The sequence below is a fragment of the Ambystoma mexicanum genome, chromosome 4p (genome assembly GCF_040938575.1).
Source record: "Ambystoma mexicanum isolate Mex_15411 chromosome 4p, UKY_AmexF1_1, whole genome shotgun sequence".
In the NCBI taxonomy this organism is placed as follows: Eukaryota; Metazoa; Chordata; class Amphibia; order Caudata; family Ambystomatidae; genus Ambystoma; species Ambystoma mexicanum.
Window position 1 is genome coordinate 1,087,715,952 of NC_090927.1, and position 288,358 is coordinate 1,088,004,309.

Here is a 288,358-nt window from a genome sequence, read left to right on the forward strand (position 1 = left end):
GGGCATAAAGGAAGCCCCATGTTTGCCACAAGATCCTGGTCGATGTAATTCCCAACGGCTCCACTGTCTATGTACGCTCTTACTGCGTGCATCTGAGATGGTTGTTGGTGGTTGATCAAGACCACAGATAGTGCAAAATGGGAGGTCTGTAGTTCACTTTCTTCGCTCGACAAGTGCACCCCTACACTTGCCGGGCTTGGGAGTTTTCCGATTCCTTGATGGTATCTTCCTTATCCGTGGCCCCTACCGTCCTCCTCGGTGGCTTCACAGCGCACTCTTTAAGGAAATGACCAGACCTTCCACAGTATAGACATAACTGCTGCTGTCTCCTTTTATCCCTTTCCGCTTTAGTCAAGGGGGATCTGACCCCCCCGATTTGCATTGGTTCTCCTGAGCCTTACGTTTTTCGGGGAACATTGTCTTTTGAACGCACATACATAGGGCGTGGGTCCGGTCTGGTTCGATCTGCTCTTCGATCTTGTAACATATGATCCAGTTGTACAACAAGGGAATGAATTCTGAGCAGTCTTTCGGGGGGTTCACTACTTGTGTGAGAACATCCTTGACCTCCCCCCGCAACCCCTCATGAAATAACGTGGTTCTCTTCTCCTCAGGCCATTCTGCTTCAACTACGAGTCTATTGAACGTGGCTATATATGTTAATAGGTCTTGATTCCCTTGACGTAGGGACAAAGGTTTGTTGTCTAATGCCTGCCCATGAGTACGACGGGCGAACAGCTTTTCCATCTCCCGCTGAAAGCCCCTGAAGTCATGCAGCAAAGGATCGTCTTAGGCCACAAAGGGTACAGACCAGTGCGCAGCGCTTCCGCTCAAGTAGGATAGCACAAAAGCGACCCGTGATTGGTCATTCGGAAAGGCCCATGGCCTACAAAGGAAGTGCAGGCGGCACTGATTCATCAACGTTGCAAACCTCTTAGGATCCCCCGTAAATCGTGGGAACAGCCCCAGGAAGGGTAATCTGAACGGGGTTGGCTGATGGAGCTGGCATTGAGGGCACGCTTCCCGGCAATGGGGCATGCCCTGCTTGTGACTGGAGCAGTTGCCGGCTTAAATCATCTGTGCGTTCTTTGGCTACTATCAACCCTTTCCTCAGGGTGTTGGTCTCCTGCCTGGCTGCATGTACTTCTGAACGTAGCTGCCCCAACATGTGGGCTAACTGGTCGGTTTCTGATGTTTCCATGATGCCCAGGTGGATTTTAGTGTGAGGCTTTGCGTTCTGTAACGCTCACCTGGTATCCACGGGGGCGTCACTCAGCCTGTTCTGACCTCCTACACAGAATTGGTAGAGTTTAACTCTCTATTGTCGCTACGTGCTTGAACCCCTTCTTTCCCGGGGCCCACCCCTTCCCCTTGGTCCACACCTCACCTTGTTTTCTTGTGCAGAGTGCTCTCCGTCCTGCTTTCAGCGCAGGGGTGCGTTGATTGATGCAGGCTCGTTGCCGCCTAGTTACTTCACTGGCGGGAGTCCGACGGGTAAGTATAATGAGTCCTTTGAACAGTTCTCGAACTCTTGTTCCTTTCCTTCCTTAGATGCTGGCCGGCATCCGGGGATGGCAGCGTGCTGCTGAGATGAGTAACCCTCAGGGTGAGTGAAAGCGCGATGCGCGGTGCAACCTCTTTGTGCTTGTATTGAGCCGAGTTCGTTTTTCTGTGTCTTTTAGGTGCCGCAATGTTTTCAGCGTAGATGCCAGTTAAGGAGAAGAACGCGGTGAGTAAGCGTGATGTGCCGCGCCTCTGAATGCTTTTCCACGCTAATCTGGTGTGTCTTTTCCCTCTTGCAGATTGATGAGAGCTCCGGAGACGAAGTTACCCCCAGAGCGGCTTGAATTCAGGTAAGCGTCTGAATCTCGTACAGTCTTTAAGGTAAACAAAGATTTGCAGAATGCTCACTAATGTCTTCTTTTCTGTTCTTTTCCCTTTTCCTTAGGAAGCGGCGTGCCGAGATGAAAATGACCCACTGTAGTTGCCCGCAGAACTGAAGGAACGATGGATGATGGGCGGATGCTCCGCAAGGTAAGGCTACTCCTAATGGTGTTCTTGTTCTTGCAGGTGCTGAGCGCAGAAGAAAGGCGCAGGCCTTCTGGAGACCGATCCGAACTCGGTGAGTGTCACGCTGCAGGTGTAGAGAAATGCAAAGCGTGTTTCTCGGCCTGGGCATGGCTTAAATAGTCTTTGGGTATCCCAGGTGTCTCTGGGCTGAACCACACCCAAAAGGCTAGACTGCATATGCAGTTCTAGGAACCGAAATCTGTGGGGGAATCCATCTTGTCCCCACCTATGCACTACAAGTCCAATGCTCACTGCCATCCTATGGGAGTGTGTGAGTCTGGTGCCACAAGCGCCAAGTCTGACTCCAAGTGGGTCTTTGGAGGAATGGAGAGGCCCTTGTGCCCTGTTCTAAAACATGACACTGTGTTGTGTTCAATCTCTCTCCTGCGGTGCAAGTGGCAATACCAGAGGTGCTGGCCTGTAGGGCATATGTGGTTATGGTAGGTGCGTCCGTTTGGTCTGCTTCAGAACTGCTCAGATTAGATGAGTACCCTCACGTCCTCATCAGTTGCTGCTGATACTTTTCAGCTCAGGTGTATATCCCGTGTTGTGGAGGTAATCATAAGTGTCCCTCTTGAATTTCCTCAACTTTTATGTCTCTAGCTCCGTCCTGTATGATTCAGGCTTGTTGTTGATATCATTGAGGGTCTCCGCAAATGACTCAGCGCTAGTAAACCCAGTAATTTCAGTCCTAAATTCCTCTGTTTCCTTTTCCAAGTGGCTGATTTTGCTAAGTACCTCTTGGATAGTGAGTAAAATTAAATGAAGGGAGCATTTATTGAGGATCTGTTCCCATTCCTGCACAAAATCCTTGTTTTCCTTGCAGGGAGTAGCTCTTAGTGGAATCTGCAGTCCTCTAGGAATGTGTTGGGCTCGATAGTACCTGCCTAGTGCGACAGCATGTAGCTTAAGATTTATCTCCATTGTGATGACATACTCTAGCTATTTGATTTTCTGCTGTGGGTCGCTACCTTTATTAGTGAGTCATGTGTCCCTATAATCAAATCTAAAATGGCACTTGCCTCGACAGCTGAAAAAATGCGCGTGATGATTCTCTTGTTGGTCAGGTGTTGGATGTCTTCTAACAACATTGTCTGCGTGCCTCCACTCTGGAAGATATGCGGAAAGGAACAATGCACACATTACAAATTGAGAGTGCGCACCGCTATTTTAGTCTTAACAATTAATTGTCGTTATGAGTGACATGTATTAAAATTCGGCGTGCATACTCTAAAAAGATTCCTCCACCTGGGGCATTAAAAATAGCGGTGAAACTGTGGACCTTGGCTTAAATATCCAGTGGTGAGGGCTGCACACCCTTTACCTAGTTCAGTTGGCTAGAAAAACATTCCTTCAAAGAGTAGTTGCAACTTTAATTGAGTTCTGTCGTAGCATCAGAAAACACCAGACATTGAGGCAAAATCACTCGTATCAAACCACCGGATTTAAAATAGAAACAATTGAACAATTGTGATTGTTACTGACAGATACATGGTGAGCAGACAGCTGAATTCCCCCCACCAAGAATAACAAATTCATACAGTTTGCCACATTGTTACAAGTAAATGTTTAGTGCGTGTGACAACATATTTATACCCAATTTGGTAGTCCATTCATTGGATGTGTGCAAGGAGCAAAAAAAAGAACAAAAACGAGTTTAGCCAGATTCTTTCATCATCATTTTAATTTTCAAATCATGTCCTTCAATCTATTGACTCCATGATGGACCATTGATTTCACCTGGCCAGGTATGTGCAAGTGGTGATAATATGCCTCCAAGTCCAGGCTGTAACGTCTAACTCCAACACATCGCACTGTCAGGGCATGCACGTCCTTCAAATCAGAAAGTGCTGCAAAACGTCACAAGCGTATTGGAGCCACCAGTGTTCACCGTTCTCTGAAACAATAAAGACCGAACTATAAGTGTTCTAGACCAGACCTAGGAAAACAACATGTACAGTGCCGCTCAGCTATTCCATACTGCAAAATGCGCATCTCGAGTGCAGCAAGTCAATCAAAATCAATGACACGTGTGTGTAGAATAGAATGGAGCAATCTGTATTGATCAAGGCGATCAGATCCTTGCATGTGTCTTGCAGAACATGTACAAATGAACATTGTCACACTATGTACTTTACAGAACAATGTAAGTTAAGTTCTTCATTAATTCCACAGGGATTCAAGCCTGTGCACCCAGAATGGTTCTCTGTGTGCTCTTTTTCTTGTGATGTCCCCTCAATATCTTTTGGTGCATAGTACTTCTCGGACCTGGAATCTCATCTGTGCTATGGTGTGTCTTTGTTCATGGAAATGTCATGCTATAGATGAATTTACATTTTTCGTGCGTGTATATGTGACTTATGTTTATTCCATTTTACCCTCACTCGTCTTTTGTTTTCCCCGACATAATAGATTCTGCATGGACATCTAATGCAATAAATCACATTCTCTGAAGAACAAGTAGCAAAGTCACAGAATTTGATCTTTTTGCCTGTCCATGGTGAAAGACTACCGGGCCTTTTGTCACATTGTTACAATTACGCTTGTTCAAACGTGTAGGTCCCCTGTCTCCCTGCTCTGGCAGTGGGGGGGAGTTGCTGTTCCCTAGTGTTAACTGGCATATCCCTTAAATTCTCACTTCTTTGGTAGGCAAATACTGGCGGCTCTAGAAATAAGTGCTTAGCTTTCTTATTGCTTCTTAGAATGTCTTAGAAAGCAACTTCTGTTCCAGGTGATATGTGAATGAGTCTAGAGATGCAACCATTACTCTGGGCAAGAGGCAACAGTTATGCTACTGGTGGTCCAGTAAACATAGTAAGGCAACAATTAATCTGACAGTCGCCCAGTGGGTCTGATGAGGCAACAAATACTCTAGATGTTATGCAGGAATCACTCCAATAATGGTACAATAAATCTAGTGAGGCAGCAATTGCTGCAGGCGATATGAGAAATGTATCAAAGCCACATTTACCCCATGTGGTATGCAACAATTATTCAAACAGTCCTTCAATAAATCAGCGGGCAACAATTGCTCCATGCGACCTGTAACAATTAATCTGGGAGTGGTACAGTAAATGTAATGAGTCAATAACCACTCTGGGCAGGAAAAACTACATCTTGGGAGGCAACAATTACACTGGGTGATGTGCAACAGTTAATCTAGGACAAGGAAGAGGTTAAGAATAAGCAGAAAAGACAGACCAATAATGGAGGATGAGTTGGTAATGAGGAAGGAGAAATCAGGGAAAGAGGGGAAGATGAGATGTGCATGGAGACCTCAAGAGGTGAGAGATGAAGAGACAAACAGAGGAGGGCAGAGGTATAGCAAGAAAATGCTGGAAGAGATCGGAAACAGGAAAGGAATCCCAGGAGAGAGAGAGAGGACCTCAGGCATCTTACACGCAGAGGAGGGGAAGAAGCTCTGGGCCTTGCCTGGCGTTGGGCATCCCTTCATCCTCCTGCCTAGCCTGAAGCCGCAGGTGCACCTTTTGCCAGAGGTCTCTCAGGAATCAGGGTAACTCAGGGGAAGCAGCAGAGGAGGCGAACCCAGATGAGACAGGGAAAAACAGAATATCAATACCAGGAGTCGAGGAAAGAAGTGCAAGCGTCTCTTTAAACAAACACACAATATAAGTAACTGAGATGCCTCATGGCATGACCCAGAGAATAGAGCAACCTTTCCATTGTGGACTCTTTGGAGAAGGCCTAGGGTTGTAGGGTGGTGTTACATGTACGTCTTACTTCCTTATTTAGTTGTGCATGAACTACATTTGGCTGGACAACCTTGTATACAGACATTTCTGGGAAAACCATGTTGCCAAACCACAACATTTCTTTGTTTTGTGTTTGAGTGGAAAGACTGAAAAAGACTTGAAAAGATTAAACCCACCAACCTGAGCCTTAGACCACCCGCCGTACCCCTGGATGTTCCATAGCCTTGTGATAGGAGAAGCTAATGGGGAAGGTGGGTCGAGGCCAGGAAATGGATGGACGTTCTTTTTCTATACTCTATGCAACACTAAAGCTCCATACTGAGTAAAGAGACCAATAAAGATTAGTAAAGACCCTAACCTGGTGTCTGTATGCTCTGGTCTCACTCACCTTTGTGACATTATCAGGGTGGCCAATGCAGCTGCTTATCTCAAATGCAGATGTTAGGATGTTTCCACAGCTCAGTCCCATCTGCCTTCTTCAGTTCACAGATTCTCCTCTTTTACATCTTTAAAAGAGTCTTTCTAGAAATGCATAAATTGAGCAGATTAGTGAAGTTTGGTTGTAGTTGTAACATTTTTGCATTCTTACCAGACATAATTTCTGCTTCTAGACTCACCCATACAGGCTGGGCCCTCAGTGACCCAGCGACAACCCCAGTACACTGATCCTGTATTGCACATTGATAGCACTGCTCTGCTTGGGATACCAAAGCCATCTCTCATAACCGTTGTCTTCAGTCTCTGTAATAACAGACCTGAATTTATGTTTTGTTTTTTTATCAAAGTCTAGCAACTCTTTATCAGTGTCATAAATGAATGTCAGTGACATGTAGCAGGTGTGTCAACTATCATTTTGACCACATTGATCTTCCGTAGTACACCCAGCTTCAAAGTCCTCCTCTCTATGTCCTGCACTACCTCAATGAGGAGATGATTTGCTTTCAGTGACTCCATTTTGCTCATTTCACATGGGGAAAATGATTCTGAAGTATATGACACCTCGTTGCTTTGGATTGCTGATCCGGACCAATCCTCGTTTTCTGGACTAACACCTATAGACATAGCCACTTATTTATTCTAGTTAACCGTGTATCTGGACAATGTGCTGAAAACATTCAGGGTCTCTAACATCTGAGGGGGGTTCTTCACTGGGTCTACTGGGAAGAGAAGCATATTGACTGCAAAAAAGAGGACTTTGGCCCTTCATTAATTTATCTCAAGACCTATGAATCTTGAATTAATCTGCAGTTTAATGGCCAGCGTTTCCAGGACCAGATAAAATATGCACCGGTACAGAGCTCGCCCCGTTTTCATGCCTTTAGAGTTCCACTGACATAGTTTTATAAACATTCACCTTCACTGTCAAACACATATACTAGGGCCCTGTGATGAACCCTGTGGAGTCCTCACAATAACCCTACCTAAAGTCTCCTTCCAAGTGGCCAGGGAAAGGTATACGCTTCTTGATCCTAACCCTGGGGGCAGCGTTAGTCGGGAGAATCACCTGGGAGGAGAAGGGCCCTAAGGGAACAGGAGGACTTCGTGGGATGAGACACAGTATTTACCTTCCTCAAAGAAGGGAATATCCATGATGCCAGAAAATGTATTGGGTTGCTGTCAGCAAAAGCTTTTATTATCTCAAATTGTCAGAATGGGGGTGAAGACAATTATAACCTGTCATGTATTAGGAGTAAGAAAAGCCCTTTAAAAGTTTCAGACATTAATAGAAATGAAAGCTCCTATGAGTCCCAGAGAAATAAGGAAGAGGATTCTTTAAGTGTTACCAATTTAACCCTTAAGAAATCCCCTTCTCCTGTAAAACCAAACAATTCATGGAATTCTTATGGTACTCCTTTGGGGATTATGTAGTGGGATAATAACTAAGTTGGTGATGATAAATTCATAGAAAAAGCTGAATTTGACTTTGTGGACTTCAAGTCCAAGAATTCCCAAAATACTGTGACGAGGAAGAGGTTTGCAGAGGCAGAGGACAGCAAGTCGCAGTCAATTAGGACTAATGACCCACACCTGAGGGAGACTGGGAGGCATAAAAATCCACCTCAGGTGCAGGCCATGGAGAATAAGAAGGAGAAGCAGAGCAACAGTAGAAGTTGGGGTCATTTTTCAACCTCCACGTGGCATCAGAAGCAGAACCCAGCTATGAGCTGAGAAGCTGGGACCACAAAGCCGTACAGAGTATATGCCGGTCCTGAGAGGGTCTCCTGGACACGCGATTTCAGCTGAGAAGTCACGCAGCAGATAGTGCACCTATTTGTAGTATTTCCCACTGTCAGCCCAGCACCGGGAGCAGATGAGCTCCAGATCGCTCAGGGAACTGGGAGAGCTCTAGTATTAGTAGACATGGGCTGCAGGAAACCGCAAGTAAGAGGTGGCCAGGCCGCAGAGGGAAACCGAAGCAGAAGACTTGTAAGCAGTGAGGTGAACGGACACGCACCCCAGACTCATTAAGTTTACTGGTACATTGTGACCCCAGAGTGCTCCATAACCGCCCACTGGCCAAGACCAGGAAACTGAACTGTAACATTAAGAGAAGGAAACCTTTTGAATACCCAACGAATGCGAAGCAGGTTAATTCATTTGTAATAAACCAAGCTGATATAAAGACACGCAGATGGCAGAATAAGAACTTCATACTCTTACCAGAAAAGTGTGACTGTGTCACTGTGGGGCATAAAAAGAGCCAACACCAAGAACGGGCAGCATTCCTAGGGAAAGAGACAAACCATAATTGCCAAATCCAAAAGAAAAATGCAACTAGCCAATTACGAAAGAACCTGAATTACCCAAGCCAGAACAAGGCAGTTGAGAATCTCAATTTTGTTAAGAACTATTGCCCTTATGGAAAAGAGTCTTAAGAGAAAAGGGCTTTAAACCCACATTGCCAAAGCCAAAGAAGTGTGGAAGTGAAACAGAATTCCTGTCAGCAGTTTGTTAATATGAAAGGGGAAAAACAAGAGTGGCAAGAAGCCTACCCTTCTGAAGGAAGAAGTTCAAAGGGAGTAGAGTATAACATGTAGACACTACACAGGTGTAATAAATAGCATCAGTGTGGTTCGTTTCCCTTGAATAGTTTCTAAATTTTGAGGTTGTGGCGCAAAAGACATTGCTAACCTGTTGCAGTTTGACCTTTACCAGAGAAGTGTTTACAAGTAGACGTTTGTTCTGGCCTGGCATGAGAGTACACCAGGTCAGAGAATGTTGTTGTAGTAGTTTGATCTGCTCTCACAGGAGAGTACACCAGAGCAGAGAATGTTGTAGTAGTTTGATCTGTTCGGCAGGAGAGTACACCAGAGCAGAAAAACTTGTTTTAATAGGCATGACAAGAGAGTGAACCAGGTCTAAGTCATTGAATTACTGTAGTGTCGTAAATATATTGAAGAAGAAGATTGAAGAACCACTGAACTATTGTGAATTAATACAGATTCCTCCTGACAAATTAATATTATTGAAGCAAGTGTTGTATGAACCTCTGCAGAAAAATGTTATATTGTCAAACAAGCGGTTTTATGAACTGGTGCAGGAATATCCTGACAAAGACCTTTTTGTTGAAACCAAAGAGAAAATTTGGAACTAAAGAGAACTGAAGTGGGACTTTGCTATGATACAGGATTTCCTTAACCTTTTTTTGGAGCTGTAGAACAAAATCCTACTTGAATCGGGGAGAGGGGAATTCACCCAGATTAGAAGGAGAAACAGTAGTAATGTTGCGAATTTAACTGTCATATGTGGTGCTATTGAACTGCCATATATTACCTTGTTAAATTGGTGTGTGTTTAAGTGTGATGGACAGAATCCTTTTGTTAGTGTTTCTTTTAGTTTATTTTAGGTGGGGAATCCTTGTCAGTGTAGGGATAGTGAGGCAGTTATCCAACCTTTTGAGTTAATAAAATGGCATATTTGGAAAAGCCTTCACAAAGTTGTCCGACTCACCTTTCTGACCCCTCACAGCCCTCAACAGTGTAACAAAGGACTATCCAAAGTATCCAGACAAGTGTTTTGAAGCGGAAACCACAATTCACATCATCAAATGCCTCCACTGCATCAACACTAAGGGGGTAATTCATAGAATTCAGCGCACAAGTGGCACACGCGGCTGGCGCACAGTGTGCGCGTGTGGCAGTCTGCGCCAAAATCCATTTCCCCGCACAGCGTATTCATGGATTTTAACATCCATAACCAGCCGTGGTGCAGAGTGGCGCAGCGACCCTGCAGCAGCTCCAGTTACGCCCTCAACCCTGCCCCGTACGCCATGAACAGCGCACAAATCCCGTAAATGGCGCACAGGTCAGTGGACCAGCATACAGCCCCCAACCACAAAAACGTCTGTAAAACTCCCCGCGCACCCCTCCGAATACAGGTACCCCGCTGCGCGGGGAGAATCACACACAAAAGGGCTTGCGCGAGCGGGGTACGTGTATTTTGGGGGTGCGTATGGAGAATCACCCGCGATAGGCCCTGTGCGAGTGGGGTATGTGTATTTCAGGGATGCGCGTGGAGCATCACACGCGTTAGGCCCTATGCGAGCGGGGTACGTGTATTTCGGGGGTGCACACGGAGAATCACACGCGATAGGCCCTGTGAGAGCGGGGTACGTGTATTTCGGGGGTGCGCGTGGAGAATCACACGCGATAGGCCCTGTGCGAGCGGAGTACATGTATTTCGGGGGTGCGTGTGGAGAATCACACGCGATAGGCCTTGTGTGAGCGGGTTACGTGTATTTAGGGGGTGCGCATGGAGAATCACATGCGATAGGGCCTGTGCGAGTGGGGTACGTGTATTCTGAGGGGTGCACGTGGAGAATCACACGCGATAGGCCCTGTGCGAGTAGGGAATGTGTATTTCAGGGGTGCGCAGGGAGAATCACACGTGAATTGGCAGTGTGGGTCCTCCCAGGTGTGCCCTATACCCCCTCCCCAGCACCTGCAGCAAGCCCACACCACAGGGGACTACCCTGCACCCCATGTCATGTTCCGTAGGCAACCCATCCACCCTGGCCATGCCCCTCAGCCAGCCCACATGTAACCATGCACCAGTGAGCCCCGACTCATGTCCCCCTGCACCCCCAGCATTTACGGACACCTGCCAGCAAGCCCCGACTCATGTCCCCCTGCACCCCCACCCCCCAGCATTGACTGGCACATGCCAGCAGGCCCCAACTCATGTCCCCCTGCGTCCGCACACCCCCAGCATTGACGGGCACCTGCCAGCAGGCCCCGACTCATGTCCCCACCCAACATGTCATAAAGATGTACATTCATGGGCCTCATGTCCACCAAAATCCCACTGCACGCCACCCCAGTCTTGAGACACAATCAAGTTTCCCATCCACCCCACACTGAAAGGCCTATTTCATGACACAAACCCAAAGTCAACTATGCACATCAACACATGCCCGTCACACACACAAACTGGGTGCCAGTGATTGTGTAAACCCACATTGTGACATGCAGTAAACCAATGAGCGAATACCACACATGGAAGTAATAAATCAAAATGTATTGTGCACAAAATGAAGCAAATGGAATCAAAGCATGAAAACAATTTCAAAAATGAAAAAAAAATGCATGTCCAAAAATGTAAAAAAAACAATGAAGTCACAATCCAAAGTTATCCAAAATAAAGTTAGTCCAAACTCTGTCCACCAAAGCAAATCCAAAGGAAACCTAAATTCAAAAATCCATTGATCCATGGTGATGTAAAATAATATTTCTTCAGAAATCCACAGTTCAACTATGTACAAAGATTGAAACCAGTGTCCATGAGCCCAACAAATGAAATGAAACCTATAAAAAAAACCTACCTAATTAAGAACTATATACCAAAACGTGGGGCAATGTCCAAGCGTCCCAAAAGAAAAAAAAAGAGAAAGGAAACCTAACACTAACTAACTATATACAATGGCGGCGGGCAAGTCCTACGGCTTACTCTGTGATGTCGTGGGCCAGGGCATCATCGAACTCCATGTCAATCTCCTGGAGGCGGGCCTCTGCCCTGGCCCCGAGGTCTCGCAGGGATGTAGTCACGGCCTGTTCTAACTCCCTGCGAGTTGCCTCGAGGCACTCAGCCCGCCTCAACGCCCGGCACATGGAGAACTCCACCCTGACCATGGTGAGCTACGCCTCTTCCGCCCGCCGCCTCTCCGCATCTATCCGCTGGCCCAACCGCAGCCACACGGAAGACACTCCCATTCCAGGGTCCTACTGCCCTCTGGCCGATGCCTGCCCCTCTGATGTTGATGGCCCCGAGCCGTCATTGCTCCCACCTAGAGCCTGCTGCTGCTGCTGTCCATGTACCCTGTCCAATGATGCCTGCACATTCTCCATTTGCTGGTCTCCAGTTGTTGGGGTGTCCACCCCTGCTGGACCGCCGACTCCCGACTGTGGCAGGGATGGGATCTCCACCAAGCTGGCTTTATTGGTCAGGCCAGGTCCACACGGGGCCCTGCTGGAATCTGGGATGGAAGACGGCAGGGAGAACGACTGGCGCATAGCCTCCACAGAGGAGGAGAGGTCCGCCAGAGTGCGCGACACATGTAGGAACCCACCGACCATGGCCCCTCCCAACTGTGCCACGTTTCCACGCAGCTCTCCACGTGCTCCCCCCAGGAAGCACGCACGTCATCACGAATGCCACGCGTGCGCAATGCGACACCAATCAGGACGGAGCCCATACGGTCATGGGACTAATCGTCTGCAGGTAGTGGAGAGCCAGATGATGTGGGCCTCCCCCCTAACTGAGGACGGGCCTGGGACGGGGCTTCCCTGCTGGTGCATGGTGGTGCAGTCACAGGGTCAGGGACAGCGACATGCACAGGCCCCTCTGCGGCGACCTGTGCTGCCTCCTGCCCCTGGCCCTGGACTGCACCACTTGCACCAGTGGTACTACCCCCACCAGGCCCCGTGTGTGGCTCAGTAGCGGGCTCCTCCTACTCTGTGGAGACCACCAACCTGGATGTCTCCGCACTGACTTCTGCCATTGCAAGCCCCTGTGGGGGCTCACCGAGCCCTTCCGCTACAGCCGTAGTGGCAGGCGCGGCACCAGTCCCCTTGCTCCCGGATGATGGCAATTCCTGGGAGGGTGGCTGGGCATTGCGTCGCCGCCCGGTGGTGGCATCCCCACCGCTTAGCTCCACAGCGCTGTCCCTGCCCTCTTCTTCACTCGACGCTGCATAGAGGGAGACATAGAACACAAGCATGAGGGTACTGTACAATAGTCCCCTAGACAGGAAGCAATAACACATGAGTGGCACTGTGAAACGTCACTTCCATCCTGTCCCTCCACAACACATGGGTCAATGCAGGCAACACACATGCAGAAACAGGCACGGTGCATGCAATCAACATCAGCATCCATGTACAAGGGCCACTATTAACATAAAGGTTTGTTTTCAAACTCACATGCATCATGGCTCATACTGATCCCATGCACACACATCACCGGAGGGTCATGCATCAGGGCTCGTACACCTCAGACACAGTGGATACAAGGGTGACTAGACTGCATAAGTGAATGAACACATCGGCATGGACATGTCATGCATCCATGGCATTTAAAAGTCACACACACACACGCTTCTCAGACACACACACATGTGCACCATACATGTACATGAGAGCAGGCCCCATCTCCCACCCCCATCCATGTCCAAGAACAGAGACAGGCATGCATTCATGTGTGCATTCCGCATGCAGCTCCCCATGTTGCATTGGAACACATGCACCATCCATGTGGTTCACGCATTACTGGTCTCACATGCATTACCATGATGTCCCTGCACACACACATCCATACATGGCATATGTTACACATACAGGCAAGTAGCAGACTACCAGCACACTGCAACATGCCCTGTCTCACACAGCAATGCATGGCCACTTACCGCTCGACTCCAGACGGATGTTCCTCCGAAGGATCTGGGCGTGGAGCGCTGGGCTTATGCGTTCCAGGACCCTCATCTGGATGTTGCTCAGGCTGACCCGGGACCCCTTCTGCATCATCTGCCTTCACGAGGCGCCGGGCCTTGTTGAGGGTCCTGGACCTGAAGTCCTCCCAGCGCTTCCGGACGTGCTTGATGTCGCGGGTTGCCACCCCCTCTGCGTTGATGGCAACCACTACGTCCTCCCAGATCCTCTCCCGTCCTTCCTTGTCGGCGCGCAATGATGTTGAGAGGGCATCATAATGCCCCAGAACTTGCTCCACCAGGACACCTACTTCCGTCTCACTGAAGCTGGTGGCCCTCTGCCTCTCTGGCTGGGGGTCGCCAGTGGTCTCGGATGGTGTTTGCCTCGACATGGCGACCCCCGAGGCAGGTGTGGGTAGGCAACTGGGTCCTGGGCTGGGCTGTGGAGCGATGGTATCCCAGTCAGGAGTCTTCTGTTCCAGCAGGGGTGGACACAGCAACTGGACCCCTGCATAGGGCTGACGTGCAGGCACCAAATAGCTGGGCACGTGAGCAGCAGGCAGCAGGCAGGCAGGCAGCAGCAGATGGCAGGTGGGAGCATGCTCAGGGCTCTGGCGGGCAGGAAAATGGTCTTTTGGGCAGAAGCGTGGTCTTCCGTGTGTTGTCGCGTGGCCAGCTTGATACAGAGTGATTTGGCACGTGAAAAAAGTGGGTTTATAGTCATAATATCGAAAAAATAATGTCGAATTACAAAAATGTCGAATTCAAAAATGTCGAAAACACATACATATAATAGAAAAAGTCATTAATTCGAAAATAAAATGTCGAAAAAAAAATCGAAAAACCAATGTTAAAATAACTATGTAAAATGTCTCACATACTAACGTTTTTTATTGGGGGGGGTCCCCCCATCCCAAACCCCTACCCCAACCCCCCCTCCTCCCCATACCCCCCACCCACCATGGATATACCTTTAACCATTTAAAAAAATAGTTTTATAAACTATAATTAATTAATTATTTATTTAAACATTAATTCGAAAAAATATCGAAAAAAATTCGACATTTTTGTAATTCGACATTTTTATTTTCGACATTTTTATTTTCGACATTTTGACTTTCGAAAATATTGCATTCGATATTATGACTGGACACCAAAAAAGTGCATGTCAGCGTGTAAATCGAGGAAAGAACCTTAGCGCGTCTGTGACGTTACGCGCGCGTGTGTTTCCCTCGTGACGGGTGCATAGTGATTCAGCACGTGAAAAAACTGCATGTCCGTGCGTTAATGCGTGTAATCCGAGGAAAGGGCCTGCGCGCGTAAGTGACGTGACGCGCGCGGGTGTTTCCCTCAGCACGGGTTAAAGGTAAGCGGCTCCCGGCAGTTCGCTGTATGTGCCTTTCATGGAGACCGACGTGTGTGTTGCTACTTCGTGTTGTTTCGCGCACTATCACTACTTCACAGCGGATCAATGACGTATCTCTTCTTTTGGCAGGGGTATTGGCTATGCGTGTTTTTCATCATCACGCTAGTCTGACGGTGAGTCACGCACGCTATTTTTCCCACTGCGGGTGCCCCTGTGTATTGCGTACCCGTTTTTCATGGTCATAGTAGCCTGCGTGTCCCACGCGTACGTGTTTTTCGTGTCCCTGGGTGCCACCGCATACTGCGGGAGGTTAATTCCACACACGTGGGCTACCGGGGTGCGTGCACAGTTTTACTGCAGTTTTAGGGTGCTTGAGCATTGCGTGACCCGTCACTTTATCACCGGGGTCACATACAGCCTTGCAGGTGCAGGGGTGCTTATAACATCTTGTATCCCACCCCCTTCACCCCAATTGCCCAGGACAATTGTCGTGTACACCTCCCATTGGCACTTCTCCATCTGTGCCGGCACTACTCCATCTGTGCCATTGTTGGGAGGCCACCAAAGGCGCCTCAGCTGGGTGTACTCTTGGTGGCGGGTGTGGTCAGGGACGTGGCCAGGGTGACCAGGGAGTAGGGGGACTCCAGGGTGTCCAGGCTGGCTGCAGACGGGGAAGAGGCAGGGGTGCGGCAGCTCGGGACGATGTTGTGCCACATGTTGGTGCAGTCATACCACCACCCCCTGCGGCTCCAGGAGATGCAGTTCTTTCATCTGGCACTGGTGCCCGTGGGACCCGGCAGTCCATTTCATCGACTGCCACGGGCCCAAGGGTAGTGGTAGCTGCAGGTGCAGCTGTGGACACCACCACCCAGGCTCAGGGTCTGCCAGCGCAGGCTGTGTTGGCACTTGAAAAGTCCATGGAAGATTTCAGGTGGTCAGGAGGCACACTGTAGGTGCACGCAGGGCTGCCCAGACCGAGACCGAGGCCCAGACCGAGGCACGTGTCCCTGGGGCAGTAATTCCATCTGCTGCCCCGACCAGCCGGGTGTCGGCAACTGCAGGGGCAGATGCAGCCGACACGACCCCGGTTGTGAGTCTGCCAACCAGGACAGTCCCGGTCAATGACACTGGCCTAGCGGATGTTGCTGTGCATGGTCTATTCCAGGGCACCCAGCAGCCACTGACGCAAGTCAGGGCCTCACCCCATGTTCCACCTGCCACTCCCTCGGCTCATTCCACCAGTGCCAATGCCCATACTGATCAGGGTGGCATTTGCCAGCCAGGGTCCGGACCAGCGTCCAAGAGGAGGAAGGTTGCACCTGCAGTACAGGCTGGGACCCCAGACACAGCTACGGCCTCCTGCACGTTGAGGAAGAAGCCTTTCTGCAAGCAGGAACTGGACTACCTCGTGGACTTCATGCGGGACCACAACCGTGACATGCTAGTGGGGCCGAATTGTCGAACTACGGCTGCCCATTGTGATACCCACTGGAAGCAAGTTGCGGAAGATGTGAGTGCATTCGGCCATGAGGTGTGCACAGCCCAAGAGTGCAAAAATCATTGGAATGACCTCAAACGCAGCCCTAAGGCGAAGCGTGCCTCAAATTACAACATGACTCTGGTGACTGGCAGTGGGCCAGCACCTGAGGAGGTAGACCTCACTCCGCACGAATCAATCGTTGCAGAGTTCATACCACCAGAATTGGTCGAAGGAGTGGGAGAGATGCAGGACTTTGATGCCCAGTCCAGTGAGTGTTGCTGCGTGTTTGTCGTGGCCATGGTTGTTTTACTCATGTCATGTGTTGGGCATGACTGCCACTACATGTCATGTGTACATGGTTCTCATGGGTGTCCTGACAAAGATTCAACACGAAAAGGATTGAATGATGAAAGGGTCGAGGTAATTGGACATAAGATAAAAGGGTAGAATTTCTCATTCAGAATATATATGGTCAATGGTTTTCGTGTAGTTAAAAATAAGTGGTTTTTGCTACAGTAACTGGGGTTGGGGGGAACCCCCAAACTATTGGGCAAAAAAATTCGACCCTTTGGTTTTTTTGGTCCTTTTGTTTCGACCCTTTGGTCATTTGATCGTTTGCATTCGAACATTTGACCTAGAACCGTTTTCATGTGCAAGTCATGCAATGCATCACTGATGCATGCCTGCTGTGCAGGATGGTGGAGCAGACAGGGACTGTCCTCATCACCACACTTGCACCATACTCACATGCTAGTCACCCGGATGCCCCTCCGGTCCATGTTCCAGCTCACTGGCCCTTCTGCATGTAGCCTGGGGTGTCCTTCCTCTCAGCACTGGGACTATGTCATTGCATGACTGACGTGCATGTGTCCCCTGCCTGCATGTGGGTACGCCACGTAGGCATGCTCCCATGCCCCTCCACCCCCCCCTACACCCCAATTTCACCATTGCACTGTTGTGCATCATTTTGCGGTACTGCAATGGCCTGTTCAAGCCTCCTGTGTACATGCTAACTTCCACCAGCCAACCTGCCAGACACATGCATTGGGGTACATCCTCTGTCCTTCATGCAGGTTGTCTCACTTGGACTGTGCACATGGCAGATGCTCCGCAGGGACCTGATTGCCCATCCATGCTCCATGTGCATTCCATGCGTCCCCTATGTGTCCTTGACTGGATGATCATTGTAGTACATGTCCAGGGTGACCTACATTTCAGGGCATTCCACCATCCATCCCATGGCCACTCTGGCCCAGTCCTGCATCACACACATATTTAGGGTGTCACAGTCTGTTTGGGACACAGTCCTCCCCCAGTTTCACGCCCACTGACTCTGTCCAACTGGTGTAGTGGGTTTTGCACACATGGATGTACTACCGAGGGTTCGTCATGTGTCCTGCTTACTGTCCCATCATCATCTGCTGTGTTGTCAGTTGACTCAGATGATGCCATTGATGCTAGTCAACACTGGCTGCCAATACACAGGTCTCTGGTCACCCCTTTGCTACCATGCAAGGCTTCCCTGCATTTTCACTCAGGGGGGGGGGGTTTGCTTGTAGCCATGCAACCCATTGCATGCACATTGCACGTGATGCCTGAAATTGCCCATCACTGCCTTCACATGTTTTGATGCACATCATGAAGTACTTGTTCATGTAGATAGTGAGTAACATACACATGTTCTGCACTGCATCAACCCACTTATGAGCCATGTAACACCGTTCTACATGCGTACTCACTGATGCTATGTCAAATTGACCAGGCATGCATGGCAGGTTCTCTTATGTGTGTGACATGTCTGCTTCATGTGTTGGCTGTCTGTGTGATGTCCATGTGTGACTGTGTCATGTGCTTCTAACATGTCTACTAATGTTTTTTTACTCTCCACTTTTCAGATGATGACGCAATGGAGCCAGAAGATGGTGTTGTCATGCCAGGCACAGGGTTGTTATCACAACTGCAACCCGGCACAAGTGGAGGTTGTGGGGTGGTAGACCACAAGAACCCACGTGTGCTACAGTCCATCTTGTCTTTGGCTGGCAATGAGTCCAGCCCAAATGACCACTCTAACGACCATGTCGGGCTGGATGTGCATCAGGTCCATACGTCAGGGGTGAGTGATTCTGATGTAGACACTCCTCTGTCCGCGACACCTGCACTGAGGGGCCAGACAGTGGTGGGACCTCTGCCTGTGGTGGATCGGGACGCAGGGTCCCCCTCCACACCAGTCGCTGATGTGCCTGGGGCATCACGTAGACGGGGGCATGTAGTCGTGCAGCTGTGAGCAGTGCCAACCCAACGAGGATGCCTGGTCCTTGGGTCCCACAGGTGTCAAGCGCAGCAAAGCGGTGGCCGCGCGCCACCGAGGTATACTGAGTGGGAGCAAGACATGACTGCCAATTCAGAACATCAGGGGGCAGCACTTGATAACATCGCTGTGAGCATGGAACGTGTGGCCCAATCTGTGCTCCCCCCTGTTAGGCAGGTGCTTCTCCAGTGGCAGGCGGCGGAGTCCACGGCCCACTCGCTCAGGCTGGGTATGGCCTCTGACAGGGCACGCCAGGCTGAAATGTTGTCTCTGGGCCAAGCAATTACTGCTCACGCAGAGGCACACATGGAGGCCCTGAGGGCTGAGTATCAGTCCCTCAGATCCACTCTGGGTACCCTCTTGACGTCGCAAAGGGTGCGGTCAGAGGAGAGGTTTGAGCAGCTTGAGCTTATCATCTCGGCTGAGCTACATGCTTGCCGGGAGGTGCATCAGGTGTCCAGCCAGACCACGCAGGAAGAACTCTGTGTTACACGTGTTACCTTGCAAGAGGAAGCACGTGTATCACGGGAGGTTCTGCATGCAGACCTGCGTGTCATTGCCGCACAGAACCAGGCTCACCCGTCCGGCAGACTTGCTGCCGATGAGGGGAAAGCTGCGCCAAGGCGTGGTCAGGCTCCTGGCCCACGTCCTCCTATTCAGGATGAGGCAGACTTGGACGACGACATATCTCCCACACAGGTCACGTTGTGCCGGCATTGAGCCCATGGAGGTTCTTTTTTGTCTCAACATCATCGCATGTGGGTGTTGAGGTGCACCCTGTACCTCCCCCCTCCTGGGTGCCTCCCCGCCCTTGTCGTATGTGGCCATTTTTGATTTTTGCTTTTAGTTTAGTTAGTTAATATTAACTATTTGATAGTTTTTTTAATTAGGTTATGTAGGATGTTCATTGTTAGTTTAATTAGTTAATATAGTTTAATATTGTTTATCTATTGAGCATTCATGTGACAGTGTGGTGCTTTGTGGCTTTTGAAAGCATCCACTGTCTGTTCCAGCTGGGCCCTTCAAGCTTGTCTTGTGTATGTGTTTGCAGCTTGGGGTCCTGACTCACATAGGCCACTCCTGCTTCCCTTATTCATGGGCTCGCTAGGATGGTTCAGTGTTACAAAATTGTACACAAGGGCTTTGGACTTTCTTAATAACTGTGGTCTGTCTGCTGCTGTACTACTTGTGTTAACACCCCTAGTGGGGATTGGTTGTGTTTCATCCACCCCATGTCTGTAATGAATTTGGGTGAGTATGTGATTGATGTCTCCATTAATTGATGTGGATTGTGATGTATGTTATTTTCTTGCCTGTATATGTGCTTGTTGCACTTCATGCTGTAGACAGTAGCCTGCACCCTTGGCCTGTCAAAGTGACACTGATGGTGGGAGGAGTTTGGATGTAGCTCTGTAACCTGGCCCAGTGACAACCAGCATGTACATACACACAGGGAACTTTCCAGCCTTATTAATTTATTTATTGCCCTTTCTGCAGGAAGATGAGCCTCCAGACTACCTTTTCCAGCAGACACAGGGATGACTAATCCAGAAACTGGCCACTTTCGGTGGGGCAGGCGTGTGGATGTGTGTGCAAGCAGATGCCACAGGGCTTGTGCTCAGACGTACAACAGAAGCAGACGTGTTTCCAGAAGCTCCTGGCGAGGTGAGCAACACAAGGGCCCACACCGCAGACTACCTTTCTCCAGGCCACTTGCACATGGATGCTAAGTAGCACTAGTGCTGGGGAGCTTTGGCAGGCATTGTTGGAGAAGCACACAGTACAGCTGACATGCGTTGAGGGCCAAATGCCAAGTGCCTTTACAAGTTTTCAGAGGCACACGCAGGGGCCATCAAACATATCCTGGAGTACCCCCTGCTCCACTGAAGCAGAGTAATTAGGGTAGTAGCATTCCTGGCCAGAAACAGATACAGCGCACAGGGACAACCAGCGAGGCTCTGACTCGTGGTGAGTGCATGTCATTTGCATGTGCAAATTGCCACCTGCACTACCTATTTAAATCTGCGGCGGCCAGAACAAAACTTGTACTGAAGTTGCACCTTGCTATACGCGTCTAGCAGCTCACCCAGGGATGATTGTATCATGTCTGATTCTTGACCCATTGGTCTTCCATTTCCCGCGCGGTCACATGCGCCGGCCTTACTGCATTGACAGTGTATGTACCATCGGTGGTCCAAGCTAACGTATGGGTACATAGCAGCAGACAGGGGTGTTTGTTTGTGGAGAAGTCACTTGCTTTGGGACATGGATGGGGTTGTGTGTGTGTGTTGTAAACACACATTCAGATTAGTAACTCACGCTCTCTTTGCAGCATTGAAGTGCTCCTGTTACCGGACCTGAGAGTGCGCAGGCAGGAGGCCAGCACTCACCCCAGAGATAAGTGTCTCTTTGGCTTGCATTTGACTAATTTGGTACAATGTGCATGATGAACCTGTTTTCTCGAATTGAGTATGTGTTTTTGTGAATAGTTGTATTTTGCCTACTTTCCCTTGCAAATCCACATCCACTCTCCTGCCCCTCTTTCCGGTTATCCTGAATACCAATGCCTGTCCATGGACCATTGTTCAACTGTGCTACCTTGGTTGTTCTATCATTGTGCTTGTACATGTGTTTTTACATTTCCTGCTCCTTCAAGTCATCTACTGGAGACTCTTCCAGGGTTTTTTGGAGCCTACAGCCTTTTTCCCAGGTTTGTGGGTTTGCCTACTTGGGGTTCTCTACGATTTTGCATTTTTACCTGTCAAGGTGGCCTCTGAGGGGGCTGGACCCTATTTACACGCAAGCTGGAACATGGAGACCAAGGGGTAGGGTGATCCTGTAGCCAGGTAGACTTGAAGGGAGAAGGCTACATACCCCAGAGACAGTTGTTCAGAAGGTCATGGTGATGTGTAAGGGAGGGCCTTTTGTTGTTGGACAGTTGGCTTGGCCTACAGTGGTTTGGGCACTATGACATTGTAATTGTGGGGTACTATGTTGTGAGGAGGTGCCTACAACGGACAGGGGGGGTGGAACCAACAACTCCTGGGAAACGGGTGGACACGGGGAACAACACGGAGGCAAGACCAGCGAAGGAACAGCAGTGGTGAGCTGCAGCATGGATGGTTGCTTACCGTATGGGTGTTCCAGCGCGGTGCAGGCGACGTTCCGGATTCGCCAGCCCGGGCCAGGAGAAGGGCGGAGGCAGTACCAGGGAGGTCCCCGCAACCAACATGACCAGTGGCGGAGGTCGAGCAGAGCCGGGGTGCAGGAGCGGGAGAGCGCGCATAGCCACCACAGTCTGCGGGAGAGGTCGGGAGGAGCCACGAACGCCCGAACCCGCCCATATGTGCTTGGGTCCCGGCAGCACTTCGCGGGCAGGGGCACCACAGGACCTCCCACTATGCTACAAGGGCCGGCGGAAGTGACGGGGGTGGGTTCTGACTTTAAGGGAGGCGGGCCAACGGCTTCCCAGCCAATCACAACCGGGAAGGTCCTAAACCCTGCTGATTGGTGGGGCTTTGAAACCTCAGGGAAGGATAAAAGCCCGCGAATTCTAACCAGCTCTGTCTTTCATTTCCACAGGACGCCGAGACGGAGAGTGGAGCCGACCTAGAGTGGTGGTGCCTCACGCATTAGGCGACAGTCCCCTTTCTCAGGAGCCCACAAGGGAAGAAAAGCCTACGGTGAAGGAAACCGTTTGAACTTTTCAGTTAATGACTTTGGCACTTGAATTAAAATAAATATACTTTCAGCAAAAACACCTTGACTCCCGCGTCATACTTCCACAAGTGGCGACGAAGGTGGGATTTTCGGCGGCGCGATGGAGGCATTGATAAAAACCCTGTCGGAAGGACAGCAACAGCTGCAACAGTTGGTGCAGATACAAACCCAACAAGCAGCTGCCGACCGGCAAGCCTTTCAACAGGCCATGCAGTTACAAAGCACTGTACAAACAACTGCCCAGGATAAGCATCATGAAACCATCGCTAGGCTCACAGAGGTGGTAGCTAGTTCCAGAACTCAACCAATCGTCCCGTCCGCCTTACTACAGAAATACAAGGACTGCGAGGACCCGGTCTTTTTCTTTACCACTTTCGAAAGAATAGCAAGAAACGCACAGTGGCCACCAGAGCGTTGGGGACAATATGTCGCCCCCCTTCTATCCGGCCTCATGCAGGGAGCTTACCAGGCGGTGAACCCCACCGGCAACACTCCCTATGGGGACATTAAGGCAGCGGTGTTGGATCGCCTTGGCCTCGATGAGGAGGCCTATCGCATCCAATTAAGGGACACCAAGTTGAGGGCCGGCGAGAGCCCACGGCAATTGTATTACAGCATAAAGGACTTGGCGGAAAAATGGCTGTTGACCCCGACTCCCGCTACCCAGCCGATCCTTGACAAAATCATCCTCGAACAGTTTGTGGATGCTCTACCTGGACAGATGCAGAGATGGGTGAGGCAACATCACCGACCATCTCTGACGGAAGCCGTGGATATCGCCTCGGCATACCAAAAGGCCGGATATCACACAGCACAAACCCCTGGCATAACAGCTCGCATAGCAGTTCCAATAACTGACCCCCACTTGACCCAGGGAGCCAGACCCCAACAGCTGAGGTGGCGACCACCAGACGAGAGTATCCGAAGACCAGATGATAAGAAATACAGGATTGAAGAAAAGCCCGCAGGGACCAGTCCAGGATATCGGCAACCTCAATGCTTCGAGTGTAGCGAATGGGGGCACATAGCCCGACTCTGTCCCAGGAGAAGAGCAGCTGAGCCCATGGACATCGGATATCTAAAGAAGGCCGGGCCGGTCCCTATGTGGTCGATATACGAGTTGACGGCTGATCCACACGCGCTCTACTCGACAGCGGCAGCAGGCAAACCGCCATATCACCCACTGTAAGTAATAAACCTAACTTGCTTAATGTGTCTATACCTATTAAGTGTATCCATGGTGATATAAAACTATTTCCAATGAAGAAAGTAGCTATTGAAGTAAACGGGGAAATGTCACCCCTAAGGGCTGCTGTTTTGCCTTTTCTGCCTGCCCCAGTAGTCATAGGTACGGATTTACCTAACTTTGACCAGGCCCTGACTGGTCGGGAGGGAAGGAGGGAAGCAGGATCCAAGCCAGACATAGGAGAGGCTACGACTACCCCAGGAACCCTGATTAACAAAAAGAGACAAACTCGTTTAGAATGGTGTCAGGCTAGTTATATGACTAGACCCATTGACTGGAAAATAGAAGACAATGAGGAAAGCATTAGGGGAGAGACCCTAGCAGATAACACCCTCAAGATAGCCCGGGAAAGGGCAGCCCAAGAAGGGGATCCAGATGTTTCCAAGGGCCCAGGCTTTGTTCTACGGCAGGTCTTGCTATACCGCAGATACAAGGGGGACGATGGATCGGTTAAAGAACAGTTAGTGCTATCGAAAACCCAACGTAGCGTGGTCATGCAGTTGGCCCACAACCACCCCTGCGGTGGCCACATGGCTTCCCTAAAGACGCAAAAAAACATACTCAAACGGTTTTACTGGCCAGGACTCTATGGCAAGGTAGCCCAGTTCTGTAAGAGATGCCCCACCTGTCAGCTAACCAGCGGGGTAAAGCCAGCTAAGGCTCCTCTACAAAAGATGCCCCTTATCGCAGTACCATTCCAAAGGATCGGTATGGATATCGTCGGACCATTCGAACCAGCCAGTAGAGGGTATAAGTATATGCTTGTCATCGTAGACTACGCCACCCGCTATCCAGAGGCCTTTCCCCTCAAAGGTACGTCGGCCAGACATCTGTGTGATCAGCTCATACCTTTCTTTGCCCGAGTCGGTCTACCCTCGGAAATCATCACTGACCAAGGAACGAACTTCATGTCAGCTCTACTCCGTCAGGTGTGTGAACGCCTACAGATTAAACAACTCAGAACATCTGTGTACCATCCCCAGACCGACGGCTTGGTCGAACGTTATAATAAAACAATAAAGAAAATGATGAGGAGAGTGACAGGACCAGACACCAAGAACTAGGATAGGGTGATACCCCTTGTACTGATGGTCCTAAGAGACACCCCCCAGTCCTCTCCCGGGTTTTCCCCCTTTGAGCTGTTGTTTGGAAGACAACCCCGTACGATCCTAGACTTGGTTAAAGAGGAATGGGAAGCCACTGATGAAATGTCCTTGACCGAATATACCGAAGAGTTGAAAGAACATTTAACTGCACTGAGAACTCTAGCGGAAGCCAACCTCTCTCGGGCACAGACAACTCAAGAAAGGAACTACAACAAGGGAAGCAGGGTGAGGAGTTTCAAACCAGGTGACCAGGTACTCGGTCTTTTGCCTACCAGCGCCATCAAGTTACTGGCCAGATGGAGAGGACCCTACAAGATCACCGACGTTCTCAGTCCTGTGACATATAGAGTCCACCAACCCGACCGAAGTAACCCGGATCAGATATATCACATCAATCTACTGAAAAAGTGGAACAAACCTCTAATGGTGGCCCTGGGAACCACCGGTGACATAGAAACCGTCGAAACAATGGACACTGGTTCTTTGGATCACGTCCAGTGGGGGAATGCATTAACCCCTGCTATGAAAGTAGAACTATTGGACAAACTGCTGCCCCACCGAGAAGCCTTTTCCACCTTACCAGGGCATACCGAATTAATCGAACACGAGATAAGGACAGAGCCCGGGAAGATAATACGTCTCAGACCCTATCGTATACCTGAAGCCCGGAGGCGCGTCATAAATACCGAAGTGGATGAAATGCTGCAACTAGACATCATCGAACCATCAAACAGCACCTGGTCCTCACCTATAGTACTTGTCCCTAAACCAGACGGCTCCATACGCTTCTGTATGGACTACAGACAACTGAATGCCGTCTCCCGGTACGAGGCTTACCCGATGCCACGGATGGACGAGTTACTGGAGGGACTTGGCGCCGCACTATTCCTGAGCACCCTAGACCTAACTAAGGGATACTGGCAGATCCCTTTACGACCCCAGGACAAGGAAAAGACCGCCTTCTCTACTCCACGAGGACTGTACCATTTCAAGGTCCTTCCCTTCGGCCTACATGGTGCACCAGCCACCTTCCAGAAGCTTATGGACATCATACTACGACCTCATGAGGGGTATGCAGCGGCCTACCTGGATGATATAATTGTCTATAGTAAGTCCTGGGAAGACCACCTAACCCACCTAAAGGCGGTCATAGCCGACCTACATAGGGCGGGATTACACATAAATCCCCGAAAAACCACAATGGGAGCTCACGAAACTAAGTACCTCGGACATCTAGTGGGGGGTGGGGTTCTAAAACCACAGATGTCCAAAACGGACGCCATACACAGGATCCCAACGCCAGCGAGCAGGAAGCAGATACGAGCCTTCCTGGGTCTCATCGGCTATTATAGAAGGTTTATTCCCGATTTTTCCTCTATAGCCGCCCGCTCACCGACGCGCTGAGGCTCAAGAGTAACCCAGACTTGACCAACAATGATTCTGCCATAGGGGCCATTGCCCTGCTAAAACATAGGATCACGTCAGATCCCGAACTGTGTTGCCCGGACTTCCAGAAACATTTCTTCCTTCAAACTGACGCATCAGACCAGGGCCTGGGCGCCGTTCTCTCACAAGAACAAGAGGCAGAGCTACGACCCATATGTTTCATCAGTCGAAAACTACTGCCACACGAGTCCGCCTACTCCACGGTGGAGAAGGAGTGCCTGGCCATCAAATGGGCCGTTGAATCGCTCAAGTACAATCCAGACCTTCCAGGATTTTGCGGCATGAAATGGCAAATTTTGCAGCATGAAATGGCAAATTTTGAAGCACAAACCTTTATTTATTGCGGCATTTTTGCAGGACATTTTGTATTAACTGGAGGGTGTAAGATTGCCACATTGCAGGAATTGGGCAGAGTGCAAGGCTACAAGAGAGCCAGGGTATCATTATTATGTATTTTTTGTATTAATTTAATAGGAAGAGTCCCAGATGTCTCTGGCTTGGCAGAAAAGTGTTTGATTTGGCTTCATTTCTGGTTTAATGTTCATGCCTATTTAATAGTATTTCAAAAAAGGTAGCATGCGCTTGTCAGAATGCACCAAAGTATCAACCGAAAAGGATACAATATTCAAAAGGATACAGGAGGTAGGGTCTTCCAGATCCTTGTTCACCCGACTTGATAGTCGTGAAGTCAACAAAGACCTTCCAAATGATACAACCCTCTGGCTGATAAAACAGGCAGAGCGATGGATCACTGGAAAGGGCGTGGGTAGGGTATAGTAATCCAGCCTAGGACAAATTAAAGTATCATGAATAACTGCTCCAACCTGAGTATGATGAGTTAGATAATGACAGGAATGATCACACTGACCTGTATCTCTGGGTAGAACAATCCAGAAGTCTCTTGATGAATTCGAAATGAAGAACAAAACGACAGGGAAGGGAAAATTAGTAAGGGAGACTTATCCCGGACGGAACGAGGCTCACGCTAGATACGGGTTGAATTCACCACAGGATAGCGTTCAAAGTTCAGTTCAAAGTCACTTCCAATAATCCTTGAAAGGCTTCCTTCCCACTTAGGGATCAATCCTTCTGTTAATTCCACAGATGCAGGAGGTAGAAGAAAACAGTGTTTGAAGACAACGTGAGCGTGTGGATTTACACGCGGGCAGGAATCGCGCAGCCTGGGCCAGCCGCGTGTGAAGACAACGTGCGCGTGTGGATTTACACGCGGGCAGGGTTCGCGCAGCCTTGGCCAGCCGCGTATGAAGACAAAGAGCGCGTGTGGACTTTACACGCGGGCAGGTTTCACGCAGCCTGGGCCGGCCGCGCTTGAAGACGAAGAGCGCGTGTGGATGTTACACGCGGGCAGGATTTACGCAGCCTTGGCCAGCCGCGTATGAAGACAAAGAGCGCGTGTGGACTTTACACGCGGGCAGGATTCACGCAGCCTGGGCCGGCCGCACTTGAAGACGAAGAGCGCGTGTGGAAGTTACACGCGGGCAGGATTTACGCAGCCTTGGCCAGCCGCGTATGAAGACAAAGAGCGCGTGTGGACTTTACACGCGGGCAGGATTCACGCAGCCTGGGCCGGCCGCACTTGAAGACGAAGAGCGTGTGTGGATGTTACACGCGGGCAGGATTTACGCAGCCTTGGCCAGCCGCGTATGAAGACAAAGAGCGCGTGTGGATTTAACACGCGGGCAGGATTCACGCAGCCTGGGCCGGCCGCACTTGAAGACGAAGAGCGCGTGTGGATGTTACACGCGGGCAGGATTTACGCAGCCTTGGCCAGCCGCGTATGAAGACAAAGAGCGCGTGTGGATTTAACACGCGGGCAGGATTCACGCAGCCTGGGCCGGCCGCACTTGCAGACGAAGAGCGCGTGTGGAATAGCACGCGAAGGGATAGCTCCAGGAATCAGCGTGTGGCGGAACACACGCTATCGAAGGCCCAAAAGTAGCTGTAGGAAAATACCAGGTTGTAGATCAGAGGTTCAGCTACACGACGCCAATAGAGACGATCAGAAGCAGCGAGTGAAGTTTCTACGCTGCTTAAATACGTGATACCGTAGTTCACGTGACGAAGCAAGTCACGTGAAGTTAGCGACGTGTAAAGTGTAAACGTCGTTTTCCCGGTAACGTATCGAATAGCCTCCATTTAGAGTAGAACGGTCTAGCTGTTCTACGAGCGTAGCGTCCAGCATGCATGACAGCGCTCCTCTCCAGAAAGAACATGGCATGATAACCTGTTCTGAGATGAGTTTGCAGCACATGCTTTTTGCTCACTGTACCTTTCACAGATGGGAAATGTCCATTTGCATATCAGTCTTTGTCCCGCCCACATGGGCAGTCCAGCACCGAAATGCTATGGCAATTCCTCTCTGAACAAGAGTACCAAAAGCAACCCCATACACCTGTTATCATGCCATGTTCTTTCTGGAGAGGAGCACCTGCTACCTTCTTTGAACTATTTAATACTATTAACTAAATTGATCATTATCAATTGTAATGCTGAAAATATTCCCCTATGTTCTCCAATCCCCCAAAAACCCACACACCTCTCTCACCAACACACATCTCACCAACTCTCCATCACAACTTACATTCCTTAACCTCTCACTCTGTCATACAAATACTCACGTGCTATGTCACACTGTCAAGTCACAATTTGCACTGCCCAGCCCCTGCCACACTCCAAATCATACTCCCAACTCACACCTTACACTCTACAATTCCTCCCGCAATATACAGTCTTTCATTCTTTTGTGCTGCTTCTGCATCTTGCATCCTTTCTCCCATTCTATCACACTCTTCCCTCATCCTTTTTCCCAATCTGCAGCTCACTACCTCTTTCTGGCCAACCGCTTCCTCTCTGCTTTCTGGCTCACTGACCACACGATCCATCTACTTTCTGTACCTCTGCTCGCTCTCAGATTTCTGGCCCACCGCATCACTGCTTCCTCTGCTCTCTTGCGCAGCGCTTCCTCCTCTGACCCACTGCTCTCCCTTTGCTTTCTTGCCTATCACTTCACATCTCACCCATCACTCTCCCTCTTTCATAGTGTAACCATTTTTTAAATGTAGATTTTGACCCAGTTCCTCAAATAATGGGGCATTTAAAAAAAGAACGGAGGATATGCTATTTTTAGACAACCCATTTTTGGAAATGAGCAGGTCACCTTATTCTCAAAGGGGACCGGCGCATTTCCACAGGCTTGAGCTGTAGCGCAAATTGTGCGCTGGCCAGCTGCCTTGAATGGTGTTCTGGGTTGTTTGACCGAAGTGTAATTATTTGCGGCAGAATTGACCGTAGTCAATTTCGCTGCGAATTGATTTGCACTTCAGCCAAACAACCCGAAATGTACCTTTTACCACCACCCCACCCCCCCCCTACGTAACTGCTTGGTCGCTGCCACTCTAACGCGGGTCGGATCAGACTCCGCAGGGTCCCTTTTTCGTTATTTTCTTTTTTTTTTGTCCCTGGCTCCAATTTTGAGGAAAAAGGGGAAAACACTTCTGCAACCACCCTAGACCAAAAATACTGAACATGGGGAGCGGGTGACAGCCCCGCAACACATGTTCAGTATTTAGAAAAATTGATCGAATAGTACTGGACGAAATAGGTCAAATTGTAACATTCGATAGATTTTTGTCATCAAAATGGGCAGTACTTTGAATAGAATCGCTCTCCCGACAGTGTTCTGCAAGCTCCTAGCGCCTTTCACAGGGACAGGCCCTCCAGGTGCTTGCCGCTGTAAAATGCGACCCCAAAAAATGCATTTTTATCCTGTTTGAGGAACAGAAATGCAAGCGGCACAGCAGCGGTTCATACCTTAAAAGAAATGCATGACAGTGTCAGGAAAGACCCTGTCATGCAGTGGCAGCCCCACATCGCGTGCGCATAGGGTTGCCTACAATTTCTGCGCATTTAAAAGTGCATCTTGCTTGGAAATGAGGGAGGCGCTTTTAAATTGACAGAAACGCCACTTTATTCGATCAACGAGGTGAAAAAGGCCATCTGAATAGGCGCGCATATAAAATGTGCCCATTCATGTGTCCCTTGTGGATTGGGCTGCACTTTTTTGGTGCGCAAGTGATGAGATGTGTTAGCGCATTTCATTACTTGTGTAAAAAAAAGTTGAGAACCTGTCACCCTGAGTATTATTTTTTTTAAAACAGTAATTTTTGCAGATTCCTTAAATTAAAAAAAATCTAAAATTTTTTCTTTTATTTTAAAGATGCAATTTTTGCACAAAACGGCCGTTTTCACGGCATTTTGCACAAAACGGCCGTTTTCACAGCATTTTGCGGGATCGCAAAATCGCTATAAACTGGAGGGTCTGACTATCTGATGGGACGCGGATTCACGTTGTTCTCCAACCATGCGCCCCTCCAATGGCTGGCCCGTCACAAAGATACTAACCAGAGGGTCCTCCTCTGGTTTCTATCCCTACAACCCTTTGACTTTCTGACTTTGCACAAACCGGCCAGGTTCCAGTTGGTAGCAGACTACCTGTCCAGATGTTCTCACTGGCCCGATCGGCCTGTACCCGGGGTGGGTATGTGTGAGGTGGTGCCTACAACGGACAGGGGCGGGTGGAACCAACAACTCCCGGGAAACGGGTGGACACAGGGAACAACACGGAGGCAAGACCAGCGAAGGAACAGCAGTGGTGAGCTGCAGCATGGATGGTTGCTTACCGTATGGGTGTTCCAGCGCGGTGCAGGCGACGTTCCGGATTCGCCAGCCCGAGCCAGGAGAAGGGCGGAGGCAGTACCAGGGAGGTCCCCGCGACCAACATGACCAGTGGCGGAGGTCGAGCGGAGCCGGGGTGCAGGAGCGGGAGAGCGCGCATAGCCACCACAGTCTGCGGGAGAGGTCGGGAGGAGCCACAAACGCCCGAACCCGCCCATATGTGCTCGGGTCCCGGCAGCACTTCGTCGGCGCGGGCAGGGGCACCTCAGGACCTCCCACTATGCTACAAGGGCAGGTGGAAGTGACGGGGGTGGGTTCTGACTTTAAGGGAGGCGGGCCAACGGCTTCCCAGCCAATCACAACTGGGAAGGTCCTAAACCCTGCTAATTGGTGGGGCTTTGAAACCTCAGGGAAGGATAAAAGCCCGCAAATTCTAACCAGCTCTGTCTGTCATTTCCACAGGACGCCGAGACGGAGAGTGGAGCCGACCCAGAGTGGTGGGCCTATCCGGACCTCACGCATTAGGAGACAGACCCCTTTCTCAGGAGCCCACAAGGGAAGAAGAGCCTACGGTGAAGGAAACCGGTTGAACTTTTCAGTTAATGACTTTGGCACTTGAATTAAAATAAATATACTTTCAGCAAAAACACCTCGACTCCCGCGTCATACTTCCACATATGTACATGATGTGTTGTGCTGCCCAATGGCTGTTCCTGTGTTGTCTTTACTTTTCAGGTGTCAGGGGATTGGTGTGGTTTGACATGCTGGGGTGTTCACATGGCCAATGTTCACATGTGATGTGTACAGGACACTGAGGATCACTTGATTTCACATGCATATATTGAGTGCATGTCCCTAATGACACACACAGTTGCACAATGATCCAACACACGTACATCCACCCTTCCATGGCCACAGGTCCACACAGATTGCATTCTCAGGCCCGCGGTGTCCATGCAGCACCTGATCTATTACCATTTGGGTACCCTGTACATGCGTCATTTGGTTGTAGATTTCATTAGTCTTTTTCATGTGATGCTCAAGGTGTATCTGTAACACAATGGCTGCTCAAAGTGTGGTGTGCTGAGCAGTGTGTTGCAGGAGACAGACCCAGCACACGGGTTCGGGAGTCGGGATTTTGCCATGCCCAATGTGCATGTGAACGGGCATTCAGTGTTGTGTTCATGCTACGAATGTTTGAAAGCATTTGTGTCTGACTTTGTATGTGTGGGAGGTGTTGGTCAGTCATTTCATCTGATTCCATGTCAGGCATCATTGTCTCATGCCAATTTTCATTTATGGCATGTCACTTTGTAAATTATTGGTCATGTGTTGACCTTTTGCTATTGCATGCCATGCCATGGTGTAGCAGACAAGGGTGATGTGGTTTGGGAGGGTTTGGGTGACATACCAGGGATTGTGATGGACTGTTTTGCAGGGCTGTGTGATACAAACCTTGCATGTGTTCCTTTTGGTCACACAGGATTGGTTATGTCTAAGTAGCTAGGGATGCACACAATGTAGCACTTCCGTGGCAACATTCTCAGGGTGGTAAGGTTGTGACAGTTGACTATCTCTTTGTTATCATCGATTGTCACCTGGTATGTGCCAGGCCTGTGTGCACTCCGCAGGGGTGGGAGTTTAGGTGAAAAATGTGGCCACAAGCTGGGTCCAGGCTGCCTCGCCACGTGCCCTGTCCCCTCCCATGGGCAGCGCCTGTGCCTGTGGTTGGGGATGTGGGGGCACCACCATGTCCACCGGTACCTCCCGCCGTGTTGCAACATTGTGCAGGACACATGCTGACACAATGATCCTGCACACTACTGGGGGTGCATATAGTAGCTGCCCACCAGAGCGGTCAAGGGAGCGGAAGCGTGACTTGAGCACTCCGAATGTGCGCTCCACTATGCCCCTGGTTGCAATATGGGCATCATTCTATCTTACCTGGGGTGTTGTGGTGGGGTTCCGGATTGGCGTCATCATGTGGTTGCTCAGAAGGTAGGCAATGTCCCCTGTGGAGGTGATAATAGTTGAGATTATTAGGGTTTGGGTAGTTGTCTGTGTGTGACTTGCATGCATGTGCACAGGCATTTGTACTCACCTAGGAGCCATGTGTCGCCATGCTGCCCAGCTTCCAGGGCCCGGCTCAGGGCGGAAATTCTGGGTAGAGCCAGGGTAGTTTGCATAGACAGAGGTGATGATTCCTTTATCATCGCATACAACCTGCACGTTGATGGAATGCCAGTGCTTGCGGTTTCGATAGATGTGCTCAGTGGCCCTAGGTGGACGTAGGGCCACATGGGTGCAATCTATGGCACCAAGCACTTTGGGGAAGTGTGTGTTACCCTGTAAAAGTCCTGGACCAGGGCCTGCCTTTCTGCGGGTGTTCTGGGCATGTATATGTGCCTGCGGACTGATAGGCGTGCAGTTATGTTTGCCAACACCTGGTGCAGGCAGCGTAACTGCGTGGCCTGTGAGACCCCACCCACTATGGCAGTAGTCCGCTGAAATTACCCAGTGGCCAAAAAATGCAGGACATTGAGCACCTTCTCCAAGGGGCTCAATGCTTGGGAGCACAGGGTGGGGGATGTAAGGTCATCTTCCCACTCCCTGACGAGGTCTAGGATGATACGAGGTAGAAACCTATACCTCCCATAAACGTGGTTGTCAGGCATCCCAAAAAGGCTGGTCCGGGGAAAAAAAAGCGGGCCCTGGCTATTCTCCTCCTCCTCCTGCGGTGTCCCACGATCAGTGCTGTGACAAATGGGGCATTCATCATAGCTGTATATACGTGTTTGTTGTTTGCGCCCACTTTTATACTGTGCGCGGGGATGCTTCCGCCTGCCTTCGTGTGGCGGACGCGTTGACGCCTATGCGCGTCTTTTGCCGTGCATGGGTTTCCTGTATTCGAATCCATGAATACGGGTTGTTCGCGTGCGTGTGGGCATTCCGTGTATTTCCCTGCAGTACTTTCCCAGTTACGCCTTCTTTTTCATGCGTTGTTTCCCATTCCGCGTCCCCTTTTTGGTGTGTGCGCGGACGTTGTGCGCTTTACCTGTGCGCGTCGCGCACAGCGTTCGGGATGTTGCAATGACGTGGGCGCCCGTGTGTGCCACGCACGGGTTTGGCGCACATCCCGAGAAAAACACGCGCAGGTACATGAATCGCACGCGTGCACGTGCGCTTCCTTTTTCACGCTTGCGCCTGCTTGCGCCACATTTTTCGGCGCCCGTTTGTTCCATGAATCGGCCCCTAAGAAGGGTTCCCATTAATTTTATTTTGTTAGTCGTGCATGACACAAGGAATCGGGTATGATGTTGAGCCGACCAAGCCCATCTGATCAGGGTGTACTAGCCACATGACCAGGTTTTAGATCCTCTTCATTAAGATATTAGTTGAGATTTTTTTTCAGTTTTAATCAAGAAAATAGGCATGTCGTTTCTGCATAAATGTAAATCATTGTAAATGGCGCACAAATTAGTGCTACAATTATTATGGTAGGCCATCAGAACCCAGGCTATTGTTTTGTTGCATGATCGATGTCACCCATGGCGCTTCTAGCACATCTGTTGGCGAGTTAATGGTTTCACTTTCACGCAGTTAAATTTGGGAATTTTAGCAACCGCCAGAAAGGATTGAATTGCTTCTCTTATTTTGCTGCACTAGTGCTGTGTGGCTTCTGGTAACATTCAGTGAGTTTAGCCATTTTCCTGCTCTGCACAAGCTGTCTGCCAGTCACATTTCATATCTCTAGGATATAGTTTCTCTTCCACTTCTTGTGTTGGTGGTTTAACAAGCGATCACGGTTGTTCTCATTTTCCCAATATTTCTTCTTGAGAAAGAAGTAGTATTTCTCTGCAGGGGCCATGTGATATTTATTAATCTCATATTGCCGATGTACAATTTTCTGCTTTAATTGCTCATCCCCTTTATTGATCACATACACGCTTTGTAGCTCCTTCGTGTCCATTTGCAATTTGTCTTGCTCATTTTGATTTTCCTTGCTTTTCTTAGATTTGACACTTACAAAGAGCGTACGACTTCATGGCCTGCCATACTACTTGGACATCCTCCATTCAGTTAGCATTAACATACTCTTTCCTATCTTATCTTTTGGCATGTAGAGCTTGATAATCTAGTGTCTATGGCTGGCGTGATCTGTCATCACTTCTTGGAACAACCATGGAATTAATAATCCAATGTAACAAAAAATAATACATTACTTGAAATGTCTCAAGGTGGATGTGGGATTTATCCAAGAAACAATCATTCTTAGCAGAAGAGGCGGCCAAACAAATGAAGCGGCGCAGAGTCAGGGTAGAATTGGATGTGACAAACAACTTCATGTCAAAAGTAATGACAGTAAGGATTCTTTTAGGGCAAGGGAACAATTAGAACTGCACAATTCTAAGCACAGACGTCGATGCAGACTACAGTTTCCTATTAGCCAATATGCTTCTGAATAATGGGTAGATCTTACTAGTTGACCTTTGATTCCCAAACACGAACTCCGCAATAACAATTAATAAATGTATTATGTTGATCTCATTGCAAACAACCCATTGAGAGCTGAGCTGTGACTTTAACCAAATCATTGACACATGGCTCAACACAAACTCCCAAAATCGCACAGAAAAAGACAACACAGCCATGATGAAACGCTAGCAGAACGTAATTTGGCAGATGGCTGGAGAATACAGCACCCAAACTACACCTAAAGTTTCTAATCCTCCATCGTTCTCACAACTTCCAATCTTCTGATCCCTTTTTCGCTCATTCGAGCGTAGTACTACATGGACCTCCTCCACCCCAACCCCTCGCAGCCTCCTGACTCCGGCACAGGAATTTCTCTTGCATCTTCCGATCCCTCAGAACACATTTTATTGAACAGAGTATAGAGAACCAGAACATTTTCTATAATTACTTTCTGAACTTGTATCCTGATCCACATCAAGATGTGAACCCTTTACAGTAAAAATATTATTTAGAACAAGTAGATTTGAAACAATTGGAACCAGTAGGGAGTCAGACTCAAGGACATCACTTCAAGGGTGTTTATTTAACTTAAAAGAAAAACGCCTGTCTTTCCCTATTGCTAAGAGAGATCTCCCTTCCTATGAAATAAACTAATGGTGCTTGTCGTTAGTAAAAAGAAACAAAAAATAGTCCTCAGTCCAAACCCTATTTGGCTCTACAACTTTAAGGAAATGTAAGCCAGAGTACCATGCCCTCTGCTCAGGCTTCTTTATGCTAGTTGTACTATGATGTTTCAGGGCTTCTGCTAGAGTCTGTGTCACAATTCCAGTGCTCGTTTTCACAGTTCATCAAAGAAAAGTTCCTCAGTCTTTTTCTGGGTTCTTCAAGGCAAAATTCAAGGGTTTAAAGAAAGTAAAAGTCTCACGTTCTTTAAATGGAGGGATGATTCTCTTGATCCGCCACAACCAGTTGGGTCTCTTGTTTTCCTTTTCTAATTTTACACAAAGGGAGTATCCCAGATCCTCTTGTTTCTCCTCATCACTTGGTTGAATAAACCCTCCAGGTTCCCTTTCACATGCAGCTTGCAACGTTCCACTTATCTCGATAGGGCTCTCTAGACCCCTCTGGCCCTCTGACTTTCTTAGCTCTTGTGGCTGTCTATTGAGCCTCTGCCAATGTCCATTACTATGGGTTATATAGCTCCCATATCCCTCTAGGATGTTCTGTCTCTGGGGATCTAAACTGACCCACATGTGGTTTTGCTCCACTGGCTTTTCTATCCCCTTTTGGGTTTTGTTCTGCTTATCCCCCTCCTCCCTGTTCAGCCCTGGTACCTTCGCTGCCTTTGGGTGTGGTCCAGAGGCATGGTGTCGCTAAGAGGATGTTGCTGATTCTTGGTCTCCTCAGCATCTCCATCAGGTAAGCTTTCTGCTTCTTTATTCTGCCCGCTTCAGCGCTTTCTTCAATTCTCACACTGGGAATGGACTATTCGTTCCTCCATCACGCTGTTGTCTTGGCACTTGTTTGCATGCCCCAGGCCCACCCTGGCTGCAGTATGGGCGTGCCACCAGGTACCACAGGGTTTTTCCATGATATTGCACTGCTCAATGCTATTTCTATCAACAGATATAACATCAGTCTCTTCTACTCCCATGTAGGCATACAAGTTATTTCTTAAAGGGAATTCCTGATAGGAATGGGAGTCCTTGTCCCCTTGAAGTAGAGTCACTACCAGTGAGGTCCCGCTTTCCCAATCCCACAGGGAGGGTTTTGCTTAGCTGATTCTCCTCCCAAACCTCAAAGGAGGTGGATCGCCTGTGAGGAGAAGGGACGAATTCCCCAGATTTGTCACAATCCATATGATTTTTTTTGTTATTTCTTGAAGCAAAAAATGTCAGTCATAGCGACATATTTCTTTAATAAACGTGTCTACAAATATTTATTCTTCCAATATTTCTAAAAGGATACCTAGAATATTCACAAATCTAGTATGTGACGAACAACTTGTTTTTTTCTCCAAATTGGGGTGTCATGAACAGTGTACTTCTTGGATTCCTAAAGGGATGTTTTGCATGTAACTTGTGTGAAATGTCCCTTATGCAATACAGGAAGCAAAAGCTGGTGGAAGATAAATGGTAAGTGGGGAGTAGAGGGAGGTGGGTCAGTGAATGGAAGAAACTAATTGGGGACTGGAGGGGTTGAGGGTGAGTGGTAAGTGATAAGGGTTCCAGATGTGTCTCTGTGATAATGCGTGAAAGGAGTCAGGTTGATGGGGAAGTTGGTGGGGTGGGAGAAGGACGGGGGATTCCATGAGTGTCCCCTGGAGAGTGACAAGGGAGAAGGGGGGGGTGGCCGGTGGGTGAGATGATGGGGACCGGGAGAGATCCTTTTTGGAACTCCTGTTGCATGAAACTCTATACACAGTCAAAAAGGATCTTTTCACATTGATCCCATACAACCGCCCTAAACATCTGGAATTATCCCGCGCTCTGGACATGGTGATCACCAAGTATTTAACTGTGGCCGCTATAATAACCAATGTTGAACTAGAGATCAACTAGGTTAAATACAGCTTCTTGTGCTCAACTATGAAAAAATGGGACTGATTCTGAATTTTATGAGAGCTGTTTAAGCACTAGGCCAGTTTCCCAAAAGCAAGGGTAGGGATCAATAAACAGGTTCCAGGATCCTCTGAGCTTTCATGTGTTACTAGGCAAGACTGTCCATTGAGTCCATCTCTTTATGCTTACATGGACCCCCTTGCTAGAAAATGGAAGGGAATCAAGGTTAGTTAGATTCCCAAATTTGAGAGAGTAGATCCCAAACATTGCGTTCTGTTCAGGGGATCCCTGATTTATATAGCGACAGCCAAGGAACATTATAAAAAATACTAGATATAACTTAGGAATTCGGTTCTTCCTCTGGATCTCAGTGAATATGACCAAACCTTAAATTGTACAAGTCAGTAATACTTCTAAATGAATTTAGTGAGCAAAATCATTAAACATCTTGACCTTTGGGTTACCTCCAACCAGCACATAGTGCTTTATTTGAATTTTGAAAACAAGTTGAAAGAAATGATTGTTTAATTAACAAGTTACATTATCACTAAATGGACAAATTCAAAATGTTCAAATGTCAATATGCTTTAAATTTGTGTTTCTCTTTCTGTCAATAGTTCTGGACATTCTAAAAGTGTTTTTTTTTTTTCGAAAGACCTGTTCTCATAATATACCTTACATTTCCTCATAATGATATAAACGAAACCAAAAAGATGAATAGCACATGCCTGACTTTAACTTGTATTATCCTTCTAAATGGAAAATTATGAAATCATTAATTACAGGTTACATCACTAATGCCCTCAATTTGAGCTTTGATTCAGGGGGATGAGCGTAGAGAATAGCTATACAAATTACAGGATGCCAAATTTAGAAAAATAAAAGTTCTTCATTCGTATTGCAATATTTAGAAGAACATTTAGATATGCAATGGAGATATAAAAATTAATTTTCATACTCGATTGTGATCTTCATAGAGTTTTGAGCATTGGAGAACCTACTATAAAACGTTGGTTTATCTCATAATGGAGTATGAATGTGGGATAAATCAACTTTTTATGGTAGGTTCACCAATGCTCAAAACTCTATGAAGATCAGGATTTAGTGAAATTGGTTTTTACAGAATTCACAAAAGAGGATCACTTTATAAGTACTGCTGAGTTACGTGAGAAATGTGATGGAGCATCCTGCACGGGGCAGTCGGGGACAGGCTTCCCAGACAGCTATGCACCCCCTCCCGCAAACCCAAATCTACCAGGACCAGACAAAGTAGTGGGCGTAAGACCTTCTAACATGGGGGAAGCTGAACTAATCTCTAAACCAGGAAATGTTGTTTGCCCTTTTAAGGGATAAGCAGTAGATTGTCGAAGGGTTTGTAACCAAATGCTCCTTTCATACCAGGAGATCAAACACACTTTCATTTTTTAAAACATTCATGTGATGCCGCAGATTTACATTGGGTGCCCAAATACTCACACAAGCATCACTTTGAACACAATTGCGAGGTACACGATATACATGCTGATACATTGTTTCCCCTGTGCATTCTCACAACAATGCTGCAAAACAGCGTTACTGCAATTGAAGGGTAAGCATTTTTATCAATGGCTTATCTTTGCTTGGAGTTACCAGAGGGCCTTTTTTCATGGAAAACTGTGCCCTATATCTCCACAAACATCAGGAGCACAGTGCAGGAGATTAGGGGGAAGGGTCTAATGGTTTCAAGATGTTGGACAGTCTTTGGAAGACCTTTAGCCCACCCCCACCCCCAAGCCAGTGCCAGGTGACCTACAGGGACCCTTCCAATCACAACCCAACCCCTATCAAGACCCACAAGTGCAGCCTATCCTCGAGCCCATCCAACGGGATGAGAAACACTCTTTTAAACTCAGTCATCCCAGTCAGTGAGTGCCATTCCCTGGGAGAGGTGGTTGGATAAGAGCAGCAGACCTTGGAAGACCCAGTCCTTGAGGCACCTGCATGTCTCTGCTGGGGAAGACCTGGGCAGAGAAACTAGTGTTTGATAAGATGGAAGGCGCATGGGATATAGAAGGAAAGTGATATTGTTTTAGAGAAGGAGGGAGAATACTGGGAGTGGTAGTATAGTTGGAGATATTGTGCTGGTGGAGATGTATTTGTAACTCAGGGGCTAGGCCCTGTGTTTTTGGAGGGGCAGGGAGACAGTATGTTAAAGCATAAAGAAAGGGATATCACCTTGGGAAGGAAGAAGGGAGTTTATTCTCTAGATAAAGTAAGGATCTGTTGTAGTGCAGCGCATGAGGGACATATGTTGAACCAGGGAGAGAGAGAATTTGTTAGAAAGCAAGAAGGGAAATCCTGACGGTGGCGCGTGTGAGAGAAATTGAGAGTTATTGCGATGGAGAGAGGTTAAGTTGAAGAATGATTTTGAGACTAAGGAATAGTGAGGCTGAGAGAGCAATTTAAGAGATACTGGGGTCATTGCAAGTTTGGTGGTGTGGTAAAAGTAACTTTATTACTGCCACTTTTACCACACTGCCAAATTCCGACTTTGGATTCAAAGTAGAGAAAAAAAAACAGCACTTGGCTGAAGGTATTTCCGCCAGTTTACCTCCCACAAATGGCAGCATTTCCACCCATGTAGCTCCACCAAACCCCAATGGAGTCCTATGGGACTCCAAAAGGAGGTATGCCACCACCTCTGAATATGGAGGATTTACCTCCATTTCCAAGGTGGTAACGTGGAAGGAGCAGTCATTTTTGTTCGGCACCCCCTCCCTCCAGGACAAAGAGAAACATTGAGACAAAGTGAGAACTTGGGGAGGAAGAGAAAGAGAGGACGGAAACCAAGCCACAGAAGAACCGTGGTAAAGAGGATTGACTAAAGGACTTGGAAGAGAGAGTAGCGTTAAGGCGTATGGATACTATAAACAGAGTGTGCCTGGTTTAGGACAGGAGAAAAAGAGATATGAATGAGAGAGAGAGAAATAAAGAAGAGACGGGTGAGGTATGAGAAGGTCCACTATACTGAGAGCATGAACTTTATCACACGTATAATCAGGATGGACAGAGATTGTGAAGAGGAGACAGAGAGGAGATGTGGGTGGATGAGAGCAGTGCACACTTATCTGCTGATCCCCACCACAGAACCCTGCAAGCACCAAACCATTACCTAGCCTGGTGGAAAGCTTCCAGTCTTCCACTGGACAGACAAAACTCCAAGGGGGGGGGGGAGTACAATAGGAGGAAGTGATCAGGGGAGCCTCAGAAACACCTGTCTGTCTTGGTTCTGGGGGTTCTTGGCCTCCTGAAATACTAAATCTGTCACGTGCCCGTACCCCTTCAAATGCACTGAAAATCCCCTGGAGTGTAAAAGTAAGGCATAAACAGCATACCCTTTGCTTCTACATTTTCACTCCACCCTTTATAAAAATGACCCCATAGAGTGACAAAGTGAAAGACGCACGCACGCACATATTAGATATTAAAGAAACCTTCTTCAATAGGAGTTAAGGTTAATCTAACAAAAAGTAAAATCTCCAAAGAGTGTGAATAACACACTTACAAATGCTTCCTGTGCACCATTACAAATTCAACCATGAAACTCGAAGAGTCAACACTCACTCCACACCATTACAAATCCAACCTCACACTTCAACTATGGTATTGATGTAACCTAACAAAACTTGAATTGAGTGTGCAGGGTGGAATCCTAGTGTGTGTCTTTGTCTCTCTCTCTCTCGCTCTATCAGTCAGTTTGTAGGAATATCGCGTATTGAGTATGACTGTGTGGCATCAAAGTATATGTAGTGATAGTAAAGTGTAGAGGTGCACTCAGGTTTCCTCTTGGCCTTAATCATTTATACAATGTTAACTAACTAATTACGATAACTTGCAGGTACTCCTTGTTAAATCCGTGCTACCGGATTGGATAAATGAGAATAGAGCTGGTATCCCGAAGTGAAACGAGGGACGAACAAGGGCACACACTTAATACAATTGTTGTAATTCTTTAAATTCTTTCACCAAGCAAGGTAATCTTTTTCATAAAAACTTTTATATTGAAAATTCAAATGCAAAAAAAGGTTCAATCTCTTTTCTAATCCATACATTGATCATACAAAGCAATTATTGACATTACTGTGTATACAAATTCGAAGTACATTTTCTCTGTTGTTCAACAGTGTACATTAAGAAATGTTGCATATGTGGTAAAGCAACTTTCTTCCTATTGCATACAGAGTTCAAAGATATAAGTGACTTGGATATAGTTAATCCAAATATCTTGATAGGAGTTGTTTTGATTGTACGGACGGATGTCCCCTATCTGCTACAACGTGTTTCGGGCTCACTTTCCCTACTTCAGGTATAGATATCTGGAATGGTACTATTCTGTGAATATAAATAAAAGGAATACTGTTTGAGTATATTGACTAAGGTTCCCTTTTATATTACCTTATTTCTACAAGTATCAGTGGGTGCTTGTGCACTAACCTGTGGTAAATGGCCAATCAGATATAGTTGCCCTTCACTCTTGCGACTGTACTCATATGCCGGTTCTGTGGGTAAAAACACTCTATTACTCTGCTATAGTTATGAACAACAAAGTGGTCTCCAGTGGGACAAGTCGCTGGTGAGAGTGCTGTGTCCCACTAGGAGACCAACTGCATTCAGGTAAAAACTAACAGACTTCATACTTCAATTCGTATGGACACACCTAGGTTTCACCTAGTACCTGGTACGCGCTCAGTTTTCTGTTCCCCTGTCGGTTGGGTATATCATACACATGCAGATTCGTTCAGTTCAAATGACTGAAAAGGTATATTCTTAATTAAATACTGAATGTGACTGTTAGATATACTACTGATTGTAGACTGAATATCTAATAGATCATACCTCTTTGTAGGAAGTAACTCGTGAGTTCTTGATATCAATTGCCGAGGGTTTTTGCAGCATAATCGTTGGTGGCCATATTGATGGACATTGCCATGTGCCAGATTACATTCCTGTGTGTGTACATTTTTTTATCTTAAATTAGTAATCTACGTGGAGCAGGAAATATCTTATGCCCAATCGCATTTCCATTATATCAATACACTGGTTTATACGAGTGCTCTCTCTCTCTTACCTCTGGCAGTGGAATTTCGCTGATGCTCGTATTCCTAAATGGTTGTAACTGATGTGTTCTTAATTTCAGGGCGTCGCAGCAACTTCTTTAGCGGTGTATCGGAATTCCGATCGGTGTGCGCGGATGGCCAGCTATCTGCGTTTGGATCATTGCTAAAGATGTAGCGGATGCCGGAGTAGCTTTCTAGTTGTAAATAGAGTAAAATATCTCACTCGATTCCGATACCTACCTACACAAATTAGTTAGGTTAGCGTCTGCCTCCAGCCAGCAGTGCATGTTGCGCGCCTTCCTTGCATCGGCACGGTGCTAAGCAATCATGCCACTTCCATATAGTTATAAGGTTGTTATGTTAGTCCCGCCCTCTATGGCCGCCATCTTGAATGTGTATTTGTTGTAATTATACATGCAACAGAAACTTGTAACACTTAAGACAAATTTAACTTGTGTTCTTTAATTCATAAGTGAGTTTCCTCTAATATCAAAGTTAAAGCAGAGCAGCACGTTAAATCACTACATAATACATTCCAATGAGGCGAACTGACACCGAACAAATCATAAATATGCGCAATAGTTGGCCCATTAATTTGATTTATTCCTTTCCACATTAACTCCTGTAACTCTGATGAACTGCTTTCTGAATGTTTTCACTCCCTTTTTAAATCCACAGACAGTAGTGCAACTAAGCTTCTACAGCTCGTTGGGAACCTCGTGCACAATTGCAGAGCAACACCTGTAATATTTAGGGTGCTATGCCACTGGCTGAGAGGGAAGTCACTCCACCTGCCACTTTCCTACCCTCCTGACCAATGCCCAGGCATTCACATATAAGATGATAGGGCAAGGGTGTAGTGTGTGCCTTTCCACAGCAACTTTTAATTTAGTAAAGTTGTGCTCCCCCACTCATGCCCATCTGCCAGTAGAGGAAGAATGTACCCGCATGATGCATTACTTGGTTAAAAATAGCAGCATGCCCACAGGGCTACCATCACCCTCACCAACAAGTTAAAGTGTTGGTGGTAGAGGGGGTGGCACACAAGTCCCTTCTGGTGGTGGCGCACTTGTGCAGTATTCATGGAAGGCAGCAGTGGTTGTGAAGTCTGAGAGGGTGGGGGGACTGAGGGCTGTTTGTGCCACTATGTCTGCTACCTTCAATATCCAGGTGTGCCTTACTGTGAAGAACCTGCACATCCTCACTCATTGTCATCCTGACTGCTGGATGATGCTCTGGATGAGGGTCTTGTGGAAGCTGACATGCATGCAATAGGACAATAAAACCATGCCTCAATTTCAGGTGCTTGTGCATTGCGCTGGTTCCCAAGGAGCAACACTTCTTTGGTGTACCTTGCCTAAGTGGTGTCGTGCAGGGGCTGCATATCAAAATGACATTTTCCCTCCTCAGTCTTCCCCCGTCGCAAGATAACGTGGTCCCATGCCCTGTCCTACCCTAGGGGTAAACTGTCTTCTCTCCCATCTGAAACATATCGCCACAACCTACGTCTTCTCCACCTGTTGGCCATCCATCTTCTGCAGAACCACCACCTGCACCCTCTCTTCATCCATCTCCAGCCAGACTAACTCATCCGCTGAACACCCTCCATCTGCAAAGCAGATTAAGAAATTGGCCAGCAAACACTCTAGTATATCCACAGCTATAATTGCCTCTTCCACTAAGTCATCTAGGGCCATCCTGTCCTTCACAGACACCTTGTCAGTTCCCCCCACTGCCTCGAGCATAAAGACTGCTGGCATGGTCCCTTCCAAAGGCCCAGATGCCCTGACCATCACCTTCTCCTCAATCACATTCTCTGCCTGTGGCATTCACAAACACACCATTAACAGCTGTCCCTCACATCTCCCTCTGCTATAGCTGTGTCAAACCCTCCATTGCCAACCCTGCCTACTCCACCTCCTCCCCATGTGGCAGTCGCAACCCTCCATTGCCATTCCTGCTATCTCTTTTCTTCCTACTGAGCCTTCTCAAAAGGAGTCTTCGAGCTCAGTTAACAGCTGCTGTGGCTGACTGGCTCATACCCCTACCAGCACAGCAAGAACACCATTCTCCACCTGGGCTTGGCAAATAACATCTTCATCCTCTGAGAAGAGATCCTCTTCTTCCTCATCCTCCTTTCCCTCCAAACAAAATGCCCTGCCTTGCGTCATCTTCTAAATTCCATCATAAAAATCGACTAACAATATACAAAAAACAACCATTGGCAAAGCCAATCGTTTTGGCTTTTAGTGGTGTTCTTTGCATTTTGCATTTATAGAGATGAGATGCAATGAGGAGAGTGCACATTTTCAAAGGAGCATGCGATAAGGGGTGCAGGTGCTCAACAGAATGAGAAGAGGAAAAGAGCAAGGGGTTAAGCCATTGAACGGGGTTTTCATTGATGATTTGCCAGAGAAAATATGACGAGAAAGGGTAAGAGTGAGAGGGTAAGAAATAAAGCAAGATCGGGGTTGGGGTAGGGACTTTGGGTGTTGGATCAGCCAGTGGGGATAGAGACAGCTGGGGTTGGGTGGGTGGGTGGTGATTGAAAATATGGTGGGGGGAGTAGAGCGAGTGAGGGAAGGGTGGGTGGGGATAGAGTGAGTGGAGGTAGGGTGATTGGGGGTAGAGAGGAGTGGGTGGGGGAAGATAATTAGGGTAGGCGGGTGGGACTAGAGAGAGTGGGGTGGGTAGGGGTAGACAGTGTGAGCGTATAGAGAGTGGGTGTGGGGTGGGTGGATGCGGAAGAGAGACAGCCTCAGGTGGACTAAAAAACAGACCTGCTGTTGAAAATAGCTCAAAAAAGCCCAAACAACTGGCATGTACACATGCAATCTGCAGAACTGGGTTTTAGTAGCCCAAATAGTGCACACAAATGCTCAATTGCGCAGGAAATTTGCCCAAAATAGCCTAATATCGCAACCTAACAAATCAGTGCGTGGCTGGGAAATGGCAAGCCTGGCACCTGACTTGGTTCTTATAAAGTTGCTGATTGGAGCATATATTGTTAGCGAACTCCTCATTGGTGGTGAGGTTTGGAAAAAGAAACTTCGGCGATATGGCATTTTCATGCCATGGAATTGCTGGTTACTATGCCAACCAGATATTCTCCGTTCAGAAACCCCCTCCCCTCTCGCTCTTTTGTAACAATGGTGTCGTCATTTTTGTGTCACAAACATTTCGAAAAATGACAAGTGATTGACTAGAGTTAACAAATGGATTCACACCATGTACTTGAATACAAAGCAAGGCGACTAAGACACAGGAAGGAGGCTCTGGTTCTCTCTCTCTCTCTCTCTCTCTCTCTCTCACTCACTCTCTCTCTCTCACTCTCTCTCAGTTTAGGTAATACAAACGGCACAGGAAGCATATGGGTGAGCGAAAGGGAAAAGAACAGGCAAAGAATATTTTGGGCGTTTCAAAACTTTTCATGAGGCGAAGCAAATGTTAACCAAGAAAGATGACAAATTGGGTCTAAAAAAAATACAAAGACAAAAGGGAGAAAATGTGGATGAAAAAACCGCTACATCCCCATAGCTCTCAACCATTTCTGTTGCAAAGGCGGGTGAAATCACCCGATTTTGTTTTTGGCGGGTGAGACGCCCATTGAAATGAATGGGCGTGCAGGAGGCTTGGCGGGTGAGTCAGCCCTTTACAAGGCGGGTGACACCCGCCAAAAGCGTGTGAGTTGAGAGCTATGCATCCCAGACACTAGTTGAAAGACTGCTAAATGCTTCCTAAATATACCAAAATCCCTGTAAAACACAAGGGGGGGGGTAATTGTTAACGCTCTGGAGTGCAAACAAAACTAAGGCATAAAAGCAAGGTGTTAGACATTTACATCTTACTTTTACACTCCAGGGCATTTTTGTGTCCTTCCAAGCCAGAAGAGGGGCACAAAGCGGAGTTTGCATCTCCGCTTTGTTTTACTCCTTCTTGGAAGAGCACCGGGTGTTATGCCTGCATGCAGGCATAAAACGAGAAGGTTGTTATGAATATGCCTCGCATTTACACCTGGTAAACAGGTGGGTTCCTTATGACTCATTTACAAAACTCTGCATGCAGTCCCATCTCCCTTTCCATGGCGGCCATTGAAAAAAGAAAAAAAAATCAAAACAAAGAAAACGGCAGCCATGGAAAGGCGAGAAAGGGACTACATGGGGAGTCTTGTCGGCCGGGTAATGCCCCGAGGGCCAATGAGCTTGGTTGTTACAAGCTCCTCGCTGGGTACTAGTGATCTGTAATGCCTGATTGTGCCTGCACTGGGAGCAAAGCATCCATTGCTCAGCCACCCTCAGGCCAGGCCTTACGATTGAAGTTTTGTTTTCTTGTTTTGTTTTGTTTTCTACTGTATGTTTTCTATCCTAATATAGACCTCTGGGCTACCGTCCTTTTCTCGCCTCCGATTTATTTTACTTAATTCCTTGTATTTTGACCTGCAGTGAAAAACTCATCTTGAGGAATTTCTTTCTTTGTAAAGACTACAAATCAAACCACAATTTTGTTAGCTTAATGGAATTCATAGAAAGCCTTTCCACACAAAAACATGTTCCAACACACAAGCAGAGACCTACTGTGGATGGATTGTCAACTACAATTTTACCATTAGCAGGAACCTTTAACAGCTAGTGGATGGAGAGGCCACTTGCTAATTTATTGTAAATTGTTCTTTTGTAAAATAATCTCAGGCAGCAGCCAAACAGTCAAAGGACATGCATTAGGGCAGGGAAAGAATGTTAATACTTTTTCCATTTGCCGTTAATAATATTGCCAACTGCAATTTCCCAGAATAGACACAAACTCTTTATAGTCCAGGGCATTTGCTACTTTTGAAATGTAATGACAGTTTGGCTTCCTTGAATATGAAAATGCGTTCAACAAAACAATTCACGTAGATAAGGACTGAGTTCCACACAAAAAAGCTGAAATGCCTTAAAGCAGTGGCCTGCAACCTTTTGCTCTCCAGATGTTTTGGACTACAACTTCCATCAGCCCTAGCCAGCATCACCAATATGGGAGTCGTAGTCCACATCTGGAAAGCCACATAATGCAAACGTCGCCTTAAAGCAACCTGTATTAAAGCTACTGAGTGAGAAGAAAAAAGGACTAATAATGCAATTGGACACAAAGGTTGTGGAAGGAGCATACTGGTGAGGCAAGAACTGTGAGAGGAAGTCGCTTTTGCAGTTGTAACATATCAGTAAAAATAACACGTTGTGGCGAAGGCATGTCAGTTTGCCTTTACGACAAAGTCACTCCACTTGAAAAAGAACTTGCCTACATTCAGAGGCACACGTGGAAGCTCTGTCGGGTCTGCTATACTGCAAAACAATCAGTTAACCGACAAACGATTGCAGGAACTCTGGACTCCATGGGAGATTACCATCCGACCTCGTTGTTTGTGCGTGTAGCATCAGTGACATTGCCTGTACCGAGATTAAGAGGAATGTTACATCTACCATGCATCTCTAAAGGTTACATGAAAGACCCAGCATGTGTATCTTTGTTATAGTGAGAGGTGTATGATTGGTAGTCAGGGTACATTTCCCCCCTGTAAGACAATATTTCAGGGCTTCTGTTACCCATTTAGAGCCAGACAATTCCAAGATGGCTTGATTTCTCCCTGTAAGAAAGAGTTTTCGATGTATGCAGAGAATATGGTGTCGACAGCCATTTTGTTCTTGTGCTAGAACGGCACCAAAGTCCTCACTAGAGGCATGGGTCTGTAGAACTAAGGTGTGGAAAAATTCAGCCATTATTAGGAGTGGCAAATGGCATAATGTGCTTTCAATCACCTGAAGTTCGCTTAGATGATCGTGTTCGTTTTCATTCCTTTGAGTAAGTCAGTGCGAGGTCCTCTTACAGATAAACAAATGCAGGGTAAACTACTGGACATTTCCAACGAAACCTGAAAAAGCTCAACGCTCTCTTTTCAAATAGGTGGTGGGACACTTTGTATGACCTGCACCATACCTTCCTGCTGTTGTAAGGAATCTTTCCCCACTTTGAAGCCCGAACCTGTTACTGAAGGCAGCTCTAGATGGAATTTATTGGGGTCAGATTTGAGACTGGTTTTCCTTAAATTATGAGTGACAACATACGTCTGCAGCATGTGTTGACCAGCTCCTAATGTAGATCACAAAGTGGTCTAGATAGGCTGCAGCATATTCTTGATGATGCTGCAGAATGTGGTTGGGGTCCCCTGGAATCCAAATGGCACTACAGTAAAAATGAAACAGCCCGCTGCAATGGAATAGACAGATTTGTTCTAATCTTCCATGGCCAAGGGGATTTGAATATAGCTTTTAGTTGGGGGCACTGTCGAGCAGCCGACAAAGATGGCTGCTTAACTGCAGAGCCCCAGTTGGCGGCACGAAAATCCTGACCCTACGTTGGCCCAAGACCCTATTTTGCACTAAGAACCGGCAGATTTAAGCCCCACAACTGCCTTGACTACTGGTACCTGGTTCGGGGCGTCTTCCCGGGGCGAGGACAGCCTGCCTGCATCCAGCTGTCTTCTGAATGGGGCCGCTGCAGCGCTGCTTGCTGCGGGGGTGGAGCCCCTGGCTCTGTGGACCCGACATCACCCAGATGGCCTGTGGTGGCAGCCTGGATTGCGCCACTAAGAACCCATAACCCACAGAGACACCCTTGCTGGCTTGTTTGGAGCAAACCGACTGGACAACGCCCCCCTGGTCCTCCAGATTTCAACCTATCCCCGCAGGACTGCACTGGGACACTGGACCTCGAGCACCCAAAGGTGAGGATCCCATGCAGCCCTTCCTCTGATAGGCCAATCTATTGTCTATTGTCCTGAGGTGCTGGCAATCTGGGCAGCCGGCATGCAACGACCTGGTCCTGCACTGCGGTCTCTTATACTCTGGGAGGGGGCCCTGGCTACGCAACACTGCTGCCAACCCTCAATTGCCCTGGGTTGGCAGCCTGCGACTTTGGTCACTGCATGTGGTGGCACAAAACACCCATAATTGGAGTGCAAACCCACAACCCCTTCGACCCGTTCAGCTAACGTGACACCATCTCTTGGCCCCAGCCCAGATTAACATGCTGACGGGGTCTGGACGCAACCCAGCATGGTACATTGCTTCCCGCGCCCGAATGCAGAGCTATTAGGGCCCATTTGGAGGCAGGTCCGCATCAATGTTCTCCTTTCCTCCAAGACAGTGCGAGCCACCCAAGGGATTCCTTAACCCACATCCTCAGGCACCTTGAGGCACAAGAGTGGTGCTGGACACTGAACAAGGGGCATTCACACTTCCCTGGAACACCACTGACTCACTGGAGCTGACTCTTCTTGTCCTATACACCCTTGAAATTACTGGAAGTACGCTTCTCCACTTCTGGAAACCCCTAGCACCTCCTCCCCCAAATCATACTCTGGAAGGCCCTGTAGTCTGAGGAGACTGGGACGCGGAGCATCCGGACAACCTGGTCCCAGGATTATCCGCACACCAGCACTGCTGCTCTGGGACTGCATTTCCTCACGTAGTCATGACTAAAAGGGCAGGAGGATGGAAGAAAACGGGAGCTATGGACAAATTTGCCAAGGTGCCCCTCCCCACCCCGGGTGAACTGGAACCGGCGGGCCTCTACCAGGCCGCTTATAAAAAGTCCCCTGAACATGCAGCCCCAAACCTCAAGCAAATGATGAAGGCTATGACCAGAGGATTTGCCTCTCTTCAGGAAAAACTTGATGACATAACAGCTAATGTTTCATCAATCCGCTCACAGTTGGCGAAAGAGGTCTTGCGTATAAATGAAGTGGAAGAGCGAATCGGGACTTCAGAGGATAATGTGCATAACCTGAAAACTGCAGTTGCCTCACTAACCAAAGATGTCAAGCAGATTAAGAATAAATGTGAGGACCTGGAATCTAGGTCGCAGAGAAATAACATCTGCATTTTCGGAGTACCCAAGAACGTACTAGCGGGTGAAATGGAAACCGCGGCTGAGCAACTGCTCCGGTAGCTACTGGACGACCCTCAACTCTCGCCCTTCTTTGCAATCGCGTGAGCCCACCAGGCCTTGGCGCCATGCCCGAAACCGGGACACTATCCCAGGCCTATTATGGCTCAGCTCTTAAATTACCGAGACAGAGACCACATATTAAGACAGGCCAGGGGAAAAAAGAACTGCAAATGGGATCCCACATCATTCCAATTTTCCTCGATTTCTCGGTAGCTGTTGAACAGGAGGGACACCAATTCAACGGGAACGAAATATCCAATATGCCATGCTTTTCCTGCCACAACTCCGATTCCAGTTCTGGGGGAAACTCTATTTTTTACAGTCGCGGAGGAAGCGCTAAAATTCATCGAATCCCAAATCCCGTTGGACGTTCCAGGCGAGCACCTGCCTGAGAATCGCCCACAGTACTGAACTCTTCCACAAACTTGATCATATACCACTGCTGTAACATGGTTTGCTTGAAGTGTCCTAACCTACCCGACGTAAGGTATTATATAGTTATTGTTACAAGTTTTGTGTGCCGCCAAGGTGGCAGCTGCCCCGCAAGCAATGGCTTTGTTCTGGTTTACATGGTTCACAGAGAGGGGGGGGATGGGAGGGAGGTATATTCAAAGTTAAGTTGGTGGAAAAGTTTGAAAAACCCTTGGCAGGGGGGTGCATACACCTGATACACTAAACAACCGAGGGGAGTAGGGTGGGACAAGATGACAGTGGCCCAAGGAGAAGTTGTCCGGTCAGCAATATGTTGATTAAATTAATGAGCTGCAACATCAGGGGATTAGGGAACTACTCAAAAACAAGGAAGATTGTGGCTTATGTGAACATGCATAGGGTCAATGTCCTACTGCTACAAGAAACCCACACTAAGACAGCTATCTGTCAGAACATTGCACCTGCCTGGGGTTGGAATAGAGATTACACCTCTTATTTAACACAGTCTTGCAGCGTCCAGACACTTAGACATAAATCGTTACACCTCACCACTTGGAAGACCCACATAGACACGAAGGGACGGTATGTTATTATATACTGCTCATTGGCTGGGACAGCCCTTTTGCTTGTAAATGCCTATTGTCCAAATGTGTACTCCCCGTAATTTTATACATTTTTTAATTTGGCTTTATATGGTTACACAATACAGATAACCTTTTGCCGGTATCAAACTTAAAACCAAGGCTTTTTTTTTTGTTGTTTTCAAATTCACTGTTTCACTTTTTACTTTGCTTCTTTGATATCCGCAAAGAGTTTTAAAAGTAATTTTACCAATGCCACAGTCAATGGTATATGGTTCTCTCCCAGCAGCTCTATCCACCAGTCTTCCATCGTGCAGGAACCATATTTCATAGTAAATTTGTTAAGTTGAGTCAATCTTGTGCTGCTCATAGCTGGACAAAATAGTACAAGATGCTTCATGGTTTTGTACGAATATTCTTTCTTAGACAGTCTGCATATCGTTACACCTCCGTTAACTCTTTCTTCAGCTAAGTATTTCTCTCATTGGTAATAAGTTCATTCAAAATCTCAAAAACTGGTCCCTAAAGTACCAGTTCAGAAACAGCACAATATATTTTGGAAGGCTGTTCAGCTTCCTTGCTTCTTGGATAGACCTCCCGTACAGTTTAAATTGCTGGCGTTCTTGTTGAGTTATGATCCAGTCTTGAGTATACTGTTTTTTTAAACCCTGTGTGGGTTCTCCCACAGGATCAATTCCGATTCGCCTAGCTGTCGCATAATTCCCTGGCACAAGACTCGCCATTTCGAACAACGTTCTTTCATCCTCGGCCACAAGCGCTTTTCTCAAGACCGCAAAGCCTACTAATTTGGAATCGTCCATTCACTTCCTATAGAAGCATAAAGATTTCCACACAGCTATTGTCTTCATAGCTGTAAGGCCCAGCTCCATCCAGATTGCTTGGATCGGAGTGCTCTTAGGCAAACAGAGCACTCTCTTCCAAAATAGACCAGTTTTCTTTGCTAAATATAAAAGATGCTTCCGCCCCATACGTTAGTATTGGAAGTGCCTTCATCCACTGGAAGGATATTAATGGGCACATAGAGAATCTGCAGAATTTCTTCAGCAGTACTCTTCACTGGCTTGCCAGGTTGAATGCTTTAGCTCTAAGAAGTTCCACTCTCAGCAGATCATTTTTGTTCATGTTCAAACACATTCCAAGATATGTTAAAGATTTCACCTCTGGAATGTTCTGCCCCTGTAGAAACCATGCATTGGCTCTCCTAGGCTGCCGCTTGTTGCCTGGTCGAAACATAAAAATCTGTGACTTTGCTGGATTAATCTTTAGGTCGTTAGTCTCCATATACTTCTGCAGTGCTTCAAGTTGTCTCTGTAGTCCTACTGGAGTCTGATCCAGCAGGACTAGATCATCTGCATACAAGATTCGCCCTGTCTGGACTGTGCCAATTTTCGGTGAGAAACATCTGATGTCAAGAAAAGAAGTTTCGATGTCTGAAATAACCAGATTAAATAGGTTGGGTGCCAAAGGGCACCCCTGTTTCAGGCCTATGTTGGTCAAGATTTCTTTTGTCAGCAAGCCGGTTCTGTCCAATCTTACTTGCAAAGATGTTTCAGAGTAGAGATCTTCAATTACCTCTAATGTGTTCTCAGGGCATCCCCAGCTTTTTAGCTTTCCCCATAGTTTAGGGTGGCTGATGGTATCAAATGCTTGCGAAAGATCTATAAAGGCCAAGAAGATGTGTTTTTCTTTACTTCTTTCAGCTTGAGATTTTAAAATATTTATAACAAATATGTTCAGCGAGTTTCCCACACCTTTAACAAAACAGACTTGCCATTCATCCCCTCGATTCGTTTCCATACTCCATTTTACCAAGGTTTTCAGTGTCAATGAAGCAAATACCTTCCCGGCCACGTCCAACAACGCGATCGGGCGGTAATTGTCAGGATCCGATCAAAGGCCTTTTTTTGTAAATGGGGACGATCACAGCTTTTTTCCACAAAGCCCCGTAATTCTTTGGTGAAATTTGCAGTATTATCTCTACATATCCCGAAGTACCGATAATTTGGGCGAGAGACATGAACCTGATCCTGGATTTGAGCCTTGATATAACTGGCAGGGCCCCAGACCACTCTCCAGAATTGCATGTCGGCTACTAATACATATGGAAGACCTCCAACTAAGGGATGCCTGGGGGATTGGACACCCGATGCCCGAGACTTCACCTACTACTCGCTGGCAAATGACATGGCATCAAGCATTGATACTGATCGTGTTTTCCTTGTGTGCTAATCGGCAGGATAACTGAGGCAGACATCCAACCACGTAGTCTGTCTGAGCATTCCCCAGTACTCTTACAAATGCGAACCGACAGGCCCATTAACCAAGCTAATAGTTGGAGATTCAAGTCAGACGCATTGAAAGACATCGTCTTTAAAGCTGACATCAAATCTGGCATTGAGTCCTTCTTTTCCAACAATAGAGAGGGGGATACATCCCAGGGCACCCGTTGGCAGGCATTTAAAGTGTTCATACGTGGTATGTCGATCTCCAGGGAGGAGGCTGTCCTCAAAACAATTAGCAGGGACTTGCAAAAAAGTGAGGAACGTCTTAAGGTTCATGAGGAGGAACACTTCCTGCAACATCAGGTGATTGGTTAATGTGCTGGCAAGAATAGATCCGACCTCTGAGGAGGTGGCGGTCACACTTGATTTCCAGAAAGCATTTGATATGGTCTCCTGTGACTACCTATACATGGTCCTGGAGAAAATGAGCTTCGGGTCCGAGATGCTCTGATTTATTAAACTCCTTTACTCAGACCCCCTCGCAAGGGTACTGGTTAACTCCCTCCTATACTGTCCACGCTAGCCATCAAACTTATGGCGGACTTTGTGCATGACCAACACAGCCACCGGGGTATTCGCCTCTTTGGCTCCCCAGAAATAATCTCACTCTATGCAGACAATGTTTTGCTTTATGTGCGAAACCCAATCATCAATTTCGATCCAATTATTCGTGATATTAAGCTTTTTGGTGAAATATTAGGGGTTCATAATAAATTATACTACATCTGTGATCTTCCCCCTGACAGTATGCACGCGTGAACCACAGTGGGATTTTCCCCTATGCTGGTCTCCAAAGGGCATCAAATATTTGGGTGTACAGGTTTTCTGGGAGAAAGCCACCCTCATGCTAGATAATTATATGCCCATTGAGGAATATGTAAGGGATAAGGTTACCAGGTGGTCCCCACTTCCTATATCACTGGCGTGTAGACTCTGCCTAGTTAAAATGATCCTCTTGCGCAAGCTTCTGTACACTTTCACCAATGTTCCACTCTTACTAGGCAAGGTATTCTTCACCAAGATACATGGTATGCTAGAACAGTTTTTATGGCATGCAGGGGCTGTGCGCAAGAAATGGGTTGACATGACTCCGGCCTATGCAGAAGGGGGATTTTCAGCCTCTCATCTTGAAGTCTATTCTCACTGGTACAGAGCAGCCCCACAACCCCCCCATGTTAAGTTGGAGGGGCTGGCTGCAGGGGAACCAGATCTCAGAACACTCATACTAGACGGGAGATAAGCTGATGACTGCCCATTTGACTCTGTACATACAACAATACTGGCGTGGCGCTCAATCTTCCTCCAGACAGGTGCACGTCACCCATCCTACAGACGTGGACCCCTTGCTCACTATTCTTAGAGAGGCACAGATCCACCCTACTGATGAGGTCCAACCAGACCGAAACACGTGTCTGGGGTTTCTGTTGGTACTCTTGTTCAGAGGAGAATTGCCTAGCATTTCGGTGCTGGACTGCCCCAGGGCAGGACAAAGACTGATATGTTTGGGATATTTCTTCTCTGTGAAAGATAGTGAGCTAAAGACTCTGGGTAAGTCTCTCGTAACCAGGACTAATGTCTGGCAGAGGGACTCCCAGGACCCCCCTTGTTAATTTGCATATTTAAGTAACTTTGGGTCTCACCCTAAGTTACTAGGGGAATCCAGACGTGGACCCCTTGCTCACTATTCTTAGAGAGGCACAGATCCACCCTACTGATGAGGTCCAACCAGACCGAAACACGTGTCTGGGGTTTCTGTTGGTACTCTTGTTCAGAGGAGAATTGCCTAGCATTTCGGTGCTGGACTGCCCCAGGGCAGGACAAAGACTGATATGTTTGGGATATTTCTTCTCTGTGAAAGATAGTGAGCTAAAGACTCTGGGTAAGTCTCTCGTAACCAGGACTAATGTCTGGCAGAGGGACTCCCAGGACCCCCCTTGTTAATTTGCATATTTAAGTAACTTTGGGTCTCACCCTAAGTTACTAGGGGAATCCAGACGTGGACCCCTTGCTCACTATTCTTAGAGAGGCACAGATCCACCCTACTGATGAGGTCCAACCAGACCGAAACACGTGTCTGGGGTTTCTGTTGGTACTCTTGTTCAGAGGAGAATTGCCTAGCATTTCGGTGCTGGACTGCCCCAGGGCAGGACAAAGACTGATATGTTTGGGATATTTCTTCTCTGTGAAAGATAGTGAGCTAAAGACTCTGGGTAAGTCTCTCGTAACCAGGACTAATGTCTGGCAGAGGGACTCCCAGGACCCCCCTTGTTAATTTGCATATTTAAGTAACTTTGGGTCTCACCCTAAGTTACTAGGGGAATCCAGACGTGGACCCCTTGCTCACTATTCTTAGAGAGGCACAGATCCACCCTACTGATGAGGTCCAACCAGACCGAAACACGTGTCTGGGGTTTCTGTTGGTACTCTTGTTCAGAGGAGAATTGCCTAGCATTTCGGTGCTGGACTGCCCCAGGGCAGGACAAAGACTGATATGTTTGGGATATTTCTTCTCTGTGAAAGATAGTGAGCTAAAGACTCTGGGTAAGTCTCTCGTAACCAGGACTAATGTCTGGCAGAGGGACTCCCAGGACCCCCCTTGTTAATTTGCATATTTAAGTAACTTTGGGTCTCACCCTAAGTTACTAGGGGAATCCAGACGTGGACCCCTTGCTCACTATTCTTAGAGAGGCACAGATCCACCCTACTGATGAGGTCCAACCAGACCGAAACACGTGTCTGGGGTTTCTATTGGTACTCTTGTTCAGAGGAGAATTGCCTAGCATTTCGGTGCTGGACTGCCCCAGGGCAGGACAAAGACTGATATGTTTGGGATATTTCTTCTCTGTGAAAGATAGTGAGCTAAAGACTCTGGGTAAGTCTCTCGTAACCAGGACTAATGTCTGGCAGAGGGACTCCCAGGACCCCCCTTGTTAATTTGCATATTTAAGTAACTTTGGGTCTCACCCTAAGTTACTAGGGGAATCCAGACGTGGACCCCTTGCTCACTATTCTTAGAGAGGCACAGATCCACCCTACTGATGAGGTCCAACCAGACCGAAACACGTGTCTGGGGTTTCTGTTGGTACTCTTGTTCAGAGGAGAATTGCCTAGCATTTCGGTGCTGGACTGCCCCAGGGCAGGACAAAGACTGATATGTTTGGGATATTTCTTCTCTGTGAAAGATAGTGAGCTAAAGACTCTGGGTAAGTCTCTCGTAACCAGGACTAATGTCTGGCAGAGGGACTCCCAGGACCCCCCTTGTTAATTTGCATATTTAAGTAACTTTGGGTCTCACCCTAAGTTACTAGGGGAATCCAGACGTGGACCCCTTGCTCACTATTCTTAGAGAGGCACAGATCCACCCTACTGATGAGGTCCAACCAGACCGAAACACGTGTCTGGGGTTTCTGTTGGTACTCTTGTTCAGAGGAGAATTGCCTAGCATTTCGGTGCTGGACTGCCCCAGGGCAGGACAAAGACTGATATGTTTGGGATATTTCTTCTCTGTGAAAGATAGTGAGCTAAAGACTCTGGGTAAGTCTCTCGTAACCAGGACTAATGTCTGGCAGAGGGACTCCCAGGACCCCCCTTGTTAATTTGCATATTTAAGTAACTTTGGGTCTCACCCTAAGTTACTAGGGGAATCCAGACGTGGACCCCTTGCTCACTATTCTTAGAGAGGCACAGATCCACCCTACTGATGAGGTCCAACCAGACCGAAACACGTGTCTGGGGTTTCTGTTGGTACTCTTGTTCAGAGGAGAATTGCCTAGCATTTCGGTGCTGGACTGCCCCAGGGCAGGACAAAGACTGATATGTTTGGGATATTTCTTCTCTGTGAAAGATAGTGAGCTAAAGACTCTGGGTAAGTCTCTCGTAACCAGGACTAATGTCTGGCAGAGGGACTCCCAGGACCCCCCTTGTTAATTTACCCATCCTACAGATGGCTTCCCCTATGGAAGTTCCCGCGACTGGGCCCCACATGGGACAAGACTGTGAGCAGACACTGGGAGAAACTGGGTTATGAAGTGCTGGCAGATCTATATCCAGATGGGTCCTTCATCTCCCCCACAAACCTGACGACAAAAACACAAAGACATGGACACTGAACGGATTCAGTACTACAGATTTAGAGCAGCGGTCACCTCTTGGTGGCCCGACTACCCCTCGGAAACACTGGAAAACGAGAAGTTAAGGTACATTGCTAATTCCAATGCCTGTCAGGGTATCCTCTCCACTCTTTATAAAATGATTCTTCTCAAAATACCCGTAAGGTTCTCACAATCAGGAACAAGTGGGCGGAGGATCTGGGATTAGTGCTCTCTGTTGCACAGTGGAAAAATATGTGTCTACATCCTCGTAATGTTTCCTTAAACACCAGGTGTAGACTCATGGAATACAAACTACTGAACAGGCTTTACTACACCCCCAAGAAACTGGGTAAAATGCCTGGCATGGGGGAACAGCTATGCCCACAATGTCATCACCCAAATGTGACCATCTACTCATGTTCTGGGAATGCCCTTCTGTCTGGGACATCTGGGTTTCGGTTTTGAGGTCTCTGTTAGACATTGTCAAGGTTTCATTGGTTCCAGCGCTGTTGGGGGCACTATTTGGGGGATGGCTTTTCCCAATAAACGTCTCAGCTCATTTATCAGTATGGGTTGTATGTTTGGTAAACATTGTATATTGTTGAGATGGAAGGACAGATGCCCACCCTCTGCTGCAAATTGGCTAGTGGACTTAAGGTGGGTACAAAACTTTGAAGAGGCTGATACAGAGGCACTTGCCGGCTACATCCAAACCTAAAGACACTTTGGCGGAATTCCACTCTTACCTAGCTACCAGAGCCCAGGAGTAGAACTATACAAGTTGAACAGACTGTAGCCAGAATCCACTTGATAACTGTTGTTATAACCCACATAAACTGCAGACCAACTGTTGATCTACTACCATCTCTACCCTTACCTACTGCTACCCATTTTTTGATGATGTACTATGATCCTGAGTTTGTGTTCATGGTGTGCGCTGTAACTGCCAAGGTTAAATAAAGTTTTTAAAAAAATGAAAATAGCCTTTAGTTAAATCTAGCTTGGACATGTAGTTAGGTGGCCCTATACTTTTAATAATCTCATCCGTGCCAAGCATCAGATTGGCATTGAACATTGAGATGATATTACATTAATGAAATTCTATACAGTACCTCCAGCACCCATCTGGTTTGGCAACAAGGACTATCAGTGAGGATTAAGGGCTCTGTGACGGTCCAGTGATTCCCAGCTTCAACATCCTCTCCACCTCTGTCTGTAACACCAAGAGTCTGGCTTCAGTTAGTCTTTAGGTTCCAATCCTTATAGACTTCCTAGATGGTGTATCTTAGTCCAGTGAACAAAGAGGCCGCTGACCTCCATCGATTTGTCCACACACATATCTCCAAAATTGGTTAGGTAGTCGCGTGCATCATTTACCTGACTGCTTCTTAGGGTCTTGTGAGTCATCATTATCAGGTTAGTAGCCCAGATTCAGTAAAGACCTCTGCTAGCCAGCAAGGTCGAAATGGTCTTGGCAGATCTAATAAAGGAAGATCACCGGCAGCAGGGCCAACCCCATATTTTCTCAGAGGATGGAGGGTGTTTGAAGACAGTGGAGGTGCAGTGCAAGAGGCTGTAGAAAGGAGGACATAGAGGAAGAGGTGAAGCTGGGAAGGTAATAAATGGATGGGCAGAGGAGGAGGGATGGCGCAAACACAGATACATTTGAGGTGGTTAGACTAGCAGTATGCGACACTCAGCAGGTGGAGAAAAGCAAGTATGAGGAAGAGAAAGAGCAGTAGTTGGTAAAAAACCAAGAGGTGGCAAGGAGGTGGAAAGGAGTGAGAAGGTGGAGAAAGAACGCACAATAACAGTGGAAGAAAAGCAGTGCCCAGGAAGAGCTAGAAAAATAGACAAGGTCGTGGCGGACAGGTGGTAGAATCTCACTTAAGAATGAGATTGCCCCGGCTTGAGGAAGAGGAGGGTATGTAGCTGGGGAACAGAGACAGATCACCAGAGAGGGGAAAGCTTTAAGAACATGAGCCCTGCTTGCAGACCAGTAGAACCTTTTGGGCTTTACCTGGTGGCACCTATGCCTTTCTCATACTGCTGCTAAGGCCTAACCTGTGGGTGAACGCTTGCCCCGAGACCCAAGACGAAAGGTCACTGAGAAGCATAGAAACTATGGTGAGATCAAGCAAACGGCTATCAAAACAAGAACTAAGAAAGAGGTGAACATCCTCAGACCTTGTGTGACTGAGACATTTCCATGGCAGAACCACGGATTGAGAGATGTTCTGCTGCACACTCTGTTTCTAGCAAATCCCTGTGCAGCTTTTCACCTCTTCCTTCCAGTGTTCTGACCTTGTCTCGCAGCATCTGAGACAAACAGGAATGAAGTGTATTTTACCACTAGAAATGTGAATGTTTCTATGTGGCTCAGTTTTCTAACTATTGTGAAAGGCTGCTTTTCGAAATGCATTTTATTTCAGAATGGCACGAACTCCAGCTGCTACATGCTGGCTTGCTAACATGAATTTCTATATGTTCCGTACTATTTTCTATGACTGTTGTCTACAATACTTCTATGAATGATTTTTCAACTATAGGAAGTGCCATGTGTCTCCTTCCTTATAAGACTATCCTATTCCTGATGCACTAACTAGTGCATACTAATAACCTCATACATTGCTGTACAAGATTTGCAATCTCAATATGTTAATTGCTTCAGGTTTCTAATCTGTATTTCTTCATTGACTACTGTCAGAAATGTGTCTATCCCTTTGTCAGATTCACATAAGGCCTGTATGTCATGCATAAAAACAAGGTGGTTGACCTTCTTTGTTGATCATGGCTCATGCTAGAGTGATTTCTTCAATTTATATGTTCTCTCACTTTTAGGGCATTGGATTTGCATCCCAACATTCCCCCCTTTTGTTCCTTCCAGAACAAGCTCTACCATAAATTCTTTATTCCTTAATTCTTGCTCCCTTCCCCAATCATGTATGGTTCTTAGCACCCATATTTTGCTGACATTTCTCAAATTTCCTCCCCCACTTTGCATAATCCGTTGGGCTACATCCTAGGAAACTACAATCTCCATCTGCTTTTGTATCAATGTAGCATTCAAGGTAATTTTCTGGAGCTGGTGACCAAAGTGTTTCTGGTGGACAAATTGGGCGTTCAATTAGTACCATCTTTGGCTTTTCCATTATCTCTACCTCATCTGTCTGGGTGTTTTCATCTTTGTGAAGAGAAGTGGCATCCCCTGTTCTTACTGTAAGTACTGTTGCATTAGTTCTTCGGGAAACACAACTAACTAGTATTACTTGGTACAGGCACCAAATCAAAATTCAGAGGGCAAGAATGGGGAACAGTACTTTACATATGTTTGTTAGCCAGTTGCATCCATGAAAATATGTCAGCCAACCAATCTGATTCCATGGTGATTCCTCTGTTTACCTCCATACCTGTCCGCAAATGATGGCAGGCCTTGATGGCTATATTTAATGAGCTATTGGCTTTGCCGTTTGGGGGCACATAGGTTCAACATTTGACCCCTATCTTTTTGCAAACCCCTCTCTCCATGGCTCTGAGATCTAATACTGGGCCATTTTGTTGTTTCCTTATTCTCAGGGTACTCAACTATTCCTGTGTGGCGCTGAGGCCATGCTCATTGGCATTCACCAGCTGGACAATGTTCCATATGATGACTTGAAGCTACTTAGCATTTGTGGCTGTTTGTACTCTAGCATCTAAGCAAGATCTAATAATAGATCAGTTTTCAAGAATAGTTTTTATTGAGTGGGTATGTTCTCTAAGGCATCTTCTGCTTCTTTGCTGAATTACTTCAACCTCCTCCTACAGGGTAATGTCTTGCATTGCTGGGGGCATTGAAGGGATCACAGGGTGTCCATTTGGGATTGAAAGATGTTTCTCTGGGATAAGGAGTACTGGCGCATGCAGAATTATGAGGGAGCAGACTCCATTCCATGATGAGGATAGGTGAAAATATGCCTTGCTTCCAGATTGCCAGAATAGGTCCATTAATATGGCGGTTCGATCATGTAACACTGGCATGGCAAAAGTTCTGTTACAGTTTACATTCTGACCCACAGGAACGCTTCCTTTGCCCCTGAAACAGAATGAAGATCGAGTAACTTTCTGTGCCTTAACAGGTTGATCATGTTACTGGAAGCTTGTCAATCTACTAACATGTGAAGACCATATACTTCTGCAATTTTTATGACATCTTCTGTGTACCCGACCAGTCCCTCTGCTTTGTACAATGCTTGGCACTTTGCTCACTTTTTATTCTAATAGGTTGCTCCTTCAATGTACATTTGCAGTCTGATTGCGCAGCATATATAATCTTGTCCTTTTCCTGCACATTCACCTTTATTAACTTTTTCCAGTCTTGCCTCTATTGTGTGTACTAAATGTGCTAAGCACTGTGCCTCTAAAGACGACACTTCCTTTAGTATGAACAGTTGGGGGCTGCCAACTGCGTTCAGTGTTAGCCCACATACAGAACACGAGAGAACTGAACACCTGGTTATTACATTCTGGCACTATTTCTCGTTTCTAAGTTGGATTCAGGTTTTGCGTGGGCACAGCTCTGAACGCAACTGTCGTGTCACACTTGCTGTTAGCCGTAAAGAGAGGCACAATAGGCACTGTCTACATGTCATCTATGATATGAGCAGAGTCTGTAGGGAACTGCTCTGGAAACAAATGCTGGACTGGGAGAGCCTCTAAAGTTAATGCAGCTGCTAGCATCTCTTCACAGTGAGACCACCATTAGAGTAAGACTGACCAAAGAGGGACTTGACTTTGCAGTGTCAAGACCAATTTGAACCCACGTAGGACTTAAACAAGGCTGTGGACTGGCTCCTGCCCTCTTCAACTTCTATATATCCGACCTAGATAAGCCTTGCTCTTTCAACAGCTCCTATCCCGTCAAATTAGGCCATTGAAGACTCAATTGGATGGCTTTTGCAGACAACCTCATTTTTTCTAAATCAAACCCCCTTGTGTTTACAGAGAAAGTTGGAGGACTTTTTTTGAATATAATGTTTGCAATAACCTTTAGATGAATGGAGAGAAATCCCAAATCATTATTTTCTCTACCAAAAGGAAACCCAAAACAATGTACTGGTGGGTTGGTGAGTGCAGACTAGAAGGGCTATCTACCATCAGATACCTGGGCTACACTTTGACAAACTGCAGCTCTAAAACTAAATGCAGGACAACTTTGAGAGAGAAATCCCGTGCTCTAATTCATCAACCGAAATGACTCCACAGCAAACTGTGTGACTATTCATTGCTTCCTTCAATAACCATCACTATTATATGGTCTGCACATCACACGTTTGGATTTGGGCCAGTACTTAAACAGTTTCCAATGCATCATATGAGAAGAGACTCTTGGTCTAATCAACCTCAGCACCCAACCCGATCATCAGACACAAGCTAAGGTTGATCTCACTTCAATCCAGATTACTATGGAGACAGCAATGCAGTTATGCAAAAATGCTTAACCCATGCTCCAAACTCTTTGTGTATTGACTTGAGTAAGGTCATCAAGTGTAATTCTCTACAGTTTCCTACCACCCTGGGTGCCAAAATTAGGGATATTTTATTCCTCATCCAATCAATGTAAGAGGTACTGATCAAAAACCCAGGAAAGACAAAACACAAACTGTTAAACATGGACTGAGTAGAGACTGTCAAAAGCCTCAATTCTTATACAAATGTATAGGGAATTTGCAAAGTTTGTTGAGAGAAGAGATAGATTGCCACAACACATTCACCTGTTCCTGTGCAACAAACCTTGTATCATCTACATGCGCTTCCACCTAAACCAGCTGCCAACTCTTAAATGATTGTTTGGAAACCCAGAGTACATTAACCAGACACTACACTGCAGATTCTGTAAAGTGATGGTTAGAGAATCCTTACAACACCTAGCATTGGACTGTCCTTTCCTCACAAAAGACAGAACTATCTACTTTAAAACGCTATATGCGAGGGTCTTACTCGCTCAGCTGATCTATTTTGGGCACGTCTAATGTGGGGTGAAAACGTTTCACTAACTTTGAATCCGTGTAGATTTCTACCAGGAATAATTTAGACTCATTTATTGGTGACTCTAAATGACGTAACAATACTGTTCTTTTTTAATTATGTTTTGACCTGTGAAAGGTTTATATTTTAATACCATATCGCAAATAAAAAAATACAAAAATAAGAAAATAGCATGAGTCATTATACTGGGTCCTGCCTTTCTCTTTCATTGTGTCATACCAAATATTTGTCCCTTCTGAATGATCATCTACGGCATTGGCCTGTATATTTTCTTCTATTCAACCTTCCCTTCTATGTCTAGTCACAAGGTTATCTCTAATTGCTGTTAAATTCACTGCGTTAGTTCTATTGCTTACCCTACTTTCAACCCCTACATTCATTATGTTCATCATAGAGTAAGAAAAGAACAAACATATTTCTATGTAAAATGTCATCATTCTTTTTCTGTTTTCTGTTTGTGTCACAGTAATTTTTGCTGACCATCCTGTTCCTGTATGCCGAAACAGGCACTGATTCCATACAGGTTTTCATAATCTAAACTCTACTCAACTTTGTTTAATGGTGCTTTTTTCTGTATTTGCTTCTTGCTGATGGTCTGATATTGTGCTGGTGTGCCATCGAAGGTCTGTCAGGTGAACCTAGGCACGCTTGTCTTTCAGTTTTACTGTAGTGGGTGTTCCGTATATCAATTCATTAGGACCTGTGAAGTTCGGTTGTTTACACGTTATGTTGTGTGCTCTCACTCTCTCTTTCCCCGGGGTGGAGCTGTACCGGTTGTGATGTCTCTGTATTGCTTAAGTTTGATGTGGTCCGTTGGTGCACTTTGGCAGTTTCCTAATGAGATTTAAGCTTTGTATATGTTGATATGTCCCTAAGGTATACATCAAATTCCTCCCCCAGGATCTCTAGGTTCCTGTGAGCATCTGTCGCTGTTTGTGTTGGGACAACCGGCGTATGCATCCTCCGGCCCGTTACCACCTCATGCAGTGACAGGTGGTGGTTCTTGCTTGACTGACAGCAGTCAATATAGCCAGCTCTTGTTAAACTGTTACACATTTTGGCAAGCTTGTTCTTCAGCAAACAGTTTAATCTTTCCACAATCCCGTTGGTTTGTAGGTGGTAAACTATACAAAGCTTACGTATGATTGCCAATAATTTGGTGATTTCTCTGAAAAGCTCTTTTGCAAAATGAGGGCCATTGTCAGACCTCCCGGCATCACATATTCCTTACCTTGGAGATACCTCTTGGAAAACATTTTGCTGCCGATATTGCATCAGCGTGTACACATGGACCAGCCTCATTCCATCAGGAAAATTGGCATACAATCACAATCATGTAATGAAAGTTACTGCCCCTCTTAGCCATGTCAATGAAACAGACATAAAGTTCCTTGAAGGGCCCTGAGGGGTAGGGCAACATTCCTTTCAGGGGTTTCAACATGTAGCCAGGATTGAACATGTAGTAGCTTGTGCAACTTGCCATGAATGTGTCCACGTGCTCAGATAGGTTTGGAACCTACCGATCTTCCCTAATATCAGCTGCTATGTGCTGCTTGGGTGTGTGTGTGTGTGTGTCGGTTAGTGAAGCTGTTCCAGGGCAATGATCATCAATTCCAAAGGCATCACTACTTTACCTGTAATGTTATATCTCCATATCATGTTGGTGGGTGATAATGTGCACCCTCGCTTCACCCATAATGATTTCTCTTGAGGTTGCACTTTTCACTGCAACTCTACAATGTGTGCCATGGACATCGAGTTGTATGATTCTGGTAATTGCTCTTGTTGATCTGCTATGACAGGCATTTTGCTTTCCATTGGAAAGCGTATATAAGCTGCCTGTTTGGCAGCTGTATTCACAGCTGTGCACCACATGAAATTGGATCAGTTCCTCTGATGTGCACTGCGCCTCTCACAATTGCAACATGAAGGGGACATTTCAAAGCATCTGTTAGCCTGGTTAATAATGCTGCATGCTGAACTGGGGGCCCATCCGATTTTCCGTACCCTCACCTATGTCTTGACAGACCTGAGTGTACTGTTGATGTTACATGTGCTCAGTCAATGAAAATGGTAACATCATCGTCCAATGATGCCTCAAAGCGCTTCTATGAATTCTATGAGTTCTGCTGATTATGCTGAATAATGTGAGGTTGATATTTTTTGCATTACTATCTAATAGTCCTCTGCCTGACCCATCACATATTTTACCACAACTGCCCCTGTGTGCCTCTGGCCATTCTCCTGATCGATCGTTCATGACCCATCAATGTACAGCACTTGTCCTGTAACGAGTGCATCCTCACTCACTCTGCTGCTTTCTTCGGGAGGTCCTTCATACCCTTCACAATTGTGTACCTGATCTTGTAGTTCAGCAGGCCTTGCCACAAATGTTGGTGGATTCACATTGTGACACCTAATTATGTTAATGGCTGGGTTGGACAATATACCCTCATAGCCAGAGGCCCTCTGTGTGGTGAGGATTGACTTATTGTTTCCAGAATTAAGAAAGCTGCGTGTTCTACACATAATGTTACTGGAAATCACATTGCGATTGTGGTAGACTTCTGAATTTCAAATGCAGCGACGGCAAGACCCTGCTTGCATGGGAAATGTCCTTGCATTACTGGGTCTAAGAGCCCGCTTTAGTATGCTAAAGCTTATGTTTCAGAGATGATCGTTGTATAAGAACTGCTGTCATTACCTGTCCATTTGAATGGGATAACAAATAGAATGGCGTGTTGTAATCTGGTGTTGTTAATACTGGAGCATTACTGATTGCTATTTTGAGATCCTGAAAACATCCTGTCATCATTCTTTGGATTTGAACCATAGGAAATGCTGCATTTCCTTAACTGTTGTGGGCTGAGGTGGATTGTGCACTGTTGTTGCTCTTTCTGGGGTGACTTGTCTACCTGCTGAGGATAGTATCTGTCCTAAATACACAATCTCCTTTTGGCAGCATTGCAACCTCTCTTTGTCTGCTTTGTACCCCTTATCTGCAAGAAGTCTTAGGAGCTATCTTCCCTAAACTGTTCTTCTGTTGTGCTGCATACTAGCAAATCATCTACGTATTGTAATATTGTGTTTGGTATTAGTATGTTTCCTAAATCCATCTGGAACACCCTATTGAAGACTCGGGGGACTCACAGTACCCCGGGGTAAAAAGGTGTGTTGTTATCATTGCCCGCGGCAGGTGAACGCAGTGAGATACTAGGAATCTGGATGCATTGGCAATGAAAATAGTATTGAGGCTGCATTGGGCCTAATGGATATTCTGCCTCCACTATATTGTTCATAGGGTGGAGATCTTGTATGAACCTCCACAGTGATCATTTTGCTTTCTTCACAGGGTAAATGACTGTGTTGCATGGTGATGTGGATTGTCCTATGCTGCCTTGCTCAATCAGTGCTGTAATGGTATCATATATTCCTTCTGCTTCCCTGGATCATGGGTATTGTTTCACTCTGGGGAGTATTGCACCTGTTTTGAGTTTGATTCTTACTGCTCCTATGCTGTTAAGTAACCCTATATCATGAGGGCTGTCATTCCAAAGACAACTGGGCATCTTTGCTGTATCTTCATATAACCGTGATGGTGGTGCTGTGGCAGTCAATATGGTGGTTGGGATTTCTCTGTGCTGTATTACCATGTGACACCGAATGCATATTTCAAACACTAACTCCCCTTCCTCTTCTGTGTCTGCGAATAATCGCTCATCAGTTATTTCTCTTAATGTCAGAACTATGCACCATTCTATTCCCTCCTCACCTGTGCTTGTTAGAATTAACGTGTCTTTTCTGGTGATCACTGCTTCTATGTGTAGGGTGAACTTTGTCCCTGGTGTTCTTTCTTGTGGGACTGCTTAAAATTCTGCGGGCAGACAGAATACCATGTTTTTCAACCCAGGGAGCCATCCTATCAGGATGGTCACTACGTACATAAAAATGTGTTTATGCAAAGGTAGTGCTCAAACTGCGCTGGTTCTACATAGCGTTTGGACTACTGCAGCTACTCTGGTGTAATGCATGCTTAGTATGGAGCACACTATCCCTTTATCTGTAAATGAGAAGGTCATATTCAATTTGTTTAAGATGTCTATTCACAATAAATGTACGGGTGTCTCTGTGCTGTATAGAAATGCAGCTAACACTTCCTGTGTTCCTACAGAGATAGGTAAATCGTCTATGAATAGAACCATAGTAATAGCCCCAGGAATCCCTGTGTGTCTATACTTCGGTTGGTTAAGGGAAACCTCCCTGCTTTATACAGGACAAGGTGGCCCCTGTATCCACCATGAAGGTGAACATCGTGCCACATGCCTTTACCCCCACCTTAGGTTCCTTTTCTGCATCTGGGGTGGCTGATAGGACTGGACATGTCAGGACCTGCTGTGGGCCATCCTATTGTTGGTACATGTTTGTCCCTGAGAGCAGGCATGAATTGCATCCCAGGACACTTGCTCTAGTGTAATGTGTCACTGTCCCTCATGGCAATGCATTCTGTTCCATGGCGGGTGCTAGGCTGTACCTATGTGGGGGCCGTTACCTGCATTGGGCCTATATCCTTTGGTTGTGCGCATCCTGGAACGTACATGGGTTTGGGTGCTACTGTGAAACCTTGGGTGTATTGAACCCCAGGAGCATATGCTGGCCTCTTGTATGGTGGGACATTAGAGGAATATTGGTTGGGAGTGCACCTGGGTGATACTGCATGGGGGGCCTGCTTCAGCAATCTCGTTCTCTGTATCCCACTTGACCAACAAGACCCTCCAAATCGTGGTCTTAGTCCATCAAACCCCTCTCCCCGTCCTCTCAGGGAGTTACCTCTTGCCCCTGCACCTCTCCCATGTCCCTTCTAGCATCCCCTGATCCTCCTGCCCATCCTTGCTGTGGTTCTTGTTCATTTTGCCTATCTTGGCATTGGTAACTACTGCACCTTCCATGCTTATTTTTTCTAGCTATTTCTGTACCAGCTTTGCCTCTGCTCACTGTGCATGTTCTTCTTTCTCCCTTTCTTTCTCGTACGTCTGCTTAAAATAGTGCACTATATGCGCTTGTATTTATTTATTTGTTTTTTTATAATGTGCCTAATACCATACCCGAGTTCTGTTTCTAAGTGGGGTTCCAGATTTGAACCTCTGTTGCACTGCCTGGACTTGCTTCCAAGACCAGCGCGTTGCCCTGTGCTATGTTTCATTCACTCCCGATCCTTTTGCTTCAATGCCCATTATTCTGACCAAGTCTGCCTGTCTCTCTGCTGGAAGACCTCTGTGTAATATATGATAAAATATGGGTATACTCATATCCCAAGATTCTCCTGACTTTCCTCACCACATCTCCTGAATTGAATGAATGTACAATGCTGGGTCTTCATCCTGTCTCATTGGGCGGGCCATAACTGATCCTATGTTAGGTTTTTCCGGGTATGCTCTTCTCAGGCCATATCAGACACAGGCTTGGCAATTATTAAAGGGAGCCCCATCGTGTACGTCACCCTCTAATCAGACCCCAGGGTAACCTGCCTTCTCCCAGATTGCGTGTTTGCTATCTGTGGGACAGGCATGGTATCAAGAGAGACACATGGCCTCATTCCGAGGCTGGCGGTAAGGGGTTAACGGTGGTGGTAAGGATGCCGGTGCCGTTAACCCCTTACCGCTGCATTACGAGGTCCTTTAGCGGGTCCCGCTAAGGGTGGCTGGTTTTACCAGGCGCTAGGGGAGTTGCTAGGTCTGGAAAAGACCCGGGGCTACGCTGATGTCGGAACTGTTGGGACTCGGGGCTAGCTAGTCTTTTGGCTGTAGCTCCTGAGATTCTATCCGGGGCTACAACCAAAAGATCAGGGGCTATAGCCCCCTTAGCCCCCCCCTAGCAACACCCTGCCAGGCGCCCTTAGTGGGAGCCGCTAAAGGACCAGGGAGCTAACAACGGGCCCGTTATTAGCGGGCCCGTTGTTAGCTCCCTCCCCATTCCCATTGAGCCCTAAGGGGGCTCGAATGGGGATGGGTTCCCTGAATGGGGAAATACTGGGTCCTCCAAGGTTGGAATGGCCCGGTATTTCCCCATTCAGGGAACCCGGACCCGGTATGAGGTATGGGGGTAGCCATGGCGCTAATAGCACCATGGCTACCTCTATACTCGTAATGACCCCCACAGACTCAAAAGTATTTGTTTTAAATCCTTTATTTACTTAAGTCCCGGGGTTGGTCTAATGCCTGACTGGCCCTAACACTAAAGGGATAGTTCTCTTAACTGATGTTTCTAATGGCTGTCGTTGTCTAATAGTCCAAAATAAAAGTCTGTCTGTGTCTAAACCTATGCTTGCCCTCATTCTTTACAAAGAAATGTGATAGGAAGTCTATTGTAAAGGAAAAAAGTGGTTCAACAAAACATGGGGAACCAAACTCGGTTTCCGTGGTCGTCTCACCATGTGCAGCTTGGTCAATATCACAAAAATTAGTTCAATCAAAAAGACTGGTTTGTAAGACCTTCCCCACAAGCGCTTACAGTGAATTCAAATACCTTCAGCGTCTTTGAATTCCTTGGGGTTCCCTTCCCCAAGCTTCAACTTATTCTAGTTTCAAACACCACAAAAGAAATGTAACACAGTTCGTCTTGAAGCCCCTTGGGGTTCCTTTCTCCACACTTCAATCTTTTCAACACCATAAAGCAAATCAATATGTCTCCAACTTGGCTGGGTCTTTTAGGGTTCACTTCCCCAAGCTCAGGCCCCTTACAGCTTTCAAACACAATGTCAATATTTTCAGGATGCACTTTGTTTTTTTTTTGGTAGGCCTCTAAAGGTTCCCTTCCCCAAGCTTCGGGCCTCTATCAGCTTTCAAGCACGAAACAAAATATATCGCAATACCGTTTAGGTTTCTCAGGGGTGCCCTTTCCCAGGCTTCAACTCTTCAAATGCTTTCACCAAATGTTTCACTTTAGTCAACCTCTCAGGTTCCCTTCCCCAAGCTCAGGCCCCTTCAGTTTCAAACAAGTTCAACTTGTCAAAATATGTATTCACCTTGGCTAGGCCCCTTCTCGGCTCTTCATACAGGATGAACACTTCTCTTCCTTTTACTCAAGTCACAATAAGTACATGAGCGAAGGGCGTGTGACTGGAAAGCAACTGCTGTTTTGCTGTGGCTGCACTGTGTCCATTCCTTTGTCCTTTGTCTTACCTCGAGGATCCAAGGACCGCAGGAGAACGAAGGAGAACGAAGCGCCGTCGCGCTGAGAAGCCCCGCCCCGCCCCCTCCTCTGTGGCCCGCCCATGCAGGAAGTGTGCCTACATTAGAGCAACCCAGGCACCCTTGCGGCGCTAAGCCCATGTGAGCGAAGGGCGTGTGACTGGAAAGCAACTGCTGTTTTGCTGTTTGGCTGCTTGCTGCGGTCGCGGCCACTGAGTATTGGCGTACGGCCGGAGCCTGAGGAAATCCGAGCTCCTCGTGCCCTACTAACCGGACCAAGTGTGTGTGGCCCGCTACTACCGGTACCCATGTCTTCCACTGCCGATAAAGGGAAAAATGGCAGTATCTGCATGAAAACTCGTGCCCAAAGAAAGCAGAGGCTGGAGTCGCCTGAAAATTGCTTACAGACTCCAGCTGAGCTGCAACAGTCACTAAGGTGCCTCCCAAGTGAAATCACGGACACAGCTACGCAAAGATCAAGCCACCAAGTAAGTGAAGACGGGTCCGTGTCCTATTCGTACGACTTTAATCATACCATGAGAATGGCGGTCCTAAGTCAGGAAAGAGTAGTGATCCTCCCTCCCCCCTCTCATACAATCACATCTGCAACGTCTGTCTGTTCTACTCAGACAACGACGTCTGGCTGTCACACAGAAAGCGTACATAGAGTCGACATGACAGCCGCTCCTTGTCCTGTTCCTGAGGCTTCGATCGAATCCTGCAAGGCCACGACCTCAGCGATGACGGCAGGGTTAGATATGGGTGCTAATGCCGAGAGTGAAAGTGCAACGCAAACTGCTTTGCCCACGATTACGACCCCGTCGTTGACAGAGGCTACCCCTGGTCTCAAGGAGCTCCCACCTTGACACGCTGGAAGTAACCCCAATGGCCGGAGCCTTTGCAGCGCTGCGTGGCCAGTGCCCCTTCACCTGCCCTCAAACGAACTAGCAGTCCAGCCAGGCAATGTAGTCCTTGACAGCGCAAGTCCGAGCAAAATTGAAGCCACGAGCTGTGTTTCGCCCCGGCCGAGGTTCTACAGCGCCCTTGATAAATTGGTACCCTCTCCAATAAATCTGTATAACGGGCTCTCTGAAGGCGAAGTTCACGGCCCCCCACCTATGACCATGGGCTGGGCGGAATCTGAGTATGGTGCGTGCCCAGAAGCCTGCAATACGCCTTTAAATGGTGAAGGGGTGTGGTCCAAATCAAAGTGCTTGGACACCAAAACTGACTCACAACGCAGAAACTCACTGGATATGGTCAACAAATTGCTAACAGACCTTAAACAAATTAACCAAGCGAGAAATAATACTTCGACCTCAAAAGAAATAGCTAATGGAGGACAGGTGCATAGGACAGAGGCATATGACTCGTCAGCTAGCGCACATGGTAGGGCGCTGAGTAACCTCGCTAATCGCCAACACGTCCACCAAATTGGGCCGTCAAAAAGAAGAAGAGCCGACTCGAGTATTTCCCCGAGCTTCCAATGCTCACAGAGGAAGATTCCGAAACAAGGGACTGCCGCTCTGGCCCAACCCTCGGCCAGGCTGAATACCAAAATAGGTCACGAAGTCGTAGGCTTACCGAAAGCCCATGACTGCTATGTATCCTCAAGTGACTCATCATCCTCGGACTCATCTATCATGGATCGCCCATACCCGAAAATTAGGCGACTCCCTTTGAGCAGAAAGCGCAAGGTGGAACACGAGCAAGAATGTAACAACACTACGAGTCAAACGCCATACATGCCTGGCATTCAATCCACTATTCTATCATCCATGACTTTATCCCTCGCACCATTCCTTAAAATGTACGAACACCTAAACGAGAACATAAAAGACCTGTCAGTGATGGTAGCAGGCTTGCAGTCCAAATTTGAAACCTTTGAAAACACGCATACGCTGCATATGGCCGCGGTGTTAAACACCAACAATAAGGCAGAGATGGCGATGGGATCTTTGATGGACGTTAATAAAAACGCAAACTTGGATAAAAAATTATTGGCTGAAGTCGCAAAACAAGCTCTAAACATCTTCCAACAAAAACGCGAGAATAGATCCAGAACTGAGTCCGTAGATGTGACAGGAATTGTAGCTCCTTTGTGCTGTAATTCTACAGAACTTGGCCACATAAACAACAGGTTGGCCGTGAACAGAGGCGTGGCTGTGGAACCTAAAGCCCTCCCTGATCCAATATACCAGCTGTGCTCCCCTTCTCATGACAACAATGACATTGAAACCGCTCATGCGAGTTGTACCCGTGTGTCTCCCACTTTAGTGCCTGACAACAATAGCAACACTCTTGGAGTTCAATTATCAGTGAAAACTCCCCTTATGGACTTAACCAACACAAATAACCCGCCAAACTTCAAAGACATTTTGTTGGTAAGCCAATCTGTGGAGAACTTGGCCCTTCTGGACCCGCAAACGGCCACTTCGTCTGATCAAATTCAAGGTCCAAATCAAAATCAAGGTCCAAACTTTATAGACGAACCGATTGCAGTCTCACACAAAGAGACAACTGATGAGTCCCCCCAAGTTTTCGACATATTCAAAGCCAATAAGGCCTCCGCCCCAATCGACACAACAGCAAAGACCCGTAAGGGAAAGGGGCCTCAAAAGAAATCGAAGAATCTGCCATCAAAAAAATCAAGACGTGGCAATGATTCTAGAAAATTTCTGAGAAACATCAAAACTGTGAATGTTACTGTAAATCGAACAATCACGAAAGAATACAACGAAGCCGTTGGCTCCGAGAACAACACTGTAGTAATCGAGCTTGATCAACCCAGTAGCAGCATCGCAAATTTGTGCGACATTGATGAGACTCTGCTCAACATGTCAGTATACGGAGACGCTGACGTGGAACCCCAGGGTGCGCATGTTGAAGCGACTTCTACGGTTGGTGCCATCCCCACAGTGTTTAAGCCCGTCAGCACTGGACCCCCAACGGTCCAAAACAATTCCAAAGATCTGTCGCAGATGTCATCTGGTACAGACAGGCCTATTTCGGATGACAGTGTCGCACCTATCAAGTCCTCTACCCAGTACGCCACCGTATGTCAAAATGTGTTAAGCCCCCGATCTGACAGGGTGGTCACACTACTTGAAGTAACGCAGGCGGTGCCTCCTCCGTCCCACGGATTAGTCAATCAACCAAAGGTGTTCCTGACCTTGGAAGAAAAACGCTGCAACACTATGGCTTCAGCAAAAGACTGTGTTTGCCAACACACTGTGTATGGTGCTTCGGAAGAACCGGCCTGTGTCAACAAAATCTTTACAACCAGGCCTGTAGGACGGGCGCATACACCTGAGCCCTCTCAAAGCACCAAAGCTCACTTGCCACTGCAGCCAAAAAACAATAGAAGATTGCAAATAGCCTCCGCAGCCAATAAAAACTCGTCTAACCATCGCAAACAAGGCTGCCTATCAGGAAATGCCGCGTCGCTTCATCAAGTGCTCCTAGAACGCATAGACTCAACTGACGATTTAATTCTAAATCGGCACAACGTTCTGTGGCTATGCCACCTGGTACCGACCCTCAGAAACATTGAATCTGAGGATCTCAAAATTGTGGAATTTATAAATGACAACAAAAATGATGCCGTGGTACTACACTTACAATCGAAGCTGATAGCTGACACCTTTCTTCAAGCAGGTCCGGTTCTCATGTCTTTGGGCTTCGACATATCCCTAGCACCAACGCACGTCAAAGAAAACCCGATGCAAGATGACTTCACTCTACACAATATGGACACAAAAAACCAAGTGCCTAAATCTCTGACAAGGACTGCTGCAACATTAACACCTTCTGCACCGCTCACCACCGATCCAGAAAATTCACTTGCAGCAAGAAGCAGAGATTGCCTCAAGATTACAATACAAGGAGCGGCTCAAGTGAAGACCAACGGGGTACTAACTACCCAATGCTCGACCGAGGCGTTGGACGATAATGATTGGTCGTGGGTCGCTGCCTCGATAAGCTCAAAGAAATCACGTTAACGCCAGGACCCTAAGGACTGTTTGACACACACTCTAGGCTCCTGGAACACTAGGGGCTTTAGCCACTTGTTCAACGTCTCGTGGTCAGACGGGCTGGATATTATCTGTCTACAGGAGACATGGATATGTGAAAGTCCTATTATGGAAGACTTCGAAATTGCATGTAATCCTGCCATTAAGCAGAAAAAAGGAAGACCTATGGCTGGGCTTGTGGTTGCCGTCAGGATCGCCTCAGGCTACAGAATCACGAGTTGTGTAAACATCTCTCCCTTCATTCAGGTGGTCATGGTCAGCTTGGCGGATGCCGAACATGTAATGGCTTCTAACCTTTGTATTATTAATACCTATTGGAACCACAAGGCCATTGAGGCTAAACACTTCATTGATGAGATAACATCAGTCATTGACGACCTTATAGTGAAAGAGCCCACACAAGACATAATCATCTGTGGCGACCTCAATATTGACTGCATTAGCCATTTAAACACTTCCGGTCATAAAAAGATCGTAAATAAGCGTGAACAAGAAGTAACAACGCAATGGCTGATGGAAATGGATCTTCGAGAGATGACGTCTCTTAACGGGCAAACGACCGGAGACATACCAGCGGCCCCTACATGGAGAAGAGGAGAGTCAAAATCAACATTGGATTACATTTTAGTATCTAGTAACCTTCATAAGAAAATCAGCAGCCTCGTGGTAGAGTATATGACCCACAGTGACCACGATATGGTAACCCTGACGTTCTCTGCGGAAGCCTATACATGCCAAGCCCTTTGGCCTCACGCTGTCAGGATTGGATCTGGCCGCATTCGGCTAAACCTGGACTCTAATGACATGAATCAGATTGTGTCGTCCCTTAAAGCATCGGGAATGGTAGAGTATGCACATACCCTGACTCAATACCACGAAGTGAAGAACAAAACAAGACATACTCAATTTACAGGAAAACACAAATTTGATCTTGCGGTTCTCCAACGTAAAAGGCTCTTTCGTCGTGAACTGAGACATATAGGGAACTCAAAGTCCAGTGACTCCACCACCCAAATACGTAAGATCAAACAGGGATACAAGAACTGGTTGAAGTCACATAAATCGATCATGCTCCAGAATGACGCTGAGCTCATGTTGTCCAGGATGAAGAGTGTAAACTCAGCCGATTACTGGCGACTCATTAATGATAACCTGTCTCCACAACATGCCCTCCAGGCAAACCTAGTCTTAGAGGCCGAATGGGTAGATTTCTACTCCGACCTCTTTCAGAAGACGAAACACTCCATCGTCTGGGTTTCGCCAAACTTAACACAATGGGACATCGTCTTTGATTTCGACGACATCGTGAGAGTCATAAAGAACTTGCATGCCTCTAGGGCCCCTGGCCCGGATGGGCTCACGAACTTTACGCTCAAACAGCATCCAGAAGAATGGGCAGCGTTCTGTGAGACGTTATTTAACAGGATCCTCAAGAGTCGTAAGACCCCGGCCTCATGGAAATCGGCTGTGATTATACCCATCTTCAAAAAAGGTGACCGCAGAAACCCCAAAAATTATAGACCTATTGCCCTACTTGACGTCCTAGGGAAAGTGTATGCCTCTCTCCTCCAGCAACAACTTCTCGAATGGTGCACCAAGTCTAATCGGTTTGACCCAAGACAGACTGGCTTCGTCAAGGGCGTGGGGTGCGGTGTCAACTTACTCCTATTAAATCTATTGAAAATGGAAGCCCTTCGAGTAAACTCAAAGGTCTACCTTGCATTAGTTGACCTATCGCAGGCATTCGACAGCATCAACAGAGAATTACTTTGGGAAAAGATGAGCAAGTGGAATTGTCCACCAAGCCTGTTAGCTGCCATTGTGGAACTCCATACAGACACCTCTATTAAAATTAGATTAGACCCTAAGGGAACGTTAACAGCTCCTATTGAGACATCAAGAGGTGTCAAACAAGGTTGTCCTCTGGCGGCAACAATCTTTAACTTGTTCATCTCTGATCTCAAAGACTCCATGATTGGCTTAGCTACGTTCCCACCCAAAATCCACGGCTCGCATATTGACTACTTAGTCTACGCGGATGACATCATTCTCCTGGATTCCACACCGATAGGTCTCCAACGTAAACTCATCGCTGTGGAAAAATACCTGACAGAAAACTGCCTAAATATCAACAAAGGCAAATGTGAAATCATGATATTCGAGAACCTGCGTGGAGTAAAAAATAACAAGAAAAAATTCACTTGGTACTTGAGTAAAGATCCAATCACGCTCGTGCCAAATACAACATATCTAGGCATGAGACTAAGCGCAAGCAGAAATGATGCGCCCTGGCTGGAATCTGTAAAAAGCAAATGTCGGACGCTGGCTTGCCAAGCGTCATTAATTAACAAAAGATTTGGCAAATTCTCTTTAAAGCCCACGATAAACTTCTTTCAGCAGAAAGTAGTTCCGTCCCTGATCTATGGTGGTGAAAACGCGTTTGGATGTGGGAACGAAATATGGAACTCATTGGAAAACATCTTTTGGTCCAAAGTTCTACACCTACCTAAAGGGACCTCAACATCATGTGTAAGGTACGAGCTTGGATATATTTCGATGCAAGCCAGGGTTGCTTGGAACCTCCTAAGTCTGTTCAGAAAAACTAAATTGTCCAATCCAAAGCCACAAACTGAAATTCTTCATAATTCAGACCTCAAGAAAACATCCACTATTTTGTCTCAATGGAATGAGCTGTGCTATGATGTCTTGATTAACTATGACATCTCAATCCAAATGCTAATAGAAAACCCTGATGCTGCGAAAGTGAAATTATGGAGAAATGATTGGATACACACTTGTAAACAAAGATCGACTTCGCGCACAACCCGGGAAGTTCCTCCTGAGGCAAGAGCGTATGGCACCATTCCGACCTACTTGTCTTGTTTCCCGGACGCATGGTCGAGAAAGCTATACCTACAGTTTAGGTTGAATGTTCTTCCGACCAAAGAGTATCTTTGTTTTTGGAACCTGGCATTGGCTCCGGACCCCATGTGTCGTCTGTGTAAAACTGAACATGAAACACTCAAGCACCTGACGATCAATTGTCCTGGTCTAGTGAAAGAAAGGAACATCCTTTTCGGGCCTGTGACAAAGAACTATCAGTGCCTGTCCAGGGACGACTGGTGGAAAGCCATGTTTGTAGAAACTAAAAGACCACTGCTATACGCATTAGTCATCTTTCTTCGAACTGTGAAAAATCGATTGGACAGTCTCGCGGTATCTTAGCTGGAGGAGTCATTCGACACACAACTTGACAATCTTGTACACAGACCCGAGGCTACGCAAATGAAATAATGAGATGTGGCCTCATGCTGGTTGTAAAAATCCTAAATGTGTTTTTGCTTTTTTCCTCTTTTTTTTTTAAAGGTTTAAAAATAAACCATATAAAATAAAAAAAAAAAAAATAAGTACTTCACTGGGGTGGCATCAGAGACTTTCGAGAATGCTGGTTTCTTTACTTTTCCAAAGCGCTACCACTTTGACCTCTGACCCCTCTCCTTCTTTCTCTTTCTCCTTGGCATGATCTTGCCTCTGCCTTTTGCACATTCCTTTTTCTCTCCTGTGCCCTTGGCACACTCTTTGCGCCTTGCCAGTGTGCTCTTGTACCTTCTTTCCTATTTCTTTCTTTATCTGAATGTGTTAGGGGTTTTGCTCCCACTTAGTTTTCTACATGTAGCGCCCCTTCTGCTACTCACATTAAACAACCTGCTTTCTTTTTTTTTTTTTTTTAATTTTCCCTTATTGGTTTTACAAAAACAGAAGACAAAAGAAGGGCAAACAGTATTCAAAGAAAATTGTACATCATCCAGAGGTACATGTCAGAGAGACAATGCAAAGTAACAGACACTATTAGAATGGCTTAGTTTCGTGACAGTTCCATTTGCCTGGGTATGTCTCTTACACTGTTCACCCCAACCCGCTCCCACCCCCCTCCCCCACTTGGAATAATGTACATCGTGAGTATAGTCATTTAACATAAACATTGGGAGCACATATTTGGCATAGTGCAACATCTGTCATCACCGTGGCCACTGGGAATGAGTCTCCGATCCTTTGCAGTGTTCTTTGGAATTTGACATCGTTAAGTTAGGCTTCTGAGGGTTCTTCTGACTGGGAGTCTGTGATAGGTGTGATGTGTTTATTCTTAAAGTCCGTCCATAGGGTTTCACATTTAGCTGATTTATTGTGCAGGGAGGCTGTGATCGTTTCCATCACGTAAATGCTCGTGGCCAGTTTAATCCATTCGTTTTTTCCTGGGGTTAGAGGAGACTTCCATTTGATCGCTATCAGGGCTCTCGCCGCCAACAGCAGCTGGGGGGCCAGACCTCTCACCCGGAGCCAGTCTTCATTGTCTCTCTCAAGGCCGAACAACACAAGGAGTGGGTCGAGCTCCCTTTGGATTCCATCGATCTCCTTAATCCATCCCAGGACCTCGGTCCAATACACTGTGATATGCGGGCAGCTCCACCACATGTGCCAGTAATCAGCAGTTGATCCACAGTTCCTCCAGCATCTCGGTCTCAATGACTGGAACATTTTAGAGAGTTTGAGTGGATCATAGTGCCACCTATGTAGGAGCTTTATGGCATGGAGCTTGTATTGATTGGACAAGGAGGCTTTGGGTGCAGCTCTGCACATTAGGTCCCATTGGTCGGGGAGTATCTCTTCACCAAAGTCTTTTCCCCACCTAGCTCTGAGGGGGTCTGTAGATCCACCCCCGCTGCTATTAGTGTCTGATACATCACAGATATAAGACCTTTCATTTCCGTTCTGGAGTCCAGTAGTTTCTCGAAGGCGGTAAGGTCTCTTTTCAGTTTCTCTCTCCACTCAGGTTTCGTTAGCACCCCCTTCAATTGGAGAAAGTGGAATGTCGATAAGTTACCTATCCCCAATGCTGTGGTTAGGTCCGGTAGAGTTATGAACGAGTCCTTTCTTTGGAGTTGCCCTACCCTCTCCAGGCCCGCCTCATACCATGACTGAAACCGTTCTAGATTAGGAATGTGGTCGTTAATGCCAGGAGACCACAAGTGACTGAGCGGGGATGGCCAGGTTGTGACTTCTCGCATCTCTTTCCCAGTGCGCCATATGCTCCATATGGTAGTCAGTATGGGATGGTGTTTGATTCTCCTCTGGACCCTCTGGTAAGGTGACCATAGCCATTCCGCAACTGTGGCGGGGGACATGTAATGATTGTCCATCTGTACCCATTGCAGGTGTTTGTGGTCTCTAAGGTGTGGAATCAAGACACGTAACTGGACGGCTTTGTAGTAAGTAGTTAGATCGGGAAGGCCTACTCCTCCTTTGTCTTTGGGGAGTATGAGTGTGTCATATGCGATCCTTGGTCTTTTCCCCTGCCAAATGAATCACATCATTATCTTACGGGTATCTGTGAAGAATTTTTTGGGCATCTCAATTGGGAGCATCTGGAAAGGGTAAAGGAAGCGGGGGAGGCACACCATCTTGACGGCGTTGATACGCCCCAGCCAGGAAATCGTCAGTCTACTCCACTTCTCAAGATCTGTCTCGAATCTCGGAGGAGGAGGGGGAAGTTGGCCTCATATAAGTCGCTTAAGGATCTAGTCATATGAATACCCAGGTATTGCAGTTTCGTATGCTCCAGATTAAGCCCGAGTGATAGGAACTTGGCATTGTTCTCATTAGAGGTGCCTTGGAGGGGGAAGAGAGTGGACTTTGATTTGTTTACTTTAAAGCCGGAGTATTGGCCATATTCTTCTATTAGTTTTAGGGCGTGGGGAATAGAGTTATTGGGTTTGGTCACGTGTAGAAGGATAACATCTGCGTACAACGCTGCCTTATATTCCATTTCTCCCAACCGTATACCCTCTATTAGGGGATCTTCTCTAAGTTTTTGGGCCAGGGGTTCAAGGGATAGTGCAAACAAGATCGCGGATAGGGGGCATCCCTGTCTATTCCCTCGCTGTAGCGCAAACCACCTGGAATACTCCCCGTTCACGAATATTGATGCTTTGGGGGAGGTATATATTGCACGTATCCCATTGCAGAATTTGGGGCCTATTCCTACTTTCTGGAGGACTGCTCCCAGGAAATCTCATTCCACCCTATCGAAGGCCTTTTCTGCATCAATGGATAAGAGGACCGGGTCCTCTGGTAGATTGTGTGCTGCGTGAATGAGGTGCAGAGTTTTACGCATGGTGTCGGCACCTTGCCTCCCAAGAATAAACCCAACCTGGTCAGGGTGGATCAATTTAGGCATTAAGGTTTCCAGTCTTGCAGCCAATACTCGAGCATAGATCTTGGCGTCGAGATTGAGGAGGGAGATGGGGCGGTATGATCCGCATAATTTGGGGTCCCTGCCTTCCTTAGGGATGACTGTTATGTGGGCTTTCTTGAAAGATTCTGGGGCAGCCCCAGTGTCCACTATCTCATTAAAGAGTTCCGTGAGGAAGGGAGAGAGTTGGCGCTAAAGATTTAGTAAAAGCCTGCCGTGAAACCGTCCTCCCCCGGGGATTTCCCTAGTGTTAATCGTTTGATTGCATCTCGTACCTCATGTTCGAGCATTGGAGTATCGAGACGCTCAGCTTCCGCAAGTGTTACTGTAGGCATGTTGATTGAGGACAGATAGGAGGATATGTCAGATTGGGCAGAGATCAGCTCAGAGGTATATAAGTTTTGGTAGAAGTTGGCGAAGCCCTCGGGTATTGAGTAGTAGTGGGCTCTGTTATCTCTCTCACCTTACGTTCTTCCCTCCGTTCTCTTAGCCTGGCAGCTAGTAGTGCACCGGCCTTGTCCCCTTTCTCGTAATATGTTTGCTTGAGGAATTGTAGTTTTCTCACCACCTGGCCATGTTCTAACAGTCGTAGTTCTTCTCTTTTACGGTGGGCTGTGTCTAGTTTGGTGGGATCTACCCCTGCATTATCTCTTACTTCCGCTTCCAGCTGGTGTATTTCATTACGCAGTTTGTTTTCTATGATCTTACGTTCCCTCTTTTTAGAGGAGCCCTCGCGCATCAGTACTCCCCTCCAGGTGGCCTTCCCAGCTTCCCAAATCACTTGTTTGGAGACCTCCCCATTGTTGTTTACCTTAAAATATTCTTCAATCTCGGTCTCCATTTCGTTTTTGAACACTGCATCAGTCCAAAGGGACTCATTGCAGCGCCAAGATCCCCCAGCTACTGGTAGGTTGGTCCAATTGACATCCGCTAAGATCATATCATGACCAGACCATGTTATTGGGACGATTCCAGAGTAGCTTGTGGATTCTGAAAGGTCAGGAGAAAGGAATATGTAATCTATCCGTGTGAGTGTGCCATGGGGATGCGAATAAAAGGTGAAGCCACTTTCGTCCGGGTGTAGAGTCCTCCACACGTCACGTAGGTCGTATAGATCCATCATGGTGGCGAATTCAGTACAGTTCCCTTTGTGTTGGGTCCTCAGGCCCGGCGTGCCTGGTCTCCAGTCCACGGCGGGGTCTACCCATTGGTTGAAGTCACCACCTAGGATGAGGTGACCCGCGGTTTCTAGTACAATTTTGGGGATCGTCTTTCTACGGAATGCGGTCTGTCCGCTGTTGGGTGAGTATATTGTAGCAATTGTGACCTGGACTCGTGCAATTCTCCCCACTATTAGAAGGACTCGACCACTCACATCCGACCAAGTCTTTTCCAATTCAAACCCAACTCCCTTCTTGATGAAGATTCCGACACCTGCCTTCCTGAGTGGGCCGGAGCCCCAGTATTCCATACCCCCGCGTCTTCCCAGGATTCTTTGCTCCTCTCCCCTTGCAAATTTCGTCTCTTGGATGAGAAGAATGTCTATATTAGATCTGCGGAATTCTCTGTGGACCAGTGATCTCTTAGTAGGAGAGTTCAGTCCCTTCGCATTGACAGTCCCAACTCTCAGGAGACCCTTGCCCTTAGACTTCTCAAGTGATGCCATCGATGATTTGGGTTCGAGGATCGCTCATCTGTTGCGGCCAGATAGGTTTGCCGATTTTCAGTGACATCTGAATGGTGACATTCCAGAGTGCGCCCAATGATGTGTATACATTTCCCAAGTGTCTCTGACCCCTCACCTCTCCCCCCCTGTTCTGCCATATCTGGTGGAGCTCCATTGAGCTTGGGAACTGGGGGTGCTGCCTGGGCAGCTGTTGACGGCGTCCGGTACGGGCCGGATGACATTGTGCGGCCCGTTGGCGGATCATCAGTGGGGACCGTTGCTTCACGGTCCCGATCGAATATACCATCACAACTTAAGGGTGAGCCCCCTTCTCAATCCCCCCAAAACATTGTAAAATTTCAACATTTCAACAGTAATGGCAACAAGCATATAAAAGTTTAATGTTACGTGCGTTCCCGGGGCCTCCTGCGAGAGTTCACATCGTCGCTTAGTCCAGAGGGGTGCCCCGCCAGCGGTGGCACCCCAACGACAGATATTACCTTTTCGGAGCTCTGCGGGGGCCGGCCAGTGCATTTTGGCCGGGTCGTACACATTTTTACTCCCTTACTCCTTGTCAGGCGTGTTGTTGGCGCGTCTATATTTCCTCGATCCCTTCACCCTCTTGCGCCTGGGGCCCTGGAGCTCCCACTGTGGTCCCGGCTGCTCATTGTCACCTCCTTCGTTGCCCTTCGAGCCCGTGCCAAGAAAGTCAGCGATGCAGTCTTTGATTTCGTCCTCAGAGCGTAGCACTATTTTTCTGCTCCCATGCTCAAAAGTGAGCGAGAAAGGGTAACCCCACCTGGACAGTGTACCTTGGTCCTTGAGCCATTTCGTCAGGGGGCTGCAAAGGCGTCTGAGTGCCAATGTTAGTGACGATAAATCTTGAAAGATCGTGATTTGGGCGCCCCCCATTGTGAGTGGGCCTCCGGATCTGGCCTTCTCCAGAATCCTGGTTTTGTCTTGATAGCGGTGGAATTTGGCTAGGACGGAACGCGGGCCGCCGGGCGGTCCACCAGCTCTATGTATGCGTTCGGTCTGGCTCATCAATTTCCTCATCAGCGGTGAGTATTTTTATGATATCATATATGATATCCCTGAGGTCTTTTTCAGTTTCTCCTTCGCGCTCTGGGATACCGAAAAAGCGGAGATTGTTCCTCCTCTCCCTATTTTCTAAATCGTCCATCTTGAGCCGCGCTTCAACCTCTCTTTTTTCAATGTTACGGATCCGTACATCCATCTGAGTTTCAAGGGTGTCAATCGACGCTTGATTATTCTCCACACATTCCAACCGTTCCACAAATCTGTCCATCCTGTGGGTAATTTTATCGATTTTACAGCCTAGGTTGGCTCCCATGTTTTTTATCTCATTCAGTAATGTGGTAATGTCTCCTTTGGTGGCGGCAGCACTCTCCTCCGATGAGTCCGTGGACATATTTACTGCAGGCCTGCGTGGCGGGGGTGGGGGTCGTAGGCAAATCTGGCTAGTTTGTGAAGTGGGTCCATACAGTGTGACCCGGGTAAGAGGAGGCACACGCCCTACCCTCTATGAAGACATGCAGGACTGCAGGTTCAAGGCTGTCTTCTAATTTTGGTATCTCGTGTGGGTTGACGTGAAGCCATCGAAAGTTTAGGTGCACATTCCGTGGGAGGGTGCTGCAAGTGCTCTAAGTGGTACTTACAGAGTTGAGTTCTGCGGGGGGGGGGCAATGATTATCGAGTCTGAAGTCCTGTGCTTCGGACCTCTCCCCCAGTGTCTTGCTCCCAGGGTCCGTGCGTAAGATTGAAGGTACCTCTCGCGGGGGCACTGTTTCTGTGGAGCTTCAGCTTTTTAGAGAGTGGAGGGCTTGAGGGTGATTCCCACAGTCCCACCGTTCGTTGTGCCCTCAGTTCGTGAGTCTCCGCATCAGAGTTTTTCTCTCGTGGAGAGGGGGAGGCAAGCCAACACCCTCTCGCGCTGACCAGTCTATAGGGCGGAGGACAATGGCGGCTATTTGCTATCTAGGGGGTCGGGCGCTTCACTGAGTGACGGGCTTCGGGACTACGAGGCACCTTGATCTCAGCTGGCTGTGTAGGCCGCGCACGGCTCGGGGTGCGGCCTACCTCGCTGGCAGGTCCTTCTGTTGTTCCACAGGTCAGGAGTGGGGGTCCGCGCTGGGGATTCAGCGGGGGCACTCCAACACTGAGGGCTGCAGTCTGGGGAAGACACGCCGACGGGCACTCCAGAAGTCGAGTGTTCTCCTCTAGGCAAGCCCGCCTTCCAGCGCGGCCGCGTCGGGTCGACTTAGTTTCATTTTCCAGCTTCCGACGAGGTGAAAACTTCAGATGGGGTTTTCCTGGGCTTCCCAGCCCCGATTTCAGTCGGGTTTTTTCCTGCTCCGTGGGGAAGTGTTCTGATGCCTTATTCACGGGTTTGTCGCCGTGGGGGGGGGTCGTGACGTGGGGGCTCAAGTCACTTCGTGGACCGTCGGCGACGGAGCTCACACGGGGTAGGCGATCATCCGTGCGCCCCCTGGTGGCCAGTCAACCTGCTTTCTTTAAACAACTTCCTTTTCTTTTTTCACACCTCTAGTCCACTAAAATCCCTGCTGCTTCTTCTTCCTGGCTCTCGTGGTCCACTCATGCCTCCCCAGCTCGCTTTGCTTTGGCTTTAAAATCTGGCTGAGAAGGGATCCCCTGCTGGACTCAGCCATGCATTCTCCCACCCGCTCTCCGAAATGCCTCTCCTTCTGCTCTCTCAGCAGCCTCCGTTTAAGCACCTGGGGTGTATCAATGGGCTGCAGGTGTGTGGTCAGAGTTGGACTTGCCTGACCTTCTATATTCCAATTAAAAGGACATGCCTGTCCTTTAGTCCTGAAAAGAGAGCCAAGTGGAGTCATGTGTGAGTGGTCAGTGTTAAATGCCTGATCCTGCCAGACTCTATTTATGGGACAACCTAATGGTAGTTGGTGGCAGTCTTTCCTCTGTTTCTTAAGATGTTTCTCATAGGTTCTCCTCACTACTCTCGATTGACTCTTCCTTGTGCCAGTATTTGTTGGAAATGGGGAGGAGGAGACCAAACAAGATGGGGGTTGATATTTATAGGATATATTATAAGTCGATTGGCAAAGGTTAGAGGGAAATCCCCTGGCCCTGGTTTTATATCCCAAAGGTGATTTTCTTGGTGTCAGATTACTATTTTAAAGACACGGAAATGAGAGCACTGGTCTGCATAACGCCTCCCCTGATCAGAACTAGGGGAAGACAAAGGCATGTTGGGATGTAAGTTATGTCTTTGTCTTATTTTACTTTCCCCTTTCCCCGGGTTTGCTCTGTGGTGACATGTTTGTCCCTCTCTTGGGTTTGGGACATTGGTACCTGCATAACCCATAAAGGCATCTGGGATTTCTTCACCTACTATCCCGTTGGAATACTGCGCCTTGCCTAGGATACTCTGCTGAGTGCAACCCCGGACTCCCCTACCCAGGTGATTCTCCTTCGCTTGTCCACCCCCAGGGTTGGGATCCAAAAGCAACGGCCCTCCCCTGGCCACCTGAATAGAGGATTCTCGGGGTATACATGGGAGAATACCCCTAGGTTTCTTCCATATCCTAATATAGCAGCAAGCAAGCTCTTCATGTCTCCTACTGCTAACGTGTCTCCTGCTGTCTGCTTTTCTAGGGCATGAATCCACTTTCATGCTCCTGCTGTGAGTTTAGGCAAAGTCTTCCTCAGATTGTTTTTGTTCAGGTGCGGCCATGGCCATGATGTGACCTTCCTATTCCTTTCTGTATCAAGGGAAATTGTGTCCGTTCTTTCCTTTTTTAGATGCTTGCACTCTGTTCTTCCACCTTGCTACCGTCGTTCATCTTGGGTGAGGTCTAAGCCTTTCCCCCCATGGCGTTCTCTCCCTCTGTTCTTCCTCTCTGCTCTCTGTGAAATATACCTATCTTCATTTCCCCTACCCACTCAATTCCCTGCTTCTGTGTCTATTTTAACATCCTTAATCGCTGTGCTATCCATTTTTAACAGAATCTCCACTGCTGTCCATGTATCTGCATTTATTATTGGGCAATGACCTCCCCTCTCCCTTTGCCTTGTCGCCCTCTCAAGCCACTCCTCCGTCTCCTGGATCGCTGCGTGTAGATCCCTACGTGCTTTATTCTCTATCTTCGTTATAATTGGGTTTCAATCTTTACTATTCCCTGCTGTGTACCCCATGATGCCTTAGGTTCTGAATCTGCTTGGGGCGTATAGCAGGGATTTGTATATGCCATGGCAGGCTATATGGGATATGTCCCGAGTGGGGTGGGGCTGTTGGCTGCACAGGCGATTGAGCCTGTGCCAAATTGGTGCACTCTTCTGAAGGAGGCTGGACTACCGTCTGTGCAGGTGTTGGAGCCTGAACTGCCCTGGTGCTTTATGTTGGAAGGGGTGGGGCTGTGGCCAAAACAGTTGTTTTATCCCCTTTTAAATTTCTACTCCTTGATTATACCTCTGTTTCATCATACAAATTCCATACTTCTAATATACTATATCTTTTCTTTAGTTTTTTGCCTTGATATGTTGACAACAAGTGCATATACATGTGCTCAATGATTCACCTATTATGCGTACCTTCTGCAGTCCATGCAGTAAACATTTTCCCTTCTATCCCCGTCACCCATTCATTGTGATTCTTGAGAATCGTCTCTCTATAGGTCGGGAGCTCTTTACACATATGTTCAACCGGCGTACACATATTAAAAACAAAAATTCACAGTGACGTAATGGCCAACAACAGATCATCACAACAAAACATAAACTGTTTCCAACAAAACTTCCAGAGGCAGCCCACTACAGCATACCCCGATCCACCACAAAAGGAAACCAGACAAATCCCTGTGCATCCCTGCAAAAAACCCACCAATAAATCCCCCAAACCACAGTATGTTTTCCACCCCAAATTCTCTTCTCTCTCCACACATACACCAAACTACTCTCACCTTAAATCAAAAACCTACTTCTATCTACAATGCATACACAAAAACCAAAATCACCATTTATGTACACAATGTTTTATTTTTCCTCCTTTCGCCCCCTTACTTCGGGATGGAGGGATGCAGTCCTCTCTATGACAGGATTTCCCACTTCCTTTTCTAAGCAGCACTGCCCTCACTCCTCTTTCGAGGGAACTCTCACTTCACCATCTCTTTATTCTTACTACTGCTACGTCATTGCATTCCTCTGCGGGAGCCCTCTTTTCTGTTTCTACTCAAAATTAAAAGAAAAAAAGAATATACACCACGTGGTTCACTCCCTCTCACACTCCTCACTCACTCCAAATACTCACACTTCCATTTGTTGTGTCTGCGACAGGTACACTTGTGCTCTGTATGTTCATCCAAGGACCACCAATGCTGTCTCTCTGGTTCCATGTGTTAATATCCCCGCCAAAATATCGCCATATTTTTTTTGCGATATTAAGGCATGGAACCTGCAGTACACACCCCTGCTACCCCTGTATTTTTTTAAAAGGAGAGGGGGACATCCCCGCAACCTCTGCTCCCAGAAAACCCTAATATTATTCCCACTAAAAATATTGCCTATCACCTTTCCCGACGACCATATATACGGCGATATTTTTGATGGGGATAATATTACCTGATACCATCTCTCTCCCTCCAAGAGCCTGCACACCTGGTGGCAGGACCAACCCTCCAGTGATCAGGCAAGCTTCTTGACAACCCCGTCATTGTGGGCCTTCTCGTGGTGTGTGCAATCTTTGCTCGCTGCACGCAGGTGCTGCATACCCAGGAAAGTGCGGTAGAGGAGCTCCTAGCCCCTCGGATGGGCCTGGAATCATGTCCAAGAGCCATCAAATGTAAAGGTAGGCCCAAAACCCAGCAAGTCAAAAATCAATCCAATTAACCAATAAAAGTGCATGAGTAGCAAGACAAATAAAAGTTTATTACATGCAGCCTCTGCTGGGAACAATTAAAAAATCATTCAACATATCATTAAATGGTGGTTTTCATAGGAGTGAGTGACATCATTGCTGTGACAATGATTCAATATACATGTAAATGATTTCTCAGTGATTGGGCAGTGATTGCTGTCCCTTATTGAAATCTATAAAATACCTACCCCTATTGACCTATTCTACTCCCTGTGACCAATCTAATTACCTCCTCTTGACAATGACCTAACCCTCAGGTTATCCAGCTTCTCCATTCGTAATTGGTTGATGTAAATTCTAACATTTTGCAACATACAAATTAGTTTCCCAGTGGCTATCCCACCTCGATTGTTCAATGGTGGGTTTCTTCCCCATTGATTTGACCAATCACTTTGTCAGGTGTTGACAGTGTGACAACAAAAAATGTATACTTCATCACGTTCTCAGGTAACCCAAAATGTCAGCACTATCTGACCGTTCTCAGCCTTGTGGCTGCACAAATGACAGCTAATAATGCAACGTCTCTTCAGAAACATGTCTAACCTTTTAGTACATTATCTTCCTTTCCCAAGATGGGACTGCATAACTTCATGAGGCTTAGTTCTTGGCCCTTTATTCCAAGACCATGTGCAAATCTAGAATGTACATCTACACGTGGAAATGGTACAACGTCCTTTCATCGCAGGATGTTTTTTCGCTGGTTTTTTTACCGCGATTTCTTTGCCGAAAAAACTCATTGAATTTTTTTGGGGGGGGGGGTCGGTTGGAAAAATATATATATTGGGTGTGGGTGTTCGGAGATATATATAAAAAATAAAGGGGATGGGGGAATTGGGGGGAACCCACTCAAAAAAAAGAATTTGCTGAGTTTTCTAATTAAAAAAATCTGTGGCACAAAAGCCAGCGAAAAAACATCTGGCGATGAAATGACATGGAACCATGGCTATGTGGGTATGTGTGTGTGACATATTTATCTTTAGTGTGTATAGTTGATTGTAGGCCATTGGGGTCACTCATTTCCCCCATCCTTCTATGATACTATACTTTATTCCCTGAATTTGAACTGGTATCCTCTTGTTTCTATTTGACAAAGTACTCTTGTTGCTTGGTACTTGCAGCTTCAGTATACGTGGCCATTTTCCGACATGGGCAGTGTGTTTCTTCTGCCTGATTAACTTTGACTGGTGCACATCACTGCACACTACCTCGTTCTCACCAAACTGTGGCCTTCATCGAGCTAGTTTTAAGTGATGTGTAAGAACATTGTTTGCTATGTTTTGCATGTGTTTAGGGCTTGGGAACCTGATGCAACCTCTGTTTCCAGCCAATCCCTGTGCAGCTTTTTGCATCTTTCCTCCAGTGTTCTGACCTTGTCTCTTGCAGTGTCTGAGACAAGGGGGAATGAAGTGTATCTTAACACTAGAAATGTGAATGTTCCTCTGCGGCTCAGTTTTCAAACTACTGTGAAAGGCTGCTTTTCGAAATTAATTTGATTTCAGAATGGCACAAACTCCAGCTGCTGCATGCTGGCTTGCTAATATGAATTTCTGTATGTTCCCTACTATTTTCAATGACTGTTGTCTGCTATACTTCTATGAACAACTTTTCAACTATAGGAAGTGCCATGTGTATCCTTCCTTTATGTAAAAGTCTATCCTATTCCTAATGCACTACTGAATACTAATAACCTCATGCATTGCTCTACAAGCTTTGCGCTCTCAATATGTTCAATGCTTCAGGTTTTGAATCTGTATTTCTTCATTGACTGCTCTCAGAAGTGTGTCTATCCCTTTGTCAGATTCACATAAGGCCTGTATGTCATGCATAATAGTGTGATAGTGTCTGGCATTCGGTGTGGATCATATGTCCTACTAGAGGAATCTCCTTATTGTGTACTTTCTCTCACGTTTGTGGCGTTGGATTTACATCCCAACACAATTATGCTGCCCTTTTTTCTTTTGTTGGACCAGGTTTTGCACTGACCCACAGTAAATGAGTTTTTGTTATTTTGGTCACCTTCTTTATCTACCTCTCAGTAATTCTGCTTGACTTTGTGAAATCAAATACATTATTTCCTGTGTACTGTGGCAGGGATGGCATCTGAAATGGTGCAATATTTCATGTGTTCACCTACATCACTACCGATTAAGTAAATGGTTTTTATACGGAATCTTCCAACAAGAAACCTTAAGATTCACAGTTTCAATCCATTATTTTGAAAATATTCTTTGCTGGCTGGATCCAGTTCGGAGTGAGTTTTTATATCTTTGTCTGTTTAACACTTACCCAACTAACGCAGCTCAAGTAAAGGAATCATGATACTTGAAGAGGACACTTCATCTAGGATTGAAATATGTGTACCTAGTGTGGAGGCAGGCCGGACACCAGAACTGAAATATGACCCTGATTACTGGACTGAAACAATTTCAGGATACACAGAACAGGATGCCACAACTGAAATACTAAAGAATACCACAACTGCAACACTAAAGGTCAGATTCATTAGAATACCAAAATAAGTGCGCAACACACAGGAAACCATCACTGCAATACTTGAAGATGGCCCTCCATGCAGAACTGATGCAAGTGCACCTTACACAGAAAACCATTTCTGCATTAGTGAAAGGCGATTAACACTGCAAGACTACATCGATTGCACTGTTCCCATCTCACAAGACAGGACTTCACCACTGAAAGGTGACAACTTCTGCTGAAATAAGTGCTCCCAAAAAAAAACAAAGGCTTGGACACCAGTGCAGCAAAAACAAATTGGCATTTAGAAGTACAGGTGGCTGAAAAAACAGCCAGAGAAAGGTAATTGGTGAAATGCGCCAGCAATTCCGTTCCGCCGACTTGACAGTTTTCTACTTATTTAAAAAATGTGGGGTTCAGACATTTCATTTTTCACGGAAATGTTGTTTTTGCCCGAAACATTAAAAAAACGAAATTTAAGGGGGCAAAATACTCTATTATTATTATTTATTATTATTATTGTATTTGTTGAGAGCAGACATAGCTCTGAGAAGCAATGGTGCACTTTACAATCATTGGGGAAAGAGTGAGGGTAGCAGAGAAACAAGGGTGTGGGGTGCTAACAGGTTAGGGGGTGGTGTGCAATTTGTCAGCAAGGGATGTACAAGCAACCAGGGGAGGAAACAGTGGGATCCGTTCACCTAGTCTCAGGTGGAGATTAGAGGGAGTGTGGACCTATGTGTTAGGGGGATCTATTCCTTGAAGAGGAGGATCTTGAGCTCCTTCCTGAACTGTAGAAGCGAAGGGGCAAGTCTAATGTTGACGGGGAGAACGTGTCAGAATCTTGTGGCATAGACAGAGAAGGCTGTCTTCTAGTTCTTTCCTTCCTGCACTGAAGGAGTTCAAGTCCTTACTTCTTGTGGATCGTAGGCCTCCAGAGATACTGAGTTTCTCAGTGAGGTAGCTTGGGGATTTCAGGGTCACAACCTTGCAGATGATGCAGCAGGATTTGAAGAAGATATGAGCTTGCAGCAGGTGTTACTTTTGACAGCAGAGAGTAGCAGATCAGGCTACAACTATATGCATCAGTTGACTTAGATATCAAACTCTCACTAACCTGGGCAAGCAGCGGTTCCCAACAAAGACAGCCGGCAAGAAAGTGAAAGATCTCCTGTGAGAACCCTGCCCCTCCCCCCCGGGACATTACCACCAGAGAGGAGGAAGGCACGGTCCTCAGGGAACCCTCCTGGGGAAAAAAAACCTGGATCACAGCTGGGCTCCAGACTGGTCTGAAGGTGGATGCTGTTTGTAGATGGGTTGACACGCAATGGCAATGAAAACTTATCTAAGAAGGGGAGACAGAACAGGTAAGTACAACTGATAGGATGTAAAGAAGTACAGAGTTGGACAGAATAGGGGGTGAACAACTTACTCTAAATTCTGAAGGGTGCCAGCTAAACTGCGTGTGTAACCTCTGGTACTCGGGAGAGTCAGAGAATTGCTTCCTGAAATGCTCGATCGAGAGCGGTTGTAAAGATAACAAAAAGGATAGCAAAGTAGTAACTGCTTACTAGTGTAATAGTGGGAGAAGTATCGGAGGGAGTGAAAGGCAAAACTCACTGTCTGAAACGGGCAGAGCAAATTCGCTTTCTTAATAGAAAGCTCAAAAGGATTGAAATGAACCGGAGCTTTGTCAAAAGCAAGTAATGAAGGAGCGAGAGTCTCTGCACGGAGAAAATGCCAAGGAGGGAACCTGTAACAGGAATAATGGGAGACCCAAGAAAGGTAAAGAAAAAGGATAATCGTAGGCAAAGAATCAGCAAACCTAGATCCCTAGAAGCGAATTTACGGAGCGTCGATAACCGCAGTAGCGACGCATTTGCTTGAGCACTTCCTTCCTTATAAGAAGTCACGTGATCTGTTGCGGACGTTCCTTGCGAACGTGAAACAACTAGACCGCTGCTCCCAGTATGAGACAATAGAACGCGGCCGTCTTTGGAGTAATGTTCCTAAACGTAGCACATAATCGCTTACGCTGCCACAACGACCAGCGTTGGAAGTGTGTAACAGCGGGAGCCAGTGCAGTTCGATAAGGGTGCGGGGTGATGTGGTCGAATTTGCAGTATCCTTTGATGAGTTATGCTACAGCATGCAGGACACATCTTGGGGGTGCCAACGTTATTACCACCATCCAGGTGGGAGAGGAACAAGACTTGGACAGCAGATCTGGGATGAAGGGCTCGATTTTCCACAGGAGAGAAAGTTGGTACCAATCTGTTTGTGTCTTCATTGCTTGTGAGTGCTGTTTGAAGGAGAGGCTTCTGTCGATGTCAAACCCAAGGGACTTGGCACAGGTGGCCAGCTGGGGTGTGAACCCCTTGAGGGCCATTGCAGTGAGCCAGGTCAGGATGTTCCATTAAAAAAATTGAAATATTGAAAAATGAAATGATGGTCGCGAAAAGGCCACAGACTGGCAATTGCACTATGCAGGCAAAATTGGCCGAGCAGGTGAATTTTTCTTGCAATCTACCAATTTTCCCAAGGAATGAAATTGAGCCATCCCACCCACCCCTAGTCATGACATATCTGAAAAAAGAGCACATCACAGTGAAACATTTGCAAACCTAACTTTGAATAAATATTTACTCATGCTGTTCTTCACACCCCGACCTTTACACCATGGCACAAGTTATATAGTTCAATTACACTGTCATGTCCTTGCCACTTACACTGCCTGTCCTGCTTGTTACCTCCATTTCCTCAATGCAAACTCAAAAGTGATTTTTGTTGCCTGCCGCACAGCCAGTTTAGCACCCAAGCTTTCTCTCAAGTCTGCTAAGTGTGCCTCAGAATCTACTGTGCCTGGAACAGTATTAACGACTTCACTGATATCCAATTAGTCCACAATCATTACCCTCTATTGATTCAAATTACTTGCCACCCAGCTAAATAATGTTTCTGCTGGTGAAACCCAGCTTGTTTTACTCAGTGATTCACGTGTGCAATATTTTCTTTAAGATATGATTCCAATTACTTTTTACTTTTGGGGAAAATTGCCGAAACCATTGTTGCAGAAGAGAGAGAGGGAAAGGGAGTTCTGAACTGAGAATATCTGGTTGGCATAGCAGCCGGCAATGCCATTACATGAAACTACCAAATCACTGAAATCTTTTTTTCCAAACTCCTCCACCGTACTATCCGATAAGAAGTGCCCTAACAATATTTTCTCCAATCAGTAGTTTTGTAAGAAGAAAGTCGTTGCCAGGCTTTCCATTTTCCAGCTGTGCAGTGATTTCATACTGGGCTAGTTTGATCTATTTCCGCCGAGACAATTGGGCTATTTTGGGCTAATTTTGACTGCAGATCTGTTTTTTGTCCTCCTGAGGCTGCCTTTCTACAACCACTGACATACCCCACCCAAATCCGTATACCCCACCACCACTCTCTTTACCCCCACACACCACACTCCCACTCGCTCTACCCCCACCAACCCACCCCACCCGCATTACGTGTGCTGGTTGGGTTTTGCATGGGCTATTTCGGGCAACTTTTGATGAGTCCTCTCAAAGGCGACTTTGCTCTTCATGTTTTTTGCCCATAACCAACTACCATCAACACTCTTTACCATACCCTCTCAGACCTACCCCCACCCTCTCTACCCTCACACACCCAATCACCACCTTCTCTACGGTCAACCTCTCTACTCACATACTCTACCATTTCAACCCGAACTCACCCACCCGCCCCCTTTATCTGTACCCCCACCAACCCACCCTGCCTCCTCTGTCTCTACCCTGTGAGAAACCTGAAGGTGTCTCACCCACTAGTCCCCGGGGACCTGTTGTCCAGGTTGCCAGAACATGGCCATCGCTTTTGGATCCAGTTCCTGGGGGCGGACCAGTGTGGGAGGATCACCTGGGGGCTTTGGGGAGGGGAAATGGGACACCTGATGGCAGTATCCCCTTCCCTTTAACACCTTTTCCCCATCCTGCCAGGTAGGATACTTAGCAACTCAACCCACTGCCCCTTTCCTGACACAAACACTTTCTCACGGACAGCCCACTGTGGGAGAAAATAGACTAACACCCGAGCCGTATGCATGACATGTCCCAGCACAAGGGTCAGGCAGAGTCAGGCAATTACTGATAATTACACATACCTGACTTCCATCACACTTCCCAAATAGATAAAAGGCACAACAGGAAAGCACACTCTGAGCAAGACAAAGCACACGAGGAAGCAGCAGTTCCGAGATGGCAGTTTAATACAAGGTGGAAGATGGCAAGACCGAAGAGGATTAGAAGGAGGGAAATACCTTTGACCTTTTCATTTGCAAATCGCATCTTTCATGAACCTTCAAAAGTAGAAAGTGTAAGACCCGGAATTGAAGCTAAAGAATCCTGCATTGTGTGTCAGAGGTACACAGGGCCCTCCCGTGCTGATAGACCAGATGAGGAAAAGCAGTTGCCGCGGTGGTACTGTCCTTGGCTCCAACAACAAAGCAGCACAGCCAGTTAGTTGGTGAGACTGATACCAGAACGGTCTGTGTGGGAATCAAGGTTGTAAGGGGCAACATTGTATGAAGAAGATTAAGACAGAAGATGATTGAATGAACTTTGAAGCTAAAATACGATACCGTAGACAAAGTGGTCCGGCATCAAGTGGGTGCTCATTCGAAGGTCTCTGTCAGGTATCCATCCGGAAGGGTGCGAATGTTAAAGAAAGAAAATTGTGAAATCAAAGTGGTCCTGCAACAGGCCAAGCCAAACCCAGAGCACATTCGAAAGTCTTGATGTAAAATTGACATTGGTCAGAGCCCGGCTGTGGGAGACTAATGGTGTAGAAAGGATCTGAGCCTGGCTGAGGGTAAACCGTGAGTCACCCGAAAAGAAAGAACCTACAAACATTGTGGGGTAGGCTCGAGCCCGACAGAGGGAAGCCTGTGCAGAACTTTATGCTAAAAGAATCTGAGCCCGGTTGAGGGGTATCCGGGGTGGATATTGAATCACCCGATGTGAATACTTGTGGAAAATCTAAAAGGGTAAAAGAACCTGTTGTATATTTGATTGCAGCAGGCCCTTTGAGTGAAGCGACTTTGGGAAGCAGGGAGACATACGCTCCGGAGGCCCTGATGCTGAAGATTGAACTGTAACCTTGTGCTAACGAAGACAGAAACGGTGCTATGCTCAAGTGAACCGCCTTATCCCATGCAAAAAACCTGGGGAAGGGAGGCAAACGGCTTGAAAACCTGATATATAATTTTTTAACACTTCTTTCTTTTTCATAACAGTATTTCCCACACTATTTGTATTTAGCGGTAAGTATTGGCAATTGTAATTTCTTTAGCATAGGCCTTTTTTATTTTGACAAGACATCACTAGGACTGCATTATTATTATTTGATGGTCGTAGCTTGCTCCCATCTGTAGATTTAGGATTAGATAGGCGTTTATCTCACCTTGAACTGTGGTCACTTGTGTATGTCTTACTGTTGATGCCATGCCTTTCCTTACAACACTCACCCACATAACTACCCTGCCCCCACTCTCTCCACCCCACCCACTCCCCCGCCCTCTAACCCTACCCCCACCGACCCAATCCCCTCCCATTCTACCCTCATCCATCCACCCAACCCACACTCTCACTACCACAACTACCCTACCCCCACTGTCTCTACTCCCACTCACCCTACCCCCACCCTCCCTCCCCAACCCACCATATCCCCACTCTGCCTACACCCTCACCCCCACTCTCTCTACCCCACCCTAAAACCCTACCTCCACTCTCTTTACACCCGCCCACCCTGTCCCACTTTCTCTACCCCCACCCGCCCACCCTGTCCCACTTTCTCTACCCCCACCCGCCCACCCTGTCCCACTTTCTCTACCCCACTCATCCTTCCTCTCATACTCTTGCTTCCTCTCATACTCTTGCTTTATTGCTTAGCCTCTCAGTCTCAACCTTCCTCCATTGCTCTTTTTTCCTTCTCATTCTTTTGCACACCTGCACCCCTTATGGCATCCTCCTTTGAAGCTTTGCATTCTCCTCCTTGCACCATAGTGCCTATAAGTGCAAAATGCAAAAGACAGCAGTAAACACCAAAACTAGTGTCTTTGCCGATGCTCCTTTACCTTTGAGATCATGTCTCGGGAGGATAGCTCAGGGGCAACGTGCTCGCCTTGGAAGCAAGACGACATGGAGCACCACAGGTTCGATGCCCGGGTCTGCGCTTAGAAACTTCTGGGTATTAAGCGCATTATAAATAACCTATCATATCATATCATATGTTCTTAGTCTCTTCCCTGAGCCTACTCTTTTGTGTAATGGGACTACATCTAAAACACATATACACAGTTTTCTATTACCACAATCACATAAATTCCCTACGGTTCTCATTAAAATGTTGGACATTTTTGGGTTAATGCCTACTTCTTCATGTTGCAAAATGTAGGGCAACCCTCAAGTAATGTCATACTGCAGTTGTTAAAATCAGTACAACCAATTAAATGTATTCTATTAAACCTGAAGGAGATGTTCTCGTGGGAGCAGTATTTGAATATGAGGCAAAAACGAAACGTTAAAATTCCTTCCCCAAGCATTTGCTATTAATTAAAACATTATTGGGGACAAGTAGTAAATACTGCAATATTTTCACATTATGGCCAAAGCCATCATGACAAAGTAAAATGAAACAAGAAATATATAAAATGAGTGAATAATTGCAAATTAATCAGCATTTATTATGCACGTTTGTAGCAACTAGTCACAAAATCACTTTGAACTAAAATCCCCATAGTCTCTGTAGTCCATCACACTCCATGCTCAGTAATAACCTCTTCCTGTTCCTGAGCTACTCCTCTTCTTTTATTGCTCTTCAAGCAGATAAGTACTATTTCTGGTTATCTCCCTATTGTATGTGGAAATGTTATAGTTCCAGCAGGTGTAGGGTTAGATACAGTGTTTGACAGATCTTGTTAGAATACGACAGGCACAGAGATGTTAGTTCAGGGAGGAACATGATGCTTTGATCTTCAGATCATTTATTTTGAAGTGCAAACGTATGCAGGGCAGCGGCGCTCCGTTCGGAGTAACCGAGCGATTTGCAGCTCGAGTGTACTGCGAGCCCGTTCGTTCAGGCGGCCTTCCCTCGACTCGCGCGCCCCCGTGCGATATGTCTGGCACATTAGGGGGTCAGCCGCGATCGTGGTTGGCATAAGCGGTCCACAAGACCGCACGAAGGTCGTGCCCCGGTCCCCTCCCTCGCGAAGTCAGAGACAGCGAGCAAAACGTGCGCCGTGTAGCGGCCCCCTCCCCCAAGGGAGGCGGAGTCGACAGTGCGTGAGGAAGCGAATCCTCACGGCCCCCACCTTTGCTAGGGCGAGGCCAGCAAGTGCCTGCTTCCGGGTTCACATTCGTTCATGCGACACGGAGCAGAGCATGCGAAAGGAGCCGGGCCCGGCGGTGATATCATATTATTATTATTAAGCTACGAGGCAGCAGCCTCTTTACAAGACCACATTCTGGTCATAGAAGCGCGAGCTAACGTGCACACAACGGAAAGAGGAAAAGATCCTTAGGCAGCAATCAGCTGTGAGAAAGCCTCACGAGGCACACAGTGACGGTGCAAAGAGTCACTTTTAACAAATAAAAGGATATAGAGAAGGGTCGGATAAATAAGACCCTGAAGCATCTATAGTGAAAGGGCATGCAGTGACACCCTCACGGGTACAGCAGGCACACAGCACCCACGCAAGATGTGGGAGTTTGAGTGGAGCGAAGAGGAGCAGATATCAGATCTGGCTGCCAGCTTCAAACAGGTGCTGGGAAGTTCACTTATAGATGCGGTGGCTCAAGGGGTGAGGCCCCTGCAAGATAGGCTGAAGTCCCTAGAGGCAATATTACACCAGCCCTTGGACAATGTCGGACGGAAAGAGAGCACGCCCGCAGAACCCTCGGAATCAGGGTCAATGGGGAGTACTAAGGCCTGAAAGAGGAAAGGCCCTCTTGACCCCCAGGGCCATTCGGATGGGGCAAAAGAAAAGGCCCCGGAGGTCGTCGATGCCTTCGCAAAGCTCCATGAAGCATATTTGCGGCGTCAGACTGTGCCGGACCTCATGACCCCCTCTCCAGGGGACGAAGAATATGGAGAAGAGGACCCAGGCTCGGAAGAAGAGCTGGAGGAAGGTGAAACTCCCTCTCAAGAGGAGGAGGTAGAAATCAAACCTAGCAGAGGGAAGAGAATCTGCAAAGAAAAGCACCTCGAAGAGGTAGAGGAGGACATGTTCGATCCGAACAGCATCCGGAACCCGAGATCCTCGGACTGGCAGCCCTCGCCAAGAGTGGCTCAGTATATGACCAAGAGGTTGCGAAAAGCGCTGGACAAAGAAGTGCGCCGGAGACCCCGAACGGAATGCCCGAGACCAGATCTCCCAGGGAAGGCGGCCGAGACGCCAGAATTAGATCCCAAAATGCTGACTTTCGTTTCAAAAACTAGCAAAGACCCTCGGAAGGGTATCAATAGGTCTTGGAGGAGTTGTCAGGAGAAAGTGTTAGACCTGGCCGGACCTCTCGCGAAAATAATGGACCTGGCAGAAAGTGCCAGAGATACCAGAGAGGAAGTGGACCCCGACGCCCTAGCGGGCTGGGCGCAGAGGGCAGTATGCCTCCTAGGGAACGCGAACTGCGCCATTGCATCAGAGCGCCGGAGAGGGCTCTTTTTGAAGATAGATTCAAAGTTAAGTGATTTAGCTTCATATGAAGCCGGTGAAGCGGCTCAAGGACTCCTCTTCGGAGAGACCTTTGGCAAAGAAATGGGTTGCGTCGTGGGCACCTCCGCGTCTCTGAAGAAGGCGCAGGCTTCCATCTGGAACAGTTTCCCCACCAGAATTTTTGTAGGGACCAGTCGCCACAGGGGTTGCTCGACTGGTCGCAACCAGGGTGGAAGAATACCTCAGAATCCCAGAGCCCAATACTGGGAGAATAGATAACAGGACTCCTTCTTCCCGTCCAGAGGACGCTTCCTGAGAGGTTGCAGGGGAAGAGGTTCTGGTTGTGGACAAGGGTTCACTCAAGGTGAGAGCAGCGTATTATCCTCCGGTGGGGGGGAGAACAGGCATGTTCTTGAGAAACTGGCGCAAGCTTTCCAGCGATGCCTGGGTGTTACAAGCAATTGTGGGTATGCACCTAGAGTTTGTTCAGCCACCCGTGCAAGAGCGCAGGCCCCACCAGCAGCGTTTAGAGCGTGCTGAGCAGAGTCCTCTGGACCAGGAGCTACGTCTGCTAGCAGCGAAGAACGCTATAGAAAGGTGCCCGGGAGACCCCGCATTTGTAAGCAATATGTTTCAGGTGCACAGGAAAGAGAAAGTGCGACCAGTTATAAACTTAAAGGAGCAGAACGGTTGGATAGTGTACCGCCATTTCAAGATGGAGGGCATCCATGAGCTCTGAGACTCGCTCAGAGAGAGGGATTGGTTGACGAGGCTAGACATGAAGGATGCATACCTGACTATCCTGATAGCAGAGGAGTTCAGAACTTTCCTAGCTTTTTGCTGGAAAGGGCAGCTTTGGCGATTCAAGAGTATGCCCTTCGGGCTTGCTTCAGCGCCATGGGCCTTCACCAAGGTGATGAAGCCGGTAGCTGCGGCTATAAGGGAGAAAGGAATAAGGATGATCATTTATCTAGACGATCTCCTGCTACTAGCCGAAGATTGAGAGACCCTCAGGTACCAGACAAGGTGGGTCCTGGACCTGTTATCATCCCTAGGGTTTCTTGTGAACAAGGAGAAATCAGACACCGAACCGGCGCAAAGGCTAGACTTTCTGGGCTTCATCCTGGATACCAGGAAAGCGGCGCTCGAACTACCAGCTCAAAAAATTTGCGACATCAAGAGGGAACTCAGAGGATGTCTGCAGAGACAGATAGTATCCTATCCCTCCGGACCCTAGCACGGATTGTAGGGCTGTTAGCAGCTTCTATTCAGACCATTTTCCCAGGACCGCTACATTATCGAGCACTGCAGAGGTTAAAGATAAGGCATCTGCAGCAAGGCCTGAGATACCACCAATCGGTGCCGCTAGATAAGGAATCCAAGACAGAGCTAGAATGGTGGTTACAGAATATGGACGCCAGGAATGGACGTGCCATTTTCGGAGACAGACCGGATCTAGTCATTGAATCCGACGCCAGCCGGCTGGTCTGGGGCGCAATGTGCAGAGACCTGCAGACAGGGGGGAAATGGAGCGAGGAGGAACTCCGTTTACATATAAATTGCCTAGAGTTACTAGCGGGATCCTTTGCGATCAAAGCCTTCATGAAGGGGAGGATAAAATCTTGTGTCCTACTGAAGATGGACAACATATCGGCAGTGCAGTACATAAATTACCTGGCCGTCACCAAATCCAGGATGCTAGCCGAACTAGCGAAGGATTTTTGGCACTTCTGCCTGCAGTCAGAGACTTCAGGAATACCTTCCCGGGACGCTGAACGTCATAGCAGACTGGAACTCTTGCTACCTCACAGATTCCAGCGATTGGAAGCTGGATCCAGCAGAGTTTCAGAGGATGACCGAGAGATGGGGACAAGTACACATAGACCTCTTCGCATCGCGGTTGAACGCCCAAACAGCGGAATACTTCAGCTGGAGGCTGGACCCGGGAGATCGAGGGACGGATGCGTTCCTGCAAGAGTGGATCGGAGGTCCACACTACGCGTTTCCGCCATTTATGATGCTGAGCAGAGTTCTAGCAAAGTGTCGGAGGGAGACGACGGAGTTGCTGTTAGTAGCACCGTACTGGAAGTCGCAAGTGTGGTTCCCGACTCTTATGGAGTTAGTAGTGGATTACCCGAGGATGCTCCCAGAAGGGGAGCACTTGCTCATGGACCCAGCTGGGTCGTATCACCCTCTGAGAGTGAGGGGGACTCTCCCGCCCACTCGTCGCGTGCAGGATATGAAGAGACGCTGGGCATTGCCAGGCATTTCATCTCAAGCTGCACAGCTCATCGCAGAATCCTGGGCTCCGTCCACTAGGAGGAGCTATGACGCGGCTTGTGCCTATTGGACAAGCTGGTGCAGAGGGAGAAGTGTTCAGCCCATTTCTGCACCTGTAGTGATGATTTTGAACTTTTTAGCTCATTTGTTGCAAGACGGGAAAGCGTTCCGCACCATAGGAGTATACAGGTCCGCCATATCCGCAGGACACCTCCCTATCAAGGGAGTACCAGCGGGCAAGCATCCAGCAGTGGTTCGGCTTATTCGAGGGGCAAAATTTAGAGTGCCTCCGGAACCTCGTTAGAAGACTGTCTGGGATGTTCTATCAGTTCTTAAGCTGTTGGAGAGTTGGCCCAGCAACAGATTCTTATCTCTGAAACAGTTATCAGGAAAGTTAGCAATGTTGTTGTGCTTAGTTTGTTGTAAACGCGTGTCAGACTTGAGAGCGCTGAAGGTAGACAGAAGGTAATTTGGACCAGAGGGCGTGACGTTTTCTATATTGGGAAGAACTAAGACAGGGACTTTGTCAGTTCACTATCCATATTTCCCGAGCAGAGCTAAAAGGTGCGTAGCAAGCTGCGTGAAAGAATACGAGAGCAGAACGGCAGAATTCAGAGCAGCGAATACTAAGCAATTGCTGATAGCGCGCAGAAAGCCCTTCAAAGGTGTATCCACAGCTACGATAGCCCGATAGGTTAAAGAGGTCATGCTTGCAGCAGGGATAGATGTGGAGAAGTATGGAGCGCATTCAGTGCGCGGACCTATGGCGTCTAAAGCCTTTAAGACAGGAGTATCCCTTAGAGATATTATGTTAACAGCAGACTGGTCGAATTATCGAACTTTTAAAGAATTTTATTTCAAGCCGACCGAGAGTTTAGCAGTCACAGTTTTGGAAAGCTTTGAACAAGCATAATGCTCGCCTCCAGTCTTGTCATAGAATGAAGATTACCTCTGCTATCTGCACAGGGAGTATTAATTATATTAAAGACTAGGAGGCGAGCATTAAATTCCCACCCAAGTTATGTATTGTACAGGATATTATGAGATTGCATAAAGTAATGATATGATGGTATTGACAATACATGGACGCCACCCGGATTGATCTGCTTTCTAATATTCCTAGGAGAGGAGCAGAAGAACAATTGATGTAGGAGACTAGCGGAGGTAGTCGCCTGGAATCGAGGAAGTTCGATATTTGGTTGGAGTGGTTCGAGTCGTTGCCAGTTGCAGGGCTTAGTGTGGAATTCTCAGTGTGACTTTCAGAGCGAGTAAAAGAGAGGAGGAGCTTGGGCACCGGAAGTGGTTATTACTGAGCATGGAGTGTGATGGACTACAGAGACTATGGGGATTGTAGTTCAAAAGGAAGAAAAGACTGTTCAGACTGTTTTCAGTGTTTTGTTATGGTTTTTTGAGTTTTGTTGAAACTGCTGAAGAGAAGTGAATTAAAGAAGTTGAAGCATAATGCTCGCCTCCTAGTCTTTAATAGAATTAATACTCCCTGCGCAGATAGCAGGGGTAATCTTCATTCTAGTCTGCATCTTGTTCGTGCACTAAATTAAATAATGTCTGCAAAAGACATGCAATTATCATATATTTATTTGTGGGACAAAACTAAAGGCCAATCCTTTCACTCAAAGGCTGAAAAAGGCAGGAAGTAAAGAAATTATTCCCTTGCACGCCTTGATGAATTTCAATCAGGAGTGCCACCAAATAGCAGCAAATCACCTAAAATTTCCCTCTCATCTGGTTGCCCCAAGATGATGGTGCAACAGATCACAAATCACAAATGGAATCATGAAGTGGAGACCAATATATGATTTTCTGGTACTAAACCATGCCAGATCTCAGTGACCTGTAGCTGAGCACAACAACAAAAACAGGCCCGAAATATATTGCAGCCCAGCCATAATTAACGTAGGGAAGGAGCGATAATTAAGTGTTGCAGATGGCCTCAAGAATAAACCAACTATCGCAGACAGATGCAGAGTTTTTATAGAGAAGGCTGTGATGCAGGTACGTCCCTCTGTCTCTCATGTACCCTCAGAGTTTCCCTCCATAGCCCAGGATACCACAGATCGGAAACACTTCGGTTCTAAACACTGACATGCTGGTCGTGATGGCCTAGGAGCAAACATCCAATCTGTCTCTCTCACTCTACAGGAACTATTTAGGTGAATCCTAACCTATGTCACACATTAATATCAGTACAAAAACAAGTACCGTCCCCACACTCGGTTCTCCCTTAGTCCTTGGGTTCCAGGTAAGCAAACACATAAAGTGGGCTTCAAGACCCGGCCCCTTCGAGTAGGTTGGTCGGCCGGGATTTGGCAAGGGGGTCCCGCTGAAACTACAATCAACGTCACAGTTAGTCTCCGAGCCAAACAGTGCGTTTGAAATGCTGGTTTGATATGGGGACCACTCTGCAGCCCTGCTGAAGTTAAGATATACTTCTACAGTTCATGCTGAGCAATCTGGGTTGCGGCTTGTTGATGTGTAGACCGTTTCAGTGCTCTGCTGTAGGTAAGATAACGATCACAGATTGTGTTGCATAGAGTGATGCATTTGCCGATTTGCTGTGTGGATTGCTCTGCATTCCTGCAGTTCCTGGCTGCCTTTTAGGCCTTCTGGGTAATATAGTCCTACAGTACAAATAGAAAGAACCTGGCCAGCATGGTGCAATACAGTTATGGTGCAAGTAAAAGTAGTAATGTTTCAGTCATGCAGGCACAAGTACAGAGACTGAGTCTTCCCAACTCCTATGCCACCCTGGTAAAAAGCCTGGTAAGCCTCCTACCCCAGGTTGACTCACAAACCTTCACCCTTCCCCAGGACAGCATACTACCTGAGGGTACTGGGAACGAGTCTCAGATGTATTCCTTCCCTCTTGGAGACATTGGTCAAAAAGATTAAAGTTGGTCGGCCGGTGAACTTCTTCTGGGAGAACAGGCCTGACTATCGTTGGCACTAGGAGCTATTTCCCAAGGACGTGTAATTTCACGTTGGCTTGTGGTAACGATCAGAATCTCAGTGGACATAGATTACCTGCAGCAAGGATCCTGGGTGAAGCTGTTCAAGACTGATTAAGTCAGCCCGGACAGCAATTTGCTTTTTGCCCAAATCCAGTAGGACTCTGGGAGGGATTCCCTGAAACGTTACCGGCAGGTGCAGATGCTCCAAGGGTTTGGTTTGGGACAGTCTTCTTCCTAATCTGACGGGAGCTCCTCCAGGACTGTTTAGGCTCCTTGGATCATGGGCCCAATCATAGGCTCTTTTTTGGGTCATTCTGGACAGAGCCTGGCAATATGGCCTAGTTTCCCACAGGTGTAGCTCAGGACATGGGGCGTACACAGGTTTTCGTCAGTCTGTCAGTATGGAATGCTTTGTATTGGTTTCAGATGTTGATAGGGTGGGGCCTGGTCGCATCAGGGTTGGGTTTATTTTCTTCCCTGCACACCAGGCATTTTGTCACTGGGTTTCTTTGGTCCACCAATTGACTCCCTTGAATATGGGGCCCTCCTATGTGCATTGGCTGTTTTAATCGCTTCTTCCAACCAGGCTTGAGAAACTGCCAGATGGCTTTTTGTTGATACCAGGGCACGGAATTGATGAACTGTTCCAAGACCAACATCTCTTTAACTTTGTCGGAGGACCTGTTGGTTAACCATTTGTTCAGCTGGTCCCTCTGTATGACAACTAGCAGGAATTTTGCTTTGTCCCAAAAGTAGATGTTTCTGACGTATCCGGCAGTATTCCTGATCTTGTCCCACTTTCTCTAGGATACATTGTTTTGTCTGTTCATAGGGTATCCTCCGAACAGGGTTGTTGGCTTGAAAGGCCTGCTGTGCCAATCCTGTTAGCAGCGGGATGATCTACCTTGCTGAGGGATCGGGCTGCCAGCCTGTGGTCTCAGCCACCCTTTTGAAGTTCACAAAGAAAGTGGCTGGATCCTCCCCATTGCCCAATTTCTGTAGGATTGCTGGTGGTACTGCTGACTGATCCCATCTCTCTGTTATAGCCCCCTGTAAGGCTGCAAGAGTCTCTTGATGTTGATGGCTAATAGACAGCTGGCTGTCCAGCAGCATCCACAATAAATTCTCCTTAGAGCTTGGTCTTCTGCCCTGGGACTGTAGTCAGCGTTGGGTGGTTTAGCTGTGAATTCTGTCTCCTCCTTTTCCTTTTCAAAATCCAAGGGTTTTTTCCACTGTTGGAAGGTGGAGCTGCTGGGAAGGCTTTGCAATCTGCTGCCACTTGCTTGAGCCTAATTCAGTTGGCAGGTTCTTTCCCGGGCTTCTCATATCTGTTCTAATAGGCTCTTCATTGGCTCTTAGGTCAGGGTGTTGGATTTATTTGGAAGTTTGCTTTGGGTTGGGGAGCTGCCTTCCCCAGCTGATTCCCAGGAGTCTTCTGATCCTTCCGGTAGGGGATCCAAACTAAGCAATTCCAATTTGACTCCTATTCCCAAGATCTCTCAGTGCCAGGACTTGGCATTGCAGTCACCCAGGTACCTCTATCTCTGATTTCCCATGTTTTTTGTCTTGAGTGGGCAGCCACTGTATCGGGGCTTGATGAATCCCACGATGCAACATCATGTCACAGATATCCTCAAAAACACACCAACTCTCGAAGACAGTTCAAGCGTTTTTATTGAAATTATTGTAAAGGGGCTCTCTAAGGGCTGCTTCTCTCTCTCCTGTCTGTCCCGTGTGGTTTCCTCCCTCTCCCAGGCCTTCAACCTAGGATTGCCACTAGTGGTCAGTAACCCTACTGTGTAAACACTGACTGGCTGGTCGTAATGGCCTAAGGTTAAACACTCTACCATTATCTTTCCTTCTTGGAAAAATCTTGCCGAATCCTTACCTAGGTCCTGCAATATTATTAGTATAATAAGAGATGCCTTCCAACACTCAAGTCTCACTCAGTGTTCTTTGCATGGGTTCGTACTCCTCGTGCTGATGTTCCATTCTTCCTCTCCTCTCCTTTCCTTCTACTCGCCTCCCTACCTTAATCTCACTCTCCTTCCTCTCTTTATCTGTCACTCAGATGTTCTCTTTCTTACTCTTACTCTCTTCCACTCTCTACTGCAACTCTCCTCTTCACACACTACCACTCTCCCCTCCACTCTGCTACTCACCACTGTCCACTACTACTACTCTACCCTTATTACTCTACTACTCTCTCCTTTTCACTACTATTACTATTACCTCTCCACTCTACTATTCTCCCCTCTACACTACTGCCACTTTATACTACACTTCACCCACTCCTTCTCCTTCAGTTACCCTTCTCTCTCGCACTCATATTTTCAGTAACTCTCATTCGCCCCTTACTCTCTCTCTAGTAGCCTTACTGACACACCTGGCAAACACACACCTATACCCTGGCACCACTTCCTCCCACCAACCAATACCCCGCCTTGCGCAGTCCTTCAGCAATCCTTCTCCACACTCCTCTACACCATCCAACCTCTGCTTGGTCCCCCCTCTATTGACCTCAGCTGAACATCCCACACTTTCCTGTTTCCTGTGCCACCTTTTATCCTCTCATCTTCCCCTTCTTTTGGTTCTATCCCTCAGCTGGTTCCCCGGGACACTTGCTGCCTTTCTTCTCCCCAGGGAATGGGTTGCACATAAAGTGGGCTTTACTCCCAGCCCCTTTCCCCTTCAACAGGCTGAATCATTCTTAAATAAAACAATTTTAACAGCAATTCTGCTCCTTACCTTTCTCCGTTCCTGTTACTCATTTCCTGAGGTCCCTCCGACAGTGACCTCAACTGAAATCGGATCCGCCTTGTACTGTTTCTCGATCGGACATTGGTGAGGCCTCCTCCTGCTCCACCATCAGACCGGCTCCTGCAGTATCCTACCCGCTCGGCGGACGGCCAGGACAGCGGTGTGTCCTTTTCTCCCTCCATGAGTCACCCTGCGTCTGCAGCAATTCCTGGTGCTTCGCTAACAGTTCTCGACCGCCCTGATTCCCGGCAAGGACGTGGCTGCCCTGGGTGCCTCCACACTGCCTCCTAGACACACCGTCTCCACACCGGCTCTCTGTGTCCTGGCAGGATCGTAGCTGTCCAGAGTGCCGCCATATTGTCTTCAACCCGCCTCCAGTGGTCCTCCCCGCTCAAGAGCGGGCCCACCCACACACGTTCGCCGACACCAGCCCAGCTCCTCCAGTGCTCCTCCAGCTTGGCGACCGATCGAGACAGTGGTTTGTTCTTCCTGTCTCCTTGAGACACCCGGCACCAAATACCAATCCTGGTGCGTCGCCTGCGCTCTTCATCCACCTAAAGACAGACGTGGCTGCTCAGGATCCCAACAGGGTTGTAGCTGCGCGAGGCATCTCCACATTGTCTCTGTGCCATCCTGTCCCCACACTGGTTCTCGCGGTCCCGGCAGTGTTCTGGCTGCTCGGTGTACCTCCTTACTGTCTCAGAGCCGCCAACAGCGGTCCTCCCCGCTTGAGTTTGAGCACAGCCATCTAGGATCGCCTTCACCAGCCTGGCTCCTCCTACGATCCTTTCCACTCAGCGGCCGGCCGAGACAGCAGTGTTTTCGTCTCCTCCTCCTCTGTTCACCTGGCACCCTGCTTGCAGCCCTCCCTGCCTTACGACCAGTTTTGCTGCTCAGGATCCCGACCCCAGTCCGTCTGCCTCAGCTGCTTGAAGTCCTCCCGCTGGTGCCTCCATACTATCTTTGAACAGCCGCCAGCAATCCTCCCCGCTCAAGGGTGGGCGCAGTCATGGAGCATCGCTGCATCAGCCCTTCCAACTTGACTGTCTTAATTCTTCTTCTGGTGCCCCCACACTGCTCCCGGAACCGCTGCCTGCTGCCCTCCCCGTTCAAGTGTGGGTGCAGCTGCCTAGGATCCCTGCATTGTACCATACACCTTGGCTGCTTGATTTCCTCCGCTGGTGCCTCCATACCGCACCTGGTACTGCCACCTAAGACCCCCCCTCACAAGTGCAGGATTAACTACGGAGATTCGCTGCATCAACCCTACCACCGTGGCTGCCTGAGTCCTTCCACCAGTGCCTCCTTACTACCTTTGCCCATCCACCTGTACCTCTCCCTGCTCACGTGTGGGCGCAGTTGATGAGGATCGCTGCATTTACCCATCCATCTGGCTGCCTGACTTCTTCCTCTGGTACCTCCATTCCACTTCTGGCACCACCGCCTGCAGCCCTTTCCACTCAGGAGCGGGTACAACCGCACAGGGTTGCCATATCTGCCCATCCTCCTTAACTTCCCTGTTCTCCTGTTGGAGCGTCCATACTGCTCCTAGCACCTCCTCCTGTGGCCTTCACACTCTAGTCAGATTCTAACTGCCTAACATTGAGGAATCAGTCGGCCCATCCCAGCAGTCCTACCCGTCACTGACCCTCACCCTCTCTCTGGTCCTGGTGCCTCCGGCCCTCTCCGCCCAAGAACAAGGGCAGCAGCCCATCATCCTGACATCAGTTTGCCTGCCTCAACCACCTGGGCCCCTTCCACCAGTGACCTTCTAAGAACTAGTACCTGCAGCTCTCCCTACTCAAGATCAGGTGCAGCAGCCCAGCATCGTGACCTCAATCTGCCTGCCTCAACCGCCTGGGCCCCTTCTGCCTGCAGTATCGGGTGCCTGCTGTCTACGACCGCACTGGCTCCTGTCTTCCATCTCTCATCGCTGGGCCTGGGACTTCCTCTGGTGCCAACCTGTACCTGCTGCCTAGCGCTTCCGCTCCGACTCTGCGCCCCCCCTACTGACCCCCATCTGACAGTGACAGGCGCAACTCCACTTTACTCCTAACCTGCTGCTATCCTCTCCCCATCCCTCACCTAAGTCCTTCCATTGTGTACTGTCCCTTCTTGTAACTGCCACACAGGTCTCTGTCCTCGCCATCTCTAGTCTCTACAGCTATGGCCCTTCTCTACTTGTCCTATCTCTGAGCCCTCTGTTATGCGATCTTCCAAAACTCCTTTCCACCACCCTCTCTTCCCTCTGCCCCCTCTCTCCCTCCTACTACCTTCTCCTCTCCCTCTTACTCTCCTTTTTCCTCCTAATGCCCAGTCCTTTCCACTATCCTCGCCCACACTCCTCCTGTCACACTTCTACCTGCTCTTACCGCCCTAATATTCTTTACCCCCCTACCGCCAGCCACTCCGCCCTCATGAACATGGCACTCTGGAACGCCAGATCCATCTGCAACAAAACCACAGCAGTTCTTGACTTATTCTTTCGCCTCAACATTCATTTCCTCTGCATAACTGAAACCTGGATTCCCTCCCATAACACCTCTGTCCCCGCTTCCTTAACCACCTCCTCTTCCTCCTTCTTTCACACCCCTCGCGCTACTGGTCGTGGCGCAGGTGTAGGCCTCCTCTACCACCCTAAGTACATCTCCTCCTCCTCCTCACCATCTCTCCCTTCTTTCCCTTCCTTTGAATTCCTTTACAAATCTTTCTCCTCTACCCACCCTATTTCCTTCCTGATCATCTATCGTCCCCCTGACCCACTCTCTTCCTTCTATGAAGACCTTGATCACCTCCTCTCGCTTATCTCTCCCTCTCCCTCTCCTCTATCAGTGCTTGGCGACTTTAATCTTCATCTTCCTTCTCCCCCTCAATCCTCTCCCCTCTTCTCCATCCTTGACTCCTACCTCCTTTCCCCTTTCCTTCCTCCCCCACTCACTCCTCTGGCTCCACCCTTGACCTCTTCTTCAATTCTTCCTACCCCTCTTCCCCAGTCTCTTCTCTTCCTGTCTATCTCTCCGATCACGCCTTACTCTCTTTCTCCTTTTCTCCTCTCCCACACTGCTCTGCTGCTAATCCCTCCCCTCCAATCTACTCACGGCAAGACTTTCGTAACTTCGACCATACCCTCTTTATTGACACTTGCTCTTCTTCTCTTCCAACTCTCCAAGACTTCTCTTTATTATCTGCGAATGATGCTCTATCCTCCCTTTCCTCCTCTATCTCCTCCGCCCTTGATCAACTTTACCCCCTTTCTCTCTTCCGTCCAACCCGGAAACCCTCTCAACCTTGGCTTACTCCTCATCTCCTCTCTATGCGGCGCCTTCTCCGACGTCTGGAGAGACTCTGGCTCAAAACTCCCTCGCTTTCTGACCAAACCTCTTACTTCTCTACAACACTTGTCTTGCCTCGGCTAAATCCTCCTACTACTCTAACCTACTCCAATCTCAAGCCACCCACCCTCGCAGTATCTTCCAAACTCTCTCTCGACTTCTCTCTCCTCCCACTCCTGATCCCTACTCCAATTCCACACTCTCTCCTTCTGACTTCACTAACTTCTTCTCCTCCAAAATTCTCACCCTTTGGCAAAAAATGAACACCCCCTCTGATTTCCCCTCTCCTCCTCCCCCCTCCCCTCCCTCATCCTTCATGTCCATCTTCTCACCCGTCTCCCCTTCCAAAGTCTCCGCCCTTCTATCCAAAGCCCACCCCACGTCCGCCCCAACTGACCCTCTCCCTTCCCTTCTTATCCCTAAGATTTACCCTCTTCTTATCCCCTACCTTACCTCCTTCTTCAACATCTGCCTCTCCTCAGCAACCTTTCCCTCTGCTTTGAAGCATGCTACGATTATTCCTATTTTGAAGAAACCTTCTGCTGATCCACTTCTCACCTCTAACTTCAGACCTATCTCTCTTCTCCCATTCCTCTCTAAGATTCTCTAGCTCCTTGCCTACTCTCAGCTGTCATCCTTTGTCACTACTTTCTCTCTCCTACCACCCTCCCAATTTTGTTTCCGTCACAAACATTCCACAGGAAACTGCTCTCGCGTCTATCCTTAACTCCCTCCTCTCTGCTCGCCATGCCAAGCAATCCTCTATCCTTATTCTCCTCAATCTCTCTGCAGCCTTTGACACTGTCGATCATCCCCCTCCTTCTCCACACTCTTTCCTCCTTTGGGTTCAAAGGCTCTGTTCCCAACTGGTTATCCTCTTACCTCTCTTCCTGCCTATCCTCTTGATTACGGAGTACCCCAAGGCTCAGTGCTTGGTCCTTTCCTCCTCTCTCTTTACACCTCCCTCATTGCCCCTGTTATCTCCTCGTTTGGCATCTCCCACCATTTCTATGCCGACGACACTCAACTCTTACTCTCTTTCTCCTCCTTCTCAACTGACCTTCACCAAAAACTCTCTTGCTGCCTTACTGCCATTAAGAACTGGATGTCCTCCCGCTTTCTCTCTCTTAACACTGACAAGACTGAAGTCCTATTCTTTCCCTCCAACTCTCTTCCCCCTCCCTACCGATCCCCATTCATTCACTTTCCTCCCTCTAATCTCCCTATCTCTCTCCAAGCTCGTAATTTAGGTGTTCTCTTTGACTCCTCTCTCTCCTTCTCCCAACATATTTCCCTCAATTCTAGCACCTGTCGCTACCACCTCTTCAATATTCGCAAAATCCGTCCCTCCCTCACTTTCCACGCTACCAAACTCTTAATCTCCTCCCTCATCTTTTCCCGCCTCTTCTATTGCTCTTCCCTACTCTTTGGACTACCTACATCTCATCTTGCCCCCCTTAAATCTATCTACCACTCTGCTGCTCGTACCCTATGTCTCCTTACCTCCCGTGACTCCATCTCTACTTCGCTTTCTTACTTTGGCTGACTACCATTTCACTCCCAACTTAAATTTCACTTTCTCTGCCTTGTCTTCAAATCCCTCCATGGTCTTGCTCCCCCTTATCTCTCCTCCCTTCTCTCTTTCTACTCCCCCTCCCTTCGATCCTCTGACCATTTCCTTCTCACTGTACATCCATCTCCCTGTGCCTCCTCCCGTTTCCGCTCCTTCCAACTCCGAGCGCCTCTGCACTGGAACTCCCTTCCTCTCGCAATCCGCTCCACCCGACATTCTCCTCACTCCGCACTTCCCTTAAATCTCTCCTCCTCCATTCTCCTCCTTGAAATCCCCACCCCCCCCTCTGCATCCCCTCCCTCCTTATTCTTCCCCTTGACTATCTCTCTCCCCTCTCCACCTCCCCTCTCTCTCCCTTCCCTTTCCCTCCTCCAACTCATCACCACCCCTCCATCCCCTACCCAGTCCCACTCCCCTATTCCCCCTTTCCCCTTCAGTTAATTGCTCTTTTCACTGTTTTGTTGAATGATTCATATTGTTTTTTTGCTTCCACCATTATATTGTTTATGTTTTTATGTATTAAGTTGTTCCACTGTACAGCGCCTTGGTGGAAGGCGCTTTATAAATCCATAAATACAAATACAAATACAAATAGATGGTCTGCTGGCATTTGGCAATGGTGGCCCGTTCAAACGACAATCAATGCCACAGTATGTATCGGAGTCGATTGGACAATCTGAAATGCTGGTTCGATATGGGGATATCTCGGCGTCCCTGCTGATGGAAAGAATGCTGCTATAGATCGTGTCGCGCTGAGCATCTGCGTCACTGGCTTGATGTATAAACCAATTCATGGTTCTGCTGCAGGTAAGATAACGATGACAGGTCGTGTTGCGTAGAGCGCCCGATTTGCCAGTTTACTTTGTGTGGATTGCTCTCCTGCAGTTCCTCACTGCCTTTCACCCGGTTGGTTTGTTTGCTCTCTCCTCAACCACCAGACCTAGACCTAAGGAACAAATAGAAAAAAACTTGCCAGCATGGTGCAATAAAGGTATGGGGCAAGAAAGTTGTTACATTTTCAGTGACGCAGGCCCAGGTAGAGGGAACAAAGACTGGGGCCGCCCAACTCTCATACCCTGCCTCTGGGTAGAACTGGGCCTGGTAAAAAATCTGGTAGACCTCCCGCCACAGGTTGAGCGGGGTCTCTGTCCCCTGTTGAAAGGGTCAGGTCGCTGAACCTGTCACAAATGGAAATAAATAATAAGCTCACTAAGTGTCATGGATATGTCGAGCTCTTGGCTAAAGGCTAAGTATCATTAATATCCGATTTAGTGATATTCAATGTATCCACTTTTGAAGGATGAAGCGCTGAGGTACCATCACGTGACTGCAGGCTTTGCATATATCTCTGAGATGAGTGTTGACATATATCTCTGAGATGAGTGTTGACTTCACCAACGTATATCACCTGCTGGTGTGGGAAGCTGACATGAATTTCCTCAAAGCATTGTCTAATTAATCTTAGGAATTTGTATTAAATATTTGCTATTTTATCCTCTTAAAATATAGATCACTGCCAGGCATCTCAAGTTGTACCAGGTCAGGTGTGAATCGTTTATTGTGCCCTTGTTTTATTCTGTGTTCTGGTACATGACATTTTACTTTATATATTATAAAGGCACACTAACAAATGCTAGAATGTAATAACGAAACAGGTCCGAGACCACAGAGGTTTCCTTTGTCAGTACTGCTGAAAGCATTTTCCTACCTCCCAGAGAATAATGAATAGTGCAGTCCTTTGATTAAAAAAAAGCTAGGGTTGCCCGCCAGCATGTAAAAAACTAAAACAATGGTCTAGGAGAAATTCTTATCGTCATAAAAGACCTTTGCGAATAAGACCTTCTTTGAAAATCCCACATATTTTTAAAAAATCACCATGTCATAGCATTTCACTCAATGAATGCAGTTATTAAAAAAAAAAAGAAATGTGTGAGCATGATGATTTTTGCGAGCCACACATTTCTTTGTGTTTGCAGTCCCTCTTTGTCCAGGGGTAGCCAAGAGGGTGCCGGGGTTAGCAGCTGATACCCCTGGTGAACCCAGTTGACACCAGTGATCAGATGCAACTTTCTAATGGATTCATAATTTCCGCTCATGCACATATTCACTTTCTGAAAAACATCTTTCTTTCCAGTCACTAATACATTTCACTCCTAGGCCATGAGGCACAGAGTTCTTATTTCATAGCATTTGGGGTTGTTTCCGGGACTCCTAGAATTAATTGATTGATGCTTGTTTTCTAATGGCTATCAGCAGTGCTTAATGCTAATATATAATTTGTTTGTTTTTTGCATACGTGTTTATGGCAATTATGTGGATTTTGTACTTATCTTATTGTCTATTAGATCTGTACCCCTCCCCGGAAGGTCTTTAAGGCTGGCACCCTTCTTCATATTGCCACTCTCAACTCTCGCTCTGCCATCAAACACTCCTCTGACATCTGCCACCTCCTTGAAGAACTAGACCTTGATGTCCTTGGTCTTACTGAGACATGGTTCACGGCCAGCTCTGTCACGAGCTTTGGCACTCTCCTCCCTGATGGCTACAAGATCCTCTCCGCACCCAGATCCTCCCGGTCCGGTGGGGGGGAGGGTAGCCCTGATCTTTCCTTAGTGAATTCCTGCCTCTATCATTCCCACTCAGACCTACTCCTCTTTTGAATGCCTTGTCAGTAGGCTTTCTCTCTCACCTATCCATTCTCTTACTGTGGCTACCATCTACCAGCCTCCTGGTCAAATCACCTCATTTCTCTCTGAGTGGGTGGACTTCTCCTCCCTCCTGGCCTCTACCACTCAACTCCTCCTCCTTGGTGACCCCAATATACATTTAGACTCTCCTTGTTCCTCCTCTGTACTCTTTGTGACCTCTGCGACTCCCTCTCCCTGTCCATCCTCCCCTCTGGCCTGACTCACTCTGCAGGGCACACACTTGATGTCTTGATCTCCTCTGACCTCCTCCTCTCCATCCCTCTGACCACTCCTCTCTTCTGGAGCGATCACTCCCTCCTGTCCTCTCATCTCTCCTTCTCTTCCCCCCAAGCCAAGCCTACCCCAACACTGCCACCTACCTTCTCGACATCCGGCCCATGTAGCATGTGTCAGTTGAAGCTTTTACTGCCACTTTCTCTCCCCTCCCTCCACCTCTGGCTGTCTCACATCCTGACACAGCCTTGTCTCTGCTATACTCTTCAATTTTTGATACTCTTGATGCTCTTGCCCCTGTCATGAGGATCCGTTTGAAGTCCAAAGCCAAGTGCAATTCCTGGTATGACTCTGACCTAGCTACACTTAAATGTAAGTGTAGGGCGGCTGAGAGGAAATGGAGGGCTTCCTGTTGATCCTCTGACAAACTAGCCTGTTGCCTGCTACAAAGGCAATACAGACTCTCTGTCCTCACCAAAAAGAGAGTCCACATTCAAGCTTGTGTCTCTGCGGCATCTAACTACTCGGCCGAACTCTTTAAAATCTGCAAGGAGCTGGCCAACCCTTCTGCAGTCTCTACCCCTCCTGTTGCCTCCCAGGCTCTTTGCAATGCCCTTGCCTCTCACTTCATTTCAAAAGCCCAGGACATCCTGTCCAGCCTCTCCACCCCCCGGCCCTCCTCTCCCCTCTCCATCTGTGCTTGCTGACCCTCCTTTAGCCACCTCCACACCATCCTTCCCGTCCTTTCCTCTTTTGTCCCCTGACAAGGTCGCTAGACAAGTCCGATCTATGAAAGCCTCGTCAAAACAAGTTCATCCCTGTTCCTCTAAAACCATCAAGGACCACATTGACTCCCTCGCTCTGGCCCTTGCTGATTTTTGCAACCACTCCTTTGCCTCAGGATACTTACCCTCCCCTCTGAAGCACCCCCTTGTGCATCCTCTTCTCAAGAAACCCACAGTGGATCCTTCTTGTCCAGCTAACTATCGCCCAATTTCCATTACCCCCTTTCTGGGAAAACTACTGAAAAAGTTGGCCATCTCTCAGCTTAACCTTCTTTCCAATTCTGTTGGCTGTTTCCATGACCACCAGTCTGGCTTCAGAGCTGCCAGAAGCACAGAAACTGCTCTCCTGAACTTCCGTGAAGATCTGCTCTCCAACCTTGACTCTAACATTCCCTCTGTCCTCATCCTCCTCGATCTCTCTTCTGCCTCCAAAACGGTCAACCATACCATCCTGCTCAACCGTCTCCATGAAAATCTGGGTATCACTGATCAGGCTCTGGCCTGGCTGACTTCTTTCCTCTCTGATCGACCCTCCCCGGTCCAACTTGGATCCTTCCTATCATCTATCTTACTCTCTACCTGTGGTGTTCCCCAGAGGTCTAACCTCTCGCCCTGGCTTTTCAACCAATACCTGGCAACTCTCGTCCACTGCATTGCCATTTTCTGCTCAAATTTCCAGTGCTACGCTGACGGCACTCAACTCATTTTCAGGCTGCCCTCGGCCACCTCCTCTCCCTCTCTCATCTCTGATTGCCTTACTGCCATTCAAGATTGGTGTGCCGCCAATGATCTTTGTCTGAATGCCAGCAAGACTGAGATCCTCCTAATCGGCACACCTTCACCATCATTTCCCCTCACTCTCTGGCCAGCTTCCCTTGGCCCTCCTCCTACCCCCACCTGCACGGCTAAGAACCTCTGGGTCATCTTTGACTCCACCCTTTCCTTCTCCGCCCACATCTCTGAGGTCTCTAAAAATTCAAACTTCCTACTGCACCACCTCAAGGTACTCTGACTTTCCTCTCCTTCCCCTAGAAGCTCATGGTATGCCAGGCTCTGGTTCTCTCTAGGTTGGACTATTGTAACAGCCTCTTTCTAAATCCACCTGCCTCTACTCTCCGCCCTCTGCAACTAATCCAGAACAGGACTGCAAGACTTGTCCCTGGCCTCAAGCCCTGGGATCGTATCTCTCCAACTCTGAAATCTCTCCATTGACTCCCAGTGGATGCAAGGATTAAATTCAAAACCCTCTGCATTGTCCACAAGGCTTTCTGGGGCCTGGGTCCAAAATACCTTCAGCTATCCCTCCGCAAATACTTCCCCTCTTGAGCTCTTCACTCCTCTACCTCTAACTCCCTTAGGGTCAGTTGTTTGTCAAAGAAACAAGCTGGGGGTAGATCTCTGTCTTAGGCTGGGTCTCCCTCTGGAACAGCCTCCCTGCCACTCTAAAACTTGAGGAGAACCATCTCCGGTTCCGGAAGCACCTCAAGACCTTCCTCTTTTCTTCTGCCTTTGCTCCCCCTCTCCCCTGCTGATCTGTTCTCTCTTGGCACTGTGCACCTGGCCACCCTTTGTCCTCTGGGCCCAGGTACCTGCTCACCCTGACACCCTCCCGCACTGCCTCCGGCCCACTCCTTGCACTGGGGTATGTATCTCTACCCATACAGCACCCCCCTTTTTCTTCCTGCACTGACCTACCCTGTCTTCTGCCTAAAACCTAGCACTTGCAAATTGCTGGCTGCACTACCACGGTTTGTTGCCTTTATTATTTATTTATTTATCTGTTTCTCCTCTGCTACGCACTTTCCACTTCTCACACCTTCCATGCACTTTTCCCCTCCCCCTCTCCCATGCACTTGCGCGTTCTCAATGTCACTGGGCCTAGTAAGATCGTTGTTTTGTTCTCCCCTGTTCCCCTCTCCCCTGTTCCCCTTACTTGCCTTGTCGCGCTCTGAAACACTTGTGTACGAGCACGATAGAAATAAAAGATCAATATCCTCCATGTCCCTTGCCTCTCAGATTATAGTTTGTGGTGGATATTTGATTTGATAAGTATTTTCACTAGATCAAGAGTTTTTCGTTCATTGCACTTAAATTTGAACCTATTATCCTATTAATGATATGTGAACCAAATCAGATTTTGAGTTGGTAAACTTTTACGGTACAACGTTCATTCATCGACTGGTGTTTTTTCGATGGTTGTTTTGGTGATTTTTTTGTTGTTGAAAAAAACATTGGAAAATGTATGGGGTAGATAAGGCTGCATAAGGGGTTGGGGGGTCGAGAATAGAGTTGGGGGGGGTAGAGAATAGAGTAGACCCCCCAAAAATCAAAAATACAATTTCCAATGGGTTTTTCCGGGGGAAAGAATTTGGCAAAAAAAACATCAAAAAAACAACAGTCGATGAATGAACATAGAACCAACTTTTACAGCATCCTGATTTTAGCAGATCAATGACATCAAGGGCAGTGTCACAGAAACGTTGCACCAGTGCAAGTGTAATTACCACTATATAAAAAATTGCACTGCTGCAAAAGACATGGGGGGGTGTATTACAAATTGGGTTTTAATCCGGTGGTAAATCTGCTGGAAAACAGCCCAACAGAATGACCGTTACCGCCACTTGGTCTGGCAGTATTACTGCCAGATTTCAAGTGGTGGTGGCAGTGTAAGTCCCCATTTTCTTTATTCCATTGGACTCAATGGGGCATTTTCGACAGAATTACTGCAGCAGTAATTCTGCAACTGTAATTCCACCAAAAATTGGCAGGAAAGTCGGCGGATTTACCTCCAGCTCACAGCTGGAGATGAATCCTGCAACTTTCCACCCAACTCATAGTTGGGCAGTGCGCTAATGTGTCACATTTAACCTGCACCTCCAAACTCGTAATGACCCCCATAGGGCCTCATTAACACAGTGGGCCTCATTACAAGTTTGGCGGTAGCCTTGCCGATAAAACCGGCAGACTGCCGTCAAACTTGCAAATTTTTCTGGCCCCTGGCAATTGGGAAATACAGGGCCATTACAGCCCAGTATTTCCCCATTGCCAGGGGCCGGAAAGTTTAACTCCCCATTCCTATTGAGCACATAGTGCTCAATAGGAATGGGCAGGCCGGATGCACCGGTGCCATTCAGAATGGTGCCGGTGCCTCAAACATGCTCTGCTCGTGGGTGTGGCACGCCCGCCAGGTCCGACCTGGCGGGTGGAAAGGCACCCGCGGGCAGAACTCGTAGTTTGCCGGTCTGCTAACTATGGTACCGGCAAGCTTACCGGTACCGTAGTTGCCAGACCAGCAAACTTGTAATGAGGCCCAGTGTTTTTAAATGGGATTGAACCATTGTAAAACGCTTCTGTAAATCAGGCCCATATTCCTTGGAAGCTTTTTGTATCAAGACATAGTACTACAACTAAGGCAACCACTGGTCCTTTGCAAAAATGCATTTAAAGAACATGCTGTATGCAATGTTTGCCATAGTGCTAATTTCACTTGCACTGATGCAGTTTCTGCAATACGGCTCAAATTGTTTTCAAACACAAGCACCTTTTTCTAAATTCATACTGTGTGTGCTACCATTTTCTTTACCTGCCTTTTCTCTGTGTGGACTTCATTGAATGTTCCCAGAGTAGCAGTCACTCATTTTATCTCGTTTTTCTCTAGGTGTCTGTTTGGAATTTGTTCTCAGACAAAATAAGGCTTGGGATGCTGATGCTTCCGAATGATATTTTCGAATGCCAGGTAATGCCATTTGCCATTTCTTCCATGTCTGCATTAACAATTCTGTTGCAATTCAGTGTTTGCTATTTCACCTTAGAAGATTGTCCAGGATGTTGTTGAGGTTAGCAAAGCCACGTGTTTCATATCGACTTTGATATCATGACTCACACATATAGAAATGCAACGTGGTATGCCATTTTGTATAAATGTACTCTGCACATCAATTGCAGAGTTATTGTGGCCAAATTGCATGTTTCCCTGCTAAATGCTAATTTGATTTTGCCCAAGTCATGTGCATGGAAACGGTTTCAGATACTTGGCCTCCTATACATTACTCTTATTTATTGCCTCTAGCAAGTATTTGGATGTGACTGTTCCCTCTCAATTTATGGGCCTCATTACGAGTTTGGAGGTAGCCATGCCGCTTTTACCGGGCCATTCCGACTTTGGAGGGCCTGGTAATTCCCTTTCCTGGGACCCGGACCCAGTACATCCCCATTCCCATTTGAGTCCCCGTAGGGCTCAATGGGAATGGGGAGGATGCTAACAACGGGCCCGTTAATGACGGGCCCATTGTTAGCATCCTGGTGTGCCAGCGGTTCCTGTCAAGGACGCCTGGTTTTAAAAGACGTCCTTAGCAGATACCGTGAGCAGACCTCGTAATGAGGCGGTAGAGGGTTAACGGCCCTGGCAGCTCTACCGGCGCTGTTAACCCTCTACCGCCTTCCTCGTAATGAGGCCCTATGAGTCATTATGAGTGTGCTAGTCCGGTAAAAATGCCACAACAAATGCTGGTAATCCCAGATCTGGCATGTTTACCAGACCGGCACACTCTGAGTTTGCCGGTAGGGGCAGTGAACTACCGGCAGGCCTGACCTTCCGGAAGTTGAGGCTCATACCGGCAAATAATTGCTGCAATCACCAGCACCGGTACTACCGGTGCAGGTGATTGCAGCAAACCCATTCGATGGTGTCCTATAGGACTCCATCGAATGGGAACTTACCACCGTTGCAATCATCCATAATAATATTCCGGTAACACCGGGATATCGTGTGCTAGTAACGATAAGGCAAGTTTTCCAGTAACCCACCGGTATTACAGGTGGGTTACCGGCAAACCCGTAGTTAGACCCATATCTTAAAAACTGAAACTGAACTGCTTCTCAAAATCTTCAGTTATTTCTACATCCTAGGTAGGGACGCTCCATCCTCTAAAACACAGATGCCTGACATCTGGAAACAGTGAGACTCTGGCAACCTTGGGTTCTGTAGTTGGGTACCTGGCATTATGGTACTCAAAGGTATATTCTTTGGGACAGGTGTGGTGGGGAATCTGTAAGAAAAGTGGTGAATGTTACCCAAATGTGGAGACCATGTGGAAACAAATTGTGATATGGAAATGTGCCAGGAGACAGGTTGCGCGCTGCTTGAGTGTGACTAAGTTCCTTTCTAGGAAGAGGAATAAGAAGAGCGGTACCTGTAAGGACAAAGCATGTGTCCTGTGAATAAAATGCCTGATCAAGATGTGTTTTCACCTGGAGAGGATTTTGGAGCAAACTCCAGGGCCCTTCTTGTCAAATACAACACAAATTGCAATCAAACACCTGGAGGGGGGCATTTTCCGGGTCCTGCAGATAAGTCAAAATGGTGGTATAAGTGACAGTACACGTCTAACGCCCTATTTTACTGATCTGCATGATTTTCTACAATTTATCAGGCAGAGTTGGGGAGCAGGGTGGACTTAACATGTCCGCCTACTGTTCCTGCCCCGCCTGACAAATGCGGGTGCCTTACTACTAGCATCTATTTTTATGATAGAGGTAATGCAGTGGATTTTTAAGGTATCCGCCTGCAATGAACACATGGTGAAAGCAGGCGAATTTCATATGCATCCAATGTATATGCCTCCTGCAATCATCAAAATTGGGAGGCATTAACACTTTTCCACAAAAAACGTTAATTGTAAAGGTGATTCCGACTGTGTTTTACTCTTTACCTTTCCACTATGTGGTAGAAAAGATAACAATTTCACAGACTCAACCTTTAGCACTTGAGTAAAAATTGACGTGTTCTCTTCGTTGCAATTACCATTTCAAATGAAAATGACCCCAATAACGATGGCTAAAATGACAGTTTCAATAAATGAATGAATACCCAAAATAATTGTATTGTATTTTATGGTTTAGCAAATTGTGCAGTATCTAAAGTTCACAATGTCCTACCGATAACACCACAACAGGGTAAAGGCTTAAGGGCTAGGTGAAACACATTTCCCTAGCATAAATATGTTTTGTGCAAAAGTGTGGTGCATCACATTAGTATACAATATATACTTTTCTGATTCTATAGTCTCTTGAATGTCTTAGCTCCTGGAGTACCAGCTCCCTGTGACCCTGCCCTGTGTAGAGGTCTACCAAAAATCTCAATGAAAGACAGGCCACTTGTCACCAAATGCAAGACCCCTTTGCAGCCAATTAACAATTAAAAATCCCCACGAATGAAGCCTTTTTCTCACTAAAAAGACAACTGCCGACTGTCAAAAATCAAAATAAAAACCATTAGAGTGCCCCCAGAAAAAAAAATAAAAAATAGAAAACCATAAGCAGACCTATGTGTGCTCCGCCATACCTTCCAGCTGGATTTTGGTCTGCAAAAGTTTGCTGGAGGTGGAGAAAGCTGGTACCATCTAATGAATATTCGTTATTGAGGATGATCTTTGATGATCTTGACTCACTCGGCATCTCGGACACCAAGTATGCAGATTCTCATCCCTCTCTCAGGGAACTACCTCCAGGGCAGCACCAATCTGAATACAGTTTATGCTACCATTCAAGCTTGGATGCCCTCCCACCTCATTTTCCTCAACAATGACAAGACTGAGATCCTTCTAGTAGTAAACTCATTTCACCTCGCAGAACTGAATTCTGCCCATCAATCGTTCTCCATTGATGGCCACATCATCCGGGGTTCCCCTTCTGTAAAAACGTTGGGCATCCACCTAGACGCTTCCCTCAGCATGTCATGCTAGGTGAACACCATTGCCTCCTCTGCTGCCCATGCTACACAACTCATCAATGCCAGCAAGCCCTTCCTCTCTGCGGACAACCGTCTCACCATGAGCCATTATTGGGTTTAAAATTGATTATTGCAATCCGCTCTTCTGAAGAACTTCCAAAAGGAATCTCAATAAACTCCAAACCTTACAAAACAATACCCGCCGTGCAGTCCTCGATCTGGGAAAACACGAACATGTCTCAGAAGCAAGGAAAAGAGACAATTGGCTCCCAGTCAAAGAGAGGATCACTTTCAATGTCCACACCGTTGCTCATCACTGCCTCACAGACACTGCACCTTCGTACCCATCCCATAGGCTTATGAAAACGTGCTCCTCCAGACCGCCCGGAACCATCAACAGCCACCACCTCACTGTCCCCAGATTCAAGTGCATCAATGCTGGGGACACCAGTTTCCCCGTCGTGGCCTCCAAACGCTGGAAGGCACTTCCTTCCTCATTACATTCAAAGCCATCCTACTACTCATTTAGGAAATGCCTGAAAACCTGGCTCTTAAATTAACCCTTTCCCCTCTGGGAATCCCTGATAAACTCTACCTCTCCTGGAACTAGCATCTAGATGCCCATGTGTGTTGCACGTTGCTACAAATGTTAAATAAATAAATAAAATATAGTGGTAGCTTGCTGCTCCCAGTGGGGCTCAGGCACCTGATTCCATCTAGGGAGACTCCTTGATTAGCAGCTGAGCATCATAGGACCCACTGAGTGCAGAAGCAGAGGTGTCCCACCCTTGCCACTCCGTGTGAAATTGAAATCTATAAACACATAGCTCACTCCCTATGGCAGAATGTGGTGCTGCCAACTGAGGACTCATTGTTTACTTTCCTCTAAGGGGCCTGTACTGGAGACTGTGTCTGGCCCCTGGGCAGCAGTTCCCCTTTTTCTCCTCCTTCATTCTTTATAGTACCAGGGGGGCTGAGTCATGCCAAAGAAGACGAGCAGCACCCATTTATTGCAGGAAGATGCGACAGGACACTATTTGCCATCTTTCCACCAAGTAGGATTGAAACTGATAGCGGTTACAGGGGATCTTCTTTGCTTTACTTCTATGGCAGGAGTTCCAGAAAAAGAGCATGCCTATTGCAGGAAGGTGGTTCACTATACTTGTCTGAAGTCTTCCGGAGCACTGAGAAATGGAATGCGGGCTGCTGTACCCACTTGAGAGACACCACAGTGGGTTTCCCCATCTTCTTTTTAGGCACAAGGAGCAGTCTCAATGGTTGATGTCCCAGTGCAAACCTGCCCACTTCTCTCGTTCTGCATGTTTGAGGTGGTGGGTAAGAAAGGGTTCAGTACGGCACTCTCTTGAATCAATAGAAGCACTGGGTGGTACTGGTGGCAGTTCTTTATTGTGTTGCCCCTAACAGTATTCAAACATCAGGGAATAACTGGTGCATATGAGGCAGAAACACATATCTCACCTCCATCTTCACTCAGACTGTGATGACAGCCGCAGCCTGGGACGTAGGGTGACATTTTGGGTCTCATGAGTTTGGAGGTAGCCATGCCCTTAATAGGGGCATGGCTGCCTCCAAACTCGGGTCCAGTTCCCTGAATGGGGAAATACCGGGCCATACCGTCCTTGGAGCCCCCATAGGGCTCAATGGGAATGGGGAGCATGCTAACAATGGGCCCGTTAATGATGTTAGCATGCTGGGCTCCTCGCAGGACCCGCTAAGGACGTCTGGTAAAACCAGGCGTCCAGAGCAGGTCCCGCGAACGTACCTCGTAGTAGGGCGGTAAGGGGTTAACGGCTCGGCACCTTTACCGGTGCCGTTAACCCCTTACCGCCCACCTCGTAATGAGGCCCTTTGTCTCTCTTTCCAGTGTGGGCATCCTCGCTAGCAGTGTTGAGGTGAGGACTGGAATTGCCAGGGTTTATAGTCTTCTTCACAGTCAGGGTGCTCCCCACCAATGAAGAGGACCTCAGGGGAACGGCATATTCTTTCCTCCCATGTACCTGTGTTCTTTAAGCATCCACTTCATAAGCAAGTGGCCCTTCCCTTTACAAGGTGACTCAAGTGAGGGGCACAGCAAATAGGCCTAGATACAGAGGTGTTGCTAGGGGGCGCTAAGGGGGCTATAGCCACTGATCTTTTGTTTGTAGCCCCTGATAGAATCTCAGGAGCTACAGCCAAAAGGCTAGCTAGCCCCCAGTCCCGACAGTTCCGACATTAGCCTAGCCCCGGATCTTTTCCAGACCTAGCAACACCTCTGCCTAGAACAAGCCTCTTATGTCGGCAGAACCACTTTTGGCAGCTGTCCACTTCATGCAAAAGTCCCCTAAGCTCTCTGTTCATGTTTTGGCAGGCAAATGCACAGGAACTGCACCATTATATCTGTCCCGAATGGGGTGATCGTCCGTTTTTGCCTCAGTTAAGGTCCACCATTCCCTTCCTGGGACACAGCCAAGGGCAGCCATTTGGTCAAGAAGACAATCATGTAAGTAAAAAACTACAAAATGTTGCCTGCGCTCACTTTTGCCTCAGGTTGCAGTGATCACAATGGAACACAGTTAATATCTTAAAGTTAAAACATTTTCAATGTACAGTTTGTAGTGTGAAACACCTCGTGTACAATTAAATTAAACACCTTCCCATTTTCATTTTACATATGAAAATATTAAAAATGTCATCTCCTCAAAAGGAGGCCAACTGAGACCCCTTAATTTATCTTGGATCACATTCTGTCCTCCTTGCCTTTTCTCTCCTAAACGCTCAGTTCACCATTCATCATGTCATATATGTTATATAGTACAGATTAATTCTACTTGGTGTTGGCAAAGTCTTAGAGCTGATAATATTGTGTTACCTGAACACATGTCCAACATACACATGCTTGGGTCATATTAGAAGTTCAGCGCATTGCGTTTTAAGTTCCCAGCATGGCATTTGCAATCATACTTGTAGTGACTTGGTCCTTGCTTTACAAAGAGAGAGCTCTTTGTTTAAACAACCTTTGCAGGGCTTCAAGGATGAGATACGCTAATATCAGCTGAACTTCTGCTGGGGAATCCAGAGATGGGCTAATTGGGGTTTCTAAGCTGAAACCATCTTTAGAAATAAAATGAACATGTGCCAACTATGTAAAGGAATGACGCTAATGATGTCCAGAATGGTAGGTGCAATTAGATAGCCGATGATCCAAAGTATGATACGAATATGTTTATGTATTAAACCCACCCCCTCGCTGTAGAAGGGGAAGATGTAAAATATAGATAGAAACAGTGATCACTGCATTAGATAACAGGGTACAACGCTTGCCAAAAGTGTACGGCAGAGTTTGGGGGAGTCTGGCTGAGAGCCAGGAGGTACATTAAACCTACTGTTTGATGAAGCTACAAAACTGCTAACTCGCACTGTAAAATAATATTGTTTACATAAATGATTTTTAGATTAAAGTGCCTACATTATCGCCGGACTTCCTCATTACTCACTGTTACAAAGACATTAAAAGAGTCGTGGTTTTATTTTGGGTTTAAAGCCAACAAATCAAACAATGCATAGAGGCGGCCACAGAGAGCGCAAGGCTGGGCTATGGAGAGTGAAGAAAGGGGTCTGAAGGCAGGTGAAGCGATGAGGCTGACAAAGGTTGCGGAAAGAGGGACCAGAGAATGAGCACTCAGCAGGCACATGAAGAAACACCGATGCCAGAGGGGCTATTAATCGGGTGATGCATTTTTATTCTGTATTCTATTTTTAATTTGTATAGCACCTTACACCAAAGCTGATGCTGCACTGTATATTGAAATGCCTTTCTTTGCCAAATCCACCTTTGATTTAAAGTTATCTTTGAAAATGAATGCATATGTATTTTTCACTGCTGGATTTTACATACAAAAGGATTATGAGTAAATGTACAATCATTAGAACATTTGCAATCATTGGTAAATGTGTAATCAATGGTAACTGTGTAAATGAGAAATTACTTTTTTTAAAACTTTTCTTTTTCTTTTCTTTTGCATTTGGTTAATTCAAAACTTTAGCATTACATTGAAAGAATGTATACATATACACAAAGATCAAAATCAGAAACATAGATCAAATAACAGTTTACAATAAGTATAATAATTAAAATCTTTATATACTAAACTCTTCCATTCATTCTTCCATAAAATGAGATTCAACTTGACTCATTATAAAAATAGATACTAAATAATTAATTTACAAGTAATACTAACACCCTCTTCCATATAAAGTGTGCTGCAGCAGTAATAACAGTAGACTCTGCTCTATAGATACAATTCCAAAATTGTTCTGTCTCAATCCTCTCTAAGGTTGTGACTAAATGCATGTAACCCTTTGTATAAATTGGTTTTAATTAATTACATTTGGTCAATATATGGCAGGCAGCTTCAACCTCGAGCCTGCATATTCGCAAATCCCATGGTAAGCCTTGCCATGCACCACCATACTCCCTGGTAGGCAGAAAACTAAAACGTCAATACAATATAAATCTCTTCAATGAATGGCCACAATACCTGGTGAGGTAAGTAGGCAAGGCATTTAAGGGAAAACTCTGAGTAGGATAGGCCTTATATCTTTTTTTGTGGCAAGCTTGTCAATGTTCTCTATCGTATCCCTATCCATGGCTCTCTTCTTTAGCATCTGCTCTATATTTGGTGCATCCTGTGCCAAGGTTAAATTCAGGTCGGACAGCAAGACCATAGCAGATGTCTCTACCTCTAACATGAAGCTGTTGTCTTCCCTGTTCAGTAGTTGTTTGCCCAGAATCCATTTGTGTGTTAACCTTAGTATTGGTAGAGCACAACTTCAGCAATAAAAGTGTGGGTTGTCCTAACCAAAGAGTAACCAGAGAGCAGGTGCCGAACTCCAATCTAAGAGCCTCGACCGGCACAGAGCTAGGAAGATTCATAGTTGACTGTGATATCCTGCCCTCAATAATATCCAACGCAGTAATAAACGTATTGGAAGCGCCTGGAGGCCATAGAGCATAGTTGGAATTATGCTAATTTTAAGGATGAGAATCAACCCTTCTAAATTATGCCTCCAATGCTACTGACATACCATTTAATAGTGAGCCATTTTCTCCAAATCTTACCAGACATAATGTCCCCATTGAAATGTAGAGTTGGGCTGAGATTAAGTGGAACACCAAGAAATGGTGTTGTCTACTACCTCAAGGTTATCTCTACCCAGTTTCCAAATGAAAGATGGTTTAGAGTTGCACTTGGAGGTAGGCTTCATGCGGTTCCTCATGGCAGGTGCAAGGATGTCAAGGGTGTTGGAGATGGAGAGGTGAAGATTAGCAAGGACTGAGTCAGAATTAGAGTCAAAAGCAGGGGTGGATGGGGGAGTGAAAGAGGCAAAGGCGGCTACTTACATTCATTTCAATGGTCAGAAGACGGAGAAGGAGGCTGGAATTGCGGGCAGATTCTTAGCCAGGGAGCCCAAGAGATCCAGATGAGAAGAGAGGAGAGAGTGATCAAACTAAGACAGAGGTGTATTGAGAGGGTTGGAAAGAGGGAGGTCAGCAGACATGGGTGCATCCAGAGTATGCCCGGCTGAGTGAGTTGGGCCAGAGTGAAGAATAGTGAGGGAGAGAGGGTCGCAGAGGTTGTAGAAGGGTAAGGCCGCATCAGGAGAGTCGAGATGAATATTGAAGTCTCTGAGGAGGAGAAGCTTAGAAGTAGAGGTCAGGAGAGAGGAGGTGAGGTCGGCCCACTCAGATAGGAAGAGGGAGACCAGCCGAGGGGTGCAGTAGATAGTAGCGAGAGTGATTGACAGGGTGGGGGAGATGCAAAGCTTACAGACAAGACATTTAAAGGAGGTGTAGGCTTGAATGTGCATGATAGAGGAAGGCATTCATTCAGGGAAGACAAGGGCCACTCTTCCTCCAGGGCGGTTAGGCCTGGACTTGGAGAGGATCTTGTAGTCTTCAGGAAGAAGAGTGTCAAAAGCAGTGACAGAGCTGGCATTGAACCACGTCTCATTGAGAGCAAGGATGTCGAAGTCAAAGTCTTCGAGGAGGTGACAGATGTCTGAGGCGTGTTTGACAGCAGAGTGAGAATTGAGGGTAACTAAGTAAAGCTGGGTGCTGCCTTTTAAAGGTTTTTTTTCTGAGCAGTGGTACAGGGATGAGGTACAACCGCTGGAGAGGGTAAGGAAGGACGGGGGGTGGACGCAGGTGGAGTGGCGAGAGAAGGGAGCAAGTTGATGAAAGACAGAAGGTGCCTGTCAAGGAGGAGGAGGTTGGGGTGAGAGTCCTGGGCCATGATAGTGCCATTCAGGTAGACATTGATGATGCACCTGGATGATGGGAAGTGTGCCAAGAGCACTTTCCACATGGTACCACCATTAATGAGTGAGGAAGAGAAAGAGGAGAGGACATAAACCATATGGGGAGTCGATAGGTCTGCAGAGGGAAAGACAAAGAGAATGTCAGTAATAGTCTACCTGGACAGAGCACTGACATAGGTCTCAGCAATGGGCAGACCTGGGTTTGAGAGCAGGAGATCCTTCTTAAACTTTTTCCTTCCAGGCTTGGAAAGAGAGGCGACTAGGTAATACAGCAGCAGTTAGAATAAATAGGAGAGATGGAGAGAACCATAGGGAGAGGGGGACAGGAGGGTTCCAAAAGATGGGAGAGAGGTAGTGAGCTGCACAGTGCACCAAAAAAAAATCACCAGGCAGTCTAGCAGCCAAGCAGGCACAGATGAAGCAGGTACTTTAAGTAAGATTCAGACAAGGGCCGAAGATTAATAAACCCCACAATGTGAAGTTCAAACAAGCATGAGAAATGCTGGCATTAAACTTGACAACATGATTTTAAATACATCTGGATTCGGAGTTCCAGAGAAGCAGGTAAAATGCAGCAAATCCGCACGGGCAACGGATAATTCAACGTGTCCAGATTTCCAAATCACACATGCTAGTAAAATGCCAGCGTTTGAGTCAGCGTTTGAGCAGGGCAACAGGCTTTAACCAGAGTAGCATTTGGCACAGCCAGGATATTGAGCAGCAGGATACGATATACTAGAATACAGATAGCAAACAGCTTTTAGGTAAGGTCTGCAGAGTAAATACAACATCTAGGTTCAGAGTTCAAATGTACAGCCACAAGAAACATAATTTAAGAAAAGGCCTGTCGTTTTAAAAGCATGAAGAAGTCATTTTTCTTTTCCAAGTTTATAGAAGTTAATGTGGGTATTGTCTAGAGCCCAGCCAGTAAGAACTGAAGGTAGTTTGGGAGGTTGCCTAGGTGTACTTTATACAGGCGAAGAAAAGGATACAGTTTGGTCGGGATGTTGAAGGGCTGCTCAGGAGGTAAAGATAAAAAAAAGCGCATACAGCCTGAGCGGTGCGTGGAGCAAGGTGTGGCTGCTAGGATGGTAGAATCAAACATATGCTAAATCGGGCTCATGGTAGAATGAACATGAACAAGGTGGCAGCAATTCCGAGGGGAAGATAGAGGAAACACGTGGCAAAGCCATGGGTGTGCAGCCACAGTGGGGGTTGCCGCCAGAAAGGTTGGGGAGGGGAGTGCTTTGTGGAAGGAGAAGCGGGTGGGTCTGGGTGCAAGGGGAAACCAGAACTTACCCAGGAAATTCGGACGTCAGCGGGGAGGCTCAGGCTTCAGAGAAAGACACAGGGGGGCCCTCCCAGGTCCGGACCGGACCAGACAGGGTAAGTTCCTGCCCTTCAATGGGGACTGGTGTTCACCTGCCGGCTCCCCGGCTATTCGTTCCTTTGAGAGTGCATGTAGCCAATCAGGGGGCACAGACAAGGCTGGTGGGTGCCTCAGAGACAAGGTGCGGGCCCGGCGGCCATGATGGGAGGCCCAGGATGAAACCGGATGCTGCAGACCTTGAGGCCCTGGCCTTGGAGGCTAGGAGTAGAAATGACAAACTTGTTCTTCTGCTCCGGGGAAATTCTTTCTGTGTTGCTGGCTGTCCCCTTTTGAAAAGCTGCAGGTGCTTTTAGTCTCTGGCTCTTGCAAAAAATGCAGGGATAGATTTACACCAAACTGCACAAAGGCAATCTGCACCACTTTGTTCCAACTTGTTTTGAATTTGGAGTGAATCAGTTCAGCGCCAATGCAAAAGGTGAAAACAATGTCTTTACAACATTTAAACTCAAACATTTCAGTTTTAGGACAGCCGGGCAAGAAAATTCTTTGGAAAATGTCATAGTGACGCATCAAAAATTAGTCTGGCCAACAGAGCTCCTGCACTCCTCTCCTCACTAATTTCAAAATCGAGCGTATGTCTTCCTTCTCCTCCACAAAGTCAGAAGATTTCTGAGTCCTTTTATACAGTGGCTAAGGAAGAAACTAAGGTAATAAGGACTCGGATTCACATGCCTGTTTCGTCCTAGGATTCCCTGGCTTTGACTGGCCTTGGTCCCTTTATGCTACCTCTTCCCTTATAGGGTTTCCTCACACTGCACATACATCTACACTGCATACATACCCTCACACTGCACATGCACCAGAATGGTGCACACACCCATACACTGAACATACAGTGACACAATGTTTAAACGACTACACTCAGCCCTACAGATAAAGAGGTCGATTCATGGAATTAATGTGCGCCGAAAATACCCGCGGAGAGGTGCCGAAACGTGCGAATCGCAGTAAAAGTGCGAAAATCGCAGGGAAACCAGCGCACATCGATTCATGGAAGGCCGTGCGCGAGAAAAATATTGGATGTGCGCTGAAAAAGTGCGCAGCGCACAGGATATCTAACGGCGTGCGCCACGGCCACAGCGAAATCGCACATAGCGCGGCGCACACAACAAAAGTAGGCGGAACACGGGACGTAACACTCGGAATGGGGAACAACTCGTCAAAATGTAGGCGTCACGGGGGAAGTACAGGAGGCAAGTGCGCGGAACGCCCACACGCTCGCCTACAACACGTATTCATGGAATCCAATAGGGCAAACCACCGCACGGTCAAACCAGCGCACAGGCCCAAACACGTCCGCCACAAGAAAGCAGGCGGTAGTGTCCCTGCCCCTGAAATAAATGTGCGCCAAAATGTGCGCCAACAAAAAGCACCTATATACAGCTATGATGAATGTCACATACTGTGGCCCTCTAAGACAAATGACGTGCAAAGGGGTACGCGACAAAAACGGACACCCGCTGTGCGAAAAATAGCGTGTGCGTGTATTCTGTGCTGCGTGGAAAGTCCCACACGCGATTTGCCTGGGTATGTGTATTCCGGGGTGCGCGGGAAGTTCCACACGCGAATTGCCTGGGTCCGTGTATTCTGGGGTGCGCGGGAAGTCCCACACTCGAATTGCCTGGGTCCGTGTATTCCGGGGTGCGCGGGAAGTCCCACACGCGATTGGCCTGGGTACGTGTATTCCGGGGTGCGCGGGAAGTTCCACACGCGATTTCAGCAGGGTACGTGGATTCCAGGGTGCGCGTGAAGTTCCACACGCTAATTCTGCAGGGTACGTGCATTCCGGGGTGCGCGGGAAGTTCCACACACGATTTCAGCAGGGTACGTTTATTACGGGGGTGCCGGGTAGTACTACATGTGAATTGACGGTGTGGGTCCTCCCAGGTGTTCCCTCTACACCCTCCACGGCCCCTGCAGGCAGCCCACACCACAGGGGACTACCCTGCACCCCTGCTCATGTCCCGCAGGCAGCCCATCCACCATGGCCATGCCCCCCAGCCAACCCACATGTCACCTTGCACTACTGATCACCAACGCATGTCTCCCAGCACCCCCACCCACCAGCATCCAGGGGCACCCTCCACCAGGCCCCCACACATGTCTCCCACCACCCCCACCCCCCAGCAGTCATGGGCACCTGCCAGCAGGCCCACACACGTCTCCCACCACCCCCACCCCCCAGCAGCCAGGGGCACCCTCCACCAGGCCCCCACTCATGTCCAACTCATGTCTCCCTGCACCCCCACCCCCCAGCAGTCAGGGGCACCCTCCACCAGGCCCCCACTCATGTCCCCCTGCACCCCCACCCACCAGCAGTCAGGGCCACCCTCCTCCAGGCCCCCACTCATGTCCAACTCATGTCTCCCAGCACCTCCACCACCCAGCAGTGCAGGGCAACCCTCCACCAGGCCCCCACTCATGTCCAACTCATGTCTCCCTGCACCCCCACCCCCCAGCAGTGCAGGGCACCCTCCACCAGGCCCCCACTCATGTCCCCCTGCACCCCCAGCCCCCAGCAGCCAGGGGCACCCTCCACCAGGCCCCCACTCATGTCCAACTCATGGCTCCCAGCACCCCCACCCCCAGCATCCAGGGGCACCCTCCACCAGGCCCCCACTCATGTCCCCCTGCACCCCCACCCCCCAAAAGTGCAGGGCACCCTCCACCAGGCCCCCACTCATGTCCCCCTGCACCCCCAACCCCCAGCAGCCAGGGGCACCCTCCACCAGGCCCCCACTCATGTCCCTCTGCACTCCCACCCCCCAGCAGTGCAGGGCACCCTCCACCAGGCCCCCACTCATGTCCCCCTGCACCCCCACCCACCAGCAGCCAGGGGCACCCTCCACCAGGCCCCCACTCATGTCCAACTCATGTCTCCCAGCACCCCCACCCCCCAGCAGTGCAGGGCACCCTCCACCAGGCCCCACTCATGTCCCCCTGCACTCCCACCCTCCAGCAGTGCAGGGCACCCTCCACCAGGCCTCCACTCATGTCCCCCTGCACTCCCACCCCCCAGCAGTGCAGGGCACCCTCCACCAGGCCCCCACTCATGTCCCCCTGCACCCCCACCCACCAGCAGCCAGGGGCACCCTCCACCAGGCCCCCACTCATGTCCCCCTGCACTCCCACCCCCCAGCAGTGCAGGGCACCCTCCACCAGGCCCCCACTCATGTCCCCCTGCACCCCCACCCACCAGCAGCCAGGGGCACCCTCCAACAGGCCCCCACTCATGTCCAACTCATGTCTCCCAGCACCCCCAGCATCCAGGGGCACCCTCCACCAGGCCCCCACTCATGTCCCCCTGCACCCCCACCCACCAGCAGCCAGGGGCACCCTCCACCAGGCCCCCACTCATGTCTCCCAGCACCCCCAGCCCCCAGCAGTGCAGGGCACCCTCCACCAGGCCCCCACTCATGTCCAACTCATGTCTCCCAGCACCCCCACCCCCCAGCAGTCAGGGGCACCCTCCACCAGGCCCCCACTCATGTCCAACTCATGTCTCCCAGCACCCCCACCCCCCAGCAGTCAGGGGCACCCTCCACCAGGCCCCCACTCATGTCCAACTCATGTCTCCCTGCACCCCCACCCCCCAGCAGTCAGGGGCACCCTCCACCAGGCCCCCACTCATGTCCAACTCATGTCTCCCTGCACCCCCACCCCCCAGCAGTCAGGGGCACCCTCCACCAGGCCCCCACTCATGTCCCCCTGCCCCCACCCCCAGCAGCCAGGGGCACCCTCCACCAGGCCCCCACTCATGTCCCCCTGCACCCCCACCCACCAGCAGCCAGGGGCACCCTCCACCAGGCCCCCACTCATGTCCAACTCATGTCTCCCAGCACCCCCACCCCCCAGCAGTGCAGGGCACCCTCCACCAGGCCCCCACTCATGTCCAACTCATGTCTCCCAGCACCCCCCCAGCAGTGCAGAGCACCCTCCACCAGGCCCCCACTCATGTCTCCCTGCACCCCCACTCCCCAGCAGTGCAGGGCACCCTCCACCAGGCCCCCACTCATGTCCCCCTGCACCCCCACTCCCCAGCAGTACAGGGCACCCTCCACCAGGCCCCCACTCATGTCCAACTCATGTCTCCCTGCACCCCCACCCCCCAGCAGTGCAGGGCACCCTCCAGCAGGCCCCCACTCATGTCCCCCTGCACCCCCACCCCCCAGCAGTGCAGGGCACCCTCCAGCAGGCCCCCACTCATGTCCAACTCCCAGCACCCCCCCAGCAGTGCAGGGCACCCTCCACCAGGCCCCCACTCATGTCCAACTCATGTCTCCCAGCACCCCCACTCCCTAGCAGTGCAGGGCACCCTCCACCAGGCCCCCACTCATGTCCAACTCATGTCTCCCAGCACCCCCAGCATCCACGGGCACCCTCCACCAGGCCCCCACTCATGTCCAACTCATGTCTCCCAGCACCCCCACCCCCAGCATCCAGGGGCACCCTCCACCAGGCCCCCACTCATGTCCCCCTGCACTCCCACCCCCCAGCAGTGCAGGGCACCTTCCACCAGGCCCCCACTCATGTCCCCCTGCACCCCCACCCCCCAGCAGTGCAGGGCACCCTCCACCAGGCCCCCACTCATGTCCCCCTGCACTCCCACCCCCCAACAGTGCAGGGCACCTCCACCAGGCCCCCACTTATGTCCCCCTGCAGCCCACCCCCCAGCAGCCAGGGGCATCCTCCACCAGGCCCCCACTCATGTCCCCCTGCACTCCCACCCCCCAGCAGTGCAGGGCACCCTCCACCAGGCCCCACTCATGTCCCCCTGCACCCCCACCCACCAGCAGCCTGGGGCACCCTCCACCAAGTCCCCACTCATGTCCAACTCATGTCTCCCAGCACCCCCACCCCCCAGCAGTGCAGGGCACCCTCCACCAGGCCCCCACTCATGTCCAACTCATGTCTCCCAGCACCCCCAGCAGTCAGGGGCACCCTCCACCAGGCCCCCACTCATGTCCCCCTGCACCCCCACCCCCCAGCAGCCAGGGGCACCCTCCACCAGGCCCCCACTCATGTCCCCCTGCACCCCACCCACCAGCAGCCAGGGGCACCCTCCACCAGGCCCCCACTGTCATGCCGCCGGCGTCTAGTCGCCGGTGGAGGCTATGGAACGCCTGGCGTTGGCGGCGCCATTTGGTCATCCATTGCTTTTCCCTGTTCCTTTCCCAGGTTGCCGCTCTAGTCTTTCCTTTTCATTTTCCCGGCTTCACTATTTAAGCACCGCCCACTTCCGGGTTCGGTGCGTTGCAACTTTGTTTCTTTCCGAGTTGCTTGCTCCGTTGTGTTTTTCCTCGTTCCATATTTGCTACCCTTTGATCTCCAGTCGGCGTCACTTCGCCGTTCGCCTTCTTTGTTTCTTTCCCTTCCGTGGCGCTCCGCCACTTTCTGGTTTTCTCTGTGCCCCTTGTCCTCCCCTACTCCTTCATTTCTCACTACTGGATTCTTCCAAGGACCTGCTTCGCTTTCCATCGCCTGCTCAAGACCCTCGATCCAGCCATTCTGCTTCTTACATCGGGTCTACTGAATTGCTGCACTTCGCTCTCTAAAAGCAACAGGATCGTGACTTTGTTCTCCGAGGGTTTTTTTAAGCATCCGCTTTTTTCCCTCTTTACCCGGTCCCTGCGGGAAGGAAGCCTCTTGCTTCCCTGCTTGTCAGGGAATCAGGGTGGCTTCCCACCGCGGACGACCATACCTCTTCTCTAAAAAGAAGAAGACTGGAAAAAAGGTATTCCGCCACGACACTTCGCCAGAAGACTCAGGTGAGGAGGAAGCCAAGGAGGTAGTTAACATCATTGATAAACCTACCGAGGTTCCGGAGGTTGACAGTTTGCAACGCCAACAGTTAAGAACCATGGCCTCACCTGAGCAGGTGCAAGAACTGCTAACTGCTGTACATAACCTCACTCAAGAGTTACAGGCAGTAAAGACGGAGAACACTACCCTTAGACAGAGGTTGGACCGCTTTGAGCAGTCACGCAGTGATCTCCCTCCTATGCCATTATCCTGTGGCAAATACGACGGAACACCTAACAAATTTAAGGAATTCATGGAGGCTTGCGTGATCTATTTCACATTTAGACCTCAGTCTTACGCCTCAGACCAAGCCCGCATAGGGTTCCTCATTTCCAATTTGACCGGGAATGCCCTGGCTTGGGCAGCCCCTTTGGTAACCAGTGCCAGTCCTCTTCTTCAGGATTATGCTGGATTTACCGCCCAGTTCAAACTTGCGTTTGAACAACAAGAGACTACCTTATTAGCCAGTGAACAGCTACTGGATATCCGTCAGGGAAGCATGGACCTTTTGTCTTATATTTCCCGATTTTAAAAGGGTGGCGGCTGATGCGGGTTGGCAAGAGAATGCCCAATACACAATCTTTCGTCGAGGCCTCAGAGAAGACCTTAAGGATGAACTTGCTAGGGTTAGCCGCCCTTCTACACTCACGGAGCTTTGGGCCACGGTACTCCAGCTCGACTTTCGGTTATCGGAAAGACGGTCTGAGCGGCGGAGACAACGTGGTTTTCCCGTTACCTCTAACCCGGCTACGTCCTGTTCCGTTCCCTCGGGTTCGGTAAGAGACAAGCCCATGCAGATCGGAACTACCAGGGGACCGCTTGCCCCCGAAGAACGGAAGCGGCGCAGAGACCTCGATCTATGCATGTACTGCGGTTCCAACACCCATGTTCTGAGGGACTGTTCGGACGTACCTCCCCGCAGGTCGGGAAACGCCATACCTCGGAACTAGTAGGGACCAGTTACCGAGGGGGCTATCCTGGTCCCTATGTCTCTTTGTCCATAACACCTACCATCAACTCCTCCGAAGACAATCGGCTCATGGTCATTGCAGTCCAGTTGAACCACCTACATCAGACATTCGAGGTCCTAGCTCTATTAGACTGCGGAGCAGCTGGATGTTTTATGGACGTCGTCTGGGCTGACAAGACTGGTATCAGTCGTCTGGAGAAGGAGGAAGATCAAAAGGTTGAGGGCGTTGATGGTACACCGCTAAGCTCCGGTCTTATCACTCATGCCACCGCACCCATGATCATGAAGGTTCTCCATCATACTGAGACCATCCAATTCGACTTGATTCGAGCTGCTCACTTCCCTGTCATCCTGGGGGTTTCCTGGCTCAGGAAACATAACCCTACGATTGATTGGACCAAGAACCAACTGTCTTTTTCTTCTAGCTTTTGCAAGAAGTCTTGCTCAATACAATCCGTGGCTGCAACTATCCATACTCTTCCGGACCCTCTTACCCTGACTGATGTTCGATCCGTGAACAATATTCCTAAGGAGTGTCTTCATTATCCGGAGGTCTTTGAGGGAGAAGGACCTCAAGAACTACCCCCACATCGACCCGAAGATTGCCATATCACCTTGGTTCCCAATGCAGTGGTTCCGTTTGGCCGCATGTTTTCTCTTTCACTCAAGGAGAAGAGAGTTCTCAAGGACTACCTGGACTCAAATTTACAACACGGTCTCATTCAACATTCCCATTCGCCTGCGGGGGCATCTTTGTTTTTTGTTCCGAAAAAAGGTACAGATGAATTAAGACCGTGTATTGATTACCGGGGCCTAAATCAAGTTACAGTAAGAGACCGTTATCCCATGCCTCTCATGAAGGATATCCTAGAGGCGGTGCAGGGAGCACGGATCTTCACTAAGATCGACCTTCGAAGAGCTTACCATCTTTTACGCATCCATCCTGGGGACGAATGGAAGACTGCTTTCCGGACTCCGTTCGGTCATTACGAGTATCGAGTAATGCCGTTCGGTTTGGTTAATGCTCCATCTATCTTTCAGCGTTTTATGGACAGAACATTCTCTGATCTTCTTTTTCATAGTGTCATAATCTACCTTGATGATATCTTGATATTCTCAAAAAACGCACAGATCCATAGCACTCCTCTCATTCAAGTTCTTAAAAGGCTACAGGACCACCATCTCAAGGCCAATGTAGAGAAGTGTGTCTTTGGAGTTTCTCAGGTGATCTACCTTGGGTTTATTCTTTCTGCGGAAGGCATCCGCATGGATCCAACTAAGACCGAAGCTATTTTGCATTGGCCTACTCCGGAATCTGTTAAGGACATCCAAAGTTCCTTGGGCTTGCGAATTTCTATCGCAAATTCATTCAGGGATTCTCGGAGACGGTTCTCCCTATTACTAGTCTACTCAAGAAGACGTCCAAACCTTTTTCCTGGACTCAAGACGCTGATCAAGCCTTCTTATTGTTAAAGGAGAAGTTTTGTTCTGCACCCATCCTTCGGCAACCCGACCAAGGATTAAGATTCATTGTTGAGACCGATGCCTCGTCAGCTGCCTTGGGTGCAGTCCTCTTACAGGAACATGCTGGTCTTGAATACCCAATAGCCTATCTTTCCAAAACTTTGAACGAAAGTCAATCACATTACTCTGTTATTGAGAAGGAACTTCTGGCCATGAAGACGGCTTGCGAAGAATGGCGTCATCTACTACAGGGAGGAACACACCCTTTTGAAATAAGGACGGATCACAAGAACCTCAAAGTCCTACAAAATATGGAGTGCGTCAATTCACGTCAGGCCCGTTGGGCCCATTTCTTCTCCCAGTACGACTTTCTATTGACCTATCTCCCGGGATCTAAGAATATTCTAGCAGATGCACTCTCTCGGAGGCCATGTTCCGGTGTAACGAACAGGGAACTTCCCAGTTTACTGCTAACTGACGTAAGATTCATATATACCGTAGATGCTTTTTTGGAGAAGGTACGTAAAGGCACACCATCTGAGGGAATTTCTCATACCATTCCTCACTCAGATGACATCTCCATACAGGATGGCCTGGGATTCAAGCAACATCGTCTCTACCTACCTGATTCCCAGACTCGACGCACCGCACTAGGATGGTGTCATGACGATCTTGTGGCTGGTCACCGAGGGGCGAAGAACACTCTGGAACTTCTTCGGCGGAGTTTTTGGTGGCCAGATATGTCGAAAGAGGTGGACTTGTATGTCCGCTCTTGCCCTGTATGCTGTAGATCCAAGCATTCTACCCAACGACCCATTGGTTACCTACAGCAGAGTGAGGTACCGAAGAGACCCTGGAGTATTATCTCCACAGATTTCATCGTAGAACTGCCCGCTTCAGAGGGATGTTCCTGTATCATGGTCACGGTCGATTGTTTCTCTAAAATGGCCCACTTTACACCCTTGGCTGGGTTACCCACGGCAGCAGAGATGGCAACCGTGTTTGCAAGAGAGATCTTCCGTTTACATGGAATCCCCAGTAAGATAATCTCAGACAGAGGATCCCAATATACGTCACACTTCTGGAGAGAACTTTGTAAGAGACTGGGGATTGAGCGTGCACTATCGTCTGGTTTCCATCCCCAGACCAATGGACAAACAGAAAGGACAAACGCTACTCTTGAGCAATATCTACGTTGCTTCACCAACAACCAGCAGGACAATTGGGTTAGTTTACTCTCGACTGCAGAGTTTGCCTACAATAACGCTGTTCACAGTGCCACTGGTCTTAGCCCTTTCTACTGTTCTTATGGGTATCATCCCAGTTTCACTCCTTTCTTTTCTCTTGTCCCTTCTACGGTCCCTTCTGTAGACTCCCTTCTCCTCTCTTTGCAAGAAGCCCATATGTCTGCCATCAATAGTCTTCGGGCAAGTAGTCAGCGCTATTGTAACCAGACTAACCCCAAGCGCTTGCCTTCCCCCACTTGGCAGAAGGGAACCAAAGTGTGGTTATCCACTAAATACCTCCCACGTTGGCTTCACCCCTCTAAGTTGTCTCCCAGATTCCTGGGTCCGTTTCCCATCCTGCGTAGGATCAACCCAGTTGCCTATCGGCTTTCTTTGCCCAAACACATGAACCGCTTACACCCTGTTTTTCATTCCTCTCTCTTGAGGGAGTTTAGGCCAGATCCCTATCACCGCTCCATTCCGGCTGTTCCGTCTCCGGTTACCCTACCCCCGGAAGAGTACGAGGTGGCCTCCATATTGGACTCCCGCTTTCGGGGTGGGCGCCTGGAATACCTTATCCATTGGAAAGGCTACCCCCATTCTGAGGATTCCTGGGAACCTGTCTCCCATGTCCATGCCCCGTCTTTAGTTCAGAGGTTTCACCGTCTCTTCCCAGGCAAGCCGGGGAGGTATCCCATTGGAAGGGGGCATACTGTCATGCCGCCGGCGTCTAGTCGCCGGTGGAGGCTATGGAACGCCTGGCGTTGGCGGCGCCATTAGGTCATCCATTGCTTTTCCCTGTTCCTTTCCCAGGTTGCCGCTCTAGTCTTTCCTTTTCATTTTCCCGGCTTCACTATTTAAGCACCGCCCACTTCCGGGTTCGGTGCGTTGCAACTTTGTTTCTTTCCGAGTTGCTTGCTCCGTTGTGTTTTTCCTCGTTCCATATTTGCTACCCTTTGATCTCCAGTCGGCGTCACTTCGCCGTTCGCCTTCTTTGTTTCTTTCCCTTCCGTGGCGCTCCGCCACTTTCTGGTTTTCTCTGTGCCCCTTGTCCTCCCCTACTCCTTCATTTCTCACTACTGGATTCTTCCAAGGACCTGCTTCGCTTTCCATCGCCTGCTCAAGACCCTCGATCCAGCCATTCTGCTTCTTACATCGGGTCTACTGAATTGCTGCACTTCGCTCTCTAAAAGCAACAGGATCGTGACTTTGTTCTCCGAGGGTTTTTTTAAGCATCTGCTTTTTTCCCTCTTTACCCGGTCCCTGCGGGAAGGAAGCCTCTTGCTTCCCTGCTTGGCAGGGAATCAGGGTGGCTTCCCACCGCGGACGACCATACCTCTTCTCTAAAAAGAAGAAGACTGGAAAAAAGGTATTCCGCCACGACACTTCGCCAGAAGACTCAGGTGAGGAGGAAGCCAAGGAGGTAGTTAACATCATTGATAAACCTACCGAGGTTCCGGAGGTTGACACCCACTCATGTCCAACTCATGTCTCCCAGCACCCCCACCCCCCAGCAGTGCAGGGCACCCTCCACCAGGCCCCCACTCATGTCCAACTCATGTCTCCCAGCACCCCCACCCCCCAGCATCCAGGGGCACCCTCCACCAGGCCCCCACTCATGTCCCCCTGCACCCCCACCCCCGAGCAGTGCAGGGCACCCTCCACCAGGCCTCCACTCATGTCCCCCTGCACTCCCACCCCCCAGCAGTGCAGGGCACCCTCCACCAGGCCCCCACTCATGTCCCCCTGCACCCCCACCCACCAGCAGCCAGGGGCACCCTCCACCAGGCCCCCACTCATGTCCCCCTGCACTCCCACCCCCCAGCAGTGCAGGGCACCCTCCACCAGGCCCCCACTCATGTCCCCCTGCACCCCCACCCACCAGCAGCCAGGGGCACCCTCCAACAGGCCCCCACTCATGTCCAACTCATGTCTCCCAGCACCCCCAGCATCCAGGGGCACCCTCCACCAGGCCCCCACTCATGTCCCCCTGCACCCCCACCCACCAGCAGTGCAGGGCACCCTCCACCAGGCCCCCACTCATGTCCCCCTGCACTCCCACCCCCCAGCAGTGCAGGGCACCCTCCACCAGGCCCCCACTCATGTCCCCCTGCACCCCCACCCACCAGCAGCCAGGGGCACCCTCCACCAGGCCCCCACTCATGTCCAACTCATGTCTCCCAGCACCCCCACCATCCAGGGGCACCCTCCACCAGGCCCCCACTCATGTCCCCCTGCACCCCCACCCCCCAGCAGTGCAGGGCACCCTCCACCAGGCCCCCACTCATGTCCCCCTGCACTCCCACCCCCCAGCAGTGCAGGGCACCCTCCACCAGGCCCCCACTCATGTCCCCCTGCACCCCCACCCCCCAGCAGTGCAGGGCACCCTCCACCAGGCCCCCACTCGTGTCCCCCTGCACCCTCACCCACCAGCAGTGCAGGGCACCCTCCACAAGGCCCCCACTCGTGTCCAACTCATGTCTCCCAGCACCCCCACCCCCCAGCAGTCAGGGGCACCCTCCACCAGGCCCCCACTCATGTCCCCCTGCACTCCCACCCCCCAGCAGTGCAGGGCACCCTCCACCAGGCCCCCACTCATGTCCCCCTGCACCCCCACCCACCAGCAGCCAGGGGCACCCTCCACCAGGCCCCCACTCATGTCCAACTCCTGTCTCCCAGCACCCCCACCCCCCCAGCATCCAGGGGCACCCTCCACCAGGCCCCCACTCATGTCCCCCTGCACCCCCACCCCCCAGCAGTGCAGGGCGCCCTCCACCAGGCCCCCACTCATGTCCCCCTGCACTCCCACCCCCCAGCAGTGCAGGGCACCCTCCGCCAGGCCCCCACTCATGTCCCCCTGCACCCCCACCCACCAGCAGCCAGGGGCACCCTCCACCAGGCCACCACTAATGTCCAACTCATGTCTCCCAGCACCCCCAACACCCAGCAGTGCAGGGCACCCTCCACCAGGCCCCCACTCGTGTCCAACTCATGTCTCCCAGCACCCCCACCCCCCAGCAGTCAGGGGCACCCTCCACCAGGCCCCCACTCATGTCCAACTCATGTCTCCCTGCACCCCACCCCCCTTCAGTCAGGGGCACCCTCCACTAGGCCCCCACTCATGTCCCCCTGCACCCCCACCCCCCAGCAGCCAGGGGCACCCTCCACCAGGCCCCCACTCATGTCCCCCTGCACCCCCACCCACCAGCAGCCAGGGGCACCCTCCACCAGGCCCCCACTCATGTCCAACTCATGTCTCCCAGCACCCCCACCCCCCAGCAGTGCAGGGCACCCTCCAGCAGGCACCCACTCATGTCCCCCTGCACCCCCACCCCCCAGCAGCCAGGGGCACCCTCCACCAGGCCCCCACTCATGTCCCCCTGCACCACCACCCCCCAGCAGTGCAGGGCACCCTCCACCAGGCCCCCACTCATGTCCAACTCATGTCTCCCTGCACCCCCACCCCCCAGCAGTGCAGGGCACCCTCCACCAGACCCCCACTCATGTCCCCCTGCACCCCCACCCACCAGCAGCCAGGGGCACCCTCCACCAGGCCCCCACTCATGTCCAACTCATGTCCCCCTGCACACCCACCCCCCAGCAGCCAGGGGCACCCTCCACCAGGCCCCCACTCATGTCCCCCTACACCCCCACCCACCAGCAGCCAGGGGCACCCTCCTCCAGGCCCCCACGCATGTCCAACTCATGTCTCCCAGCACCCCCACCCCCCAGCAGTCAGGGGCACCCTCCACCAGGCCCCCACTCATGTCCCCCTGAACCCCCACCCCCCAGCAGCCAGGGACACCCTCCACCAGGCCCCCACTCATGTCCCCCTGCACCCCCACCCACCAGCAGCCAGGGGCACCCTCCACCAGGCCCCCACGCATGTCCAACTCATGTCTCCCAGCACCCCCACCCCCCAGCAGTCAGGGGCACCCTCCACCAGGCCCCAACTCATGTCCCCCTGCACCCCCACCCCCCAGCAGTGCAGGGCACCCTCCACCAGGCCCCACTCATGTCCCCCTGCACTCCCACCCCCCAGCAGTGCAGGGCACCCTCCACCAGGCCCCCACTCATGTCCAACTCATGTCTCCCAGCACCCCCACCCCCCAGCATCCAGGGACACCCTCCACCAGGCCCCCACTCATGTCCCCCTGCACCCCCACCCACCAGCAGCCAGGGGCACCCTCCACCAGGCCCCCACGCATGTCCAACTCATGTCTCCCAGCACCCCCACCCCCCAGCAGTCAGGGGCACCCTCCACCAGGCCCCAACTCATGTCCCCCTGCACCCCCACCCCCCAGCAGTGCAGGGCACCCTCCACCAGGCCCCACTCATGTCCCCCTGCACCCCCACCCCCCAGCAGTGCAGGGCACCCTCCACCAGGCCCCCACTCATGTCCAACTCATGTCTCCCAGCACCCCCACCCCCCAGCATCCAGGGGCACCCTCCACCAGGCCCCCACTCATGTCCCCCTGCACCCCCACCCCCGAGCAGTGCAGGGCACCCTCCACCAGGCCTCCACTCATGTCCCCCTGCACTCCCACCCCCCAGCAGTGCAGGGCACCCTCCACCAGGCCCCCACTCATGTCCCCCTGCACCCCCACCCACCAGCAGCCAGGGGCACCCTCCACCAGGCCCCCACTCATGTCCCCCTGCACTCCCACCCCCCAGCAGTGCAGGGCACCCTCCACCAGGCCCCCACTCATGTCCCCCTGCACCCCCACCCACCAGCAGCCAGGGGCACCCTCCAACAGGCCCCCACTCATGTCCAACTCATGTCTCCCAGCACCCCCAGCATCCAGGGGCACCCTCCACCAGGCCCCCACTCATGTCACCCTGCACCCCCACCCACCAGCAGTGCAGGGCACCCTCCACCAGGCCCCCACTCATGTCCCCCTGCACTCCCACCCCCCAGCAGTGCAGGGCACCCTCCACCAGGCCCCCACTCATGTCCCCCTGCACCCCCACCCACCAGCAGCCAGGGGCACCCTCCACCAGGCCCCCACTCATGTCCAACTCATGTCTCCCAGCACCCCCACCATCCAGGGGCACCCTCCACCAGGCCCCCACTCATGTCCCCCTGCACCCCCACCCCCCAGCAGTGCAGGGCACCCTCCACCAGGCCCCCACTCATGTCCCCCTGCACTCCCACCCCCCAGCAGTGCAGGGCACCCTCCACCAGGCCCCCACTCATGTCCCCCTGCACCCCCACCCCCCAGCAGTGCAGGGCACCCTCCACCAGGCCCCCACTCGTGTCCCCCTGCACCCTCACCCACCAGCAGTGCAGGGCACCCTCCACAAGGCCCCCACTCGTGTCCAACTCATGTCTCCCAGCACCCCCACCCCCCAGCAGTCAGGGGCACCCTCCACCAGGCCCCCACTCATGTCCCCCTGCACTCCCACCCCCCAGCAGTGCAGGGCACCCTCCACCAGGCCCCCACTCATGTCCCCCTGCACCCCCACCCACCAGCAGCCAGGGGCACCCTCCACCAGGCCCCCACTCATGTCCAACTCCTGTCTCCCAGCACCCCCACCCCCCCAGCATCCAGGGGCACCCTCCACCAGGCCCCCACTCATGTCCCCCTGCACCCCCACCCCCCAGCAGTGCAGGGCGCCCTCCACCAGGCCCCCACTCATGTCCCCCTGCACTCCCACCCCCCAGCAGTGCAGGGCACCCTCCACCAGGCCCCCACTCGTGTCCAACTCATGTCTCCCAGCACCCCCACCCCCCAGCAGTCAGGGGCACCCTCCACCAGGCCCCCACTCATGTCCAACTCATGTCTCCCTGCACCCCCACCCCCCTTCAGTCAGGGGCACCCTCCACTAGGCCCCCACTCATGTCCCCCTGCACCCCCACCCCCCAGCAGCCAGGGGCACCCTCCACCAGGCCCCCACTCATGTCCCCCTGCACCCCCACCCACCAGCAGCCAGGGGCACCCTCCACCAGGCCCCCACTCATGTCCAACTCATGTCTCCCAGCACCCCCACCCCCCAGCAGTGCAGGGCACCCTCCAGCAGGCACCCACTCATGTCCCCCTGCACCCCCACCCCCCAGCAGCCAGGGGCACCCTCCACCAGGCCCCCACTCATGTCCCCCTGCACCACCACCCCCCAGCAGTGCAGGGCACCCTCCACCAGGCCCCCACTCATGTCCAACTCATGTCTCCCTGCACCCCCACCCCCCAGCAGTGCAGGGCACCCTCCACCAGACCCCCACTCATGTCCCCCTGCACCCCCACTCACCAGCAGCCAGGGGCACCCTCCACCAGGCCCCCACTCATGTCCAACTCATGTCCCCCTGCACACCCACCCCCCAGCAGCCAGGGGCACCCTCCACCAGGCCCCCACTCATGTCCCCCTGCACCCCCACCCACCAGCAGCCAGGGGCACCCTCCTCCAGGCCCCCACGCATGTCCAACTCATGTCTCCCAGCACCCCCACCCCCCAGCAGTCAGGGGCACCCTCCACCAGGCCCCCACTCATGTCCCCCTGAACCCCCACCCCCCAGCAGCCAGGGACACCCTCCACCAGGCCCCCACTCATGTCCCCCTGCACCCCCACCCACCAGCAGCCAGGGGCACCCTCCACCAGGCCCCCACGCATGTCCAACTCATGTCTCCCAGCACCCCCACCCCCCAGCAGTCAGGGGCACCCTCCACCAGGCCCCAACTCATGTCCCCCTGCACCCCCACCCCCCAGCAGTGCAGGGCACCCTCCACCAGGCCCCACTCATGTCCCCCTGCACTCCCACCCCCCAGCAGTGCAGGGCACCCTCCACCAGGCCCCCACTCATGTCCCCCTGCACCCCCACCCACCAGCAGCCAGGGGCACCCTCCACCAGGCCCCCACTCATGTCCAACTCATGTCTCCCAGCACCCCCGAACCCCGGCAGTGCAGGGCACCCTCCACCAGGCCCCCACTCATGTCCAACTCATGTCTCCCTGCACCCCCACCCCCCAGCAGTGCAGGGCACCCTCCACCAGGCCCCCACTCGTGTCCAACTCATGTCTCCCAGCACCCCCACCCCCCAGCAGTCAGGGGCACCCTCCACCAGGCCCCCACTCATGTCCAACTCATGTCTCCCTGCACCCCCACCCCCCAGCAGTCAGGGGCACCCTCCACCAGGCCCCCACTCATGTCCCCCTGCACCCCCACCCCCCAGCAGCCAGGGGCACCTTCCACCAGGCCCCCACTCATGTCCCCCTGCACCCCCACCCCCCAGCAGCCAGGGGCACCCTCCACCAGGCCCCCACTCATGTCCACCCGCACCCCCACGCCCCAGCAGTGCAGGGCACCCTCCAACAGGCCCCCACTCATGTCCAACTCATGTCTCCCTGCACACCCCCACCCCCCAGCAGTGCAGGGCACCCTCCACCAGGCCCCCACTCATGTCCCCCTGAACCCCCACCCACCAGCAGTCAGGGGCACCCTCCACCAGGCCCCCACTCATGTCCAACTCATGTCTCCCAGCACCCCCACCCCCCAGCAGCCAGGGGCACCCTCCACCAGGCCCCCACTCATGTCCCCCTGCACCCCCACCCCCCAGCAGCCAGGGACACCCTCCACCAGGCCCCAACTCATGTCCCCCTGCACCCCCACCCCCCAGCAGTGCTGGGCACCCTCCACCAGGCCCCCACTCATGTCCCCCTGCACTCCCACCCCCCAGCAGTGCAGGGCACCCTCCACCAGGCCCCCACTCATGTCCCCCTGCACCCCCACCCACCAGCAGCCAGGGGCACCCTCCACCAGGCCCCCACTCATGTCCAACTCATGTCTCCCAGCACCCCCAAACCCCAGCAGTGCAGGGCACCCTCCACCAGGCCCCCACTCATGTCCAACTCATGTCTCCCTGCACCCCCACCCCCCAGCAGTGCAGGGCACCCTCCACCAGGCCCCCACTCGTGTCCAACTCATGTCTCCCAGCACCCCCACCCCCCAGCAGTCAGGGGCACCCTCCACCAGGCCCCCACTCATGTCCAACTCATGTCTCCCTGCACCCCCACCCCCCAGCAGTCAGGGGCACCCTCCACCAGGCCCCCACTCATGTCCCCCTGCACCCCCACCCCCCAGCAGCCAGGGGCACCTTCCACCAGGCCCCCACTCATGTCCCCCTGCCCCCCCACCCACCAGCAGCCAGGGGCACCCTCCACCAGGCCCCCACTCATGTCCAACTCATGTCCCCCTGCACCCCCACCCCCCAGCAGCCAGGGGCACCCTCCACCAGGCCCCCACTCATGTCCACCCGCACCCCCACGCCCCAGCAGTGCAGGGCACCCTCCACCAGGCCCCCACTCATGTCCAACTCATGTCTCCCTGCACACCCCCACCCCCCAGCAGTGCAGGGCACCCTCCACCAGGCCCCCACTAATGTCCCCCTGCACCCCCACCCACCAGCAGTCAGGGGCACCCTCCACCAGGCCCCCACTCATGTCCAACTCATGTCTCCCAGCACCCCCACCCCCCAGCAGCCAGGGGCACCCTCCACCAGGCCCCCACTCATGTCCCCCTGCACCCCCCCCCCAGCAGTCAGGGGCACCTGCCAGCAGGCCCACACACATGTCCCCCAGCCAACACGTCCTCACAATCCAGATCCCAGGCTCCTATGCCCACCCATATCCCACCCTACGCCGCCCCAGTCCAAACACCCAACCAAGCTTTACATCCATTCAAAATGGAAATACCCATTACATGATAGATACCAAACAAGCAGTATGCGCATGAGTACAAGTCCGTCAGACCCACACAATGGCAACACATGACTGTGAAAACCCACATTCTGACATGCATGAAACCAATGAGAGAAGTCCACACATTGAAGTAAGAAACAAAAATGTATTCCAGTGTAAATTAAGTGAATGAAATGTAAACAAACAATAATGGCAACAAATATTAAAATGCAGCATGTCCACAAAAATAATAAATAACGAAAATGGGACTCCAAAATAACCGTAAAGAAATTGTGTCCAAAGTCACTGTCCAACAAAGCAAATCCAAAGGGAAAGTGAAGTGAAAATCCATTGCTCCATGGTGAAAAAAATAATAAAAGATGAAGGCCACAAATCCACTGTCAAACTATGTACAAAGAGCAAATCCATGATCCCAATGATGTAAATGAAACCTACAATAAAACCTACCTAACTAATAACTATATACAAAAAAGTGGGGCATAGTCCAAGCGCCCCAAATTAAAAAAAAGAAATAAAACCTAACACTAATTAACTATATACAAAGGCGGCGGGCTAGTCCAGCTCCTCACTCCGTGGTGTCCCGGGCCAGGGCATCATCGAACTCCTGTTCAATGTCCCGGAGGCAGTCCTGTTCCATGGCCCAGAGGGTCCGCAGGGACGCCGACATGTCCTCCTCCAACTCCCTGTGGATTCCCTCGAGGCACTCAGCCCGCCTCAGGGTCCTCTGCATGGAGTTCTCCGACCTGACCATCGTGAGCCGCGCCTCTTCCGCCCGCCGCCGCTCCGCACCTATCTGCTGGCCCAACCGCTGCCACACGGAAGACACTTCCCGTCGTGGGTCCTCCTGCCCTCCGGCCGATGCCTGCCCCTCCGATGTAGATTGCCCAGAGCCATGATGCCTCCCACGTTGACTCCGCTGCTGCCTCCGACGCAACTGCCTCTGCCAGCACGACCGCATCCAGGCTGATGGAATCCACCGACGCCGTTGTGCACGTGCCCTGCCCAATGATGCCGGCACATCCTCCATCTGCTGGGGTCCAGTTGCTGTGGTGTCACCCCTGCTGGACCTCCGACTCCCGACTGTGGCAGGGATGGGATCCCCACCAAGCTGGCTGCGTTGGTCAGGGCAGGTCCACAGGGGGCCCTGGTGGCATCTGGGCCGGAAGACGGCATGGAGAACGACTGGCGTATAGTCTCCACAGAGGAGGAGAGGGTCGACACATGTATGAAACCCCCGACCACGGGCGATCCCAACTGGGCCACGTTGGCACGGTGCTCTTCGTGATGACGTGCAAGCTCCTCCCGGGAAGCATGCACGTCATCACGAATGACACCCGTGCGCAACGCGACACCAATCAGGACCTTCTCCATACAGCCACAGGTCCCCTCGTCCGCAGGTGGAGGGGAGTCAGATGACATGGACATCCCCCCTACCTGCGGACGGGCCTGGGATGGGGCATCCCTGCTGGTGCATGGTGGTGCAGTCACAGTGTCAGGGACAGTGACATGCACAGGCCCCTCCATGGCGACCTGTGCTGCCCCTGCCCCTGGACTGCACCACTTGCACCAGCAGGGATGCCCCCACCAGGCCCCATGTGCGCCTCAGTAGCGGCCTCCTCCTCCTCTGTGGAAACCACCAACCTGGATGGCTCCCCACCGTCTTCCGCCGTTGCAAGCCCCTGTGGGGGCTCACCCACCCCTTCCGCTGCAGCAGTGGGGGCATCCCCGCCGCTTTGCTCCACAGCGCCGTCTCCGCCCTCTTCTTCACTTGCCGCTGTGTAGAGGGAGACATAGAACACAAGCATCACGGTACTGTACAATGGTCCCCTAGACAGGAAGCAATAGCAGATGAGTGGCACTGTCAAAGATCACTTCCATCATGTCCCTCCACAACACATGGGTCAGTGCAGGCAAAACACACACAGTAACAGGCATGGCACATGCTATGGACATTTGCATACATGTCCAAGGGACTGTCCAAACATACAATGTTGTCATGGAACTCACATGCATCATGGGTCATGCCTATCACATGCACACACATCAACGTTATTTCATCCATCTGGCCTTGTACACCCCAGACACAGTGGATACAAGGATAACTAGGCTGCATCTGTGAATCTGTACATTGTCACAGACATGTGTCATGCATCCATGGCATTCACAAGTCACAGACACGCAGGTCGGACACACAGACATGGATACCATACATGTACATGGCATCAGCACCCATCCCTCACCCCCACCCATGTCCAGGAACAGAGACTGGCATGCTCTCATGCGTCCAATCCGCATAGGGCTCCCCATGTTGCATTTAAACACATACACCAACCATGTGGTTCACACATTACTGGACTCACATGCATGACCATGATGTGCCTGCACACATACATGCGTACATGGCCTATGTCACACATACAGGCAAGCATCAGACAACCAGCACACTGCAACATGCCCTGTCTCACACAGCAATGCTTGCCCACTTACCGCTCAACTCCAGACGGGTCTGCCTCGCAAGGATCTGGGCGTGGAGCGCTGGGTCTACACGTTCCAGGACCCTCAGCTGGATGGTACTCATGCGCCCCGGCCCCCCTCCACGAGGCGCCGGGCCTTCAAGAGGGTCCTGGACCTCAAGTCCTCCCAGCGCTTCTTGACTTTCTGGATGTTGCGGGTTGCCACCCCCTCCGCGTTGATGGCAACCACCAAGTCGTCCCAGATCCTGTCCCGTCCTTCCTTGTTGGCGCGTGACGATCCGAAGAGGGCATCATACTGCCCCAGGACTTGCTCCACCAGGACACCAACTTCGGTGGCAGTGAAGCTGGTGCCCCTCTGCCTCTCTGGCCGGGAGTTGCCACTGGTGCCAGATGTTGCAGTGCCCGATATGGCAACCCCAGAGGCAGGAGTGGGTGGGCAACTGGGTCCTGGGGCTGGGCTGTGGAGCGATGGTATACCAGTCGGGAGTCTTCTGTTCCAGCAGGGGTGGACACAGCAGCTGGACCCCTGCAGATGGCAGATGTGCAGGCACAAAATGGCAGGGCACGGTGGCAGCAGGCAGGCAGGCAGCAGCAGATGGCTCGTGGGAGGCTGCTCGGGGCTCTGGGGGGCAGTAATTCGCCCTTCTCGGCAGGAGCGTGGTCTTCCGTGTGCTTACGCGTGGCCAGCTTGATACGGAGTGAATTGGCACGTGAAAATCCTGCACGTCAACGTGAAATTCGAGGAAAGGGCCTTAGCGCGTAAGCGCATCAGCATGCATACGCAATTCCATTGGACCAAAGGCCCTCAGCGCGTAAGCGCGTCTGTGACGTGACACGCGCAGGTGTTTCCCTCATAGCACGTGATGACAGAGCACACGTGGAAACACTGCACGTCAGAGTATCATTGCGTGTAATTGGATGAAAGTGCACGTACACGCAATTGGCCTGGATATGTGTATTGCAGGGGTGCGCGGGAATTCTCACACGCGATTTGCTTGGGTACGTGTATTGCAGGGGTGCGCGGGAATTCTCACACGCGATTTGCTTGGGTACGTGTATTACAGGGGTGCGCGGGAATTCTCACACCCGATTTGCTTGGGTACGTGTATTACAGGGGTGCGCGGGAATTCTCACACGCGATTTGCCTGGGTACGTGTATTACAGGGGTGCGCGGGAAGTTTTACACGCTCGCCAACAACACGTATCCATGGAATTTAACGGGGCTAAGGCATGCGCACAAAAAACACGTGCTAATCCAGAAACACGTACGCCAGCAGGCGTACGTCGACCCGCGCAGCATAAAAGTGCGCGCAAACAACAAACAAGCTCAGGCGCCAGGATGAATATACCGTTCCTAGCAGCAGTGGCCGTGGGTTACCAAAGGAGGAGGAGGAGGATAGTGAGGGCCTGAATTTTCACACCCAGAACCAGCCTTTTTGGGATGCCTGATGACCAGGTGTATGGGAGGTACAGGTTTCCACCTCACATAATACTGGACCTGTGAGTGAGTGGGAGGATGACTTCACATCAGCCACCCTGTGCTCCCAAGCACTCGGCCCCCTGGAGAAGGTCCTTAATGTACTGCACTTCTTGGCCAATGGATCATTTCAGCGGACAAGTGCCATAGTGGGTGGTGTGTCACAGGCCACGCAGTCACGCTGCCTACACCAGGTCTTGAACATCATCACTGCACGCCCATCAGTCCGCAGGCACATATACCTGCCCAGGACACCTGCAGAAAGGCATGCTGCCGCCCTGGATTTCTACGGTGTGGCACAATTCCCCAAAGTGCTAGGTGCCATTGACTGCACCCATGTGGCACTACGTCCCCCCAGGGCATCTGAGCACATATATAGGAACCGCAAGCACTGGCATTCCATCAACGTGCAGGTAGTATGTAATGTCAAGGGAATCATCACCTCAGTATATGCCAACTATCCAGGGTCCACCCACGACAGCTTCATTTACCGAATGTCTACCCTAAGCCGGGACCTAGAAGCTGGGCGGCATGGCGATACATGGCTGCTTGGTGAGTATGAATGCCACTGCACATGCATGCATATCAGATGCAGAGTTATGTCACTACCCCACTAATGATACCCATCACCTCCTCACCAGGGGACAGTGCCTACCCTCTGAGCACCCACATGATGACGCCAATTCGGAACCCCATCACGCCTCCCGAGGTAAGATACAACACAGCCCATATTGCAACCCGCGGCATAGTGGAGCGCACATTCGGAGTGCTCAAGTCACGCTTTCGCTCCCTTGACTGTTCTGGCGGGCAGCTGTTATATGCGCCCCCAGTAGTGTGCAGGATCATAGTGGCAGCATGTGTCCTGCACAATGTTGCAACACGCCGGGGCCTGGCTGTGGACATGGTGGTGCCCCCACATCCCCAACCACATGCACGCTGCTGCGCATGGGAGGGGAAAGGGCACGGGGTGAGGCAGCCCGTACGCAGCTGGTGGCTAATTACTTCACATAGAAATCCGACCCCTGTGGAGTGCACACAGCCCTGGCACATACCATCTGATAAGCAATGATGACTCGACCTGACAATTATGACGAACAAAGGGACCGTCAACTGTCAGAACCATAGCAGCCTGAAATTGTTCATGCGGAAGTGTCACAATGTGTGCATCCCTACCTACACAAACACCACCAATGCAGTGTCATCAAAAGACGCACTTCCATGAGGCAGAAATGAATACCTACTTGCAAAATACTACATGAGAACAGTGCCATGTCACCCAACCCCTCCCCGACACGGCCACACAACACACCATGGCATGTCATGCAATGTGAGAGCAAACAAATTAATCCCCACAACATGCCCCAAGTGTCACCAACTACAGTGTCCCTAATGGAAACTGGCCACACATGAAATGTTCACAGTAATGCAGGACCTACAACACACATTACCAAATACTTACCAAGAATACCAATCACCTACACAACCTCCAACCTACCTTAAACATGACAGTACAGACTTAAAAAATTGGTAGCCTCACTACCTGATAATGGCAGCACTTCGAACACTTCCAAGTATACAGTGTTAGCGCCACGCAAGAGTGTAGGTGCACTGCTTACAACATGGACTCCAGTTCCAAAGTAGACCGCCTTGTGAAGACATGAGAAATGGACCTGCAAATTAGGAGGATGAGATGGATGCAGAGGCACATATTGTAACGCTCACCTGATTCCCGTAGAGGCGCCGGTCTTGACTGGGCGTATACCGTATCTTCAAAGGTGATGTGTAACACACGGCTGGCTCTTTGGGCTGGACCTCTGTGCACTCTATGTCTGACTCGAAGGGTAAGATGTCTGCAGATAGAAAATATGGGATTAAGGAACTGGGTTATTGAATGTCTCTCTCTTCTTCCCTTTCTCTTCTCCTGTAGAACCCCAAAGGTTAACGCTCTCACCTTAGGTAAGTGAACGCTGTGCTCTCCATCTGCCTCGGGGCAGGGTGCTGTAACCAGTTTCTTCACTGGATAAGGGGAGCAGGCCTCTTGACTTCAGAGGACTGCTGTCCGTCGTTTACTGCACGAACGGTAAGTTTCGAGTAATTCTAATGTCTTTAAAGTCTTTAGTAATGATGTCTCTTGTTTTGCAGGGTTCCGGCGATGGCGGATGACGGGCTGAAGTGAGTTGAAGATGGAGCCCGTGTGATGAATAGAAGCGCCTGGAAGCACGTAAGTAAGCGCTTGTTGCCTGCTTCACGATGCGCTCTAACTGTCTTTTTATTTTGCAGGTACAAGTTCGGAGCGGCTGCAGGGTGCCGGAATACCCACTGGGTTAGATGTGGAAAGGAGTAATGGCACCTGAGTATTAAAGTTCCCCAATGTCTTTAAACGCACCTTGTTTTGGCTTTCAGATGCGGGATGCAGCGCCGAAGGCCTCCGGAGCGTGCGAAGAGCTGGTAAGCTTTTGTCTTTCAGATGCCGGAATGCAGTGTGAAGACCTCCGGAGCGCACGAAGAGTAGGTAAGCCTTTGTCTTTCAGATGCCGGAATGCAGCGCGAGGCGTTGGTGACAGCCGATGGACCAGGTAAGTGAAGAGCTGTCACTGAAGACCGTAATGCTAACCTGTTCTTTCTTGTCTTTATAGGTGTTGCTGAAGACTGGATTCAGGATGGTAAGCCTTTTTCCTTAGGCCCAGGATCAGATGCAGAAGACACGATGAGCGTTCTGCTGCAGAGGATGCAGAATAACGCAAAGCAAGATTCATCCATCGGGTGTGGTTTAAATAGCCTCCTGTAGTGCTTAGGTGTCTCCTTCCACAGCCACGCCTAGGTAAGAAAAGAGTTCCTGCTTTCCAGAAGAGTTCCAGTGTTCTGAATCTAGGGAGTGGCTCCTGCCCCACCCAACAGGAAAAGTAGTCCCAAACAGAAGAGGATCAGAGGCTCAACTGGCAGGCAAGTAAGCAGCATGGTCTGCTGCAGGTAAGTCCACCCAAGCATTATGAGCCCGGCGCTTCCAGCGCTGGGACTGGGCATATTTATGAGCCTGGTGCCACTGGCGCCAGGACTGGGTCCAAAAGGTCCCAATTGGGACTGGTTGGCACTCGGAACCTGGGTTATGGATCTGCTTCCAAGGGAGTTGGGAAAACCCTGACCCTTTGGAAGCAGAGATCATGACACATATCAATACACCATGCAGTGTACAATACAACAAAAATATGCACTAGGAATGTATACATAGTATTGACTACAGACTGTCCACACATCAAATGGGAGTCCAACGTCACCGTGTACGTCAATGTCACTTGGGCACACCCTTTGCAAGCCCATGGAAACGGGAAGCAGGAGCATCTGACCCAAATTCATGACAAGCCTGCATGTGCCCAGCCACAATACAGCGTATGCCCACGGGAGCCACACAAGGCAACACACTGTCCAAAAAATCAAAAGTTTAAAAAAAATAATAATAATAATCAAAAATGGCCATTAATGGGCCGGGGGGGGTGGGGGAGGCCACCCAGGAGGTCCGAGGACAGGGTGCACACCAAAACCCACCTGTGTGGATCTTGCGATAAAAAACACATCCATGGGCTCATGGCCTGCACGTCTACCCTATTGTGGGAGAATCGCTGCTGTCGCTCTCCTCACCCTCTGCAGCTGCATCAGGAGGTGGTGGCACTATGGGAGGCAGCCCACGCAAAGCCCTAGTCTGGTCCTCCATGGCAGCAAGCATGCAGGTGTGGAAGGTATGATTCTGGAGGATAATTGAGCATAGGTCCCCATGCAACAACTCACGGGATGCCCGGACCTCCGCCCTAGTTGCCTGCATCTCAGCTGAAAGCGTACGTGTGAGCCGCTCCAGCTGCTGTTCTGTCCTCGTGTTAGCTGAAGCCTCAAGCTCAACCAGAGTTGCCCTGAGCTGACGGAGTTCCACCCTCAGGGCTTCCCTGTGGCCCTGGGACTCTATAGAAATGGCTTCCCGCAGAGTCTCCAGTGCCGCCCGCCTGTCCCTGTTGGACGCCAACATGTCCTCCCTGTGTGACTGGCAGATGGAGTCTGTTGCCTGCTGTAGTCGCTCCATCAGCCTATCTGGGGGGACAATGGAAGTGGCCACCCTATTCATGGCCTGAGCCATCATCTCTGATGATGTTGCCTGTTGGGTTGCCATACCGTATATGGATTGCTCCCATGCGGTATTGCCAGGTGGCGTACGGCCACCACGTCGGCGGGCACCACACCTGTCTGGGGCAAGGCGAACTGCGCCTTGCTGTGCCGGCACTGCCTGAGGCTGCAGGACTGCATTCCCCCTCTGATCTGCTGGCCCAGGAACAGGATCAGATGTTGCGGAGTGTGACCCTGCATCCGTAACCACCAAAGGCGTACCTGCCAACACTGACATCCCCATTGAGGGTTCTACCCCTGGTGCAGGTGGGTCGGACAGAACAGAATCTCTCCCAGGAACACTCACCTGCGACGGCACATAGGTCTGATCATCCGAATCGACACCTGAATACAGCTCGGGGGAGGTGCACCCAGAGACACCCCTTGAGAGCACGACCTGCAGCAGTTGTGGGTTCTCACCCACCACCACACCACGTCCCTCACTGGTGGTCGGTCGGCACTGAGACCCCTCCTGGGTCTGCACCATCTCCACAACCCCAGCAGTATCAAGTGCGTCATCCCCTGCAAAGACATAAAAGAAAAGAAATGGAAACAGGCATTAGCACTATGGCACACAATTAGGGCTGAGAAGCTACAGGACCAGTACTTGATTGACACATGTCCCACATGACTAAAACCCTCCCATGCATGCACCGTCATTGCGTATGAAGGGGAGGCAGATGGCACACATTGATGACACCAAGATGGAAGATGAACACATTTGCTGCATGCTGCATGCTGCCTAGCAGTGGCATCACACATTGGCCTGTGATTGGCAGGTCAAATACACATGCCATCACACAGATGGCATGTACCCTAGCCATAAAGTGAAGAGGGAGAGGAGGGCACCAATTGTTCATTCAGTCTAGTTTGCTCATGAAATTGATTTTTTAATTGAAATGGTTCAAATGTTTAACCTGGAGCTGCCAGTCCAAAATGGTCCTATAGCACAGGGACATGTCTAAACAAATGATATCCAGGAAACAAAGTCAGTCCACTGTACCATAGCCATGTCAGACATGTGACAATAGGACTGAGAAATGCCTAGTAAAAGTGGTGTAATGCAAACAATCTGCCTGAATAAACAGAGAAAAATAAGCAACAATGTTGTGGCAAGATGACACTTCAAGGGCAACTGGCGTGGTGTTGGGCTGGATGTCTACTGTTGGCAGAAGGGATACTGCTATACCCAAATGCTGGTGCGCAGAATGTATTGGATGAGCATACATAGCATACATAACATTCGACCACTTGTTAGGTCACCCTCCAGCCTGGATACACATAACCCAAAGCTTTTCCATTTAGTGCTTTTGTTTTGGTTGTTATGTATGTTTTACATACTCATCACTAGTCACTTTAGGTGGTGGTTACACAGTGTTCCTTTTTAAACACTATTTTGTCTTGCAAATTTGTTCTGCCATAAACAGCTGCTTGAGGAAATATTAAGAATTATTCGTTTTGCAAACCCTGTTTTTGTGATTGAACCTCTTGCAGTTCCCAATTGTTCTTTTTAACAATATACCCTTTTTTCTTAAAAAATACTGATGCCTGATTAATAAATGCATCCAGCAGCAAAATAAATTTAAAAAGCTGACAACTCAATATCTATTTGTGTCTGAAATTCCTTCCTGTGCATTCTTCACATTTAAAGTGTTTATGTACCTCTCTTGACATAATAGAAATAACCCAGGTCTACTTTAGTACAATAGTAGTCCCCAGAAAACGCTACACATCAGAACAGACCCCCATTGTTGACCAAGGAGGAGGATGTGCAGGCACCATCGGACAGGGCACATGGACAGCAGCAGGAGGCTGTAGGTGGGAGCCACGATGGCTCGGGGCATTTGACATCGGAGGGGCAGGCATCGGCCGGAGGGCAGGAGGACCCAGGACGGGAAGTGTCTTCCGTGTGGCAGCGGTTGGGCCACGCCATAGATGCGGAGCGGCAGCGGGCGGAAGAGGCACGGCTCACGATGGTCAGGGCGGAGAACTCCATGCGGAGGGCCCTGAGGCGGGCCGAGTGCCTCGAGGCAATCCGCAGGGAGTTGGAGGAGAACATGTCGTCGTCCCTGCGGACCCTCTGGGCCATGGAACAGGACCGCCTCCGGGACATTGAGCAGGAGTTCGATGATGCCCTGGCCCGCAACATCCAGAAGTGAGCCGTTGGACTAGCCCGCTGCCATTGTATATAGTTAATTAGTGTTTGGTTTTATTTATTTTTTTTAATTTGGGGCGCTTGAACTATGCCCCACTTTTTTGTATATAGTTATTAGTTAGGTGGGTTTTATTGTAGGTTTCATTTACATCGCTGGGATCATGGACCCTGGATTTGCTCTTTGTACATAGTTTGACAGTGGATTTGTGGCCTTCATCTTTTCTTATTTTTTCACCATGGAGCAATGGATTTTCACTTTACTTTCCCTTTGGATTTGCTTTGTTGGACGGTGACTTTGGACACAATTTCATTACGGTTATTTTGCATTCCCATTTTCATTATTTATTATTTTGGTGGACATGCTGCATTTTGATATTTGTTGACATTATTGTTTCTTTTGATTTCATTCACTTCATTTACACTGTAATACATTTTTGTTTCTTACTTCAATGTGTGGACTTCTCTCATTGGTTTCATGCCTGCCACAATGTGGGTTTTCACAGTCATGTGTTGCCATTGTGTGGGTCTGACAGACTTGGACTCATGCGCATACTGCTTATTTGTTATCTATCATGTAATGGGTATTTCAATTTTGAATGGATGTAAAGCTTGGTTGGGTGTTTGGACTGGGGTGGCGTGGCGTGGGATTTGGGTGGGCATAGGGGCCTGGAATCTGGATTGTGATGACATGTTGGCTGGGGGACATGTGTGGGGGCCAGCTGGCAGGTGCCCTACAGTGCTGGGGGGTGGGGGTGCTGGGAGCCATGAGTTGGACATGAGTGGGGGCCTGGTGGAGGGTGCCCTGCACTGCTGGGGGGTGGGATTGCAGGGGGACATGAGTGGGGGCCTGGTGGAGGGTGCCCTGCAGTGCTGGGGGGTGGGGGTGCTGGGAGACATGAGTTGGACATGAGTGGGGGCCTGGTGGAGGGTGCCCTGCACTGCTGGGGGGTGGGGGTGCAGTGGGACATGAGTGGGGGCCTGGTGGAGGGTGCCCCTGGATGCTCGGGGGTGGGGGTGCAGGGGGACATGAGTGGGGGCCTGGTGGAGGGTGCCCCTGGCTGCTGGGGGGTGGGAGTGCAGGGGGACATGAGTGGGGGCCTGGTGGAGGGTGCCCTGCACTGCTGGGGGGTGGGAGTGCAGGGGGACATGAGTGGGGGCCTGGTGGAGGGTGCCCTGCACTGCTGGGGGTGTGGGTGCTGGGAGACATGAGTTGGACATGATGGGGGCCTGGTGGAGGGTGCCACTGGATGCTGGGGGGTGGGGGTGCAGGGGGACATGAGTGGGGGCCTGGTGGAGGGTGCCCCCTGACTGCTGGGGGGTGGGAGTGCAGGGGGACATGCGTTGGTGGGCAGTAGTGCAAGGTGACATGTGGGTTGGCATGGGGGCATGGGCATGGTGGATGGGCTGCCTGCGGGACATGTGCAGGGTAGTCCCCTGTGGTGTGGGCCGCCTGCAGGGGCCGTGGAGGGTGTAGAGGGAACACCTGGGAGGACCCACACGGGCAATTTGCGTGTAGTGCTCCCCGCGCACCCCTGGAATACACGTACCCTGATGGAATCGCGTGTGATACTTCCCGCACACCCCTGAAATACACGTACCCTGCTGCTTTTGCGTGTGATACTTCCCGCGCACCCCTGTAATACACGTACCCTGCTGCTTTTGCGTGTGATACTTCCCGCGCACCCCTGGAATACACGTACCCTGATGGAATCGCGTGTGATACTTCCCGTGCACCCCTGAAATGCACGTACCCTGCTGCTTTTGCGTGTGATACTTCCCGCGCACCCCTGTAATACACGTACCATGCTGCTTTTGCGTGTGACACTTCCCGTGCACCCCTGGAATACACGTACCCTGATGGAATCACGTGTGATACTTCCCGCGCACCCCTGTAATACACGTACCCTGCTGCTTTTGCGTGTGATACTTCCCGCGCACCCCTGTAATACACATACCCTGCTGCTTTTGCATGTGATACTTCCCGCGCACCCCTGGAATACACGTACCCTGATGGAATCGCGTGTGATACTTCCCGCGCACCCCTGGAATACACGTACCCTGATGGAATCGCGTGTGATACTTCCCGCGCACCCCTGAAATGTACGTACCCTGCTGCTTTTGCGTGTGATACTTCCCGCGCACCCCTGGAATACACGTACCCTGATGGAATCGCGTGTGATGCTTCCCGTGCACCCCTGAAATGCACGTACCCTGCTGCTTTTGCGTGTGATACTTCCCGTGCACTCCTGGAATACACGTGCCCTGATGGAATCGCGTGTGTTACTTCCCGCGCACCCCTGATGTACACGTACCCAGGACAATCGGGTGTGAAACTTCCCGAGAACCACTGAAATACACGTTCTCCGCTTGGCGTTTGCTGTTTGGCAGCCCTGTGAACTGGTCCAGGGTTAGCGCAGCCCTTTGTGATGATTTTGGTATTTTGAAGGCTTTTCCTTGCGCAAGGGCGTTCTTGGGGGCGTAACTGCCACTGCTGCAGGGTCGCTGCGCCACGGCTGGTTTTGGAGGCTAAAATCCATGAATACGCTGTGCGATGAAAAGGATTTTATCGCACGCGGCTGGCGCAGTGTATCGCACGGGGACACCGTGCGCCAGCCGCGTGTGCCACTTTTGTGCGAATTTCTATGAATTACCCTGAAAGGGTGTATCAGCCACTTTTACTCCCTAAAAATAGGCCAATAATCCCAAAAAAGAAAAAGAGGGAGTAGACATACTCCCAACAAAAGAAACATAGGAGTCTGTTCCCTGCTTTCATCCACACAGTTCCATGAATATGTGTGGACCAGTAGAAAATGTAGTGCCACAGGAAGAAACTCTTCTATTATAACTGTCTGATCAGAAGTGGTCACTGTATATTTTTAATGTGCAGGAAAACCTTTGAGCAAAGAAATATTCATTACAAAACATTTCGATATTACAGTTAGAACCTATTTTTACTTGCTTATAAAATGCTCCCAAGGAATGAGACTTACTTTTTTACTCCCTAAAAAGTAATTTTAAACCCCAACTTAAAAGAAATGGGAGTAAAATACACTTCAAAATCTTATCTGGAGCACTGCATACAAACATGTAGCACATTGGCACACCCCATGCTCGCACACATGGCACCTACACACTCATACTTCACATCACTGCTGACACTGCCCTATCACACTGTTCATGAACTGGCACACTCTGCATGCACCCACACAATGCGCATGTACAACCACCCACAAATCATACACTGCCAAAAAAAATCTATTTTCTTTGACAATGCTTTTTCCTTCTTTATTGTACACTGAGTCCATGGATTATTTGCTTTGAGCTTGACTGCTAATCAGAATGAAGGGGGCACACACCAGCAGGCATGGGGCAGGAGCCTGTCAGGGAAATGCAGTTGATTGAAAGGTGGGGCTTGGCACCACAGGTATCAGCATTTGCCTGAACAATGCGACCAGGATGTGCCCCGCCTTCAATTGTATTTTTGTTTATTGTTTAAAGGGGGGGCCTCGCTCAAGAGCAGCAGAGCACTGTACAGGGTTTGGGTAGCCAGTGTTTGGGCTGGAATCTTTGCACAATAGCGCAGTACTGTATATTGCTTTCTGTACGTTGGTATGTGTGTCCGTCGGGATTACTCCTTGGTCAGGTGTTGTTGAAAAAGCCACGTTTGAGAGATTTGCAAAATTGGAGAATTGTGGGGGCAGTCTGAGCCAATAACAGGATTGGGTTCTAGAGGATGGGTGTGACACAAGAGAAAGACTGTTTGCAGGTCCTCTCTCTGCAGACAAGCAGTGATTCAAGCTGGTTGTCCGATTTGCAGCACGAGGAGTGCGTGCCACCAGATATGTGAGGTTAGCTGCCAGGTACACTGGTGTGCTGTGGATGACTGCTGTGTAGATAATACATACAGTCTTGAACAGTATTCTGGCCTGGAGAGGAAGCCAATGTAGTTTGTGTAGCACAGGAGTGATTTGGTCCAATTTAAGTGCATGTATAATAAGATGTGCCGCAGAGTGTTGGACTGCATTTAGAGGAGCCAAGTGTGCGTCTGGGTGCCCCGTCAAGAGGCCATTTGCCCCATCGATGTGCAAGACCACCAGTGCCTGCAAGTCCTGCGGTGAGATGAAGGTTTTGATTTTTCCAATGGTGAAGATTTGGAGCCATGCCATTTGGGCATTCTTGGCTGTGAGTTTATGGAAGGACATGCTGCTGTGAATACTGAAGCCTAAGGATTTTGCTGAATTAGAATGTTGTGTATCAAATTCTTCTAGGTGCATATCATTGAGCCATTGTTGGACAAGTTGTTTTTTAACTGAGGGGCTGATGAGGATGGATTCAGTATTGGATGGGTTCCGTTTTTGGACAGCAGTCGACATCCAGGACTTGATGAAGGCTAGCTAATTGCAGAAATGACTGATATCCTAGGGTCTTTTTACTCTCATGTATATGTACAACTAAGTATCATCCGGATATTGGTTGATGGCTGTATCTGGATCTTTGAGGAGTGTGCCCAGAGACTCCATGTAAAGGTTAAAAAGAATCAATGGGAGGACCCAGCTGAATGGGAGTCAGTTAGAATGCAACATGTTCATCTGGATGGCCTGGTGTCTGCCCGAGATGTGTAGAAGGTAAACCAATTCAGGGCAGTTTCAGAGAATCCCATCCTGTCGAGGAGGAAGAGGAAGATGCAGTAGTTGACAATGTTAAATGCACCCGAGAGGTCAAGGAAAATGAAGAGACATGAATCACCCTTGTCCATGATTTGGAGGGCTCAGCCACCACTTGGATGGTGACTGTCTGGATGCTACACTTGGGGTGGTACCCTAACTGATAGTCATTTAGGAGGTGTAGCTCTTCAATTATGGTGAGTAGTTGTGTAGTGACTGATTTTCCCAAGATTTTGTCAATAAGTGGAATGTTTGTAATGGGCCGGTAGTTAGCCAGGTCTGCTTGGTCTAATGTAGTTTTTTTCAAAAGAGGCTGTAGGAAACTAATTATGAGAGTATCCGGGAATTACCCTTCTGTGAGGGATGCATTAATGATACAGAGGAGTGCGTTTAGGCAACGTCAATTGTTTAATGATGGATCCTGGGATGATATTGTCAAAGTAGGACGTAGGTTTGAGGGAGGCAATTGCTTTTAGGAGGCCTGCAGGTGAGAGAGGAGATAATTCATTCCAGAGAGGCAGTGTGTGTACTGGGGCACAGGGGGAGAAGAGGGACTAATTGTGTAGGAGGTTAATTCGATGATCTGTCAGATTTTGCCTATTTCTTTCTATAAAAAGGTTTTCGATTCCATCGCAAATTTCCTGAGTTGCCTGGCACCTCTGGGTTGGGTGAGGGTTTGGTACAATGCTTTATTAAGTATTCAAAGAGGGGTTTGCTCTTGATAGAGACTGCTGCGTTGGTGGTGGGGTAGTAAGTAGCTTTGGCCTTGGTAATCAAAATCCTATGGTTGGTGCTCCAGGGTTATGGTTTGTGCCCCACCATTTCTCTAGGGATCTAGATGAGCATTTGTTGTAGGTGGGTTCGGGTGTGTACCAAGGGGCGGAAGGTCTGTTTTTAGTTCAGCAGGTTTGTAGGGGGGGGATGAGTGTCAACCAAACAGAGCTGTTGAATAATTCTAGAAGAACAGAGGCATTCCTTGGGGTGAGCATGACTGTGAAGTTTGCTTCTAGCTTGTTGACTATGAATGTTTTGAATGAGCAGTGGGAGTGAGGGGGTGTTTAGCCAGATCTTTGTGGGCCATTGAAAACTGGGTGATTGATAGTGGGATGGCAGCGTGGTCAGACTAGTCTTTTAGGATAGGGTCTGTGTAGGTGATGAGGGTGGATGATGTAATTATAATTGTTTTTTATATAATGCGCTTAATACCAAAAAGGTTTCTAAGTGCGAACCCGGGATTCAAACCTGTGTTGCTCTGTGTCGTCTTGCTTCCAAGACGAGCACGTTGCCACTGAGCTATACTACCTGCATAAAGACTAGGGGCCTGATTCATGGAAGTGTTTTATAATGGCGCAGACCCATAGGAAAACATTCCATGAATCAGGCCCTATGTCTAGGGTGTTGCCTTTGTTGTGCATTGGGGAGAGCACAATTTGCTTGAGGTCCATGGATCCAGGCAGTGCAAAAAGCATGCTTCAAGTGTGGTTGTCAGTGGACGGTAAATTCTCTGAGAAAGACATTATTAGAGTCTGCTAATTTGGCTGAGGAGAGTAAGATGGGGATGTCGGCAATGAAAGAGTCACTGCTGTTAGGTGGTCTGTAGGCATGGGCGTAGGACATGTGGGGGACAGGGGGGACAAATCCCCCCCACAATTTTAAGTGGGGGGATGTAATGTCATTTATCCCCCCCAGAATATGTGTTTGGTGTGTCGTGCAGGGATATATTTTTGAAGTGGGGGGAGGGACTGCTTACTATGTAAGCTGCCCTCTCCCCCGTGGCATGCAAAGCATGGGGCCAATACCCTAGGGGCAGATGGGTGATCATCTCCCCCCAGGGAAGGGCGGCAAACAAAACAAATATATTTTTTTAACGTAGTTTGGGGTGGGTGCAGGTGGGACCACTAGCCACCAGGGATTTTTGCAAGGGGGGTGGCCCTCCCCCCCACCCTAAGTGGATGGGGCACCTTATGTAGCCCTCCCTGGCGGCAGATTTCTGCCCCTAGGAAGGGGTACATGAGATGCCCCCATCCATTTGGGGTGAGGGGAGAGGCCACTGCAACTATTGGCAGAGCCACCCCATCCCAAGCCTGGGGCAGTACATTTTGCCACCCCCCCTGGGGCAGATGGTCACACACAGTTGCCCATCTGCCCCTAGGGAAGGGCAAAACAAATATATATATATATATATATATATATATATATATATATGTATATATATATATATATATAATAACTTGTTTTGGGTAGGGGTAGGGGGCCAACTAGACCACCAGGATTTTTTGTGTTTGAAAGGGGGGGTGGTCCTCTGCCCCCACCCTAAGTGGATGGGGGCACCTTACATAGTCTTCCCTGGGGGCAGATTTCTGCCCCTATGAAGGGTTACATGAGATGCCCCCATCCATTTGGGGTGGTGGGGAGGCCACTGCAAATATTGGCAGAGCCACCCCTCAAGCCTGGGGCAGTACGTTTTGCCCCCTGGGGGCAGATGGCCACACACATGTGCCCATCTGCCCCTAGGAAAGGGGCAAAACAAAAATAAAACAAATTATAACTTGTTTTGGGTGGGTTTGGGGGGCCACTGAACCACCATGAATGTTTTTAGTGGAAAGGGGGGTGGCCCTCTTCACCCCATCCCAAATGGATGGGGGGCATCTCATGTAGCCCTCCCTGGGGGCAGATTGCTAGCACAATCTGCCCCTAGGAAAGAAGCGAAACACAAAAACAAAAATAACTTGTTGTGGGTGGGTGTGGGGGTCACTAAACCACCATGGATGTTTTGAGTGGAAAGGGGGGTGCCCACGGGTGTCTTCTTTTCGGAAATGCATGGGGTTCTCTGTTTTCCTTGGTGGCTTTGACACCCTAGGCCCAAATCTGTAGATTGTCCACATGAGCAAAATCTGCTTTGCCGAAAGGCTTGGGGTTATCAGTGGTTTAGCCTTTTCCCTTTTCGCGGAGGTAGGTGCATCCACACATGTGAGGTACCGTTTTTGTCGGGACACCTGTGGGAATGCGGGAAGGTAGGACATCTGTTGTTGGCGGCGTGTTTCGGTGGGTGGGCAGAGGGAAATGTCTCTGAAATTTGGTGGAAAAAAACACAATTTTCAGACATTTCACTCTGGCCACCCACTGAAACACGCCGCCAACCCCAAGCCTTTCGACAGAGCAGATTCTGCTCATGTGGACAACATACAGATTTGGGCCTAGGGTGTCGAAGCCACCAAGGAAAACGGGGAACCCCATGCATTTCCAAAAATAGGACACCCGTGGGAATGAACAGAGGTCTGACTTGCGCGAATCGTCCCAGAATGTATTACCCACAATACCCGGCAAAGTCTGAAATTTGGTGAAAAAACTACAATTTTCAGACATTTGCCTCTTGCCATCCACCGAAATACGCTGCCAACACCACATTTCCTACCTTCCCGCGTTTCCACAGGTGTCCCGACATAAACGATACCTCACATGTGTGGGTTCACCTACCTGGGCGCAAAGGGGAAAGGCTAAACCACTCGTAACCCCCAAAGGGTTTGGGGAGACAACCTACAGATTTATTCCTAGGGTGTCGAAGCCACGAAGGAAAATAGGGTAACCCATGCATTTCCGAAAATAAGACACCCGTGGGAATTCACAGAGGTCTGACTTGCACAAATCGCCCCAGAAATTATTACCCACAATCCCAGACAAAGTGAAAATTGTGTTTTTTCCACAAAATTTCAGACTTTGTGAGGGATTGTGGGTCCAAAATTCCTGAAAATCTGCTGTGCGAAAAGACTTGGGGTTACCAGTGTTTTAGGCTTTTCCCTTTGCACCCAGGTAGGTGCACCCACACATGTGAGGTACCGTTTTCATCGGGAAACCTGTGGGAACGTGGGAAGGTAGGCCATGTGTTGTTGGCTGCGTGTTTCGGTAGGTGACCAGAGTGAAATGTGTGGAAATTGTGGGTTTTTTTCTATCATTTTCCCGATTTCCTTCCAAACTATGGAATCTTTCCCTACATAGTTGTTGCCTGACCTGCGCAAATCACCCCTTCCTAAACCTGGAATATTGTCTACTTTTTAGAAATGTATGCCTTTCTGGCTTCCCATTCAGCTTTCCTACCCTTTTCTTCCATTCCGTCCACACATGTCCTATTGGACAAAAAACGCCAAAATTGCCTCTCGCTCACAAAACGGCTGATTAGCATGCTAAAATCTTCCATTTTGTGGCGGAAAAGTAAAAACGTGCGCCAATGGAAGTGGTCCACTCCATGCAGTTTACTTTGCACCTTGATGCTTGGGGGTTTTGTGTGATGCTACACATGTAATAAATAAATCAGAATACGTTATTTTGGTTTCCACTCAATCTGTTCTTGAAAGCCTTGAAAATGGTGAATCTAGCACAGAAAACCATTTGTTCCTAGCTCTTTCAAGGAAAACACCACAGGCTTCTTTGTACAACATTTTATTGGCATTTTCTGGAAAAAAAAACAAATGTTCTCCTTTTTGGTTATTTTCTCTCACCCCCCTACAGCAAACTAGGATTCCTGGGTGGCGTTACGACCGCCTACATGTGGGGAAAAAGGGGCCAACTTTTGCCGAGATATCTCCTGTAACAAAGAAGTTACAAGGGATTGAATGGCGACATACCGAAATCACCAAAAAAGGCCTTGGCACTGGGGAGAAATACCCATGGCAGTTAAGGGGTTAAGACTGTAAAGTCCCAGAGGAGATATCATGTGTAAGGTAGCTCAGTTAGTTAATGCTCCAAATGCAGATTGTGCACAGGAATATGTATCACCCGTCTTCAGCACCTGGCTTAATCGTCCGGTGAGATAATGGGCAGAGTGAATGCATTCAGCTTCCGATGCAACACAGCATTTTCCAGGTCAATTGGTTCAGAAAAAGTGGTGGAAAACACTATTACTGTTGCTTTTTCTAATTGGCCAGATTTTCGTGCATTTTCTGGGTGGAGTTCGGGAGCTGAGTGGACACACTAGGACCCCCTGTATTTCCCGCCCCACCAGACAAATACAGACTTACTGCCAGCATGGATTCTCATGCTGGAAATAAGGAAAAGGATCTCTCTGGGATCTGCTTGGAAATGAAACCTGGTAAAAGCGGGCGGAGTCCAGAGGAAGCCTTTGTCAAATCCGCCAACAATCGTTAATTGCGCGAAGTATTTACACTCTTCCAAAGTGGAAAAGCAATGTGATTTCACCTGCCTTTTATGCTAAAATCTTCCATTTTGTGGCGGAAAAGTAAAAACGTGCGCCAATGGAAGTGGTCCACTCCATGCAGTTTACTTTGCACCTTGATGCTTGGGGGTTTTGTGTGATGCTACACATGTAATAAATAAATAAATACATTTAACATGACCCCAGATAAATGGCAATTCGTGATCAGAATGAGAGAGCATGGCATGTCGCTGGTAAGAGGGTGTCCTGTGCTTCTCGAGTGCGTTGGCAAATGCCCTTAATTTCTATCTCGCGTTAAGAAGGTGCTTAAACCCATCAGTGTGGATTGAGCAAGAATAAGTCAACAGAGGTATTTCAAATGGCCAATTTCGCTCTTTGGGTGACATTGTCAAAGTGGGAGAATGTTGCCCAGCATGTGCCACTTTCTCTGCGGATTGAATTGTGCCCACCCCGAGGAAGAAGTGTGAAAACCCCACAAGGGCACTGTGCCCTGCTCTTTCTGTGTGCTTCTTCCCTGCAGTGCGACAGATGCCGACTCAGACATGGGTAAATCTCAGGTGGCAAGCCTGTACCCTAGTTGATGTGGCAAAGGATTCCAGACTTCTGAGGTTGATAACATTAGTAGCATTGAGTTACATGCCACCTGACAGGCATGTGTGATGAAGTTGCAAAGCAGAGCTGTTAGTGGGCTAAAGCAGGAGGCAATCTCTGCCCACCCTCAAAGGGTACGTACAACCAAAAGTAATATCTGTAGGGGCCAGGCTCCAAACCAGGGCAATAATGCCCTCCAATCATCCATGCCCACGAGTAGGGTACCCCTCGTGCTCCAGGAACCCTGTTGAGCAACCTCTGTGCTTTCCAGGTGATACTAACGTTATTTAAAGCTAGAAGTCTAAAAGGTAATCGCTTAATTGCAGCTGGAAATTAGCTCCTGGCATGATCAAAATGTCTTAACCAAGTGTGACATCATCCCCTTCATTTATAAGCAATATGTGTGCTCTCGCGTTTCTTCATCCACTGAATTACTGTTAGAAACAAAGGCAAGAGTTGTGTCCCTTGTGTAGGCATTAGGAAGGCAGTTGCCAGCCTCTGGCATAATATGCCCATGTTCTTCCAATATTGGCTAGCTGTTACCCTCTTATGGCCAGGTAGAACCATCATGGCAGTGACTGGCAAATGCCTTTCCCCTGCAGACAGAAAAGCTGAAATAAGAGGCCAATTCAAGACACGGAACAAATAGAAGTTAAGACAGACTACAGCTGCCATTGCTGTGTTAGGGAGAATATGTTGAGTGTTCAAGCAAGTAGGTATGTATTAAGCAAGCAAGCAGTAAGACAAGGGAGAGGCAAAGAAAGGCCGGAGAGGCTCTTTGAATAATGTAAGAGGACCCATGCTCTGCCGTCCTAGTAACATATGAGAGAATCAAATAGATCAGGCTTTGAAGCAAATGTTAAACGACAAAGGAACAGAGTCCAGCTCTGCAAAAAAAAAAAAAATTAAGAAAAAAAAAAAAAGAGTCCAGCTCTGCATTCAGAATAACAAAGGCAAAGAAAAGCTAGGCTCTGAAGCCAGCATGAGATGGAATAAGAGGGACGAGACTCATCGTGAGAGGGTGGCCCGGCCCTCACAGGGGAGCTAGAGGGCCATTCCACATATCGGGCTGCCCCTCTGGCCACCCCCCTGGGTTCACATACACCCCACCTACTAGGCATCCCCTGGGTCCGTCGCATCCGGCTGCGGACCTGGGGAGTGCTTATAAGGTGGTGGGCTTGCGATCGCTCATCCTCCTTGTTTGCTGTACCCTTCCCCCGGAGGACAGTCAAAGCAGCAACATCACACACCTAGTCCCTCTACTCCCATAACAGGGCTTACTCAGAGGTACAAACAAGATTTCCTCTTTCTTTGAAAACCTCATCCTTCCATTCCAAGAGACACACACACGTCTCCTTGCCCCACACACAAAAAGTAGCAACTTGCAGTTGGTAGAAAAGGCTGCAACTCCTTTATTTGGCAGGAGTCCATTTACAGGTGATCTGCCCCTTAACGAGCTGGCGTCCTAGCTGTGGCCCACTGGAAGTAATTGTCATTTCCTCTCTCTTACCATGAGCTCTTAGTCAGATGAAAAATCCAGAAATGGAACATACAAAGACATGGGGCCTCATTACGACCCAGGCGCTAATGGGTTAACGGCATGGGCGTAATTTTAGGGGGGGACAGGGGTGTTTGTCCCTCCCCAACTTTCCTGGCACACTATTTTGTCCCCATTCATTTGGCTGGGACACCTTGTCTTCAGATGTCGTGTCCCCCCAACATTTTTAGCTAAATTACTCCACTGGTTAACGGCGCCGTAGAAGGCTGCGGTGCCGTTAACCTATTAGCGTCTAATTACGAGATCCCTTTGCGGGACTCGACCTTAACGGCTGGTTTTACCGCCGTTAAAGTAGGGACCCGCAAAGGGACCTTGGTGCTAAGTACGGTGCCGCAATTTGCGGCACCGTACTTAGCGCCTTCCCCATTCCCATTGAGCCCTATGGGGCAAAAATGGGAATGGGGAAGGGCCATGACGGCATGGGGAATTACCGCCCCGCCAACCTCGGAATGGGGTGGTAATTCCCCATTCCGCCATGGCGGACACCGGCATGGACCATGGTGCTATAATAGCACCATGGTCCTCCGCCTGGGTCGTAATGAGGCCCATGTTCTTTGCTGCTGCATCCTTTCATTTTTTTCTGTTTTCTTTTCTTCTTTTCCCTTGCTTGTTTTATACAGTGATATTTGTAATTTAATACGAACTGCTATTTTAATTCTAATTTTGTGAAAAGTCGAGTTCTTTGACTAAAACACAATAAATAAATAAAGCAAAGTCCCCAAGATGTCCCCTGTCCCCCTCAGATTTAATGTGTCTCCTACGCCCCTGTCTGTAGGTGAGGTAGAAGGTGATGGATTCCATATGAGATACAGGACACCGGCAGGTGAGTGATTTGGACAAGCTTGTTCCGAGAGAGGGAATGCTGGAGCATGGCCAATCGCTCCTGTAGATGATTGCCATTCTGCCTCCTGCCCTTCAAGAGCTTTTTGTAGCTTCGCCAGGTCTTAACTCTACTTGGTTTGCCAGTTTATACATAGCTCTCAACTCGCACACTTTTGGCGGGTGTCACCCGCCTTGTGAACAGCTGACTCACCCACCAAGCCTCCTGCACGCCCATTCGTTTAAATGGGCCTCTTATCCGCCAAAAATAAAATCGGGTGTTTTCACCCGCCTTTGCGACGCAAATGGTTGAGAACTATGGTTTATATCAGTTTGTCATGGTGAGTATTTTGTTAAACGGTCTTCCATTTTAAAACATTACAAGTGTGTGTCATTTGTTGACTATTTCCGCGCATTTTTTTTTAAAATAAATTTTGTTCACTAATAAAGTTTATTTCTTCTGACGTACAGGGACGTTTAAGTAGTCTGTTAAAATGTTATTTCTTCAGGATTACAAAGACATGGGCGATTTTACCGAAGTAAGTCGTTATTTGTGCTCGTTTATCAAATCTAATACTTTTTTGCAACCTCATTTTTAGCAGCTGGCCGGGTTTATGTCAAATACAACCTGTGTTCAAATAGAATATCATCACTTGGATCCAGAATATAATTATTAGTGATTTTGAGCTTTTAAGAACATCCTGTTCTCTCGTATTTCCTTCTGAGGTATAAACAACGGGCACACCTCCTTGCTATTTGTATGACGCATCAAGATAAACGCATAGACGGTTAGTCAGAAAAAAAGCAGGCAACACTGCCATCTTGCGTCACGTTACGGTTTCATTGCAGAAGGTTGTAGGTGTGAGGATTTTTTTCTCGGTGGACCAGGGGTGCAATGCGTCTAGGGGGCGGGGCAATTTAACCTGGGTGTGTAAATAGTCTAAACAAACAGGAGTTACATCATAGATGCGTCCAAACATGGGGCAAAAGTCGCAGGTCTGTTTGCATGAAAACACTGTTTGACAGGTTTTTTTTATTTTATTTTTTGTTATAGTTGTAAAATCAACTTTTCAAATAATGCTTTTTTAAAACATAATTACAGATAAATACATGCTTATTAAAATGAGTGCTGTACAATTCATATTTGTTCTTTGCTTAATTCAACATAGGTGACTTAATTCATTCTGAACTTCGTTCATTTAAACATCCTGTGTATGGTAATATCAAGTCCAGAAATTGTACAATCACGATCTTTATTGAGATTCTTGGGTTCGAAAACAATAAGAACCATATTTGATCCTGGCTTAAAATGTTTTACACAATTAGTTTTTTCCCAAAACATTTATCTCTTTTGTCACTCAATGCCATACATTCCACCATAAAATGTTGCAGTGTTTCTCTTTGGCCAATATTCAAACAAAACCGGCAGTAATTCTGTTGTTCAGGAACGGTTTGACAGTTACTCGAGTGGCATCCGATTATGGAGGTGAGTACTTACCAACCCTAGCAATGACAGGTTCTGGCAGGGCGGAATATGATACATTCCAGTTAGGTGGGAAACCCTCTTGTATGTACGCGCGACAGGAAGAGCTGAAAGCTGTCGTTATTCTCCTTCCTAGCCTTGACATCTGCAGGCACAAGCTTTTTGCACTTAATGAGTGAGGTGCAGCCGTTTCATAGGCTAGCAAGCACGGACCTACATCTGTGCATATACTCTGTCGGTTACAGTTAGGGAGACAAATGAAAACCAACGTAGTGTTAATTTAAGGCATTGAATAAATCATAACCAGTGGCATTGCTCTGGACATCCTTCCACACCACTGTCTGCAAATCAGACTACCCAGACCAATTATACTGCTAATGATACATTCAAAGTCATGCATCCATCCCATTTTTACTTCACTCTTCCCTTCAGAATGACATTTCTTAACTGCTATCCTCAATTTATTCACTGATAATCCACGCAAAGAATATATACTGTCAATTTAAGTTGCAAGGTTCCTAAATCAGTTGTCGCACCTATGCAGAGATCAGCGTTCAAACTGTAGGCCACTAGTTTCGATCTTGGATGAGCCGGAAAAGCATTTAATCCATAGAAGCCCCATAAAAGGAGTAACATTGATGTGGCTCAGGCCGTCTGGTTATGGGGGTGGAGGAGAAGTGGCAAACAGAGTTGCTATTGGGTGTAAGAACTTCGGGAAGTTTTCCCAGTCTGCAGCAGGAAAACATGGGAGCAACAGGGGCCATCATTAGGTCTTGGATGGAGGAAGAGAGCAGAGACATTTTTTTGTGGCAGCTGGACAAACCTCCACTATGACCAAGACAAGTGCCCCCCACCGCTCCACTCGCAATCTCGGTAGCAAGTGGAGACCCCAAGGCCACAGGCCCCCAGACTAGGGGACGGGTGAGTAATTAAATAATTCTGGCAGAATCTCTAGATATAGTCAAGGCTCTTTCCCCAGGCAAGCCCCCTCAGCTTCCAAACACTGTAGTGACTTATTGTAGTTCCCCACTACTATTTCACTACACTGTGGATTGTTAACAGGGCCCCCCCACAGTTGCTCGCTTGTGGATGTCTGCCACCTTTGTTTTGCTCCACTGCTTTTTGCTTGCAGAGATAGTTATATTCGCAGTAGGGCACTTTGCTGCTCTACCCACAGTGACTCTGAGCTGAGCTGCACCACTACCAGGACGTCCGCATGGATGCACTAAAATTATATTCCAAGTGTTCAAAAGCCTTTGTACTGCACCCATCACCGCCTTAGTGGTGTTACAGAGCTGAGACTTGTCAGAAAAAGTTTATTTTTCTCTAGCAGCGTAGGAGACGCATACAATCTGTGGGGGGAGGGGACACCTTGGGGACTTTGTTACAGACACAAACCACAGAGTAAAATGATCTGTCAATTTATTTGTAGTGAATGATCACGCACATTTGTTCAAAAAAACAATTTTTTTTGCACACTCTGTACGCATGATAAATTCTGTTGTTATTGTTTGTATGTCAACCAGGTAGATCATTCTCTGTTTTCTCTCTCATCTGAAGGGACAAGGGACAGGGGTACGTTGGTCACCTACAAACATCAACCTACTTAACTGTAAATTGATCTCCTCTTTTAATCATACCTCTTTTTCCCGGAAATTAGCAGTTTTTAAAACTGTCCACTTTGACAGTTTTCTTAATGCTCTCCATGGCAGTATCTCTGGTTTACTTAGGAAGGGTATCCCAAAAAATCTCATCCACATAGGTTTGATTTAGAACTGGCTAAAGAAAAGGCCCACATCCGGAAACTTATTAGAGAGGCACAAGTTCTAGACACTGAGTGGGATAATAAAAAAGTGATAATTAAAGCTATCCGCCAAAAATACAAAAACTACTGTAAATCAAGAAAATCTATTATGCTACAAAATGATGCGGAACATATGGTTGAAGTTTTAATGAAAAGAGATTTGAGGGCATTCTGGGTTATTCTCTCTAGTCAAGATGCTGTGCCGGATGCTGATCAGAATGCTATCCCAGAGGTTCAATGGGTAGAGCACTACACTGATCTGTTCGATACAGGGGGAGAGGGACTAGAATTATGTAATTCTGGGAAGAATGTATTAAATGACTCCTGGAAGCCTGTAATTGATTATAAGACAATATTTGGTCTTATTTTCTAAAATTAAAAAATCGAGGGCCCCGGGGCCTAATGGCTTAACTAACAACACATTAAAAGCTGAACCAGAACTTTGGGCCAAGCTCCTTACCCTGTTATTTCAAGATGTTGTTAACTCTGGCAACGTACCAACTAGCTGACAGACCGCACATATTGTTCCTATTTATAAGAGAGGTCTACAAACTTTGGTCAAAAACTATAGACCGATCTCTCTTATTGATGCGGACTGCAAGCTTTTTGCATCTATGCTTCTTTCCCATCTCAACGTCTGGACTGAGGAAAATCATATTCTCCCAAAGCAACAAACTGGTTTTAGGGCTGGCCACTCAACTAATCTTAATGGCATCATTCTAACTGCCCTACACAGCACTGCTTGGGGTAAATATGATGGTTCTCTTTATGTTGCCTCTATCGATTTGTCAAATGCCTTCGATTTGGTAATCAGTTCAAGACTTTGGGAAAAGTTAACTAAATGGGGATCCCAGCTGGTCTTCTCTCTCTCATCATGGCAATGTACGAGAATTTGGGGGTCCATATTAGGATTGATTTGGCAGGAACACTGTCTAGAAGGATAAGGACTCGTATTGGAGTTAGACAGGGTTGCTCTTTAGCTCCCTGTCTCTTTATCCTTTATATGGCAGATGTAGGTGAATTTTTGGGAAAAACAGGCATGGTGAGGGCAAAAGTGGGGGATCTCAGGCTCTCATGGTTGGCATATGCCGATGACTTTCTTCTTTTTGATCATAAAAAGTTGGTTTACAGAGGCTCATCTGTAAATTTGAAGAATACGCCATTCTTAATGGGTTGAAGATCAACCCGAGTAAAACCCGTACAATGGTCTTTTCTAGGGGAAGAAAAGGGAATAGCAAGGTGTGGAAAATAGGTGGTGAAAATATCATCAGAGCACACAAAACTCTCTATTTGGGTTTTCTTATTCTGGCCCAACCATCGGCGATTGAATTAAGACGATTTCTCAGACACAAATTGCTCCCGCTCATTTCCCAATCCATAAGGTTAGACAATAAATATTGCATGTTTTCCCTCAAACCTGTAGTAGATTTCTTCAAGGGAAAGGTTACCCCAAAGTTACTCTATGGAATGGAACTCCATTATTTGGAACTCTTGACATTCTGGGACTCTCTTGAGGGTATCTATTGGAGGAAAATTTTGAAACTGCCGAACTGTGTTCCAATAGTGGCCATAAGATACGAACTCGGGTTGGTTTCACTGTGAGCTAGGGTTCTCTGGAGAGTTCTTTCACTTTTCTCAGCCCTGCTCTCTCCAAAATCTGATACCCTCTATGTTGATGTGGGACAGGTGATCTTCTCACAGGGACCTATGGATCGAAATCTATACCTTACTAGATTCAGTGATCTCTGTGATAAGACCTTGTCTGATCTTTCTACTGATAGGGATACTTTGTTAACCAATCCCAATAGGGTTAAGGAGTGTCTATTTAGTCATGATTGGAGCAATACGCTGTAAAAACTCCATACCTATCCTTCTCTCAGTGACTTACAATTCGATCATAAGAAGAGAGGCTCACTTTCTTTTATCCTGACTCAATTCCCAAATTGTTATTACCGTGTACTACTCCTCAAACTTAGATGGAATCTCCTTCCCACTAGGGAAGTTTTACATAGAAGGAAGGAGTTTAATGATTTGGACCCGACATGTCGTTTTTGCAACACTCCTGGGGTGATTGAGTCTACTCGACATCTCTTCTTAGAATGAGCTGCCCTAAAAGGTCTAAGGGACAAATACTTACCTAGATTTAACACGTTGGGCCAAGTGGGGGCAGATAATTTTATCTGGTCACAGTGTGTTTCCATAACTAATACTAAGGATGGGCTTGCTGTGGCAGGTTTTATTAAAGCTCTAGATTTGTATGCCCCTCCTCTTTGATTAATTTGCATGATGAATTTTATCTAATGCTATTTTTTCCTTGTATTAATATAACATTTGAATTTTCTATGATATTCCTGCTAATATTAGCCTGTAAGTAATTTGAAGATGCTTTCTTAATTTTAAATTACTTTGCTGAATTTTAAACTGCACTGAATATTTTTAAATGTGTTCTTTTTGTGCTATGATTCTTAATTTCGGAATTGGATCTCTTTTTTCAATTGTACTGTTTTAAATATATCTGTATAGATGAAATTTAGCTATAATGTATGTTTTTTTTATGTAAAGGTTTCTTTTGTAAACCATATAAAATAAAATAAAAAAATAAAAAATAAAAAAGTGCAGTTTAAAAATCAAACAAATCCAAGTTTTGATTCCTGTCATTGGACTAACTGGAATTACTACCAGCCCAGCACAATATTAGTCCAATAAAAGGGATCAAATCTTGGATTTTGTTAAACTTGATATAACACATTTTCCATGGTTCTCCATCCTGTCATTTCCAAATATCTCAATACTCTGTAGGTAATGGAATTGGACGATTAACTGAATGAAAGGGCTGCTTATTAGGGGTGTACTGAATTTCAGCTTTGAGTACGTTTTTGGCAGAAATTCTGCCAAAATCCAGCTATTCAGCTTCGTCTGAATACCTGGGAGAATACTTCTAGAAGCCGAAAGCCTGGTCCACTTTCTATGATTGGCTATCTCTCTCTGTGTTCGAGAGTGATGGCCAATCACAGAAAGCAGGGACAGGCTGCAGAAGACAAATAAGGTATTTTCTTATTGGCTGCTGCAGCATGCCCCAGCCTAGAGGCTTGAACTCAAGGTAGCAAACCCCCCTGCCCACCCCTGTTGTTAGGGAGGTCACCGGGTTCGGCCCGGCAGCCCCATTGTTACATTAAAAAAAAGAAAAAACAAAGCAGCACGAAGGGCTGGAGGGGGCAAGGTCCCAGGACTCCACCTACCCCCCAGTTGTTGCTGGGGGAAACGCTGGGCCTTGCCCTGGTGGCCCCTACCGCTCATTTAAAAAAATAAATGCAACTACAGAGACTGCCAGGGCAAGGCCCTGCGACCGCCACAATTGGGCTGGGGGGAGTCGCTGACGGGACTTGCCCTGGCAGCCCCTCACACCCATTTGAAAAGGAATGCAGCTGTATAGCTGTATGGGCCGCCAAGGCAAGAACCAGAAACCCTCAAAATTGTGTTGGGGATGGAGGGTGTCGATGGGCCTTGCCCTGGCCGACCCTCCCGCCCATTCTGAGGGTGCAGAAGCTAAGCTCGTGCACAGAGGTGACATGTTTTGGGTCATAAACTTTTATTCAACATAAAAAGAGGGTTCGTAAAATACGTTTCTATTCTTAATGCTAAGAGGGGTTTCCCTGCCTCAAAGAAAAGTAATGAAAACATCAAGATGTCAAACAGTCAGTCACTGACGTGTCCACAACTCTACTACAGACCCTAACAGTCTTAACCTAAATCTAATGTACAAGGGTATTATTCAACTGAGTAAACAGAGTAAACGTTCTTTGCCAGCAAAAATGTCTTTGGTAGTTTTAAGAAATAAGCAAATGTTCTCTCCAAAAGAAACAGTGTTGTGATATCCAGGGAATGCCTCCTTTCCCCTGTATTCCGTCTTCTTCCACTTAGCTAACTAGGAGGTTGTCTCCTTATTGTGTGGTTTTCTTAAAGGCTCACAACAGTAAAATCAAAAGTTCCATATGCCAGGTGAAGTATTTCCCTGTTGCTGGCTTCTTTTTAGACTTTTCCCTGAGTCCAAAACAATATTCTGTCAGGCAAGGGATTTTTCTTCCTTTCCCTGGCTCCTTAGAAGCTTTCACTGTAATGTATCACAAAACACTCTATCTTGCTGGGTCCCAGACCCTGCATTCTCTCCGATAAAGTTCACTTTGACCTCTGGCTCTCATAAGTGTGCATGTCCTAGACTCGCCATGCAGTAGCGTGCCAGCTTGGTTTACTCTCCTGCCAAGCATATAAATCCTCTCTCTTTATCTCACAGTTCTGAACAGTGACAGCTTGGTTTACTCTCCTGCCAAGCGTAGGATACTATCTCTCTTGTGCTTGGGGTCCCAAACCCTTTTATTCTATTGCTTTCATAAGGGTGCCGGTTCCAGACTCGCAGATCTGAATCGTGGCAGCTCAGTTCACTCGGCAGCCAAGCATAGTAGTCTGTCTCTTTTACTCTCGGGGTCCCAGACCCTCCTATTCTGCTATCCTCATCATATGGGTGCACAGTATCTTCTCAGGGTCCTAGACCATCTTATTTCGGCTCTCGGTACTCGCTCCCTGGTTCTCTTGTCCCTCTCAACCTGCCTCTGTGCCTTCATGCTTGATTTGCATCTTCCGAGTAGTGGGACGCCTGTGCGAGGCTCTGGGAACATTTATGTGCTTTGTTTCATCGGTCTCGGCTTTGCGATGCTCTTTTTATTCCTCCTGCAGTACCTTTTCTTTAGCTAGGAGCACCTGAGATTCTGGAATGCCTGCAGTGTTGTTTGGGCTATGACACACATCGTCCTTATGTCCTGGACTAGGCTTGGTCCTTCTCCCTTCTCCATACATGGCGCTTGGCTCTCCTGTCTTGCAGCCGGTGCTACTGCGCAGCTGGCCATTCCTCTCGGGAGAGGGGATCTCTCTCACCTGGTTTCCTTCATCTATTTTGAATGAGTTTGTATCAATTAGGTTCAGCTGGAGACTAGACCGCTCAGCACAGTTCTCGGGATCATTCCTCACACTACTACCCGTCTTCTTCATCCCACTACTTGTATTACAAATAAATGGAAAGACAGTTGGATTCTCTTGTTTCTTAGTTATATTCGTAGAATAAGGTTGTCTAACTACACAACAGAAGATATTAGCACTGTTTGTAACAAGGGAAGGGGAGTTTGGCTTTGGCAAAGAGGAAGTCGGTGACAATGCAGAAATATACAGCGTTCTCTACGAATGGTCGTTCCCAATCGCATACTGGGCTTCCTCTCCCATGTGATCCTCCCCTGGGCACCACCCCCAAGGGGACTATTGTACTGTGGACGCACTGCCCTGGCCCCATGGGAAAGGTCTCCCCCTAGAGGAGAAGGGACTTTTGTCACACCGTTTAAAAGAAAAATGCAGCCGCGGGGCAAGACCTTTGTGCTGGGGTGTTGCTGGGCCTTGCAAACGAAATAAGTTCCTAGATAGAGGAACTCCCGTCCCCTGCACACTTTCACAAGCTCAAAGGATGAGCCAAACAGTTAAGGTTAACTTTTGTACATACTCTAGGTATTTTGTATTACTGAGCTTATTCAATTGTGTTCATTTGTACAAACAATCAATTTATGATCATCAATGATACATCAAGACATAATTTTTAGAGAAGAATTTTTCTTCATATGTGTTTTTATTTTTCAATTGTTCAAAAGGGGCCCAACGTGTTTCGAGAAATACATCTCTTCTTCAGGGGCATATTCAATTTTTCAATCAATCACATCTAAAGAAAGTTTATAAAAAACATATAATTGCTTATTTTGTAACTGTTTCCAAATCATGTACAACTGTGTTGCTGGGCCTTGCCCTGGTGGCTCCTCCCACCCATTAAATAAAATATGCAGCAGTGGGGGCTGCCAGGGCAATACCCAGTGACCCCCGCAATTGTGCTGGTGGGGGTGTCGCTGAGACATGCCCTGGTAGTTCCTCCCACCCATTTAAAAAAGAAAATGCAACATTGGAGACTGCCTGGGCAAGACCTGGCAAACCCCACAATTGTGGAGGGCATCGTGTCTTGCCCTGGCAGCCCACACAGCCTATTTAAAAAATGAAATGCAGCAGCAGCAGGGGCCACCTGGGCCAGTCCTGGAAACATAAAGGTGGATATCATGTCAGGGGGAGGGTGGGAGGGATTAGGTATAAACCCAATTCTCTACAGATGTGACTGGAGGTTGGGGAGGATCAATTGTCAATGCCCAAATGTCAATGCAGTACGGTGATCAAGTGCTTGAGCTGGTTCATAAGTCATATTATAGTGTGCCGGTTGCTGCACTATAGTTAAGGTGCATGTGGAGTAACATGGGAAATCAAGAAAATGAATTCCTAATGACTCGTATGACGAATTTGGCTGAAATTCTGCAGACAAAATTGTACTTACACCCCCTCCCACCTAGACTGAAGCTTTAGGGAAAGATCCATTACAAAATAAAAAAGTTATTAGGAAAACAGAAAATATGCAGTTTCGGCCTAGTCCCCACTCATTTGCCCATAGGCAAAAAATATCAAATTTTGGTTGAGTGCACAGCGAAAACTGCTGGACTGAATTGGAGAGGGACCAGAACAACTTGGGCACAAAGTGTTGACTCGCAATCTGGTAAGGGTCGGGGGGGGGGAGTTTGGGGTTGTTGCATCCAGTACTTTGAAAAATATTTGATGGAGAAGGGGGGAGTCCCCTTTTCCCAAAATTATAGAGATATCTCCCATGGTGCTTTGCAGCCGAGAGGCCGAGAGGCATTTCAGAAATGAAAAAGCAGCAATTTTCTCCCAGGAACGTACTCCTAATAACTCTTGACTTGCTCGGTGGATTTGAATGAAATATTCAAAACATTACGTTTGTCAAGGGCCCCCCAAAACTGCAAATTCTGGAAACAAAACGTTATAAAATAAAAAAAGCTATTAAGAAATCAAAACACCACCATTTCACAGTTTTCAGCCCATTCATTTTCCCATACAGAAAAAGTGCAGTTTTTGAACAGCCGTAGCGTGAAAACTGCTTGGCAGATTTGGACCAAATGAGAAACAATTTGGGCACAAAGCATTCACTCTATTTCCTTGACTGGTTTGGGGTAAATCCATCCAGTAGTTTTAAAAATATTTAACAGAGAACAGGATTCCCCCTGCACCTTGATACCTTTATATCAGTCTTGGTGCTTTTCAGCAAAGAGGCTGAGAGAGGCTATTAACTTTTGACTTGCTGGATGGATTTGGATGACATTTTCTAAACCAAAGGTTTGTCAAGGCCCCTCACAAACTGGAAATCTGGGGAGCAATTTGTAAAAAAATGAAAAAGTTATTACAAAAACATAAAAACACAGTTTTCAATCTACTCCCATTTATTTTCCCATAGAGAAAAGGTGCAGTTGTTAGTGTGTGTGCATATTAAGGAATGTTTCCACTTGAAAATATACCCTGCGCAACATGGAAATCTTCTTAGGGAAAGTTTGATTAAAAGTGTGCACATTCCCTGTTCTGCTTGTATGGCATGGATCATGTAGAATGGATTGGTATAGGGGTGCATGCTTAATCCTGGTGTAGTAAATTGCTAATATAACTGTGGATATGTGAAAAAGTTGTAAGAAAAGAGAGTTACAAAAATGACATTAATACAAAAAAGTGGAATTTTGCAGCTACAGTGAGGTGTGGGGAACCATATCGGGGGAACATGTAGAGTGGCCCTGAAAGACATGTATGGTGGCCACGGCCGAAGGCCATGGCTAGTGGCCTGGTAGTGTTTTAAAAGATACAGTGGGCATGGCCGAAGCCCAGGGCTATTGACCTAGCAGTGTTTTTACATTTTAAAACACAAACGGGCCACTAGTCATGGGCTTTGGCCATGACCTTCGCCATGCCCACTGTATATTTCAATATTTTTCTGCACCACTGGCCATTGACCATGCCCACTGTATATTTAAAAACACAAAGTGGTTACTAGCCAAGGCCACTGTATATTTTCAAACACTGGCAGCCCACTGGCTATAGCCTTTGGCCATGCCCACTGCATATCGCACCCACTTGGCCGTGTCCACTCTGTACTTTAAAACGCTAACATGGCTAGTGATTTTTCAACCCCAACCTCACTGTACCTGTAAAAATATCGAATTTTTCCATAAACACAGTTATAATTGCAATATACTACATATACCCATGGCTATTTGTAGTAATTTTAACTGAAAGTATGACCATGGTTATCGGGAAAAATGCCTCCCTGCCCTCCCAGGCACTCACCACGTGTCCCCCTCATCTGTGCCAGCTCCACCCACTCTCCTCTCCCATTCCTCCCACTACACATCATTTCTGTGACGCAGTTTCAGTTGAAATGCCAGCTAGCCGCAGGAAATACCCTAGGTTATACCCGCGGGTATGGCAAAAATGTTAGAGCCTTGTGTTGCAAACCTGGTCCCTAGCCCCCCTCCAAATCCCAAATTTCACTTCGTGCCCCCCCCCCATAGCCTCATGGCATGGCCTTTTGACCTGCAAATTACTTTTTCCGCATTTCTTTTTGAGACCCTCAATTATGACCTGGGGTATAACCATGGCTATCTCTGGCATCGGAAAAAAAAAGTTGCCGTCTGTGTTATTTATAAACACCCTAAACACCTTGATACTGAATGTATCCGGGCAGACATAGCCATTTACTTTTCTGAATGGGGCATCCTATTCTCCACCAAATATTTTAAAAAGTACTGAATGGAATAAGCCCATCCACAAAAGGATCGCAAGTCAATGCTTTGTGCCCAGGTTGTTTCACACCTGGACCAAATTCCTCCAGCTGCAGTCTGACTTTCAAAGGGTATGGTAGGTCCTAGAACCTCTTATCATTGGTTTCTCATTTGTGTCCCTCTGACTTTCAAAGGGTCGGCTCCCAGACCCTCTTATTCTTAGTTTCTTAGTTTCATCCCACTGCTTCCCCTGACCTCTAGCACCTCCCGGGCAACCCCCGTACCTGTCTGAGACTTTCTCGTAGGTACCAGCGGTTCCTGAGCAGGTGAATCCCTTTTCAAGGCTCCAGTACCGTTCGGGTATCCAACGGGGTCTGCAGCACCACTGCAATCTTCTGCTGTTCTTCCTCCTTGGGGCTGCGCCAGAGATCAGAAGGCTGTAACCACCAGCTACCCTGCTCAACTAGTGCGGTTTTCCAGGGTCTCCACTGCCTCTAGGTTAGCTCCCGATCTTCCCATTTCTGGCTTCTCTGGACTGGCTTTACTCCTTCCACAGAGATTCCCCATGGAGGGCTCCTCTCATATTTCCTTAGTATTTCTTCTCTTTTATAATGACTTTTGCCAATAGGATTTGAGGAAACACTAGACTGCTCAATGAGGTTCCAATTGGTAGTCCTCATGCCTCCGCACTTCTCCCTCATAACAGTGCTGATCTTATGACACCCTTGTGAGTCACTGGGAATCTTCTTCATCACAGTACCGGGAAAGGGATCTTCACTTGGGTAACTCCTATTCTTCCGCGTCGCAGTACTTTCTATGGGAAGGGTAAGATGACAACTCATGGGCTTATTAGGGCTGGGGTTGTTCTTAGGATTGTAGAAAGGGGGTCTATGGTCAGGCGATTGGTGGGTATGCCGCGTTCTCTTGAGAGGGCCTCCCTAATCCCATAAGGGGCTTCCTCTCTCATGCGATCCTCCCAAGGTGCACCACCCCAGGGGGATTATTGTACCGTGGACGTTCCGTCCTGGTCCCATGGGCAAGCCCCCCCCCCCCCAGGGAAGAAGGGGCGACATCTTCAGAATCATCACAGCAGTTAGATTACATTATTTGCCAAGGATCACACACTTTAGTTAAGCAGCATGCTACAAGCCGATTGTTTTATGGCCGGTCTCCTGGTGACTGTTGGGATACATTGCATGACCCCAATTGACTGCATTTAAGCCGAACGGAAAAGTGGAAAAAATTACGAGCTGCTAGAAAAACATATGCCCAGGTACTTTTTCCCCGACAGCGAAAATCAGAAGCTGGCACCCGTAGTGAACATGTATCTGAAAGTGAAATATACAAATGTAGCAGAATTGACCTTCCCCATGGAAGAATGTGGACAAGACAAAATAGCTTTGGACTTTAAAAAAAAGTAATGAACACCAAAAAAACCTGAGAGAGGAAATGTTCCAATACATATGCTGGCAAAGTATAAAAGGTGCTCGCCTTTTAAACCCAGCAATCTGCAGTAAAATATAACCTGGAAAACAAAATCCCAATGCAAAACAAGTGCTTGTGGTCTTTTGGGTAAGTGTCTGCACTGGGAACATGACAACCTAAATAGTAGAGCAAACTTACAAACCTAAAAAAAAACAAGTGGTTGCGTCCGACCTCTTACAAGAAGTTACACTGTCCAGCCACATTTGTCCTTTATTTGTGCCCTGAAAAGCAGCCACAATCGGGAAAATAACTGCACAAGTGGCCAGGTTTGCAACCTCTCTTGCCACATCCTGGACAAATAAACATGACTTACTTGCCCTCTCATCATTTCCCCTCCTCACCCCTATGCCTGGCTTTCAACAATTCACTGCTTTATAAAGATATCTTGAAGAGTACACAAACCATAGTGTCGCTCAAATATATAAATCCTTATAGAATTATGTTAGGCAAAACGTGTACAATTGTGGCATTACTCCCCCATCTTGACAGGAAGACTACAAATAGCAGAATGCAATTCAACAAAAGGCAAACAAATAGTATCTCAGAGCTCTCAGAGAGCACTAGGAACTGTGAGAAACTTAAGGGTATACTCACTCCTCCCCCCTTCGATCCGCCTCTCAGGTGGTCAGGGAACGGCCATCACTTTTGGATCCTGACCCTGGGGATGGAGAAGCAAGGGAGGATCACCTGGGTGGAGGGTCCTTAGGGATTTGGAGTGGGGTGCCCTCGAGCGAGACATGGTATCCCCCTTTCCCTGTTAAGGAACAAGGTAGCCCTCCCGGCATTTGTAGGCTACTATAGAACAGCTCCCCTCATGTCCACACATTTAACCTCTGACAGTACCGAGACGAGGTAAAGGCGACTAAGAGTAATGAACGCTCAAACCTTATTTCACCACTTTGGTACTGGGACAAGGAAGATGCCTGCAGAGTATTGGAGGGTCACGCATGTCCCTTTAACTATGGTCAGGCAAGTCTGATGGTGAGTCCACACCTGCAACCTGTTGAATGGTTGCAGGTGTATGAAGAGAGGTCAGTGAAACAACATTGCGAGGAACAGGGAGGCCTGTGTGGACCCGTGTTGTAAGGAGGCAGCTATTTTGGGGCCTGCCAGGAAGCCAGGATGCCGGCCGATGCCCAGAAAAACCGTGTAGCCCCAGGCCAAGTAGGCCATTGGATTGCCACAAGAGTGGGAGCCTCCGTGCTAGACTGCATGTAGCAGCACCTGCGAACGAGCAGGAAGAAAGGGACACGGTCCGTGTCGGTGTGGAGGAGGAAGAGACACTGGCGTGTGCTGCAGAGCACCAGGAGTGTGAGTGGAGCTCAAACAGTCCAACAATGTTCTCCTCCTGGCGCGCTTTCATGCCTCAGCAATCTTCAGGGAGGCTGATTGGATGCAGCCGTGCAGGGTTGAATCCCGATGTTGAATCCCAATGTTGAATTTCAATGTTAGCCCTCAATGGGGAGGGCTAACATTGAAAATGGGGGAGAGTTGGATCCTGGCTGGCTCTACACTACAGTTACCAGAATTCCCTGCTGTCACTGCCTGGTACATACCAGAGGGATTCAACCCTGCACACCTACATCCAATCAGCCTCCCTGGAGATTGCTGAGGCATGAAAGCGTGCTTGGCGGAGAACATCTTTGGACTGTTTGAGCTCATTGCAGCTGGGACCCTGTTTAGTGCCCCTGCCACCCTTCTTGTTCTGTTTGCATATATATATCAAAAGATTATTTTAGTTTGCCTCGCGCGTACAAGCTGGATTTGCAATTCTACATGTATTAGCAGCTCCTTACCCAGCGATAGGTACTCTTTTCATGTGGGCCTCATGGCAGCTTGACGTTTAGAGTGCAATACTTTGAAGGACTGACAGGAGCACAGTTTTAAAAAAAAGAATGCAGATGCTGTGTGTTTTCACAGTGTCTTATGAGATATTTAAAACTAAGAAAACACATGGCATCCGGGACTGTGGGCTGTCTCCCATTCATGCAGTAACCGATCCCAACCCGTGTTAGCTTTTAAGCGAAGAAGGGGCCCGCCCCCCCACAGGCCATGTTTTTCTTAGTGGTCTTGTAACTTGTGCTAATTTATCAGGCAACATGGCCTGACGGGGCTGCCCTCTTCCTCGCTTTGACGCTAAGCAGGGTCGGGCCCATGTCGGTGCCGGTTACTGCATAGATAGGAGTTCCGGATGCCAGATGGCCGCGGGTATGTGTAGTTTTATAGCCACGAATACCAAAAACGGCTTGGAAAAAATGCTTTTTTGTCCCGCCCAGGCCCACACCTATTGTCCCACACTTCCCTGAAGACCTCCTCACCTCCCATGCCCTCTCCCATTCCCCCGGCAACATTCACTTTTTTTGTGACGCTGTTTGCTTTGAGATGTCGGCTACTCGCGGCTATACCACAGTTTGGAGCTGAGGTTATGGGAAAAATGTTTGAGCCTCATGTTGCAAACTTGGTTCCTAGCCCCCCTACAATTCCCAAATTTCACTTGGTGTCCTCTTGCCTCCCCCCACCTCTAACCTTTTGGCACTTCTATGTTTTTGACCTGCAAAATACTTTTTTCTGTGTTTGATTTTCCGATTACCTCCGTTATAACCTGGGGTATAACCGCTGCTATCTCTCGCATTGAGAAAAAAAAAGATTGCAGCTGCTTCATTTATAAACACTCGGCTTCTTCTCAATGTACCCAAGATATAGCTATTTATTTTGTATAAGGGGGCAAGCCCTTCTCCGTCAAGTATTTTAAAAAAAGTACAGGATTGAAAAAACCCAAACTTCAAAAGGATAACGAGTCAACACTTTGTGCCCAAGTTGTTTTGGACCTGTTCCAAATCTGTCCAGCGGCTTTGGCTGTGTGGTACAGCAAACACTGACCTTTTTTGTTTATGGAAAATGAATGGGGACTAGGGAGAAACTGTATTTTTTTGTTTTCTTAATATTTTTTGTATTTTTCAAAGAATCTTTCTGAAACTTTCCTGTCTGGGGGACAGGGGAGTGGGGCCATGTCAAACTTTTCTTTGGTGCATAGTTTCAGCCAAATCCATTGCACACATCAAAATCTATTAGCAATTCATTTTTTTATTTCTTATGTAACTATGTGTTAACTTAACTATAGGGAGGTGACCCATACATAGGTTCAGTTAGCTTGTACCGTGTTAGCCAAGTGTTAAATAGAATGTTCATCCAGAAGAAAACAAGTCAATGGGCCTCATTACGACCCTGGCGGTACGGAGTGAGAGGCGCCGTAAAAGGTGCCGGCGCCGTTCACTCCGTACCGCCGCATTACGAGTTCCCCTCGTGGGACACGCTAAGCACGCCTGGGAAAACCAGGCGTGCTTACCGGGTCCCGCGAGGGGAAGAGGGTGCAAACAATGGCCCATCTCGTAATGGCCCGTTGTTTGGTCCCTCTCCCATTCCCATTCAGCCCTATGTGGGCTGAAATGGGGAAGGACCGTGTCCGGGTCCTTGGAGGGAGGAATTACCGGGCCTTCCGAACTCGGAATGGCCCGGTAAGTCCTCATTCCGAGGACCCGGACCCCGACCCGATTTCGGCGGCAGCCATGCCGCCAATAGCGGCATGGTTACAGCCGAACTCGTAATGAGGGCCAATGCCTTAATTAGGCTAACAAAGTCATTTATTTTGCATAATTGCAAGATTTTGTGGAATGTCTCCACTTCCTCAGTCAGAGATGAAATGAAGCATTTGAAAAAAATCAGACCATTACAGCTTACATAGCCTCTCCTGCAGATCCCCCCATTATATGTGCCTATCTGTACCTGATTTGTAGTTTTGCTCAGAGAGGCATATTGGATGTTATGAAGATTTTGCACCTTCACAAAGTGCAGTTATTAAGTTTAACTATTCCTTCGGGGATACAAAGGTCAAACAGTATTGACCATGACTGCATTCAATCCACCAAATCGAAAGTCATGGAAAGACTCATTAAGGCCAACAACATGGTGCCTTTTTTCAAAATGTATATTTTGAGCTTACTAGCAGAAAGCTTCAAATCTATTTAACGGCCTCCAAAACTTCCCTAAAACCAAGCTGGGTATCCCTGAGAATATGATGAGATGCAATCTGTGCAGCCAAATGTGTACTTACCAACCTACCCAAAATTTTGGAGGTGCAATCCAAAAGAGAGATTGGTCGGAATGATTTTGGAATAGACTTATTGCCCTATTTGTAAATTGGTACTATAATTGAATGGTGCCATGTTTTTCAAATGATACTGCTCGAAACTCTAGCATTGAAACGTTTTAAAAGAATCGTCCCCCATAAGTCTCCATTCAACTGATATAAATCAAAAGGTATATCTGGTTCTCTTATTTGGCTTTTGAACTTTTGTTGCCTTGATAACTTCAGTATATAAAAGGAGAAAGTCCCCGGGCACATGGTCCCTTGATAATCAATTTGCCTTTTATCCTCAAATCACCATAACACTAAAATAATTGAGCCATTCACAGGCTTGAACATGGGTCTGTCTTTATGCGTGACGTTACAGTGGGGTTCGCGGCCTTAGCCACCCTCATCCAGAAACCTCTTGAGTCTTTATTTTCAACCACCACCAGGAGCCCTTCCCTAACCACTTCTGCTACCTCTTGTTTCCTTGCAGTACAGATCTTTTTATATTCCTTTCTGTAATGTAATACCAAATAATGTATCTCATGGCAGCATTCTAATAGTGTCCCAAAGTATTTTCCTTGCTTCTGTACATTTTGAATTAATCCACCGCTTTTGCTGTCTAACCCTTTTATCTGAGGCCACTCTAGTCGCCTTAAATGAGATTAGCTTCAGTAGTTGTTGGTATGTTGCAGTCAGGCAAGTTGGGTGTACACCCCTTCTCTAAAGTCTAGTCTGCGCCAAATGTAGACAGAAATGTGATTGCTAGCATGAGCCACACTTAGATGGAATTTCTCAAGTGTAGTCTGCGCCAAATCTAGACAGATATATCTGTTAGCATATGCCACACCTAGATGGAATTTCAGAAATGTGATTGTTAGCATATGTGATTCTTAGCATGCACCACACTTAGAATTATGAACCTAGCTTGCGTCGAATCTAGATAGAAATGTGACTGTCAGCATGCACCACACTCAGGATTCTGAACCCTAGCTTGCATCGCATCTAGACAGAAATGTGACTGTTAGCATGTGCCACTCTAGTATGGAATTCTGAACTTTAGCTTACGCGGCATCTAGATAGAAATGTGATTGTTAGCATGTACCGCACCTAGATGGAATCCCACAATTGCAAGGACAGCAATGCCAACTAACCAACCAACTAACAATTCCATCCCTCTGCATACACCTCTCAAACTATAACCAAACACAACCACAAGCCTAAAACGCAGCAATCCGCACAAACTTCACAACAATGCAACAATAAAACAAACCACACATAGACTTGCACAACAGCACACGACGACTATGGACCATAAAACACCCCAAGCCCAGCCAACGGACCCACCGGGCTGAGGCTGCCAACAGCACATCACTGCTCTCTTGCGCTTTTCCAGCTTATTCACACTAACCCACCCCCTCTCCTCCCCTTTTTTCAGAGCCGCCAGAGCGCCAGGTGACCACTACGGTAGTGATAGTGCGCGGTACAAATGTCCTTTAACATTTAACATTAAAACAGCCCAACATAATGACGGCTGCTTCTCTTAAGGCATGCTTTTGAAACACAGGTAGATTCACCTTCTCCCAGAATATTTTTAGGTGATTTGATAATAATAATGTAGCATTTATATAGCGCTAAATTATTATCAAATATGATGTTAAATCCCCTTCTGTGTATTTGGTGCAGGTAGACCCCTTATTAGTCCCTATGCAACTTAAGAGCCCCAAACGGATTATGTTCACTCTGGTCACAGTTAAACACTTGCAGGTCTACTATCAACTTCCAGTGTTGCACCGTAATTAAGATATTATCTATTGCGGACCTCCCTTGATGGCTTCTAAATGTCTCTCTTGCGGGGATGTCATAGGCTACTCTCCCATTTATTACTCTTAAACCTTGTTCCAAAAGGAAAACTTTTACTAAGGACCCCCTAGGACCGGTGTAGGGCATGGAGGAGCCATTCACCATATGCCATCCTCCTCAGAGTCTGTCTTATCTTTTACAGTCCCTTACCCAAAGCCCTACTAATTTTCCTTGTTTTATTTGATGTATTCTGTATTTCATAAGGTGCTGCATGTGTACATGATGCTTCAAAGCTCACAGATAAATGAGCGGAATAGGGTAGAGGGGCAAACTGGGAGGGAGGGGAGGAAAACAGGGCAAGGTACTGATCCCACAAAATTGCAGAGGCAAAGAAATGATCATCTGTAATCTATATTCTGTTATAAACTAGGGGAGGCAGAGGCGGCAATTTTGAAAAGATCAACCAGGCAACAAGCACCTATCTACTAATTTCCTCTTGCTCTTCTTGTACAGTGTCACCTCACGCTCTAATTAAAACCCTCACACAACCAACGCAGCCAAAGATAGAGTACACCACAGACCAATGCTAAGGTTCTGCCTGTTGGCAATTGCTAAAACTAATGGGCAGCCTAAGGACTGGTCTCTAACTATTGTAAATATATTGTGATTAGGAATGCCATGTGTGCTATGTTTCATCATGTGCCACAGATGTAACGATGTCTTTAGGAATTTCAGATCATAAAAAACTGACAAGCATATATCTTCAAATAGTCTAGAAGCCCTTGTACATGGTCCAAAGTGCAGGTTTACATTATCACAGTAGGACCACAATATATCCTAGCGTGACAACAGGGGAAGCTATGCAAATTGACATTGTCTCTATATATCCGAATGCAACAGCTCCCTCTAGCGGCGATAATGGACGAAGCTTCTGCATTGGACACACATAGGTCTGGCCTTTTATTATATTGTTAGATGGCACTAGAGCTGTGGCTCCATCAACAAATGAACCAATATTGCTTCTTGCTTTCATCTCTAACCTGCATTCCCTCGCTGTAACCCCCAGCATACTCACCCTCCAAGACCTTGCAAATGTAGCACTAAAAGTGGATCCTCCTAATTGCATCCTTGATATTGTACCCTGTTTCTGTATCCCTTTGTTGTACAGCTCTCCCTTGCTTCACTGCTAGACTTGCGTTATGGAAGCTGACTGCATGCACACATACATGAATCCACTCATACGCACAAACATGCATACATACAGTCATGGATTTGCAAGCATGAAGATGCAACAGCAGGATGCGAGGCACACTCTGCACCTCACATTCTGTGGCAGAGGGGCCACAGTGAAAAGCCCCACTGTGTATAACTGTGTCTGGCCTGAAACTTAGACAGAGTGCTGACTGTTCCATCAACAACCCCCAGCACACATGCACATCACTTTCCTATATCAGTGTTACTCATGGTCGAATTTCCTTTACCTGATAAGTAGCCTGAGAATCTGACGTGGCTGCTTTGAGATTCCCCAATGCATGCAATCTCTCTGATCATGTGTACTTCTAAATATGAAGGTTCAGCCCCTGTGCGAGAACGTGGCGTTTAATTATCCTCAAGGAGTATATGCTTATGTCAAGGGACGGCTACTGGGATGGTTTCCATAGTTCGACCAGTATGTAGGCAGAGAAACTCGTGGTCAGATATCAGCTTTCCATTACTGAGGATGATGTGTGAGAGCTTCCATAATAAGCTGTTTCAGGGTTTTGAATGTGGGCTGCTAGAAGTCCAGCTAGAGCAGCTCGATTACTTCTTAACCACCACATTACCCCACTATGGATTGCTAGATGTTTCCCATCTTGCTGTTAAGGTGCTAGGGTCTAAAGAGGTTACGGGAGGAGGCAAACTCTTGCCCTGAGAAATTATGAAAGTAAAACCAGGTCAGGTTCAGCTCATCCAAAAGCTCCTCTACCCTTCTCAACATGGATATTGGCAACACTTTCTATGACCCACTGAAATAACGAGCAGCCCAGGGGCAAGATTGCTCTCTTAGGCAAAACCACCAGGTAGAAAAAGAAGGGAAGGGAGAAGTGGAAAGCAACAGAACATATACAGGTGAGGAACAAAGAAGAGTTAAAACCAGCATGCCTTATTTAGGATGACCTGACAGAAAATATGTGAGCTCGGGAGATGCTGAACCATCCGACATGTAAGGCAAGTAGCACTGTAATTATCAGCAAACGTCCTAGAATGGGAAAACAGAAGCCTACCATGTTACTAAAATGGACAGTGGAAACAAAACATATTTAAAGACAACCACAAGGGCCAAAACCTCCAGGTATATGAACATCTTCCGAGTATCCCCTTCTTCAGGGCCCACGGGTGGCGCTCTGAAGGCCATATAGAACTTCTTGTAAAGTCACGGAAACTCATGTTCCTCCAGGCGAATGCTAATGTGGTTCCAGATGGCGTTCCCATATATAGGCGAGAAATAGGTGTGGAATAGAGTGAGACAAGGGCTAGATTGTTGGTGCATGATGATGGAATATTCTGTAATTAGCAAGAACATGCTATATATCAGAATGTTAAGGTAGAGTACGGATCAACAGGCATTCACTGACACCCTACATCAGGGCACGGGTATCAGTGACCTTGTCCTATGCTAGTTCAAGTTCATGCTCTACAACTGCCAGCAGTTTCTTCAGATGGACTCCTCTAGATCACCAATGGTACCCGTCACCTATAGCTCCATCCTCTCCCCAGTGATCTTCAATATATACATGGAGCCGCCGAGAGCCCTCCTAGCCACACACAACATCCACATTATGACAAACCTGAGGGTATTCTCCCAGCAAGACCTCGAGAATCCCTTATTGAAGTGGCCAGGGAAGGGCTGGCGCTCTCAGATCCCAACCCTGCGGGTGGACGAGTGAGGGAGGATCACCTAGGTAGAGGGGCCCGAGGTTATGCTTGGGGGAGGGAAGGCCCCAGGTGAGACGCGGTATGTTAGCGGGGAATAAGAAGAGCAGGATGAGGGCCCAGGAACCTTTGTGGGCTGTGCCACTTCTGCCCTTTCATCCCATTGAATCTCTCTTACCCAAATCCACCAACCCCTCTGTATGTAACCAATCCCCAAGGATCCTAAACCCTGCCACGTTCAGAAACCATCTCTCTCAGAATCCCTCTTGTCCTGTTTTCTACCCGACTACACCCAATCATTCTTCTCCGTGTCCCTCTGATATTTCATTCCCGAACACCCAGTCTACCTTGATAAAACACTAGTTTCCACAACCCCCTCTGTTCATTTCACATTCCCACCCAGCTTTTCCTGTTTACCTCACAACCCCTCCAAAACCCACCCTCCCGAGATCACCAAAAACCCCTCTAATACGATGGTTATAATTCCATATAACACCACTTTCCCGTCCTACCATGCAGAAACTCTTTCTCTCCCCTTTTCCAACATGAACAGTTTCTCCTGACACGAAAGACAACAGACTAATATGAAACCTGTTTACCTGACATGTCCCAATACAGGGGTCAGGCAAAGTCAGGCAATTGACCGGAATCACACACACCTGACAGCCCTTTCTCTTCCCACAGGAATAAAATGTGGAGCACAAGAGCACAGTACGTGCAAGGCAGACCGCACAATGAGACAGCTATCCAGGCCCAGCAGTTCAAGAGGAGGAGAAAGGCAGCGAATATCGAGAGGCTGACAAGGAGGGACACGACCTTGCCCTTTTCAACGCAGACCAGTGAAACCTACTCAGAAGGAATCGTAAGACCGAGGACAATTGCCCAAGTGTGTTGCAGCAGATGCCAAAGGAACACGGAGTGTACCTATCCTGATAAGCAGGAGCAAGGGAAACCCCTGCTACCGTGGTACCAGCCATGACTTCAGATACAAGGAAAGCCAAGCAGTTCGTCACAGCCGGTGAGTCAAAAGGGAAGCGATAACAAACCTGAGCTGTGTTGAATGAAAGTCGCAAAGTGGTATATTGAGAGAATTTCAAAGAATACTAAAAGTGTTAAGGGAAGACCAGCTGCAGAAGAAACCGGCACCACGTGGGTGCTAACTCAAGAGAATCTGGTCAATCCCATGTTAAGTGAAACTACTGATACCATAAGGCCATAGGAGAGCCAACAGGAAAGGTCGAAGTGGTCATACAGGAGGTCTACAAAAATCCCAGTACAGACTAAAGTCTTTGACCTACAAACTATTGGGAAAGCAAGGGAAGTGATTCCCGCAATCATTGAAAGCAAAAGGGGAATCGTGAAACGGCCATCGGCAAGAGTGAAACCGACAGAAGGATGCCAGTAAAGAGGGGCAAAGTCTAAAGTCCCAAGAAATAGTGTGTTGACAAACGTGAACCCGGCAGAGGGATGTCCCCGGATAACTGTTTAAAAAGACATTTAGATTCATGAAGAGAACTTTTTTGTATAAGAGCCGTAGTGAACCCGTTGGAGGGAGGGGCTGACATTCGAGAAGGGTCTGAGCTCAGAAGAGGCAGACCCAGGGGTGAAGAATCATCACCCTAAAGTTTTTGAATAGCTATAGTGAACCCGGCAGAAGGAGGCTGAAAGATTTCAGAGGGACAACCAGGGGTGAGGAATCCTCTTCCTAAGTAACATAAGGATATACACTTCCATTTGTTAAAGGAACTTTTATTTTGTTATTGTGAATACATCAGGTCCTCAAAGGCAAGAGACTTTCAAGAGAAGCAAGACTTGACCATCGATGGCCCTGATAGCTGAAAGCAGAACTTTCATCTCGTGCTGGGGAAGCTCGAGAGTGTGCTGTGCTCCAAGATCCCACCTTACCCCGTGCTTAAAATGTGGGATGGGAGACCCAGGCTACCGCATCCTGACATATTATTTATGAACCCTTCTTTCTTTCTTCTGAATATTATCCCACACGCCTTTTGTATTGGGTGTAAGGCCTGGCAATAGGTTTTTCTTAGTATAGGCCCTTTTATTTGACACAACGCCACTAGGACTGCCTTATTTTCATTTGATGGTCGAAGCTTCCTCCCATCTTAGATTTAGGTTTCGAATAGGCATTTTTCCAACTTGCATACAATTTAATAAACACCCTTGAACTGGGATCACTTGTGTCTGTCTTTACTGTTGCCACCATGAGTTCCTTACAACATCCATCAATACGCCGACGACACACAGCTATACCTCAAGATCGACTCCATCAAGGGAATCCACAGGCTCAAAACCTGCCTCTCGCTGATCCAGTCTTGGATGTCCAGTGCGTACTTGAAGCTCAACTACTCCAAGACCAACAACACCAGACATACAGACCTGGCTATCAACCATGAACCTTGAGGGCGTAACCCCCAAATGCCAAATACCTCAACTCCGGTTCCCCATCGACAAACACCTCTCCTTCAAGACCCATGTAGCTAAGAAAAAGTCGACAGTCTGGTATCAGCTCTCCCTCCTCCATAAAGCTAAGCCCTTCCTCCCTTCGGACATTTAGATTCACTGTTCAAGCACTAGTCCTATCCCAACTGGACGGGGCAATGCCTTCCTTGAAGGCCTCCTGTCGTCCGCCCCGTGTGCCCCTGAGAAGTGTCCTACACGCAGCCGCACACCTCATCAAAGGTCTACACAAACACGACCACATCACCCCAGCCCTCATCGACCTTCACTAGCTCCCACTGCACGCACAAATTACTGTACACTCAAGTCTTTCCGCATCATCTATAAGTCAGTCGCCCTCTAATCACCCACATCTACCCCATGGAGAAAACGAGAATCTCCGGGGGACAGCGCAGCCCCAGAATCCAGGCCACATGCAGACTGCTGCAAAAGGGAAAGGACCAGAAAACAAGCCTTCTATGCCTAAGCCCCAAGACTATGGAACCTCAGCCTCGTCAGCATCAGACTCGCCCCACGCCCCTACAATTCAAAAAGAACTCAAGACCCACCTCTTCAAGCAGTCTCTCCTCCTCAACACATAGTCCATCACATCGCCTCCGCCCCTCTCCTCCCTTACCACACTGTACAGCTGTAAACCCCTCCTGTGTGCCCCTCTGTATCCTACCCCCACTGTATATCTATTCTGTTGTTACCTCTGAAAAGCACTCCATTAGGCATCTGTACTGTTATATACCCTGTAAAGCGCTCTGTGTTGTATCTGTATTGTTGTATACCTCTGTAAAACACTCTGTTGCTACTCGGAACTAGGTCTGCACTCAATAAATACCATAATAATAATCATAATAATAATTATAGTTTTAACCAATGTTACTAAGGAAATATGCCATTATTTGCAGCATATTTTACCCAATACTCCTTGCAGTCCTCAGTGTGTTCTGGATAGTAGCGAATTGTAATGTGAGATTGTGGGCAACTTTTTTTATTGGTTCCTGGACCGATTTTGGCCCTCATTACGACCCTGGCGGTAAGCGGAAAACGATGCCGGTAAATGAATACCGGCATCGTTTTCCGCTAGGTCCGATTATGACCCGCGAAAGTGCAATTAGCGACATCGTAGTTTACGGTGCCGCAAACAGCACCAAGGTCGCGCGCGCGCGACCCACCATGCCGTAAATACCGGCATGGTGCAAAGCTACGCAGATCACAAACCAAGCGGACATGCCCCTAACGCCATCGCCAAGGCCGTTAAGTACCATACCGCCATGGCGCTAATTCCGCCATCACGTACCAACCGTAAATGGCCATGTGCAGTGTTCCCAGCTGCCAGAGGTGCACAGAATCAGCACAGGTGGAGGCAATACAGACTCTCCCAGTGCAAAAAGAGCACACCCCACCCCTACCAGCCCCAGTCACACTCCACAATGATACCAATAGGACTAGCAATGTTGGGGCTGGAGGACCTGATAGCAATGCGAGTGCTACAACTGCAACAACAACAACAGGCTGCACAGAGGAGACGCAGGAGGAGAAGGAGGGCAAGGCAGGGCCAGCAAGCCCCACCAGCACCACCAGCACAGCCAGTGGCACCACGCAGGCAGCCCCCAATTCCACGCATCAGAGCCAGTCCATTTAACCTCACCGCAGAGCAGATCCACACCCTGTACCGACTGGACCGGGACACCATCACCAACATTGTGATATCATAACAACATTGTCAGCATGATAGAAACACCCACCGCCATCCCGCGCCTACTGAAGGTAGTGTCCGTGCTCCACTTCCTGGCCACAGGCACCTACCAGCACACAGTGGGCCACTTGCATGGCAAGTGGCCCACTGTTCTCACGTACACTGATCCAAGTGCTCGATGCCCTCCTCAAGCACACAGACGACCACATCTCATTGCCACGATCTGCCCAGAAGATTGCCAACACCAAAATGGGTTTCCATGCACTAGCTGGCATACCTGGTTGCATTGGTGCCATCGACTGCACCCATGTTGAATTGGTGGTCCCACATGCCATGGAGGTACCATACCGCAACCGTAAACTGTTTCACTCAATCAACGTGCAAATGGTCTGCGACTCCAACAGGATCTTCACACATTGTTGTGCCCGATTCCCCGGATCAACCCATGATTCAATGGTCCTTCGGAACTCCACAATACCACGCTACATGGAGCGACATGCAGGCCCAAGATCCTGCCTACTCGGTGAGTCTAATGTCATGAGCATGGAAATGCGAAGTGTGTAGGTGATCGACGTACCAATGCATATTTCACCTGGCAGAAAGGGGGGGGGAATGATGCATACGTCACATGGCTGCGACTAGCAGTAGCCAGATCATACCCTGAGGCAGCACTCACGTCATCTGACAACTCTATACATGATGCCTGATCTAATCAGCCCTAACATGTGAATGAAAGTGTACCCCAACCATGACACAACCATCTGCAAGTGCATTGTACGAAATGTGACCACATTGACTCCAAAGGAACGCACCTACATGCACGTCACCAAACACCATCAACTGAAAGGGCTGTCCCCCATAACTGCGCACAAAGGAGGCACATGTCGGACAGGAACATCAATGCACCACTACACAGACAGCAAGACCCACAAACTGTCCCCATTGACACCAGTATTGTTCCCTGGGGTCATAATGAGCCAGACAGCAATGTTGCAATCATGTGAGCTGTGACCTCACAGGACACGTACCAGGTCATATAGAATAACGGCCTGAACGGACACAGTGGATGGGCACTCACAAGGCAATTGTCCCCCCTGCATTGTGTCTTGGCATGCAAAACAGTACATGAGAGCCATGAACATATACCGGTTGCATAGTGTGAATCCATTAGCACAACTAAATTTGGTGCAAAGTAACAGTTGAATGCAAGGCATGGTGGCGCGTCATGTTCAGAAAGCAATCTCATTCCTGACACATACATTGTTACCCATTTACAGGTGATGCAGGCTATCCCCTGAAGAGGTGGCTCCTTACACCAGTCCGGAACCCACAGAACCAGCATGAGGAGGACTTCAACCGTGCCCATGCACGTACCCGTGTGGTGATAGAGCAGGCCTTTGGCCTACTGAAGGCACGTTTCCGCTGCCTCAGCAGGTCTGGCGGGGCACTCCTGTACCGCCATGAGAAGGTTGCGAAGATCGTCATGGCATGTGTCATGCTACACAATATGTGCGTCAGACGTAACGTGCCTCTGCCCCCTGACGCAGAACTGCAACCACCTGATGATGAGGATGATGAGGGTGGGGATGGGGCAGCACCTCAAGGAGGCAGCGATGCACAGGAGGGGCGTGAAATGCGTCAGAATCTCATTGACCAATGCTTCTAGCACACATAGCGTGTGCGTGTAACATGTGGACGGCACTTGGGGCACTGTGTGTGTCTGGTATATGCACACTGTAGACTGTACAACAATAAAGCACACATACACAATGAGCAATGTCCACACATTTGGGTTGTGATAAACGAAAAAGTGTATTGTGCTTCTGAAAAGTTATGACACACCCAATCCCCCCTCCCGCTCCCCCCTGAACACCCCAACACACCCAATCCCCCCTCCCCCCTGAACACCCCAACACACCCAATCCCCCCTCCCCCCTGAACACCCCAACACACCCAATCCCCCCTCCCCCTGAACACCCCAACACACCCAATCCCCCCTCCCTCTCCCCCCAGAAATCCCTGCAAGGAAGTGCCAGTGCCCGTGGTGAAGTGGGTAATGTTCCAGTGGTCCACTGGGCGGGCACTATTGCCAGCCCCCTGTCCCGGAACCTGGGGCCCCCCTGCCTGTACTCCTCCGGGTCCTGGATGACCTGCGGATGGGGCTGGATGGGGCCGAACTTGCAGCTGAGGAGGTGCCGGCCTGCTCGGTACGCCGTGTGTCCATGATTGTCCATATCAGTTCACTAATCATATTCGGCACTGCGGCCAGTTCTGTGCATATGTTCGTGCTTGCTGATTGGATGGCTGCCTTGATGCTCTCGGCACACCTCTCCATGCCTGAACTGGCACCTCCACAATCAGCAACATGCTGCGTTAGGAGTGACCCAAGTTGTTCTTGCCTCGCTGATATTTGGTCCAGCACCTGGCTGAAATCAGGCACAATGGGGGTTGCAATTGCAGGCCCAATAGGACTAATCCCCTCTTCCCCTACTCCCACTGGGCTTGGAGTGGCTGGCCATGAATTTCCAGGGGATTGCCCCTGTGTGTCCTGTCCATGCAGGCTACATGGGGACAGGTGTGGGGAGGTGAGTTGGGTGTTGGGGGGACCTTCCATGTCATCATCCACATTTGCCACATCGCTGTCAGAACAGGCTGCGATGGCTGCAGTCTCCCCGACTGTGCTGCTCCCCGCAGACACAATCCCATCAGTGGGCAGCAGTGGTAGTGTGTCTGCCGTGGGTGCCATCATGTCCCTTTCCTCTGGGGGAATTGCTCCCTTGGGCTGTTTGGCAACAGGAAATCTGGCCTGCTGTGGGTTGGCCATGGGTCCAGCAGAGGTGGATGGTTGGTGGCCTCTTCCCTCAGTCCTGGGCTTCTTGGATGGGGTGGTGCCACTCTCGTCCCTGCCGGTGTCCGAGTGCGAGCCTGTGGTGGAGCAGAGGAGGGAAAGAGTTATTGATGGTTCAGCGGACATTGAGCAGGCATTGTGATGAGTGCCATGGTTTAGATGGATAGATGGTGGACTTTGTAGGCCGTGACATACAGGTTGTCTCCCTTTTGGGTGCGTTGAGCATGCAGGAATTGTGTGCCTGCTGTAGAGTGTACATGCTGCATGTGTGCAGGGTGTGGGTCTTCTGCTGATGTGTTGCGTTTGCCATATGGGGCGACATTGTGATTCCCATGTAAGTGGGATTCAGGGTGTTTTGCAAGGCTGAATTGGTGGCACCTACCTGTGTCTCCTGATGTCGGGGCTCCTCTCTCCATGCCGCCGACGCCCTCAATGCACTCCATGCCGATCAATGAGGCACATGTCTCCTCCCATGGCTGCATCTTCAGTGGGGAGTCTGCTCCACCGCCAGTTGCCAGTCCCAGGCTGCGGTTTGCTGACAGTATGCCCCTTACTCTGAGCCGGAGGTCATCCCACCTTTTGCGGCACTGTCTGGCGGTGCGTGGGGTGGTACCTACGGCACTGACGCGTTGTGCCACGAGTTCCCATACTGCTTTTTTCCGTGCTATGGCTGGTCTCGTCATCTCTGATGAGAAGACGATGTCTGCCTTTTCCTGCAGCGTTTCTGCAAACATAGTCAGTTCTTTGCGACTGAAGCGGTCCTGCCGCTGCCTGTCGCAGGCTTTTTTAACAACTTTTCGCATGGTTGGGTGAGGAAATGGGTGGGTAATGGGATTCACATGGTTTCAGGGTCGATTGTAGTGTCGTTGGGTAGGATGGCAATGGATTGTGTTTTTAAAGATGGCCGCTGTGCTCTTTCCCGTTCCGCCGCGATGACGCTACTTCCGGTTCCGCTTATTTACGGTGCCCGCTGATTACGGGGCCCGCTGTTTACGGGGCCCGCTGATTGCGGGACCCGCTGATTGCGGTCGCCGCAATGATGGGTGGCGGTAGGTCACCCTCTGCAGCGTTCGATGCCGGTAAGGCCTGTTTATGCCATGGCGTAGTTTACATTGCCGCCATGGCGTAATGCTCGTGCGCGATGGGTCGGAATATGGCGCTCTTTACGCCATCGGTCCATGGCGTAAACGATGATTACGCCATGGCGGTAATGTCGCATACTTACCCCCGGGGTCGTAATGAGGGCCTTTATGTCCCAGTCTGACCCTGCTCAAGTGTGGGTGTTTGAAACACAGTTAGAATAGACTTAAAAATTCCTCATATGTGCATACACAACACCACAACACTAACTAATAAAACGTGTGCTCTACATGTTCGGTGATATAGGAGTGTCCACTACACCCCATACAAATGTAGAGTTCTGGTTTTTCTCATGTCTTTGATTTCATCGTAAACAATTGAGATAATTTCTCTTTTCAAATGTAATTCCATTTTTTAAAAAAATACTAATTAAAAGGTTGTATGCTTACTTTTCTTAGGTAGACTGCAAGCCCCCCTATTCTTATTTTCTCATCTACTCACACTTCACACACAACAGCGGATTTCGTGAGAACATTCTGCTCCTCCCTTGCCAGCAGAGGCGTTGCTACGGGGACTGAGGGGGCTATAGCCATGGGTCCTTTATCTATAGCCCCGGAAAGAAGCTCAGCGCCAGCAACCGAATGGCTTGCTAGCCCCGAGTCCCGAAAGTCCAGACATTAGCGTAGCCCCAGATCTTTTCCAGACCTAGCAACACCCCTGTTTGCCAGCAATGTCCACCTGCTCTTTCTGCTTGTCCCTCTCTCCACATCCTATCCGACCTATCTTTCTATTCCCTCCACCCCCAACTAGTGTGCATTCTATCTATGCGTGCCTGCCCTTCCCCAACTCATCCTCGTCCACAGCCCTATACCTAGCCCTTACATGCCCAGTTCCGAGCCTATGCACCTGATCCCTTCTCAATAAATCTATGATCTAGGGCCTTTCTATCCCAGTTTAATATCCAAGCCCCTTGTCCTCCTGTTCAGCTCTTGGTGTCCAAACCACGCCTCCTCTGTGCTCCTCACAATCCCTTCCTGGTTCATGATAGTTGGCGCTTTGACTCTTCACTGGGTCACTGCTATGGCTCTTTCACCATGCCTTTGCACACTGTAATCGCTTATTGAAGCAATATGATAATGACATTTAGTTATAATTGTTAAAAGAGTCGGGCATATTTCGAAGAATTAGGAAAACCGTATTTTGTCCAATAATCAAATAAGTATTCGTTGTAATGTACATGTAGTTTTCACTGTATGCCAAGTAAAGTGTGCAAACGGCACCATCCCATATGTAGGTTTACCCTTCAACCCCAAAACAAATGTCATGCTCCCTGACAACCACCGTCCAAAATAAAATGTCCCTACATTTCCCATTTTAGGAACCCTAAAGCTGTGTGTCCAGATTGGGAGCTTGCCACCACCTCGGAGTCGGAGGTGTTGCACTACGAAATGAAGGGGTCCCCAACTTGAGACTGCGAAAGAAGGTGGCAAGTAGATATTCTGGTGCACACGCGGACATACTACCTACATGAATTGGCCAGGTGGTTTATCTGGACGTTGGCAGATCTAGCTATCACAGGAGCAATGAATATTAGATCACTGCACCACAAATATGCATATTAGTACCCAGAAAATAAAATAAAAAAAACATACCTGTGATTGACTACATTCCAAGCATGGTAATTCATGGTAATCCCAAGCACGCAACGGCGTGCAGCTCGCTCCGGTCCCGACAGCATTTTCATTCCGGAATGGCCGCCAGGTGGCCATTTTCTTTATTTACTATGGCCACCACAGAAAGAGGAAACGGACTACGTTTTCCTGTCCGTGGCGGACATTTTTTTAAACTTTTGAAACTTTTTTTTCCAGCTGTGAAATGCAACGCATCTCGCAGCCGGAAAAAAAATACACCATTAGTACCCCAGTCTAACGGGCCAGGTACTAATGGCAATAAGCCCCTCGACTGTGGGCCATTACAGCATACGGTAATGCCCCTGGGGCCTTAGTTAAGGCCCTCTCTAAGCTCCGGCCTGTAACTCTGGGCGCCCGGGGGCATTACCTTATACAGTAATGGCCCACAGTCTCTAGGCTTATTGCCTAAGTATTATATCCTATTGCTTAAAGCGTGAGATTTCTGATGCCCGCAACCACACTTTATCTCAACTTAGCTTGTCATCTTAACATTTCAGTCACATAAAGAGTTGCACAAAGAGAAGATGTATTGGCAGCATCATTAACCCGTCTACCTTCAGTTATAATGCCTCACTGAGGTTGATGGTTAAATAGCTCACAGTTTGAAGGTATCTAGCACTTAACTTTTTATTATGGCTACCTTGTATACTTCCTGGAATGTGCCTCCTATTATATGACAGTGCATGCACCTGGAAAGCAGATAAACATGCTCTTTTAAAGTGAATAACATCTTTCTTTGGAGAAACACTTTCTTTTATTAAAAGAGCATTCGTTTGGATGACACTACTATTTCTTAGTACAATATGTAATATCAGTTTTGAAACTTGTTTCCATTGCTTAGTGTTTAAATAATGTATACGATGTAGCTCACAATGCTCCTTGCATAGTTCCTCTCAGGGAACATGCCTTGGAAAGGTCACAGAGACTGCATTCACATGATCACTAGCGAGGCGTAAATACCTTTGGAAGGGTCTGCCTTTCAGAATTTTGTAAGCCTCAAAAATGCATGTGGCTATCCACCTGGCTACCAATGATTTCAAAGCCATTGTACTAAGCCTTTTCACCTGGTACAATGGGCCTTTGACCTATGATGATCCCTAGCGCAGTCCTGATAGAATTTGAGAGCATTGTACATTCCTAAATTGTCTAGTGACCGCTCTCTCTGTATCCGGACTTGTCAGGGACACTGGCAGGCAGACCTCTTGGCTAAAGTGGAAATCTGAGAGCACTTTGGGGAGAAAGGAAAGCTGAGTATGCATCACTGCCATTTCCCTGTCAACACCTAGAAACGACACTTCAGTTTATGTAGCTCACAGATCCTGCAGTCTGTCAGCCCCCAGGAGTGCTGTCTTACAGGTCACATAGGTCAAATCTGCTTAGGCCATAGTCTCAACAGGCATACCTGGGGATTAACCTTGCCAGACCATTAAAATGTCTTTTCAATATCAGAATTCCCTCATAAATAAGAACTACAAGAATGCAGCTCAATGCCGCAGGTGGCCATATCCACCGTGAAGGAGAGTATATGGCCTAGCATGCCAAGCCATGGTTAAATAGTTTCTTTTTAAACATCGGTGTAAAATCTGATCCATTTGCTGGTATATTGAGACCTTGTTGGTTGTTCTCTCGCCATTGTGAGGAGCTCAAGATTGTCGATAATTTCAAACCACCACAGAGCAGGTCCTCGTGTACCATACCGCTAAGGGCAGCGACTGAGGGAATGGGTGACTAACTAGGCCTGTACCTTGCTTGAAGAAATTGTGAGACAGTGAAGAGTCCAGGCCAGGAGGATGAAAATCTATAATACGTGCGAGTATCACACCCAATTGGGTGAGCGAGGGCCTACCTGGAACATGTGGCATTTGCTACTGCTTCTTAGCTTCAGGACCACCCTGGCTCCATGAGGCATAGAGTGGGTGTTCCTTTTTTTTTTTTTTTTAAACTTTAGTTTTTATTAGCATTTTTAGAAATAACAAACACATTCAAGAACCCAAGAAAAAAAAACCAACAGTGGCAAACGCTCTTCTAGTACCTCTGCCATCCAATCCCGCACTGAGCCCCAGTAGTCCTGAATTTTCAGGCAGAGCCACCACATGTGTCCTCTGGTGCCCGGCTGTCCACAACCTCTCGGACACCTAGGCGAGACCCCCGTGAACATCCTCGACAACTTCGCGGGGTCCCTGTGCCACCCCTGTAGCACCTTAAAGTTGTGCTCCATGTCCGAGGTGAAGAAATTTCCATGAAATGCTATTTTGAAGATTCTGGCCCAGGCGTCCTCAGAGATCTCCTCACCTGCTAGGTTGTTCCAAAATGTACAAAAGTTTCTTCTGCCTTGAAGGTCAAAGGTGTTTAAGATCTTGTACATGTTGGACACCGCCCCTTTCCTGGAGGTCGTCAGATCGAGGAGTTTTTCGAAGGGGGTCAGCTGTCTCCTCAAGTTCGGGCCCCATGACAGGTTGCAGAGGATGCCCTTCAGGCGGAGGTATTCGAAGATGGACAGCGAGTCTCTTCTGAGAGCCTCCCCGAGGTCCTCATATGTTAGGATTTCCCCTTCTCTGAACAGCTGCCCCGCCCATTCCATTCCCTTGTCCGACCATTCCTGAGAGTGCCGGAACCCCCTGCTTCCCAATCTAAGGGGGTGGCCCCAGAGAGAGGTCATCGGAGACGGCCAGGTGGTGAGGTGAGCGGTCTGGGGACCCTCTTTCCAGATGTCCCAGAGGACTCCCAGGGTCGGGTGGGACCTTAAGTGTTGAGGGATCGACCCGCGAGGGGCCCACAAGAGGTCTTGTTCCTTCAGGGGATGGGCGTCCATGTCTTCCAGGTATGTCCAATACGTTCCCATTCCCTCTTTCATATGCTCCAGAAGGACGCGTAGTTGGGCGGCACAAAAGTAGAGGTAAAAATCCGGGAGCCCAAATCCCCCCTCCTCCCTAGGCAGAGACAGAGTGGTCCTCCTTATTCTCTGGGTTTTCCCCTGCCACACAAAGTCTTGGACCCCCTTTTGTAGCTCTCTAAAAGTCTGAGCGGAGATGTTGGTTGGGAGAGCCGTGAAAAGGTAGAGAAGCCGTGGCAAAATATAAATTTTTACTGAAGTCATTCGGCCATACCACGATAGGGTCATCTTGTCCCATCTCCTCAAGTCTGACTTGATCTCTGCCATCATGGTGTCATAGTTTGCGGTGCTCAATTTCAAAATGTCTCTGGTGAGGAGAACACCCAGATACCGTACAGCGGCCTTCTCCACTTTGGTCCCATGAAACCAGTCTAGAGGGTCGAGCCCCGGGTCTATTGTCCTCATAGGGAGCAGGACAGATTTAGCGGCGTTTATCTTCAAGCCTGAGAAGCGACCAAACGCGACTACCAGCGCCAGGAAGGGGGGGAAGTGATGCACCAGGGTCCACCAGGTATGCGAGGATGTCATCTGCAAACAGGGACAGTTTGAACTCAACGTCCCCCCTTCTGATCCCCTTGATGTCCGGATGAGCTCTAATTGCTATTGCCAAAGCCTCTATCGTGAGGACGTATATCAGGGGGGAGAGAGGGCAGCCCTGCCTAGTCCCTCGGGAGAGGGGAAATGGTTCGGACAGGCTCCCATTCACCTGTACCCTTGCCATGGGTGCCCTGTAGAGGGCGGATATCCAGCTCATAATTTGGGGCCCGAAGCCCATCCTCTGGAGGAGGAGCCCCATGTATCGCCACTCGACCCTGTCAAAGGCCTTCTCTGAGTCCAGGGAGAGGACACTCGCGTTTAGCCCCGACCTCTGGGCAAAGTGGAGGAGGTCTATTGTCTTTCGAATATTATCTGACCCTTGCCTTCCCGTAATAAAGCCCAATTGGTCACCATGGATTAGCTTTGGCATAATTCCCTCCATCCGCCTCCCCACCACCTTGGCCAGGATCTTAACGTCAATATTTAACAGAGATATGGGGCGGTACGAGGAGCATTCCGTGGGGTCCCTCCCCTCCTTGGGCAGGACTGCTATTATGGCCCCCATCATGGACTTGGGGAGGATGCCATCTACCAGGACAGCATTGAAGACTCTCGCCAAGAACGGGGCCAGGGTGGAGCGAAATCTTTTATAGAAATAGACAGTGAAGCCGTCATCCTCAGGGGAGGTTCCCACCTTCATCCCACCTATTACCTTATCAATCTCATCCTCTGTCACCGGGCCCTCTAGCCCCTCTGCCATCTCCCGCGAAAGGGATGGGATTTGTATGGAGTTTAGGAAATCCTCTATCTGGGAGTCGCCCCCCTCGTACTCCGAGGAGTAGAGGGTTCTGTAGTATTGGCGAAAGGCCTCTCCTATGTGGGAGGAGTCGCGGCCGAGATGTCCCTGGGTAAACCACACCTCTTTCACCCTTCTACTTCTCTGGACTTCCCTTAGCTTCCAAGCTAGGATTTTATCAGCTTTGTCCCCTTTCTCGTAGTATTTTTGTTTCACCATTAAGAGGCTCCTCTCGGTTTTGTGTAGGAGCAGATCTTTCAGTTGAAGCCTGTAGTCCTCCAGTGCAGCCATCCGGTCCTGCTCTACCGCTTAGTCCGGGGAGCCCCCCGGCTGGAGACAGGCTATTTTACCCCGCAGGGCTTTCTCCTGAGCTTCCCTCTCCTTCTTCTTCATGGAGCCTATTTTTATGAGGACTTCCTGTAGGGTTGCCTTAAAGGCGTCCCAAAGTGTGTGCATGGCCACCTCCCCGTTGATGTTAAACTCAAAAAACTCTGTTATGGAGTCGAGGATTTCCTGGGCCAGTACCTCGTCTCTTAACAGGAGATCATTGCATCTCCACCACCCCCTACGTTCTTCACCCCAACCCAACGCTAAGGTGATTCGGAATATGTCGTGGTCCGACCAAGGGACTGGGTCTATCCTGTAGCCCGCTACATATGGGGTGAGGACCTCGTCTACCAAGATGTGGTCTATTCTCGAGAACGAGTTATGGATAGTTGAGTGGTAGGAGAAGGAGGGGGTCCCCACCCTGGGAGACGGGATCGTATCCGACAGTCCCAGGTCTCTGTTAACCCTTTGGAAGTGTTGCGCCATGACCTCATCTGTGTGTCTGAGGTGCTGGGGGCCAACCTGTCTTATATCAATAGTCGGGTCTAGGACCATGTTGAAGTCTCCCCCCACCACCAGTGGGCCCTGAAGGAACAGTCTCAATTTGTCCCCTATCTCCTCCCAGAATTGGGCCTGGCCTTCGTTAGGACAATACACTACTGCTAGTGTCAAGGGGACCCCTGCAAGGAACCCCGCACCATCAAGTACCAACCCTCGGGGTCTCTCTGGATGGCCTCCTTTTCAAAGGCTGTATCCCTTGCCACCAATATGGCCACCCCTCTTTTTTTGGCCTTGTGGGAGGCATGAAAGACTTCTCCAATTCTGCCCCCTCGCATTCTGGGCTCTTTTCCTTTTGCCCAGTGTGTCTCCTGCAGAAAGAGCAGGTTAAGATTCGCCCTCCTGAACTCCCTATGGACTAGGGATCTCTTCGTGGGGGTGTTCAGCCCCCGCACGTTGAGGGTGCCCACACCCAGGGCCGGCCGGGCATCAACCATGATCTGTGTTTTCCTCTCTATTAGCCACTATCATTGCATCATTACTCCCTTCTTGCTCCCCTTGTTTCATCTTTTGGACACTTTCGGGGCCTTCCCCCAACTGCCCCCTAGACCCTTTCCCCAACAAACGAACCCCAACTGATATGTACTCCCCCTCCCCCCACCCCGGCGTCCAGCCTGATAGTTCCGCCATTTCTGGCATTTTGGCCAGACCACCAGCCCGCCATCTACGGCCAGGCAATCTTTTCACAAGCACCTATTTTCTTGAGCCCCCCCCTCCCTTCGTCCCCCCGGTCGGCCCCACCTTACTTGCATTGCCCGGGGATTCAGGGCCCTACTTAGACTGCAGTTTCTCGTTTCCAGACCACCAGGTGGTCATGCCCCATTTCCCGTCCCCGTGGTCCGAGCTCCCATGCCGAACTCGGCCGGGATACCCTGCGTTCATCCCTCTGAGTCATTCCGTTCTCCCTCCTTTGCCGGGGAGGGAGTGTTCATCTTCCTGAATTTCCTTGGGCCGGATTTCTTCCTCCTTTCGCTCGACGGGGCCTGGCCTTTCGCTCTACCCAGGTCGGGTCCCATTGGCCCCCTCCGAGGGGCCGGGTCCGTCACGTAGTCCTGGATGGCACCCTTGATATCCTTTTCAGTGGTCAACGTTGTCCGCTGGCCCAGGTATTCGAAGGTTAGAGAGAAGGGGTAGCCCCATCTGTATCGTACCCCCTTCTCTTTTAACAGGTGTGTGAGGGGGCGGCACATCCTGCGTTTGGCTAACGTATATGCGGAGAGGTCCTGGAAGATGGAGAGCTGGGAATTATTATATGTGACTTCCTGAGCTTTTCTGGCGGCCTCCAGCACCCGAGTCTTGTCGGCGTAATAGTGGAACCGGACCAGAATCGATCGAGGTCGTCCCACTCTGTGCACCCGGTCAAATATGAGTTTGGTGGTCATCTCCTCTTCGAAGAGGAAGGCTATAATGTCTCGCACTACTCGGGTGACCTCTCTCTCCGTCTCCCCCTCTGCCTCAGGAACCCCAAAGAATCTGAGGTTGTTTCTCCGTTCCCTGTTTTCAAAGTCGTCCATTTGTCTCAACCTCTCCTCTTCCCGTCTTTCATGGGCGGATAACCTCATGTTCATCTCCACCTCCAAAGTCGCTGAGGATGACTGGTTAGATTCCACCTGAAGGAGCCTATCATCCACTTTGTCTATTCTTTGGCCCATTTTATCGAACTTTTGGGCAAAGTCCGAGCGCATGTCTCTTATCTCCTGTAAAATGGAGGCAAAGCCCCTTTCCATTGCCTCCGCCGAGGGCGCCGAGGCTTCAGACTGGGCCATTGCACTGTAGTGGGGCGGGCTGAGAGCGCGGGGCCTGGATTCTTGGTAACGGTATTTTTGTAGCTTCCTCTGCCAGCCCATCCGTTTGCCCGGCTTACCGTTAAGTGTGCCACGCTCCTGCGGGGGCTACAGAGTCACCTGGTGGGTCCACTGATAACTCGCTCCCCCCTCCCGGGTGCACGAGCAAATGCTGTCGGGCGGGCACACGCCCCGCCAGCCTCAGGCGGGGGCCTCACACCCAGAGCGGGGGTCTTCGGAGGTCCTCTGCGCGCTTCAGGGGGGGGGCGCCTCATTCCCTCCAGGGGGGGCCGATACTCTGATCCGCCTGTGGTGGTGGTGGTCGTTGGGCCCGGGGAAAGGTGGGAGGGACCCCTCCTCCGCGGGTCCTCGGCGGTTCACCCCGCCCAATCGGGGGCCGCAGGAGAGGGTCGTCGCCGCGCCTGCAGGTGTTGAACTCGGTCAGCGGCGGGAGACAGCTTCGCTGTTCTTCTGGCCTCTCGGGTGGGGCTCCGGTCACAGCGCGGAGGTAGGCCTCTGGATTAGGCGGCCTACGGCTCCTCCCCAGCCCAACTCTCCGGAGGCGATTTTGCCGCCGAGGCAGCGGCACTGGATCTCAGCCTTCCGGGGGGCTACCGAAGCCGCTGTTTTTCTCGGTGGGGGCCCCGGGGGTTAACTGCCCGTGTCGGCTCCTTCGTTCTCAGCGGGTGGGTTTTGGGGGGGCTCAATCCCCAGTTCGACCTGGCCGTTGGCGGAGCGCGAGTTTCAGGCTGCCATTGCCTGTGCGCCCCCTGGTGGCCTCCGGGTGTTCCTTTTTTAATAAAAAAAAGTTGTCAAAATATTATTATGGCAACAAAACACGTGCTATTGTTTCATGCTCAAAATTTCCAAAGGGAAATTTCATTTTTTATTTGTTTTAACCATGTATATTGAGTAAAGTAGCCACACAAATCAAGAAGCTGGAACTTTATCCCAGAGAGGAAATCTACAAGTATCTAGAGAAACAGTTTAGTGCAGTAGTGCAATGGGACAATTTTGTTGGACATTTCTCAGTGAGGGCCATAATTAAGATAACGTATACAAGGGCAGATTAATCATATAGTGCCACCTCTTTTCCCCTAAGTCCCAAGGCCACTCTCTCCAATGTAGCAAGACGGGACATTTCCTCAATCAATTCTTCAATGTTCACCATCACTTTCTTAGTAGACACAGTTGCTTTCTTTATCCATAGTATCTCTTAGCCAGAGATGCCTAGGTTATGCAGTAGTGTTTTAGAATGTGGATGTGTTCAAATCTGTCCTTGCAGAGTGGGATTATACTGGAGCAATGCTATGCATATAGGTCAATCAGCCCTTAACTAGGGCACCCTTCCAGCTCAGATCAGTGGCATTCACTTGCAGCTTTGGCCTTTTACAGAAAGTCCAATTGGTTCTGCAACAGATTTTGTATTGTTGATCTGTTTTCTATGTCTATCGATACTCTCTGATTATAGCTGCAAGAGTACGGTTACACAGTGCTTTTCCCGATCCTTCGTACAATCATTCAGGTTTTCACCAAATGGAGCCATTTAATCAGTAGGTATGATTTGTGCAAGTGAGACATTTTGAACTGTATAGGTTTTCCTTGTACAATAATTTTCATGAGCCAATGGACTGATGCATTTCTACTCTCTCAGAAGCCAAGGGACTGTTTTCTGAAGACTTCCTGAAAAACAAGATATTGAGCCTCATTACGAGGTCGGTGGTAACTTGCTGGTGCTACCAGCAGGTTGCCGCTGATCTCGTAACACTATTTCCGGCGCATGATATCCCGGTGGCACCAGAATATTACAGGTGGCAACGGGCCGGGATGTCAGGCGGCGGAAACTGTAAGTCCCCATTCCCGTGGAGTCCAATAGGACTCCACGGCAATAGGGATACGGAAGCACCAGCACTGTTGCTAACGGTACCAGTGCATCCGTGAAAACCATGCCTGCAGGGTCTAGTACTCCCGGCACGTCAGACCTGCCAGGAGATCCAGCCCCTGCAGGCAATCTCGTAGTCTGGCGGTCCAGAAAGTGTACCAATACGTTGCTACCGGCACCCTTATTTCTAGACTGCCAGGCTTAGAATGAGGCCCATTACATTTTTAAGAGTCTGGTAAGTTGTGCATTTATTTTAATCTCCTAAATGAGAGAGGGCAGCCGCTGTTTGATACGTGATCGAACCCTAGAATTTGTTTCCAGATGCAGGAGTAAAAAAACAGTGGACCATTTTTATGCTTGTGTTTCAGATTGTCCTAGATTGAAGAGAAGCTCTTCAGCAGGACGTTTGATTTTGAATATGCAGACCTACAATAGCATTCGCTCAGCAATACACAAGCTGGAGACTGCATAGAATTTGTCACTCGTCAGTCACCAAGAAAAAAAATATCAAAGTTTGTTACACTTATAGCGAGCACCATTGCAGACCAAACTGCGTCTAGGTGCAAGCGAACTGAAAGAGGGCCATTAAAGAATATGGAAAAGACAACAGGTGATAATATTGGCCTAGCAAAACAAAAATGGTTTCAGTGTTTACAGAAGAGTAGAATTTGAGCTATGCTATGCATTTCTATCAATACAGCATTCCAGAGTCGGGGGGTGGGGAGGTAAGAACTGAAAATCTACCGTCACCAATATTTTTACTTCGGCAATTTGGCACCTTAATATTTGTTGGTTTCTCACCTGGAGATACTGGGAATGTTTATAGCGATCTATTGCATTCCAAGGTAGGGTGATGAATGTCTGTGAATGCATTTAAACACCAGCCAAAACACTTAAAAAAAAACACCCTGCAATGAACAGGAAGAATATTGAGTGTTTGTCTAAGAGCAGAAACCGGTTCCCTCTTTGGAATCACAAAAATAAAGTTGATAAACGTTTGGCCTCTATACAAAGCGTTGGCATGATCTAACTTTGAATGTACGCCCGCTCCCACCACTCTTGCATGATCTCCCTTTGGAAGCAAGGGTAGGATGCAAAGAAGTTAGTGTGGGCTAAAAAAGGAGCTTCCCAACACTGCTCCAATCAGTCCTTTCATTCTCAATCTGCTTCCCAAACCCTTCACCCCACCCTCGTTTTTTACATTTCTAACATATGTGGCCTTTTACCAAGGATAATTGGTGGTGGCCGGGGCCTTTGCGGCCCCATGTAGATGACGTACAGCTGGAAGCAACACCTTAGTCTTAGAAGAATTGAGCTCCAACCCTTTTTGTAGTCTGATCCCCTATGAAAATCTTCTTTGAAAATCACCTGCTTGGAGTAGTTCCATAAATCATACCTTTCAAATTAACTTCCTTACAGAACAAATGTAAATATTAAAGATTTCTTCATTGGAAATGCTCCACCGACACCTAGCCTCTCCATTTCATCCACTGAGTCGTTCCGTAGGAAAAAAGCTGTTTTGGTAGGCAGTATTCTTGGTAGCATGCAGAGTCTTTTCTCAGTGAACCGGGGTCACTTTGTATTATCCTAAATTGCAAACCAGGGGTTTACCAAAGGGGCTGAAGATCTGAACTATTATACAACCTGCAAGTACCCATGTGCAAGGAGATTGGGTGAGCCTGGTGAGATGGTCTGATCCTACACTGAGGATCCCCTGCCCAGGTGCATGAACATCAAGAAAGGTACCTGCTGAATGCACCTGTGCCAGAGTTCCTAGGTAACTTTCAGGAGACCTTGTGCCACGCTCCTCGTTCATGGAAAAGATAGCGGTCGAGTTGCCTGTGTGACCGTTGTCACGGAACGACAAATGAGGGAGGATTTCAAAGCTCAGAAGTTTGCCTTTGCTTCCAATATGTTGAACTTTCGTCTGTTGGAGCCCAAATGTTGTACATGTGGAGAAAGTTAATCATTGCTCTCCTACCCAACGAGGCAGAGATCTGAGGATCGAGAATTAAAGGAGGACTCGTCATTTACCCTAACAACCTTGGAACATAGATTATCATACTCTGTTGTTGTATAAAACTGTCTCAAGCGGAACACCAACATACTTGGCAGCTAAACTCCACACCTTTTAAGGCTCTCGCACTTCACGTAGCAAAGTTATCAAAAGGTTGTAGTCAAAGCCAGCCTGTGCAGAGAATACTCACAAGCAGTCATTCTCCTGCCACGCTCCAACCATCTGGAACTCAATCCTGGTAGAGGCTCGAAAATGCCCCCACCATCCTCCAGTTTTGAGAAACACTAAAAATGTAGCTCTTTCAAAAATGCCTGCCAGACAAATAAAAATCCCTCTCTCCCTCAACCAACAGTACTGCTCTACTGTATATGTTATGTTATGTTAACAGTTCTTATAAAGCGCACTGTCACCCAAAGGCATCATGGCGCTAGAAGAGATAGAGACAGTCCCATGAAAATTCAAAATAAGTAGGTTTTGACCCGCCTTGTAATCTCTGGTTAGGGGTTTTCTTGATGGCGAGTGGGAGATTATTCCACAGAACTGCTGAAGCAATAGAGAAGGCCCGGCCACCAACCCGATCTCTGTTGTGCTTTTGCACAACAAGTTGTTCGGAAGTGGCTGAGCGTAGGTTATGGGTAGGATGATAGTGCATAAACTTGGCTTGGAGGTACTCTGCTCCCTGACCATGGAGGGCACGGTGTACAACACACAGAGCCTTAAATTCTACCCGTTGGGCCACAGGAAGTCAATGCAGAGTCCGTAACACAGGGGAGATATGAGCTCCAAAAGGACTTCCTGTAGCTACCCTAGCAGCCAGATTCTGCAGCTGCTGCAGCCGTTTGATCAGACGCTTGGGTTGGGCTAGATACAGGGAGTTGCAATAGTCTATTCATGATAGAACCATGGCTGCTACCACAGGAGGGTGCAAAGGGGCCGGGATCAGAGGTAATACTCTCCTCAGAATTCTCAGCTGAAAATGGCCAGCCTGACAGACCACAGAGACGTGTTGGTCCACAGACAGAGATGCAGATAGCACTACACCTAGGCTTTTTAATTCCTTAACCGGGATCGGCAAGGGTTCCAGGGAAGAGGGCCAAAAGGAGGACACCCAGAGTGTGGGATTAGGGGGATAGCCCACCACCATCGCCTCAGTCTTATCACCATTCAATTTGAGCCAATTGTGGTTCATCTAATCTCCAACAGCTGTTAGGCACCACCGCAGGCACGACAGCACTTCAGACTGATCTAGATCTAATCTGATCAGTATCTGGGTGTCATCGGCATAGGAGTAGCAACTGATGCCGAAGGAGCAGATGAGAGACACAACGGCCCAAATGTAGATGTTAAACTATATACGCAAAAGGGAGGAGCCATGTGGCACTCCACAGCTGAGGTGACAAGGAGCAGAAAGAAAGGGGGGCATCGAGAGGGTCTGAGTACGGTCCGCAAGGATCAAACTGAACCATGCTAGTACCTGCCTGATATACCAAACTGGGCAAGAAGAGATAGCAGGATGGAGTGGTCGACCGTGTCAAAGGCCGCTGATAGGTCTAACAAAATTAGGGCACCCACTCCACCCGCATCCACCAGCCTAGTCATATTGGCGACCAGAACACTCTCCGTGCCACGACCAGGATAGAACCCGGACTGAGCCAGGTCCAGAAGGTTAGTAGATTCTAAGAAAGTAGATTGTAGGGGGGACACCAGCGACTCTAAAAGTTTAGCCAGAAAGGGGAGAAGTGAAATCGGGCAAAAATTAGATAGAGTGGTAGAGTCCAAGGTAGGTTTTTTTAAAAGAGGGATCACCCTAGCAGATTTCAGACCCTGTTTGAAGGGAGTCATTTATAGCTTTAGTAATTTCTGATAACAGATTAGGGGCAATATCTTTCATAACCAGAGGGATAGCATCCGAGGGGGAACATGACTTAATTTTTCCGATAGCCATCAGGACAGTTTCCTCTCTATAAATCGGAAAGGTTGACCAAATGTTCACAGTGGTAGGATCAGAGACAGCGAGAGAAGGGATGGTGTTGTCAGTGGGCCCGGCCCTTGTCACTGTCAATGATATGGTTTGTCTAATAGTATCAATCTTAGAGATAAAGAAATGAGATAGGGCATTGCAGAGTTCCTGGGTAGGTGTGACAGTAGGGGTAAGTCTCTCCACCGACACAAGATCCTTGACAGCAGCGAACAGGGCCCTTGGCTGAGAGAGAGAGGACTCAACATTGGTGGTAAAATGTGCCAGTTTGGCAGCTTTGATTTTGGCTGAGTAGTTAGCTGAGTGTATTTTATATTAGATTTTAAGAGCGGGATCATATGTTTTACGCCATTTACGTTCCGACTGACGTAGTTTGAGGCGTTCTTCTTTCAAAAGATCAGTGAACCACGGTTCAGGATGCAATCTGCGTGGTTGGATCAAACGAAGAGGGGCAACCATGTTAGCCACCTCGACAAAAGCTCGGACATAGAGGACAGTGACACTGCTGACTCTCGGCTGCATTTGGCTTGGATCAGAGTAGCCAAAATTGAGGTGTCCACCACACGCCAGGAGCGCTGCCAGATTTTCTCTATAGGAACTTTAACAGGTTTGCCTATATCTTCCAGTCTACAAGAGACCAGGAAGTGGTCAGACCAGAGGATGGGTTCAATAGACTGAAGTGTTAAAAGGGATTTTTGCGCAAATACCAAATCCAGCATGTTGCCCAGTTTATGGGTCGGGCTGTTAACATGTTGATGGAATTGGAGGTCAACCATACTTTCGGTAAATAGGTCGAGGACGGGATGCCTGGGAGGAAAGTATTTTAAATTAAAGTCCCCCAGAACCACCAGGTGAGTGTATTGAACTTGCAGATTAGCCACAAGATCAGGAAATTTCTCAAGAAAGCTGCCTTGAGAAAGGCCCGGTGGGCGGTATATGAGCAGAAAGTGACAAATATTAATAGATTGACTCACACAACGAAATAATAAGGCCTCCATCGGGATGTTGTGAGAGCAGTCTAGTTGAGTAACAGTAACCTCTTCCCTAAATATAACTGCAATCCCTCCTGTCATCTGAGGTGGCTTGCGATCAACATGCAAGATACAGTAACCAGGGGGGGATAGCTTGAAGAAGATGGGGACCAGAGCTTGCCTGGAGCCATGTCTCCGTAAGACACAGCATAGAAGGGCAATGATCTTCTAGCAAGGTGCATAGCTCATCAGCATGTGCCGGGAGTGAGCGAGTATTTAGCAGGAATACTGAGAAATGTTCAAGTATTTTACTGGCTTGAGGTATAGGGCAAATAGTATCAGTACTAGAGGAATTTCCAACCCATCCTAAGGGGAAAACAGTGTCCTTCAGTGCCAGATCAATTAGATCTGCCCTAAGCAAAGTGATACCATGGCCGCCTCCCCGGCCGTGACATGGACGAGCACAGACAGGCTTGCCTTAAGCGCGCCTTCAGTGCCAAATACCAAGCCCAATTCTGGTACCCTCCTATTGTAAAGCACTCTGCTGCTCTTGAACAAGGTTTGCACTAAAAGCAATCAAATAAAACCAGAAATGTTTTTGTAGGCTCTTGTTCAATGCCAAATGAAGTGGGGATCCCTCAGGTTGAGCCCTTCAAAGGAGGCCACCATGAAGTGAGATGCCTGGAGCCCGAGGACCATTTGGAACTGCAGGACCGAAATCTGTAAGCATGCAGGATGAATGGCAGGAATCCTCTATAGAGGTGGGAAATCACGCCTCTGTTTTTTGTCCCACAGCAAACCTGCGTAGGCATTGCACCGCAATGAAGATAGATGCTTCGAGCCCTGATGAGCCTGTCATCCAGGTAAGGTTACGTGTGGGTTCCTCAGCTGTGAAAGTGGGCTGTGACCACTGCCATCACATAAGTAAAGACCTGCAGTGTGGGGCGAAGACCAAAGGGGAGCACCTTGTATTGGAAGACCTGTCTGTGGGTCTCAAATCTGAGGAACACATGAGTAGGCCATAATGGAACAGGATATATTGACCTTAAAAATCCAGAGCACACAGCGCATGCCCCTCCTTGTAATGCTCAGACAGTTCAAGCAGGAGTAAGCATAGCAACACCCTAATGCATTATCAGCAAATAGCTAGACCCATTGCAGCACATGGTTGGTCTCTTGAAAACCATGTGCCCCAAAGCAAATACAATTGGCTCCCAGCAGTAACTAATGTTAAGATTATGTGCTCTTGTAACCAAATGCTGCTTTCCCATTTTCAATGTGATTACTCACCAACCTGTGCCTCTCCAGATGTTGTGTACTACAGCTCCCATTATCGCTCACCACTGAATATGCGGGCTAAGGGTGATGGTAGTTGCAGTCCAAATCATCTGGAGAGCCAAAGGTTGCAGACCCCTGAGCTAGGGTGAATTTACTAACATGCCTCTAGTAGTATAGTGTAGCCACATTCCACATTGGTGAGAAAATGGTGTGCTCATGTATGCAAATAGTACAATATTAAGTTAATGTGATGTATATAAATGTAATGAATAGAGCTGGATTTGCAGACATAATAAATTGCATTCCAGTGGGACCAATGAGACATTTGTGCAGAGCTTGCTGCCGCAGGTTCGAATCCCGGCCGGGCCAACTCAGCCTTTCATCCCTCCGAGGTCGATAAATGAGCACCACACACCGTGGGTAATAATAAGCAGCGCTCAGATACCTGAGGGTTCGTAGCGCTATATAAATGCTAAATTATTATTATTATTATTATTATTATGGCATCCGCCGGACACATAATGAGGCCCAGAGGGCCTCATTACAGGTCCAGCAGTAACCGTGCCAGTGCTACCGGTGGGTTGCTGCCGGATCTGTAAATATTTACTGCGCCTGACTTCCCGGTGCCACTGGGAGATTACAACCCCGGTGGCCTGGAAAGTGAGGAGCCGGTAAAATGTTGTTCCCCATTCCCATATAGTCTCATAGGACTCTATGGGAATGGGAACACGGAAGCACCTGCACCGTTCACCGATGGGCTTGAGAATGCTAAATGGTGCAATTCCGGGAGACATCCCCAGACATATTACTTGGCGCAGAGGGACTAGTAGATTTTCCCTGGACTATATATATATGGATGAGTTCTTGTTTGAGAGGTATTTTCACTTGAAAGTGGTTAGAACGCCTTTGAGTGATCACACAATGCTCTAAATTCACAGACGTACATCTAATAATGATCCCCAGTTGATTTGATGGCTAACACTGGAAAATCCAGATTTAAGTGGAAAGACAGACTCATTAACTGCTTTAATAGAGAGTTAGGGCTATTTTTGAGTCAAAGTACATTTGAGTGGAACCTCTCTGCTTTTAACTTAAGTAATTACATAATTACTATGGCTGAAATGATAAAGGGGTTTCTTGCAAAGAATCTGCGAGCCTCGGCTGTTACGACTAGAAGAGATCGATACGAACTTGGGCTGAAGTCACTGTTGCTATATCAGAATGTAAACTTTCCCATTAAAAACTCTGTTTATGAAGAGCTGTGTGAGGTCATGAGACTGGAAGAAAATTGTACTATGACTACCTTTAGGGACCACTGTTCCACTTAGATTGTGGGAAAAATATTGATGATCTAGAGGATAACCCTGGGGGTGTAAAGTATTCTCTGTAGCAGCTGGATTGGTGTAATACCGTGATACATTTCATGTCTATGTCTCTGAGGCATTTGAGTCATGAGCACAAAATATTGGGAGGCGTGGCTCAATGCTTGAATATTTTTCCCTATCCTTTTTGGAGACAGAACTTTGCTCGTTTCAGGTGGATTCTATTTCATACATGGGAAGTTTTATTTAGAAGAAAGTTGATTCCCCTGAAAAAAGCTTTTTGACGTTTTTGTTGCATGGAGGGTGAATTAGAAACTGCTAGGCATCTACTAGTCCACTGCAAAGCTCTGAATGCGCAACGCATTTTGCATTTTAAGACTGTTTTTAAAAATGTAATCAATTGTGATTTGTTTTGGTTCAGTTGTCTTGATGGCCGTTCTTTGCCTGTTTGTTTAGCGGTTTTAAGATTTTTTTTTAAATCAGAATTTTTCTAACTCAGATGATGATTGTACTGTGTAGGAATTACAATTTATGGAAGGGAATTTTATAATGTCTTTTGGTATTTTAAAATCGTCTTAATATTTTATATTTTGTTAAGAAACTATAAATTGTGTATTTTATGGATTGTGTGCAATGTAAAGTCTGAAATATTTTTTTAGCCATATACAATAAAACAAATTTAAAATACTTATTCACACCCAGGACTCCCTTTAAGATTTTGAGATGGGAGACATGTTTTGTAATAAATGCTTCCTTGCAGGTAGTAATCCATGCAAATTCAAAAGTGCAGTTTAACCTTAAGATTCCTCTTCAGATAAGCCAGTAAGGCTTTTACACTTTGCATTTCTGGTACACCCCATTTTCATTAATTTGTATGCTGGAGAGGAGGGGCAGATTGCAACTTACGATGCTGCCACTCCTTTCCTCTCTGCCATACAAATACTCCAGCATTTCAACTGCATTGATTTTCTTGCCAGCACAAATGCTGGGGATCCCTATGAAGTCTGCTGGCTTTTTGCACCAGCAAATAGCAGTTGGACTCCCGAGGTATCCACTGTAAGCGCCATATGGCAGGCGGCGTATACTTCACTTGCAAGGTGCAGTGGAAAAAAGGAGGGCAAAATGCAGTAACCTTAAACTATTCATGGCTCAGACCTGATCCATGATTCAGACAATGACCTTAAATTACTCATGGCTCAGACCTGACAACTATATTTCAAAGAACAAGTTAGTAGGACAAAATAAGATGTATTATTAGTTTCCTGGTTGGGGTATTAGGTTAGATAGGAAGGTTAGGTTTAAGTTTCCACATGAATCTTAGAGGCTTTTAGATTTAATCAATAGAAAGTCGGTTTCAGTGAGAGCTCAAAAGGCAGAAAGTACTTATTTACCAAACACGGAATAATCATTGACCCTCAAAAGGGTCCAATTTAAATTATCATAGAGAGGAATGCAGTTAGCCCCTCCCAGCTGTCAGACAGAGGTGCATATGTGATGGTAATGTCTGGGAGGGAACAGAGGAGTGTTCCTAGTGAAGTACAGAGGATTGATGATTGTTTCCCCTTCGGCCACATAAGAACACAAGTGGGGGCTGTGCTTGTTATTTTGTCCCAACACACTTTCTCATCGGACTGTGTGGGCATGGCAGTTTGGGAATATACAGGTGAGGCACAGGGGCCCGGGAGTCCTAGTGGGACCAGTACTAAGTAAATCCTCCCAAGGACTTGGAAGTTATTCAGGCTCTAACAGACATTCTCCAGAGGGTTTCTTTTATTTCTAGCCTGCTTTTAACCTGTTTTTGTGATGTCATATTTTAATGGCATTACAGGCCTAGGGAAGAAAGCTGTAACGTGTGCTATTGTCCTTTGCCTTTGTTATGTGCCCTTGGCTTCACATCACCATCTGCTACAGCACTCTCCTCTGGGCTGGTATGCATCACTGGGCTCATAAAAAATTATAAAGATGTGGCCCTTAAGTTATCCTTGATTGTGGAGAGACAATACAATTGTGGGAGGGGATTTTATTTTGCCTTCTTAATTTGAAAAAAAGTTAAAAATCTTTATATTGCCTCCAGTTCTAACTCACCAGAACTAAGTTGACTTTGCCTCTTTTTAACTATAATAAATCTACCACACACAAGTAATTTGCCATATTATAAAGTCCAGGATGTCCGAGGATGACAGGAGGTAGGTTGTGTATTACGTGTCCTTTATTGGAACAAACAGGATCACTTAGGTAAGCTGGTACAGTTAGGCATAAAGAGGACACAGACACAGGGCACCCACACCTCTAGGGGAAGACAGCTGACTCTGAATAACTGACAGAAACAGAACCCTCAGGATAGAACACTACAATGCACATTCAAATAGAAGATACAGCAGCCAGGTACACAAGGTTTCCTTCACACACAGACAGGGAAGGCAGGAGATAGCACATTGGGCCTCCTCTAAGTTTGGCAGTATTCAGGGGGTAAATCCACTAGAATACTGCCAAACAGATTTACTGTTAGTGCCACTTGGTCCGGAAGAATTGCAAGTGGTGGTATGGCAGTATTAGTCCCCATTTATGGAGTCCATAGGACTTCCTGGGTATGTTGGCGAATGACCATCAGCAGCAATTCTGCTGGTGTAGTTCTGCTGATTTGGCCAATTTTTGGTGGTAATGCAAACATTTTGCTGGAGATTTTTCCTCCACCTCACCAGCAAAAGTTTAGTACAGCTGTGTGGTAATGCAGCGTTAATGAGTTACCACTGCATTACCAGCGCTTTCTCCACAACACCATACTTGTAATGGGGTCCATTGTTCTTATTTACCCCGAAAAGAAAGAACAAAGATGCAGGATGAATTCTTCACCTCACCTTCTAATAACTTGAGGTTTGTGCCTCCCAACACATTGTTAAAGGTTTCCTTGATGCTACACAGTAGTCAGGGTCGGACTGGGGCATTCAATTGTATCGGGTACCAATGAAAAAAATGTCGTAAATGGCAATTCATTCCTTTTGTGACAGACTGTCTGAATAGTACCCAAAGGGAAGTTTTTGATAAAATGTGATGCAAATTGGGCAATTTAAAGAATATTTATTCAGCAACAATGGTCAAACCTAATAGCCGCAGAGTGAAGTAACTGATCCAATTGGTCCACTTTGACCCAAAAAACGGGCCCACGCTAGCATTTTGAGTTTTTGGCTCGGGCATTGCCCTATTGCCTTATCCGCCAGTCCGAGCCTGACAGTAGCCCCACTCTCTCCTTATCTCACCTGTCACAAGGGTCACTAAGCGAGGTGGCGACACAGTCTAATTTCCTGTTTTTTCTATGTTTCGACAGAATAAAAGTGCGCACACACATCGAGGTCTGCAGGTGAGATGAACTGCTTGGCCTAAGAATACCCGCTTCAGATGTTAATGGGGCGCTGATCCACTGTGGTAGGGGAGCACATAATCGTACACCCAGGACGGCAAGCAGCAGATACCGAGTAGTCCATGGCAGTGCCTGTTGCAGGTCTGTGGATCAGATGGATGATGCCAGAGGAGCGTTATAGACCTGGATTTGACTGGCAGATACCACAGATATACAAAAGATACTCTGGAAAACGTTGTGTTTTGTGTGGCTAGGTGAAATTTTGAAAACGGGCGAGTGCTTTGGAAAATCTGATGGGTCGTGGTCTAGAGGATTTTGACCATTATCTTGCTTGTTTCCTCCCAAATCCAGGATATATGACTCCCCTTCACCTCCTGCTTGAGGCAAAAGGGAGGCATGGCATAAATGATAAAGCAAAGGATGAGTTCCATAGCCAGAACGAGCAGCGCATGAGACAATAGAAAAGATCTGGATCCCTTTCCCCAATCCACCCTACAGCAAAAGCCGAACTACAGGCAATGATGGAAAATGCCACAGAGGTAGCTTTGGCCCAGCAAAGAAGAAAAGCAGCCCTAGCAGTCGGTCCTGAACACCCAGATGCCAAGGAGGGATACATATTTCCTACAGGCTAAGCCCTTCTATACAAACACATGATGAGGGTAACCCTATGCAAGGGCCAAAAAGAGAAGTGGAAGGTAATGGTATGAGCAGATATGTTGTGCAATCTTAGTCCTGTGTCCCAGTGTTAAAGAGCATTCATAACATTATGAAGAGGCAGTGGGAGGACCCAGAGACCAAGAAATGTAGTAGGAGTGGGCACCACCTTTTCTTCTATATAGCAATGAAACTGTTTTAGCTGAAATTCAAAGGTGGTAGCCAACTAAACAACCCTTGCACTGGGTTGATACTAATACATGTGGACAGAGGACCATGAGATGGCTGCCATGATAATGCACTCTCAAAAGGAGGAAACCTACACAAAATCAGTTAAACTCATCTAGTCTACTTATGATACATGGTATAACAACAGTAATGGTGGGAAATAGTTTTTAATGAACAATCAGGCAGAGGAAATTGAAGTACTTGCATTTCAGAACTCGCAGGGTCCTTCGTCAGGTGAATGTCTGTAGAAATAAGGAAAATGGAGCAAAAAGAAAAAGAAGAGATGATCCTTAGGATAGCTGATACTCAAATTATTACCATGGAGAGCAAAGTTAAAGAATAAAAGCCATACCTGGCCTGTGATGATGAAAACCACCAGTTAAATCACAAATATAAACCCTAAAACAAAAGACCTATGAACATTCCAAAAAAAGGGGAGGTAAAAGTGAAGAAAAAATGGAAAACACAACACAGTGCCAATACTGTTCCATATGTATAAAAAAATGTGCAATGAAAATACATACCTTGAGTATAGAGTAAATCGCAGAACCAAAAAATGGTCACTAAGGTCCCTAAAGGAATGACTAATGTAAAAAACAAAAAAAGAAAATGTAGCAGCATTCAAAAAATATGTTTTAAATGTAAAGCGGAATGAGGATCCTCTGTTGCAAGTAACAATATGCTTACCCAAAGGGTTCAAAAGAAATCCTGTCGTAGACCCATTCAGTTCTTCATCGCCAGAGTGAGTAAGCAATGATGTCTTGCTTGTTTATAAAGAACTGAAAGGTGTATGGAAAAGCAACGCATGATGACATCATCATGCAATGACATTACACAGTGACAGCACCACACTGGTACCCGCGTATGTCCTGATAACAGAAAAAATACAAACAATGTAGGTACTTACACAAGAGGTCTATGGATAATATGAGGCTTAGACAAGGCCTGTAGGATGTAGAAAAAACATGTCTACATGGTGTGGCCACACTAGAAAGTGCCGAATCACAATGCAAAATGTAAAAGAACAAGTGTACAAAGGTAAAATATGTAAGACAATGAAAAGACAATTAGTCTCTAACCACCATATTTGGGGATTTAAGTAGATATGAAAAAGGAAGAGGAAATTGAAACCCTGGCATCGCATATTCTTTACATTTTGTTTTTTTTACAGCCTATCTACCAGCTGGCCTCTATCCAACAAACCAGCTTTTTGTTTAATTTCTCTGATTGACACTGTTAAGTTACAACTGTCTTCTAGATTCCGATCTATAATAAACTCACATACTTCCTCCTCAAAATGTCTGAAAACAGTATTTTTCCTTATCAGATTCTTAGCCATGTGCACATAATGTTTTAGCAGGGAATCTCTATTCTTGCACAACTTGACGCTGTGGTTAGCGATGTTAAGGCTAACTCACATAAGATGACTTATATGGGCACACATGAGTGAAGATTTAACAGATATCGCCATATTTTCCCTTCAAACCTATGCAGACACCTCACTTCCTTTTAGTTACATACTTTTAAACCATTGGCAATAGCTAGAACTATACAGGTTCTATGCAGCTTAATCGATCCTGGAATTGAGTAACCACCGTTATGGGATATAAAAGCTCTGTTTGAAGAAAAAGTAAGGTAATAATACCGTACTTAAGACTGGTGCTCTCAGTTGACCTTAAATAAGGTTGCACAGTTGTATATAACTCTTGCGTGAAGTACTTATAATGTCAAACAAATGTATCACCAGACGGTACATGGTTTTCCAAAAGAAATGTTTAATTCACATTTCTTGGTTTTGTGTTTCTTAGTTAGTTCAAATATTGCGAGGCAACTCGAAATAGATAGGTCAATTATTCAAAAAAGCACATATGCCAATGCATTTCGGTCTATGACCATCTTCAGGGCTGTACTGAAGTGAATATAGAATCTAAACAGTGTTAACATAATTCATTTATCGAAAGACACATAAATGCAATTCATGGTTCGAAAAAAAGTAAAGCACATACCCCAGGTAGATCCAAATCAATGTTGAAAATGCGGGAGCCTGAGGGCCATGGCAACAGTCCCTCCTCCCTGCGCTCCCGCAGGGCGGTGGGTCCCGAGGCGTACGTGCAGCGGCAAACGCGCTGCTGCTCGACGCCCCGCCCACGTTCCCATGACAACCCTTAAAAGCATTATTGCTCGCGCGCGGTTTACTTTCGCTTCCACAGCGAGCGCGATCGGTTCTGCGCGCGAGTCATACTTGTGCAGGTAAGAGCTCACTGATCTAATCGGCTTAGGTATGCATCTGGATATAGCGACAAAAATAGTCATACATACTTCCCCTCTGGTAATCAACAGGAACTTTGGAGACATTCTTCAAGAGCATTCACAGGAGAGGACAACTTGCATTTAGCAGGTACAGGGTGCTGTATGCAAAGGTGGTAAATAATTGTAAATACTTAGTAATATGGCGATTCTGACACACTTTCCTTTACCTTCCTCCCGCATTTTCAACATTGATTTGGATCTACCTGGGGTATGTGCTTTACTTTTTTTCGAACCATGAATTGCATTTATGTGTCTTTCGATAAATGAAATATGTTAACACTGTTTAGATTCTATATTCACTTCAGTACAGCCCTGAAGATGGTCATAGACCGAAATGCATTGGCATATGTGCTTTTTTGAATAATTGACCTATCTATTTCGAGTTGCCTTGCAATATTTGAACTAAGAAACACAAAACCAAGAAATGTGAATTAAACATTTCTTTTGGAAAACCATGTACCGTCTGGTGATACATTTGTTTGACATTATAAGTACTTCACGCAAGAGTTATATACAACTGTGCAACCTTATTTAAGGTCAACTGAGAGCACCAGTCTTAAGTACGGTATTATTACCTTACTTTTTCTTCAAATCTGTTTAGTGCGATCCGGATGCCATAGGATCGCTTACAGACTGGTAGCTCCAGGTCAAAACATTGATTCAAACAATTTATCCAAACAAACATTACCTATATTAAAGTATCTTATTACCGTGGTGCCCACCTACACATTGGACTTATATAAAAGCTCTGTCTCACTTTCTTCATTATCTTCATTTCTCTAAAATTACAGGTGACCTCACCCTTCAAAGTATGACTAATGGGAAGACTAAGGTAAATATACTCCTTTACAACCTCTGTTGGAGTTTGATTACATTTCCACACACATTTTTTCATCTTTTTCCCTGTTTCTCAATTATCATACATTTTGTTTTCAGACCATTGAAAGTTACACCATTAGCCTTTGAGTATTTTTCTAGAGCTGCAATGCTCCTGTGTAGGCCTATGGCTGTTCAATCAAGTAATAGTGCATCATCGGCATAAGAGAACCATGCCACTGGATCTTTGTTAGGTCTCTGGCTAGTGAAAGCAACATTTTTATTATAATATTTAATTTCAGGTTAAGTTTCTTTCCGTTTTTGGTTAGGCCTTAACTTTAGTTTTCAGGATGCAGTTGGGATCCCAAGCCAAAATGGTGGACTACAGCTGGAACCATGATTGGTTGTGGGGTAAACAAAGGTTTGATCCAAACATTCTAAACTGCCTTTCATTTAGTTTTGTCTTATGAGCAAGTCATGTTTTTGTTTTCACCTGAACTTTAGGCCTAAGGTCTCAGTAAAGAAGACTGAATTCTGAAAGTAACCTGATAAAACCATCCCAACTCTTTGGAAGGAAGATTTCATTTCTCTGAGCAGAAGGAGAAATTCAGCAATGTGCATTTCAAGAACCAGAGCTAAGTACCAATCTTCTAATGAACAATTGTGGAATTCAAGTGAAAGTTAAAATCATTGTTTTAGTAATTTTATTCTTGATCTAAATAACCCAGTTAGTTTAGGGTTAAATAATCTTTGACTGAATGCGCGTGTTTTTTATACGCGCATGTTTAAAAATCATTTCTGGTTGTATGCACATGTTTTTGTGAGCGTCTGTTTCCCGTTTGAATCGTGCTATTTTTCTAATGTATATACTTCCCTCTTCAGGGGAAAAATCGGTACCTTTGATTTCTTCCGTATCGGTGAAGTGAAGCTACGTGTTTATTACTTGTGACGGAGCTGACGCAGGGAGAATCCAGCTGCGGGAGCTGGTGAAGTGAAGCTAGGTGTGTAGCGCGTGTGACGGAGCTGACGCAGGGGGAGTCCAGCCGCGGGAGCTTGTCACCAAGTATTGAGGAGAAGGCTAGTAAGTCCTTTCCGTGTTGTTTCCTTGAAGATAAGGTAAGCAGCTCGTTTGTTGTTAATTTTTTCCATCGCTAAGTGTATTTTTGTGGCTTTGCGTACCGCATGTATGACAAACAAACTGTTGATATCTTGTTAAAATTTATCCTGAAGTGAGCACGAGTGCACGTGCACGGCGACAGAGTTTTAGTATAGACTTTCCTGCAAACCAAATTTAAGCAAGGAAAATATTCTTCAACACCAGATTAAAGTGACCTACAATTGTTGAATTCTTATCTGGAAAGGAGTGTTAAACGGAAAACATTTTAAGGTGAAACAACAATGCTGAGTAAAGTACTGGAAATCAATCAACTAATGCAATCTATGTAAATATAATAAGCAAATATATTCTTTTGAGAACAACCATAAGAAATGACTGCTATATTGGTTCCTAAAAGGAAAATGAACGCTATTCAGAATTGCTAAGTGGTTCATGGTGCTCCTGTTGAATGAGCTGTTATCTGAATGACATATTAGTTTTCAGCTAAGGAAAAAAGAAAGAAAGACATCTCCTTCATTACAGTTTTCCAATTTGCATCCTAAATGTTGTGTCAGTAAGGCAAACTGATGAACTCTCTGCAAGCATCACTTGAGTCTCAAGTAAAGCCTGTAACTGGAAGATTATCTCATTAAGAATTAAAGGGTGCACACTTTAATTCTAAAGGGAATAAGAACACTTGCTGAACTATTTCAATTTGAATGTTTAATCCTTGTCAAAAGTAAAACACAAAATTAAACAAGTTAATATGACAAGGAAAAGATCCTCTAGGCAATAGCAGAGGATTTTCAGGTAATCTTTATCAAAGTGAGTTAGATTATTTAAACTAAGAAATATATTAATACATGCATACTTATATTTGTTCAATTTGTTGATCTCTCATCCATGCAGATACTTACCTCCTGAAAGGAATTCAGGAATTCTCATCCATGCAGATACTTACCTCCTGAAAGGAATTCAAGTTCCAGTGTCTGATTTTATTATTTTATCCAAATTCCCCTTTCCCCCCGGGGTGTCACGAACTCAACTGGTTATATATAGTTAGTTGAGAACGCTACGCTTTGGTGGGTCTGTGGGGTTCAGCAGCTCCTGCGTTGTATTTGAAGATTAGTCATGACAATCTTTACCCAATTTCAGAGGAGAATTATCAAACTTCTCTGGACACTCTTGCATATTAGCGACAAACAAGTTATACAACATGAGTGCCAAAACGCAGCCCTGTTTCAACCCACACCGGCTAGTAGCTATGTCAGACGAGAGGTTACCTTCCCCATCCAACCGAACAGCAACAGTAGTCTCCTGGTAAAGCTGTATAACCAGGCTTAAAAGTTCTGGGTTACAGCCAAGCTGCATCATTTTCTGCCACAACAACTGTCTTGATACAGAGTCAAAAGCCATAATCTATGAAACAAATGTATAGTCTAGTATCAGTATTGCAAGTGTGTCTCTAATAAAGTATGTCAAGGCCCAGACGTTATATAGACATCCCATGTCTTTTTCTGAACCCCGTTTGTTAATATGAGATCAGTTTAGATTCATTTACCCAATGATTCAACTTTTCCAGAAGACAAAGTGCAAATATTTTAGATATTACATCAGTTAGTGCAATTAATCTATAGTTGCTAGGGTCCATTTTTACTCCCATTTTTGAAACTGAAATGATATTGGCTTTCTTCCACATTAAGGGGATAAAGCCTGATTTAGCGATAACCCTAAACAACCCATGTAATAATTTAGCCCAAAGCTGACGATTTTCCTCAATTACAATATTTGGGATACAATCGGGGCCAAGGGCTCTTGATGTCTTGAGTTTTAAGATAATTCTATGTAGGTCTACTTCTTCAAATGCAAAACAATCGCCCTTATTCATGATCTTACAATATTCCCTCAGTATCCCCAACATCCGGTCATCCCTCCTGATCTCCTTCTTGCAGTACATATTTCTGATGTATTCCACCCATTCCTTTTCTGAGATCGGATTCACCAGCATTCCATTTCTTTTAGTCATGAACTTATTCACAAAGTGCCAGAATTTCTGGCCATCCGCAGCCAAGGCTTCAAAGGTCAAAAACTGATCGCACTCTGCTCTGACTGCATGTGAGAAGTTATCCAATTGCTGTGCTTTGTTTGTATATTTCTGATCACCACACTCTTATCTTATCATTTCCAGCCATCTTTTTAACATAGCAGATTTCGGCTTTGAGCAGTTTCCTCCTTCTCACAATGTGTGGGTCGTAAATATTCCCCTTCATTTATTTTGTATCTAACAAAGATTTCCTGCACATACCCATAATACATCCACAGCTAATTTGATTTTAAGCATCATATCCTTAACTCTGTCATCCCAATCTGTTCCCATTATATCACCTCACTGGTTCTTCTCTAACAAGTCTTGTATGAAGCCATTAAAACAGGTTTACCATATTTCCTCCCCATCTTATTCGGTTTCTTTGTCCGGCACCTTCCACTAAACTCAGTATTGTGTTTTGTCTATATTGCCACTGTATACTTACTTTTCAGTTCAACGCCACATGACCACTCAAGCTGGTTAGTACAGTACTATACACTTCCAATAGAGATCACAGCTACTGGGAGACAAACATGCAATCTATTCTTCATTTCTGAGAACCTCTATACCAGGTAAAAATGTCCCCCCTTAATCTTTCGGGGTAGACAATACTGGTTTACAATTTCTAAATTCCATCCATTCAGGAATGAAGACCAATACATGTCACTTCTAAACATGTCGACCGGAACATCAACCAAATCCACATCAATAACCATCATTAGCAGCCTCAGTGGGGGAGCCAGCCACTCAGGTGGCTAGGAACCCAGGCTTGAACAGCTGGTACAAGCCCACATTCCATGCCGCCTAACGGCTGCCTCGCTCTGCTCCGCTGCCAACTTCCGCCCACCCTCAGCCCCATTTCTTTTTCTTTCCAAACCTCCACCTCCCTGCCCCCCACCACTAACATTATTTCAGCTGTGGCAGACCTCACCGCCGCAGCTGCACCTACCTGAGTTTCCCCCAGCTTCCATGGAAAGAGAAGAGGGGCTCCGTACATAGCCCCGCCTTCCCTTTCCATGGCAGCCATCTTGGAAAAGGATTTTCTGTGCATCTGGTTGCAGGAAGAACATCCTTTTTTTTAGCACCCAGGATTATCCTTTTGTAACGCAGGGTGCTAATGGACTTCATACCTCGTTCCAGGTGGTGGAACGGGGATAACAGCTGGCATCCCAAGTTATCGGCCCGGGTGAATGGGGATGAATGCCACAATAACCATACATTTCTCATTAAAATCCCAGACATTATGATTTACATCCTCTTTCAACCAGTCATCCAATAGTTCCTCCATATAGAACTGCAGCCCCTTCAAGTTGCTTTCACCTGGTCAAACAAATGTATTAATTAAGAGCATTTCAGATTGCTTTCCTGACCTTAAGTCAGTTAATACTGTAGCTAGGGCATTGCTGTTAGAGTTTTGTGGGAGATATTCAAAGACGGATAGAGTTGATCTGACCACAGTCAAAAGACCCCCAGATGGTCTACCAATATCTTTTTTTTGTTTGCCAGTCTACATTTTGTTTCAAATCCATCAGCATGACAAGGGTGCATAAGCCATGTTTCCTACAAACAAAAATGTATGCATTTCAACAACAAATCCATGCCCACCTTGAATTCCACAAAAGTACATTTAAATGTACTTGTTTAATGTCGTTGGTTCAATTCTTGTTTGCCAGTGTTGCAGGAAGCCATCTCCATTCGTCTTCCTTTTGCGTACACTTAAAATCTTTTATAGTGGTCTTCAGGTGATGTATCTGTCGACAGGCCTGGAAGGATCTGCTTCCAGATCGCCTCCATCGTTTGGAGAGGCTACAACTAGAAGCCACTCTCTAAGATGTGCGCAGCATATCTCAGTATGTAGTGTATGAAGATAGGGGAGATAAAATGCTCTATTGCCGAAACAGAAACAGATTCCAGTAATGCTACCCTCACTATATTGTCAGACGATTTCATGGTCAGATGAAGAATCCCATGCAGAATCTGTAGAGCCCACTGTCTGTTAATGTAATGTATGGGCTTTCAGTCGTAGCATCTTTTTCCAACAACATTTTTTAACATTATGTTCATTGATTTATTAATTTATTTCACTTTTAAAGCACACAAACAGCCCGGAGGCATTGAGGCACGGTTACAAAGACCAGTTACTTGCAATCAACAGAGACAATTAGCCAGTAGGTTCTGACGCTGGTCCATAGCAAAAAATCATAATACCGAATAATCTATTCAAAATACCAGGATTTGAAGGCACTGCAGAATACCTAGTTGGAGGGTTCAGCTCTCAAGATGGGGGCAGGGCATTCCACTGTTTTGCTGCGATGTAGGGGAAGCTTGAGCCTCCAGCTTTAGCGCGCCTGACTTTAGGTTGGATGGGCGTATGTAGTTGTAGTTGGTTTGGAAGAGTGGGCTCTAGAAATGTTCTGAGAGTGGTAGGGGGCAGTATTAGAGAGGCACTTATGGGTGATAGACATAGTTTTCAAGATAATTAATTCCCTAATGGGGAGCCATTGTACTGTTCTCCAGGATATTAGCATACTTGATCGTGCCCAATTGACCTTTTCTGAATTTACCACATAATTTTGTTTGAATTCTTTGGGATTTGTGGTCAATTTTAGTTAAATATATATGTGGGGAGGGGTAAGGGACTAGGTTAAGGTGGGGGGAGTGAAGGGTAGTGTCTCCCCCGCATTATCCAACAAAGAAAACGAAGAAAAAAAATTCAGTCAAAAATCGGAAAAGGTCCATTTATTTTGAACAAATAAACCTAAACCCTCTCCTGGACGCAGAGATATGTTCCCTTTTGGGAATATTAACAGCTGTCTCACTTGCTCTATTATAGGTTCTTTAGTTCTCGCAGGCTGACTAATAATTCTCCCGTTTCGATCGTGTACTTGTGAAGGGGTGGTATTCCCATTTAGAGGTACCTCATCTTGTCACGTCTCTCCATCTCTGCATAATTACTCTTTTCCTTCTATGACATCTCCTTCTGACCCCCTCTTTGGTGGTCATTTGTTTGTACCAAACATTTATCTATGCACCCCTGTTTCGGGTCACCTTGTTATCTCAGTCTTATTTTCTTTACCCCAGATTCAAAGTGTGAGCTGCTCTTGCTCTGGTTGTCATGACCAATCTTCATTTCGATGCAGGAGCTGCTGAACCCCACAAACCCACTAAGGTGTAGCACACTCATCTAACTATATTACCAGCAGAGCTTGTGACACCCCAGAGGGAAAGGGGAAGTGGACAAAACAACAAACTCAGACACAGGATCTCCAACCTCCTTCTGGTATATGCATAGATGAGAGATTCATACAATATTAATAAACTCTAACATTCTCATTCCGAAATATTATCCCAAAACACAATGGAAAAGTTACCTGAAATCTCCTCTGCTATTGCTTAGAGGATTTTATTTCTTGTATTATCTTGTTTTGACAATTTTAATTCCCAGTTTTATCTCAAGTAAGCTTGTGCTGAAGCTTTTAGATCTAATTTTGCCTAAAGACTTAGAATAAAGTGTGTACCCTTTTATTCCCAGCAGGTAATTGTTCAGGTCAGCAGGCAAAACACTTGGATTCTTTTGAACTGTCTCTAAAAGATAGAGTTCTTCAGTTTGGCCACAAATTAATTTCTGCTTGCACAGGGAAATAAGTGTTCAATGAGAACTGTTGGAAACTATCCTTTTAAACACAGATCTATAGCTTAATTTAAGAGATCTCCTTATAATTGCCGAATTTCAACAGGCACTGGAAAAGTGTCCATACAAGTCAATGGCATAACAACATTGGATTCTCAGCTCTGTAACTGAAAATAAGAGAGTTCATCTTTGTTAGCACACATTGGGTTAAGTGGGCAACAGTAGATAATTTCCTCACTTCTACGTGTAAACCTAGCTTCAATAAAGTTGTCAGTTGAAGAAAAGAAAACCCCCGGCAGTTGCACACAGTGGTTGCACTTAACGCGCCTTTCTAAACAAGGAGGTAACTTGTTGCTGCTTTAAAATGAAACTGCTTCTGATAGCAGTAATCCTCAGTCGCAGCGCATAGCGTGCTTTTAAAAGTGAATAAAATAAAGCAAGCTAGTAATGTCAGTTTCACTTCAAAGTCGCAGCGCTATCCGGAATTAGGATAAGAATGGATAACAGGAGTGCAAAGCTTACCTTGTTGAAGGAAGGAAACCTGGAAGGAAGTTCCAACCCTCACCTCAGATTACACGAAGCTGACGAAGTATCCGCAGCTCGGATTCCTCACCTCCATTGGATTTTGATGAACACGACGCAACTGCTGACTTCCTTCATGAAACGGGAACAGCGAAAAAAGGAACTTCTAACAAGGTAAGCAAAGTAATGTTAGAGAGTATCTACGTCACCCTCTCTCTTAAAACAACATGCGCACAAGAAAGTCAAAATATTAACCCCTTAAGAACCAGAGTTTCCAAAGTAGCTTTTCTCAAGCATTTCTCAAGACAAAAGGAAAGTTTTACAAGTGAGGAAGAGCTGAGTTATTTAGTCAGACAAAATGTACTTAGCTCTGAAGTCGAAGTTCATGAAATTCAATTAAATCTTCTTTGCTTGAATGAAGTCTTTTCTTCATAAGATGAAACTTGCATTGTATTCAGGTTTCTTCAAGATACTGATGGTTTTACTAGGGAACCTAGGCCCAAAACTCAGGAGCAAACAAAAACATGACCTGCATACTTGAAATGTTCAACCCAATCCCTAGTTCTCCCATCCACCAATCATGACTCCAGTCCCTTTCCTCCATCTTGGCTTGGGCTCCCACTAGTATTCTGAAAACTAAAGTTAAGGCCCAAATCAACTCCTGGGAAACTTCACAAATTAACAAATAATAAAACAATAAAAACTCAATAAATAGAAAGTGAAGCACAGAGCAGGTAATTGTGAATGAAAACATATTTGTAATCTTCCCAGAGTACTGAATTCTGCTGGTTATTTACCCAGAGACCCGACACTGGTCTTCCAAATTATCTTCCTCTACTTCACATACTGAAACAATACTGTTGTTTGACAATGAGGGTGATAATTTAGAAGAGATGAATAGCCTCTCTAGATCGTTATTATTACATATTTGCCTCTTCCTTTTTCGTTGTAGGTGTTTCTTATTGCTTTTACGTTTGTGTGCGGCTGATTCTGCCACTTCCTCCATCCCAACAATTGTAACAGAGACTTCACCAGAGGGCCGTACTCTCTTTTGGGGTTTGCCGTCTTGTTCCTTCTCTTTTATATCCAATATGATTAGATCCTCCAGATATGCTGTCTTACCAACTTGCTGACCAGGTGTCAGGGTATGAAGTTGAAAGATTAAAAGAATATTGAGGCTTAATACCACATAATAGAAATACGCCAGTCACAAGTACTAATGTACAAGTACACTTTATTTTACAGAACAGCTGTCTGGCTCTCAACACCCAGCAATGTGTGCAAGCAGACCCCGTGAGATGAGAGAGTGCTGGACATTTCAAAAACATGAGTATTTATAAATTTTTCTTACAATCCCGGACACATCGTCCAGCCCCTCTTTGTCTAACACATTTACCTAGGGTACATAGCCTTTCCACATAACTAATACATGTTCAAACATTCTTTGAATAGCCGTTGTTTTCTGTTAAACACTTCATATGTTTTTTAAACATTGGACACAAAGGTAACAGTCCTCATTTCATTTACTTATATTTGTCTACCATTTGTTCTTAAGTTTAAAGTCAGCTTAGTTTCAATGTGCAAAAACAATGTTTTCTGCAAAAGCACATGTTCAGGTATTCATCATTCTGTTTTGCTATTTGAACGGGGAAGACACTGTTGGTACAGATGGCATTTAAATTACTAATTAGCTCGGCTCTTGTTTAGCTCCAAGGTTGCCTTAGTGCAGGACAAACAATCCACCTTAGCAGCTTCAGCATGCTTATCTACTTTGACACAGTACAAAGTTCATTTTGCTCTGCTGAAGCCGAAAACACAAATTCTAACATGGGACAGAAAGTGGGAGTTAATCAAAATGGCAGATAACTTAAAATGGCGGTGTAGTCAGCCTATTTCAGGTTCATTCAAATGCGATTTACAGTGCGATGCAAATGTGCTTAGGCTAAGGTTTACTATCAGACGGTATTCATGCAAAATATAGTTTTACAAATCCTCCTTTTGGTTTGCAAAGGTAGCGGGCGCCCCTCTCTCGACAGAACAAGGCCTGATAACCTGTTCAGTGGTTACTAACCACTTGAGAGTTTGCAGCCACTGCTTTTACTCACTGTGCCTTTCACAGATGGGAAATATCCATTTGCATATCAGTCTTTGTCCTGCCCAGGGGCAGTCCAGCACCGAAATGCAATGGCAATTCCAACCTGAACGAGAGTACCACCAGCAACCCCATACACGTGTTTCACCCTTGTTGGGGATCATCAGTGAGGTGAAGCTGATGCCTCTCTAAGCACAGTGAGAGGGAGACCACGTCTGGTTGCCCCCAGGAGACCTAGGGTTACCAATCCCAGGTTCCTTGAAATTTAGTTTGCAAAGGTAGCGGGCGCCCCTCTCTCGACAGAAAAAGGCCTGATAACCTGTTCAGTGGTTACTAACCACTTGAGAGTTTGCAGCCACTGCTTTTACTCACTGTGCCTTTCACAGATGGGAAATATCCATTTGCATATCAGTCTTTGTCCTGCCCAGGGGCAGTCCAGCACCGAAATGCAATGGCAATTCCAACCTGAACGAGAGTACCACCAGCAACCCCATACACGTGTTTCACCCTTGTTGGGGATCATCAGTGAGGTGAAGCTGATGCCTCTCTAAGCACAGTGAGAGGGAGACCACGTCTGGTTGCCCCCAGGAGACCTAGGGTTACCAATCCCAGGTTCCTTGAAATTTAGTTTGCAAAGGTAGCGGGCGCCCCTCTCTCGACAGAACAAGGCCTGATAACCTGTTCAGTGGTTACTAACCACTTGAGAGTTCGCAGCCACTGCTTTTACTCACTGTGCCTTTCACAGATGGGAAATATCCATTTGCATATCAGTCTTTGTCCTGCCCAGGGGCAGTCCAGCACCGAAATGCAATGGCAATTCCAACCTGAACGAGAGTACCACCAGCAACCCCATACACGTGTTTCACCCTTGTTGGGGATCATCAGTGAGGTATGATATGATATGATATGATATGGTATTTGTAACGCGCCTATACACAAGTGTTTCAAGGCGCGACGAGGCAGGGAGGGGGGTACAAGGGGAGACAGAAAACGATCCTACTAGGCCAGGTGTCATTCAGATCGCGCAAGTGCAGGGGTAGGGGAGGGGAAAAGTGCAAGGGGAAGGGGAGGGGGGGAAGTGCAGTACAAGGTAAGAGGCGTACGTAATAAATAAATAAATAGGGCCAGCTGGTGGCAAGTGTGAGGTAAGTGCAGAACAAGTGCTGGGGGAGGGGGGGCTGTAGGGATACAGAGACAGACCCGCAGTGCAAAGGGGTTCCAGGGCATCAGTGCAAGTGGAGAGTGGCAGGGCCCAGGACCGAGGCCGTTTAGAGTGGTCCAATTGCAGGATCAGTGCAGCTTCAGTGGAAATTAATTAGCCGCTCAGCAGGGGAGAGGGAGAGGGAAAGCAGAAGCAAAGAGGAAGGTTTTGAGGTACTTCCGGAACCGGAGATGGTTCTCCTCAAGTTTCAGGGAGGCAGGAAGGCTGTTCCAGAGGGAGGCCCCTGCCGCGGAGAGAGATCGACCCCCAGCTCGTTGCTTCGAGAAGCGGCTAACCCTGAGGGAGTTGGAGGCGGATGAGCGAAGGGCTCGGGAAGGAAGATATTTGGGAAGAGAGAGTTGAAGGTATTTAGGACCCAGGCCCCAGAAGGCCTTGTGGACAATGCAGAGGGTTTTGAACTTTATCCTCGCAGCCATTAGGTGAAGCTGATGCCTCTCTAAGCACAGTGAGAGGGATACCAGGTCTGGTTGCCCCCAGGAGACCTAGGGTTACCAATCCCAGGTTCCTTGAAATTTAGTTTGCAAAGGTAGCGGGCGCCCCTCTCTCGACAGAACAAGGCCTGATAACCTGTTCAGTGGTTACTAACCACTTGAGAGTTCGCAGCCACTGCTTTTACTCACTGTGCCTTTCACAGATGGGAAATATCCATTTGCATATCAGTCTTTGTCCTGCCCAGGGGCAGTCCAGCACCGAAATGCAATGGCAATTCCAACCTGAACGAGAGTACCACCAGCAACCCCATACACGTGTTTCACCCTTGTTGGGGATCATCAGTGAGGTGAAGCTGATGCCTCTCTAAGCACAGTGAGAGGGAGACCACGTCTGGTTGCCCCCAGGAGACCTAGGGTTACCAATCCCAGGTTCCTTGAAATTTAGTTTGCAAAGGTAGCGGGCGCTTTTACTATCAGACGGTATTCATGCAAAATATAGTTTTACAAATCCTCCTTTTGACCTAAGCCAAGAGCATTACACAAACATGAGTGCCCGGCACGCGCAGCGCACCGGGAATCCAATGTGTTGATTGTCTCTTTTCCGAGCCATACCACACGGTATTCCCGTGTACGCTGTGTGTGCCGGGTTCTCTGTTCCTGGTGAGGGGCGTGGCAGCCCCTCAGCCAATGAGAAGGCTCGAAATGGGTCAATCCCCGCTCCGAGCCTCCCCATGGCTGGAGGCTGCCTTCGTCCCTCGCCGGGCACACAGGTAAGACTTTTTTTTTTCTTTCTCCCTCCTCCCACCGCCCTACCCTCCCCACCCCATTTACCTGCTATCCCTTGGTCTCCGGCGGATGACGATGGAAGCCTCCAGGCGTGTGGAGACTCGGAGCGGGGCCATCCCCGCTCCGAGCCTCCACACGGCTGGAGGCTTCCATCGACTCACGCCAGAGCCGCGGTACTTTTTTATTTTTTTTCCCTTCCCCCCCCAACCCCACTCACCTTCTTTTTTCTTCTTTTCTTGGGAGCGAACGCGCTGGAAACACTTTTGTTCCCAGCACGTCCGCTTCCAATGGCCGCCATTGGAAGGGAAAATGGACTATGTTTTCCCTTTCCCGGCGGCCATTTTCTTCACATTTATTTTTTCTGTTTTGAAACGTGGCAGCATTTCTAAACAGAAGAAAATGCCAGTACTAATGTCAATAAGACCATCGTCGGCGGACCAATACCACCCACGGTAATGCCCCCGGGGATTCGTTAAGTAACTACGGCCCCGGGGGCATTACCTGGGGTGGCATTGGCCCACCGCCTCGGGTCTTATTGCCACATTAGCATCATCCGAAAACCAGATATCGTCGTCAGAACATCCTGAATCGCTAGCCTCAAAAACATTGATCGCCATTAACTCCTTTATAGCGATGTCCTGCTTTACCAAGGCATTAGCAATATTTCTGGGGATATGTGTCTTAGGTTCTAGTTTACCAACCGCTTGTGGACAACTTCCCCCTATCATAGAACAAATGACAGGAAGACACTGTATGCAACAGCAGCAAAACAGTACAATGCCAAGGATCACCATTAGAACTGCAAAGATTTTCCAGCCCCAAGATCGTAACAAGTCCCAGAACCATGTGCCAATATCCCAGTTTCCCTCTGGAACGTGTACTTAAGATGTGCAATTTCTTAATTGCTTTAAATATGGTGGGGGTGGAATCGGGTACAAAAACACAACACCAGATCCCACCATTTTGCACACACCACCATGCTTAGCTAGAATGATGTCTAGCACCATCCTATTTTGAAGAGCCACTAATCTAATAGCCTTTTTCTCTAGTATCATGTTGTATAGGATGTCAGTGGTTTCATTGATGGTTTTCTCTAAAACCATCGCCAATTTTCTAATATCTTGAGAGTTTATCTGTCCCCAAAATTGCACAAAGGATTTAGCAATGACATCCAGAATCTGTGAGGGAGTGTCACCATCCTCATCCCGCCTGGGACGAGTTCTAGAAACTTCAGCAGTGGTGGCAACATATACGCCTGGTAATAGTATTCCTAAATAACAAGTACCCTCCCAATCTCTTGGCAACCAAGGATATCCCTCATTACCGCAAACAATGTCAACGGGATCTCCTACATATAGAGGTATATCTTCACTAGTTAGCACAGCAACAATCGTACATCCCTCAAATGTACCCATTGGTTGGGAACCCTCTTGTCATATGCAAAATGGAACAAGAGTTTGGACTATGGTTAACAGTATAGGAAGGAGGCATGGCATCCCTATTACCAATGGGAGCCATTTTAAAGGTAATCATTGATTGGAAAGGTCTGGAAAGTCTATCAGAAGGCCTAATAGTAGAAGCAACATTTAGCTTGCTCCTATTTGCAAACAGAGAACATCCTAAAAGGTGCTAAAGCTCATTTTTCAAACTCATTGAGATCAGTCCCATCTAATTTCCCTGTGACACTATAGTTCCATCGGCCAAAGAATAATGCCCTAAGTGAAGCATGACAAGTAGTAGTTAGAGGGAGAGGATTTATATAACAGCCCAATCCCTTTTCCCCATGTTGTGGCAGATGTGAACATATCCAACAATTAGTCTTATTCAGAATGGATTTTGGTTGCGTTCATGGACATCAAGAGCTTGTGGTTATGATAACCCCCTCTATGTTGGAGGTCTCGAGGACGAAGAGTGTGCGAATGCACATAAGGTGGAGACACAGTGGTGACACTTGCAGTTGGCAATAAAACACCTAACGGATGTGTACTTTCCAGATACCAAAACCGAAAGTCAATGCAATTATAATACAAGCTGTTATTGTGATGTGTATCCATTTGGTTCTCGGGGACCATGACCCTCGATGGGCATACTTATTATCAGCAAAACGATCAGTATCCTTATTAGTACGAGTGGCCTCTAAAATAGGTATAGTTTCCCAGCGTCCGTTAAGAAGCCTCACTGTTAGGCTATTTTATTTCATCCGTGGGTGGCACATGACCACGTGGCCTATCTTGATTGAAGGTAACCATGCCGGTCCCTGCCTCTTATTGTATGCAGCAGACCATCAGGGTATTTTCAAGGGCAGCAGCAGCAGCCCATGAACAATGAACAGGGGTGGGGCTGCCCACACCCAGGTAGCCCTTGTGGAGCTCCAATGGGGAGGGGGGAACAACAAGATCAGTACTGCTATGACCCCCAAATGCAACAAAGACAGCCAGCCCCACAACAGCAGCAACAGCAGCAGCCACAACAGCAAAACGCACTACTGCCCATGGCGAGACAAAACCCAGTAGGGAACATAAACAATAACCCTTTTGCAGCGGCCGCAAACGGTGCCCCTGCACCATTCCATGAAGTAACGGTCATAGGTGACAACGTTTTTTTCAGTGCCAGGTCAGCAAAGATACCAAGACTAGGACAGCCCACAGGGAGCACTTGCGTGCCCAGTCCTATCCACCACACAAAGTGCAAATGAGGAACCACTAGTGGCGGCAGAGATAGGAAACAAGCAGTTTATCTTTATGGTAGACTCTGGAGCAGAAAAATCATGTCTTACAGAAGGGCGGTTTCAGCTCTCCGGAAGAAATTTGGAGACGCAGGGGTTCTCTGGGGCTATTTTAAAAGTTCCTTATAAAAGAGATCTTGATGTTACAGTAGGGGGAAAAACAGTGCGCGCACCCTTATTGTATTACGAAGACGCGCCAATCAATTTGATGGGACAAGACTTGCTCAGCAAGTTAAACATGACCATAGCCTTTACTGAAAGAGGAATAGTGTGCTCAACGCCAGGGGTATACCCCGTACGAGCACTCTTGATAATAAGCACGATTACAAAGGAAGTTGCAGTAAGAGGGATCCCCATTGACATGGACATGTTCGTCTATGGAATACAGGTATTAACCCGAGTAGTGCCTGAAATAACACAAAAAGAGTGGAGAATACCATCAGACTTTATATTTCGCCCAATCACACCAACAGATGTAGTGCCAGGCACGATTATATCTAGATTATATCTATAGACAATGAGGCAGTTCAAGTTTCCAACAAACGCATTATGGTCAAAGGCCTGGACGCGCAGGGACGCGAGTGGAGAAGTGTGCTATGCATAGAGCCAAACATAATGCTAAAAGATGTAACTGATGAAGAATTGTTTACTGATTACGAAGGGGATGGAGAAATAATAATGGAAATAAGCATACCATGTGACATTATGATCCAATACAGAGAAATACACAACCCACTCATGGCTAACACAAAGGCCCCACTGACAATATTTGTGGGAAGACATGGCCAGGGTAGCACCTGAAATTTGGACTACAGGGCCACAAGATGTGGGATTGTTGCATGAGGTGACTCCCATAAAGATAAAACTGAAACCAGGTGGCCTCCCACCCAGAGTGAAACAATACCCAATATCCAAAGAAGCAGAGGAAGGTATTAGAGAAACAGTGAATGCACTCCTAAGCCAAGGTATCTTAGTGCCATCAACTTCCCCATGCAACACAGCGATTTTTCCGATTAAGAAAGCGAAAGGAGGGGCGTGGAGAATGGTCCAGGACCTCTGCCCACTCAATGACATCATCCAAAAAGAGTTCCCTTTAGTGCCTAACCCGGCATCAATATTGTGCAGTATACCAAAAGAGGCAACTTGCTTCACTGTCATTGATCCGAAAAATGCCTTTTTCTCTGTGCCACTCTCACCAGAGTCACAGTACCTTACAGCTTTTACATTAGGAAACAGCAGATATGAACATCGCAGACTCCCACAGGGGTATTGCGAGAGCCCAAGCATTTTTAACAGAGTACTACGAGAAGACATTGGCAACATAGATGTAGGGAGCACCATTATACAGTACGTAGACGATTTACTCGTCTGCAGCAAAACAGAAGAAGAGTGTAGAGAAGACTCGATAACACTGCTTAACGTATTGGCTACCAAGGGATACAAGGTGGACAAAGGAAAGTTACAATACTGCCCTGCAGACGTTGTATATCTTGGTCAGCAAATATCTAAAGGCGGAAAAAGAATACTACCAGACAGAGCTGCTGCCATTCGACACATTATCATACCAAAAACAGTGAAGGACATGCAGAAATTTCTTGGCATATGTAACTATTGCCGAGCGTGGATCCTCGATTACGCAGCATACACACGGCCAATGCTACAAGCACTGAAAGAAGCACAAAAGAACAGAGCCCCAATAAAATGGACACAGGAGACAATTGCCCAATTCTCTCGATTAAAAGACCTTATTTCAGACGCCCCAGTCCTTGCAAATCCAGATTATGAAAGAGAATTTTTCCTGTTTTTACACACCAATGGAACATTAATGACAGCAGTATTGACACAAAAGACATCGCTCGGCCACAAACCATTAGCATACTCCAGTGGAATATTAGACCCAGGTATGCAGGGACATTTCGCTTGCGGACAGGCCCTCGCTGCAGCGGCCTTCGCCATTGAGAAAAGTGCCACGATCGTAATGGGATGTTCAGTGACGCTATATGCGGAACACTCGTTATTTGCTATCTAGGAAAGATCGAAATCTACTCTCACAACACAGAGACCATCTGCTTATGAAATAATAATATCAAGTCCAAATGTACATGTGGTCAGATGCAAGACAGTGAACCCAGCCACATTCCTTACAGAGCCATGCACAACTGAGGATTTACAGGAACACGATTGTAGCACATATGAGGGAGAGGCCGATGACATTCCCAAAGCAAGAGAGAATGCCCTTACAGAAGGAGAAATTTATTTCATAGACGGGTCAGCTTCCATAAACTCAGAGACAGGAGAGAAACATGTGGGGATGGCAGTAGTGTGCATGGAAGAAGACACATACAAAGTAATTGTTCAAAAGCGCCTCCCCTCACACTACTCTGCACAAGCAGCCGAACTGACCGCACTAATCAGCGCGTTACACACAGCCAAAGATTGTGCCGTGACAATATATTCAGACTCAGCTTACGTCACTCAGGGCTATCACGTTGGCGAAGGAGAGGGTTCAGAAGAGCAGACGGGTCCCCTGTACAACATGCCACGTTGCTAAATGAACTAATAGAAGCTTTAGCAGAGCCATCGGTAGTAGTGGTGGTTAAATGCCAAGCCCATACCAATAACACAGACGCCGTCTCATTGGGGAACGCGGCAGCCAATGCAGCAGCGAAGGAAGCCTCGTACTTCAATGAAACACCAACATCAGAGTACATTGTAAAAACAACCACAGCAGAACAACCAGCAGAAGCCTACAGTAACACACACATAACACAATTGATAGAACTCCAGAGAAGAGCCCCACCGGAAGAGCAGGAGTTGTGGGGCAAACGAGGGTGTAAGCAATCAGCCACAGATCTCATTTGGAGACAGGAAACGACAGACAAGGTAGTGATGCCTGTAGAATTATTAGAAGTAGCACTCCAACAACTGCATTTCCCAGCTCAGGTTGCAAAACAACACATTGCCTCAGATATTCAAGAGGATTGGTTTGTTCCTAATCTGCACGAATACTTGTCTAAATTTGTGATTGAATGTACTACATGCCAAACTTACAATTCAGGGATGACATTACGAACTCTGCGTGCCACTTTGCCACGCCCTACAGGTCCATTTAGAGAACTACATATCGACTACGCCGATATGGGAGAAAGATGTAATGGAGCAAGATACTTGATTGTGGTGGTATGCCCTTTTTCACGGTGGGTAGAAGCGGGCCCCTGTCCCCATCCTGATGCAAAATGTGCTGCCAAGTTCCTTGTGCGATCTCGCGGTGGGGAATCTGTGACGTGATCCGTTCAGACAACGGCACGCACTTTGTCAATGACCTCTTCAAGGAAGTAACCTCCTTTCTGGGGGTGAAACATAAACTATGTTCGATTTATCATCCAATGGCCAATGGAGTTGTGGAGAGGATCAACGGGCTGCTCAAAAGCAATTTATCAAAATTATGCAGCATGTTGAAAAAAAACTGGCTATATTGTCTGCCCCTAGCACTGTTTCAACTCAGAAATCAACCATGCAAGGATCACCATTTAAGCCCGCACGAAATCGTGACGGGAAGAAGAATGCGCACGCCGCTCTCTCCTGTTAGGAGGGCATCTGATGCGCACAGGGCTGCCACAGTGCTGGGAGAAGAGTTTAAGGAATACTTAGCACAGCTAACGTGCGCAGTAGGCAGCATAGCAAAACAAATTGTTCCACCATTTACTGAGGATGTAGCAACAGACACCTCCATGCCAACAGCAGAAAGCCCAGAGGGGCCTTTAATGCCAGGGGAATATATCTATGTCAGAAATTTTGTAAGAAGGTGGAATTCACCAAGATTTCATGGCCCATACACAGTGGTGTACAGCACCCCAACTGCAGTTAAAGTAAAGGGGTTAAAATACTGGGTGCACCTCTCAGATGTGAGAAGGGCGCACAGTGTCGCACTTCCCCAAAATGAAACCGACTGTGTGGATGCCATAGCTAACACAGTCTGACATGTTGAAAACTGCAACTTAGACAGGGAAAGTATAGTGGAAAAGCAAAAGGTTTTTACATATTTTGTCTCTCTCTCTCTCTCTCTCTCTCTCTCTCTCTCTCTCTCTCTCTCTCTCTCTTTCTTTTCTTCTCATATAAATCGTGTTGTCTTTTCTATTTTTCTTCATTATTTTTATGATAAAATTAAAAGAAATTGTTAAATGCCTGAGTAAAGAAATGAAAAAGAATGAACAATTGCAAATATGTTTCTTTTCATGATGACTTAACGAATTTGACTCGCCCGCATAGGTTCAACATGAGCCAATGCGGCGAAACGGCTGAGCAGGCTGAAATGTTAGATAGAAATAGGGATGCCACTAGGGCCAGTAGATTAAGTAATTTGGAATGCATTATCAAATATGCTGCCATACTATTTGCAATAATGATGCTTTATTTTATTTGGTATAACGTTGTTTTATTTGTGGCAAATGAAATGAACAAAGGGGGGAGCAGAATTGATATGACAAAACCAGGGTCTAAACTAATATGGACTGAAGCAACAACTATTTTGAAGGACACTTATAACATTGAATCGAATAGTATAAATATAACGTCACCCTTTGAACAATTGCATGTAAACAAAACTGCTATTCCATTGTTGAGTAATATTGTGGCCAAGGAAATAGAGCTTGGATGGAATGTAAATGACGATTAATATTGGTTGACTAACTCCAGAAATACAAGCATACGCGCACACACGGCACCAGAAACCATTACTGAACACACACATGTCACCATGAACAACATAGATGATGCATGGTCCAGAATATTCCCACTGCAGTATCAACGAGTTGGTACTCAATTAAAAAACAAAAGGAGGAGAAAAAGGGGGGTGGGAAAAAACAGATACGATATTTATCATAACCTGGGGTTAGATGAAATAGAGGACCCCCGACACCCTGACCAATCAAATAAATGGTATTCAGACATGAGCGCCGCAGCGAAGCAAGCAAGTAATGAAAGTTGCTACGTGTGCTCACTTATTCCTCATGCAACTGGAACCCCAAAAATGTTAATCCCACAGGAAGTACCCTTGTCTGAGGCCCAATGTTTGATTCATCTGATGCTGTGTAGAATAAAAAAGACATTTCAAGCCCACACAGTCACTATGGAAAAATTGGAAAACGAACAAACTTGCACCAGCAGACGACAAGGAGTAATCTGCCTCCAAGAACCATTTTTCATCAAAAAAGGAACAAGGTATGCAGACGACAAGTGGCATGATGAAATGATTAAATGCAAAGCTAAGGGGCTTCGAGGGCTGCCAGACGAAACATACGAGTGGGCAAAAGAAACATGCATCCACATCTGGTCACAGCATATCACCAAGCTGACATGGGTCACACCCCTGGAGAGGCCCATAAATATTCAAAGAGAAATACTGCACGAACTTTGCTTCCATGGAGAAGGGAAGGTGAATATGGGAACCGCACAGCAGTGCAATAAGACTTTAATAATGCCAGATATGAAAAAAGGCACTGCTGCATTAATGGACATATACTGGATCTGTGGCAAACGAGCCTACCTGCATCTCCCAGCATCCTGGAGGGGCACTTGTGCCCTCGCCACACTTCACTCAGCATAATGGTGATACCAGAGAGCCACGTTCAGTTTACAGCAAGGCCTTCGGCTGACGAATCGACAGCAGGCCAATCGGCTGACACATCGGCAGCAGGGCAATCGGCTGAACCATCGACAGCGCCCGATGAGACAATCACGGAGCCCCCAGCATACGAACTATTGTCAGAAGAAACCTTGAAGACCAAGTTGTCACGCAGCAAAAGATCCAATTATATTTCGTCCAAATCGTCAGAACTCCTTGCTGAAATCCCGCAGCAGTACAGGCTTTTCTCATCTGCAGAGACATTTTTTGCATCATTTCTAGCACCAGGCGTTCAAGCAAGGACAAACGCAAAATGGCTGCAGATAACACGCTGGCTAACGACACTGAAGAAGGATTCAACATCATAAAAATAGAGCTCCGTGCACTGCGCCTGATGACCATGCAAAACAGATATGTCTTAGATCTTATCACGGCGATGGACGGTGGTGTTTGCAAAAAAATTGGGGGGGCGTGTTGCACGTTTGTACCAACTTCAGATGCTGATAACGGGACACTGTCACATGTGATAACAGCAGTGCATAATTTAGGAGAAAGAATGAGAGCAGAAGGTGGAGCAGATAACGACACGTGGTTCGACAATCTGTTCAGCTGGATACCATCATGGGTGAACATGGCAGCGAAGATACTCATTCCCATTATTGTCTTTCTTCTCCTAATATTCTGTGTGTGCCAATTGGGACTAAGATGCTGTGAAAATAATATGCCTAATTAAGCAATGATGATGGTAACAGTGGGCCAACAGACAACGGTGGCTACCATGATAGATGCCCAAGTACAAACTGGAGAATACACCACATCGCAGTATAGGATGACTGCCATCTATAGGCAGTATGGGGACGTAGTTGATAATCTACATTACACTACCATTAGAGAACCAAAGAACTTGCTGTGGTATAATGAGGTTTGGATAGATTTAGATGGGGATGGTGGGATATACTTAGTGGTCACCCCAGAAGAACATGCAAGAAGAGGTAACAGCTTAAGAAGTGTGTGCAAAGCATGGATGCCAATAAAGGGTACACCGGCTTGGGATGAGGCTGTGGCTGAAGCTGAGCGCTACCGAAGGGAGAACGGAAAGAACGAGATAAGTAGTTTGTTACTTTAGATGTAACGAAAGGGGGGAATGTATGGGAGCGAGGGGTCCCCAGGCCCCCTTGCGTCGTATGCTCCTCAGTACAGAGCTTGGACCATGTGCCTCTGGTAGTGGGATTGCCCCTCGCCCTTATGTAAAGTTAACCACGGTTGACCGCTACAGAGATGGGACTACTGAGCAGGACACAGGGTATCCATCTTTTGTGCCCCTTTCGACTCCATCTTGGGTAAACAGGCCTCACTGCGATAGTACAGCAATGCTCAGCTCCCCTTCCACCGCAGCAGCCAAGGACAGAGACACACACACACACAAGGCGTGCAGGCAGCTGGCTGGCCCTCACCCTTGCACTCCCCCTGCGAAGGAAAGCTCTGTGCTTCCATTCTCACGCAGAAGCCGGAGAAAGTTTGAACAATCAATATGCTACAGTTTTCTTCCTCTGAGATCACTGCTTGCCTGAGAACCAGCATGTGAACCAGAATGAGCTAAGCACTTTCTGCTCGATTCGTCCTCATAAACGTGCAAGACACCCACCCCCATTAGAACAATTTATTGTCATCCTGACCCTGCGCTCCTGGTAAGGCATTTCTTTCAAGTACCAGACCCCCGCCTCTGCTGCAAAACCCACCCAGCACACTCACTACTAACCTTAAGCAATAATGACTACAATATATGTTTTTACTAATAGGTCTGAAACTTAGGAGAGATGTGAAACATAGCTTGATTCTTTTACATGCACAATAAGGTCAAGGCCCTTAATTACAAGCCACAAATGACCCAATTGTACTGACAATAATCATTGTGTGTAACTTATGTAGAAATGTGAAAAGTAGCATAAAATGTTTTAGATCATTTGTTATTAAATGTGTAACATATTAGCTTAGGTAGTGACCACGGTGACCGGGCCCTGACCTGCGTGGAGCACAAGATATTTGACGTCCGTCATCTCGTCAGCCACTCAGCCAACCAGAAGGAAGAGATGCCACCCACACCTACAGCACCACACCGCCTGGCCAGTCGGGTCCATTTAGCACTTTTAGTTAGTTACTTTAATTGATATATATACAAGCACTGATGTAAATGTTGGTGGGAGTTTTTTGGGTTATTTCCTAGCTGGAGAAATAAACCATCTTTTGAACTCTTGCAGCCGGGTCTCACTGCCTCCTTCCCCGACAAGGGGTTGTGTCGGTATTTTATTTTCTCTCACACGTAGTAAGCCGGGGAAAGGCACCTACAGTTCCTATCTCAGAGGACCATGCTTTCTTGTTGAGTCCCTATTCTCCTGCTCCGGTTAGACCTGCTGTGTAAACTGAGTTGTTCTATCTACTGTTCCCCTGATGGTATATTCTTCAAAATCCCTGCCCAAAGAGAACACAAGATTTTAGCCTGCAGCACTCCCTCACTTTGTTGACAGAACATACTGAAAAGGGTTACAAGGCATCTAAATGAAATTACAGTTATGTTTATCCCGTGTGCAGTATCTAGGCCGTGAGATTGGGAAAGAGCTGTCTCAGGATATATTGTCGTGATCCAGAAGGTACCCAAGCCCCAGAACAGGAAGCAAATTAGATGGTTCCTTGGGATGGTACGTTACTGTAGGCAATGGATCCCGGGTGTGCCACGAAAGTCATACTCTCACACATGATTCAACCGCAGAACCCATGCCACATTCCCGGGATGCACAAGATTCCTTGGTCACCATAAAGCAAGCACTCGCAACAGCCCCAGCACTGTGTCCACCTGATTATGAGAAGCTATTTTTGTTGTATTGTGATGAACATTAGGGCTTTGCCCAATGATTGTTAACACAGTTACACAGTGATAAGTATCGGCCCATGTCTTACCACAGTTTAGCCCTAGACCTGATGTCAGCAGGCCTCCCAGCTCAAATGGAAGACACAGCATGCGTCTAGGCCCTGCCCTACATGGCATAAAAAACTGCCATTTATTTTGGCTGCAAATGTAACATTGAACCAATGATCTGTGCTTAACCCTGATTCATTGTTTGCCCACCCCGCTGGATGGGGAGCCACACAATTTATTTTTAGTGGTGGAAACACTATGGTCACCTCGTGCTGATTTGCTAGATGTCCCACTACAGTACCCTGAGCTATTCTTCTTTGCAGATGGCTCATGTATATGTGGTCAGGGAACAGGAGAACCTGTGTCTGGGTATTCTGTATGTACCCCCCCCAATGATACCCTTGAGGTATATAAATTGCCAATGGCCACATATGCCCAGGCCGCTGAACTCTCTGCCCTCACCCATGCATGTATCCTGGAGCCAAGTAAATCAGCCACGATGGACTTCGACTTCAGGTACGCTCACAGTGTCATGCTACAACTTCAGTGTACTCTGGAAGCAGCGAGGTTACTTGACATCCACTGGTGCCACTATCTAGAATGGAAAATATGTGTCAGCACGATTACATGCCCAACTGCTCCCATCTTTCCTGGCCATTGGTAAGGGTAAAGGAAATGACCCTTCTCAGTCTTTCATTGCCCAAGGAAATGCTCTAGCAGATAATTCTGCTCATTTGGCAGCCTTAAACAGGCCCTTGGCTCCTAACAAGACTATTGTTTGTATTACAGTCCAGCAGTCACTGATTGCCTTCCTTTCTAGCCTGGCAATACTCCCAAAGCAGAAAAGGTGACCTGGGCTCAGCGATCCTGCAAGTAAAACTAGATTCCCTTTGGCGTTCCCCAGACAGCCTCTTGGTGTCTCCTTTCATATTTGGCGCAAGAAGCCCACATCATTGCTTACTCCGGTAAAAATGCTATGATACATACTGTCGATAGGAATTGGGTAGCCCCGTCTTTGCCACAGTAGCGCAGGATTATTGTGAAAGATGCACCATTTGTTTGACTCACAATGATGGGAGAGTGGTAAAAACAAGGTTGTCTGCACATCCAGTGCCGGAGGGTTCCTTCTTAAATGTGCAGACAGATTTAATGCAGCTCCCCAAATGTAGAACATGCTGCTATCGTCTAGTGGTAGTAGACGTGTTCTCTGGGTAGCCTTCCCATGTAGGGCAGATGCAGACATGATTGCCAAAAAGTTGGTTACTGAATTCACACCACAATTTGGGTTACCCCTTCATATAGATCGCAATTGAGGTACCCACTTTACCGGTCAACTCATTAAGGAAGTGTGTAAAGTGCTAGGAATCTCTCAGCAGTTTCACTGTGCTTACCACCCCAGTTGAGCGGATTTGTAGAAAGCCGAAATGGCAACTTTAAATGAAGGTTGTTCAAAGCGTGTCCAGAAACCGGTTTGAAGTCGTCACTGACAGTGCCCCTAGCACCGTTTGCCATGTGCAACAACCCCCAGTGCAAGCACGGCCGATCCACCCATGAGATCCTTACAGGACCTCACATAGGAGTAGGAACTTCACCACCAGCAGCTCCACGCCTCCTGAATGTGCACCTAGGGAGTGAGACAGTGCTGAAGTATTGTTGCACGTTGCTAAAGCATTCATTCTCTTCATGCCAAGGTGAAAGCTGCCCTGCCGGAACCAGCCACGAATCCCTGCTATCCTCTGAAGCCTGGCGACTCGGTCCTCATGAAAGTTCACCAGCGAAAGTCGGCACTCCAACCGAGGTGTTGCGGACCACATCAGATCCTGCTGTCAAATAGGGCCAGATATGCATTAGGATAGGTGCCGGAGTGGGTCTATGCTGCCCACTGCTGCAGGGTCCCTGCACTTGATGAGGACTCTGCCTCCACTCCACCTCAACTCTGGACCGATCTTCCATGACCACATCTCGACTCTGCCTCATCCGCCGATGCCTCTGCCAGTGGTTCCACCTCCAGTCTGCCAGTGCAGGTCCAACCCAGTGCTGCAGGCCTACCTCCAGCATGCCAGAGACAGAGACTGCTGCCCCGGGTGAACCAATACACACAGGTGCCGGAATGAGACCCTCAGCTTTGCAATCTATTTGCCCTGCTGCGTTCCATGATGGATCTGCTGCTTAAGCTCCTGGAGCAGGTAGTCCAAGCACCAGAAGGTATGACCTTGATCCAGGTCCCGCTCCTAGACTAGCATCTCGCAGCGCCTGACTCCCTTGGATCTCACCAGTCAGGCCCAGGAAGGTACACCCTGTGCTCTGTGGCATACCAGAAAAAAGACTCAGACTATAGTGGGTCATGATTCAAAGGGTGTTTATTTGAATAAAAGAAAAATGCCTATCTGGCCGTACCACTGTGGAGGCAGCCGTAAACAATGACCTATGTTGTTGGCTTCTGCCTGGCCCAACTTGATGACTTCTTTTCATTCACAAAATGCAGTGATACAGTTCATCGTCTTTTTTTAGAGATTCAGTAATACATGAATATCCTACATACTGTTTTCTCTTCTCCTTTGGAACCAAAGGGGTCTCCTTAGACTACCTTGCTCAGCCTTTTATCAAGTATTTACATCCCTTCAGGCTCATTCGTAAAACAATTATTTATGCCCAGCTTTCGCAGATCTTAGATTCCCTAATGTTTTATGACACCTTGATATACTCACTCTCAATCAAATTTGTACACGTGGGATGTCTGTCCGCTTGGGTTTTCTAGGTTCTTGTAACCTAGTTGGCTTTTCCAACCTTGTTGCAAAGTGTTCCTACTTATTTCAATCTGTTTTTCATAGGACACCTGCACATCTGATTTTGTTTGTTGCTTGTCCTTGTACCTTTGTCGGTTCTCCAAGCCGTGGCATACAAAATGAGTATCTCTTTCACTCTGTTTTACATAGGGCGTGAGACCATTCAGTTCTCTCAGGCTCTCACACTTTTGACGTCTTTTCCAGCCTGTGAATAAAGTGTTTGTATCTCTTTCATTCTGTTTTGCATAGGGTGTGTGAGCCTGTTCCTTCCTCTCTCTCAAGCTCTTTGTCGGCTTTCCCAGCCGTGGTTCTCTCTCCTCGTGATACTCCAGTCTACGTAACCTCGTTGGGTCTTCCGATCTTGGAAACCAAGGTTTGTAGCGCTCAGTGGTATTTCTACTTCGGAAGCTTTCTCTTTCTTGTTGGCTTTCGTATTAGCAGAAAGGCTCTTGCCTTGGAGCTCGGGGATTGTCCTGCTGATCTTGTCGTTGATTGCCAGTCACCAGACCCACCACTGCTCACCAGCTAAGATGGTTGTGCTTCTGTATCTGTTTTTCTCCTGACCGGAGCTATTGCTTGCTGTTTATACAGTCATATTTGTGTTTTTGTAAAATGTACAAACTGGGATTTGGTTGTATATTGTAAGCCTTGGACACCATCACAGTTACCTAATGCCTTCTATTTTGCTCACTAGTATCATTTATTTTTTGTTTTCCATACGTCTTGTTAAATAATATTTTTTCTCTCCTTTCTTCTTACTCAATCTCTGTTTCCACCACTATTTTATGATTTAAATATAATATGGTTTTCTTTTCTTATTTTCTTTATGGAATATTCCGCCTTTTTTGCCTCTTATTTTTTCTTTTCCTTGTTGCAGTTTTCTACCTTTCACTATTTTTTCTGGTTTTTGGCTATTTTGTTTTTTTAGTATATTTATTATCTTGTGCATTTTTCCTTGCTGCACTTTTTTCTTTTTCATTTTACATTGTGTTTCCACGCTCTCTAGTGTGGACACACCATGTAGACATGGTTTTGACATCCTACAGGCTTCGTCTAGGTCTCATACTACCCATAGACCTCTTGTGTAAGTACTTACCTACAATGTTTTTTTATCCCCGTTATCAGGATGTACGCGGGTACAGCATAGTGATGTCATCACATAATAACGTCATTGTGTGATGATGTCATTGCACCTGGCTTTTTGAGTTCTTTTTAAGCACGTAACACACCATTGCTTACTAACACTCGGGATAGAGGATTGGATGTGTCTGCTCCAAGATTTCTTTCGAACCCTTTGGGTAAGCATATTGTTACTGGCAACAGGTGCTCCTCACTCCCCTTTACATTTTTTAAAAAATGTGAACGCTGCTATATCTTATTTTGGTTAATTCTTACATTAGTCATTTCTTTGTGTTATTTTAGAAATGGTTCTCTCTTCCTACAGTGATCTTGGTAACTGAGTGACCATTTTTGGGTTCTACATTCTAATGAGTACACAAGGTATGACTTTTGTGCATATTCTTCTGTATATATGGAACAATATTGGCGCTGTGTTGTGTTTTCCCTTTTTTTTTCACTTTTACATTCCTTTTTTTTAGAATTTTCACAGGTCTTTTGTTTCAGATTTTCTGTTTGTAACTTTTTACTGGTGGTTTTCATCATCACAGGCGAGGTATGGCTTTTTCTCTTTGTGCCTCATTACGAGTTGAGCAATATCCCAGCGGTAAATCCTCCGGAATACTCCCCATACGAATTACTGTTACCACCACTTGATCCAGCTGCATTTACACCGGATTACAAGTGGTGGCGGCAGTGTAATTCGCCATTTAATTTGGGTACATTGTACTCGATGGGGTTTTTCTGGTGTAAATTCCACTGTGGTAATTCAGCTGATTTTTGGGCAGTGAGTTGGAGGATTTACCTCCAGGATTTTCCTTGAGGAAAATCCTCCACTCCATGTCCAAACACATAATTTGGAATAGTGGTAAAGTTGGCAGTAACATAGTTACTGCCAACTTTACCACTTACCGCCAAACTCGTAATGAGGCCAAAATCTTTGTTGTTAATGTTATCACTTTGAGTATCATCTATCCTGTGGATCATCTCTTCTTTAAATTTTTCTCCATTTTCCTTACTTCAACAGAGTTTTCCCTGATGAACGACCCTGCGAGGTCTGAAATGCACTGGCCTCAATTTTGTCTAAATGATTGTTAATGAAAAACTGTTTCTCTGACCCTCCAGGGGTTGCGTGGATGAACACACCTTGAAATCATGCTCCGGTCCACCCTGAATAAAAGGATCCTGAGCCCCCCTTTAATACAGCCCCTGAACCGATCTAACTTCGGGGTCCGTTGCCCCCCTGGGTGAGATACCTGGTGGCTGTTTTTCCAGTGACTCAGCAGCAGCAATTCCCAGAAACATTGTGTGAGGCACAGAGAGGAAGAGGGATGTGGCAGACCCTGAGGAGGAGCTCCACCAGTATCTGACTACCGGCGCACTGGAGGCCGCAATGCCCGCTGGGCCTCGTGTTGCTGGTTGAGGACACCAGACCTGAGTGGGTGAGCCACCCAGGACCTGAGAGAGCAGAAGGTAGGACCGCTGTCAGACACCCTCCATCCGCCGTTAGGTGACCCAACCATACTTTATGCTGGGTGAGTGGAGTGCCCTCCCCCCTAACCCTCGCCATGGCACAAGGATATCTCATGGAGACAACGATGCACCTGTGCCTGGGGAGGCTTGCCTGACTTGAACCTCGCTGGTGCTGTGGGCCCAGGGGGACCCTGTAATTGGTGTCCCCATAAGTGACGCATATTGTGCCCGTGTGCAGCCATGCCCCCAGGTGCGTGGAGCTGCACACGGTGGGGGCAGCGGAGGCCCACCTCGCCCTTAGTCTTGGATGGGCCTCTTCTCTCAGCCCTTTTACAGAAGTCCAGGTCCTAAGACACTTTGGGTGATTCCTGCTGGGGAGGCTGTCTCCCTCCCTCCCTCTGGTTCCCACCAGGGTACTATGCAGTGGGGAGTGTGGTTTCCCCCACCTGTAACGCTCACCTGGTATCCACGGGGACGTCACTCAGCCTGTTCTGACCTCTTACGTCCTTGAACCCTTCCCTGGAGGCTATTCGACTGGAGACTGGGCCTGAAACACATGATTGGTAGAGTGTAACTCCCTATTGTCTTTGTGTGCTTGAACCCCTTCTTCCCGGGGGTCCAACCCTTCCCTTTGATCCACAGCTCACCTTGTTTTCTTGGATAGTGTGCTCTACGTCCTGCCTTCAGCGCAGGACGCACGTTGATTGATGCGGGCTCGTTGCTGCCTAGTTACTTCACTGGCAAGAGTCCGACAGGTAAGTATAATGAGTCTTTTGAACAGTTCTCTAACTTTGTTCCTTTCCTTCCTTAGATGATGGTCGGCGTCCGGGGATGGCGGCGTGCTGCTGAGATGAGTAGCGCTGAAGGTGAGTGAGAGCGCGATTCACCCCTTTCGTATTTGCATTGAACTGAGTTATTTTTCTGTGTCATTTAGGTGCCGCAACGTTTTCAACGTGTATGCCGGTTATGAAGAACAAATGCGGTTGGTAAGCGCGGTATGCAGTGCCTCTAGATGTTTCCACGCTAAGCTGGAGTGTCTTTTCCCTCTTGCAGATGGATGAGAAGTTCCAGAGACAGAGTTCCCCCAGAGTGGCTGGGATTCAGATAAGCGTTTGAAGCTCGTACAGTATTTAAAAATAAGCGAAGATTTGCAGAATGCTTACTAATGCCTTTTTTCTGTTCTTTTCCCTTTTCCTTAGGAAGCGGTGTGCCCGGATGGGAATGACACCGCCGAAGATGCCCGCAGAACAGAAGGACCGATGACTGATGGGCAGAAGCGCCGCAAGGTAAGGCTGTTCCTAACGGTGTTCTTGTTCTTGCAGGAGCTGAGCGCAGAAGAAAGATGCAGGCCTACTGGAGACCGATCCGAACACGGTGAGAGTCCCGCTGCAGGTGCAGAAAACGCAAAACATGCTTCTCAGCCTGGGTGTGGCTTAAATAGTCTCTGGGTATCCCAGGTGCCTCTTGGCTGAAACACACCCAAAAGACTGGACCGCACATGCAGTTCTGGGAACCGAAATATGTGGGGGAATCCATCTTGTCCCCATCAATGCACTACAAGTCCAATCCCCAATGTTATCCTATGGGGGTGAGTGAGTCTGGTGCCACAAGCGCCAAGTCTGACTCCAAGTGGGTCTTTGGAGGGATGGAGAGGCCCTTGAGGGCCATGTAGGTGATCGTGGCCTGGTTCCAGCCTGACATCTTGGAGGGCTGGGGACATGAGGGGCAGGAATCATGACAGCACTCCCCCCCCCCCCCAAGGCCCCTCTCAAGGTGGCTCTTCTGTCTGGTCCTGGTTTGGTTGGATGGTTTTGATGAAATCGTCTAAGCAAGATAGGTGCATGGATGTATTCACAAGGGACCCATGTCCTGTTTTGTGGACCATACCCCTTCCAGTCTACTAAGTAGTATAATTTGGATCTGACGTACTTTGAATCTAGGATGTCCTTGACTTCGAATTCTGGCTCCCCAGTGACTACTACTGGCTGCGGTGGCGTTGCTACCCGGGTCCCAGGTTGAACAGGTTTAAGGAGAGACACGTGGAACAGAGGATGAATTTGCATGTTTGACGGCAAAGCTAGTCTGACCACCACAGGTTTTATCACGGTGGTGACGGTGAATGGACCCAGGTATCTTGGACGGAAAGTTTGGGCTCCTTTAATGGACACGTGTTTAGACGCCAGCCAGACTTTGTCTCCCACTTGGTAGTTGGGGGCCTTTGCTCGGTGTTGATCAGCAAACTTCTTTTGGCGATTATTAGCTTGAAGTAGGTGTTCAGGTGCCCTTTTAAAGGTTTGAGAAATGGTCGTGTGCAAGGTTTTGACTGCTGGCATTTCCAGGGTTGTAGGAACGTCCAACTCAGAAGTACGTGGGTGCCTGCCATACATGGTATAAAAGGGTGTCTGCCCAGTGCTGGTGTGCAGGGAATTATTATAAGCATATTCAGCTATCCATAATAAGTCAAACCAGCTTCCTTCTGCTTGGTGTAACATGCAACGCAGATACTGCTCGAGCGTCTGATTTGCCCTCTCAGTTTGACCATCCGTTTGGGGATGGTGATTGGTGGATAGCCGGATGTCGATCTGGGCCATAGAGCAGCATTTTCTCCAGAAGGTAGATACAAATTGAGTACCTCGGTCTGAGACCAAAACTGAAGGAAACCCATGGAGCCGTACAATGCCTTCAAGAAATACCTTTGCCAGAGTGGAAGCATTTGGGAGCCCCTTAAGAGGAATGAAATGTGCCATTTTTGAAAATGGGTCCACGACCACAAGAATAGTGTTAAACCCTTGACTGGGTGGTAAGTCAGTAATAAAATCGAGGGACAACGTGTGCCAGGGTACTGGTGGGATTTCCAATGGTTGTAATAGCCCAGCCGGTTTCTGCTTGGATGACTTGTTTTGAGCACACAATCCACAAGATAGGATGAATTGGATAATGTCTTTACGCCACGTGGGCCACCAATAATTTTGTTTTACCTTGGCTAGGGTTTTAGCGATTACGGGGTGGCCCTCGATCAAGGAATCATAACTGGACATGACTTGTTCTCATAGTTCTTGGTTTGCTAAGAATAAACGATTCCTGAAGTAGAGCAACTGATCTTGTATCATGTAATGTTCTCCTTGTGCACTCCAAGCTTGTAATTGCTCCGGACTCATCAGGTTTTGGATTTCTTCATGTAATTCTTTCTGAGTTATGGTTGCTGTGATTCCTAGGAGCTTGTCACTCGGGATGATTGCTATTGGGTCAGGGGTCTGATACCCATGCTCTTCCAACCCCATACAGGAAAGGGCATCGGCCTTCCCGTTTTTCACCCCTGGTCGAAAAGTAATCACGTAGTCATATTCAGCAAAAAAAAAGAGCCCAACGTAGTTGTCGGGAGGATTAGGCCTTTGCCGTTTTTAGGTACTGAAGGTTCCGGTGGTAAGTTATAACGGTGATTGTGTGTCTGGCGCCCAAGAGGTAGTGCCGCCATGCCTTAAAGGCTGACTTAATGGCCAGGAGTTCTTTGTCTGTGATAGCATAATTGAGTTCAGGGGGTGTGAATTTACGCGACCAGAAGGCAACGGGGTGTAACTGGCCCGTTTCGGGGTCCTTTTGTGAGAGGACAGCTCCCATAGCCATGCTTGAGGCGTCCGTTTCCACCAGGTATGGGAGATCAGGGCGAGGGTGGCGTAAGATTGGGGCAGATGTGAATCTGGCTTTGAGTTCCTGGAAAGCCTCCTCGGCTTCTGTTGTCCACTGGAACTTTTTGTTGCTTTTCCTTAGTAATGACGTGATGGGATGCATGATTTGTGACAGAAGATCCATTATGGCCATATTTTCTGAAATTGTACAGTTGGAAGACATTAACTCGGCTGATATTGAGTATGTAGAATTTGTGAATGACCAGAATCTTAATACTGTGAGATTATGGTTGAACTCTCGGGTCGTCCAAAATCTCATCTGGTCTGTAAAAACTCATCTTTTTAACCTGGGATTTGAACTTATTGCTGAAAATAACACACCTACCCCGGTTTTGAAAAATCTGTTGGATCATCCAGTCCCCCAGAAGGGAAAGGTTAACCCCCCAAGAAGTACCACTTGCTCATGTAAATGTACCCAAGAACAAGCATAACTAGTACAGGACCATATGCAATTGCAAATATTGATCTTAAGTTGGAACACTAGAGGGTATATTCATCTCCTTAATAATGATTCGAATCACTTAGGATTGTATGATTTAATTCTTTTACAAGAGACCTGGCTTATTGATCCTCCAGTTTGGAATGGATTTTGCATTCACATCAATTCGGCTTATAAGCCGATAATGGGCAGACCATCGGCTGGGCTTCTTATAGCTACTAAAATTCGAAAGGGAGTGTCATCGGAATTCTGGGCAGCCCCAAATAAACATATGCTTCTGGTAAAGGTTAGGGTTCACGATGTATGTTATGCTGTCCTTAACATATACTGAAACACTGCTGCCATAAGTGATAATGTTTTCTTTGATGATGTCATAATGCCTATAATGTCTATAAGTCCAAGGTAATACCAATTGTGCTATACGGAGTTGAGGCCCTGGTGCCGCAAAATCGTAAGTTTTGGGACAGTGTAGAAGCTAGATATTGGAAAGGTGTATTATCACTTTCGCCTGGAACACCACTGGCTATATTAAGATTTGAACTGGGATTGGTGTCTCTATATGCTCACGCATTATGGAAGCAGTGTGCCCTTCTACGAAAAATGCTGGAGGGGTTAGAGAAACCTACCTTCTTAAATATACTGGCCCAAAATCTATCAACAGCAAAAAATGGTATATCAACAAAGTGGAGAAATCACACTTTAAATGCGGCATCCGATGCCTCAGTATCGATTGAGGTTCTTTTGACAAATCCTGAACGTGCAAAAAATAAAATTCATCAAGCTGTCTGGATCAGTGATATGGAACTCTGTACAAAACTCAAAGACTTCAACTCTGATGCATTTGGTATTAAAAGATATGGAGTTATATCCGAATATCTGCTGAAATTCCCATCACATGCATGCCGACAGAAATATCTAAGATTTAGATTAAATCAGTATGATACAAATGAGATCTTGTTTAGAAGAAAAGTTATATCAAAGGAACAGAATTTCTGTCGACATTGTCAAATTAAGGAGCAAAAAGAAACGTTATAACATCTTATAGTTGAGTGCACTGCATTATATGATATAAGAGTGAAATGTTTTGGGGAAAAACTATTTGTTAAGAGTACCACAGACTTCACACAAGTATGGAATCTCCTATTCTCTAATCCGAGAATAACTATACAGATTGCAATTGTGCAATTTTTAAATTGAATTTTTCCTGTAACCAAATCTGAATAAATTGGATAAAAGTGAAAAGTGACCGACATGTGAAATGCAAGTTGCGAGAAACTATGTATGTATATTTTGTTGCTTTAATTCTGTACAAATAGGTATAAGCAATTCCCAAGTATAGATGTAGTCATCATGTTTTATGAAAAATGTATGTAATATTTGAAAAGTTGGTTTACCAGCTATAACAAATAAAAAATAAAAAAAAAAGATGTCATAATGCTTTTGGATATGGTTGCTCTGGAGCACTCAGTTACACATTTGATTCTTGCTGGTGACCTAAATGTTAACTTAATCTTTGGGAAAAACCAATCTCTTAAAGGGCGGGTGTATAGATGGCTTGGGTTGACCAAAGCCCGTGGTTTACATATGCTTAATGGCATATTCAAAGAAGACATACCCCCGAGGGCCACATGGCGTAGTGGTCATCTGAAATCAGTGATTGATTACATTTTTGTTAGTACCTCTCTACTGCCCTCGATTGAGAATTTTGAAATCATTGACACTAAACAAAGCGACCATAATATTTTATCAATGAAATGGTCGCAGAAAAACATCACCACAATTCAACAGTGTCCAGCCCCAAAGAGTCTTAATTGTGAACCCGGGAGGTAATAGACTATGATGGTCTGAGGATGCTGTCTATAAATTTAACCAATATCTATCAGAAACAACTGAGCAAAACTCTAGTATTATGAACAACCCGTGTATTCAATATAGTAATACTATGCAGCTCTTTCATGATACAGGAACTAAGGTCAGATCAAAAACTATACATCCGCATATATTTGACCAAGCTATGAGGACAAAGAAAACCGAAAAACGTGCCCAGTTGAGATTGGCTATGAAGTATCCTCCGGCTGTCAGAGTTCTATTGATTGCAAAAATAAAGTCAAAATATACTAACTTGGTAAAAAGTCATCGTGCAATTCTGTTCCAACAAGATGGTGCAGGAATGCTGTCCATATTAGCAACTAAAAACACTGCTAAAATGTGGGCTTTCATTAATTGTGCTACAGGGTCTTCACAACTTGCAGCACAATCAAATGCTGTGTCAGAAAAAGCTTGGACACAGCATTTTCTTGACTTATATTCAATTCCAGAAGGTGCAGCCCCTTTTCAACCCAGTGTTTTGAATGGTCAATTTAAACTTGATTTTGATTATGAGGATATTTGTACTCTCATTAAAACTTCATCTAACTCTAAAGCAGCCGGGCCTGATGGTTTATCGAATTATACTCTAAAGCTGCACCCGGAATTATGGGCTTCAATATTGTATAACATCTTTACTGCAGTCAATGTAGCCCAGGCTATCCCTGAAACTTGGGCGCATTCCATCACTGTCCCGATATTCAAGAAGGGGGATCGGCAGGCACCTAGTAGCTATCGGCCAATCTCCCTTCTTGATGTACCAGGTAAAATCTGGTTTGGGTACTATCCCAAATATAATGTGCCTAAATTTAATCAAAATGCATTATGCTGCCAAGGGCCAGTCATTGTACTTTGCGTTCATAGATTTTCGGGCTGCGTTCGATTCTATTGACCGGGCGTTGCTTCACAAAAAACTAAATAGATATAATTGCCCAAACTCCTTAGTGAATATGTTGATGCTATTGCATTCTAACACCACAATGCAGGTACGCCTAACGCTTGAAGGCTTACTATCTGCCTCTATTGATACCTTGAGAGGCCTAAAGCAAGGGTGTCCATTGGCTGCAAGCTTATTCAATTTTTTCATCTATGACATGAGCGCAATTTTCAGCTCCATCTGTTGTGACCCTCCGAAAGTGGGTACCAGTAAAGTCAGCTGTTTACTATATGCTGATAATCTGGTACTATTGTCAATAACACCATATGGTCTCCAGCTTATGCTAAATAGATTAAATCAGTACACGATCTCTAACCATCTGGAAATTAATGCACCAAAATCCCAAGTATTAGTTTGCCATAATACAGGTAAACGAAAGAATAAGAAATATGCTTGGACAATACAGGGAAAGGAACTTTTGGTTGTTGATCATTATAAATATCTGGGTGTTATTATTTCCAATTCTGTTACACCGAAAATTGAAAAATGGGAAACAAATAACAAACTTCAGACTCTGATCTCCCAGACAAGAATTCTTGTTGCAAAATATGGTAAATTTAGCTTCGAACATGCATTGTCTTTTTACCAAATGAAAGCTGTACCAATATTGTCGTATGGTGCTGAGTCAGGAAGCCCGCAAAATCAGCTGTACTGGGACAAATTAGAGGGTAAATACTGGAGGAAGGTACTGCAATTGCCTAACTGCACTCCTCTACCTATGATATGTTTTGAGTTGGGGGTATTATCACTCTATTCCCAAATATTGTGGAAAATGTCAGCTTTCCTGAGGAAATGTTTGCTAAATCTTAATGTGTCAAATGTATTGGGCATAGTAGCACAGTACCTACTTGTTAACACCTCTGGATTTCCTCTTAAGTGGTGCACGCTTTTGTTTACCGAAATGGCCCTGGCTGCTGTAACTATTGAAATCCTACTCACTAATCCAGATTTAGCAAAGAAAAAGATCTTTGAATATGACTGGATTAAAAACTGTGCAGCTTGTAAGACCTACAAGGACTTTGTTAGTGCAGTCTTTGGTTTGAAAAAATACAAGGTCCTGCCGGAATACTTAAATAAATGTCCATCTCCGCATATACGACGACAATATATGAGAGTCCGATTTAATTTGTGGCACACCCGTGATGTTTTACAGAGGCGAAAACAAATTGCCCCGCATGAGAATTTTTTTCGTTACTGCCTAAATGTACAACAGAATGAAACTCTTCAACACTTAGTTGTGGCGTGCCCTGGTCTGTATTCTCTGCGCATGAAACTGTTTCAAAATGTACTTGTCTTCTTTTCTGAGCCGGATAAGGGAACACTTTGGAAATCTCTCTTTACAAGTCCTAGATTGGCTGTGAAGGTAGCTATTGTACATTTTTTAGAGACAATAGTGCCAGATGTTTCTTGTGTATAAATGTATAAAACATCTAAGAAAAGTTGAGAAGTGAGATGCATTTTAGAAAAATAATTGTATGTAAATGTATTATTTTATTGATTCTGAAACAATTGTTAAATATTTGAAAAGTTGTTTGTAACAGCTAAACAAATAAAAAAAAGAAAAAAAAAAAGAAAGAAAATCCTGGGATGAACCGGCGGTAGAAGTTTGCAAAACCCAGCATACTTTGAACCCCCTTGAATGAATTTGGGGATGGCCAGTTCAGGATAGCATCTACCTTGTGTACATCCATTCGGATTCCATTCGGGCTGAGAATAAAGCCCAGGAATTCCACCTCGGAGACGTGGAATGAGCATTTTTCGAGCTTGGCATAGAGCTGGTGTTGACAGAGTTTCTCCAATACGGATCGGACGTGTTTAACGTGGTCCTGCTTTGATGCGAAATATAATAGGATATCGTCGATGTACACTAGAGCACAGACATCAATCAATTCCCGTAGGACATCATTCATGAAGTATTGAAATGCAACAGGTGCGTTGCAAAGGCCAAAGGGCATTACTTGATATTCGTACAAGCTGTATTTGGTGCGAAAAGCGGTTTTCCATTCGTCCCCCTGTTTTACGCGAACAAGGTGATATGCCCCCCTCAGGTCTAGTTTTGTGTAGATTTGGGCATCTTTGACTTGATCAAGCAATTCAGGGATCAGTGCCAGGGGGTAGCGATTTTTTACGGTAATCTGGTTCAGTGCGCGATAGTCGATGCACGTTCTCAAGTCCCCCTCCTTTTTCGGTACGAAGAATAGAGGACTGGCTGCTGGAGACTTCGAGGGACGGATGAACCTGTTGGCCAGGTATTGGTCAAGATAGGCTTTCAGGTGCTGGTTTTCTGGTTCCGTGAGTGCGTAAATTTGCCCACAAGGGATTTCTGCGCCGGGTATTGGGTCGATTTGGCAATTGTATGGTCTATGCGGTGGCAGGGTATTAGCCTGTTCTTTCTTAAAGACATCTTGAAAGTCCTGGTATTCACTTGGTAGGGTGCCGATTGCCACATTTGCAAGCGTGGAGGTTCTGGTGTCTATTGGTTGTTTCTCTTGGCAATAACATGTGTGGGCGCAAGTCTCAGGAAAGGCCAATTCTTTTGCTCGCCAATCGATTCGAGGATTGTGACCTACCAACATGGCATTCCCAAAATCAACCGGAACTGTGGTGCCTTAATGAGGTCGAAAACGATAGATTCTTGGTGTCCATCCTGGCACAGAAGCATTAAAGCAGCAGTGCATTGGGATACTGGACCACAAGCTATTTCCGTGCCGTCGACTGTGCTAACAGTGTCGGTGGTTGATTTAGGGCGTAACGGAAGCCCCATCTTTGCCGCAAGATCCTGGTCGATGTAATTCCCAACTGCTCCACTGTCTAGGTATGCTCTTACTGTGTGCATCCGAGATGGTTGTTGGTGATTGATCAAGACCACAGATAGTGCAAAATGGGAGGTCTGTAGTTCACTTTCTTCGCTCGACAAGTGGACCCCTACACTTGCCGGGCTGGGGAGTTTTCCGATTCCTTGATGGTATCTTCCTTGTACGTGGCCCCTACCGTCCTCATCGGTGGCTTCACAGGCCACTCTTTAAGGAAATGACCTGACCTTCCACAGTACAGACATAACTGCTGCTGTCTCCTTTTATCCCTTTCCGCTTTAGTCAAGGGGGATCTGACCCCCCCGATTTGCATTGGTTCTCCTGAACCTTCCGTTGTTCAGGCAGTATTGTCCTTTGAATGCACATACATAGGGCGAGGGTCCGGTCTGGTTTGATCTGCTCTTCGGTACTGCAACCTATGATCCAGTTGAACAACAAGGTCAATGAATTCTGAGCAGTCTTTCGGGGGGTTCACTACTTGTGCAAGAACATCCTTGAGCTCCCCCCACGTCCCCCGATGAAATAACGTGGTTCTCTTCTCCACTGGCCATTCTGCTTCAACTACGAGTCTATTGAACGTGGCTATGTATGTTAATAGGTCTTGATTCCCTTGGCCTAGGGACAGAAGTTTGTTGTCTAATGCCTGCCCATGAGTACGACGGGCCAATAGCTTTTCCATCTCCTGCTGAAAGCCCCTGAAGTCATGCAGCAAAGGATCGTCTTGGGCCACAAAGGGTACAGACCAGCACGTGGCGCTACCACTCAGGTAGGATAGCACAAAAGCGACCCGTGATTGGTCATTCGGAAAGGCCCCTGGCCACAAAGGAAGTGCAGGCGGCACTGGTTCATGAATGTTGCAAACCTCTTGTGATCCCTTGTAAATCGTTCGGGTGGGACCATGGGAACTGCCCCAGGAAGGGTTATCTGAACGGGATTGGCTGATGGCGCTGGCATCGAGGGCACGCTTCCCGGCAATGGTGCATGCCCTGCTCGTGACTGGAGAAGTTGCCGGCTTAAATCATCAGTGCGTTCTCTGGCTACTATCAGCTCTCTGCTCAGGGTTTTGGTCTCCTGCCTGGCTGCATGTACTTTGGAACGTAGCTGCCCCAACATGTGGGCTAACTGGTCGGTTTCTGATGTTTCCATGACGCCCAGGTGGATTTTGATGTGAGGCTTTGCGTTCTGTCACTCTCACCTGGTATCCACGGGGACATCACTCAGCCTGTTCTGACTTCTTGCAACCTCGAACCCTTCCCTAGAGGCTATTTGACTGGAGACTGGGCCTGAAACACAGGATTGGTAGAGTTTAACTCCCTATTGTCTCTGTGTGCTTCAACCCCTTCTTCCCCGGGGTCCAACTCTTCCCTTTGATCCACAGCTCACCTTGTTTTCTTGGATAGTGTGCTCTCCGTCCTGCCTTCAGCGCAGGGACGCGTTGTTTGATGCGGGCTGGTTGCTGCCTAGTTACTTCACTGGCAAGAGTCTGACAGGTAAGTATAATGAGTCTTTTGAACAGTTCTTTAACTTATTTCCTTTCCTTCCTTAGATGATGGCCGGCGTCCGGGGATGGCGGCGTGCTGCTGAGATGAGTAGCGCTGAAGGTGAGTGAGAGCACGATGCACCCCTTTCGTATTTGCATTGAACTGAGTTCTTTTTCTGTGTCTTTTAGTTGCCGCGACGTTGTCAGCGTGGATGCCGGTTATGAAGAAAAGTTTGGTGGGTAAGCGCGGTATGCGGTGCCTCTAGATGTTTCCACGCTAACCTGGAGTGTCTTTTCCCTCTTGCAGATGGATGAGAAGTTCCAGAGACAGAGTTCCCCCAGAGTGGCTGGGATTCAGGAAAGCGTTTGAAGCTCGTACAGTATTTCAAAATAAGCGAAGATTTGCAGAATGCTTACTAATGCCTTTTTTCTGTTCTTTTCCATTTTCCTTAGGAAGCGGCATGCCAGGATGGGTATGACACCGCCGCAGATGCCCGCAGAACAGAAGGAGCGATGACTGATGGGCAGAAGCGCCGCAAGGTAAGGCTGTTCCTAACGGTGTTCTTGTTCTTGCAGGAGCTGAGCACAGAAGAAAGATGCAGGCCTACTGGAGGCCGATCCGAACACGGTGAGTGTCACGCTGCAGGTGCAGAAAACGCAAAGAATGTTTCTCAGCCTGGGTGTGGCTTAAATAGTCTCTGGGTATCCCAGGTACCTCTGGGCTGAACCACACCCAAAGGACTAGACCGCACATGCAGTTCTGGGAACCGAAATATGTGGGGGCATCCATGTTGTCCCCATCAATGCATTACAAGTCCAATCCCCAATGTTATCCTATGGGAGTGAGTGATTCTGGTGCCACAAGCGCCGAGTCTGACTCCAAGTGGGTCTTTGGAGGGATGGAGAGGCTGGAGAGATGGAGAGGCCCTTTAGGGCCATGTAGGTGATTGTGGCCTGATTCCAGCCTGACATCTTGGAGGGCTGGGGACATGAGGGGCAGGAATCATGACACCACCAGAACGCTTAAGAGCCCAGAAGGGGTGCAGTAGCTGGAGGGTACAACCCAGCACCTCGCGTGGCCCTGTACTAGCCTGGGGGGCAGGCACACCATACTGATACAGAGGAAGTTAGGTGGGACACAAGGAAATAAAGAAAACCTGGAGCCCTATGGGGGGAGCTGAGAGAGAGCGCCAAAGCCTTGCACAAAATCCAGCACTGGCGGAGATTGCATAGCGTCAGGGTACATACCACCTTTAGAACCGGCGCTAATCGAACTCTGGTGGGAAACTGGGCCTTCTGACCAACTTAGCTTCCCTTGGGTGGAACATGAACCACCTGCCACGTATGGACTGGAGGTCCTCCCTACAACAGTTTCTCTACTCACTGGCCCCTCCCTCAATGCTGCAGACTTTTGATAAAACCATGGCAACGGAAGCCAGCGACCATATATCCACCAAGAGACAAAGCTTCTCTGATGGAGGAAATAAGGGGCATGAGAGTGGACATAGGGGGAAAGTTGGATAAACTGAGGCAACAACTGGACAATATGGACACCAGGCTACAACAAGTGGAGAACAACCAATCCTCCTTAGACACTCTGGAGACACAGATGGACATGAGAATAGCGGAACTGGAAAGTAGGGAGTCAGAGTCTTTGAAGATGGACGACTTTGAAAATAGAGAAATACGTTCTACTCGCCAGTACATGATTCTTTCTTAAGATTAGACTACATTTTAATATCCAATAAGTTATTAAACAGGTCTTTGGGTGTAGACATTAGGGAGAGGGAGACTTCAGAACATGGCTTAGAAGACCTTTGTTTGGATTTTGGTCGAGAGAGGTCTACGTTTGTATGGTGCCAGCTCAAAACAGGGATTTTGATAGAAGTTGACATAGTTTCAGGTATTTGAACCTCTGAGGATTTATTTTAGGGATAATATAGGGTCTGCAAACACCATGATAGTTTCAAGGCAGTTGTAAGAGGTGAACTAATTAATAGGACCTAATAGTTCTGATAAAATTGAAATCTCTAGAAGCAGAGCTATACAGTTTGCAAAAGTATGCACAAACTGGGAATGTTACAGATCGTTTAAGAATGACTCGAACTCAGGAAACCTTACCTAATAAAAGTAGCTCAATGGCAGAACCTTTTTTACTTTTTTCCTGAAACAAAGGTATTGGGAAAAAGGGGACAAGAGTGGCTTATTGTTAGCGAACAGATTGAAGGCGATCAGTGAAAAGTCATATATTCAGGGAATAGGGGATGAACATGGACAATTGATAGTGAAAAATGTTTACATTTGTAAGAGTTTCTGGTAATGTTATGCATCAGTATATAAGGAAGTCGTAGTTCCATCGGGTTCCGACTTGAATGACTTTTTTTGGGTCTATTTAAATTCCTTTGTTGAGTCAGGAAGAATGTGCTTGTTTGGAAGAACAGATAATGCTTGAGGAGGTTTTGCAGCAATTGAGCAGTTTAATATGTTGGAAAGTCTCCAGGTTTAGATGGCTAGCCTGTAGGGTTTTACAGAACATTTGGGTCAACTCTAGGACCCATTCTAGGTGAGTCATTTAATATTTTCATACAGGATGGTAGAGTATGTCCATCTATGCAAGAGACCATGATCACTTTGATACCACAAAAAAAGTCAGTATTTAATGTTGATGTGAAAATATTTGCAAAAATGTTAGCGAAAAGGATGAATAAATGCATTGGGAGTCTAGTTCATGCATCTCAGTTTGGATTTATGAGGGGTAGGTACGAGTATGATATAAGGACCATTATTGATATAATGGGTCTTCGCCAAACAGATTGAAAACAGAATGTTGTATTGGAAGGGATGGGCTAAAAAAGGGATTTTGAGATTGGGAGATGTGTGGGAGAATAATCAAATGATTACATTTGAGGAACTGGTACTCAGATTTGGATTGAGTATAGGGAAATTGAAAGGTATAGATGTTTGAAGCAGTAAATCTCGGAAAGATATCAAATGCTTGATGAACAATTGAGTGACAAACCACAAGTGTTTATATTATTTGGTGCTGCTCCAAATGTAGTCTCCACGTTTACTAAAATGATACCTGTACAGGAATGTATGCAGGTTTCTTGGGAGGCTTTACGGGTGAAGTGGGTGACTGAATTGGGGAGTGATTTATCTGTGAAAGACTGGGATAATGCTTGGAGGATGACCGTGAGAGATAAAATGGATTTGAATTTAAGGTATATTCATCAGCAAATCTTGGGACGCATTTATTGGACTCCAGTGAAGATGAAGGCGAGGGGCTTGATAGATTCAGATTTGTGTTGGGGCTGTACTCGTTTAACAGGGACTTATTTACATAAATTGTGGGAGTGTGAAAGAGTACTTACCTTCTGGAAGGATGTTCTGGATCGGATGGATTTAGTGCTGGGAGATTCATTTCCATGAAATTTTAAATCTGTGAATTTTCTTTCAAATGAGAGTAAAAGTTTGAGAATTCGTGGTGCTTCTGATTGGATCAATAGAGCTCTAATGACAGCAATAAAACATTATGAAGGAATGGAAATCACGAAAAAAAAACATGTATTGATGGTTGGTTGGTGGATATGCGCATATTATCGAGATATGAAAAGTCTCCTGCTTATCGGCTTCATTGAGAGTGTGATTATTGTGAAAGCTGGGAATCCTTCAATGAATTATTTGGGTTAAGTGTGAGTAAATTGGATTGAAATATCATAGGGTTAGGGGGGAGTTTATGTTGTGTTAGTTTTTTGTGTATGTGTGGGTTTGTTGTGTGTGTGTTACATTGTGATTTGGGTATCTGGTGGGAATTTTGGATGGGGGTTCATTGCTACATGGTTGATGTGTTGTATTTAAAAGAACTGTTGGTATGTTGTTTCTTTTGTAATTCTCACAAGTATTTTTATTTTTATTGTTGTTGTAAATAACATTTTTAAATAAAGGTGATAAAAAAAGAAAAAAGAAACTCTGGATACTGTGTTGATATTCATTGATGCAGAGAAGGCTTTTGACAGAGTCAACTGGGAATTTTTTATATTTACCACGAGAAGGATTGATTTTGGCACTCATTTTCTTAAGGTAGTTGGCTGCTACAGGATGCAGCGAGGGCTAAAATTTGGGTGAATTATGAATTATCTGACACGTTTGCTCTTACAAAGGGTATGAGGCAGGGTTGCCCTCTGTCACCCTCTCTCACCCTTTTTGTTCAATATTGCATTAGAACCTTTGGTGGCTCACATCAGGGGTGAGCAAAGAACAAGAGGACTAACGTTTGGGGGAGTTGAGGTCAAGGTTCTCTCTTAAGCATATGACACAGTGGTTATCTTTTCTAACCCAGAAGAAGGAAGCACAGAATTTTGAAGAATGCTTTTCAGAAGGTAGGTGAAATTTTGGGCCACAAAGTTAATGCGGACAAAACAGGTTTTCCCACTTTTAGCAGCCCATAGGAGTGGATTTTGCAGATTGGAATTGTAAGTGGTCAGATTCACATGTGAAGTATTTAGGGATCTACTTGATCAGGGATCTGAAGAGATTTGTATAATTCAACCTAAATAGATTAGCAGAGACTTTGAAGAAGGACATAAGAAAGTGGGAACATTTGAATTTAGGAATCTGGGCTAAAGTCAATGCAACAAAGATGACTCTATTACCAAAAGTGCTTTATATCATACAGTCCATATCATTGAGGTTCACAAATAAGATGTTGAAAATGATTGATCGGATCTTTCAAAATTTTCAGTGGGGTGAAAAGAAAAAAGAAAAATACTGAGGTTCATTCTATTATGCAGTGTACAGCACACCGGGGTTGGTTACCCTGATTTGGATCAATATTGCAGGTGTTTCATACTGAAGAAAGCTGCACATTATATATCAAGTGAGACTCTCTATGAGCCTATTTAGTTATCAATTGGTAGGGGAACCTTTAAACCATATAAATTGAGCAATATTTACTCAATGCAAAAATACTGAATGTGGTTGAGAAGTTGTCCACGACTAGTGTGACTAGAGAAATACTTAATTGGTGGCTATCTAACTTTGAAGGTAATTTCTATCTTACTTATAAAACCTCCCTCTGGCATAATCATGGTCTTCAAATTGCTAACAGGACATTGTATTGGCATAGTTTGGTTTCGAGGAGAATACTTGAGATAGGGGATGTGCTGCGGGATGGACGAATGATACCTTTTGGGGAATTGCAACGGTTCTATAGTCCAAGCAATAGAAATTTAGATTCAATGGATTTAAGGCGCTTTTCTTACAGAGACTATGCCAATACAGGATGAACCAGCAGGGTATGCTATATTTGCTTTGTCACCATGTGTGGTAGCCACATAATGCTCGTGGATCATCTCATTGATGACGCCTGGAAAAAATTGAAGGGGGGAGTGGGAAGAGGACATGGGTTGTGATATTTTGGATAAGGAATGGCGGCAGGTAGGATCAGTAGGTTTTAGGAGTAAGTTAGATCTGAATTTGAGACTTACACATCAGAGCGTTCTGGGACATCTGTACTAGACTCTGGTGCGTATGCATGGTTTGGGCTTGATTGAAAATGCTGGGGTTGTGGTAATGAGAGGGGTACTCTTATGCATATGTTGTGGGTTTGTTCTACGGCAGAGAAATTTGGGGGGGTGTATTAGACAGAACGGATACAGAATTAACAATGACCTTTCCTAGAATGCCTTTGCAAATCTTTTTACTAGCCAATAGAGGATGGTGTAAGATTGCTAGGTAGTATAGTCAAAGGATTGACAAAAGTGTTATCTGACTTTGAGAAGGTCTTGTTTTAAAAACGAAATAGAGATGATTACTTAGAACTCTGGTCACCTAACAGCCTCTATGGTGCGTATGTATTTAATCACTTGTGTGTGAAGTAGGTTAGTGGAGAAATTCTGGTTGGGGAGGGTATGTGTACATTTAATTTCTTTTATTTATTTATTATTTCTTTTTCATTTCTTTTTTCGATGTTGTGCTTTTTCATTTCTCTTTCTTTTTTTCGATGTTGTATCACCGTTCGATGTGTTCTGTGGGTGTTATGTCCAACGACAATGTATGTTAGTGGGAATTGTGCTGTATTACAGTTATTATATTACAAGCCTATATCATAGGATTCTTAAGCTGTGTTAGTGTATTCATTGATTGTTCAGAAAGGAATTGTAACTCTGATATTACATGAATACTTGCATTAGTTACTTGTTGGTTATTTTGTAAAATTAATAAAGTGCTGTGAAAGAAAAACAATAGAGAAAGGAGAAATAATGTAGGCTTCTTCGGGATGCGGGTAAAGGAGGGTGAAACAGGGAGGGACCTCACGAGAGCAATACACAAAGTGGCAAAAACCCTGTTTCAGGATGACTCAATCGATGAAACCAGAATAGATAGAGCCCACAGAGCTGGGTTGGGGGGGAAGCCAGGGGCCCAAGGTCAGTGCTGGCACACTTCCACCACTATCCAGAGAAAATAAAGATCCTGGACAAGGCACAACAGAAAGGTGTGGTGACCCATGGAGAGGCAAAGATCACAGCCTTCGAAGACTTATCAGCTTATACCCTGACGAGGCTCAGGATGTTCAGCCCTCTGACTAAATGGCTAAATGAGAAGGGCATTCGCTATAGATGGGGCTTCCCTTCTTTGATTTCATTTGCAAATGATGGGTATAAGTACCAGTTGATCACTGAAGACGACATACAAAGGGTACCGGAGGACTTGGTGGAGGTCCAATACAAGAGGCCCGGTGAGAGAGAAAAATCTAATCAAGGAAGAGCAGTGGCACATACAACAGTCAAAAAAACATTGCATGCCAGGCTCGTGCAAGTTCAGAAAGCTCAACACTCCCCCAAAGGGAACTTCTGTTGATCCCAGTTGTAGGTTGGAGGGGGCTCAGAAGTCGAGAGGAGTTGTGGCAATGGGTGTACGCACGGAGCGTCCCTGGCGGTCCAGTCAGAGGTCACTTTGATTGCTGACCTAGCCTGGATGCTTATGAGGTGGCGAGGCGGGGGGTGTGTGGGTGTCTGGGGAGTTAAGTCCAAGTTGTTGTTCTCGAAAGTCTCAAGCACAGAAGTGGAGTCCATGGGGTCACACAACCGTGAAGTTTGATTACAAGGCACTGTTAGGAGGCATGAGGATGGCAGTTACTGGCTACTGTATGAGGACAACCAAGGGATGAGTGGTGGGTACTGACATAACGATTGGCTCCCTTAATGTAATGGTGGCCAACTCCCTGACGAAGAGATCCCTCTTGCGGAGGGAACTCCGGAGGTCCCAGGTAGATGTCATGATGATTCAGGAGACAAACTTGATAGTGCGGGAGCAACCGGTTTGGAAGGCAAAAGTTGTGGGAAAGGTCTATAGTGCATCGACCACTGCTAAAAAAAAAAGGGGGGGTGGCGATTGTCCTTTCCAGACGCCTTAACTTCGAGGTAGTGGCACAGATGATTGATGTGGAAGGGCAAAGGGCTCACTTGCGGGTATCCCGTTGACGCTGGGTTCAGTCTACTGCCCAAACGTGGGACAAATACTGTTCTGGGAGCGGCTCAGAGACAGGCTGAGGGACTTTGCGGAATGCTCCTTGGTGGTCGGGGGAGACTTCAATATGGTTCTTGACCCTGTTAGGGACCACTCCAGACCATGGACTGTGGAGGGGACCCGGTCGTATGAGAGGGTCACAGAAAGATTAAGGAGAGTGAATGCAGAGCTTGGGTTGTCCGACTTCCCAATGGAAACAGCGCGGGCGGTATGATTGTTTACTTACTACTCCCCGATTTTCAATTCCAATTCAAGAATTGATTTAGTGTTGTTTAATGCCATGCTTAAGGGTCAGATCTCAAGCTCAGAGGTGGAAACCGTTCCATGATCGGACCATGACCTAGTGGATGTGGTGGAGAACTGGGCGGCTGGGGAACCAAAGCGCAGGTGGATTGGCAACGACTTCCTCCTTAAAGACAAAGAAATAGCACAAGTCCTGCTCTGCAAAATCAAGGAGTACTTTGCACACAACGATAATGGGGAAGTAGGGCTCTAACCTCTTTGGAACGGATTCAAGGTCACTATACGAGGGGTACTAATAAAAATGGGCTCCCGTAAGAAGGAACGGTCCCATCAAGAACAGGAACTAAGGTAGAAGATAGCGGGTATCCAGACAGACCAGAGGGAGGGCTACAGCTTACGATTGGGCGAAGTGAAGAAGCTTAGGAGGTGTGAAGCCCAACTGAGAACTCTACTGGTTCAGGACACTGAAAGGCAATTATTGTTTCTCAAACAGAAATATTATGAGAAAGGTGACAGAGCCGACAAAATCTTGGCCCGGAAATTACACGAGGAACAGAAGAGTAGGCTGGTGACCTGTATAGAGACCGCAGGGTTTACGACGCAGACGGGATTGGGGAGCAGTTTAGAGCCTTTTTTGAGTCCCTATACACCTCAGAATATCAAGGTGATGGCTCCTGTATAACATAGTTCCTGAACCAATTGTCCATCCCAAGTCTCTCAGGGGAGACTAAAATAACCTTAGAGGAACCGGCAGATGAGGAGGAGGTGGTGAGAATGATTAAGGGAATGAAAGGTGGCACAACCCCAGTAAGCGACAGATTCTCATTACAATTCTATAAACAATATAGGTCAGTTCTGACCCTGTACCTGGCGAGGGTGTTCAACGTGTACTTGGTGGTGGCTCCCTCCCGGAGACAATGATGGGAGTAATTATAGTTGTCCTCCCTATTTAAGGCAGGAATCCAGGACTATGCTCCTCGTACAGGCCAATATCCCTCTTAAAAAATGTGGATGTAAACATCCTGGCCAAATTATTGGGAAATAGATTATAAGGGGTGTTACTGACCTTAGTTCTTGGGATCAAGTGGGCTTTATCAAGGGGAGGCAAGGCACAGACAACATCAGGAACACCATAGTTCTAATGCATTATGCGGGGCAAGACGGTGGTGGAGAGCTGGGCCTTGTTACCATTGTCTCCGAAAAACCTTTGATCGGGTTGAGTGGCGCTATATGATAGAGGTGTTAAGGAAAATGGGACTAGGAGTGAACTTTAGAAGCTGGGTTGCTGCCCTATATGAGGCCCCTTTGGCTCGCATACAGGTTAACGGGAGGCTGACAGACTCTTTCCTATTGTCTAGGGCAACACGCCAGGGCTGCCCGCTCTCCCCCTTGTTGTGTGCTCTGGCCATGGAGCCAATGGCCATCTCTATCAGGTCTGGCCCAAAGATTACGGATCACTCAAAGGGGGGGGCGGAATTCAAGCTATCATTTTTTGCAGATTTACTTTTTTAGCTCTCTCTCTGACATACAGACCTCCCTACCTGAGCTGATCTCCCAGATCTCCCATTTTGGAGTATTTCTGGGGCTTAAAATCAACGCGGATACATCTAGGGTGATGCTGGTGTGCATTGGGCTGTCATGTCTAGACTCGGAGACGAGGATATGTAGGGATGAAAGTGGAGGGGTACACTTGACTAAAGACCTGTCAAGCTTATTTAAATCCAACTTCATCCCCATGATGGCACAAATCAAGGCAGATATGAAACAATGGGAGCCTTCAGTCTTGTTGTGGTACGGTCAAATGACCTCGATAAAGATCCATGTTTTACCCCGCTCAATGCGGCAGTGTCCGGGTTCATCTGGGGGAAATAAAAAAGCGAAAATTAAAATATCAACCGTGACACTTCCAAGGAGCGGGGGTGGTTTTGGTTTCCTGGATTTTCATGGATACTACCGGGCTTTCCAGCTGAGGGTCATGTTTGAACACATGAGAACTTACTGGACATTCTTGGAAAACTTAGAGACTATCTCTGGGCACCACAAAAAAGAACTCCCACCAAGTCTGAGGAACTACCCAACCAAGGGGGCCCTTTGGGATATGCGGCAGAGGGGGAAAGCAACTGCCACTCTGACTACATGGCCTTCGCCACAGACCTCGGTCTGGGTCACGCAAATTGGTCTTGATGGGCAGGTTTTTACAGCAATGGTCGGATGGGGGGGTTAGAGCACGCGGACCAACTTTTCCATCAGGTTAGCTTTAAATCCATAGAGGAATTGCGAGTCGACATGCCTATGGCAAAGATCCCCATTTTTGACTGCTCGAGACTTTAGGGGATACTCACAGATCCCAAGTGGTCGGAACTATTATCTAGGGACCTCACGTCATTTGAGAGGGTGCTAAACTCAGCCACAAGTAGGAAAGGGACGGTATTGCAGCTTTATAAGGCACTCATTACGGCAGATCTGGAGGGGAGGCAGAAATTTAAAAGATTTTGAGAAGAACTCACGGATAGGGAAATAGTGAGGGATGAATGGGACCGGATATACAAGATAGCCTTCCACGGGAACCTGTTCACTGCCACGATGGAATACAACTTCAAACTTCTCCAGGGCTGGTATAGAGACCCCCTTAAACTGTCAAAGATGTTCCCCCATATTCCTCCCAAATGTCCTAGAGCGTGTGGCCAGGTGCGGTTTTCTCACACATGTGGTGGGGGATGTCCAAGAGTCAAGGTGTTTTGGGCAGAGGTCTTGAGCTGGATCAAAGAGGTTTTTCGGGAACTGCTAGAGCTAGATCCCCGTCAGCTACCCCTGGGGCTCCCGACCACTGCTAGTTCAGAATTAAGATTGACCAGACCTCTACAAACAATGCTGAGAGCAGCTCGAGTTATGGTGGCTCAGGGGTTGAAGGGGGAGTCCACGCCATCAAGATCAGACTGCGTAAAGAAACTTCAGGACATGTTAACAATGGAAACGTTGACAGCCATAGTGAACTACCGGCTGGGGGTGTTTCAGGAGGAATGGGGATTTTGGATGGCCGGATGGGAGGCCAAAGGTAGTGGAGGACCTCGTGGGGAGGGGTGAAAGGTAGCAGGGGATGACACGGTTGTGGTTGGGGCATCTCCACCTAGGGAAACGGAAAAGGTGTTGAGGAGGTGGACCTTTCCGACTGCTAGACTGCCTCAGTGTATGAAACGCACAAAAGAAAAACTCCTGTCGGACTAACCTAAATAGGACAGTGTTTATTGCAAACAGTGCCATGAGATGTTGCAAAAGGGGAGGGCTGCGGGAGGGGGGATTTAAATTGGTTCTTTAGAGTATGAAGATCTGTGGTTGTAACAACTTGAATGTCAATAAAGATCATATTAAAAAAAAAAACATGTTTCCACCATTACTGTTGTTATACCATGTATCATAAGTAGACTAGATGAGTGTAGCCGATTTTGTATAGGTTTCTTCCTTGAAGAGTGCAGCCACCACCATGGCAGACATCTCTTGGTCCTCCGTCCACATGTATTAGGACCCAGGGAATGTAATTCTTTCAAAGTTCTTATCTAATGTCACCCTGTGAAAGTAAAATTGAAGAACTGATGGAATCAGTTATGTGAACTCCTTGGCCTCTAATTTGTCAGGGAAACCATCTATGGCAGCCGAGGATAAGGATCCAAGCAAACCAGTTGATCACAGAGAGGATTCAGGTTTAAGAAAAATGTATTTAGAATCAAATCGAGAGCTCTTCCGAACCATATATGATGTGTACTTGGCCATATGTGTGCTTAAAATCCAGCTTTCTTGTTTAGAAGGATGGATTATGGGGACAGTTGCTGAGACATCCTTCCAAATTTAGAACAACTAACCCAACTGATATCCGCCACAGCTATGGATGAAGTCATCACAGCTACACCTATGGAGATGGCTACAATTGCTGCACGGTGGAACACACGTGTGATTGGAAGGTAGATCTAGCCAGAAAAGTTTCTTGCTACACATGCCATTTTTGGGAGAAAGTTTGTTTGGCTCTAAACTAAATGTGTTACTGTGAATTAAAAGATTCTTAGAGAAAAGAATGCATTCCCAAACTCCTGAGCAGAAAAGGACAATGAATCCCAAGAAAGCTTTTCCAAGAATGCAGCATAGGAGTTGCATGGAATCTTTGGGACCCCTGGTAAGACAGTCAAGAGTAGGAAGGGGTTGCACAATCTCCACTATCGATACCACACAGAAGGCTGTTGGGTGGCCGGGGGTTGGGGGGGCAGTCTCTCTCTCGTACAAGGGTCGGAATGTAGATATATCTGCCAATATGTTCTGAAAGTGCCCCCCATTCATGCTAGAATGTTATGCTTGCCATTTGTCTCATGCCATCAGATCCTGTTGTCCTTATGTAGTTAGAAATGTAGCACTCCGCTGAACCGACCTTCAACCACGGAGATGAGCCCCGCAGACCCACGTATGACCGGAGCGAAGGGGAGCAACGTCCAATTAGCATCCAACCTCCCCTATGTGATCGAGTATGGCATGGGCCTTCCTCCCATCACGTGCCAAGATTTGTACCCTATTTGAAACGTCACAGCTGACAATGTGCTTCCTTTTAATGTGCTGCCCGTGTATTGTTTGGCAGAGCGCTCTGCTTGCATTTATCTTATATAAATTTGTTTTACTTGCAATTATTCTCCTGGTCTCATTCCCTAGTGGGGTGTGTACATTTCTTGGTCTCAGGTATACGTGCATAGTTGGGTGTAAGCCCTCATTTGGTGACCCCTCTTGTGTGATATTCCTCGAGATACCCTTGTACTTGCAGTGAGATCCAGGGCTTCCCTAGAAGGGCCACCCTCAACTATGGCTGACCAGTCCCCAAACAAAACATGTACGCAGAAGAAAAGGTTTTGTGGGTCCCGGCTTTGCGAATACCCAACTGCTCGCCTCAGCTGGGTACGGTCACAAGGGGTAGGCCCAGGCGTTGTGGATAGACCACGAATGGAGGCTCTTGGAAGAACACAGCACATGAGTATTAATTGCAAGGGGAAACAAATGAGGGAAAGTGGGAAGACTTTTTATGGGGCATAATAAGGGAAGGGAACATGCATGATCAGAATACGAATGAATAGGATGAGTGTATGAAAACAACCACTTTAACGGTAAGCTTACCGGCACCGTTGTTTCCAGACTGGCATATTTGTAATGAGGCCCAATTTCATTTTGAAGTATTAGGGCTCCCCTTAACCCCATGATGTGTGCGTGTGTGAGTGTATGGTGAACGGGTGAACACTTAAATGTATAGGTGGCTGCCTGGGTGTGCCTTTATGGTGAAAGGGTGCACACTTAAAAGTATGGGTGGGTGCCTGGGTGTGTGTGCATGTATGGTGAAAGGGTGCACACTTAAATGTACAGGTAGCTGCCTGGGTGTGAGTGTATGGTGAAAGGGTGCACACTTAAATGTTTAAATGTATGGGTGGCTGACTGGGTGTGCCTGTATGGTGAAATAATGCACACTTAAATGTATGGATGGCTGGGTGTGCGTGTGTGTATATGGTGATTGGTGTGTGTGCTTGCGTTCAGGGGCACAACAAAACCTACATTTCGAGGGGCTAACCCTTCAAATATTGGGAGAGGCGCTAACTTCGTGGGGGAGGGGCAAACTTATTTGTTTGGGGGCATCTAATTCCTTTACTCATTTTAATGAGACTATTCTAGTGCAGTTTCAATGTTACAAGCAGTTAACTATTTCCTTTAAGGTTGAAAGCACCCACTTATGGACTGCTGTGAGAATTAGTGGTCTCATGTTCCCTCTCTACCCTTCCAATCACTCCCCTGGCATGCAAGTATTAAACCCACATCACGATTTCAATTGCATAAAACATTTGGCATTTGAAAGCACATACTAACAGTGAAATGCTTTATGTTAGTATTAGCTAGGCTCCTGTTAACAGCGAAACCCATGTGCCATTTAACATCTGTGCCCTGTTCTGTCTGGCAACTGCTCTAAAGGTCAGCCAGGTCGAGTCAACAAACATAGCACAAAATTGCAGGGGGAGTGCTGAATCCCAGTCAGCTCAATGGTGTTGCACCAATACTTGTGTTTAATGTCTTGATTACTCATTACTCCTAGCCCTATTCTTCCTCGTCCCAGTGTCTATGAGAAAGTACTTGTGTATAAGGCACTCTGCCTCTGCCTCAGAGCAGATGTGTGGGGGGGGCAGGATTGTGCAACAAATCATAATGCTGTCCATGTCCAGGTTAAGCAGGCATGATATGTGGTATTAGTGGCTAGAGAGGCATTTTGGTGCAGCCAGTCTAGTCATTCCTCAGTTTGGTATGACTTTTTTTAACTGGGCATTTCTGATAAAGCAGTCCTGCTAAGTGAATTACCTGGCTAGACTGCCATTTGGGTGCTGCAGGTCTAGCCGTTTCTTACTGTGGCATTGTATATTTTTCTGGGCATCTGTGATCAAATGATATGATATAAGTCACTTATAACGCGCCGGTACACAAGTGTTTCTAGGCGCGACAAGACAAGGGAGGGAAGATAGAGGGAGGACAAGACAAACAATCTTACTAAGCCTTGTGTCATTCAGATCCTGCAAGTAAGAGAACGAGAAGTGCAAGGGGAAAGGAGTTGGGGAAGTGCAAGGGAGAGGGGAGGGAAAAACAGAGCAGCAATGCTCTGAGTAAGTGCAGCCAGGGCAGCGTGGCTCTGGGTATTGCAAGGTGAACAAGGGACTGTAGGGTTACAGTTACAGCCCCCAAGTGCTTGGTAGGCCCAGAGGCAGTGCAAGGGTGACTGATCAAGAAAGAGTCTGGACTCAGTGAGACTCTGAGGATAGCCAAGAAACCAGTCGGTACAGCGGACAGGTAGGTCAGGTAGGCCAGCAGGGGAGGGAGAGAGAGAAAGCAGAGGAGAAGAGGAAGGTTTTGAGCTGCTTCCAGAACTTCAGGTGGTCCAGCTCAAGTTTGAGAGGGGCAGGGAGGCTATTCCAGAGGGAGGCACCTGCAGAGGAGAGAGATCTACCCCCACTCTCTGCCTGTTAAAGTGTCTAACCCTTAGAGAGTTGTAGGTAGCTGAGCGAAGGGCTTGAGAAGGAAGATATTTTGGAACAGAGTGTTGGATGTAGTGCGGGCACCAGGCCCAGAAAGCCTTGTGGACAATGCAAAGGGTGTTGTACTTGATCCTTGCAACAACTGGGAGCCAGTGGAAAGATTTCAGGGCTGGAGAGATAGGATCCCTGGGCTTGAGGCCAAGGATAAGTCTTGCAGTCCTGTTCTGGATTAGTTGCAGAGGGTGGAGAGTAGAGGAAGGCTGATTGAGAAAGAGGCTGTTGCAGTAGTCCAGCCTAGAGAGAACCAGGGCTCTGGAGACAGTGATCTTATGGGGGAAAGTGAGAAAGGGAAGAGTTCCTTTGAGGAGGAGCAGCTGGTAGTGGGACTTCTTGGCGACGTCCGAGATATGAGGAGAGAAAGAGAAAGAGAGAGTGGATTCAAAGATGACACCAAGGTTGTTTGCCTCACAGGAAGGGCCCAGGGCGGCCAGCCAGAGTGAGAGAGGGAAAGCAGGGGCAGGAATCCAAATGAGAAGGATCGCCATCTTACTGACATTAAGGCAGAGATCGTTGGAGGTAAACCAATCCTGAATCACGATTAGATGTCAGGAATGAGCGAGAGAGTAGAGGAGTCTGAGGGGAGCCTGAAGGAAAGCGGAGTGTCAGCCGCATAACACTGAAAGTTAGAGGAGAAGGTAGAGTTCAGGTGGGCCAAAGGGGCCAAGCAGAGGTTGAAAAACCATGGTGAGAGGATGGAGTGCAGAGAGAGCAACCAAGTTGGTCATGGGAGGGGCTGTCCAAGAGGAAGGTGGTCAGCCACTCAAGGGCCTGATCCGTGATGCCCAGGTTCTCATGAAGTCAATTGATCAGGATTGATCAGGATGGCGTGGTTGACCGTATCGAAAGCAGAGAAAAGAGGATGAGGACAGAAGGAATGCTGGAATCAAGGTTACAGAGAAGATCTTTACAGGTGTTCAGGAGAGTAGTTTCCGTGCCTCTGGCAGCTCTGAAGCCAGACTGAAGGTCATGGAGACAACCAACATATTCTGTGGGGAGAGTAAGCTGGGAGATGGCCAGCTTTTCCAACCGTTTGCCCAGGAAAGGGGTGATGGAGATTGGGCGATAGTTTGATGGGCAGGCAGGATCGGCAGATGGCTTCTTGAGGAGTGGGTGCATGAGGGAGTGGTTAAGGGGAGAGGGGAACGTTCCAGTGGAAAAAGAGTGATTACAAAAATCGGCCAAGGCTGGAGCGAGGGTGTACAATATGGTCCTTGATGGTTTTGGAGGAGCAGGGGAGCACCTGTTTGGATGACACTTTCATAGATCAGACTTGTCTAGAAACCTCGTCAGGTGTTGTCAGAGAGAAAGAGGAGAAAGGAGGAAGAGAGGTAGAGATGGCCAAAGGGGGGCCGAGAGAGGAAGAGGGAGAGGAAGAGGAGATGAAGGACAGGAGTTTTAGCAGACAAGTGAGATGACAGAGCCATACAGAGGGCCTGGGAGGGAACAGGAGAGGTAAAGACCGCAATAGGATTGACCAGTTCCTTGCAGATTTTAAAAAGTTTGGCTGTGTTGTTAGAGGCCACGGGCTTGAATGTGTGTTCTCGTCTTGATGAGTGTTAATGCTTCGACTGGCATTTTGGCGCAACCAGTCTAGATGTGTCTAAATGTGGCCTGGCATGCTTTACCGTAACAATATCATGTGTCTACACTGGTCTACTGGTTCCTCTAAACATGGAAAACAATGATTAACTGAGTTTTACTAACAATTTGTGGTCAAAAACTGCGGTATTCAGTACTTGCTTATTTATTTATTTACAAATGTATATTTATTTTTTCCCTTTTAGGTACTAAAATTTGGAAGATCAAACAAATATAAAAGATATATTGCACACCAGGTTTTTTGAAACTGCAATTTTCAACCATAGGCCATTGTTGGAATAAAAATAGTAAATATGACAGCATTGTTTAAAACCTATTTTGTGGGAATACTTGTGTTATTCACAAAATAATATTTATGCAAATTCTGACTGATCACAGCCAATATTCATTTAATACATGTCCATTCACGTTTAGTGACACAATTTAACGAAAACTTAGGCGCGACCTTTGAGGAGAACGTGACTCACTTAGTTAACATTGAGGTTTACCCAAAATATGGCCGCGAGGTTTAAAAATAGAAAAGGGACTGCCAGGAATTCAATAGAAATAGTATTACGATTGAAATTTAGTAGTGTATTGCTTATCGCAAATACAACTTTGACCCTAATAACCAATATAAATCAGTGTCAGATTGGGGAACATCAGGAAAAACAATTTAACATTAAAATATAGAGCAACAATTTTTTGGTGAAAATGCTGTCGCGTACTAATAAATCAAAACCGACGTATATAAAAATAGTATTTGAGTTTGCGACAAAATATCGAATAATTTATTGATCGCATTAGAATTAAGGCGGAAGTGGTAAACACAGTAGTAGGACCAAGGGGTCCGGTAACCTGAGCACACAATAACAACAGCACCTAGGTACAGAACACACGGGGACGATTAGAGACGGAACACGCTTGTTGATAGCAGGTAAGCGTGCTAAGAGGGCTCCCATATGGGGGTCTAGTTTACACAGTCCACCTACACGTGGAGAAAACGTGGTGTTACATCTTGGACATAGAGAGCTATTACGATGTATAAACAATATTGGCAGTTCAAAATATAAAGTAAACATGAGAGATGTAGGACACGTCCCTTTTCTGTAATTTAAGAAGTTTCAACGGAAGGCTCAACATGTTACTCGAAGCGAGTTTAAATATTGTGGGGAATATAAACTCACTAATGAGCCATATGATGTTTAATTTTCAGGGATTTAACCCATGAACATTGAACTAAAGCATTCAACTTATGAACTTTGAACCAATAAATTGGGTAAGAAACAACAGTGAGCGATTAATTTAACACAACAATCTCAATTATCGGGAAGCTATTTAATACTAATCAATTTCTTATCATTGTTTTTTCTCATTGTTTTGTGTCATTTGCTATTATTGTTTTTTCTGTTCTTTTATTTTTGAAAAACACGTTTTCTCTCAACCCTAACAATCCTACCCTTTCCCCTCCCTCAAATGGCCATTCATTAATGTTGTTAAAAATTTCATTTTTGGGTGCATTTTTTGTATGTTTTGAAATGGATTAATACTTTGTTTGTTATAAATTTCATGATTAGCCCTGATTTGAAAAAGACATAGATTGTCGAAACACGTGTAATCACATAGGGCATTTTTCGAAGAATCAATGTTGAAATAAAAGCGCAAAACTTAAATTGGAATATAAGAAGTATTGATTGATCCTACCTTTTAACGTTACGACAAGGGTGCATGACATCAGTATGTGTAACACAACTCCTTTATACATGTGTGGCATGGCATTTTTAATAGCAAAGTATTAATGTTCCTGTGCACTGTTGGTGACTTGCATCTATTGGATTGGTATTACCCAACAAAACAATTGCAAACGCTCTGGCTTTTTAGGCAATTTTTCTCAGTAAGTGTGCTGTATATTGCATTAAAACACATATTTATATCTTTCTCCTAGTGCAGTGTGTGCCATATCCCTTCAGCAACACATTTGTGTGTATTTCGCAAAGGTGATGATCTATGCTGGCCCAGAGTTTGTTGCGGCCTGTGATTTGTTGCCGAGTTGGGGGGGGGCCTTCAGCATGGCTCGCAGGGGGGCCCCCCACATTTTGTGTTACGCCACTGGTCCTATAAACTACCTTACACCCGGACGAGGAACCACTGGTGGGAACAGAGATTAGGAACAAGCAGTTCATCTTTATGGTGAACTCCGGCAGAGAAATCATGTCTATGTGAAGGCGATTTCCTGCTATCTGGCAAAAATCGCGAGACGCAAGGATTCTCTGGGGCTGTGGTCACGGTTCCCTACACAGAAGATTTGGATGTTAGGATAGGGGGAAACAGACCGAGCACCCCTACTTTACCATGAAAATTCCCCTGTTAACCTATTGGAATGAGACTTACTTAGTAAGTTGAATATGACCATAGCATTCACAGACAGGGGTATAGTGTGCTCTACTCCTGGTATGTGCCCACTCCGAGCTATGCTACTAATACAAACAATAGCTAATGAAACAGCCATACGAGGTATACCAACTCAAGTATTAGCAAGAGTAGCGCCAGAGAAAGGAATGAAGAGTTTTGTTTTCCACCCAGTAGCCACCCCCGAGATATTGCCTGGTACTGTTCTCTCACTTGATCTGCAAGGGGTACAGGTGTCAGCAAAGCATATTGTAGCAATTGGCATGGACACACATGGGTGCGAGTGGCGAATAGTGTTGTGTATTGACCCAAATATATTGCTGCATGAATTAAATGATGAAGAGCTGTTCACTGACAGCGACACGGATGGGGAAACCATAATGGAAATATGCATGCCCTGTGCTATAATGGTACAAAACAGACGAGTGACAAACGCCCTCATGGCCATTGTCAGTGCACCGCCATCTTTTTGTGTCGCAGGCCTGCAGCAGGTACTGTCATACTTTTGGACCACAAACCTCCATGAGGTACGATAATTAAGAGAAGTGACCCCCAATAAAAATGAAGCTCAAACCAGGGGCATTGCTGCCCAGGGTAAAACAGTACCGCCTGGGGGAGGAGGGAATAAAAGAGACAATACATACATACATTACTGCAACAAGACATTGTCCCGTCCAATTCTCCACGTAATACCGCAGTGTACCCCATCAAGAAAGCTAAAGGCGGGCTGTGGCGTATGGTCCAAGACCTCCTCCCACTTAACAATATTGTCCAAAAGGAGTTCCCTCTCGTCCCAAATCCAGCATCCATTTTCTGCAGCATTCCAAAGCAGGTCACGCATTTCGCTGTGGTAGACCTGAAACAA

General features: G+C 47.6%; 1 long non-coding RNA gene across 1 annotated transcript; it reads right to left on the reverse strand.

The window, feature by feature from the left end:
• Positions 1 to 3,758: 3,758 nt before the first annotated feature.
• LOC138452657 (uncharacterized) lies at positions 3,759 to 132,059 on the reverse strand. The gene is made up of 3 exons (XR_011260296.1): positions 131,822 to 132,059; positions 6,172 to 6,305; positions 3,759 to 3,967 (listed from the first exon to the last, which is right to left on the reverse strand). It is a non-coding gene; the product is annotated as an uncharacterized lncRNA (long non-coding RNA).
• Positions 132,060 to 288,358: the final 156,299 nt, after the last annotated feature.